The sequence below is a fragment of the Rissa tridactyla genome, chromosome 8 (genome assembly GCF_028500815.1).
Source record: "Rissa tridactyla isolate bRisTri1 chromosome 8, bRisTri1.patW.cur.20221130, whole genome shotgun sequence".
NCBI classification, from domain to species: domain Eukaryota; kingdom Metazoa; phylum Chordata; class Aves; order Charadriiformes; family Laridae; genus Rissa; species Rissa tridactyla.
In genome coordinates this window covers 1,062,326-1,343,079 of record NC_071473.1, presented here as the reverse complement: position 1 = coordinate 1,343,079, position 280,754 = coordinate 1,062,326, and the positions used below count along the sequence as shown (strand labels likewise).

General features: G+C 45.0%; 2 long non-coding RNA genes across 5 annotated transcripts; both read right to left on the bottom strand.

The window, feature by feature from the left end:
* Window positions 1-50,471: 50,471 nt before the first annotated feature.
* Window positions 50,472-59,583, bottom strand: LOC128914343 (uncharacterized). Of its 3 annotated transcripts, none has more exons than XR_008468244.1 (4): window positions 59,425-59,583; window positions 59,172-59,341; window positions 57,604-57,678; window positions 50,472-52,744 (listed from the first exon to the last, which is right to left on the bottom strand). It is a non-coding gene; the product is annotated as an uncharacterized LOC128914343 (long non-coding RNA). The 3 variants fall into 3 exon arrangements; XR_008468242.1 differs by lacking the exon at window positions 57,604-57,678 and adding an exon at window positions 56,955-57,208; XR_008468243.1 differs by lacking the exon at window positions 57,604-57,678.
* A 6,354-nt stretch (window positions 59,584-65,937) lies between these two features.
* Window positions 65,938-191,829, bottom strand: LOC128914344 (uncharacterized). 2 transcript variants are annotated; one of them, XR_008468245.1, is made up of 3 exons: window positions 191,585-191,829; window positions 74,079-74,241; window positions 65,938-66,274 (listed from the first exon to the last, which is right to left on the bottom strand). It is a non-coding gene; the product is annotated as an uncharacterized LOC128914344 (long non-coding RNA). The 2 variants fall into 2 exon arrangements; XR_008468246.1 differs by lacking the exon at window positions 191,585-191,829 and adding an exon at window positions 77,775-77,828.
* Between the last annotated feature and the right edge of the window lie 88,925 nt (window positions 191,830-280,754).

The window sequence follows — 280,754 nt, the reverse complement described above, 5'->3', positions numbered from 1 at the left end:
CAGGCTCTTAAATGGCCCCAGGTGGCCTCTGACATGCTCAAAGCTCAGGCCCAGCTGCCTCAGGTCCTCCATTAGCCCTTCACCTTCTGTCCTGCCTGCGTTTGCAGCCTGGAGGGCGGTTGCTCGCAGTGGTGCGGTGCAGCATCAGGACCTGGTATTTTGCAGAAATTGTGTCTTTGTTTTCTGCCAGTAAATTTGGAGTCCCAGCACCTCCCTGCCTCAGGGGTGTGCTGCAAGCTGAGTGGTGGTGGAGGCTGCGAAGTGCGATGGTGCGTAAGGTATAGAGGAATTTGCCAGTACGTTTGTGCTTGCTTTGTTAACAGATTGCTCTGTGCGTGGCTGGAGGATGAGCTAAGGGACAAAAAAAAGCAATGATAACTTTTAAAACTATTTCTGTGGAAATTACTGTGCATTTCTTGTTTTTGTGCTGCTTTCTTTTGTCCCTGTGCTTCTGAGCGTTTGTGTTGTGGCATTGGTCCCCTTGTCCCGCCTCGTGAGACCGAGAGCCATGGCTGTGCTTGCAGACTTGCTGATGCAGTTTGACCTATGGGGCTTAATTTTGAAGAGCCTTTATTGATTCGTCACTCGAGAGAAGTGATAAGCTATCCTTCTTGCTCATCGAGATCTCTCTGGCGCCCGAGCCTCAGCACGGCGTCTGCTGCGGCCACCTCGGCTGCAGAAAGGCAGAAGTTGAAGGTCTTTTTGGAGAAGCCTCAGGCTTTTCAGGCCAAAGCTCGTTAGCTCTTTTCAACAGGCAATGAAAATTAAATGTGAGCTCCTTATGACCGGGATTTCTTTTGTTATTTGTCTGTGACTCCGGGCGCAGCCAGACCTTGGTCTGCACCGGGGGACCTGAGGCTTTACCCGAGTCACCAAGGGATCCCAGGGCTGCAGGAGTCATCCAGGGGCCAGTGGAGTCGTGCCTGGAGGCCGGCTCAGCTCTGTCTATGCTGCCCCGACCGTTGATTCTGTTATCTGGCCTCAGAAGCATCCTCCAAGAGAGGCACCGACCATCCCCTCGGCCGGGGACACGATGCTCCAGCCCCAGGTGCGGGGAGCGCTGAGCCAAACCCAGCAGCTTTTCAACATCAATGCCTGCTTCACTGGAAGTGATGTGTCTGGTGGAAACACCGTCCCTACAATGTATTTAGGGTGTGATGCCAAAGGAAAAAAGTTTGAGTTAAAGCAAGAGATGTTGTGATTGTATATATTCTTTTTTTTCTTGGACAAAAACTATTTGAGGCAAACTTGTGAAACAGCTTCACACAAGAAAGCTGGTCAAAGCTTGGAAAAGAAAACAAAGATTTTAGTCCTCCTTCTTTTCCCATTCCAAAATACCCCATTTTTAAATGTGTCCATGATACTTTTTTTTTATTATTTTTCCCAGAAGATCAAACAAACCAAAAGTGTTTCAGCTCGGGGCTGAGCAAGAAATCTTTGATTGGCCCCAAATGATGGTGTTCTGTTGCTCAGTGTTTCATTTTCCCGAGGCCAGCAGCACAATCATTTGGCATCAATCAAAAAATGCTTTCAATTCTTTGCCCATTTGTGGTCTGATAGATCCTCCCTGCTTCCCTTCCACTCTGGTCTGTCACACTGCGGGGCCTCCCCGTTTCCAGGGTTTGTGCCTTCAGGGCTACAGCTGCTCTGGGATGGGGGGATCCGGGGTTTCTGGGTGCCTGAGGCAGTGTCTCCCTGCGCTGTCTGACCCCAACACCCAATTCGTTCCAACCATAACTCCTCGTGCCCCCACCATCCAGCACGCAGGAATCTCACCCGTTAATACAAGAAGAATATTTCTCTTTTCATCGCCGCAAGATGTAGTAACTTAAAAAAAAAAAATCTGGGAAGGAATTTGTTCCATTGTTATTTAGTAGTAGTAATAATAATGAAAACAAATATTAATAACCAGACAGGGCCAGCCCTGGGGGCAGGCAAAACTGCTGGGAGCAGCACAAGAGCTGTGCCCCGGCCGGCTTTGCCCCGCTGGCCCGTGGCTGCCTTGGAAGAGCCCGGGCCAGCCCTGGCTGCGGCTGCAGGGAGAAAGAGAAAAGGCTGAGGGGCAGCGGCGCCTGCCAGAAGGGGGATCCCTCTCAGGCCCTCGCCGGAGGAAACTGTTATGGGTACTTGGCCGTGAAGCCCTGAGCTACTTCCACTTTTGCTGTATTTTGCACCAAGGAGTTTGACGGACTCACGTGATGGTCCCTAGACCTGAGAACAGTAAAACAGAGCGCGCCTCAGACACGCATCTCAGAGCATTTTGCAAATACATCTTTTTTAATCATTCCCTTTAACATAGGAAGTCAGGTAAAGGAAGGGTTAATTGGCTGACCCAAATGAATCTACCAGGCGGGTGGCAAAGCCAACTGAGACATTAGTCTTCATTTGTAGAGCCGTGGGAGCACCTATGAGTCAGTAGCACTGTATATATTCCCATCCTACAGATAAGAAACAGGACAGTCAGTCGAAGTTTTTCTTTATTTGTATAGCAAACGAGATGTATTACTTATTTTGGGGTGTTGTTTCCAGGGGTGGGGGGACAGTTTATTTGTAATACATCATCAAAATATTAGTGTGCTCAATGCAGGAGGAGCTGGTTAATACTCAAATACGGCAGTGTGTGACCTAGAGCAGGAGTGAAGAACGCTGCCGTGCTGCGTGGTGGGGTGCACGGGGAAGGCAGTTGCGCAATGAACTGCGGGGTGTGATGTGTAAGGCTTTATTTTTTTCCCCTGGACGCAGCAAAATCTCAATAGATGTCAGGCACGGGCAGGGCAAACAGCTGAGCTCTATTTGAATTTTGGGCGTAGCTCTCAGTGGGTGGGTTTTCCTCAGTCGTTCTGCAATGGCAGAGGAACACAAGTGCTCCTGGGAGTTCGGCCGGACCGTTCCCCTCGGCCGGGCAGACAAGGCAGGATCAAACACGCATGGACAGGGTGAGAAGTCACAGGCTTAAACTGCCTCTCAGGAAATTTGGGTTAAACATTAGGAAAAAACTTTCTAGCAGTGAGGACAGTTGAGTATTACGAGAAGCTGCCGTGGGAGGCTGCGCTCCGGTGCCACTGGGGGCTTTTAAGAACAGGTCAGAAAAACATCTGTCAGGAACGCTGTGGGCAGAGCTGGTCCGGAGCTGGGGAAGGAGTATGAATTAAATGACCTCCCGAGTTCCCTCTCAGCCCAATTTCCTCTGCTTCTGCGATGTTGCACCGTAGTGGTTGGCAGATAAATTATAATATTACAATTTTTTTTTCTAAAGTAGGTATTTTGAGTTCTCTCTCCAGCGTAGCACGACTACAGGTTTCAGTCAGGAAACATCCCATGAGCAGATAAATCTCAGAATTATTAAAGAGGCAAGCAAGCAGAGCAACCTTTTTTCTTTTTTGTTTGTTTGGTTTTTTTTTTAAGGGAATGAATATTCTAGAGGAAAAAATAAGGCCCCAAAGAAGATGCGTCAGCTTGGTGATGTTCATTCTTAAATTAAAAAAAGAAATCTAGAGTGAATCAAAAGTTCATATCTTTGGGGAGAAAAGAGAGGGAAAGAAGAGGAAGAAAAGCACAAATATCATTAGAACAAAACCCTAAAAGAGGAAAAAGTCCTAAACAAATTTAATTATACATCTAACGAGCACAAACAGACATCTACTTTCAAAAGAGATTAAACCCAATTCTTCAAAGAAACAAAACCCAGCAGTAATTAGTAAGTGCTTTTATCTCTTCTGGATTAGAGTATCCAATAAAGCTGAATTCCTAGAGGTGATGTTCCTCCTCCCTGATATAGGAATCATTAGAAGATGTTGCGTGAGCCTTTTTCTGCCACCGCAGTCGGACTGCTTGGGCTGGGCTTGTTTCGCTTATCACAAAATCAGCTGTGACCAGCCCCCGAATGCAAAGATGAGAAAAAGAACCTCAGGGAACTGGGACTTCTCCTTTGAAGTTCCTGCCAGTTACGAATCGGGCCTTAAAATCCTGCTGGTCTCCAGTATTTTGAGACAATATTAAAGTTTTGTAACTTCTTCAGGAGGGCGAAGTGGGAGAGTGCTGCGGGAAGGAAAAATGATAAGCAATGAAATTAATTTTCTGTCTCTCCGCTTGGGCCCTTTTGCCCGGCCGCGCAGAGCGGAGCCAGCCCCTGGGGACGACGAGCGCGTCGTGCTGCGGCCGCGAGGGGCAAAGCCGGGGGCTGCGGAGCACAGGCCTTTATTTCACATCGCTTTAAAATCCGAGCTCGGTGCTCTCGGGCAGGGCAGGGTGCGGATCCCTGCCCTGACCCCCACACCTGGGGCAAGCCCTTATTTACTTTTTGTGGGAAGTTTCACGCCGGGGCGTGACCCACGGGTGACTGCTGCCTGCTGCTCGCCAGCTCTTTTTATGACATGACTAAATACACCATAAATCCCCGAGGGAACGCTCGGCACGTGTCTCACGCTCGCATGTGCTTGCGCAACGAGTATTTCGGTAAGTATTTGACTTTTCTATATGCCTTTGGAATTTCCAGAGCATCCCCCGAGCCTGTCAGCAAAGCGGGAGGCTGACGGTCCAGGAGCGATTTGTCCCCAGGGTGCGACGGTGGCCCGTGGGCAGCGAGGGTGGGAAAACCCAGCCGGGGCTGGGGGCGCACAGCTTTTGCAGTCTGCCTTCCTCGAGGCGGGGATAATACAGACAAGAAAAATCATCACCAGAAATATAGGTCGGGGTGGAAAAATACAACTCAGGAAATGTTTCCAAACTACTTGGGGAAAAAACGAAGGTCAATTCATGTGCCGCTGCCTTTGACTTTTCAGCCAATAGATGTGATACCGGCAGCCCATATCTGCGCGCTGGGACGAGTGGGTGTTAAGCACCCGGACAGAGTGGCAACCGTTGCCAGAAATTTTCTCCAGCCGGTTCCCCCAGCCCAAACACGCTCATCGCTCCTCTGTGGATTTAGACGTTTCCCAGTGGATAGCTGCCTCTCCTTTAGTTCCCGTGTTTCAAGGGACTGTCAATCTGCTTCAGCAGAGGTGCCCAGGCTCTGAGCCGTCAGCAAGGTTCATATTGGTAGCGTTAATCATCTGGTAGTTGCTGTTTCTTCGTTTCCTTTTGCTACCGTGAGTTCTCGGCTGCCTTTGCTCCCAAGGCAGAGATCTCCCCGACCGACCCGACCGGCAGGAGGAATAAGAGGCAGCTTCAGCCTGAGCGTGGGAAGGGAGACCTGCCGCCGCGGCGAGGGCGGTATGTATGGAAGTATGCAGTGGCTCCAACCATCACGAAACCCTCCCCGCTGGATCCGTGTCTGCGAGCGGTGGTGCTCCCCGTGGCTGTGCGGCGCAGGGCTCTGCCGGGCTGGCATGCCCCTTCGGAACCGAAACCTTCCGCTCGCCCGAACCTGCCCACGCGTGACCTCGCTGCTGCTCGGTGTTGCCGCCTCCCTCCGCACCAGCGGGGCGTCCCATAAAGCCAAAGAACACCCTCATCTTTCCAGCTTTTCTTCTTGCATAAATGCATCCCGCAGAAGGCAGGGTTGGGGGGTGGGCTGGTGGTTTTTCTCAGACACGTACCCCAGCAAGAAGGCAGGTTTAGTTTGTTCACCACAGAAGACACACAGTTCTGCGGTTCTTAGGCACATCTGTCTTTTTTCTATTTCTACTTCTAACATCTTTTCCCTTATTATTGAGATAAATTCATGGGATTAAATGAGCTGAAGTCATCTTGGGAAAGCTTATTATTATTATTGAGATACGTTCCTGTCACTAGTAACAGGGGTGATTATTAGTAATAGTGTCATTTAGTGTTTATACATTGTTGTGTGTGTGCGCAGTACGTTCCAAACAGGTAAAAATTATTGTTGTTATTTTATTGTGATAAAATTCGCAAAGCCAGCAGCTGTGGTCACTGCCCTGTTTGAGAATGAAATAACATCTTTGTCAAAACGATATCCCCTCCCAAGCTAAAATGAACCATCACCACGTTTCCGAGCCAAAGAAGGCAGGTGTGAAGTGAGCGATGGGTCTGGACCGTCCTGGTGGGGCACTTGATCCCAGGGTGTTTGCGAGGTACCGGGGAGGGCGATGGGAGGGGTGAGAGCCCATGGCAGGAGGATGCCCGGAGGAGCAGGCTGGAGCTCGGCGCCGAGCCGGGACCTGCACTGGGAACCCATCTGCACCTTTTCTCTCTCCAAGTCAAAACGTGTAGCAGAACCAGCAGCAAATAATTCATTTTTTTCTGCGTGTTCAGCTTCACGGCCAAAGTAGCACAAGGCAGGGAATGGCCGTGTGTGACTTCTGTCTTCAAGAAGCGTGGGGCTGTTTTCATCAGAGACGTACCGCAGCCCAGCGGCACCCGGCGCAATGAGCCGAGCCCGAAGCCCTCCGTCACCGACCCGGCTTTGGTCTGCCAGCGCTGCTCCTTGCTCTCCTCTTTCTCTTTTCAGGAGGTGTGACCCATCACACTGTGCCAGAGGTGGCAGCAGCCCCAGGAAAGGGGGGTGAGGACATCCCAGTGATGAGTTGAGCAGCAAAACGAGAAGAGACAGTGAAAACACCACAGCATGCGTGAAACCAATGCTCTGTATGTCATAGGTATGTCCCTAAGGCAAGGCAGCTCCCAGCCAGAGGAGCCCGTAGCCATAAAAGCTACATTCTTCGCTGTCACAAACTGTTGCGCTTGATATAACCATCGTTAGGGTTCATTCCTTGGCCTGGGTTACGCGAAGAGGCAGCCACAGCGTTTGCTCCTGCAATTGCAGTGTCTGGGACGGGGTCCTTGTCTCGGGTGCCTGGGATTTTTATTTGTCTATTTGTATTTCTGTTTTTCTTTAGGCATCTCTCCAATATGTTTATCAGACCAAAGTGGCACTACTTTTACTGCAAGAAAACCAGGTCCCATTTAACTTTGTCTGAAACTTAAAATTGATAAATAAAAAAACGTTAACGGAGTAAAGGCCCTGAAGGTGAAGGCAGGTTGTGGAGGGTTAGTGTTCCGATGTGTCTGTCGTAGCTACTTCAACTACATTTCAAAATTTAAATGTGAAGAGCCTAAAAATACATTCCTAAAGCCTTTTCCGATTCCTGGGCTGGCTTCGGAGAGGCAGGGATTTGCCTTAGCCCCAGGGAGAGGGAGGGCCACATCTCGGGAGCTCCCACGTGGGGAGGCTGAAGCCTGCGCCGGGAACACGCCGAGCGGGTGAAGCGTTCCCAGGTCCGGTATTTCTCTGAAGGGCACCGAAGCCCTGGCGAGGGGTCTGCAGCCCTGAGCAGCGAGAGCCCGAGCACCAGCCCCTGCCTCTCTGCAGCTCCCCGCGCTCGCGGTGTCATCCGCGGGAGGCAGCGCTGCTGACTGCTGCGGCGTTAGATAATGCTCGGTGGCTGCTGCTGCTGCTCTCCCATAATTACCAGAAACATTGCTTTAAGAAGTTACAACTTCCTGCAATGATGTGAAAAATGAACCATTTAGAGCACCAGTGAGTAATAGGTAATTGCAGGCTGGAGCATCTTTAATCACTTTCAGCTTTAAGTACATTTTTGAAGAGTGTGGCTCATTATTACCTTGCAGATCTTGATGGAGCTGTACGTTCCTGGTAGCCTAGATTACAAATGAAAAAAGAATTTTGTGTACGGTGGGTCCTGGTTGGCAATTACAGCACCGCCGGGCCTGCGGGGGCAGGGCTTTGGCTCCCCGCTGTGCTGTGGGCTTTGGAACGACCATGGAAAAGTCACGGAGATCCGTGTACGGAGGGACTCTGGTGCTGCAGCGCCTACAGGTTCAGGTGCCCTAAGACCTATGTCCTGTGACGTCTGATCCCCAAGGCATGTAATGTGTAATGAGAACAAGAGTGACCCCCGGGAGGCTGCGCGTAGACGGCGCATTATGGATGTCAGCCAGCAGAAAAGGCTCCGCGTCAGCTTCGCTGCTGCCCAGAGAAATAACTTCTGGGACCTCCAGCCACGAGCCCAGCGCGTCCTGTTGCCAATCGAGCTCTGCACTTCCTGCGGTGCAACTGCTGATCTATAAAATGAAGATAGTAGGTGTCTTCTCACGTACACAGGTAAATACATTGATACAAGGAACTCAGCTCTAGCTTTCAAGAGGTGTGTATGTAGACATCTAATAGAAAAAGGGTGAAATGGACATTTTCTTTTCAACTAATATCCACACAGCATGTGTTGCAGAGCTTGGCCGTGCTCTTTCCCTGCACAATACGGAATCTAGGAGTAACCAGGACGGGAGTGACTGAGTTTTGCTTTGCAGAAGGCTCCCAGCCCCCCGGAGCGATGCCCTTCCTACGCCTTTTCCCAGCGCCTGCCCCATCTTCTGCCATCCACTGGCTGCTCTTTGGCACCCGGCGGGACCGTTGGCCAGCGCGTTCTCAGCTAAGGCAATATTTGTGCCTGAAACTTTGAAAGCAAAGAAACCACACCACCTGGCTGCAGTGAGCAGGAGCGATGAGGCCGTGCTCCGGCGCCGGGCAGGTGCCATCATCCTTCGCTGCGTTTCCCTGAGAGGCAGGTCTGGAGCAGCCGGACACGCGCCGTCTGTGTGCTGCGCTCCGACTCATTGGCCTAACGCCTCTGAACCTGCGCTGTAATCCCCGTTCTTGCTCTTCATCGGCAACTGAATTCACTACCGGCATGTTGATGAAAACTCTTTTCCTCCCGCTTAAAATATTTCCGAATATGTTTTCCCATTGTATGCCCAAGGCATTTCTTGCCAGCAAATGGAGTCCTCTACCCCCTGCTCTCGTGGCAGCGAAAGCCTGAAGGGGGGGATGGCTCCTCTGCCCATAGCAGTGCACGGGGACGCGCGCTGCCGCAGCCGAGCAGCCAACCCCCATCTGCCGTGTTTCCAGGCATTCCATGCTGCCCAGCGACCTTTGGGGAGCGGGGAGCAGCCCCAGCAGAGGAAGGATTACATGCTTTTAAATAGGACTTGCATTGCTGGAGCTGGGAAGGACCGTGTTCAAAGGACTCCCTGCACCATCAGGAACCTGGCCACGTATATGACTGGCATTTGCACTGCTAATGAGACCATTTCCATTGTAATGAGCTCATTACTATTTTTATTGCTATTGTATTTTGCATGTTTCACAAATCATGCAGGGAGCTGCTTTTTTTTTTTTCCGCTTTCCCTTTGTACCTTGGAAACTCTCAGGGCAATCCCAGTGTCTGCGTACCACCGATGGATGAATGAACCCCTGTGGAGAGCCCGAGGAGGGGTGGCTGCTCTTAACTGGTCATGGGGGAGAAGGAGAGGAAGGAGAGGGCTGAGTCGCGCCTGGAAACTAATTCTGTAAGGAGTTCCCGTGCTGTTCGGAAACCCAGTGACGAGACATTTTTATGAATGTATCTCCTACTCGGGAATGTCTGCACAAAATTAGTCTGTTCCTAAGAGGATGCTTGGCATATATATTATGCTCTTTGTCAACTGTTTCTTCCAAATATTGATTTCGATCTGACTTTGTTTCTCTGCCATTTTGCAGTATTTTGCTGTAATAAGCTTGGGATATGATAAGGCAAAGAGGTTTTGGCTTTGGAGCGATGTTCAAGTTCCCAGCGTTGCTCAACTAGTCTGAGTCACGTCCCTCGAGACCCTCCTTCCCTTTTTTGAGCTCCAAACGTATGTGCAGCAGGGCGGTCCCCAGAGACAGCTCTCGCTGGCTTCCAGTGATCCTGTTGGCTTGGATTGCCTTGGCTCCAGCTCCTCTCGTTACCTATTCCAGTCAGCTTCGCAGTAGCCGCTGCCTCAGCTTTAGCTCCCAGTGAGTAGCCAATACCCTGGAAATCCTCTTCTGCCAACTTTCAGGCTAGTTGGCTTCAGTGGTGCACCACGTGGTGCAACTCGGAGAGGGGATCAAAAGGGGTAGCTCCACCACCACCCTGTGGAAGTTTCCAGAAACCTCTGAAGTGGAAGGCAAACGAACCCTCGCTGTGAATCAGCTGCTGGAAAATCACATTGCTGTGGTATATTGCTGCCACTCGTAGGGGTGACCAGGCCGGTTTCCGATGGAGCAGAGAGACACCAAGATGTAGATTGTGGGGGTGGCCGAGCCTGGCTCTGAGCTTGTGCTAAAGGCTGTGGTTCCATTGGTTTGATTAAGAGAGGATGTACCTGTGGGTTTGCACCACCTTGGCTCTTATTGACTGTAGGACCAGCGTGCCTTGACCTCACCAGACACGTGAGAGGTATCCAGCGTGGAAATGGCTATCGGCCAGACCGGATTCTTCATCAAAATGATTCTATGATTCTATGATTCTATGATTCTATGAAAATAGCATACGTTTGCCTTCGGACGGGTATCTGGCTTCGGAAAAGATTTGTCTGTGCATGACACCTCCAGACCCGTTCTCTTTTCTTGTCTATAAAATTCAGACGTATTCTGCAAAGTTCCGTGTGATGTCCAAGAACTGCCTAAGAAAATTAATTGCCACCAAAGAACACTAACTAAAAAAAGTATGTACGAACATCTGCTTGTTGTTGGGGCTACCAAGCTGCATTTTGAATCTCAGGTTTGTTACTCTGTTAGTTTGAAGTCGTAACTCTCTGACAAGCTCCTTCTGTCTCACTGGTTTCCTCCGTGTCCTCTGGCTGCGGAGGCATCGTCACTCTTGCAAGCCCAGGGTTAGGGCTGGCCTGATTTTAATACTCTGTAGACTTTGGTGGCATCTGGCAGCAGTACTGCCAGCTGTTGCGGAGAAGATAAAGAAGAAAGCAAGACATCAGAGTTAAAAAAAAAAAGTAAAAATAAAACCAGGCGCCTGGGTGTGTTCAAAGACTCAGTCTCACAAATTTATATTGAAGGAAAATCTGGATGCAAAACTTCCGTGCCTTTCAGATGAACCTTCTGCTGCCTTGCTTGGATACTTCACCAAGGGCACAGGAGGTAGAAATAATATAAATATGCAGAGAGACAGAAGTACATGCTGCATCTCCTCCAGGAATTGAGTAATTGTTTAAGTGAACCTAGAGCTTTTTTTCCCCAGCATCTCAGAAATGTCTCTGTGGTGGTGTTCTTTCGTGAGCTTTGTGCTGGGCTGGTATTTTATGTTTAATAACATGTGGAGCGAAACAGGAGAATTAGCAAGAATTCTGCCTCTGGCAAGATGATCTACGCTTTGACTGGCTGTAACCAGTGTCTCTTCTGCAGGTGTCTGTGGGTGCTTTGGGGTTTGTGACAAACTGCTGTGGGATCGGCGTTCCTGCTGCTCGGACCAGCAGGAGCCAGCTGAGGTTGGTTCCTTCCTCAGAAACTTGGGAGAAGGGGAAGGAAAGAGAGGGGAGCAAACTGGCACCATCCAAACTGGTCCTGTACGACCCAAATCCCAAGGGAATTCCTAAAAAATAATGCAGATAGTTACCCATCAGTCTCTCCTCCATGGAGCTGTCACAGGCTTAAAAATGAGCTTTTCCCCTTTCAGCTGCTCTCAACTTGCACCTTTTCTCCCCGAGTCCGGAACCTCTTGGTGGGTTCCCATTAACCCGTTAGTGCCTCGCAAGCCAGTGGTGGATACCAAGGTCACGGTACAATATTCGTACAACTTATCTCTCGCTACAGGTTGATAACAGCTATAATACTAGGAACAGAAAAGGCAAAAAAGAAATTTATCCAGGCTGTTATTTTTTCCCAGAAACTGGCAAGTTTTTATATGCAGCTGCTATACTGAGAACCTCAGTGTTTGATCCCAGCTGGAATCTGGAAGGATGAGGTAAAAATATCAAGCACATCTTTTGCAAACCACAAAAGGGTTTTGGTAAAGGACATGTCAAAGCAGGAAACCAGTATGGAAAAAAACCCGTGTTAGTGGATGCTGATTAAAACTTCCTTTTCACAATTTCTTTGTATATTTATTATAGTTATTACCAAAACTCCTTGAGTTACCCAGTCCCTGGGGTTCAATACGTCTCACATTGCAACTTACCTGAGAAGCTTGTACCGCACAGGACACGGGAGTGGTGCAGGGGATTAAAGTGACAGGGTGGCCAGCATATAAAATAGTCCAGAATTTCAGTCACTTGATGACGGTTGAACTTTATTTTTAGAATGTGATTGATAGGTGATGATTGAGTAGCGCTGTGTCCAGTTAGCTCTGGTGGACCCAGTAGAACAATGGTGAGGACACTGACAAACTGATGTCATTGCTGACTGAAGACAATATCCTGGTCCTGTATGGCATTTCTGACATGCAATGATCCGAGTGTCATCTTTTGCTCATTTTTTTATGGCTCATTTCTCTTTTTTTTGGTTCTTTTACCTCTCGGCTCATGACAGAAGGAGGATAAAATGTCACCCCAGGATACTTCTGTAATAGTCCCTATTGTGCCTTTCTTTTTCCTTTGAAAGAATGAAAGCGTTTAACAGAACTAAGGTTTTACTCAATGACTGCAGTAAGAAATAGCCCAAAAACCAGGCTAAGCGCTAATATCATTGAGTGTTAGTGGGCGCTGGTTCTAAACACTCCTTGTGGAGATGAGGGCAGAAGACTAAGTCAAAGGAAGCTGACAAGAACAACCGTGTTTTTGCAAAGTCGGTGCCCCCTGTGGTTTTGCACAGTTTTTTTCCTTTCCTTTCATTGTCAGCGAGGGAATGTTTTGTTTTCTCTATTCCTCTGAATTACAGTTGCAATTCAGCTGTCGTATCAATTTGGATTTGGGGCAGCAGAAAATTGCTGTGCATTAATGCTTATTGGACTTGACCTGATGACCCATTATTTCGCAGAAGATGGCTTGCAGCTTTCATTCATGACCTGGACTGGCCTAACGATTGCAATTCTCACAGCAGCAGTCGTGTAGGTAGGGTCCTAGTTTACATTTCTTTGTTCCTTTTCCGTAGGTCCTCAGCAATGAAGAGATATTGCAGTGCAGCGTTTCTCTGGATCACTCTGCCACTTACGTCGAACCAGAACATCAAAGATGTAAATCTTCCATAAACTTTTGGCCTCATTTCAGTGAGTTTATGTGTTATCTGAAGTGCGTTCAGTGGCAAATTGCACTGGAAGCTGTTCTTTTGGGTTTTCTACTGGTGCAATGCAAGGTGACGCAAATTTGAATTCTTGTCAGGTTTGCCACAGGTAATTATATGCAGACATATAATGTCTTCCTCTAGGACATATCTACCGATGGCCTGCAAACAAAACTGAAGTTCACCTCCTACAGGTAAGTTTTTTGTGCTTTTGTCTTTTTTAAAAAACGTGGCCCTATGCATATGGGCTCTGCTTCTTGCATGCTTAATTCAGCTATCAGAACCAAACATCTCTTGAGTTCCCCCAGACAAAGCCACCTCTCCAGACTGCCTCCTACTGTGATATTAAGTCACAGTGTTGAATTTCCTAGCTAGCCAACTGTGCTGTTTAATTCGGGTGTCTTTCCAAATCTCCTTCAGTAGCGTCGCTGTAACACGTGGGTTGAGATTCAGCCATATGGCCCAAACACAGAAACAAAGCGTACCACTAATTGTGTGAACACAGGCAGAACCACCGCACACAGGCCCTGAGCTCCGAGAGGCAGAGGTAAGAAGACATGTCCTGCTTTGTAGGAACAGCGTATTTCTTATATTTTATATAATTTATACATATACAATGAACAGCAGTGTTTTATTGCTGGAGAGAGAAGGTCGGATTTTAAAATCCACCTGCATTGCTCGCTAATCTACTTGTCTCGGGCTGTCCTGGGAGATGCAGCCGCTGCCTTTGAACTGGGCTCCTGAAGGAGGCACTGGAGGAAGGACGGACCCACCACAAAGGTTTTACTTTGGGGGTCCTTTTCCAAAGGATGCAGTTTCCTCCTGTTTAGAGTTTCAGCTGAATTAGTGCTGCTGGGTTGTGAACAATCATTGCCTTTCCCCACGCTCGTGGCAGACCAAATCCTGCAACCCTCTGCAAAGGACGGTCTGTGCTGTAAAGACACCACGAAAGCGGACAGTGTATTCAACAAGGAAAAAATAGCCCTCAAGCGGAAGATTCCCTTTCCTTCTTTATGCACAGGCAACCTTTTATTTTCTTCCAATATGTAAGACGAAGAGACTGCACTCCAGTCAGTCACTTTGACAGGATAACACGGCAAACAGGTAGTGATGCCAAAAGAGACGAAGCTGTTACTTCAGTTAAATTAATGGTAGTTTTATAAAGAACATGGAGCTGTATGAATCACTAAGGTACATAGATCAAAAACCACATTAATCTGAGTAGGTACCAGTGTCGTTTCGGGGATGATTTGTGTGCAATGCGCAATCAGCTTTGAGATTAAGAAAATATGTATTATGTATTTATATGGGTTATGGTTATCAAAGAAGTCTGAGGGTGTTTCAGTGAGACCAGGTGTCAGTAAATGCCTATGAAAATCTTTTCCTGATTTATTAATTTGAAAAAGTGTCCAGAGTTATTAGTCAAAGCCAAGGGGCATTTCTTTTTAAGCATTTCTAGAGCTCTCTGGTAATGATGTTAAGAACAAATATCTCCTTAGCATCACTTATGTTTTACTATGACACATAACTCCTTCTTCCCCAGACGGGAAGGGTTCATCAGAGTTTTAACATCAAAAAGTGAAACTTATCTCGAAGCTGTTCATTAAACTCCTTCACTTTAACCTTGTGTTGGAAAGGGATATGAAGCACTTGCCGTACCTTTCAAAACCAGACCCCGAGTAAAAATCTGGGATTGCACTTGAGACGTTTGTTCTGGAAATCCCTGTGTATTCATCAAGGATATTTCCCTGGTTTAATGCTGTTGTCCTCATGTGGACTAAGCTGAAAACAGTAAAAACATCCCAATTTTAAATTCTCCACATAACTACTCCTCTTTGGTTTCCCTTTGCTATTAAACACAGACAGAAGCAGAATAGGGACGAAGAAAGTAAGCCAAGCCGGGAAGTCTGGCCTTTCAAGGAAGATTAGAATTGTTCACCTGCCAGGCTGCCAGCTGTCCCACTTCCAAAGGGCTGTGGGAACCACTGAGACTTTGGGGCCAGAAATCCCAGATCCCCTTTTGCTGGGAAAACAGAGGGTACCACGTGCGGACCCCACTTGCATGGGAAGTTTGCTCCAGCCTTCCGTCTCCTGAGACAGGCAACGAAAGGGGTTTGCGCGTGGCCCCGAGGAGCAGAAAGCCTGGCAGGAACGGAGACTCCAGGGATCCCCTCCTCTCCTGGTAAGAGGGAAAATTTTGTTCGATTTTATGGGGTAAAAAATAATACATCTTTTTCCTCTCCTTATTGCCCTGGGGGTGGAGAAACCAGGATTTCTCTACTCTTTTCTTAGATGCTTTTTCTGATAAACAGCCCGTCCTTCTGCCTTTTGCAATCCCGCTGGTGAGTTTCCTTTGGGCAAGCAGGAGTTCAAGACGTGCCGTGGGGCTCAGAGGGAGGAGAAGTGGAAGAAATCCTTCCAGGAAAAAATAAAAGGAGGAAGTAACAGAACTTCATGCAAGGAGTTCCCTGAATCCAGCATGCATATGATGATTGAGTTCTGTAGCAGCCCATCTAAAGGATACCAAAATGAATATTTTTCCAGGAAAATCTCCATGCCGGCAGTATGGAACATGAAGGTAGGATACCCCGGGTATATCTGAGCAGTTAATTACTTGTGATTGAATCCCAGTTTCTTTCAAAAGTAACTAATGCGGAGTGCACGTGAAACCGTATTTGTTTCCTGCCATGGCACGGGCTGGACAAGTTTTTCCTCTTTTGGTTCCTCGGCCGCAGGAATTCTGCAGTCGTCACCAGACGCGGGTCTGAGCTCCCCATTTCAGCCACTTCATCGCCCTTCCCCTGCCTTTTCAACCAGCACGAGCCAGGAAAGCCTTGGTGGATGTGACTAACATTTAAAACGTGGCTGGATGTTTCACAAGATTCCTGGCTGCGAGCGGGATTTCAGTGCAATTAATAATAGACCTCTTCCCACTGACCTGTTTCCACAGCCGAATTCAAATTTTAACCCTGTAATACTGATGCTGTGAATTTTCTGGCTGATTCGGGGGGTTGCGGTAGTGTATTTGTTCAAAGAGAATAGAGTTAATCTATGGATCCAGACTGGGATTACTGACAAAGGTCACACACACCCCCTCAACTCTGCTCATCCTCACGCTCTCTCATTTCTTTTCGACATCAGCAAAGCCTGAATTTTAATATTATTTGTTATATTTAGGGCAGTTGACCTACGCAGTCAGAATCAAGGATTAGGAACTCATTTCATAAGGCATTATGCAAAAATATAGCAAAAACTGGCTCAAACTCTACAATTTCACTTGAATGTAATTGTAAAATCGGGACCAGAATCTGGAGAGGGGAAAATACAATTGATGCTAGCAGACATTTGGGGCTTTTCATTATTATTATTTTTTCTTCTGCGTGAGAGCTTCTGTACACAGAAGTGTTGAGATAGTGGATGGCTCCTTTGAGACTTCTGATATTTTGTACCAAACAAGATTACTCAGGAGCAATAAGGATGACCCCAGCTGTTGTCTGCTGCCAGAAACCTTTTAAAAGGCGAAGGACGCAGAGTCACTCGATAATTACAAGGAAGGAAGAGCACGTGGCTTAAAGTGACCAGTTAGTAATCAATTCCTGCTGTGAAAATTTTTGTCCTAGCTATACAGTATGCGTGAAAAAATGAAAAGCGTGCAGAAAAAAATCAGCATTGCTTCCTAAGTGGAAAAAACTAAAGTTCATTCAAAAATGAAGAATGTAGCCCGCATGGCATGAAATCCCACTGTTTTAAAATAATACCTACTTTAATTCTATCAATCTTGTAAAATAATTTTAAAATTGTTGAGAATGTGATAATCATAACTTTTCCATTCATTATAGAGCTTTTTTGCATATATTTTGAAAAAATTTTTTATCTGGTTTGCTGTTTGATCTGGTTTGCTTCCACAGCTCAAACTTAAAGGTCATCTTGTTTTATCAAGATATCATTTTGTGACAGCTTTTTTAGTATTCTCAGCGGTATAAGAGCACGCAGTGCCTGATCTTTCTTAGCAACAGTAAAGAAGTAAGTGGTGTGTGCACATAACCCAAAAATAATGCATAGTCCTTTCACATTTTAATTTAGCACTAATTAGCTGATATTTTTCGCATATGTATTTAGAACACAAGAACAGCTCTGGCCTTCTGAGTAGGTTTTGTCACTGAGTTTCAGGAAATGAAACAACTCTCTATCAAAACAACTTTCTGTCCCCTCAGAAAAAGAGGACAACAGAATGCAATAAATGCTGCAACAAATGAAACTGTGATTTTAAAATTCAGTGATAGAGAATGACAATAAGACTAAAGCATCTCTGAGATGTTCAAGAGCCCAGATTGCCCATTGATAGCTGCATGGATGAAAAGACGATGAGGCTCATCCTACAGAAACCAAATATAAAAATACTGAAATGTTCTGGATTAGTGGAAACAAATGACCCTTTGAGAAGAGGAAGGCGGCACTTCCTCATGTTCTCAATGGTTGCCCGTTTGCCATTGATGGAACTGGTGGCTGCAGAGCAGCCGTGCACTTTGCAGTAGTCCAAAAGGACACTGGCGCGAGGTCATCTGTGTCAGTTTCTCAGCCCCGCTGCTGGCAGAGTTGGGGTTCTTCATCCTGGAGAAGAGAAGCCTCCGGGGACACCTTATTGTGGCCTTTCAGTGCTTAAAGGGGGCCTGCAGGAAAGATGGGGAAAAACTTTTTAGCAGGGCCTGTGGGGACAGGACAAGGGGTAATGGCGTTAAACTAAAAGAGCGCAGATTTAGACTAGATAGAAGGGAGACATTTTTCCCTCTGAAGGTGGTGAGCCCCTGGCCCAGGTTTCCCAGAGCAGCTGTGGCTGCCCCATCCCTGGAGGGGTTCAAGGCCAGGTTGGACGGGGCTTGGAGCAACCTGGGCTGGTGGGAGGTGTCCCTGCCCAGGACAGGGGGTGCCACTGGGTGGGCTTTGAGGTCCCTTCCAACTCAAACCGTTCCGTGATTACAGATCTTCTGTTGGACCTAGCTTTTGAAGAAAGGATGGCGTTACTGAATAGAGACTGAGGAACTCTTGATTCCATTCCCAAAGCCAGCAAGGGCTCTGTGATTCACAGGAAAAGAAAACCTCAGCCTTTCTCTGTGCAGCTCCCCGTGCATAAAAAAACTCTTTGGAATGGGAGTGACCTGCCATGATTTTTTTGTTTGTTTTGTTTTTCTTAAGGGAGACTACCCCTTGGTCGAGCCCCTATTATGACACCGATATGAAATAGTTTGCTCCAGAGCAGTGCATAGACTCCTGTATTTGTGTTTCCTCACTTTTAAGACATTGTGAACATTCTATGTTTCTTCAAAGGATGTTTTTCTTTGAGATGGAGTCATACTTCATATCCTCTGTTTTCTCCCCAGAAAAGCTCTCAATAAGAGGCATGATATAAATACGGTTCGTAAATGAAACATAGGCCTGGATCAATACCCTTCTCCTTGCTGCAGGGTAGCATAATAACTGAACGATGTTCTCATAATTGTTATGAGGATGGGAGATTGTTTCATTTATGCAAGTGAAATGTGTTGTTAAGTCACCTGACGATACGAGTTGACTCTGAGCTTTCTGTACTTGTTGCAAAATGTCAATATTCCTAAAGCGTCTTACTGTCAGCAGTTTCAGAGGACAGGTTATTTGCAAAATAGCCTCCACATTATAATCCTGTGACACATAAATCTGCTGCTCCCTAACTTCCAGCCCCGGCCTTTCCAAATCCAAAGTTAAATGGATTCTACCCCAAGAGCTGAATCGTCACCTAAACTGCAGCGCTTGAGAGATTTGCTGTTACTGAGGAAATTGGTCTCCTACATATTTCTATTGAATAATTTCCCAAGGACCTATCTTCAGTGCATGGTAATACAGTATATTGCAATGTTGTAGCTTCTGGATAGTCTAATAGACGTGTAATCTTATTTTAGCGGAAACCCGGATGCTCATAGACTTACTCGTACGGAGCAGCAATTTTGCTGTACAAATAGTCCCCCTGAAATCAATAGGAAACCTTGTGCAGGTATTGTTTAGTATATGAAAGTATATTCACACCTCTTTAGCTTATACCGATGGCTTCAGCAGAGTTACCTCTTGACTTCTATTACGGTAAAGCTCAGGCCCTTTTCTGGTGGGCAACGTATTTTTTTCTTTGTGTAATAGAAAAATGCGAAAATTGCATTTCGGCACAGTGACTTTCCGATACATTTCAGGCCTTCTTAACCCCTGTTCGTGAAATCCTGCCTGCTTAGAGGGTCTTACTCACAATTACTTAACTCTATAGTTATTCATACTTGCAGTGAACAACTAGGTGCATACGCCACCACTCCTGCTCCCCCATAGTGACCCGTTGGACAATTTTTGTCTTGGATCATTTTGGATAGGAGCAAAAAACATTAAAACATATATTTCACTTAGTGTAACCATGTTCCTTTCTTAGACTGTGCCACCCGCCTCCTGCTTCCCTGAGCACGCTGGAAACCAGCAGCAGACACCATTTCCCCTGCCCCTGCTCTCACCAGCTTCCTTTGGATCTTCCTTAGTTGTTTTTTTTTTCCTCCCTGAAATATCTACAGGTTTATGGATAAGGGGTATGCGCTTTGCTGCGGAACAAGATCGAAACAGGCATCTCCGAAAGACATGACTGCAACGTGTCACTGGCTTTCGTTCGCAGGAGAGGGTGAGATCTGGGGCAGTGAGGAGTGTTTACCCGGCGGAGTGAAGATCAGCCTTCGCCCTGCGCTTTCCCTTACGCTCAGGAGCTGCCAACGTGAGTGGCTTTTCTTTAGCATCGCTATTGTACTGTGTAACACAGTTGTCATGTTCAAGTGTTATCACAAGCACCATTCTTGCTATACCTGGACTATCCACTCCTATCAAAGAGGCTTTTCAACACAGATCTGCAAACAATCTCAAATGGGACCTTTCCCTGACCTGTGACAAGCAAGTGCACGTCCTGCCTATCGCGTGCTGGGCCTTGCGGCTGCCCGGGGCGCCAGGCTTCAGGATCACCTTGGCCTGTCAATAAGGCCAGTCCCCAGCCGTTTCGCTCTGATAAGCGGGGCCAGGGACCTCGCGGAGCAGCCTGGCTATTTGTCGATGCGCTGCATGGACTCAAACCCATGCGTGTGCTCAGCGCTCACCCAGATAAAACAGCCTGTGATGAATTCCACAGTAAGAGCAGGAACGAGGAGCAGTGTGAACAGGGTCTGGAGGACCAGATCAAATAACTCTGGAGAGCACTTGAAGCAGCTTGTCAGGAAAATGCGGTCGTGCATGAGCTTCAGAAGGCTCACTGGCCTGCTGTTGCTCCGTGTAGCAAACTCTTCTCTCCCACGATGAGCGCTCTGCAGGCAAAAGATGCCAAAGCAGGTCAGGTGCCAAAATCAACCTCCGCTGCCTTGATTGGGTTTGCCAGATACAGCTGAATAATGAACGGCATTCATTGAGCACAAGTCTCTCTTACCTCTTGCTTGATTTGATGTAATAGATGTACTATAGATAAAATAGGTGCAAATAGTACTTCATTGTAATCCCGTGGAACAGAGAACTCAATAACTAACAATGGAAGCTGCTTTAGTCATGTACAGATTGAAACCCACTTAAGGAACTAGATATAAATCTCCTTTTGCTCGCATTGGTATGTGTGTCTTAACCTTATTTATTAGGTAAGACTCACGCTTGTTTGAACTGGCTCTCTTCTACCTATTGTGACTTTGTTCCTTTGCCCCAGAGCCTGCCTTTATGGAAAGAACTACTGGACCGTCTCTCATTCAGGAAAAGCAGGAGGCGTTAGGATTTTTGTGGCCCCAGTAAGTTGAAACAGCACTAACTCTCACCCCCCAGCACGGAATCCCACCTAACATTCACACATGTAAATGGAGGAGTTTCACCACCTACTGTATAGCAAATGATGCTGTGATATTTTCTGCCAAAATACATGAGAGAGAGAAACAGAAAGAAAGATTTCATGGAAGATATAAAGAAGCAGGAAAGCTTAGGACGCAACCTGAATAAACAGTGGCATTGTGGTCTTGCTGACAGCCTAAAGAGAGCGCTTTGTTGGCTGAGTGCTGGCTCCGGCAGGCTTGGAGTTGTATCTAAAAGTAAAGTACTTTCTCATATTACTTGATTTCTGTACAAAGAATTAGGATTTCGTTATTTTCAGATAATCATAGAATCATAGACGTGTTAGGGTTGGAAGGGACCTTAAAGCTCATCTAGTTCCAACCCCCCTGCCCTGGGCAGGAACACCTCCCGCCAGATCAGGTTGCTCAGAGCCCCGTCCAGCCTGGCCTTACAAACTTCCAGGGATGGGGCTCCCACCACCTCTCTGGGCCACCTGTGCCAGCGTCTCACCACCCTCATGGTGAAGAACTTCTTCCTAACGTCCAGTCTGAATGGTCCCATCTCTAGTTTTAATCCATTCCCTCTAGTCCTACCACTACCTGACATCCTAAAAAGTCCCTCCCCAGCTTTCTTGTAGGCCCCATTAAGATACTGGTAGGACACAATAAGGTCTCCTCGGAGCCTTCTTTTCTCCAGACTGGACAACCCCAACTCTCTCTGTCTGTCCCCATAGGAGAGGTGCTCCAGGCCTCTGATCATCCTTGACAGGACTACATCAAAGATACCTGACTATCACTATTTTTTCTTCTTAAGGAAACAACAAAGTTTTCTCTAACCTTTGGGGACAGAAAGAAGTAATGTTATTGAATATCTCACCATATCCATTTCCTGTTTTGTTTGCTGGGATGACTATGATTTACAGGATTTCTTTATGAGACCCAATTAAATATAGAATTTATAATATTCATGCAGTTTCTGTGCCAAATATACATAGTGCTGATACAGCAGGGATCTCAAAATATCAACCACCTGCTTGGAAGGAGCAGCATTATGAATACATCTCCTTAAACAATAATTCATCATACTCAGAAGCCTAAAGTTAAGCTCTGTAGAGCCAACACAGCTGCTTTATCATCTTATTTGGGGGATACTGCTGACTTACAATGCTGGGTATCATTCTTGCAACTCATGACTAGGGCTAAATTCAAGGATTTGGAAGCCTAGGAGGCAGCACTGAGTTTGGTATGAAGGATCCTGGCTTTCAGAGGGGAACCCAGAGCTGTGAATGGCATGTCCACACTTCTCCACTGCGCCAGGAACCCGAATCAGACAGACCAGGGAACCATCTGCGTTAACACATTCGCTGGAAACCGGGAGAACCTTTGCACACCTCACTGAGGACTGCAGGGAAATGTCCTCTCTCCTCAAGGGTCCTCATCCTTGAACATCCCCCCACCCCAAAAAAGGTGGTTATGGGGTGGAGCCTTCCCTAGCTGAGGTCAGCCAAGGTACCACCTCAACGGAGTCAAGACGACACCTTTTTCCCTAGGGAAGGCTGCTCTACTCATAATAATGAAATTCATTTTAATCTGCATGACTTCCTCAGGATCTCACACAATTTGGGTTTATGGATTTTCTCTCCAGACGGGCAGCTCTATGCAAGTGGGACTGGCTGAAAGTACTCGCAGCTGGGCTTGGAGGAACTGCATGCAGTCTAGGGATATATGTATGTGTGTGTATGGCAAAAACGAAATCTCAGGACCTGAGTGGGGTTCTGGGGGACAAAAAATAGCACCGCAGTACGATAGTGGCTTTAAGTCCATTTTCGCTGCATGGAAGCAGACTCCCGCTGTGCCCACTGCAGACGGGTCTTAGTCTAATTGGCCCTTTAGAACTCAGACCTTACAGCAGCCCTTAGCAGCCAGGTTCACTGATTAAGTACCCTTCATTAGAAAGCTTTTCCAAATCTCTAATTGAAACTTTTGCTGCATTTGGAGCCAGCCACTTTTCTTGCTCCTTTGGTGACCCGGACAATATTTTGGAAGCACCCTTTTTGCAGACATTTTGAGAATTAGAAGACTATTATCATATCTTTTTATTTCAAAGCTCTACAAATTCCCCACTTTCAGTTTTTTTTCTTATGAAAACAAAATTTTTCTTAACTTCTTTATAATGTCTATTGCTCTCCTGGAACCAGGGATACTTTAACCCTTCCTTTCTGTCCGTTTTTACCAACTAAATACATTCCAGGATGACCGCTTCTGTGAAGTGGGCATCGAAAGCTCTCTTAATCAATAACTGGGGTGTCACGATGCCTTATGAATGTTGCTAGGCTGTTTAGACGTACTGGGATAAAAGCCTCCTGAGGAATTTAAAATAGTCAGAGTATGAGAAGGTCTGACATCACAAATACAATCTGATGAGAAATCCCAGTCCTATCAGTAGTACCCAGGCTTGAATACAGCTGCTTGTAGCAAAAAGAAGAAAAAAACCCCAACAAACCACAGCCCTGCTTATTTTACCTTTAGCAGGCTTGCCTTATTACTCAATCTCCACGTCTTCCTCTTGGGAGCATGTTCCTGACTGAGAGCCTTTCCAGCCAAGTGATGGATTTGTAGGGCCAGCGCTGGAAGACAGAGACATCTTTGAGGGGCTGATTTCGAGCCAGCCCTCAAAAACCACTCCGGACCAAACACATCGGGTCTGTTTATATTAAAGAGAATCTGTGCCATTGTGAAAGCAGCGACCGCCCTCTTATCTTCAGGAAATAACCTTTAGGGTTTTAACAAATAAGGACAAGGAAGAGTGTTTTTATCCAGACTGTTATTGCCTGAAGCGTAAAAACAGACCGAGGGCTGTTTCGGAAACAAAATGCACGTGAGACTCAGGGTGGGGTGAGCCCGCAGCAGGGAAACTTCAGATTTATTTGAGATTGCAAGGAGATTTGCTTATCTCACCAAAAAACCCTCTTATAATCAGCATTTTCATCGTCTTGTCTACTGGCTCGTTCTACCTTTTGCTCCTGAACTGTGCTGGAGGCTTGGTTCTAGGCTGGCTCTCTGGCATCCGCAGCGTCCGCCTTCCCCATTTGACTGAAGCTCCATTTCAGTGATGCAGAAAATTAATTAGGGCATTTTATTTCCTTCATATGTAGACCTAAATACTGTTTCTGAGGCTGCAAACATGGTAATGCTGCAAATGAATAATGACAAAATTAGTCTCCTTTTGCACGATTTCTGAAGCTGATAGCAAAAACAACCATGAAGGAATCTGCTGTTTTAACCATACTGTAAAAAAATCCTGTGTACCAATTAGAGAGATTACAGTGCTCAAAGTGATGCAGAGAACTAAATAATTAGGCAGATACACTAACCAGATGTCACTTTATCAGACAAGAGAAGGAGTATTCCATAGTGAATGGAAGACGGTCTGTGGGGTGCCCGTTGGCTCACGTATACATTTCCTTTTATTCCCATAATCGCTGCTTCTGTGGCCTTTCCTCCAACCTTTGCGGATGAGTCGCATGCGCACCTCCGCTGAGCTCCTGTTTGCGTGACGGTGAGTGGTTCAGCTGGGCCAGTGGCCATGTGCACCCAGGAGACGGTGGCCGCCTACGGAGCTATTGACACCGGTGGCAGCGGCTGCCTCCCCCGCTCTGCCGGTGCACTGTGATGAAACACTAAAATGTCAGTAGGGAAAAATGTGGATTCATGTCTTCAGCTTCACTCGTTACAGATCTTTACAGGGCAAAAATGACATGCCACTAAAGATACAGAAAGGAATAAGGCCAAAAAAGAAATTAATAATAACAAAGACGACTAGGTATCATTGCCTGTGCTCAGATGCTGTTGGGCCTTTGGAAATATTAGCCAAATTTGGGGTTTTAGAAGTCGTATATTTCACCAGATGAAAACCTTTGTGGTATTAGCGCTCCACTAGTGAAAGACGGTTGTTTGCACCCATGTTTAATACATACATGTTTGAAGCTCAAGTTGATCTCCTGTGAATTCATGCTCAACTGTGCGTGTGATGTTTGGATATAAACATCCTTTTCACGTGGTACAATACCACCCCACTGCTATTGTGTCTTTCCTCAGCCTTAGTTTTGTATCTTTACGCTATGTTTATCTCAGTGGCTGATTAGATAACTTAAAATGCCTGCACTAAAAGCCGCTGTCTTTAAATTGGGCTAAAGATGTCAAAGCGTATCTATCTATAGTCCCGTTAATTTACTTTGACTGAGCTAACTTGCTATGAAATGGCACCTTTTCTCCAAAATAGGCCAAAAGGTTTTCTACCGTGTATTGTTGGCAAGGTTAAAACAACCAACCCCCCAAAAGGCATCCCCAGAGGCTGCTGACCTGGACATGCTGTGTGTGATCCTGCTGGGACTGTGTTCAGCCGTGCCTTGGGACACCAGTTTTGGGCTGTGACCAGCTCAAGGGAGAGCAGAGAAGAGAACCGCGTCCCTGCTCAGCGGTCCGAGACAGAGCCCTTTCTGCTCCACTCCCACCGCGGGCCGAACGCTCCCCACTCCTTTGGTCCCGCGCTTTGTCCTTGTCTGCTTTGTGGGAATGAATCTCAGCCCGTTTGAATCGTAACAGCTGCAATGACTTCAATAGAGTGATGAGTATTTATTCCAGCAGGAAGCCTTACCCAAAATCTTTTCTTACTGCTAAGCAGGATATGATGCTAATGTAGTGGCGTGTTTTCAGCACGCACGATTCAGTAACTCATCGACAGCACCACGGTGACAGCGATGACCACGATCCCCTAACTCGGCCTCGTGGCGTATCTAGTAATTGCTACTGCATTTTGAAGTCCTCCATAGGTACTTTTCCTTAGTAGCCACAGAATTAACTGCTCTGTTAAGCTCCATGAATAGGAATTGTATTCTCAAAAATGTAAAATATTAGTTAGAGAAGTGTCTATCCGGGGACAGCTTAATCTATGAAAGGCTCGTTGTAGTGTGGATACTTTCTTGAATCGTGAGGTGCTTTTAAGAAAATGCTAGGTAGGGGAAGAAAAATGTTTTTACAATGCTTTTTTGGTCTTTATTAAATATCTACAAAAACTGACCCCAAAACAACCAACCATTTGTATCAAGCCACATGCCACACTATGGCCATGGAGGATTAAAGCGAAGAAGCATTGTTGAAAGTTAAGAAGTACGGGGTTTCTTTAGTAGGCAGAAGGTTCCTATCGAATGTCTTTGGGCTTCAAACCGCCGTGAGTTTCCATAATCTGTTTCCTGCTCCCCAGCTGGGCCACGCTGGTTCCCGAGCTCTCGGATCTCTCCGGTCCCCTCGGGCACCGGCTCTGCTCCGGCTTCGGGCAGGGCAGGAGCTAAGGGGAAACGCATCTCCGTGCAGTGAGCCCAGCCCGCGGCCAGCAGCTTCCCCGGCCTCGGGTGGCCATTAGTTGTGTGTAACAGGCAGTCACCCGCTGACCCCTCCATCCGCACGCAACGCCTTTACCCTCACGTGCTAATGCCTTTGTTAGCTGGTCAGCTGCACGTTCATTTAGGAGGGCTAATGACTTACACTGGTCCTTCTCTGCATGATTTCAACAGATATGTAATTAGAGGTGAATGGAGCCTTCAGAAGTATGGCAACCACCAAAGCCAGGGGCGAAGTCAAAGTATTTGTCTAATTTTTGCAATCGGCTGTTTCAGTGAAGGAAACCGTGTGGTCAGCTGCACTCAGAGGACAAGAAAGGAGAAAAGGAGAAGCCAAAAAGATCAGCCTCTACAAATAAACAAACAAAAAGTTGGATTGCCTGGCACTCACGAAGCTCTGAGACGAAAAGAAATGTGTTTCAAAATATTTTTGATTGGGGTGCCAGAGAGCACATTGCAGGATAAACACCAGCAGGAACCTGTTCTTCTCACACGTGCTGAAAAAGTATCTAAAGGTGAAAAGCTTTGTTTCAAAGAGCTTGAGAGCCTTAATCATCAGCAGAGTAAGTGTGAGAGCTGGAAAATGATAGGAAAATAAGTGAAGGTGAGTAGCCACCAGCACTGGCTTAAAGGTTTGAGCTTTTTTTTATGAGCCACCCATGGGTGGGTGGCTCGGGAAATAGCCGCAGCGCTCACATGGGGTGAGCGCGTCCTTGTGAAGTCTGAGAGGCTTTTGCATGTGTATTAGCATCCCAGGATGAGGCAGAAAAGTGTAATGGGGAGCCAAAGTCCTGATGACAGATTTTAGATGAGAAACCCTTTTCAGGCCCGGTTTCTGTGCGTGGACCCACTGCAGAGAAGGGCCCATCCTGCTCCCCGCTGGCGCTGCCTTCGCACCAGGCAGGGTTTGCGGATGGGGCCGGACCCCAGCGTGAAGGGGTGGCTGCACCTGGCCATTTACGGCACTGTTGGCACCGCAACACATCAGGTTTTTAGAGCTGCTCCTGGGTTTTTTTCACCTCTCATGACTGGTTTCCGTGCACGCTGCCTGGCCGTCCCTGCCGCACCGCCCGCAGACGGGGCTCCTTCTCAGGTCCATTTCGGAGCACGGAGCCTCCTTTCTCCATACGGGTTGTGCAACGGTGCACTCTGGGATGATGCGGTGTTTGCATTAAATAACACCTACGCTATTCTCTCAGTTACACGGCAGCCAATCCGAGTGAGGGTTTTGTGAATTAAAATAATACGCTTTCACTAGCGCTTTGAATTCAGGAGCATAATTTCATTAAAAATGAAAAAAACCATAATAAGAATTAATTAATAATTGTTTTAATTCAGTCTGGGCTTATGAGCTAATATCTCTCACACAGTTGTCTAATACAATTATAAACATAATTTCATGCTTAATGAAATATAAATGAAGCAGTTGAATGGCACGCTCCACAGAAACGTCCCTATCAATCAGCTGCCCTCCAAACCCTTCCACCTTTAGTGAGCTATTTTATTTGCAATGTAGCTTGCGTTTTGGAAGGTTCAATGTGAAGACTGCAAGCAGCAGATAATCCATCATGTCCTTAAGGAAGTCAGTCTGATGGTGAGTTGCCACCACGGTTCAAAATAAGTGTCTTATTGCCATTTTTTATTTTCCCACTCTTGGCGCCGCTGCAGGATGGCTCTCCAACAGCAGAGAGGGATCCAAACAGCCTCGGATGGGCTTCGGTGTCCCCACCCGAGCAGCGGTGTCCCCTGCATCACATCTGGCCAGCTGTGTGCGCCCAGCACAGCCCCACCGTGGCTGGGGGAGAGCACCATTGCCACCGCAGCCCCAGCGTCTCCATCGCCATCATAGCTCCAGAATCTCCAACACAGCCCCAGCATCTCCATCGTCATCGCAGCCCCAGCGTCTCCATCGCCACCGCAGCCCCAGCGTCTCTATCGCTGCCCCAGCGTCTCCATCACCACCACAGCCCCAACATCTCCATCACCACCACAGCCCCAGCGTCTCCATCGCGACCGCAGCGTCTCCGTCGCCACCACAGCCCCAACATCTCCATCACCACCACAGCCCCAGAGTCTCCGTCGCAGCCCCAGCGTCTCCATCATAGCCCGTTTCCCACCACACCGACGGCCGGGGGCTTTGCTGCTGGCAGCCTTGGGTAAGATGACTATGGGCAGCTGATGAGGATATTTGCTGGGTTTTTTTGAGTGATTTGGGATCTGTTGATAATCAAACACAGTAAACATACACATCTGGCTATTGTTTAAGTTATCATCTTTATCACTAATACCGCTATTCACTTTTTGAATAATAACAGTAATTTCTCTCACATTTGGACTAGCAATGCCCAGTGGTGTCAGTGTGAAAAGCCTTGTCCTTGCAGCTACAAATAGGTAAAACTGTAAAAATACTTTCTCTCTAATTTCTCATGTGCATGTTCCAGGAGCCTCGGTGGTGCCCGTCCGCACCGTGCGCCTGCAGAGTGGGAGGGAGAAGGAAAATGAATCCCTTTCAATCAGAGCTGGAATGATCCTGATGGGGGGGAATCCACCAAACCTGAGTAATGTTTGCTGCCGCGGGAGGCTGCGCAGCGTACGTATGTTTTATGCTGCTGGGGCTTGGGTATAATTGAATTGGAGTTTGTTGGAAACTGAGCCCAGACTCGCTGAAAGCCTCACACAACTCCAAACCAGGCGGTTTTGCTTGGTTCAGGTTTAATTATGAATGGTTCACTCAGCCTCAGTAATGACTCATATTCACTAACTCCCCTATAGATGAGATGTGACAAAAGTGTAGTTCAGATACACAAAGCATAATTATTTAATGATGAAGTAAAGTTGATTAGGAAGCCTTTAAGCTATTACACTCTTAGTAGGGTATTTTTCAGTCACTGAATAAATGAACATAATTTAATTCGTAAAAGCTATATAGCTCCTGCTGCGTTTGAAAATGATACGTAGCTAGAAGTTAGGTTTTTCCCATTATAGAATTCTATATACTACAACAAAGAGCATAGAGCATTGCCACTATGAACAGAGAAAACTATTCTTAGTGACTATCCAGGCTAAAAATGATAGAACTCACATATCCAGTAACAATCATGAACCTGACAAATCAAGCTTGTAAGCCTGTGGTGTGATCTGAAAACCTAACAAGCTTCCAAGAAGGATCTCTGCTTTAAAAATACATTCTTTCTTTCTAGATTCTTTTTTTTTTTTTTCCATGAGATGTGCAAGACTGAACAGCATGAGAGCAGCATGAGAACGGCTGTGCCATTGAAGGGATATATTTATATATTATGTAGCTGTGCTCCAATTATGAAATTGATCCATGGATAAAAATCCCCTAAGGGTGGCTATTAATGAGATTGCCTGCTCTGAGTGCATCCAGTAATAAGATTAGGTATGCATTTATCCTGAGCAGAGATAAACCAATGACAAGTTCGTGCCAAGATAAGACACTTTTGAAAGGCAATTAAACACGGGACATAATGTGCGTGCATATGTCTGTGGGAGGTTGCAGGATGGAAAGTTGCTTTTCATCTGCAGAAGTGCTTCTGAGTGTAACAGGTAGGGAGGAACAGACTTTTCACAGTGGTGAGATCAAATTTGAGCATAAAAATCAAAATATTTGAATTCAGAATTTACAAATCAGTTTTACAAAGCGTGCGGCCTGGCCTCTTTGGCTTTTCCTCCACTCATGGAAGGCTCGAAAATACCCTTGACAATTACCAGCTGCCCGGTGAGACACGGCTCGCTCACCACGCTTGGACTTATGTTGGACTTCAGTGAATATGGCACCTCACCGGCATCCAGGCTCCGACGCAGCCTCCCGCGCTGCCTAACGAGGCCAACCAGGCAGCGATGCTCTGAGAGAAAAGTTCTCAAGTGTTTCCTGCAAGATTTTCTGTGGCAATACCTGCGCCATACTGGTGGCATGGTGTGTGGGTCGCGAAAGCTCCCAGCCGGGGCTGACCGCAGCGGGCAGCGCGGGGGAGCTCAGCGCACAGCGACGGCAGAAAGCCCATGGCTCTCCCCACAGGGCAGTAACAGCGATCCTGTCCCCATCTTACGGCAATTGTAACTGCTCGGTTACTCACCGCTCACCTGCAAGAGAGCTGAAATGTCTCCTGAAGTCTTCTCTTAATTTTCCAGCATTAGGGAAAGCTTATCCTCCTTACGCTGCTATTGCAGCTCTTGCTCCGCACGTTGTTTTGCAGCGTCTCCAATAACTGGTGTACGCAGGGCGCAGAGAGGCCAGACTCCCTCCAGAAGCAGCATCCTCTCTTATACATAAACAACTCAAGCTCAAATCAAAATTTGAATTACCAGGCTGATTAAATAGACCTTAAAATCCTGCCTCTGCTTGGCACACTTCATACATCCGAGCCAGAGCCAGGGGGGCAGCGCCTGCCCCGTGGAAACCCCGGGGCATTGCCAGGCATCGGGGAAAAATGCGAAGCGGGAGGACAATTACAACCCAATTTCTGGAGCGCTCGCTGAGGAGATAACGGACAATGGCTGGAGTACAAAGGGTGGGACTGAAGGTGAATGCTGGCACGATTTGTTCTCCCTTGGCTTTTGCCCCGTCAGCACAAACGAGAGCAGCCGCAGGCTCCCGTAAACCCCACCAGCTGGGAGAGCCTTTAAACAGAAAGGTGTGGGGAGAGGGGAGCGCTTCCAGCAATGAGCATGAGCGTCCATCTCAGGACATTTGGAAGACTTCTTACAAGCAGAATTAACAATAATTTGTAATCAGAGAGTACCTTTAAAAACCCTATACCCCAGAAATAGCGTCATTTCAATGGTGTGTGAAAGTAAAGGAACCTGAGTTGCACAGGAAACTCCCTTCCTCGTTTTTTTTAAATGCGAAAACCTCCTGTTCGACTGCCAAATGCCCAAATTTCTTAAGTTAAATCACTTAAGAAATTGGGATATTGGACATTTCATCTAGGTGTGATTGAAAGGAATAAACAGACTTTCACTCTATAGTCACAGACCTTGAAGAGATGGTTGTAAGTTTTTAAAATATGCACTAAATGAGTATTCTGGCTACGAAGTGTATGAAGTATATGCAGAAAATGTGTGTGACTGGGGGACTCTTGAATGTAGCCGTGTGCTTTTACGAGCCTTCTGTTAAGGAGCTGCAAAAACCATATGGTATCCATTAATAAATATATTTAGCATTTTTCTTCCTGAGCAATTTCTTCGCAGGTAATTATTTGCTTAACTTATTCAAAGTGGCCCAAAATCCGGTTCTTATCGGCTGCAGAAAGCTGTTGTATTTGCAGCCCTCCAGCAGAACACCGGGATCTTTTCTCCAGCCCAGCTCACTGGAGAGAAGCTGTGCATGTGGCCAAGCAAAGGCGCCCTACTCCTCCTCGCTCAAAAATGACTCTTAGGCCTGCCTTTCTCTTAAAAACCTTATTACAAAGTACTAAGAAATTCAGTAATTCAGTAAGAAAGATTGGATTTAGCTGCGCCTCCCTCTTCCCTGCCAGGGCGGCCGGGTCTTCCAAGGCCTTTGTGCCCCACACGGACACGCAGGGCTGAGCAGGGACGGAAGTTCTCCTCACAGATAGTTTGACTCATCAACCTTGCTTTGCTTCTTGGGGCCCCTCCTTCAGAATTTTAAAATATCAGCCCTCTTCTAAATTAGCATCAAAGATTCACTGGTTGGGTGCAAGGTCTCTGGGCTCTTTTTGAAAACTCTTGATACTTTTCCTTCTCTTTCTGTGTCCCTCCTTCTCTGCCCCCTCCTGTAATCAGGATCCCAAAGTCTGTGCTTTCTGATGAGGATTAAGCCATGACCCGTGCATGATTGCAGGAAATAAGCCTTTAAAATGTGCCTAAAGTGCTCTGCTTGTTTGAAGTTACTGATCCTTAAAATAGATGTCTAAAAAAAAATGTGTAATTTCAAATGTTTCTGCAGATATTGTTGCAGCGTATGTAACAAGGAGACACATCAAGCCAAGTTACATCAGTTATGCTCCATTATATCATGAACTGAGCCAAATGAATCAAAACATGCAGGAATACTTCAAGTGACAACGCAAGCCTTGTATAGTTTCTTTCCCTAGTTACCACTTCCAAAGCATTAGACTATTCAGCTTGATTTTGGGGGTTTATTTTAGCTATTTATCAAAAATCTTTTCAGTATAAAAAGTATTTCATGTATTATGAGAAAAGATGAATAATTGTTCACTCTTTATGTTCTCCGTATTATTCGTGCTTTGAAAGCCCAGTAGGATATCCTCTGCCACCAACGATATTCGTGCCGCTCACTTCATATGGACCGTTTCTTTCTTCCAGACCCCCCTCCCCCCTCCCCCCCATTTTCCTGATCCCCATCCTTTCTTGTTCCCTTTTAGCCTTTTTCGGAGAAGATGATCCCAAGCAGGGTTTGAGAGCTGGCACGCCACAGATTGATATAATCGAAATTAAGAAATGCCATTACTTTATTCGTCAGCGCTTTCCGCATTATTCCCAGCATTGCTCCCCTGCTGATCACCTCTGAGCTTTGAATTGCTTTCGCAAGGGCTGTACGGAATGACTCAGAGCTCTGGTTCTTTAATCAGTTTTTCTAGTGAGGCCGCGCAGAGTGAGCACTCGGCCAAACCAGCACGGGGGCACACAGCTGAAGCTTTCTCTCTCGTGGCTCAGTGCACAGAAGGTCTGGGAAGCTCCAGAAACTGGGGGAACATGGTGTGGCTGGGGCTTCTCCAGGACACCTGTGTGCCCTTTCTGCTCAGAGACGGTGGGAAAAGATTCTTTTTTTTTTTCTTTTTTTTTTCAGGGACCTTTTATCCTTTTGAGATATTAGGTATCAAGTGCCACCGTTGGAAACTCAATGAAAGAAGTAGATGCCTTAGAAATCTGGCATTTTAGATCCCTGCACGCCTGCTAAGCTTACTGGCAAAGCTCTTTCAGTCATCTCATGTATTGAGTATATTGATAGAAGTAGGAGAATAATATTGCTCCCTCCTCATTAGTGTCTCAAGGTAGTTAGAACATAATTTTGTCCCATTTAATGTCACTTTCATCCTAACGAAGTCAAGATAAGGTCAGATGTTTCACCTTGACTGAAGTTCGCAGTCCTCTTATGCCTGTGTGCATACAAACCTATGAGAAAAACATTTCAGTCATTTCCACAGCAACGATCAAAGAAAATCACAAATGCAATGGACTTCAAAGAAAAGGGCAACGGCCCAGACCTAGCTCTGAGGCAGTGTGCACAAAATTGGTGAGATCTGAAATAAATTGCTTAAAAGCAGCTCCCAGTTTGCAGCACTGGTTATTTCATGGCGTGCAGAGCCGGAGTGTGTGGGTACCTGCTGCTCACCAGCCACGGCCAGGGCTGCAACGCCGCTCCTGCAGCACCGCTCGCCTCTGCCCGGGGAGCGGCAGGCACTGGGGAATTTTAAATAGTCTGTGTACTGCAAAGCTCTGACTTCTCAGGTCTGGGAATTGAGGGTCAGTGGAAGAAAAAAAAAAAAATAGAGTCCCAAGAAAAGAAACAGAGTGAAGAACAGCTGCCTGTCAGTGCATCACCTATCCCGGATGGATGGATGGATGGATGGATGGATGGATGGATGGATGGAAAACCAAGGAACTATCCTCACCTCTGGGTCTTATTCTGGGTCTGTAAAACCCTCTCCCCATTTTCACCAAGAATGTTTATAATCCCACCAGTGATACCGGGGAGGGACCACGGGTACTCCCTGCCCCGCAGGTACCGGGCAGGCAGCCCATGCTTTCCCCTCCCTTCCGCAGGCTCTGCGGGCTCAGGGCTCGTAGCCACACCACCCCGGCGACAAGAGAGGAGCAGGGCTCTGCTGCAGCCTGCCTTCTGTTTGGTATCGTCCTCCGGGGTGAACAGTTAGAGCCTTGAAAAGCCACAGTCTGCTGCGGGCCAACACGGACACACACCCCCAGTATCGCCCAGCAGCAGCTCAAATGCAAATTTATTTGCCTGGGTACGCTATTTAAACCCCCCTACTAATGTGCATCACTGACCATCTTCTGTGCTTGGGGAAGAGGGGAGATGGAGAAAATGAGGCATCGGCCCCACTGGGGCAGCACTGGCCAGCTGGGAGGTGAAAAACTCCAGAGTTTCATTTAACAGAGTTAAAGCCTCCATTTCTGCACATTGTGGTGCCTGCACAATCACGGAGAAATAAATCTCGGTTAAATTTTTGATGAGGTTTCGGCTGCTCTAAATAATTAATTAGGACCTCTCTCATTTGAACATGGGCGCAACTTTTCATGTTTCAAACGCTTCCTGCCTTAATCACAAGGGAATTGCAATCACAAGTTATTCAGGTCACTTCATATATTTATTTATTTTTAACGTCACTAGTCCAAACAAATTTTGAACCTTCATGCAGGGAAGGGAGAAAGCAGTTTCCTTTTGATCTCACTCCAGGTAAATCCCCAGGAGAAGTACGTGTCTCATTTCCAGTAGCTGAATAATGGAGATTGATAGGTTAATCAGTTCCAATATAACTTACAAAGTAATAGCGTGTGCTCAGATCCTAAGTTTTGACATTCCCCAAGTCCAGGATGTTTCAAAGATGATAGTGCAGGATATCACAGGATAGTTTTTGAAAGGCAGATGAATTAATAAGGATACTCCTGTATCCCCTCAGGTAAAGCACAGGAGACTGATCCTGCTTTTGACAGGCCGATTGTATGACAGTACAACTACCAAAGTCAGTCGTGCTCCACCACCATGCGACGGCATAGACAACGAGGTCTTAAAGACACTCATTCTGTCCCTTCATTAAGTGTCAAAAGGAGCTTGGATGTTGTTTTACGCAGAAACCAGGCTATCTTGTGAGTATATAAAGTGGGTATTAACTGTATTAAATATTGGATTCACTCCCCTAATGAGGGTCTTTGATCTCCTATCGTAAGTCTCAGATGTGAAAACTGGACTCTGAAAGCAGATTAGTAAAATAGCTCCTCCCTCGCCACTCCATTCTGCTGCTGCTCAGGAACTCACAGCCTGAGCCAGGACTGTCTGAAAAACCTGCCATAGGAAATGAGCAGCGTCCAGCCCGCAGCTCCGGCTTCTGCCAAGGGGAAAGAAGGGCCATGCAGGCCTCATGCTGAAAATTTGGCTCCAAGTCCTAATTCAGCCTGGGCTACCACGCAGCCCCTCGGCAGCCACTCTGGTGGCCTCTGAGCTTCAACATCCCATCCACAAAAATGGGACTGCCCACATGGCTCTGCCTCAAAGGCACCATGGGAAAAGAAACATATCTGAAAGTGCAGAGGGCTCCAAGAGTATTATAGACGCAGGAGCAGATTGCACTCTCAGCTGAATTTCTAACGACGGTCTACCCGGGGCTTTCAAACTTGTCAATAGATCCAGGATTAACGATCTCTGTCAGCGCCGTTTTGTAACTCATTACTTTGGCACCGAAGCTAGTGGGCTGGTTTCGTCCTACGTGACTTTCTTTTTCCTATGGATGGTCACTGCAAAAATCTGTGCCAGTTATTTATTTCCCAGGAACCCTGGTTACTGTGTTTAGCAGCTATCGTAACCAAGTTTCTATATATGCTGCCTTCACTAATTTGTCCCCTTTCGCTGTGAAGACTGTCATAACTGCTTGATTTAAAATGTAGACTGCCTGGGAAAGAGCCTCCTGAGAAGTGACAGGTTCAGAGGAGCACCACGCGTGGAGGAGCGCGCTGTAAATTGAAAGCGGGTGCTCCCATGTTTCTGCAATGAGGCTGGAAGCGCTACACGTTATTAAAACTGGAGTCTTACAGGATTTTCTTCAAAAGATGTCCTTTGGTGCTATCCGTCTCTTTGACCAATTTCTCTGAATTGCATATGTATGGATAGCCATGGGTCAAAATTCATTTATTTGTTATTTGCCAGTGTTCTTGCCAATGCATATATTTGGCCACAGGTACTGAAAGCATCACCCATGACCGAGACCAGGAGCAAAAGAACTGGGTATAAACTGCCGTAGTTTCACTGTCTCACCAGTTAAGTTTCTCTACTCCAGCTGAGCACCAAGCCATTAAAAGCTCAGTCAGAGGCAACATCTCACAACAGAGGCACTGTGAGATTTTCTTCTTTTACGAGAGCATCGTACAACCCAACCTCATTTGTGAGCCATTCGCGTGCCACTGCCGCAGAAGCAGAGAGGGGTGCCAACTGCCAAGCAAGCCAAAAAGATCTGCTTTTCTTCTCCAGCAATTACTACTGATAGCAGATGTGTCCAGCTCAGCCAGGTGCCCGCACGTCCGCCTCCCAGCACTAAGGATGCGCATTTGGCCTCAGGTCTCCACATTTAGTTTTCATCTTGGTGTCAGACTCGTGTGACCTCGGCAGGTTATAAAAGGGCATCCGAGACTCCTCCAAGGCTTCCATCTCCCTCATCAACATGCACTAAATCTATTCGGAAATCTGGCCTCTAATCTGCCTGCACCACAATTCTTGTTCCTCTTCTTTTTGCCTCTTTTATGTCTAGTCGAGAGTAAACGCAATCTCTCCACAGCAGCTGCTGCCTCTCCAGCTCCGTGCTCACGGCGCGACAGGACCCACAGGGCCATTTCGGAGCCATTGGAACCTGAATAAGAAAAAAAATATTCCCCTCTATCTCAGCATCTACATTATCTTTTACAGTCTTTTTCCAGCTTAATTATTATATATCTACATATGATACGTCATCTACTATTTCTGTGGTCTAATGCATTGTCATACCTTCTATTTCAATGCCTCTTGAGTGTGATTTATTAAAATGACAGCCCACACTACAGTTTGCAATGCAGGGCTAATTCATTCCCACTTTTTAATACAGTTCCTCACATCATTTCCAGCATTCGAGAGAATATGTATTTATTTTAATCACCGTGTGCTGCATATATAATTTTTTTCCTAGGTGAAATTTCCTTTTAATGGAGGCTGGGTCATGAGAGAGCAATTATATGAGTTATGTGCACATTACAGAATAATTTAAAATCAGCTTTCAGGTCAATCTTTTTTAATTATCTATTTTATCAACTGTTTTTGACTAGTAGTTTAAATAATTACGTTTGCCTAATACCTGGAAATGTAATTGCTTTTAGATGGCCTTTATTCTAATCTTGGTGTCGGTGTCTTTCTCTGCATACCGCGCATGTTTGCACCTGTCTGCGTGGTGACAGATTTGCGGTGACAGCTTGTATAACTTATTTATAAAATGACAAATTATTTTAGAATTTCTTTAAGTTCACAGACTGGAAATAAGGAGAAACACCTGCTTGCTGCAGAAAGCCGAAGAGGACCTGCTAAGTCAAAGGGAAAGACGTGAATTGGTGAAGAGCACATTTCAAGTGGAACAAAACCCAGTGGGGCCATCCTTACACTGGTCCAGGTGTCAGGGAGGGCTCCATGGGTGTCACTTTTTAGCTACAAAGCCACTGCTGCTGAAGCCAGAGAGCACAAAGAAGGTTCCCAACGGCTTTGGGGCACAGAAGCCTCCCCTGGAGTCGGGGGCATACACAGGCTCCTCCCAGGCTCGGTTCAGAGCCGACCCCAAGTGGAAGCATCTGGCAAAGCCCCTCTGCCCAGCTGGAGCCCGCCTCGGCTTCCCTGGCCTTTGTCCCGCCGGGAAAACACCTCCCTGTCCTTCGCTTTGCGCTCACTGCAGCAAAGTCCCGGCCAGTGGCCCAGCGCCGTTTCCATCCCAACGTTACATGTGCCGAGGCCGTCACGGTAATTGCAGGAGGAGTGTCACGATGAAGCCATCTCGTTAACATAAAAGGATTAGTTCATCAGCAGGCGGTTTCGCTAGGTAATGGAGTCTGGGATGTCCAGCTGATGTGCTATAGAAAGAGTAACGAGATCCTCTGATAGCAATTAGTCCTCGTTCCCAGCAGCACAGGCAGGAATAAACAAGTGAATTGCCTCGCAGGAGCCCTAAGTGGACAGAGCGAACAGCACAGACACAGCCTGCAGCGCACAGCCGGGCAACGGCACACCGCACACCAGTAAGGACCACTACAGCCACAGCGCACGTACCAGCTACGGTCCGACCAGCTGCTCCAGCAGCACCCGGCAGCTGCGGCTTGGGACAGCCCGCACAGGGCAGGCAGGTTCTGTACGTGCGAGAGTCATTACAATAACTAGCTGCTGGCTTAAATGTGACTATGCCTGAATGGGGGTCGTCCAGAACAGCAAACACTCTGCTCTCTTCCTGTCGCGTTTTGGTATCTGTAGTTTCTTTTGAGTCATGCCATAGCGCTCTCGTTTGCTGCTTTTAGAGAGAGTGATTCCTGGAGCTGTGGCCACCACCGCCCCGCCAACCAGCCATCCTCGCAGCACAGCAACGGCAGCATCGGGGATGTGTACTGGCACAGACAATGGCAATAACCCACCGCACCCCAGCTGATGGTGTGGTTCCGCGTTTAGAAAGAAATTATCACATGTGTCTGAATGAAGCCTACCCAGACACGTCCTTCTAATAGATAACCGATATGCACCTTTCTCACAAAGTTACTTTCACAGTCACTTTCATGCATAATAAAGATACTTATCAGCACCACTCAAAAAAAGACATTGGTTTTATTTTAGGACCCTGAAATCCTACTCATAGAAACATCCATTTATCAGCTACTTAATGGCCTTTTGGTTGGAGGGCAGCTTCTTTTCTAATCAGATGTATCGTTTCATACTGTCCAGGTCAGTTCTTGGTTTCATCGTGCAGCCCTGTGCAAGTTAGTATTTCTGGCCCATAATATTCCGAACTGCACTCAGGCCAGCAGTGGACATCAGTGTTCAAGCTCCGTGCCAGCTCTGGTTATTGCCGTGTACGGGTCGGGCAGCTGGGTAAGTGGCAAATGACCGCTTGGTGTTAGGCCAAGTCTGGCCCGGACCTGAATGTTTAATGCTTCAACACTCATAATAAAGCAATATAGCAGCGTATCAATTACTATGAAATTAGCTGCAGAATTGCTGCTGGATGCAAATGTACATAGCATTGACATTTATTTTCCTACCGAGAAAGACTTAATTTTATTTTTGAAGTGACTAAGATATTGGCAGAGTGCTTTGTGCTTCTCAAATTGTCTCTATTTGAAAAATGAACTATCCCTCAAGGTAAATTAAATGAACCTTTTTCTTTGTCCTTTCAATCCTTCTGCTAGAAGCCTGGTGCTGCTCAGCTGGAACTGCGTGCAAGGCAGAGATACACAGGTTGCTCCTTTCAGCATTGATTTCCCAAGAAGCATATAGACAAAGAAAACCTAGCAGGAATAAAACTAAACAATTCAGACTCCCTGCGTTGTCAGAAGGAATGCAGGTATTTACCGTGCTCATGAGGGAACATGACCGGTCAGGCCACGCGATGACTCTGGCGCAGTTTCAGGCCTCAGAAGAGAGAAGGGATATGTGACCTGGCAGAGAGGATGGTGGTGGGGAGTCCCAAACCTAGAGCTCACCCCCACACCCTTAGAAGGCACCGTGTTGTCTCCATGCAGACCCACTCGTCCTGCTTGCAGCACCCATTTAATTGAAGAGAGCAGCGTTTCTGAGCAGCTTGTTGCAATTAGACTTGCCCTCAGACCTGCAGCAGGAAAGCTGCTCCCGGGACTTGGCTCTTCAGCCACCGGCCTTGTCCCCTGCTGCTGTACGGTTTCACATTCTGCCTCTTTGGTAACGTGTTCTACTTGCCATCGCATTTTCTCCTTGCTCCTCTTGGCATCCTGTTTATCTATGAGTGTGAACCTGCACGTCTGTGCTCGTAGCTCTGCTTTCCCCATATATTTGTATATGCGACTGCATGTTTGTATTTCACTTGTAATTGTTTCCTTCCGGCTGCACTGAAAAGCTGTAAATATTCCAATTTCTTCTGGCACATACAAGCAGTTGTGATTACAAGCGTGCAAGTTTGGAGACAGCAGCTGACGCATCCCCGTCTGATCACAGCTTCTGTGGGAAGCCTGCCTCTCTCCGTCTGGATTTGGTAAGGAAAAATAAGGATTCTTCACAAAAGATAGAACTGTGTCAGCTCGCGCTCACCAGGGGATGTGCTGAGCTCTGAGCCAGGTGAGCTTAATGCTGGGATTGAAGGTGCACATTGCTCAGCTGAGTGTCACAAATATGGTTTTAGGTAAGTTAGGATCAGGGAGTTACATGACTCCTTTGAAATAAATTCCAGAAGTTCTGCCTAAATAGTAGAATGATATAATTAACGTGAAAATACACTGACGTGGCATAAAACCCCATATACTCTCATGGAAAATATTTCTTCTGTAATCATACTCTGCCTCCATATAAACAGATGTTTATAGCACCTAGTTCTGAAACGGTGCAAATCTGAAGACCTGAGTGAGTTTCCTTCTTTTTGCTTCGAAGTGCAGCTGTATCAGCATTCACTCACCTCTGCGTTGTCATATCAAAAGCAGCACTGCGATTAGAGACAGGACACTTATAAAAAACAACTCATTGAATGAACCTCTCATTTTTCTTATTCTTGTACTATATATGAACACATCGCAGTGTACATTAACCCCAGTTTCATTAAAAAAAAAAAAAAGGGCAGCTAAAAAAAAATAGAGCTAAGAAGCTGATATTTAACATCTGACACCTGAACTGGACTGGGAGGAGGTACTGTGACACTGAACTCCAATGCTGAATGAACGGGTAGACAGGTTAAAAGACCAGATAACACAGATGATGGGGAATTCAAAGCAAACGATTTCTCTGACATTTAACAGGATTTCCCCTTGCACAGCCAGTTTCACCGCCAGGACTTCAGAAGGGAAGCTGTTCCCTGCCTGCTCTGCATTTCAACAGTGCTTAATTTAGCTTAACTTCAGCCACTGGACCTGAAACTGCCTCAGGCACTTGGGAGATTCTGTAAGATAAAACATAGATTTGCTTATCTATTTGCTTTAGCGTTCACCGTGTAAAATCAGGAAAAGACCTGACCGAAATCAGGCTTCACTGGTTGAAAATAGCCACAATTGGTGAAGTGCCCTGCATTTACCCAGCACGAAACCCAAACACGTGCCCGGGAAAGGCTCCTCCAGCAGCAGGTCTCCAGGCCCCAGCCCAGGATGAAGCGCTCCGGAGGGGCCGGGTTATTACAGAGACCCTGGACAACCCCTGGGCCAGTGCCTGCAGGAGGCTGAGGCACACCAAGGTCTGCCTCCCCCGGGGTCTTCCCCTTCCGCGAAGAAGAACACGTACAGGCGCCAGCAACGCCCGTCCCCGCGGGCAGCGATGGGGACCCGGGAGCCAGCGAGGCCGGGGCAGCCGGGACCAGCACCCCAGCGGAGCCAGCCACACACCACGCGCTGCCTTCGCCCACAGAGCTCCCGTACGGGTTGTAAAACCACGCGCCCACAAAGGCTTAGGGGGAAGCCAAGCCCCAGTCTCCAGTCCGGTTCCCTGGGGTGAATCCCCTGGTTTTTGGCCCAGCAGCCGCATCGCAAGCCGGCCCTTCCTGCAGGGCCTGCACCGCGCCAAACCTGCACTGCGGAACTGGGGCCCGCACCGAACCCCGGCACGAGTAACAGCCCGCCCAGGCCCCGACGCAGCCGTTATGATCTATTAAGTCAATACAGCACAGAGTCCTTCACATTTTCGTCCTGATCTGCAGACATTAATTGCATTCGTAATAGCTCCGGGGGGCCTGCAGACTAAACGCAATTTCAGTGAACTATTAGAGCTCTTTCTTGGAAAGGACCATTAAGATCGCAGAGCAAGCGCTCAGGATGAGATGCCATTTGTACCAGCTCTGCCACAAAGAGGGGAGAGGCACGGGCAGCGAAAACAGCGTGTGAGGCAGCAGGCGGCGAGCAGCTCCTCTGAAACCCTCCCAGACCTCCTTGTTTCCGCACAGGCTTTGAGTTAGGGCTTGACAGTACCGGGGCACAGGGATGAGTCCCGCTACAAGCCCTTTTGGCAAACTGAGGTGGGCTTAATAGAATGGAACTTAGTCATCAATCCCGTTCTGCCCCTGTGCTATTCATAACCACTCACTCCATCTCCACAGAATTACAAAAAATAGCTACCACCCCTTTGGGATTCAATATTCGAACACAAATAACTCATATGCCATAATTTTTTTTAATTTTTTTTTTTTTTTTTTTTTGGTAGCGGTATCAGGAAGCACTAGCACTGCTTAATCTTTTGCTGACTGAATTTAGTGTTTGGCTTTTAAAATGAGGGCACGATCAAGCCCTTAAATTCCAGCAGCACAAGCAGCAGGGAGGTGCTCGCGGAGCAGCTTTGGCTGCGTTGGTTGGGGTTTGCCCCGACCCATCGCTCCTGGGGACAACAGCGTCTTCAGGAAACAAAAGCGCTGGGTATCGGGGGACACCGTGTCTGCAGCAACACAGCTTTTCAGACTTTTCATGCCTTTATTTTTATGAATATGAAAACAGATTTATAGTAAGTTTATAAACACGTGTGGCTAATTATCATACGCTGCCGTGAGACAGACACTGGGCCACCTTGGAAGAGGCGTGAAGGAGGTTAATACGGAAGGGCTGCACAACACCTGGTGGCTTCATACAAGGCACTGGAAGGCAACGTTTCTTGCATAACAAATTGCCTGGGAGAAATGGAGACGAGGCCCTGAGATTGTTTTTGAGGCTTTAAATGAAACAAGGTTAAAATCATAGTGTTAGCTTTGTCATGTTAAATATATTTTGCATTATATCTCTGCATACACTTAGAATTCATTCTTTCCATTTTCACAGGCAACATCACCTTGAACAAGACACATGCTGTAGGACCACAGCAGTGACATATATCATATGAAAACAATCCTGGATACAGAAAAATAAAGACAAGATTAGTTTTTACTTCCATCTGAAACTTACCTGGCTGTCTTTTAATTACTTTACGGGACACAAGGAGGCATAAAAGTTGCACTTTTCTGAACTTGGAGAAACGCAGAACAGGGCACGTAACTTTGTGAGCGCAGAAGAATCTGGGTTCAAGCAATGCTGCTCCCACCCCTGCTGTAGCGCTGCAACGTAATGAACAGTTCAAAGGTGGTAAAATCTGTCGTGACATTAAAGGCCAGGAGCAGTACATACAGCTTGTAAAAAAGGGGAAAACCAGATAAAGCTTCCTATCAACGGGCGGATCTGGTAGTTTTACAGCCCTGTTTTCTGTACAATTCTAGGTCACAAGAACAATTTAATAATTTCTTCTGGATCTAATATCAAAACCTGGAGAGTGTGTAAACAGCCTCCCTGACCGTTTCAGAAGGAGCAGATTTCCCAGACACTGGAGGGCTGGATACTCTTCAGACGGGGCACCCACCATTACAGACACTGGTATTTAGAAAACCAGACACCAAGAATTTCCAGTCTTGCTCAATACCCAACAGACTCCTTTGTTTGAATCCTCAATCCCACCATTAGGCACAAAGGTCTGTTACAATAATGTGGGTTTGGACATTCTGCCTTTTGCCTGTTTTAAATTATAAACCATGCAAAAAGTTACTGTCAGAGAGTAACACCAGCCTGGATGTGCTGTCTGCTCCTCTGCAGGTACCTCTGCCGTAGGTGTATTTGTGCTCCCCAATTACCAGCCTGGTCAAATATCTTTCCCTAACAACGTATTAAATACCCAAATAAAGGACCAACCCTGCCTCGCCCCTCTGAGCCCTCAGTATCTGAAGTTGTGCTGGTTTAGGTGGGAAGAGGCAATGCTCCTGGGAGGGAGGCGCAGGGACACGCCGGGCTGCAGAGGCAGGGTGACAGAGCTCTGCTTTGCTACTGCTCCATCCCTGGGACATTCTCTTGGGGGCACAGGGACACACTGGGCTGCAGAGGCAGGGTGACAGAGCTCTGCTTTGCTCCTGCTCCATCCCTGGGACATTCTCTTGGGGGCGCAGGGACACACTGGGCTGCAGAGGCAGGGTGACAGAGCTCTGCTTTGCTACTGCTCCATCCCTGGGACATTCTCTTGGGGGCGCAGGGACACGCCGGGCTGCAGAGGCAGGGTGACAGAGCTCTGCTTTGCTCCTGCTCCATCCCTGGGACATTCTCTTGGGGGCACAGGGACACGCCGGGCTGCAGAGGCAGGGTGACAGAGCTCTGCTTTGCTCCTGCTCCATCCCTGGGACATTCTCTTGGGGGCACAGGGACACACTGGGCTGCAGAGGCAGGGTGACAGAGCTCTGCTTTGCTACTGCTCCATCCCTGGGACATTCTCTTTGCGAGGCAAGGCTGGTGGATGACAGCCTTCCATAGGTACAAATTAAATTGATGATTTGGATACTTACAGTCCAGGTACAGGCGTCTTCCTGTGATGTTTAGTCGAAATAAAGCAAATCCAAGGAAAGAGGGAATAGCAGGAACAGTCAGTGGTTACTGCACTGGGATTAGCACCGCAGAAGCGACTTGTGCAGCCTCCCACCACAGGGGCTCTCTCCTGCCATCCCAGACCATCACCTTGTCCTGCTGCCTTCCAGCCTGTGCCACCAGCTCCTGCAAGACACAGGACTCGGCAAGCGGAGTGACTGATCCACTGCGCTTACGGGCGAGAGGGGTTCAGGGACGGTGGTGATACTGAGGCACAACGGTCTGTGCCTACGTGTCAACGGCCGGTGACTGCCCAGCTTCCCCTCTTCTCTTCTGCGGAACCCACGGCTCAGAAGCGAGTGGCTGCTCCAGCTTCCTTCCACCCACAGCACTTCGTGTCACTGCTGTCAGACGCCAGGCAAAATTCATTCTCTTTCCTAACAGCTAATCTCTTTATAACAGCATTTATACATAAATTAATGAAAGATCAGAATATAAAGATGTTCATTTTTGATTATTTGCCCATTTACAGGAAATTCAGTTAAAACTGTTTAGTTTTATCATCACTAGACAAAATAAGCATGACAGGATATTCTAGCCTCTGGATTATGTAGATAACACACAGAAATGTCATTTACATTTTCATTCTTTTCACAGAGCAACAAACCCATGCTTGCAAGCAAATTAAAATTCAGAACTTAATTGGATTTTTATATTCTCTTTAAACAGGTAATATTGTTTTTCTTCGTTTTATTATTGTATCTGAACACTGGATTTCATTTTGAGAGTGTGCCACTGAAGGTGAGAGGCCCTCTGTGCTAAATGGCTCATTTAACACCATTAAAACCTACACATTTGAGGATTTAGATTGTCGAATGCCAGTATTTCAGTATTATTGTTAAATAAGAGATAGGCTATGGAGAGTTATTTTCTTGGGTGTGTGGATGAACACACATATATGTGTATATATCCACACAAGCACACGCACAGATTTGCATGCATGTGCACAAATACACTTATACACATTTATATCTAGATCTATATGTATATCTATGTGTGCACATGTAAAGAAAATGTTCCAATAATTTATCTCTGCATGTTCATATTTTTGCCAGAACTTGACAAACCATTTGAGGGAGGAAAAAAAAAAAAGCAAGTATATTTTGTTTGAGTCTTCCTGAAAATCTGCTATGGTGTGAAAATAATGGAAATCATTCACAATTTCCCTTTTGTTTCCTGCTTGTCATGAGCTTCACCAAGGCGGCACTGTCTGGTACTGCATTTAAGCCTCTCTCTCTGGTGTTGGTCAGTAAAGCCCAAGCGGCTTCTCCGCAGCTGCAGGTCAGGAAGCCCAGTCTCCCCCCGTGCGGGGATGGCTTGCCCTCGCTGGGGGAGACAGCCTTGCTAGGGCAGAATCAGAAATATCCCGGAGAAAACTTCACCAAGCTATTCATATTTCCATTGAAGAAGATAGTGAGAATGGGACTCTGGCAGGAAACAGCGTTTGTAAGGGTGGCAAAAGGGCAAAGGCATCTTGCTGATCTCCACGCTCCATCGCCAGCCCCGGCTCCTGGCAGAGGAACACCCTGCGCCTCCGAGCTCCCGACACATTCCTGCTCTGTGCCACTAGGAAGCAAGGTGTCGCTCCACAAGTCATCTGCTATCAGGAAAACAACTGAAATGATGAAAATGTTGAAATGATGAGAATAGCGTTTCTTGGCCAGCAATCCTCGCTGCTCCCAGCCCAGCGGGAGAGCCAGTGGGCACAAGCCCGTTCCTCTCGTGTCCCCAGGCAACACGGTCCTGCTTCGTCCCAGGGTGACAAAGGTCTTCTTGCAAATATACATATCCCCATTCATGTGATGAACGTTGCATGACCCTGAAGAATTCATTGAAGTGGAAGCCTGATTCAAAAAACCTCAGCACTAATCACACACACTTGGACTAATCCCAGTTCTTCCTTTACTCCAGTTACTTCTGGTCAACGCGTGTCGAACATCACACCCACCACTGGAAACCTCCAAGCTGCTACTCTGTACGGGGTGAGGCATGAGCAGAAAGGCATTGCTCACTGACAGCCTAATTATAAAACTGCCATTACCTTGGGAAATATTTGACCACAAATGTCAGCTAATCCGCAGGGTAGGAGCATTCTTGCTGAAGTATAAAATTCTCTACGTTAATTCTCTGCATTTCACATTGTATCATTTTCAAGTGCACGACTTAAAGCTGATAATGCCAGACATCTTCCCGTATCTTTTGTGTTTTCCCATCATCAGCGATGCCAGCTTCAACACCTGCCACAAGCGACATGAGTGTGTAAATTAAAACTGTACTTTGCCTCCTCTGTGGTGACCTTCCTCACAGACTTTCAGTTGTACTTCCATCTTCCTGAGACAGAACCGACACACGTTCAACGCAGCAAATCCCTTGCATCATTTGAAGATGCATCCCGCATTTTATAAACTGCATTTATTATGGATTCCAACTTGAGTAAGGATTTGGAATAACTTTTCAAAAATGAACCTTTTCCACACAAACCCACACCTCAGTAACAAAGAAGTAAGCAAGGAATAAGAGTCACAGCTGGGTGTTACTTGTTCTTCAGGTTTTTATCTGGCCAGATCTCTGCATTCCCTGGGAGTTCAGAAGCAAGTGTATGACTGTTAAAAAGCCATTTTTATGTTATTTCTGCCCAACCCAGGGTAAAAAAAAATATTAAATGAACATATAGTAGGAAAACCTGCTCCCACTGGGATAGCAAGTCCTGCTTTGTAGACATCAAAGGTTTATCTAATTCAAATTACTTTGGCGTAACTGTCAAAATTTGCTCTGCCATGCTGATTTATCTCAGCCACGTGGCACTTTTCTTTCTGACTAGCCCGGCAAGGAAGCTGGCCAGCCTGAGCCACGCATGGTTGCCAGCACAGCCCCGCGCCGTGCCGGCCGCCGGCAGGGACTGCTCTTCCCCAGCCTCCCCGCCAGCCCCGCGCACTGCCCAGAGCTCACAGGACATGGACATGGAACGGCCCACACAGTCAGTCACAAAGAAAGCAATTTTTTGATTTTGAAAGAGTTTTCTATGCATTTTTTTCACTCTCCTGCTTTTTTCTGTTTTTAATTAAAACATAGTCTGTTTTAGTAATAGCCAAAGCTCTCTTTAAAGCACAATCTCCTATGAAGTTAAAAAATAAAACATAGTTGGTAAGAGAATTTTTCACTTGTACCTCCTGCGTCTCCAGTGAGATGATATCTGAAGACACATTTTACCAGAAAGTATTTTTGATGTATAGCTATTGTTTTGAGTAAACAAATAAACTGAAGAAAGTACTGGTTTTCAGCATAAAATTCTGACTTTTCTGTTGGATGCCAACACTTCCCTCTTCTATAAGGAAATACACGTGAAACAGGAAGATCTATGCCTTTCCTTCTGGTCCTCATCCTCCAAAACAAACAAGGCTTTTTTCTCTGGGAGAAAACCCTTCGTCTTTCTATCAACCTAGTAGCTATTGCCCTTTCCAACTGGAGAATAGGTTTATACTTACAGGTACCACATGCTTTCCTTCAGCTCCTCCTTCGGAGAGTAGCTGGGTCGCTACCGCCCTCCACACACCAGCCGCTTCCTTCACAACTAGGATGGCAGCAAACGCACCCCAAAGCACATGGGCAGAGCAGAGGGGGGGCTATGCAGTCGGGATCCCGCTGTGCTTACCTCCACAGCAGAGCGATCCCGGCACTCCGGCTGCCGCTCCCGCCAGCTGTGCCGGTCCTGAGCCAGGTACCGCAGGTCAGGACGATGGAGAGGACGTTCCATGGAGAGAGCATCCCACACAACTCACTCCGGTGGGGAGTCGGCAAGCAGGCTCCTCGCTGGCACCAGGGCTCGGCAGCGGGTCCCTGGCCCATTCCCTGCCCGAGGACTCTGGGGCCACCTGCGGGGTGATGCTGGCGGGGGGAGGGGAGGTAACCGGCCCCTCTCAGAAACGTATTTTTGTCATTCTGGACTCTCACAGGAGGTCTCTCAACCCCTGGATGCAACTGCTCTGGAATGAACTTTGAGAAAGCTCAGATACGTGCTTTTACAAGAAATCATGCTTCTGAAGTGTCATTGGCAATGCTTGAGCAAGAAAAATCCCTTCTTTTCCTACTTTATTTTGGAAAACAGGCTGCTGAAATAATTTTCTTCTTGAGCATTTAATATTGATGATTAGGGGAAAAGCAACAGCAGGAAAAGGGTGCCAAGAAATACTGTATCTTTCAAATTATGGGGGATGATTACTAGTAAAAGGCAACCTGGTGCTATCCTCTTCACTAAAAGGAAAATAGAGGGGAAAATTAATTTTACATCGTTAAATTATACTTTTGTCATTAAAACAGATGCCACTGGAGTGGCCAAAAATCTGCCTCCTGAAAGAGAGACAATGGAGCAAGGCTGGTTTAAAATCACAGAGGTTTTTGGCATACAGATATATTAAAGGGCTTCATTCAGCTGTGTGACTTTATAATTTTAAGTTTATTGCGGCAAGAATTGTATGGCCTTCACGTTACCCCTAGACAAGTCCAGTTTAGGCAAACACAGTTAAATATTCTGGAGTTCCCAATGTATATTTACTTCACATCCTTCCTCTTCCCTCCCACCCCCATCCCCCAAAAAACACCGAGCAGCCCCTGTAACAACCTCCGCACCTTTGGCACAAAGCCCCAGACACCTCGGGAGTCAGCTGCAGGAGATGTCAACATTCCTAGCGCTTATATAAATGTGGCCAGTTATATTACGGAGTCATTGAAATTTGCCACCTCTCCGATCCCGTGGCAGCGACGGGCTGCGTGTGACAGTGCAGCCGCCGTGACTCTGCCTTCTCGCAGGGATCAGCGGGACACCTCAAAGCCTCACCCCTCTTTCAACCTTTCTGCCTGGCGAATTGATTAATTTGTAGCAAGATCTAGAAGTCATGGATTTTCCATACTTTATCTCCAGTCTAAAATACAAGCTCAATATCTCTAACGCCTGAGACACAGGAAAAACGTGGGATGTGCCCTTTCAAGGGTTTGTTTCTGTTCCTCCTGCTGACAGCTGTTTGTTGTTTCACCGCCTCGCTGACCCCCGCAGCCTCTTAGCAACACCCCTGGCAGCACGCTGCCGGGAGATAATGCTAATTAGAGTTATCAAGCCCATCCTGACCTCAACACGATGCTGCACAGCGCTGCGCAGACCGCGGCCGACACCGTCCCTCCCTTCCTCCCTGCGCCCCAGAGGTGCACGCATGCGGCTCCTCAGCTCCCAGCAGGTGTGAAAGGAAAAGAGAAGGTCACCAGCCGCTTGCGGCAAATCTCCTGCCGGGTCTGTGCCAAAACACTGCTGCTTCTCCCCAGAATCAGCCCCGCGCTCTGGCAGCTTCGCCAGCTTGTGCCTCTTCTCTTAAACTGGATGCCAACGAGGCAGTCACGTATCCACACCGTTTAGAAACGGAGTTCATTTTCCATTGGGCCAACTCAAAAACCTCGAGACAGAACAGTGAACGAGCTGGAAATTGCTGGAATGAGCTGGAATGAGCTATAAAACACACTATATCTGTGTATGAGAACACAGGAATTGACAGGTAACAACAAATACACTCAGGAGTGTTACAAGTTATAAAGCCTAAAGGGGAAAAAAAATATTTTTTTCTCTATTCTCTGGACTTCTGAGATGTAGCCTTGCTTTGAAAATGCTGGTTTAGACTTCATTAAGAAATGAGAGCCAACAATATCAAAATTTCTTCTCTTTTTGGAAACTCAGTCAAAAATACAGCATGATTTTGAAGTACAAGTGATTTTGATTTTTTCCAATAATTCTGCTATCTAGTTGTGCTCCTTTAATTAGCTATCAGCAGCACTTAATTTATTTCTAGTGTATTGTTGCCAGCTTTTTGCATATCTCTCCCAACTCGTGAAAAATCACAAAAATAGACCTACAAAAATTAATCTTCCTGTTCTCTGTGCAGAGATATTAAAATGGTAATTGCATTCTTTATACCTCTAAAACCTGGTTCTACTTCCAGATACTTATCTGAAAGCCCAATGAAATTGTGTGATAACTGTTGTTGATGCTACTTACACATCACTGGAAGTTATTGAGATCTGATAATAATCACTGCATTGTGAAAGCTTCCCACAGACAGGCCGAATTTCATCAGTGCCTTTGATTTCTGCACTGAAGGGTGATCCTCTGGACAAATAAACTCCATTTATTAACTCTTAGCATCATACTTACCTTTATTGATTATAGTACAGGAAGAAATCTTGTCATCTGAAAGACACTCTACTCGGCCTGCAACAGAGCAATTTCCTAAAAACGCGGAGCTGGAACACAGCCTGTTTCCCCACGTGCAGGCAGGTCGTGGGGTCAGATCCCACCTCACTCCTGAGTGTAATTCCCCGTCCCACCGAAACCCCTTCTCGGCCTGACAGGGCTTCTCTGAGCCACTCCGGCAGAACCGGCCTTCCCGTAGCATTCGGACATACCACCTTCACCCAACAAAGCCCCCAGAAACAGGAAGGATGGTGGGGTGTGGTAGGACTTTTTTTGTTTGGTTGTTTTTTTCCCTTTTAGATCAAGTTATTTGAAGACTTTAGTTTCCATAGAGCCAAGCACAGAAAGCCTAAGCAAGGATTACCAACAGCTTAGCTGGAGGCACCTTCTTGCTCGTGAAGCAGCCAGGCTCCCCAGGGACCACAAGTGCTCTGATTGTTCATTCCAAACCCCCGACCTGTGCTGAAGCAAAGGTTCTGATTAAACTAAAGGGAGAGAACGGAGAACTTTTGGAAACTCAGTATTTTTTCCTCAAGAAAAAGTGACATCAGAGAGAGAAGGAAGGGAACAGGTGACGCTGTTAAAAACTCCTCTAACATTTGGATTTATTTCAGTGTCGTTTGGCAAGTTCTCACAATGGGCAGCTTCAAATGCCCTAGAGGAATTGCAAAAGAAACCCCCTCAAGAGACCCTGATGAGGGAAACTATTGAAATTGAATATACACTTTACTCCGATGAATTTCCCTACTTAAATTTTGCAGCAAATAATATAGTTCTACGCTGTTTTTTTCCTTTCACTGAAAGTGTGAACTACGGTCCTATAAATTCATCCTTACTGTCAATTAAATTAAATAAACATTGTCTGAGTGCATTAGGAAGAGATACAAAACAATTCAATACCATGGTTAGTTATTGAGGAGGCTTTTTAATGAACACAAATTGATGTAATTAAAATAAATCTGCTTTTCACGTTTCTCGAGTAGATGCCCTGTAGCCATTCCTGTAGAACACTACAGCAGAACAAACACCGGGTCAAAGCCACTGTCTCTCCTCAGATTAAACGGGAGCTTCCTGCTCCCTGGGATCTTGGAGGTACGGCTGGCGGACGCTGTTTACTTGAACAGTTATTAAAGGAATGTAAAAGAGAAGATCAAAACTCAGTGTCATTCGTTTTAGTGGCCAGCCCAGCCCAAACCATGACACTCAGCTTTTTGTTAAATTTAGTTTTTCCCCCAGCATCACCTTCTTTTTACAGAAGGAAATGAGTAAATAAAAATGCTTTTCAATGTTACTCTTTATAGGCTGCTGGTAGCTTCTATGAATTCTGCTTTTGGAAGGTATTTTGTAAGCTGTGATACACTGATATGTTAGGATCACATTTAAAACCAACATGTAAGGTTAGAAAAGTACTTTTCTGTCATAAGATCTCCCTCCCTCTCTTTCTTCATGTCCCTACAATAATAACAATAGGATCACCGACATTTTTGATGTTTAAGGACAGGAGGTATCTCTGGCCCAGCGACAACCGGGTATGCCGATTAATAAACCACACAGAACCGAGGGAGGCAGAGAGCTAAAGGAGCTCAGCTGGAATATACTACATCATTTTAAACTGATTGAGATTAATAAAAAAATGATCAAAATCTTTGACATTTGAGACCTACGCTCTGATGGTGATGACGCCTAACGTGGAGGTGTGTGCATGCCCAGGGCTCACCCCACAGGGACACTGGCCTTAGCACATGGCTCCTGCTGACAAAACAAAGGCTGTTGCTCACCTCTGATCGCACAGCCCAGTTCTCAAGATCGCTCCGCAAGAGCATTTGGCTTTACAGCACAGGTAAAGCATAAGAAAAAAAATCCCATCTCTGACAGCACCACCGTCCTTCCCCTCACCGTCACTCGGGCTTGTCTCGGGTCTCAAGCTGAAGTCCCGTTGCCTCCGTCAAATAAGTTCTCCAAATCCCCTTTCATTTCAGGAGTCCTCCTTCACATGGCAAAATTGCTCTGGCTGGAAAACAGAGAAAGGATATTTTTTGTGTGCAACAGTGTCATTGACAATTAATGCCTTTGGCATCCCCTCTGCAGAGAGAGGAATTTCACTCTGTGGATAAATAAAGAGCTTAGGTCTCCAGGGCTGTCCGCCTTTAACAAACAATAAATGCATGCAACAGTGTAGAAGGGAATATAAATCAGAACAGCAACTTGAAGGGTCCTTAATAACACAATGTATGTTTATCTCCAAGAAAAGAAGGCCCAGCAACTAGCAAACACCACAGAATTCCCACACACCATGGCACCGTCTGCGGCTCTCAGAAAGGTAGAACACGCCTGAATAGATGTCGGTGTTCTTAACACGAGAGACCTCCACGCTTAGAGAGAGGAAATCACAGCACGCCATTTCTCCCGAGGCAGTACAAAGTACTGTTCCTTATAATTGCAAGCATAAGATTTAAAAACATTTCCATTGCCTCGATGAGTCGTGTTGCAATCTGGCAGCACACCAACCACCGGCTAGGGTGTGCGGCACAATATGTGAAGTCCTTAAATCTCGATGCACATGTCTCTCCACCCTTAGAAGATGGTGGCTTTGATAAAGGCATAGAGCTGGGAAGCACAGGAGTTCATTTATAGAATGCTTTTAGGGTGAGGCAGTTCTGCTCTTTTCAGTGTATAAATCTTTCTCTTCCCCCCCCTTCTCTTCTGATTTTTCAAGGTTATTATCTCAATGCTTTTTCCTTGGTACCAATTCCTCTGAACTTGAGTTCACAATGACTCACAGCAGGGAGGCACAGAGAGAGCTACCACCAGAAGCCTCCTCCCTGGAGACGCTTCACAATGCTGCCTATTATTTAGCAACTTGAAACGCTGGTTTAATGGCACACATCTCTTGAACATCCCCGTCTTTCATTTGTTCACCCCAGGGACCCAAGCCATGGAGACGTATCTCCACTCTCTCCATCCCACCCTCCCCACTGGCAGTCTGAGGGTGCAGCTGTGACTCCAGTGCTGGTGTTCAGCACGTTGAAGTGGTGGCCTCCTAAGCTCGGTTCAGCCATGTATTCACCCACCAGTGAAAGCCCTGAAAATGGTTAGAAAAACCCAGTGTATCTTAGAGTATTAAATTTGGGGGTGTTTTCCTGCTTTGACTGTGCTGGGATTGGGGTTTAAAGCTTCTCTGCTGATGCTCAGTAGAAGACCTCCTTAGTAGAAGCAAACCCTCCTCAGCAGAAGATCTCTCTCACTGCAGTTTAAAAAGTCAGCCATCCCTCCTTGGACTCACCCACAGTGTTTATTCAGCAGAAGAGGAGAGGTACCAGGAATATACAAACTTAAAGTTCTGGAAGGAAATGGACTCCCCCAGTCTCATTAGTGATGATGAAAGTACAGACCATTCTGCCTCCACGTGGGCTGTAGCCCTGCGAGCCTGAAGACAGAGTCTTGCAGGCTGACAACACGGCAGAGGGCCATTACGTGGTACTGGCAAGCCCTCAAACTAACCTACCAGTCATTTAAATCCAGCTGTGTTATCTGTGTTCCTTCTAAATCTCTCTCTTCCAAAAACCACGGCAGGTGAAATCCAATACCATGCCCTGACTCACAAACAGCTATTCATTTTCAAGAAATCTTCCACCTGAATCTTCTGTTAGACGCTTCTAAGGAAAACATGGGGTGACAGAAAGTGTAGGTGAAGTGACAAGTTGAACTGATTGCACACAATAATCAAAGCGTTTGGGACTTCAGAACGCCATAGCTGTGTTTGGATGAAGAGAATAATGATGTGAGCCTAGCAGTGGTTCAGGGTTTACAGGCTACTACTCAGTTCTGTTCAATTCCCCACGTGATGCTGAGCATCTCTCCTTGCTTCTCAAATATTTTTTTTCCCTTGACACATTTGCTTCTGAGTTATCCATTTGCAAGAGAAGGTCCTCAGAAGATCTGTCCTCTTCCATAGTCTTTTCTGTCTCTGTTCTGGCCTTAGCAACATCATCCCTTGTTTGCTCATCTAGTAATTGTCTTAACATCTATACAATTATTATTAATGGTAGCTATAAGAATAGAAATAATTATGGGTTTTACAATCTTGTGGCCCATATAGCAGTTTGTCGCAGTTCAGACATTAGTCACATTAAGTCCAAGCTCATAACGGTAACATTCAACCCCTGCCATGACTAGACACAGGGTGCTGGTTGAGCATTTACGGCAAAAATTGCTGTTTACAAGGTACTGTAGAGATGGCAGCACTGCACTATTAAAAACATATTAAATTAATTGAATTCAAACAACCAGCCACGGCAGCAAAAAGGAGAAAGCATGTCTTCCAGGCCAGTATCCAGCTGCCTTTGACCATTAGCATTCAAAGACGAATCCTCCTCATGAAACGCAGCACGCACACAGCGATGGGTCAGGTTCTACTCTCGCTCCCTCTGCAGCCTTTGTGGGATGCGACAAGTGGCAGCGTAGAAAATGGGGAGCTCCCCCCACCGGCTTTAGCTATCTAAGAACAGCGCAGATCAGAAACACCGATTTCCATCCCGGATTGCTCCGCACAGGTATAAATGCCTGCAGAATGTAAGTGCCAGCTGGAGATGCACCTTTCCAAAACCAGAGAGGAAGATGAGCGACGTGCAGGCTGGAACAGGCTTCCCGCTCCCTTCCTTCACCCCGCCACACACCAACCACGATCCTGCGGGTCCACAAACCCCGCAAGCGCAGGAGCCCTGAGACAAGCCTGGGCTCAGGATGTGGGCTCTGAGCCGAACCAAACCCAGAAAGGGCGCAGCAGTTTGGCAAAACCCCAAGTCAAAACACCATAATATTGAAAAAAACTATCCAAAAAAACCCAAACCTGCCCTGTGAGAGGGTGAAGGTCTTTTTTTGTAACTTCTCCCTCGTGCCACGGAGAAGTCCAAATTATCTTTTTCTTAGTGTGCAATCTGCCATTTTCATGTGACCCCATGACAGTAGGAGGTGGGGCTTTATCCAAAAGTACAGAAATTTCAAGCCTGGCTACATCGGGGAAGACAGTAACACGTGCCCTGGCACAGAACACCGGCAGTCGCTGGCAAAAGGCGGCTGGGTTAGGCATAAGTCAAATTAACAGAGCGGGGAGAACGAACATACTCCTTTCCCCAGGGACACCATGTTAGAAAGGCTTCGGAGCGCAAGGGCTGAGCACTCCACATGCTGCCGAACGGCATCCCCCCATCCCCGGTGCTCAGCTCTTTCGGGCACTGGAGCGACGTCCCGTCCCGCTGCGGTGCAGGAGGAGAAAGGTTCTCAAGGCGTTTCTTCCTTCCCTCCACCAGACTCATCCCACACAGCCCTGGGTCGGCCCCACCGCGCTCACGTCCCTTCTGCCCCTCACGACCCCTCGGCGAACGCCATGGGAGAGGCACCTCCTCCCCACGCGGGAGGCAGCGCCTGGGGCATGAATATTTCATAAAGGAATACAGCCTTTTCAAAGATTATTAACACATTTCTGCAATCCATGCTCAAGGACTGCCGCAAAATAAGAAAGAGCCTTGCTTTCAGGGTCTTGCTTTCCACTCTCAGACTGATCCTGACAGTATTTAAAACATGCGGCCACAGCCATATTATGAAGTATTAATACAACAGATCCCAAGGATATTTATCGAGTGCTGCTGTTAAGAAACATTTTGGAACGGTTACCGGACTCTCAGTAGAGCCTACACTAAGGTAACACTTCCCAGAAGTTTATTTGTATTTCAAAGAAGAACACACTGACCATGTTCACACTTTCCAATATTTCTTCCAGACACAAGGGATTATTTACCCACGCTTGCATGCAAATATCTCATCTAATTCATTTTGTTCTTTTAAAATGCTGTTTAAATAAAGCTTTTCAGGGAAATAGAGCCTGTTTCAATTTATCTTAGCTGAAACTAGGACTATAAATCTCTTCGGTTTCCTTTATTGATCTTAAACAAAATTACAAATATAAATTACAGCTGCTGCAAATTAAATGTTCTAATGACTGTGTTTGAAAACAAATGCAATAGCGTCAATAACACATTAGATAAGACGCAGCAAGAACTGCATAAAGCTACCATTCACTGGTGAAATCAGAAAGATTTCTGCGGAAGCCCACAGCCAGGGGGTCCCTTCTCCTACAACCAGATTTCTCTCATATCTCTGATTAATTTATAAAATTAACTACACCATATCTACAGGACTTGCAGACGGTTTAATGCACCCACCAAGAAAACTCAAGTTTTCAATCGGTTTGTTAGACGCCGTCGTGTCAGGGCCCAACAGCCACTGAAAGCGCTGCTCTTGGAAGTCCTTCTGGTAAAGGCACAGCAATGGCAAAGCTCTGGCTGAACCTGCGTTGACTCTCTTCAGGAAACCAGCAAGACTCGGTGCACTGGACCAAGGCAGGAATCCCATACTGCATGCGGTGCTGAGTCACCGGACTTGGAGAGGCAATAACACATATTCCATACCGCCCACACTGAAATTGAAATATACATAAATATATCTCCAGATTAACTGTCCCATCAGTTTTCTTCATTCTTGATCTCACTAAAAACACTGGCCACGGGGTCACGCTCTACAAGGGCAAATATCAAGCGCCGCTGCTTCAGGTGCGATACATTTCTTATAAAGAAGCTTCTGTTTCACAAAGCAGCATAATCACCAGTTTTCTACACCACTGACGCTTAGACCCTTACGCACAGAAGTATCTGCCTCCCAGGTCATGAAATTGCGAGTATAATAGCAGTGACTTTGCCGCGCTTGATAAAACCATACAACATGTCATATTGCTGCCTACTGAGCTTTAAAAAACACCGACTTTGGAGAGGAGACAACATTCTTGTTACCATCAAAGCACTTCAGAATTCCTACTTTTCTGCTTGTGATCTGTGGACGTGTGTTTTTCCTTCCCTCCCTTTCTGTCACTCCTTTCTGGTACAGGCAACACTGCAAACATCCAGAAAAACGGATTCCTTTTATGCTTTCTCAAGTTTTCTATGATCACAATGCCTCTCTGAATATGTATATCTGTGTGTAGTCAAGGTATTAACACTCCTACAAATTTTATGAAATAGGCAGCTCGGTAACCAGAGAAATGAGCTCTCCATTTATCCGGAGATAAATGCAGGACACGGGGACTGGAAATCCTGTTGTCTTTGTGGCTCACAGAACTAATTGCTTCTCAGCAGAATTCAATGGGTTTGATAGACACCACTGTTTCGGGGCCTAACAGCCACCAAAAGTGTTGCTCTTGGAAGTCCCGCTTGTAAACGGACAGAAATGGCAAAGCTTTGGCTGAAGCTGCATTGACTCTCTGGAAACCAGCAAGACGCGGTGCGCTGGGGCAGCGCAGGAATCCAACGCTGGCGCGTGGCGCTGGATCCGAGGGGCCGATCTGACAGACTCTCCCACCCTCCGAGCTGTCCCATAGATGGTACTCCTGGGCTTACAACAGCCAGCAGACCTCGATTACCTTCCCTCATCACATAAGCGAACAAGCAAGAGAAGAGCTGGCGCAGCAATCTGGGTTCTGCTGCTGGGTCAGGAGGACTGCTGGGGGCAGCCGCGCTGCTGGGGAAGAGCCACCCCCACAGACACCTGGTACTGCTGGCATCTCTCTGGTTTTGGAGGAAGAAGTTGGATTTTTTTCTCAAAACGCAAGCATTCAGACCAGTTCCCCAGGTGCTTGTTACGCTTCGGGCACCATTTGCTGCTTTAGCAGTGAAATTAGTGGGCGTTCCAGGCACATCCTAAAGCTGTGGCAGACCTGCATCCCCAGGGTGCAGGCACGGGGGCTCCTCCGGGCGGGCACGGACGGCCCCTGATCCAGGGACAGCGTTACTGTAAACCAGCCTCTGACATTCTGTCTCATCCTTCACTGTACATCAGTTGGTGTAATTTCATTCATGACTTTGACCTTTAGCTGCGTTTGATATTTTCTGGTACCAAAACTTGACACTTAATAAAGGAAATTTCAAGAAAACATCAGCCAGTAAGCTAAATATCTGCACAGAAAAGGCAGATTTCATAGTGAGCTGATAAAAATTATTGCCTTGCTGAGAGGCCAGAAAGATCCCCCCTACTTCAACCTCAAGTTGTCCGAAGCAGGATCTCCTTCTGCCTTAACACCGCGGTTTTATACTGATCCTTTCTCAAAATACCCAGGGCTTTTATTCAGCTCTTCCGGGTAACAGTGCTGTACCTATCTGTCTTTGGGAAGATTTTTCTCCTCTTCATTAACGTTACTTAGCCCAAGCTACTCTGCATGTATGCATTCAGGCACGTACAAATTCCAGTGAGTATCTCCCATGGGAATATTCTGCAAAACTCATCTGCTGGATGCAAAAGTTCAACTGAGAGAATTATTAACATCCAACAGTAAATGCTGCGATCTCGGTGTTAAGTGGCAAAGAGGCAATTACAAAGATCGGGTTAAATACCTTTCACAGTGCCTACGAGCTGTGAGGCTTGAAACGTTTGCTCTTGGAACAGCGCGTCGGCAGGACGGGTGTGGGTAACAGCCAGGCCCCTTCCTGGGCCTGGCCCCTCCTCCGCAGTCATTTCCAGGAGGGAAAAGCACAGCCTGTGCCTTCAAAACGCTCATGGAGCTCTGCGGGCAAAAGAAACGTGAAAATCTCTTTGATCGTGTTTAAATATTTCAGAGAGGTGACCAGACTTCGGAAGTTTAATTACCTTAAGCCATGAGAGTGCAGAGAATGACGGCGACGATAAAGAGAAGGAAAAGGAGAAAAAATGAACTTTTTCCAGGACAACGGGACGTTACTATTTATGAACCTGCAAGAGAATTAGAGCTGAAATAACTAGACAGAAAAAGAGATTTTAATTAACGATGGTAATTCTTACGAAAGGAACCAGATTGCCAGCCCTGGAAACTGCCAGTTCTTTTTATCCAGAACGTACACCCAATCTCAACCAGACCATTGCAAAGATTCCCAGCACAGGACGTCACCCTGAGCTGCGAAGTCCGACATCTGACTGGTCATACGCCTTGGCTTTTGCTGCAGCTGAGCTCTGCAGGGTGAATAACGGTTCACTGAATCAGTTCCTTGGTACGAGCAGATCCTTTGAAATGAGCCAATTGATCTCCAGTGACTTGAATCAGCTTTTAGCAGTGACCAAGAATCACAAAACCTACTGAAATAAAGGTAGAGTCCCACAGGGTTCCAATGACCACGGCATCGGTGTCCCAACCTGAGGAAGTCATGGTAAATAGATTACCAGTTCCCTCCAGTACCTAAGTAACACTTAAAAAAAAAAAAAAAAGGGAAAAAAGAAAGAAAGAAAAAAGTAACCTTCCATTCAGATCATACCATTTTGGTTAACTTCCAATCATCCTGTTTCAAAAGAGCAGTCACTTTATCCCTGTCCTCATGAGTGCCGTGATGGCCATGAGGCAGCGCCGTAGGTGAAGAGCAGCAGCTGCAGAATTTGTTCCTGAGTTGGCACGGGAGGGAGTGTTTCTTCAGCTGTCGTTAACAAAATTCTGGAGTAAAGAAACATTAGCAGAAGCCTTTCACCATCTCCCTTCACATCCTGCTTTCCACACCTTTGCAGCTGGATGGAGAATTCCACCTCCCGGAAGCGCTGAGCAGACCAGCAGATTTGGGGCACCACAAGTCCTCTGGTAGGAGGAAAGCTAGTCTGGCTCGTCCCTGAGAATTTCATTTCTAATCCCTGTTGGCTAACCGACGCAGCTGGTTTAAGCTAAATCTGAAAAGTAAGACCTTGCTGCAGCTCCCGTTAACCTCCTGTGGCAGGGACAGCAGTGATCCTCGCTACTCGAGCCCGACACAAAATAGATTAAGTCACGCGTATCAACTTCACTTTAACATGAGTATTTCTATTACCTGGGTCAGAGAGTCCGTGCAGTCACTCTCCAAAACCCGCTGTTATTAATTCAGCAATTATAGCTTTATGGTGGCAGGGAGTCCTCGATGTTTAAGCTGGCACTGGAAAGCTGTAATTCTGAATGGGACATGACATGAATTACTGGATTGCTGTAATTTTTCAGCTTTTCATGCATTTTCACCGCACATATTAAAAATACAGCAAGTAATTCACTTTTAATTATGCAAATTCAAAGACAGTAAGACAAGAGATGGATGAGTTTTTAAATGCCTGCTCTGCCTGACCACCTGGGGTTAGAACAGAAAATCCACCAGCTAATCAGGTAACCTGGCCCGCCGCGCTCCTGCTTGCCTGGCTGTACACAAAATTACCTCTCTTTAGTGTTCAGCGCCACTACGGGAGCTCAGAGTACGGGAAAGAAATTGCCAAGCAGAAGGGAAGCTGGGAAAAGGCAGATCTTCCCAACCCGCCTTCCCCACTTCTCTTGGTGTCCAAGGAGAGCTGACACGCGGCTGTCCCCACACCGGACATCAGCCTGAGACCTCCGAGCCTTGCGGGTATCTCTGTGCTTTATAATCGGGCAATGATCTCCCTGACGTCAGGGCTTGGTTTTACTGGGACAGCATCCTCAGCTCTGTTTCTCAAGGAAAGGAAAAATTTGCCCAATGTAGGTATTACAAACAACTCTTAACTAGAATATTCGAATCAGGACCATAGCATGCATCAGCTTCCACGTTCTGCAGCTCTGCCCTTGGCTCTTCACTGTTCCTTAGCAAAGTCTATGGCTATGGCACAGATCTGTGCGTTCATTGCGAAGGAGAAATAAGTTACACTGCTCTCAAAGACATTGTTGTTAAATTGTAAGATAGCAAGTGCAAGTAATGATGGCTTGTTAAAAGTCTAGTGGCTGTATCTAATAGCTGCAGTGTTGAGTGCGGTAATTACAGAGGCGAGAGATTGCTGAACGTGTGTAAAAAAGGAAATAATTGGGGTAGCAGTAATGCAAAAGCTTCTCCAAGCCTAGAGCAATTGTTATTTTGCCCTCCTACTGATGTGCCACTTATCCAGGATACAGTGGTTAGAAACTAGCTCTCTTTAATGAATGGTAAATTTAGGTGTTTTCTATCCAGAAACCCCAAGGCTTCACACCCAGTACGTCAACAGTTTAGGACACAGAGGTGAAATTCCTCAAACACCTTATCGCCTTGCCCTGAAAGGCTACATCTGCCTCTTTTCCTTGGAGGCCTGGGAGAACTTTCGGGCGAGCAAATTAGCAATGCAAATCTCCAGCAACCTACTGAGAGGAGGGTGCTAAAGAAGGTGCTCGCAGGGCACTGCTGGGCCGAGTTCCTCACGTTAATATCTTCAAACCAGGTGGAAACTTTTCATTTTCTCTAATCTCTTCATCCTCCTTTCCCCAGCCAGAGATGCCTCACTGCTGGTTTCAGCCGTGCTCCTCTAGGGGGGATTTCTGGCAGCTTCCTCAGCAGCTATTCCGTGCGCTGGCGTCTTTTAAGAGCTCTCCCGAGCGCCTGTTGCACACCGTTTCAAAAGAAGACATCTTCCTGACGGGGAGTGGGTGGTTGGAGTGGTTTTTCTGTCATGTCCTTGGCATTGCTATTACAAATCTCGCTCAGGTATGGTATCTGCCCCGAAACCCTGGAATTCAGCCATATTCTCAAGTTGTTTGAAACTCCCAGCTCTGCTTTGGCATAGCTGCTGATCACAGCCTTTATAAATCTAGCCAGAGCTGAGCATTACCTTCGCCTTACAGCTTCTGTAGAAACCTTACTCATGCATTAGTCACTTGCTGTCTCAACCACTACCACTTCTTTTAAAATTGTGTTAAACTCCTGCTCTTCACAGAGCGAAGCACAGAATTAGCTCATTTACCCGCTTATCTGTTTTACTTTTACAAAGATGCGTCTCGTTGGGCAGGGGAAAGTCACTGTTTCGGTCGCTTACTAACAGGGATCACCAGCGCGTTCCCCAATGCCACTCGCAAGCCGCTGAGAGATTTCTCTCTCAGTCTCATCATGGGACACTGCCGGCTGGACCCGACAGAACAGCTGAACACGCTGTTTCTCTATGAACTCACCACCAGTGAAGTCTAAGACCATGGAGCTAAAGAACCGAGATACTGTCTTCCTGCTGCAGTGGGAAAAGAAGCTCTTGCTCCTGGTGAGCAGAAGCACCTGAACTTCTCGACTTCCCGGTCTTAGTAAAGGAAAAGCTGATTCATATTTATAACCAGAAGGAAATGAAGAGCACAAAAGGAGATGTTGACAGTGTGATTAAGGATTTCTTTTAAACTACAGAATAAAGCACAATTAATATCTTGGCTTGAGGGAGATTAAAGACTTGTGTGGATTCTTCCATTCTCCCCTGATATCACCATTATGTAGCAATGATTCTTATAACTCTCTTAAAATTAATTCTGCAATACACGTCTGCTGCCGGTTCTACCAACCAAAGACTGTATAAAGATCAGCTTGTAATAAGAATCAGTTTAACCCCATTTACTTTCTTAATGTCAGTGGTATCACAGAGATCACTTGTACCCTCGCATGTTAAGTAAAGCAGTTAATTGTGCTGCTGTACCAGGTTTAGACATAAAAGGCAGAATTAATAACAGGTTTAAAGCAAAGGCTTAGAATAGGAGTTCTGAATGCAGAACAGGGATAGTGTGAGTTAATGCCAGCTTGTAAATAGGAAGGAAGGCTAATATTTGGTTAAAAGGTAAGACTAGTAATGTTTTGTTATCGATCTGAACAACTTACACATACAATGGGGTACAGAAAATAAACATTTTGATGAAAACAAGCGACAGAAGCACCGAGGTTGCCCCTTTGTTTAAAGTATGGTTCTCCAGAGTAAACGCGGCTGCCAGACTAGAAACATCCATTTCTGAGCTTGGCCCAGAGGAACTCTCACAGTTGGCAGAGAGCAGACACTTCAGGATGCCCCTCGGCCCATACAGCGCCGGGAGCGGGGAGCCGGGCTCTCGCGTGGGCGATACGGGATGGCCTCACGCTGCCTCGGGGTCCGAGGGACACAAGAGGAGCCAGGCCAGCAGAGCGTCGGAGCAGCCCACGGGTACCACACGGCAGAGGCTGGAGGGGAACAGGCACGCAGCTCCTCCTCTGCTCAGCGAAGGTGAGCGGGATACCCTCGCGTCTGGGAAAAAAAACCAAAACACTGTGAGCCCATTTGCGTCCTTAGGCACCTGGATACCTTTATTAATACCTTTATTCTTAATGGTCTTAATACCTGCTTCGAGCAAGCAGGAGTGCAGCTGGCAGGGAAAGACTGGAGACTTTCAACTCGTAATTCATTGCCCAGGCTGTTCCTAGGGCACAGCAATTACACACTTTCCCTTAGCCAGGACAGACTGTAAAATGACTGCATTGTCCTTAACGACTAAATCAAAGTAAGCAAAAAGGCAAGTAAACGTTTTCTACATGACTGCTGCCATTTTATAAAAAAACTATTGAATGTAAAATGAAAGGTATCCATAGGTACATAAACAACTTTTTCTTTTTTTTTTAGCTTCAATGATCCAAGGCATTGTTTAAACAGCAACGCTATTACAGATTTACTTAGCTGACTTCTGCCTGAGTACGCCAGCACCCCGATCCTTCTGACAATGAATGCTACAGAAGGCAGCATTAGGCAGGTTACTGAGAAACCAAAGTGTATTTGTGCAGCAATAAAAAAGAAAGAACTGGGACAATAATGAGCAACCAAGTAGTAACACAGTTAAGGGTGCTGCTTTGCAGGAGAGAAGTGACTACTCTGAACTCTAAAGTGCCAATGTAATGAATCACAAGAGCCCACTAAAATGAGAGCAAACATATAAATTCTTCTTATTTCAGTATGTACAAATACCAAAGCAATTTTGAGTTGTTAACCTCCACAGCTTGAGGACAATATGTTCATCATTATTGTATAGCACTTCCCTCGTCAGAAATTCTCTGTGTATTGGTTTTGGTGTTTCACTGAAGCACCATGTATGCCTGAAAGGGGGCTCGGTACCAGACAACGCCGAGTAGCTCATTTTTTAAAAAAACTAGGAAATGAATCAAACCTACTATACGTTATTTCTGACAATGTTGATTGTGAAGAGATACTAAAAATATTTGGATTTTTGCTTTTACATGGATTTCATAGCTCCTTCTTTTCTTAAAGAGCTTAACAGTCCCAAGTTTATCGCCTGCGCTGCTGTTCCACCTCGGTGTGCCCTACCTCCATAGCTACAGCCCAAGTGCGCCTCTCCCCACCTCCTCTGCCCCGTTCAGAGCCCAGCAAGGACCACAACCCAGCCTCCTGTCAGAGGTGCCGGGCTGCCACCAGCTGAACAGCCGTGGAAGCTCATTCAAAGAGCGGGGAGCAGGCGGCAGCTGCCTGCTGGGGGAGGTTGGCTGGGCGCTCGTCGCACTGCCCTCTCTCCCGAGCTAGCCAAGCCATCCTTTGCTGGGGACTTGAGAAATACCTTGGATAATACAAATTCTGTCTTCCTGTCCATCACCGAAGGATGGCTTTCCAACTGCCAGGACCCCCTGCAGTACCCGCCTGCTGCGGCCCCTGCGAAGGTCACCCTCCTGGAGGAAGGCAGGGTAAGGTCCTTCCAGACTACCCCTGGAGGAGAAGTGCACCATCAATAAGTCACGCGCTACAACATCACCTCCTAATTGCAGCTCTGGCTGACGTGTACATGCATCGCTGCCATGTTTCCTCTCCGTATTTGCATCCTTACCACTGTGATGCTGAACCTCATGGTACAGAACTCACCCCTTGGCATCCCTCCCGTACTGCAGGAGTTCAGGTAAAAGATCAGGCACCACACAGAGCACCACACAAACATCAAGAACTTTCCTCCTCCTAGGAAACGCCTTCTCAGTTTACTGAAAGTTTGGGAAAATATATGTATTATATTTTATATATCTTATAATCTGGGTATGGAAACGTAAGTAGCAAAAAATATCTTTCTTTCTAGACCTGCTAGTTACCCATGGAGAACGAGGAAACAACAAAAAAATGCTTAGAATCCTTCAATAGGCAGTCGAGTCTTTTAAGAAATACCCCAAACTTAAACAGCTACTTCTTTAGTTGGAGGAGGGGAAAATACCATAAAGCTTAAGCAGCATTTTGCTCAGGAAATCACATCTTTCCCCATTTTCCAGCTGACACATTGCATTGCAAGTCTGTCACAGCACATTACCCCGGCGATGTGATGTAATGCAACATTGCTGATGCAAGCCAATCCGACGTGTCTAATGTGATACATCAGGTACAATATTTGGGAAGATTTTTCTGAAAACAACATCCATAGCGGAGATTCTTTCCCCATCTTTGCCAATCAAAAAAGCCTTCCCGAAGAAGTGAATCACCTGGAGATAATTGCTTTTTCACAGGTAATTAGCAAATAAAATTAGTTGTGGGACAGGTTTGCTTTTCAGCAACTCGCACAAAAAAAATGGGAAAACAGATGATCATTGCTGACATATAACTGCTTTCCGCAGGACCAGGACAACTCACCTGAGCAGATGTTATTTACAGGGCTGGATTGTGCCACCATCAGGCTGATTTTTTTCCCCTTTGACAAGTGAGAATTTAGGTTTTGGAGTCCTGTGCTTACAGTTCTTCATTTAGGGCCCTGAATTACAGTCATGCTCTGAGGGAAAATAAGAGTAAAGTCACCCATTTGTCCAGAGATGCATCAAAAGCCACAAAACAATAGGAAATAAGTATCAACCTTATGAACTCTCCAGTTCATAAACTGACTGGCAGGTAAATCTGCTAATCTCTGCAGTAGATAAACATCACCGAAAATGGAATCGAGTAAAGATACATCCCTCAGCGAACACCCTGGGAAACTGTAGTGAATTCAGAGTGATTTGTTCCAACGTAAGCAGGTGAACTCAGGACCAGCTGAAACCCTGCTCCACTCGTGTCTCCGAGCCCAACGTCAGCTGTGGAAAACGCTGCAGAAGGGACACGGTCCACATGGCGATGATCAGATGAACAGTAAGAATCACCGGACGCGGACTTTGAATGCTGCGGTGGCGACGGCGTTTGTCACCAGCGGAGATGTCAGCGGAGGGACTGGCCCTGGGCCGCCAGCCCGCGCTGGGGGGCCAGCAGCAGAAGGCTGTAAGGCAGCCCACGGCCCTCGGCTGCCTCACTGACCGAGCCAGGGCCAGCGAGAGCCAAAATCCTCCCAGACTTTTAAAACAGGTTTTAAGGAGGGCTTCAAAGGAGGAGGCAGCATCAGTTCTTAACCTTCGCCTCCCACTGAGCCACCTGCGCCCGCTCTGCCGCAGCCACGAGCCACCGGCGATGCCCCGGGGTGTCCCTTGCTGTGGCCGGGGAAGGAGCAGCGGGGACCGGAGCCCAGACAAAATGCCAGGCCATTTGGCTCACTGCTTAGACTGATTTTTCAAGTGTAAAATGTAATTCAAATCTCCATAAAAAGCTATTTGCTCCCTAGTCTCAGGATTCTTACACCAAGTTTCAACCATGAAATCCAATTGGAAAAAAAAGAGAAGCCTTATGCTCAAGGTCTGAAAATCCTGCAAAAGCCTTTCGGTCTCAGGCCCAATTGTATCCTAAATGGCATCTGACCAGATTTGTTTCTCTTCTCCAAAGGTACGGCATCGTGCCTTCTCTCTGAAAGCCAGATTTCCAAAGCCCCACTCACACCCCACCAAAGTGCAGGTATTTATTGGCTATTTGTACATCCCGGGAGCTATTCAAAGGATCAAAGATGAGGTTTCTGAATTTTGAAAACATGGCCCAAAATGCACACGGCACCTGTACAAATTCGCCGCTGAAATTCAGAGTCCGGGCAGTCCCTGGGGCTGCTGCCCAGCTCCGGACACTCAGGGTGCCACGAGCCGCTCTCACAGCCGCCAGCCCAAACCGGGACCATTTCACAGGGGCACAAACGCTCCCCACCCCCGCTAACCCCCCAGCGCTTCCCTGCTGGTTCACAGGAGCAGACAGCACGAGCCCTGATGTATTTCATAATTTGGACTTGCTCTTTCACTGGTTTATCTTCTCTCCTAGCACACGTGAAATATTTTTCTCGTTTATAGAGGCTTGTATTTAAAAAGAGCTCAAATTACTGAAGGATTAGTGATGGGCGGGGATTGTCGAAAGTTTGAAATTTGGACTCCCTTCAGGATAAAAAGTTGGATGTATACCTGCATTTTCCAAATCTCTTACTTATGAAAATTTACCAGAACACTTTGGAAAACAGACTGATATTTCAGCCACTAGTTACCACGGAGCTATTTCAGGAACAGCCTTTTTGAAGATCTAATATTTTCTAAAGCAGGAACTGCAAGTGGAGTAAAAGTACAATAATTTCTGCATCTCGTAATCCAGAAATAGGTAAAACATTCCATTTTTACAATTTCTAACCCCTCAACTAACATCTTTTATGAGAAACAACGCAGTAACAATTTGTGTTTACACCTGTGTGTTGCTCCAGCGCCGTAAATCCCACAGGCAGAGGATTAGGCGGAAAAAAAATCCCCGTCTTTTACTGAATACAAAAGAAGTTTCTAACTTTTAGGATTATAATGTAAAGCTTGAAAATATGATCTATGTATACTCTGAAGGCTCAGAAATGAGACTTGGTATCTGTTATATCATTAAGTACGTTTTATCCTTTCTTCTCAAAAAGCCGATAGGTGTTCCCGAAGGCCTGGAATTGTTCTGCAGAGCCAAGAAGTGGTTTCTGGATGTGTTACACCCGCCCCGCGCCCCCGGCCAGCGGGAGCGTCCCCACCGCTTCAGCGGGGCACGAGACGGAACTTAACGGAGCTTCTCCCAGCCAAAACCTCTCTTTGGCTTTTTCCAAACTTTCTCTCGTGACTCCTGACACTATCGAGCGTGACAGCGTGCTGCTCACGAGAAAAACCTTTTAAAACTTTCAGTGGTCCCTGACATCAATCATTTTTTTGCTTTTGTTAAATCCAGTCCACACGACCCTGTACGTCTCAGTGAAATCAGCCGCTCCATCTCTGAAGCATGATGTAGCTGCATTCATTTCTGTAAAGAACAAATTTCTCCTGATATTCTACTTTATGTTGCAAAAAACGTTGGCATGGCCATCTGCCTCCTAATTAAGAAGACTATTATATCTCAGAGACTGGGAAACCTCATCTGTACCTATTCGCGCATCACATCTGTGACTGGGGGGGGATGGGGGGAGAAAAATCTCTTTTCTAGTCAGGGATTTTGTTTAGCAGAATTTCAAGACATGGGAGTTAGTTATCTGCTCCAGTATCAGGTAACAGCACCACCTTCTGCCAACAAGTTACCATCTCTTTACAGAACTATTAGATCAATCTTCTCTCTACGATTTCAGTAACTTGCTCAAACGTTTCTGTCGCAGACAGCAAACTTTAGACCAACATCCTTAAGGCTGTTTTAAAACACCCCAAGCTGTCCAGAAGAGACAGACAAAATTACTGAAATTTAACAAATTTACTTACAAAAATATAATAAATGTAATTGCTCTAAAGCTAAACACGCTCTGCTTCAGCAAAACACCTGAACGCACGCTTAACTGCACAATACTTGAATAAATCCTCAAACATTTCTTGCGGAAGCAGGGGTGGAAATGCCGTTGCCAGGTTAGCGGTGCCGTTCCCTGGACGCCCCCACGGCATCTCCAACGTGATGTAGGAGACGGGGCGGGATCACAGGACCCAGCTCAGGCTGAAAATAACGTTTGGGATCCCAAGTCATTTGGGTGCTCGTGAGCGTTTATCCTGTGAAAAAGGAGAAGTGACAGAAACAACGGGAGAGAAAAATGGAGCTCCCAAGAGGAGAGGCACAGAAGGGACAGGTCTCTCCTACAGGGGTGTAAATTCGGTTTGTCACCCTCGAGCCCTGCCGAAGGGAGCGACGCTCCCAGGCTGCCGGTCAGGCGTTGCATACCCGCCTCCACGTCCCTGTGGCACACACCGTGCGTTTGCCCGAACGGCTGGATAAAACACCGAAAACTGCTGCCAGCGTCCTGTAGGTCTGCACACTTGTCCCACGCACGGGGACGGGCAAACACGCCTCCTGCGAGACATAATTCTATAGAGTACTGCCAGCCCCAAAGCTCGTGTCCCTCAGATACGTTAGTAAGAATCCGCTTCGCTCTCTAACGTAGAGCAGCCCTAGGCCAAAGTGACCCAGAGCAGGCTGCCGGAGTCAACCCCCTCTGCCCCCACCGGCACCCCTAGCCCCCACCTGGGCAACTGCCGAGGCAAAGAAAAGGGCGAGGGGAGCGATGCTGAAGAGAGTTGCAGGGTGACTTGTCCCCAAACCAGCAGTTGCTTCCTCAACCCTTCTGTCCAGAGAGCGAAAAGAGCAGCAACGCCATCATCTCCCCTTCGCTCTCCCCCGGCGCCGCAGGGACGGCCACGCGCAGCCACCGGCAACTCCGCTTCGCGCACTCTTGCGAAGCCTTGGGCAAACCCTGCTTTTCGCCCTTCCAGCAGAACATAGCGCTACAACCATGCGCTGTAAAATACGTCTTCTCAACCATTTTGGTTGAAATAATCAGCCTTTTCCAGAGCTATGGGTGGAAGCAGAGGAAGGAATTGGGACAGGCCAGTCCCGCACCCGCTGGCCGCGCAGCCCAACACGCCGCGAGACGGGACGCGCTGCATTAAGCAAAGCGACTGACACCTGCCCCGTGCTGCTCTCCTGCCCCCTCTCCCCGGGAAAGGAGAGAGTAGGGAAGGGGGTTGTTACGGGTTACGAGCATCCACGGTTGTTTATCACAGGAGCTGGAAAGTTCTTCCCACTAATTCTTGCATCAAATTCGTAACTGCTGACTGAACTGGCAGATACCCCTGGGAATGAGAACAGGGCCCAGCAGCAGAGAGGGCCGGTGGTGGGAAAGGCGGCACCTTCCTAGGAAACTGCAGCAACTGCTCTCTTTAAAGCCAACTCCTCCTTTCTAATATTGCTGCGTGGTTGTTCTAAATTGGATTCTGGTGTCTCCCAGCACTCAGCCGCAGCGACGCCCGAACACTGCACAGCGCTAAGCTGGGTGACAGACCCGGGAAACGAGACTCAGGATACAAAACGGGGCACCAGTTCCTGGGGAGGAATGGAACGGCTCCCGGCTGAGTCTTTAAAGAAAACTCACTTCCCCTTTCCTCAAGGTTTTACATCTCTTTTGTCCCCACGTTCCCCCCCTGGAGCCCCACGTCTCCGTGAGCTGGAATCGGGGATGCTGAGGAGGTTCCACAGCTGGTGTAAAACTCCCGGCACGTCCCTGCAGCGAGGACACGTGGGGCCGAGCAGATTTACACCAGTCCATGGGGGCATGCTCCTACAGCTCCTGCACAGCTTCAAAGTATTCCCACAGACTTTGGGGGGAAAATACCTCATTCAAAGGGTGCGCAGAAGGCCAGCGTGGGGTCTTCTAATAGCAGAAAACCTGCAGGGAGGAAACAGCCTCCTTCCTCACTGAAGCTGCCTAAAAATTAGCCGTGTGTCTTGCGGTCTCCATCGACGCTCCCTCTGCACGTGACAGCCAGCCGACGGCTGACCTGCCTTCAGCTTCAGGTAGGCGCCTCATCTTAGACAGCGAAGGTTCGCAGAGATGAGTCTTACACCATGCGTACAGCTACTTTTAGGAGCGAAACTGTGCTTTAACGACAGGAAACATCGCGCTTCCATGAGAAAACTGTCCCTCGGCGCGGGAGGCACAGCGAGGGGCGCCTGGAGCCAAGGGATCCGGCAGAGACGGTGTCGGCGGACGCAGAAGAGAATAAGACACTGATGAGCCAATCAATAAACCCGTAATCAGGGCTCTTTGGCAGGTTGGGGGGGGTTGCTTCTGATATTTTACTTTTGTTTTTTTTTCCCTCTAGATTTGAAAGAAGTTTGCTTATCTAAGTTTTATAACCACTTAAATGAATCCCAGTTATGTTCAAATCAATGAAGGCCTTGGTGAGACAGCTGTAATTTTATGTGCGTGAGTTTTAGTAAATTAGAGGGTTTAGCCTTAAGGATGCACTTTAATGTAATCTACTAAAAAGATAAGTAGAACCAGATGTAGTGTCTTAGGAACCGCTGGACAGTTGCAACTGGAGCGACAGCATTGAAAGCAACTTTATAGCACAGGGAGCAGATTTTCTGACTCAAAAAAGCAATATTTTACATAAATAGCTGTAAATATTTTATATTTACAATGCAAAGAAAGAAGGGTGCAAGCAGGTAAAAAAAAAGCCTAAGTAATTGGTAATGGTTTTATCTTGTTCTGTTCGCGCATATCCATGGAGAAATACAATCTGTAGTATAAACCATTTAACTAAATTAAATTCTAGTTAGCATCTGGGATCCCATCAATATGAGTCTATATTTCTGAGGAGCCACAGACTGGTGGCAGTAATAGACACATAAAGATTTTAATAGGTAAATAAATTTGTTGTTGCATTTCTCCCGCTACCAGAACACAGTTTAACAGAGTAATTAGTGGTTAGATATCTGACTATAATGAAGAAATTCTCTAATCATTAAAAATTCTCAAGAAAGAACCTCCATACCATTAGGAATGTTTACTTATTCTGAGGCACGTTGACGCAGCACCAGAAACAGTTGTCACCTGGTTCCTCGCTCCACGTAAATCTTTAATAAGAGATTTTCATCACCATTAGAAAGCGATTTTCAGGGTCACCATCAATTTGTGATCACTTCTTACCTCCTTAGCCACTCCAATTTAAAAAAAAAAAAAAAAAAAAGAACAAAAATCAATGCAGTTTAGCTATAAATCCACAAGAGCTGGGTTGCCTCTCAGTGCCTTTATCTGCTAGTCCCAAGTTCTTATTTATAAATCTCCTAACTCTCCCCAGTCCTCAGGAGGGCGGTGCATAGAACAAGCGACTATAATAAATCTTAGGAGATAAGCATCACCCCAGCCCAGCCAGCCTTTGTATGGTCGGGGGGGTATGTTCGGGTAAGTACAAGGTTGAGTGTGTCGTTATTGGCACCGTGTCACAGATGCACACACACACAGACACGCACACACAGACAGACACATGCAGACACAGACAGACACACACACACACACGCAGACACACAGACACACACGCAGGTACGCACACACAGGCACAGACACACACGCAGGCACACACACACAGACACACACACGCAGACACACAGACACACACACACAGACACAGAGACACACAGAGACACACACAGACACACAGACACACACACACGCAGGCACACAGACACAGAGACACATGCAGACACAGACAGACACACACGCACACACGCAGACACACAGACACACACGCAGGCACACACACACACAGGCACAGACACACACACAGGCACACACACACAGACACACACACACAGACACACACACAGAGACACACACACACAGACACAGAGACACACAGAGACACACAGAGACACACACAGACACACACACAGACACACACACACACAGACACATGCAGACACAGACACACACACACACGCAGACACACACACACACACAGAGACACAGACACGCAGAGACGGCGTGGGCCCAAGGCGCTGCCTGCTCCCCGGTAAGGGATGAGCCGGAGCTGGCCGCGGGGCTGGGGGGCCACCGGCACGGCAGGGACGGAACCCAGCTCTCCTGACGTTAAATCTGGTCCTTATTTATGCAGCTCTGTTTTCTCCTGGTACACAGTTTGCCACCTCCGAACAGTTTGGGGACCAAATTCCCCTTGAAGTCTGTGAAAGTTAAGCAAGAACAAGGACTGATGACAACACAACTGTATTTTGGAAACTACCAAGAAAAACACACCCGGTGGTGCATAACATTTGGTTTTCAATGGCTGTACCTCAAGCTTTCCCATCGCTATTAGGTCTGTAACTTCCAAAATGCAAACTTGCCAAGCTCAACAAGAAAGCTGTGATAACATTAAGCCAATTTCTTTCTGATTACAAATAATCGCCAGTAACAGATGTTTCTGCGGGAAGAGGAAAGGTTTGTAAAGCCACTGTACAGCTACAGACAAAGAGCTCGCTCCTACCCCAAAGAGAATCCAGCGCTGCAGAGCAGCTGACGGGGACAGGCTGGGGAGGGGAGGGAAATAAAGAGCCACATTACAGCCCTGAAGCCACGGGACGGGCAGCCCACAAGAGTTTAATTCATGTCAGTATCTTTAAATGTCAGTAAATTTTCATTTTTGTCAGTAAAGCACACAGAAATGAGTTGGACACCCTGGAAAGAAGACATTCCCACTGAAAAAACCCTTTTCTGTTTGAGCTACAGGATTTCATTTTTTTGGCGGCCAGGGAAGAGAGCTAACGGAATGGGACTTGTTCCCACCGATAGCGAAGAACTTAACGGCGAACTCCGAGCACGGGGAGCAAACACGGAGGCTGCAGGCTCAACCGCAGCGCTGGACGTGCAGCCACGCGCGTCCTTCCCGGCCAGGCTGGCATCTGGCACCCACCTCAACCGAGACGCCGCCAGCGGTGAAACCGTGCTGAAATGCTTATCTTGTCCTCGCTTCTTTTTTTTCTTTCCTTCTTCTTTTTTCCTGAATTGGCAATAAGGTTACATCTTCTTTATTGCCCCCTCATTGATTTGTTCCTCGGAAGCAAATGACAGCATTTCTGAGAAATAAATAAATAACCAAATAAAATAAAGCTGAGAGGCAATCTGCATGTAAATCGGCATTAGTCATTGACATTTGAGACTTGACAATAAGCCGTCCCCGTCCCAGCTGTCCCCACAAAAGCCGATCTCCTTTGTAAGACAGAGAACACTGCGAGCAAACGGAACCAGGGATGAATATAGATAAGACGTGAACCCTCTTTGCTTGAAGTTTTTCCTTAAACCTCCTTTGTTCCTGAGCACTTAGGAACACTTTTACCTACTGCTGCCACTGATGTCACTTTTGTCTTTGGAACTTTCCTTCCAAGGAATGCAACTCCCTACAGTTCTGATGACGCCGTTTGTGATGCGTTTGCTCCCAGGCGCGGCTGCAGCCCAGGAGGCGGCTGCTCGGGCTGGGCCTGGGCACATTACTCCGTTCATAGAATCATAGAATCATTCAGGTTGGAAAGGACCCTTGGGATCATCGAGTCCAACCATCAACCCCACTGTACAGAGTTCTCCCCTACACCACATCCCCCAACCCCACATCTAAACGACTCTTAAACACATCCAGGGATGGCGACTCCACCACCTCCCCGGGCAGCCTGTGACTACAGTCCCTGCAGTCCGCTCACCTGTAGTAAAAGCTATTAGGTGAAACTGGGTCTTCTTACTGCTTTTCTGAATAATTTCTTTCGCTCTCAATATTCTAGCACCATTCAGACAACACCTCTTTTACTAAAAAACAAGACAGTTTGGGGTTTCTAAGACAGTTACTGGAGATTGTGCATAGCTCTGAATAGCACCAGAAACATTTTATTTGGCCAAGTCAAATCGCTAAGCTCTAGCTCTTAGCAGTATTGCTACTGGAGACTCAGCTACAGGAATGTTTCTGGGCCGTTCTGCCCTTTCTCGTCTGTCCTTCTGCAAGGAAACGCAATGGACAGTAGAGTAGAGGGCTGTCCCTCCAGGGAGGGAAGTGTTCTGGCACGTTCTGCGGCAACTGCCCAAAGCCAGGGCCGGATTTCCATTGCTGCCAAAGCCCTGAATGACTGCGCTCAGTTCCTGTCCCAAAGGGCGGTGGGAGATGCTGCACAGTGTAAGGACAAAACCTTCCCCAACGTTTCCCTTAATCTATTACACAACAGAGAACATCAGGTAACTATTACCCCCAAAAGCAATTCAATCAAGTCTGCCAGCAATTAAACATAGTTAAACATGCGTAAGTGCAGCTTATAATTCCCTTTTAATGGGGAATATTACTCTTCTCCAGGAGATATGGCCCTGATCCCACCGCGCCTGTTTGTGGAGCGAGGTATTTACTGGAAGAGCTATCCTGGTTTCATTTGGAATCTTCCCCTTTCGGTGCCTTTCTGTCAGCGAGACGGAAGCACTCGTGTGACCTTCTGCGTAAAGGAAGGCCAGAAACGCAGCGTGGGAGCCCGGCCGACACGGGGCAAGGACTGCTGCCAGGGAAGTCGTTCTACATCTGGGGTTGATTCTTTTTACTTGTTTTTGTTCTTTTCTATTAAGATTGCAGAAAACCATAGAGAGCAAACCCCTACTCTTGAAAACCTTCATTCTAATTACAGAAAAAACACCTCCAAATTCCCAAAGCTCTAATTAAGCGCATAAGTTTCAGCATAACGTAGGCTTGGTGTTGCTAAACAGAGCAATGAGGTTATGGAAGAATGAAATTATTGATTTTCTTTGACAGGCTCAGCTTTGGGTTCCTGCAGTGGTGTTATCAGCTTAACCAAGTCTAATTAACTTCATTCACTGTGGTCAAGTCTAAATACAAATAGAAGAAGAGTCTGATCAACAACCAAGAGCACAACCAAAGGTGCAGAAACACTGACCCGTATTAATTTTCCCTGCCTTTCCTACGCTTGTTTGCACATGGGCAACCAGAGATTAAATCCCTTCAATCCCCCAAGGTAACACATTCTGAAAGGCTGGAAAAATCCAGCCCTCACAAAGAGTTCAGGAAATGTCACGTACCCGATGCTAAGAAACCTGCTGGAAGGTGGTGCCCCGGTCCTCGGTCGGATAAGCTTGTGCTCTCCTCTACGTGGTGACTGTTCAGGACACAAATGACCGTCACCATCTGCAAACTAACTCTTACCTTTGCTGGGATGCCCCAGCTGGCGTATATATTCTCATCCTGGAATTTACCACTTTTTGTTAAAAAGAAAATTTCCCCTCCCCTATCCCACTTGTTTTCCAAAACCCTGCTGGCACTGCATACTCTATACCGCTTTCCCTAGTAAAACTTCTCTATCAAAAAGTCGGTTACTGCAGCACATGAAGCACTAACGCATCAACGTGCCAAATAAATGTCAGAACGGGACAGAGACTATCCCTCAAAAAAACCATGCTATTCTTCCTGGTTTTTCTGCAATTGTAGCTGTACTGTCACATCACACCCGTTCATCAACCCCAGTGCGCACAAAGAGAAACCCAACGAAAAAACATGCTTTCCCGCGTGGGGGGAGAGAGAGAAACGAGAGTATCCTTGCAGCGGGCAAGGAAGAGAGCTCCAGCCACTGCCTGAGCCCCCAGCGTGCCCTCCCGGCACAGGTGTCCATCAGAGTCTCACGGGCTCCTCCTTGCCCACGTTTCCAGGCCCTTTCGAAGAAAAGGCAGGCTTCGGCATAGCACCTCGGGTCTTCCCAGTGAGGAGCCTGCATGGGGCTGGGGACACCCCCTCCTCTGTCCTGCAGCGTAACCCACGGCCAAAACCAACCAGAACCCACCGCTCTGTGGAAGCCCAGCAGGCTGGAAACACCCGCAGTACCCTCCCGTCTTGTACTTTTCACAAGGGGAAAAAAACAATCCATAGTCTGTACGCGATCACTGCCCTACCTAAAGCAATCTATATTGCTTGTCAGCAAATCTTCACGTTTTAAATTTCGAAAGCACATTTCTGCCAACATTTCCACGATGCCTCGCTCCTCCTTCCTTTTCGGTTTTATTCATGAGCTGTTCCCACCAGTCACCATTTTTTAAAAGAGGTTTTTACAGCACAGCATTGTTAATTTTAGCACCTATGTGTTATGCTGCTATGTCTGATATAACGAGTGCTGACAGAAAAATAGAGAAAATCAGACAAAAAAGTATCTTCTAAGATAAAGTAAGCAAGTTTCTTCTGGGTTCTTTGGCTACCAACTCTCTCTCCAGCTCCTGCGTAAAACAATCTAAGCAAATACCGTCCTACCTTACTGGCCACACAGACTACCAGCAACCATCTCGCCTTCTCTCACAAGATACCCGCTACGGTGGAAATTGTTTCGCCTGTATCCCAGATCACAGGACACCCAGAAGCCTGTAATACTTTACTGTGTTTTGCACTATTCGGGGACATGTTCATCCCCAGCTGTAAATCCATGACATTGTCACAGAGAACCCTGAGGGAATCTTTCAACAAAGCCTTGCTGGCGTTAGCAACTGGTAAATTGCCATATGTTAGAATAATTCCCTCTTCGCTTCATTTCCTCCTGGGACATTTCTAAAAGCAGTCGTACCTGGCTGACGGTGGCTGGGTAATTACCTGATGAGCATTAGATTAGCGGTCCTCCAATGTGTAGCCACTACTCTCGCCTCCGCTGCAACGTCTCCTGCAGCAAGACGCAGGTGAGCTCAGCGGCTGAGCCTGCCTCTCCCCCCCCAGGAACGGCACTGCGACGACGAGGGCTTGAAACGCGTGTGGTGAAATATCCAGGCTCTGGGACGGAAACAAAACCTGGGATGCTCCTTGGCACTCGAGCATGTGGCTAGAAGGTTGCAGCAAAGGACCACCGTAGGGACGGGTGTCCCTGGCACCCCCTGGCCCGCACGAGGCTGTGACGCCCCAGCAACACCTGCCTCTGAGCACCGACACCCTGCCGAGGAGACGCCTCTGACGCCTGGCTCTCCTTGCCTTGCTTTGCTTTTGGTTTTGCTTCTGTTTTTAACACGGAGTAAGTATAGCGATACTGACTGCCTGATTTGATGCGAAGGAACGCAAAATTCAGGCTCAAAATGAACTTCGCTTCTGCGTATGGTCGCGTGTATTACTTGTATGCTGCTTGATTTTTTTTATTTCTTTTCCAAACCCAAGACAAAAGCCTCTCGTTTCAGCACCTTGTTCACTTGTCTCTTCAGCCATCTGGGTGTTGCGTTTTGCAGGGTCCCGATTTAGCTGTCCTTTCTTCTCACTAAACTAAGCAGCTAACACGAGGATGACATCAGCATCGATTTCTGGTGCCAAAAAGAAAAGCGGTAAGAACAAAACATAACTTGTGCTGAATAACTGCAAAATGCTTCTGGCTCTCTCTGCTCAGTCACAGGCGTGAAACCCTGCCCCTCACGTCTGAGCTACTGCAGGGCTTTGCTCAGGAAAAATCAAAAGGATGTAGCTCTGCAGATGTCAAATGCAAACGCCGGCGACAGGCAGCTATAAGCTGTCTGAATCAAACAGCAGCTCTCTGGCTTACTTTGGATTGCTTATGTCCACAACTTCAACTTTCCCTGATGCTGCTGACATCAGTATAATTTTGCCTTTGGAGGCATTATCTGGATGCCTTCAAGCTCAGTCAATGAACCTTGCCCCTTCAAAGGAGAACCTGCAGAGGAGAAAACCAACGGACACGTTAGGATGGGGGCAACCCGTTAGTTTTGCTGTTCGCTCTCTGTCCCAGGCGAGCCCCTCGTACAAACCCAACATCTCCCACCCGCCCGAGGAACCGGCTCTCCTTTGTCCAGCCGAGGCAGCAGCTCAGGCAGAGCACAGGTGCTTCTTTTGCACTAATGAGCAAAAAACGAGGGGAGAAAGAAACTGGCTTCTGAACGGGAGGCGAGTCGGGAAAGGGCCGCGCAGAAGGGCGACGGCAGCGCCCACCACGGCTGTCCCCCGCCAGCGCCCAGCAGCCACGCAGCTGCGAGCAAAGCAAGCCACGAGCCAGGTTGTCATGAAGCGTCTGGTGGGGATTTTATTATTTTTTTTTTAATTCATTTCAGAACTTGTCATCTGGGTTATGAAGCTGAAACTGAAGGGAACCTTCTCCTTTTTCTTTCTCATCGTAACAGCTGCTCTTGCTCTCCAACACCTGGACTGCCTAGAGATTTCTGGTTACCTCTGCGGCTGCTGCTACCAGAAGTAAGAGTAAATAGTTTGGTAGATTTCCAGCAGGAATTAATTGGGTTCGCTTTAAAAAATAAAGACCAGCACTCTGGCTTAGAAACGCTGGAGCCTTTGCCTGTTTTCGGTCAGTGTCTTTTGTCTGCCTCTGGCAGAACAGCCAGCCTCACTGCACTCCAACGGTCATTTCTAAACGCAGGGCAAAAAAACCCTCAGCACAAGTTCCTACAGTTGCTCCTGCCTCCCGTCATGGCTGCGATCCACACCTTCACATCCCGCACCGCGCTCCTCTCGTCACCCTGCAAGTGCCGGCTTCTGCCCTCGTAGCCCCCCAGGGCTCGGTGCTCACCTGCTGGTGGTAAGAAACCGGAACAGACGGACCGAATAGCTGGAGAGAGACGCGCTGGGAAGGTGGGACCATCCTCCCGTCCCCGTGGCGCTGGCAGGGGCTGCCCTGTGCCGCTGCGCCGAGCGGAGGGGGAGAAGGCAGAGGAAGGGCAGGCACCAGAGACGGAGGTTTGAAAAGGCCCAGCAGCGACAGATGGATGCGATCGCCCAACTACCTGCAGTCCTCAGGACTTTGGAACATCATGCAAGAGTGGAAAATGGGCAACGGGAACAAAAGATTTTGCATGCCTTTGTTTTAAATTCCGGAATTTTTTAATGCCATGAGTAAATGCGAAGACATTGACCTCTGTGATTCAAAGTCCTTTTCCGCAAGAAAACTGAAATGGAAACTGCCACAGAGCAGTTAGAGGCTTTTTACAGCACAGAGGGGAAAAGTCAGATTGCTTTAAAGGGGTCGTGGCCCTGCGCAGGCTCTGCAGAACCGTCCCAGCCTCGGGACACATCTGCCCAAGCTGTCAGTGCTTCTCCACGCTTCCCCTCTCAACACGGCAATGTAGGTGCCAGCTGTGCCGTCGCTGCTGCTGTTCCTCTTTGGTGTTTCTTATTATACTACCAGTACAGCGTATACCCAGCCTGCACTGTTCCAGCTGGTCCCCTTTGTAGAGCCTGATTTTGGTGAGTTAGAAGGGGGTCACTGGCTGCCGACCTGTGAAGGTCACCAGGCAAAAGCCCTGGCGTGGAGGAGAAGAGCTGATGCTGCCTGCCGGATCTCCTGCCCTGCACAACACCTTGTCTTGAAAATCAGATGAGAACAAGGACAGAGCGCCTCTGAAATACTCGAACTCCAAAAACAACGAAGTAATTAACTAGACTGAATTTGCCCTTGTTTGCTAAAAGCATCGGGTTTACTATCATTGTGCAGCTCGTCCTGGTAGGCAGATGTTGGGTATTGGGTACGTACCACAGAGCCTCTCCTGAGTCCTTCCAAAATGCAGTTTGAAAGATGATGGCAGAAAATCCACTGATCGATTCCGAGGTTGGAATACTTTCCACATACTGATGGTGAGCTATTCCAGTCTTTTCATTTTGGTTTGCAACACTTCTGTAAGAGGCTTTGATTCAGACAGTGCCCATTACTGCTGCCTGCTGATATATACCCAGAACGGGAAGGAGATTATATTGTAGGAGCCTGAACAGGTTAGTTAGAGCAGCTCTTGGCAACAGTTCAGACAGAGGGGAAAAAAATGCTGGTAATATCCACTGGACATAAATTACCAGTTTAAAACTAGCACCAGTTCATAGATTTAAATGGATTTTTAATGGACTCCAGCCTCGCGATTAAAGCAATAAGAGGATATGATTCCTCTATCCCCAGTGGCATCGTAAGGGCTTCATTGACATGTGCCCGAGTGATTTATGGTTGACTGCTTTAATCAGAGCTGCAAGCACTGCGGGGAAATGCCCAGGCAGCAAAAGGCAGATCATGCAAAAGCGCCTGCTAATTTGGTTTTTTGAGCGGCGTTGGGAGGTATGGGCCCGGCTGCGCTCAGGCTGACCCTGCTCCGTCCAGCAAGGTCACCGCGGCCTTTGGCTGCTTGCACTGGAGTCAAATCCTTTCCATCTGTATCGGCGTCACACACCGGTCTCAACACCGACATCTCGGTCACCTCGTAAGGTGGGATCTACTGCGAGGGGGCTGGGAGGAGGAGAGAACAATTGTCAACAAGGGCCTCAGTGATATGAGCCGGGGTCACCGGGAGACGCAGGTCTCGGCAGGGGAGAGCTGGGGGTGTTTTCTGCCCGGCCCCACAAAGCACATGGAGAACACGAGTGACCTGGAGGTGTCGGAATGGGGGTCCCTGCTGTGGGCAGCTCCTGCCGCTCACCTGCCCTGAAGTGGTTAAATGGAAATACAAATATAGCTTCCCAGGAGCTTATCCTTGCTTTTGATGTTCTAACCGTTACAGCACAATCATTTTGAAGCGTTGTGATTTCTTTCAAAACACAAAATGATTCCTACAGTGAATCTTCCCTTCTCCCCGCCCCCCCCTCCAGAGGCAGTATGTCTTATCTTGGCGTTGTCCCTCGTTGGTAAGTCAAACTGTATCTCAGATGTCACGTCCTGTCACACTTATCTGTGATTTCATGATGTAGCAATACTGGATTTTAGCTCACCAGCTTTGCTACTGCCCCTATTTTTTAGGTTGTGACTATGGTAACCGTTCCGTAAGTTGCTTCTAAATAACCATAAACTGAAGCAGATAGTACAGGAGATGTCTCTCGTTAATACACCTCCATTTAGTCAATGTACTGCAAATTAGCCTGGAAGAATGAGGAACCCTATCGCTTTCACTTGGGCGGAAATTTCTAAACCAAAGGAGGTTAAGTCAAAATAAAGTCTACAGTTGATTTCAAAACGTTGAGTATCGTGAAGACAGAACTGACGGGGGGAAACAGCTCCAGTTTGATTGGAAATCTCTGGGCTGGCTGTGTCAGAGTATTTTCTTTCCTGCCACACGAATGCATGCTGGGACTAGGGATTCCCGATTCATCATTCTTATCTTTTTTTTTTTTCCTTTTTTTTGTTCAAGCAGGCCAGTCTCTGGGATGGTACCAGCCACCATTGTGGTCTCAGACTAAACAGAAACTCTAATTAGTCTGATGAAAACTTGACCAAAACAATTTTGTGTAGTGTTTTGCTAACAGACCATGCAAATTAAACGCACAACTGTATAAACTTACTCCAAATGTGTAAAATCCTGGATTTGTACAAAAAACAATCACTAGGTAGTTGACACCAAACTAATCAAGAACATTAAAAGCAGGTCATTACCAAACAGTGTCACCTCCCCAGAGCCCCACGCGTTGGCAGGGGCTTGTAGAGGTGACCCAGCCCCGGGCTCTGTCCCCGCAGCGGGCAGAGCAGCGCGAGGCACTTCTTTTTTTTTAGCTAAAAGTTAAACCCAGGCACTTGCCAGAGACCTGATTTTACAATTCCTCTAAGTCTCCTTTCAACTGCCCAGGTAGCCACGGGATTTCCTCCTAACCGAGCAGCCTGGAATCCTGACCTTCCCCCAGGGATATCATTGGAAAATTAGTTTGCTTCCCTTTATCTCAGACAGAGAGAAACATTCAACAAACAACACCCTGACCGACATCTGAGTGCTCTGCATGTTTTACTGGAGTTGTGAAGAATTTCTCTTCCCGGCAGTAGGTGTGTGGTGAAGGTGGCCTGCTCCCTCATTGCCAGCTTTCCTCCTGGTGAGAAAAACGCAAATCAAAATATTGTGATCTTCTGGAGACAAAGGCTCTGTCGTTAGTAGTGAGCGGGAACCCTGAGAAACACGGAGAGCTCAGTTACGTGGCGATGTGTCCTTTCCCATGGCGACTCGGGATGACATTCCTAACCGGGAGCGTGTGCGCAAGCAGAGGTGGGGAGCGGGGAGCAGCCACCCGCCCAGCCTGGAGAAGGCTCTCCACAGCCCTGTCTGCAGCGGCTCTGAGCTCGGAGCACGGGTATGTCATCTGGGAGTTCTCTCCGATGTGGAAATAGATGAGGAATACGAGAAAAACCACCCACTTTGTTTTAGCTAATGGTAGTATCATTCACGAGCAAGCCAGAAGCTCGGATTGAAAGGCTGATTGACAAGTAGCTGATCATCCGCCCTTTCTCGCTGCAAGAGAGCACAGGAGTTAATATCCCCGGCAGGATCTGAGGTGGCAGCGGGTGGGCGAGGTGCTGGAAATGACACTAATGCTATTCTGACAGGCTGTGACTTTCTAAGTGCATAACTGAAGGGTTCGGCGAAGCCTCGGCGTTAGATCCGACAGTAACGACACTGCTCGAGATTGCAGCAAGACAAGTTGGGAACTAGTTGGTAAAACTCTCCCCCTTCCCAGAGGCATTTAACCTCACGCACCTGGAACCTTCAGGCAGGTTCACATGTCACAGGAGGAGAGGGATGAGGAATGAGGATTTTGGAGTTTACCGACCCGAATGGGTCTGTTATCAAGGGAACATGCTAAAAAAATTGCAACTGCAGCAATAAATAACCACTGCTTGGAATCATCCGACACATAAAATAAAGATTGAAATCCTCTTAAAAGTCCTGTACAACACAAACAAGGGACTGCACAAATGGTCTGAGATGCTCACCATGTTTCTCCTTTCTCAGAGAGGGTCAGATTTCCTTCTTTCTGGTCCCAAGTTAATTACAATTAAATTCAACTAAGAACTCTTACAGCAGCTTTAACTGTCTAAGCAGTGGTTCCTCTAACTCTCAGGGCTAGAGAAAACGGCCTGGAACTTTGAGCTGAAAATTCTTTTGACTTCAGTAGTGAATAATTCATCCTAGCACTAGATTTGAACTCACGACGCATCAGTAAGGACCTACAAAAAGACAGAGCCAAGTGGCCAAGCCGTTTCTCAGCCCAGCTCAAGACTGCGAGTCTCTTCACTCGCATCTGATTTCTAAACATTCATTTTTTGCCACATGAATCACTGCAGAGCACAACAGCTGGCCCCAACTGGTCCCACACACAGCTCCTGCACGGGGGGTACGAAAACGCAGTGCCCCACATCTCCCCCTGGTAAACATCACGACAGCCAAAAATCAGCCTTAAGTAGAACTGAAAATTTCAGCCCCTAAAGTCTCCTCTTCGTTACGGCTGCTCAGCAACGGCCACTACTCGGTTACGCTCCAGTGCTGCTGCCAGGAGCCGTGGCTCGCAGACCGACGGACAGACGGACGGACACACAGCCTACTAGACGTGCTCACACCACGCGCCAGCTCTCTCCATTCCACAAGCTGTCCCTACTGATTGTGCAAGGCTTTTCCTGCAAAAGTGCGGACTCAGGAGAGCTTTCCTCCCTCCCACAGGCTTGTGCAATGTATTAAACGAGCCCAGAGGGGTCAAAGCAGAGCATCTTCAACGTACCCCCCCTGCACGCGACGCCGGACCCTTTCCAGGGACCAGGCAAGTGGAAAAAGACGTCTGGTCCTGGAAGTGGCCTGAGATGCAAGCTGCTGCGGTACAGAAGTTCTTCAAAAGCAGCAAAAACACTAACTAGAGTGTGAATCAATTTGCTGTCTTTACTTTGAGTACTACAAAGCAGGGGTAGTAAATTGAAGCCACCAGTGTCACAGCACGGCTTCACTTGTCAAACACCGAGACCCGTGGCAAAAGCCAAAGGATTACCCAGAGACAGCCCCAGAGAAACACAATAGGACCATAATTTTAAGTAAGTATATTTCAGTGTAACATAATAGGGCTGGTTTTCAGAAAAACAACACTTTATGAATATGAAGCACGTTTGCCACCCAGTAACTGCCTAGAGGGGAGTTTCTGAAATACGCTGGCTCAACGCGCTGGGTACAACTGCCCTGGCTGACCCAGACACCGCCCCGACCCCGATTCTGTTGCAAATGGCACGATATTTCATGCCACGTCTGACTCTGATATATTCGTGGAGGTGAACGTAAATTAATAGTCAGAAACATTTTCCCACTGTTTTAGTGAAACCGCACTTGTGAGGAACTTCACTGACTCAGCGTGAGACCGGCTCTCCAAGCTGCTGCGGTGGCTCTGATCCCAGGAGGTGTCACGAGTTTCTGAGGCAGGAGGCATAGGAGCCCCAGGGACCGCAGGTCCCAGATTCCACCAGTCTCCTGAGCATCTTGGGGCAAACCGTTAATCTTTCAGAAGTTCAGTTCACCATCAGTAAAATGGAGATATGTTTTTGCCTATTTTTACTATATTTTTTCTGAAACGAAATGCAACAGATGATCTATATATATAGTTACTCAAAAAACCACAGAGACACTAATTAGGTGTGTAGGTCCTGGTATAATAGCAATAACAACAGGTCTAAATTTATTACCAAAATCCCAAGAAACCTGACTACCCCTAAGTATTCCAGCCGAGTATAGTAACTAACTACAGGAGCAGCAGGGACAGTAATTAAAATAAGAAAACGAAACATGAATTTCAAAAGCCAATTTAAATGCAAACCCTTCAAATGTGGTGCAGAGAAGCATCCTGCAAGGGTCCAGGAGATGGGCAAAGCGGATTAGCGAATGCATGCCACTGCAGTGCCACGACCAGCGCGTTTCATCTGCCGCGGAAACGCAGAGCCATCCGGAGCCAGGAGCTGGGGAGAGCAACGGCCCGTCAGGCCCCCGCCAGGTTTCCACGAAGTGCAACGAAAACCACGAAACAGAGTCTGAATCATTTAAAAGCCAAACTATATTAAGAAATGAATAAGCATCCACTCACATATACACCGAGGGGATGAGACTAACGTGGTTGATGATTTATACAGGTCAGATTAGCCTGAGAAGCAGATCTGGGGTTTCTACCTTTTAAGTACAACCTCTGAAGGGCAGAAAAACACAAACTCAGGCGACTTCCTAAGTCTGTCCTCAGTTCTTCACTGCGACACGAGTTTCCAGCCAACTCAGCGAGAACCAGAAAATAAAGGGTGAGATTTTTCTAAAGCATTTAAAAGTATTGGCACCCAGCAATCTTTGGACTTTCTGTGCAAATCAGGCTCTCTCTCATTCGGGACAATTAACTGACATGATTATTCCAGAATAAATTCGTGGAGAAACCAAATTTCTTTTATTTTGAAGAGATGCCTTTTTTCGTGAGGCCACTGACCGAGAAAAGGCGACGGGCTCTGGAACAGCGCGGCCGCATCAGGGTAACAGGGAAACGGCTGATTCCTGACGCAAGTCACAGAGATGAGGTGTGAGCTCCTCAGGCGCTTTCAGACGTTTCTTGCCAATGTCCTAAAAACCATCACCAGGACTTTGAGACAAACTTCTATCAGAGTCCTGACCGCTGAGCAGCCGCTGCAGACAGGAGTTACGGGGATGTTCGGCCATGAATTACGCGCCACGTAAACCTCACCTGTGGAGGCACAGGGGACGGCTGGGGGGCACCGAGGAGGTGTCGGCACACGACCTCCCCAAAGCCAGCCTCCCCGAGCAGCATTTGGCCTGTGCCCAGACTCAGAGAGCTCAAACCCTTGTCTCTGCTGCGGTGGGCAGCCGGATCTGGCACAGCTCTGGGCGGGAGAGCTCGGCACGGCCAGGTTGCGCGGGGACAAGCGTCCGTCCTGTCTGTGCCCAGGTGCCACCCCTACCCAGCCGCTCTCCACTGACGCTCCCGCGGAGATTGGGCAGCGACAAATACGACTTTTATCATGCGAAACTTGCACATCCTCATTCTCAAACGAAGGCGTAAGAGAAAGGCATGATGCAGAAAATAAAGTGCAAAGAACAATTATCCCAGCTGCCGGCAGACGCAAGAGCCGCACGCTGTTCCAAGGGAAACCTCCCAGCACATGGAGGAACAGCCACAGCCAGGCTGGGAGCTCTGGCTGGGACTGCTTCCCCAGGCAAAGCTGTCACGGGGAGGGGGAGGATGAGGAGCGAGGCACAATCTGTGTTAAAAACAAGTAAATTGCAATAATCAGCAGGTCTGCGGTGCCGGAGGGAACAGTCTCGGTGCGCAGTCCACGGCAGCGCGGGACAGACTGACTGCAAGAGGAAAACAAAACTTCAGGGGGGATCCCCATTCTGCAGAACTGAAACAAAATTCAGAACGCCGGCAGGGAAGCGGAGCAGATGTGCATGGTCCGGCACAGCCCCGGTAACGCGGAGACGAGAGACGCCGGCGCAGAGGCCGTGCTGGGAGGGAGACGCATCAGCCGCAGCAGCACGGGGCGTGGGAGCGACAGCGACGTGGGGCCGAGGGGCTGTGGGGCCAGGTGGCTGTGGGGCCGAGAGCCCAGGGCCGGCCACGGGACGGGGAGCGGGGTTGCAGGGCAGCAACGGGAAAGCTCGAGGTTCGGGCAGAAACAAAGGAAGGAGGATGTGGAAAGGAAAACGTGGAAGGAGGCACGTTCACAATAAACATGTCCGATATATCCATCGTGCTCGTAAGCGCGGCAGCAGCCCAAGGCTCTGTCTGACAGCGGCAGCCCTTCTGCACCCTCGGGATTTATGCTGGATCAGCCGATGTCAGGAAGTTCAAAACAAAAGATTTTCAGTCCTTGAAAACCAGCACCATATATTGCCTGGTAGCTATGATGACAATGTTAGTAATTCATTTTCAGGGATTTTTTTTCAGTTTGGCTTGAGATCCATCAGGATGGATCCATCAGGATCTCTTGGGGCTGGTTTTCAGCTTTTTAAGATTATAAGAATATACTTATGTTTGTGCTTCATTGCCAAAATGTCGATTTGGAATTTTTAAAAGTGCTCCTCCCACAGAAACTGAAATAGGCTATTGACACAATCAAAGCACTTAATCCCTTGGGGTTTTTTTAATAAAAAGCAATGTAATCAAAATTGATTTCCCAAATATCGGGGGGAAATGGTTTTGTAATTGAAGAAATCTTTTTGATGAAAATATTCTGAGCAGTTCCAAACCTCTCATTTGTTTTCCAGCGATCTTCCTCACACAGAACAGGAAAGCGCGTAATCAACAGCAAAGCATAAACAAATATTGGGAGGAGCAGCTCCTTCACAACTGCGCTTGTTGAGAGCACATCGCCTCCTCTCCCGCTGGCCCGTCACCGCGGCCCTTCCCAACAGAGAGCGCACCGCCGCGCGCGGGAGAGCTGCCCGGGGAGACTTCTCTGCCCGGTGAATTCAGCTCTGGGAGGAAACAGATAAGCAACCTATCAACGCCAACCAGAAGAGCTTTCCTGGTGCATATGGGAGTCAAAGATATTTCAGAATAATTTTGACGTAAAAACCTGAAAATGTTCTCCTGGAATAGAAATATTTCAACAGCTCTTCAAACTCGAGGTTAATTTGGCCACTACCCAGCAGCCGTTGCTTTCTCTCACATTAGATGCCCGGTTCCGACCTCCCGCCAATCCCCTTCGCTCCGCATGGTGAGGAGAGCAAACAGCCCTCTCCTTTTCTACCAAACTTCCTTTTTCTTTCCTTTTCTTTTGTTTTTTGTTTTTTTTTTTTTTTTTTTTTTTGAGGTCATCAGGCCAATTCTCATCTCTGTTGGGCAGGCCGGTGTGTCGGAGTCACTGAGACTGCTGGCAGCTGGAGTCCGGCGCCACAAGGATCCCTGACAGAAGGACCGAACGCTCCATCCCTTGTTCCTTGTGCTGGGAACCAAGAAGAGAGTCGGGTGGGAAGCCCTGCTGAGGGGGACGCCGGCTGCTTCATTACCGCTCCCTTTCTTTGGTAGCATTACTAGCAGTAATGGTAAAAATATAACTAGGTAAGATGTTTCCAGATACGAAGCATTTCAGAAAATAACATAGCCCTAAAGCTCTTCATCAAATAAACATCGTTAACCTGCTTTTCCACCCGGGAAAGCGAGCTGCAGGGAGGAGAAGGGATTCCCCTCCTTTTACTGAGAAATCCCAAATCCTACTCTGGTTTTCTATACCCTTCCCTAGGAGCACAGAAGTGAGAGGGAATACTTTAAGGACATTTACGTGGACACTAAACTACACGATAAGCGTGTAGGGAGGAAGACAGCCTTATCTTTTCAAGAAGCCACTTCTTAACAAATTGACTTTCTTCGCTCATTTTGACCTTTCATCTCGCAATCACACAAACTCTCTCTCAGGAACTGAAATTACCTGGATCAGGGAGAAAACACTCAATTCTGCAACTCTGCTGCGAGCTTTGCCCCTTTAAAATTCAAGCAAAGCAAAAATTTTAACTTAACAATTTTTTATTTTCTTTTTATGGCTGGTACAGAACCACACATTTACGCCACGCTCCAAGAGCAGCTTCGCTCCCGACCGTCCTGACAAGAACCGCTGCAGCTGGAGCTGGCTCGGCAGGTCCCCAGTCTCGGCACGATGGGGAAATGCTAAAAATCACAAATTCAGTTCAGGAGGGATTTCAGACTTTTTTCTTTCTCTTCCTACAGGGAATCTAAGAAATCTGCTCTGAAAAAACGCCTTATGCAGGATTGTATCAGCTCAGCAAAATTGCATGAGAACACAGAACTTTTTTGCTGATCACTCGTGAAAGCATCGCTTCTCCTGGGCTCCCAAAGGCAATTAGTAAACAGAATAGTAATTTTTAACTATATTTCTCTGCTTGGCTGCTGAACCACGTGCACTCTCTCTGCTCTAAAGCCTGTTTCTGGAGACCTGCAGGAGTACATTTTTAGAGCCCTTCCCCAGGTGGCCCGTTCCCGCTCGCCGCGCTGGGCAGCCTGATGAGAGATACCCACCTGCTCCACAGAAGCGCCGTCAGAGCTTCCTGCCCTCCCCTTTACCAGGCAATATTCAGGTCTTTCGCTGGTGTAAGAGAGCACTGGGATCAGGCACAGAGATGCACAAATTTATCAGAGCCGAAGATCTTGCTCCCACTTCTTCCTACATTCCCTGAGATTCCCGGACACCACCTCTCGTTGTTTTAAACTCTAGTCCATTTTAGGGCTGATCATCATGGAAAGCGACAACCTGTGATGTCACCAGACATCCACATCTCTGAAGTGCTGGTTCCTCTCTGAAAGCATAAAGTTCCTTCTACATGACCTACGACAGGCTTCGCATTTTTTGCCGTGACAAAGCCTTACTCCGGGCCATCACTGAGAAAAGCGCCGTGCAGCCGAGAAACGGCAAAGCCAGGATCCACGTTGCTTCTGCAGATGTTACCAGAACAGAGCAGTCTTCAACGCTCCTGCCCTACATCAGCCTCCAAAACACGTTCACAACAATAAAGCCTCGATTTTGCATGCATTAACCTCCTTTGTTTTTTTCAGAATTTGACCCTTTATGAGAATTAACCTCTCTTTTTTATGATATCCGTAGTTTCCTCTGAATTAGCTATTCTAAACCTGCAAAAATCTGAGATGCCTAAAATACTCAAGGGAAAAACAATACAGTTCTGGGCATCTAAATCTCCCCAACACAAACAATACAGCTACACAAAAATTAATGATGTAATAGACACTAGTCAATGAATGAGAATCAGGGAAAATTTATTTTATGCTGCTCTAAGTGCTAGCGACCAATTAAAATGGTATCTGTGAAATATAGGCCACATCAGAACAGTATTTGTCAAATAGAGATCACATTTCAGCACTTGAATGCCTAGCCTCAAGGTCACAGAACACAAAGTACACTTTTAATTAGCAATTAAAGTTACAAAACGACTGTTTCTCCTGCGATGGCTGTGTTTGTGGGTGCTGAACCAGTGGCTGGCACCAGGTTGTTCCGTCTTGTTTGGTAACAGCCTCTAGACACAACTGTGCTTTGGAGACAAGCCATAAGCTGTGAAAAAGAGGGAGTCAGGGCTTTGTATTATTTCGGAATGGTCTCTCCTGATGGGAGACGGACGGGTCTGTGGTAAGAAAAGAGCCGGCGCAGTACGTACTGTACACATGAGCCAGCTTGTTTTGGACACACAAGGCAGAACTCAGCTTTACATTTCTGCGGTAAGAATACAGATCCCTAAAGGAAGATTTTGAAAGAGCCGGCTGCTTTCTACTAATCAGCGCGTTAACAAAAAGCAGTCACTCATAAACTTCCGTGATCTGCCTACAGCATCCCGTACGCGGCTTTCAACACCCAGGAGACCTCTCAGCAGCCTGGGTCGGGTACCTCTGCCATGCAGTATATGATGTAAATCTTGCAAAAATTAGTAATGGCTACGTGCTACTGCGGGGAAATTGGTATGCGTCTAAGAGGAATCTTAAACCTGTAGACACACGTGAATTCTGGGAGATTAAGGTTTTTAGGGGTGCAATCACCTTCTACTTGACATACGCGTGTTGCTGCAAATCACCTCTGGGAAGCATTTGTAAGGGAAATTCTCATATTCATCTTCACCTTGGATATATTCCCGTAAAACTGAGTGACAGTAATCTGACTACACCATTGAGATTCAGTCCTGGTGCCAGGAATGACTCACGGAGCACTTTGCTCTCCTCACCGCGTTTCCTCTGCGACAGAGGAGCTTGCCTTGCCCTTCTCCAAAATGAAATATGGGAAGAAACAATATCTTGCACTTCCATTTGCATTTCTACTCCTTCAGAGTTGTAGCACGTGGCTTAAATGGCCAAAATAGGCCCTTTTCCCCTCTCCATAAACCCCGCTGACTCACAGCACGCTACGTAAGCAGACACTCCGGGGAACTGAAAAAGGCGATCAAGAAGGGGAGGAAAAGAAGAGAAGCGGGCAGTGGTTCCCAGCTCCCTGCAAGCTGCTGCTGGCTTTCTACCATTCCAGCCTCAAGGGAGACATGGCAAAAGTCTCCAAGGTAACTACAAAAAGGAAAGGACGGGAAATGCCCGGTTCAAATTGCAACAAGATAGTTTTAAGTTAGATGGTAAGAATATCTTTCTAATAGTAAGTCTAATGAAGTCCTGAAATGGATTAATTACAGAAGCTGGAGACTCTCCGTCACTGGAGGTTTTGAGGAAGCAGCTGGAAACTCCCCGTCATGTTCAGGTCAGCTACAGCTGAGCCTGCCCTGGGGCAGAGACACGGGCTACGTCACCTCTCAGCGGTCCCTCGAAATGGTCCCTGTAACCTCAAAATACAGCAATTCTGCTGCAAATCACAACTTCATCATCAATTCTTCTGCACAGTCGTTCTTTCAAGCACCACTGTGTTGTATCTACCGTCGTCCCTGTAGACCACCGAGGGCTGCTCAGACAGTGGAAAGACTCACAACCATACCTGTTCATCTTCCAACGCAGAACGAAAAGGTGAATGTTGGCAAGACCTTCCTTTCTGGTTTCCATACACACGGAGTCCCTGCAGGTGCACTCAGCTTTTCCAGTTAAATGACTCCCTGATACACCTTGGAGTAACTACCTGTGACCTTTGCTACCGTGGCGCTTTTCCTAATATACGGTACCCTCAGAAGTTTGGAAGAAAAATTCAATGTCAACGCCAGCTTCTAACTTAGGAAAAATGATTATGCTATTAAATAGCATCCTAGGCTACTTATTTATTTACACCATTTCTAGGCTGGAGTGGTAACTGCGGAAGTTTGCTCTTTCTTCCACTCCACGCTAAAGCAACCGGTCTGAGATGCTGCACTGTTGTGTCCAGACACGCCATGGCGTTTTGTGGTAGTTACAGAATCATCACTTCCAGAAGAGCTGAAGTACACCCTCTGCGCGTGTATGTGCACGGTACCTATACAAATTTGTTAGTCACTGCACTTGAGCTTGTTCTCTCAGAAAAGCTTGCCAGGAACCGTACAGTCAAGGAAATTCCCACTGGAAGATGAATATCTGTACATTTAAAACCAGCAGCTCCCTGGCAATCCCATATTCTTCTGTGGCATTTGAATATGAATCATTTTTGTTGTGTCAAGCCTTTAATGTTCTTTTAATGCTGAGTTTCTCATCTGAATTTCACTGGGACTTATTAAACGCAGGGTTTTTCTTTCCCTATCTCATATTGACATGATTACAGTAACTATGTATAATTATGTGCATAGGGTAAATATGCTAATTGTATAATTGCAACTTTCGAGTAAATCCTGGCAAACGGCGAATGTTCTTAGGGCAGGCAGGACACATACTGATAGGTATAACAGAACTGGAAGCACTGCTCCTGTTTCCCATTATTAATATTTAGAGATAAAACAGAACATAGTTTATCTATAATCCAGGTGACCCTTCCATTCAAAGGCTGGATGGTGAGCCCTGTTGTCATAAAAATGGAAGTTAATAAAGTACCTGTAATTACTGCAGAATATCTTTGCCCAGTGGTATCATCTGTATGCTGGAAGCAGGACAACTCAAAGGTTAAATGGGGTTTACTTACTAAACTTCTCAAATTTGCAGAAGGCTGCCTTGAAATGTAAAATATTATCAGCAATTATTTGTCTTTGTGGAGACCTATTTAGGAAAAATGAAACCAAAATTGTACTCAAGTACCAACACAAACCTCCCCGCGTTATGGTGCGCCTTTTTTTTTTAAGAAAGAAACAGAGGCAAAGAGACCCAAGGAAAAGGTGCAGAATTCATTTCTGCCAGTGACTTGATGTGTGATCTTGGATTAATTACTTCATGTCCTTTATTTCCTTTTCTCCCTCTGCACTTAGATTGACATCTGTCATCCTGCATTTGAACATCAGCCAATAGATTGGGACGTTGTACCCACTCGGGTGTCCCAGTGCTGTCACGAGTTTCATTCACATGACATTAAAAAAAAGAAGTTGAGATTTGTCTGATAAAGGTAGATATGACCTTCAGGGGAGGCAGGGGGGGAAGAGAAGGGAGGGAAAAGGATTTACATTTGTCTTTTAAAAATGACAGCATTCAGCTGGGATGAGTTTCCAGTTGATTAAAAAAAAAAGAAGAAAAGAAAACAAAAACCAACCCCCCAACTCTTTAGAAAGGAGGAATGGAAATAGTGCTGTCGACAACTGCAGTACTCCTGGGAGCTCTCAGAACGCTAGTCAAAACCCAAAACCATTCAGGCTCCAACACAGTATTAAAACAACGATGACACCCATGAAAGCTTTCATTTACAAGGCAGTGGGAGATAAAGCGCAACTCGGCATCCCAACCTGTTCTTAGGACCGTGCATTTGTGTCCATTCTGACACAAGCCAAGATCATCAGACTCGACCTCAGTGGTCAACGGTCCTTAAGTCACGGGATCCCCCCGTTTTGTATGCAGAACAGCAAACGCTACGCACACTGCACCCTTCTGTGCCTGTGATGAGCAGCAGACCCTACAGCGTACGGGCATTCATTGCATGGATGAGATGTGCAGGCTCAGTCAGATACACAAAAGTCCTGCAGCTCACTAAGGAGGACCACGATTTTTGCTTGAAGGCAGGTGGACGAAGTGCAGAGCTTGGTGCAACAAAGCTCTACCCACGTACAGCAGTTGGTAAAGAATATAACATTACCTCAGGGAACCCGGTCATTGATGCCTTTTCATCTGGAGGCACTCAGCTTTGGGCATCTTTGATTGAACGCTGAAGTACCAGGTGCTCAGGACCTCTGTGAATGAGACCTAGGCCATCCCGAACTGGCCGTATCTAGCCAGAGCCTTTCAGGCCGTTGGCTCCCCCGCTATGCCCTGGCATGTTGCTGGCTTGGGGATACCCACCCCTAGGTAACGCGGGCGCACCGCATACCTGCATCGCAAAAGATCAGAATCCGTTTTTAAATTATCACTCATATTGAGTCACACGCAAATGAATTTTTACGCTCTACCAATTTCCCACAGACCTGAACTACTACACATCAGAAACAAGTCATTATAATCCCTGGGTCCAAGCCAAATTCTCTTCTTGAAAATGCACACTATATATTAAACGACGGATCCTTCTCTGTGACTGGCCTGTTTTCATAACACTTGGCTTGCAACGGCCCCAGAAGGAAGCAGGGAGTGAAACTGCCCGATGACCTCTGCTGCTGACAGCCCCTTTTGCTCATCTCAACTGCGTTTGATAGAACACGGCACATTCTTTTAAATATTTTATCCACTCGGTGATCATGGGCGAAAGAAAGGACTAACAAGAAATGACAAGTGAAATAACTACGTTTCTGGACCTGACAACAAAGGCAGGACTTTGACAAGAGACTAAACAAGTAAGTTTAGGATTTGAATTATATTATCCCCACCCTGATCTGAAAGTTCATTTGGAAACATGAGGAACTAAAAGAAAACAGGCCAAGAAATCTGGTGTTTCTTACATTGCACGAAATACTCCTTTTTCTGTGTGAATTGTAAAAATGCTTTCATTTCTTCACAGTGACACTTGAACATAAAGAAACGGCCTATTCTGCTGATAGGAAAAGGCTCCTAACCAGATCAAACAAGTTAAAGCGAAACTTCCCAATAAAATATTTCTAAGAACAGTTTTGTACTGTGTCTGAAATATTTAAATGCGGTGATTTGTGAACAGTCTGATAGATGTTTCTGTAGAAAATAATAAAATATTAGTACCATATTGTACCTACATTAATAGAATTTGCCTGTAATATTTTTCCAATTCTATTTCTTTAGTCTTTTATCCTAGACAGATTTAAACACCTGAATAGATGAGGCCTAGCTAAGAAATAAAATTACTGAACAGAAAGTTGGTTCCGTTTTACCTCAAACCAGGACACAACTAAAACGGTGGGGGTGGGAAGAGAGAAGGATTTTCCTCCCAGGAAAAAAATGTTAGAGATCTTTCAGGTTCCCATGGCTAAAAAGCACTTTTATCATCAAACTGGGTCAGTATTGATTAAATATTTTGAATTTCTGTTTGCGTAAGTCCAGTATCACACGACAAACCTCCAGGTGATGCTGAGCATCCCCTCCCAGGGAGCCTGGGCAAAGCTGTGGCTGCTGCTGAGTAACAAAGCACCATCGCATTTCAAGCTGCGTTTGGGCAGTCTGGAAATCTGATTTCGCTGTGCTTTGGAAGAAACGCCTTTAAAAAAAAAAGAAAGACCAGAGATCTCTGACATTGCTGGGGGGTCAGATGGGTCTCAATCATAGCATCGTTATAGTTGGAAGAGAACTTTGAGGTCATCAAGTCGAAGCGTTACAGCACTGCCGAGCCCACCGCTAGACCGTGTCCCCCGGCACCACGTCCGCCCGACTTCGGAAGACCTCCAGGGACGGCACTCGCTGCTTCCTCTCGGCTCCTGCCTCCGGCGGGTTGAGCTGTGTGCCCGGGCGCGGAGGTGCAGGGAGCCATAGCCCCTGCTCCCCGTCACTGCCCCCCCAGAGAGACGAGTTTATCAGCATCAACCAATGTTGTAAGAGGCGAGCGCGGTGGGAGCAGAACCGCAGACGGTGCTTCCTCGGTGGCGGTGCCCAGAACAAACTCCTGCTACCTTCAGCGAAGCCTGAAAGCTGCCTAACGACCTGACAAAGCAAATCATTAGCAACATTTCACCTAGGCCTTAAAATATTTTCATTGCAAATGACTCTCCCATTAGATGAATGCCCACTGCAGAAAGTAATTACCCTTTCTTTGAACTTGCATTTCAGAAATTTGAAACAACTTTAAAACAATGACAGAGAAGAATAAGCGCACACTTTTGACGACCTCCCCCCCCACCTCCCGGCTGGTGCCACACACGGGGACAGCCTGAAATTTTCAGCATCAGGGTTCAAGGAGACTGGAAAACGTGTCACCAGCGGGAGCAGCTTCTTCAGAGCTGCTGCTGGGACAGGCGGGAATCGACAGGACGGCCTAGGAGCTGCCGGGGCAGCTCGGAGCTCTGGGGACATGCCAAGGGACACCCCAACGAACTCCCCGCTCTCTAAAACGCACGCCTGGCGCAAGGCAGTGGACAGCAAAGACAGATTCTTACAATTCACTTAAAATATGCACCTTAGCCCCAGGCTGAATTTCCTAAAAGGTTTCCTTGTTATGTGTGCCAGCTCAGCTGAGCGGGAAAGGTGACGGGAGACGAAGCCACGGGATCTGGGCTGGCATTTCCCAGTTCTTCCGCTCCCAGAAACAAACATCCACTTGCAACTCTGCATCAGCAAATTACTCTCTTTTTTTTTTCCCCCCTATATGTGCATCTGCTGAGACATACAGGCTAAAACCAGGCCAAGTACTCTTTCTGTGTATGTATACATATATGTGTGCATAAATCTATGTATAAGCACACACGGATGTATTTAAAAGGAAAAGGAAGAAAATAAAACTGTCAATTAATAACAGTACCTTAATTCTTTGTTTAAATTCATGTTGTGATCATTCACCCTGGGTTAGACTCACAATAAGAAGTCCATTTGTCTGAAGAAGATATATCCAGATGCTAATATGAGGACAAGACTGTGCTATTAAAAAAAAGACTGTTCTCTATGCTACGAAGTCAATATATCTCTTCTGTGAAAGAAAGGAAGCGTGTATGTGCCTCCGTATAGGATTTTTCTGGGCTTGGGAGAAAGCTATTACAGAGGATGAATCAAAAACAAAGCAACGTTTATCAGCGCCTTCTTCAAGGGAAGAGAAGAGAGAATAAAATTGTCCCTATCATACAATATGTACATTACATGTTTTTTTTGTAAACCACAGCAGAGTGAAAATAATAGGACAGAAAAGGGAGATGATGCTCAAAGACTGAAAGTGATTTTCTTCTGTAAAGTAAGAAAGCTGGGGGCGGGGGAGGAAGAAGAGAGAGCGCCTGAGACTCCGAGACTCCGTGCCTCACTGGAGTGTGTTGTGTGCGGCGCGTGTTACCGAGCCCCAGCTGCACCCCCAGCCCCGCGCCCTTCCCAGCAGCGCCCGTCCCCGCCGACAGACCCCTCCAGCGCAGGGGGACCTGCCCGGCCCCCTCCCACCAGCCCCAGCTCCCGGGCCCCAGCATCGCCCAGCCCTCAGCGGCGCTCTGCCCTTCCCCGCTCCTCGCCCTGGGCACACGAGGAACCCGGAGGGTGCCCCCCCAGTCCTGGGGCTCCCCCAGCACCCCTGCGAGAAACTGGGTGCCCCTGGCACCCACAGCACTGAACCAGTAGCTCCGTGTAGCAGCCTGTCTCCTCCTCCTCATGCCACCCAACCCAGCAGGTCTGGTGCCATCCTCCCACCTCCATCTGTGCATCACGACATGAGCCACAGGACATCAAACTCCCTCTTCGCCCCCGTGGGTGAAGACTCGCGGGTGGTGAGACATGGCCCAGGCTGCCCAGAGAAGCTGTGGCTGCCCCATCCCTGGAGGGGTTCAAGGCCAGGCTGGACGGGGCTTGGAGCAACCTGGGCTGGTGGGAGGTGTCCCTGCCCAGGGCAGGGGGTGCCACTGGGTGGGCTTTAAGGTCCCTTCCCACCCAAACCATTCTGGGATTCCACGATCCAGGGGAGCTGCACGGCCTCTCGTGTGCTGGGGACAAGTGGCTCCAGCACAAGCCCCAGGGCAGGGGCAGCAGGTCAGGGCCCCGCTGGGCGGCAGCCTCTGCCCACCAGCCCTGGGGACACCTGAGCGGGGTCCCGGGGTGTCCCCAACCTGCACTTCGGGGCACAGCCGCGGGAAAGCTTATTGGCACCACCTCTGCCTCACAAATCAAACATCAGTATCGCTACAATCATGAGCAGTTTGGGGTGTTTTAGCTGGGTTGAATTGATTTCCGTGTGTTTAAAGCCAAGCACAGGTATCCGTGGGTGCAGGATCACGGCATTAATTCAGAATTAAACCCCTTTGGAAAAGCTTCAGCTTTCACTATGAGTATTTCTACCATCTCTACTAATTGCTCCCAGTGGAATTTTCTGAAAGTACAGCTTTGTTTTGGAGGGGAGAAAAATATATTACATAGACTTTTCAGAGGTTTGAATTAAAAAAAACCCACATAGTTTTACTTGGAAAACTCCACAAGTTTTTCTACTCAGACACTTCCAACAGTTTTTTGTTCGTCCTGCTCAGAGCTGCTATTTTCAGAAAAAAAGCTGCCACGTATCTGATGTAATTCAGATATTGCACTGCAAAAAGTGTCTTTAAAGTGCAGATTTGGGCAAAGAACATCCTGCAGAGATTTGATGAGAAGCTTTTATACTTAAGCGATAGCCTTTGTATTGTATACAAGGAGGAGGAAATAGCTATTCAGACAGAAAAACAGTGATCCATTATTCCAGAGAAAGAAAACTCTGAACGCGACAATGATCAGCAGCACAAAAAGCACGGTGGATCACTGACATCTCTCGTCTGCCGGGTGACACACGCTGAACGCCACCAGCTCACCACCGATTACAGTTTGCACTCGGCGATGGGTATTTACTTTGTCTTATCCCTTCAGTCTGCTTTCTAACACCGTCCCAAGATGGCAGGACTTTGCAAGGGACACGTGGACACGAGAATAACGGCCGCCGCTGTAAGCACTGGAGTACTTTCTGTAGGGACTGAGTATTTTCCAAGACTCATACAATTATAGTCGGAGTGTGTCTCCCAATCCTCCTCTCCTCTCTATTCTCTGTCACATCACATTTCTGCTCAACATAATGCAGCAAACCTTGGGAGTGATTTGTGGAATACATTAACATAGTTTAACGCAGCGCGCATGAGATTTACATGCTAGTGCTGTAAGGAAAGGTGATAGGTCAGAATAAAATGGATGATTAAAAAAAGTTGATTAATTCCTGTAGCACTATTTCAAAAAGATGTATTGGAACAGAAAACTCCACTCGCTCCTTCCGAGTATCTTAATTACGCAAAATGGAAGGAAGAATGCCGAAGCTGTGATCCTCCCTGCACGACCGTGCATTACTCGCACAAAGTTATTGGAAGAATCAGTGATTTTTGTAATGTGGGGCTACTTTTCAGCTCTCACCCTACGCACCCTCGCCGGCTCCCCCAGCTCAGCGCTCTCATCTTGCAGCTCTCATCTCCCTTTGTTCAAGCCACCCGAAATCAAAGCTCGGCATGTACTGAGGTGTCTTCCTCCCGAAGGATGGAATTACGCGTGGACCTTTTTTGTTGGGCTGGCCCCAGGGAGAGGCACAGCAGCTTGCACTCGCGCGTGTCAAGGCTGAGCCATATCCAAACACCGTGGGGGACGAGGCGCTCCAGGAGACTCCCGGTCCCAGCGAGGCTGATGGGACCAGCCATCGCCTCCAGTGGGGCCAAAATTATCATCCCGCATCGTGCACTGCTGGAGAGGGGACAGCCCTGGCTGGCGTCCCCTGGCTTTGCTGCAGTAGGAGAGAAGACTCCCCCACACAGGTAACCCTCGGTTGGGCCCGACTCTCAGCTCTCTCAGCTACGTGCGCATAATTCGGAACAAACCCCAGTCAGTCACCCCCTAAGCATCCATCACGGCGTTGCTGCCGTTTTCCCAGTGGGTTGCTTCTTTCTGGTGGAACCAATTGACCCCTGACCTGTTTATTGCTTTACTGCCACCAATTTAGCACCAGTTTATTCATCAACATCTGGTGGTCGGAAAATTGTATTTTACATTATTAGCTCTCAAATGGATAGCTAATGCTGCTTAATGGGGCAGTTATACGCTATTATAGATTCATTTTTTCTCATTTTGCTAATGAATGGAGAATCTTCATCAAATAAATATTTGCCAGTTGGCTTAATATCAAAGTCGCTAATTAAAACCAGAAAAATGCTCAATATATGGAGAGCTGAATGGTGGTGGCCTGTGAGTTTTAAAGAAGTATCGTTTCTGCCGCTCTGTACTTGCACGGAGGCCAAATTGGCAATCAAGTGATCAGCGTGAGGAAGGTTGAGCTGTATTTACATATTGTCTCACTAAAATGCTACTGATTTATTTCTCTGGTGCCAGAGACACAATATGGGCGTAGCTAAAATTGGCTTCTTTTCCTGGCTTTTACAAAAGAAATGGAAAAAAGAAAAATATGGAAATAGTCTTGGACTCAGTCCTGAAAACTCTGATTCCCTCCGCCGACTAGCACGGCTGCATTTTACAACAGGAGCGTGCATAGACGGTGTGACCTGGCACGCAGAATTCGTGAGACATCTCTGCATAACCACGTGAATTTGGAGTAAACACGTTTCCCGCTGCTGAACCGAGCGCAGCACACACGCCCCGGGCTCGGCGCCGGGCGCACGCCTGACATGTTCAGGGCAAGGCTCTTAAATGAGCCCCCCATCCTAAGGGCCACAGAGTTTATGTAGTTTAAAAGTTCTTTTTTTACTACATACGAACACACGTACGCCTCTGTTACTGTTTGATTATCTTCAGTTACGCAGGGATACCCTGTGGTGCCAGCCGGCTGTATTCAGGGCACAGAAACACTCCGGTTTTTCCTACACCACACGGCTGTTCTTCCCAGTTCAAGATTCTACAAAGGATCTTAGGGAGGCACCTTTACCACAAAACTACTGACTTCACGAGTGCAGACGAACGAGTAGGTTTCGTTTGCAGGACTGGACCTTGCTGCCAGTCCTGCGTTCCATGCCTTGCAAACCACTGAACGTGCCCGGTGGATCCCACAGGCCCACTCACCTCTCTAAATCCACACGGGAACGCAAGGGTTGTTTCGCCAGAGTGCAAATATGAACGCCAGTGGAATCTAACCCGCATTACTCGCATACTCCTCCTATGAAACGGTGCACAGAGAACGCCGAGAACATTTTTGGCTCCCCAATGTGATATCTAACAAGGAGCTGTGGTTTAGACTGAAGAAGCCTTCAGCGTTTAGCACAGTTCACCGTGCCACGTTTTAAGTGCATCCTGAGACAAAGCAGTAAAGGCGTAACAAACACAAATTATTGTAATGATGCTATTAAAATGTGAAGATCTCTTTATTTTTCCCAAACCAAATAATTCCTGTCATTTCAAAGAGAACACAGTCTAATCTAAAGCTACTGAAGCACACAGAAGCTGTGCCAGCTCTAACATATCTACTGGCGTCACGGACCATTGAATAGCACAAATGGCGCTATGGATTAATTCTGAAACCGTCGATACGTTTCTAATACCACGGGCGTGATGCTCTGAACCTTGGGGTGAGCCCAGGCCCCAGCTCAGCGCCCCATCACCCTCTTTGCCCACCTCACTCACTGGATGTGAGCAGCCGGCGGCTGACGCAGCCCACGGGGACCCGAGGTGCTACGGCAAATTCACCGCTACGGTTTCGAAAACTACCAGGGGTGCTGAAAGCATGGGATGAGCACTCCTCTAGCAGCAGAAAAGTATATCCTAAACACCAAAGCCCAGGAAATCATTATAGAAGTGTTTCTTTCTATTTATTTTTAGAGCTTTAACGCACTCTTGAGTGAAGAAAATAAACCAAAGAAAACAGAGAATGAAGAGGAAAAAAAAAAGCTGCGTCAGGCAGATTTCTGCGGGTTCGTTCTGCCGCTCATTTGCACACAGATGATAAAAGCGGGAAAGAATTAGTGCTTCCCTAACACACGTTATTTGAACATAATGTAGAAGAGTCATGAACTCGACATTTCTAAGAAGTCAGAAAAAACCTAAGAGAAATGCCAGGTTTAATAGCTGTAGCCTCACGCTCAAGCATAGCAATATTTGCCACGGCGTATGCCTAACACCTCTAGTTCCAAAATCCTCTGTTCATTGATACATCCCTCCATTGAGCAAGGGGGATTTTTTTCCTTCCGCTTTTTAGTTTTGGTACTAAGTTTGTTAATAAAAACTCACTTTTCTGTTATTTTGCATGTCTGTATTTTACATACAGCTTCCTTGTGACCAGGAGAAGCGGGTTTGGAGAGCTAAGAAAAAATCCAGTGGCCACCTCTGCTTCAGGTAGAGACAATAACGGGTCTGCAATTGCAAAACCTTCAGCTTAGACGGTACCTTGCCAAAGGAGGCACCGGTCAGGTGGAGAGAGTTGACGGTTCTGCGCCATCAGTACATTCAGACCAGATTCCCTCTACGTTGGGATGCTCTCTACCTGTCCGACAATATAAAATGACACGAATGTTCTCCCCGCGTGGGCGCTGTGTCTCATGGCCCCTCACTCGGGCACCACGCACCGCATCAGCCCACCCTCGGGAGCGCTCCCCAGCCCTCTGCAAGACGTGCTACAGGGGGCACAGCACAGCACCTCCTGTTTTAAATGAGGGACAAAGGCGACGTCGCCCTGAACAGAACCTGCACTGTGCCTCGGTGCATGCGCATTCAAGATCCTTCTGCCTCGAGGGAAGCCAAGCTCCCTGCGGTGTCCACGGCTTATGGTACAAGACTGAACGAGCGCAGGAACAGAAGGTTCTAGTAGGTTCTAGCTGGGAGCAGAGTGATCTCGCCAGAGAAAGGTCCTGGGCTATTTGATTTTAAGTTATGATTTAGTATGTCCTTAATTCAGCTGCAGCTTCAAATCTCTCACAACAGACACCCTCAAATTGCTTTTTAACGTCTGATGCAAAGTGCACTTCACTCTAAAGCCCTACCTGATTTCCACAGTCTGCTGTAAACCAAGGTGAACCAGCCCAGGTTTGCCCAAGGGCACATCCAGACTTACAGGGCAGCTTCTCTTGAATTTTGTGCCGGTTCAGAAATACCTGACTGCAATTTTTTCCCCGAGTTTGGCATTTGTAATGTCTTCTCAGAGGCGGCTTTTGTTGCAAACTTTCTGAGGAACAGCTGTCAAACTGTAAAGCAAATCTCTATACTGCCTCTTTCCCAGTGTAAAATAACTTTCTTTTTGCAAGAAAAGTGTCTAACTTGGCCAAAAACAGGAAAAAAGAGAAAAAAATAAAAAGAAAAAAAAATATCAGCAGTATGTACTGAAACACGAAACACTTTGGCCAGGAAAGATCTTTTCTTTATGGATATATAAAATACACTTTCTTGCAACAAGCTTGTCTCTTATTTATCGCTCCCAGGTGGCTACTGAAAACTCCTTAAATGTTGTTTGATGGAGTAGTGATTCTTTTCTGCCTTACCGGTGTAAACTGCATGTATCTAAGAGCAGAATGTATTGGCAATAAAAAAGGTTCTTCTTTTTGAGATCTATCAAAATAAAATATACTTGTGAAGCTTTGAAGTTAAATTTAAAAAAAAATCTCTGGGAAATTGCCTTTCATTTCTGAGAGCACAATTTAAATTCAATCTGAGGGTTTGCATGACACACCTCAGGTGCTCTCTGTTCCAAATTCACTTGATTAATGTTGCCTTAAAAGATCTGCTGAAGAATCAGGCAGATGTAATTAGAGGAGAGGTAGCTAATACTAGACACAGATCATCAAAGGATAAGTATGCACAAAGGAGATAAAGAATCTCAATACAATTGTAATAATCTCTGCAGATTAAAAAAAATAAATTACAGTCATAATTAGGAGAAAGTAATGAAAGCGTGCATGGGTACCTGATCCCCGTTCCCTTGGTATCCTGCCCCTGGCACGGAATTTGCCGGGAGGGAGCCCTGCCCCAGTCAGCAGAGCCGTCCCCCACGGGTGCCGAGGGAGACATCTCCGAGACCGAAGGGAAACAGCCCAGGGGCAGGTGGGCCACAAAAACCCTTGGAGAAACATCACCCCGGTGGTTATGCCCCGATCCCTCTCGGAGCAGGGATGTGTTTGGGCCTCCGTGGGTAAGGCGGCAGCCAGACCCCCGGGGCTGGTGGATGAGGAGAGGCCACACCAGCGTCACCACGGAGCATCCCTGGGTCTGGCGGGACGGACTTCCACAGTCAGCCCCCGGCTGCCCAGAGGACACAGGGTACGGCCGAAACCCCGAACGCCTGCGGGGGCGAAACCCCGCATGAAGTTTCGGCGTTGGGCACACGTGCGTTTGGACCGTGACATTCTAACGGCTGGAGGTGACTCAGCCTCAGCATAGCTCCTTTAAGCAAGTACCAACGACCGCAGGCAGGATGGGGACCACCGCGCTCTTGGAGCTGGAAATGCACGTGTAAACACCTGAATGACTCAGGGCCAATAGGACTAACTTTGTACTGAAATGCAATTATTTTAAAAGGTCCTTTTTTTTCTTTAAATCTGCCAAAATTAACATTTTTTCTTTAAACATGAAGCACCTTTTTGCACAGTTATAGACGGGCCATTATATACCGTCTGAGGTTGGTAATTTACATTAAATACGTGCTCAGAAAAACAGAGGCCTGTAAGGCCACAGGCAGTAATAGAATAAATATTTTTTCAACACAAAGAAGAAAACGGCACTTAGATGGGACACAAATGGCCTCATTACTGTACGGGCATACCTCCATATTTTATGATTTTTCCTTCCCACTGCGAAGAGTAGAAAAGAAGTAAAGACAACAAATAAGGTTCACTAAAGCAGCATCACAGTACCGTAACAATTACCGATATGTCGTTATTGAAGTGGGGCGAAAGCCAAAGCGAACTGGAGGCGGGTCAGCGCGACAGCACCCACCGCACAGGACACGGCGATTCCCGGTGCTCCCTCACGCCTCCCCCGTGCGCTGGGCAAGGAACAGGGCACCAGGTTTATAAAGACACTCCCACGCCTGCCGCAGTCTTCGAGAGGGCCCGCAGCAGCAGGCGCCTGGCATTTGTCTGGTCTTATTGCAGGAACCCCTTTTATCGTCACTATCGAGAGACTGATACCTGCAGAAGGTGACTGTCCCATCTCCTTAGGACAGGAGGGATCTTTTTGCCTCGAAGAGCATTTCGTACCACGCACAGTTCTGCTGAACAACCCGCTCAGGATGGGCACCAGCATTTCAGACAGACCCCAGCCCCCTAACCCAGCATCGCCTGCCTCAGGGGGTACGGGCAAAGAGCACAAACGCCGCGAGGTGCCCGGGTGCTATGCAAAGAGACGGCAGGGCGGGTGTTGGCGGTAGGAGGAGGACGCTGCAGTGCTGAATGCTAAATGTCACGCCTGCCATTTGTCACAGAGGGGCTCGTTCAGCCTTGGCAGTGTCAGAAAAGTTTGCGGGCAGGTTATCGATACAGACACCAGTAAGCTGCAGAAAGACTCATGCGTCGCAGCGACGCGGCGGCTGCCAGCCCCTCTATCCGGATGCGCAGCAGAACGGGCGCCAGCGCTCCTCTGCCCAAACGCAGGCGTCCCTCTTCCTCCTCCACGGGGAGCTGGGACTCTGGAAACACAGCTCTGACCTTCCCGTCAGCCGAGGGCTGCTCTCGCTGAGAGCCCGGGCAGATCCGTGCACCGAGAGTACCTCCGACTGCAGAGCAGTCAGCAGTTTTTCCACACACGCGATGCACGGATCCAACAACTCCAAGAGAAACGTTTTGTTCGTTTGTTTTCACATCACCAACCCTTATATTGACACCTCTGAAGTCCCCAGAGCTACCTGTCCATGCAGTCATGGCTGGAAAAAGGCTAGCAGGTATTTCCATAACAGAAGACCTCCACGCGTGAGTGAAGCATGCTTTCCCATCTCCACTTGAGCTGAATTTTGGGGAGCGTGTCTCTAATTGAGATGTGTGACAGAAAGGGAGCCAGCGAGAGCAAGCAACCCTTCCCACTGTAGCACAGCTCGCTCTCACTGCAGCCTTCCAGATTTCTTCAGGATTTAGTTCCACGCATAATTAGAGAGGAATAAAACCGTAAAAGCTTAAGAAAAAGATCCAAGAGCGCTCAGCATCGCATTCCCTCCAAGGGCCCTCTTGCAATTTCTGCAGTGACTGTTCTTCCTGCGAGATCCACGAGCAGCGCCTGGAGCGGGCCGGGAGCCAGGGTCACCCTGGCCCCAAACCACCCCTTTCCTCCTCAGTCCCGAATCTTTAATTCCTCCGTCTACAACAGAAGAGCTAAAGGGAGGCATTCCTGAAGGAGGGATTACTGCCCACCTACTGCGGCTCAGGGGACGCGAGCGTGACCACCAGCCCTACGTGCCACTGTCCCCGCTGATTCGGCTCTAATGGAAATAAGGGCAAGGTAACGGGGAGAGGTGGTAACTTTCATTAGCTTGATATACGGAAGCAGGCGAGATCGCAGACACGTTACAGGCTCCAGCTACAGCACTTCCCCCTGCAAACCTTGCTTCTCCTCTGTCCCTTAGACCGTCCCTGCCACCAGAGCCCCATTCCTCCTGCGACACCACAAGAGCACAGCAGTGATCTGGGCCAGCTCCTACAGCAGAGAGAACAACTTTTTTTCCCTCAAGTAGCTGCGACGGGCACGGGGAAGGCACCGGGCAGCCTTTGCCGGAGCGGGGAGCGAGGGAGGGGGCAGGGACGGTCCCAGTCCCAGCCCCAGCGTGGGCGAAGCGGGACGTGCCATCGCAGCGTCACTGCCCAACATGACCTGGGCTTGGTTGACAAAGGTCCTTAGGTATCCAAAAGTACACTTGGCTGCCTAATTTGATTTTCAAAAGGAAATAAGTGGATTAGGGGTTAGATTTTTTAAGGGATTTAGTTTCCTAAAGGGACAGAGAAGTACCCAGTGGGAGAGTATTACAACTCAATTAGGATTATAACGAAGAGCTTGTATTTGTTTTTCATATTCACGTAATTCATAAGTGGCTGAAGGAATTTTGTACAAATAATCAAATTATAGCAAACCTAAAAGTGCTTGGTTTCTTTTGATAGAGATCAACCATATGAAACTTCAGACCAAACAAAATTTCAGAACGTTATCAGTACCAAAAAGATGAGGATTCAGGAAGAAGTTCTGTTGCAGTAATTACCCTAACTGTTGGGGGGTTTCTACTGAAGTATTGGTGTTTCACTCACGGCATTTACCCTGAAATTCTAAAATACCCAAAATATTGACAATTAACTTTTTCTTCTTTCTTCTTGTTATATCTCAAAGGACCCTCAGCTTTTGGTTCTTTTTACCCTCCCTACTGACGAATATTCTACTGTGTTCTTCCACAGTGAAGACAACCTTCGCCAGTCTTTGCTAAACCCTGAAAAAAAACCAACTGTAATGAAATCTAATGCCCCAAATATTACCTCACCCAATTTCGGAAAGAAGAATTACATGCATAATCCTGCCATTTTTCCTGAAATCCTAAATTTTCCTTATTTCTGAACAGTTATGAGAAGTAAATTCTACATATGGAATTATTTTCTTCTTTGGCTCTTTTTACATTTTCTACAAAAAACATCCACCTATATGAAAAGGTAACATTTACCAATCTGGGTTTTGTGCCAAAAGCTTTAATTTTAACACCAGAGACTGAGGCAATCTTCTACAGATGTAGGAAAGTAAAATTCCGAATGGGGTTTTAAGATCTTTCGCAGCCTCCTGATACTTCCGTGCCGAACCCTTTCTTTCTTAATGAAATACAGATTAATTGGGGGTTAGCTAGCTAACAGAGGCTTGAGCCAGGACTTCGCCCCACGGCTATTTACAAACTCTTCATTCTAGTTAAAAGCTTTCATTACATTGGTTTTGTGTGTATGTTTCTTAAAAGCTGTAAAGTAATAGCATAACTTTTTAAAGAATGCCATTTTCACTGTGGAATGGCATAAGATTCCTCCCCTGAGGTAGCTATGTTATCTCACTGAATTTAAAAACAATAAATTGAAAGTTAAAAACAAAAGAAAGGGGGAAAGGTGGAAGAAACAGTGAAAAGGCACTGAAGCTGTAGGAGTTCTGACAAATCGTCTTGGCGTATAGTCCCAGTGGTGATGAGAAACTGTTCTGCGCATTTTATTTACTTTTTTACGTGCCAGAACAAAAAATGTACTTGAGGCAAAGTTGTAGACTATCATTAAATTAGTGGGCTTATTTTATTAATGCCCATGAGCAGGCAGTGATGAAAAAGGATTATTCTAATACACAGTCAGTGTGGGAAAACACGCTCGTACGTGTCCCAGTCCCGCAGCCTGTTACACGTACTCTGCGCGAGTCAGTAATCGCTCCGTGGTGGAACACGATGTCCCAAGGTACTTGCTCTACACTTGGAATTACAGACGTTGTTTTTTCTCCCTTTAATGGCCGAGGTTAGTGACCTGCATTTACAGCACGTTACATCCAACCCAACAGACTACCCTCCGTACTTTGGTCTTGGAACGAAGCATTCAGCCAGGTGTGCCTTCTCCCTCGTCCCTTAAGAATTAGACGAATGACTTGGTGTCAGTTTAACGTGTAAAATACACTTTGCCAAGGCATGTTCTTTAACAGAAACGGAACTTCACTGTCATTCTTCCCCCAGGCAGTATTTGAAGCCTGCAGAAGAAGCCTATTGCACACAATTGTCCTGGTAAGAAGAGTGAATATTAGAAACATGGAAGTTTACTTAAGCAGATTCGAGTATCCCTGGAAACAGGTAACTAAAGCCAGAGAAGCCTCGCACGCTTCAGTTCACAGTGGGCTCCTAAACCAAACTCTGTTTTTCTGTTCACACGGTTGGGCTCTTGCCTGAAGAGTCAAGTCAGACTAATTTAAATCTCCTAATTAAAAATGCCCCTGTAAGACAAGGAGAGGCCGTGGTGATGAGACGCGGGACAGAGCAGATGCCGACAGCAGCCCAGGTTTAAGCGAAAGGTGCGGGGCTGCACATCAAGTCCCCTTGAGAACTGATTCTCCACCCGCCTTTAAAGGCTCTGCAAAGGACAGACATGCACGTGGAGAACAAGACCTTGTAACATCATCCCACGTCAGGGCTGATTTGTGGGCGCAGAGGAGATGTTGTTCACGGTTTGACTTTCACAGCTAAATCCAAGCTTTGCTGCAACTTCTATGTACTAGTTCAGCATCGGCTGGTTTATACTTTCTGAAATCTTGATTTGGGCACAAGATGCAACAAGAAAGAACAAAAACACCGTGTGTTTTCATTTATTCTCATTTTCTTTCCAGAGGGAGAAGAAACCTCACAGTTAGACTCTATTAGTCTGCTTTCACAGCAATTAGTAAAATGTCATTTTGATTTGAACCAACTATGACCTACTTCAGAAAAAGAATCCCACGCTGCATACACCATATATCAGAGAACTTTTCACTAGCTGGTAAACTGCGTAATGGTGTTTATATATGACTATGGCTTAATTAGCTACATAATGAAAAGTGCAATGAAAATGCAAAATGGGATTAGGACAGGCTGAGCTGCAAGAGGAAACTGGATCTTGACACAACTTGGGAATACTGAAGTTTGTGTAAGGCCAAATTCTCACCTCACATTGATAAATAGACTGTTACATAAATAAAAGATTACGTGTGTGGTCCTTATTAGGCAGACCAGTAAGTTCACTGAAGACGACAAAAGTGTCCGTCACGGAGCCAGCAGCAATGCTCCGCAGCGGTAGCTCAGTCCTGCAGCTCAGCTGGCGTTACACAAAACCACCGCCACCTTTTTGGCCACCGTGGTGGAAGAATGTTTTCATAGCAACACGTTTAGGTGTTGGAGAAGCTGCCCCGAGGCAAAAAATACTGCCTCTGACAAGCACATGAGAGAACACGATCACCTTTTAGTTCAAACCAGCAGTTTGCGGGGGGTGCTGGACACGGGGGGAGTGGTTCCCTGCCAGTGAAGATCCTCTGCCCGAAGGTGCAGCCCCAGGAGGAGCCGGCTGTGCAGCCCGGGCACTGCTCCGGTGGAAGCGGGTTGGTTTGTCTGGAAAAGCATTGACAGGAAGCTGAGAACAGTCCCGCGTTTGTCAAAAGGCTCAGGTCCGTAACAAAATAGGAGAAGAAATTAAGAGAGAAAGTAAAAGGCAACATGAGCTCAGCCCCAGCAGCCAGGAAAAAATATCTGGGATGAAAAGGATGAAACCAGGAGCAAACCAGCCCCCCCGCGAGCCGTGCCCGTGGCTGCTGAGCTCGGAACCCTGCGGCGTGCCAGGGCCTTAGGTATGTGATGCTGAATATGGGACAGCCCTGGTCAGAACTGCTCGTACAGGCTCTAACTTCACCCAAACGTGTTGCAACTACGCGCAAGTCCTGCCCTGCTGCGACGGGGCACCGGCTGCAGAAGCAAGCGCGCTTGCCCCCGCCGCTGCCCTGGCTCTTCTGCATCTGCCTTAGAAATGGGTTGGCTGCTGCACACAGACAGAGGTCTCTCCAGTATCCTATGAAAAGTATCACAAACTCTCCACAACTACCTCTGGTACGTGGAAGAAAAACAAAAATCTGAAATTCAGTTGCGTATTTGCTAATTGCATCACACAGGCAGGATGTTGTCTTTCCTTGGATGTGTTCTCTTTCTGCCTAGAGATATCTCATATAAACTGAGATGCACTGGCTAACGTAAATATTTGACTGAGATTTAACTCTCTGGCTCCTTAATTGGTCTTCCATCTGGTTCACTATTGTATATTTATTTATACAGCACATAGTAGTTGACTTTAACTAGCTTAGAATCAGAACCAAGTTTCAAAATATTTAGGTACTTTTGCACCCAGACAGAAAGAAGCACTGGCGAACGCTGGACATAAACCAGCATCTCTGCCCCAGCTGCCTTTCCAAGCTGAACATTCAAAATCTCTTCCATTGTTCCTCCAAACCTGGAAAACACCAACAGACCGCTCCTTTACTGTAAGGCTCAAGAGGACTTAACAGAAATTAGACTCTTACTGAAATAATTGGGAAGTTTGAGAATCACCCTTATAAATATCAATGCTCACTTTCCAAGACCCTAATGCATAACTCAGTAAGCTTTTCGGAGTTACTAAAAAAAAACCCCCAACAACAGCAAAACCCAACAAATAAATACGTACTAATAAGGGCATAGCAACCCCACAGAATTGCGTTCCCCTAGCACGCCACACGCTCATTAGGAGCTGGCCCTCATCACATAACGCGGATCCAGACCTGCACTTTACAGAAGGACAGATTCCAAGCCAGGATTTCATCCTCGCCGACCCTAACGGCTGCAAAGAGCTGCTCAGGTCTGGACCGGATTCAAAACTTTCCCAAAATGTATCTGTGTTCACATCCTGATTTTTGATTCCACATCATCTCTAATTATAATTATTACACAGAATGCCAGATCCCAGGTTATGCTCTTTAAAGTTCTCCCTATAAACAATTAATTAGCTTGCTGCAGCCTTTCTATAAATAGCTTGTACATATAAACGACTCTCATCTGCTCAGACAAACCAACCCCCGCTCTGTTTTTTGCCTTCTGATTTTCCCTAGTGGACTGCAGCTGTAGGCAGTCAGACACGCGTGCATGTGCTCCTCACATTCACAGCTAAAAATAAGATTATGGGGCTAATGGACAAAGTATTTTTGCATTGAAATAACGCTTGAGAAATCAGGTTTTCCCCAGAAAATGTCTGAAAGCAGCATTTCTATCAACTTATCCCCGATAGAGTTAAGAGAGCTGCCTCCCACGCCAGCCGAAACGCTGCTCAGCCGAATTGCGCGCGTTCCTTGAGGCATCCTGCTATTATGGGACACGACACATACGGTTGCCCAAATTAATTTTGCTGACAGGTCTTCCAAACTATCCTATAGGTGCTGACAGGCAAGACGGGGCCAAGCTTCCTCCGTCAAGCGGGGAGGCACCTCTCCCCTCCAGAGAGGTTCTTTGCTCCCCTACCCGGGGCGTCAGCTCCTTGGCAGAGCGGCCCAGGCACAGCGCGTCCCTCCTCCGCCGCGTCCGGGCACAGCCCTGGCACTTCATTTATGGACGAATGGCATTTGTACAAAGACATCCTTGGCCACGTGCAGATGTGAGGCAGGCCGGGGTAGGCCAACAGACCAAAAATGGCCACAGTCAGGAGGACACAAAGCGACCACGCAGGCGGACGCCCCCCCGGCAGGCACCACGGCCACTCCTCACCACCTGCCGGCGAGCCGCGCGTACCAACCATCCTTGTCTCAGCCCTGCGCTGGGACTGAGTGAGGAGTATTGGTAAAGCACTTTGGAAGACTGTAAACGAGTGCAGCAAAGCGTTATGATCGTTTTGAAACACTAATCTATATGTTTTTCCCCACAATCCAGCATACAGTCATCATCGTGCCCAGCCGGAGAGAAGCAAGCAGGACTACTGGACGTTTTAATGTTTCACAGTGCAATACCGCTATCGTAGCGGGAACAGCAAGGCACTGAGGAGCTTTCCCTTGTTTTATGGCCTCCGAGCTCAGATGAGAATCACTCCTGTTAAATTCCTCGGGCCCAGCAGACAGAGCCCGGGATGAGCAGAGCTTTCTTGCTGCAGCCCTGCTATTTCACTAGCCGGGCGAAGCGCCATTGCGCATCTCTGAGCCCCACCGTCCCTCCACGCGCTTACTACCGCTTTCCAGAAAGACCACCGTGAAGCCCGAGGGAATGGGGAAACCTCGTTACCAACAGTGCTTCGGCAGCCCCTCGGGGCTGCATGGCCGTCTGGGACACAGGTGCAGGGGGCCCGCGTTCTGCTTTCGCCATGATCTGTTGGGTGTCCTCGGGCAAGTCCCTTTTTCCCCGTGTCACCTGCAAAAAGGATCACAGTACTAGCTCACACGCAACATTCTGGGATCACCCTTAAGGAGCTAGATCCTATTGTATAAGAATACACCAACAGATGTTAAGGACAACGTCCCACTTATTTTTATTTGGAAAAATATAAAATCATTAAAATCCAGTAGCCTTGATCCTTCCCTCTGAAAACCTTTTTTGTATACGTACGTTTGCTGTTTGTGGCGGGGGGAATTAACAAGGTGAGTTTGAACCCAAAAAAGTGTGGCACCGCACGGCAACGTGCTGTTGCCTCTCCACAGGTGGGCACCATGTGGCAAAACAGTTCTGAGAAGGTACAACTCCAGACCGTAAGTACACTCAGGCCAAGACGTGCTGGCACAGCTGTAGAGAAACGCTCAAGCAGGGCTGGTGGGATCTTTTCTCTAGCCTTGGCTTGCGTCAGAGAGGTAAGGCTTGCTCGCCTCGGGGCCTGCTGGAGGAGAGAAGCTGAGGAGCAGCTCCCCAGGCGCGAGCAGGGCGTTCCGAGCAGCCCGGGGGCAGCAGCAGGGAGAGGAGCCAGTATATCTCCACCATCACCACCTTGTTTCTGGCTTCTCCACATTAACCTTTCTTGGAGGGGGAAAGCACTTTGTTTGCAAATTAATATACCACAGCTATGTTCCTTGCACATATCACCAAAAAAAGCTGTCCGGCCAATTGAAGAATAGAATTGGGTTTGTTTTTTCACATGTTACCAAGCCTATTTAATTTTAGGTTTGCAAAAAGTAAACTTGATGCCTCCTGCTTTGCTCTCTCCAGTATTCATCAAACCGCTGCAAACAGGAGTGTAAAATGTTACCAAACTACGTGTAAAATAAATATACTATATTTGCTATGTAATAAATAGGATGAAAGCCAACAGGGAATTAGATAGCCTTTTGATGTAGACTTTGGGACCAGAGTCATGTAAAGGACTTCAAAACCTGAAGCTCAACTCCATTTTGCATTAAACACTTCAAGGAGAAAATTTAACTGATTGTTGGCCTCTCGTTCGAAAAAGACAGGGGGGTTTAGATACTAAAAAAAAAATTTAAAAAATTCAATGTATTTGCTGCAAATGAGTTGTTTCCAGTTTAGTATAGGGAGAAAGAAATAAAGGAAAGCTTCACGGAAAATTAGATGAAACTAGGCAGAGTAAATTTGGAGGCACATTGCCAAAAACAATGCCAAAGAGAGAGTATTTCAGGAACGCTAGCCACAGAGCAGGCGGAGAGCCGGTTCTCCGCTTCCAGAGCTCATGGGAACAGAACTGGCCCCTGGGTGTCACTGGTAAAGAATTGCCAGGAAGACCAACTTGTCTTGTTGACTTTTAGCTCTTTTTACTTCAGTTATTTAAATGGTTTATAGACTCGTGCAATACAGACTCATAAAGTCTCAATTATTCTTCATTTATCTATACCAAACTGGTTTAGTCAACAATTGACCTCGATTCATTATAAGCATCATTGTATCTGGTTACATTTGCTCTTGGAATTTATTGCTCGTCTTTCACCCACGCTTTTGACCAATACTAATCTACTCTGGTTTTCATTTTCTAGGCATCCCACATAGTTCAGAACCTTATTGATATTCTGGCTTCATACGTTCTAATTTATTTGAGTTTTTCCTAACTATCACTGCAGACAAAGGCAGCTTTATTGTAGAACAACACTAATTGGAAATGGAAGAGCGGTACTTTGTTAGATTTTATTATGAATTCCTCTCCCTCTCTCCCCAAAGCAAAGTTGTTCTATTATGTATTTTGGATTATATACCCCAGACTAAAACCTGCACGTATGTGAGCATCACCAAGCAACAGCACAAATCCCAAGCAGAGACCAGAAAAGCCACAATTAGCAGCTGTTGAATTTGTATCAGCTGGTAACGGAGGTAAACCACATCACTGCCAAGCATGGTTAATCCCTCAGTGCAGCCACCACCATCTGAATTAAATGAGACCAATTTTTTTTCCAATTAGCAATGAGGAGGATGCAATGGGCAGCCCCTCTAGGCATTTTTCTGAGGCGGCATCAGATGGAAGCAAATGTGTGAGCACACGAAGCAGGCCAGCTTGCCAGGGACAGTGCAGAAGTTCAAGCAATTGAGACATCGATTACAAGAGATAAAAAGAAAAATTATTATTTTTGTAATCCGTTAGGTCCCTGTGTGGGAGAAAAGAGAAGATGGGGGTCACTGAACCAATCCTCTGCTCTAGCACAAAACCCACATGGCTCAGCAGGAAACTGCTGGTTTCCACACATCCATCTTCCACCCTATCAGAATGGAAGTTGGGGCAATTTCTGCCTGACATCTCATCTAAATCCCCCTTCTTTCAGTGTAAAACCCTTCCGCCTCGTCCCACGGCTCCCCTCCCTGCTCCAGAGTCCCTCCCAGCTTTCCTGGAGCCCCTTTAGGGACTGGAAGGGGCTGGAAGGTCTCCCCGGAGCCTTCTCTTCTCCAGGCTGAACCCCCCCAGCTCTCTCAGCCTGTCCTCACAGCAGAGGGGCTCCAGCCCTCCCAGCAGCTCCGGGGCCTCCTCTGGCCCCGCTCCAACAGCTCCATGTCCTCCTTGGGCACAGATCATGTAAACGCACAGATTCTCCTTGCAGTATTAACTGCAAGACCTGTGAGGACATTGTCTTCTTACCTGTCCATACAAAGCTTAACGTTGTTGTGACAGGATTAAATAGTTACTAACAAAATAAAATGTGCAAATGAACTGTAATAGCATTACTGCTATTGGGTTCCCCCTGCTCAGGATCTGTACTGCATTTTTTGCAACTGCATAGTCATCCATTTTTATTAATAGAGGTAAATTTGGAAATCAATATGTTCAAGCCATATTAAAATCCTTCATTGTAAACAGGTTTATTTTCTCTATAGTAGTTTTTTCCTCTACTATATTCCTAAATGTTTTTCCAATATTAAAATATTTTCTTTAGAAATGGTTTGACATTTTCTTTGCTACGTACTAAATCAAGAGACCTAAACCCCAAAGAATTCTTTAATGACTGCTTATGTCTGAGGGAAACTAGTGTTAAGTGTAATTTTTCAAGTAAGCACCATGCTGACGCTCAGTAAAGTGATACAGATTATTTCAGATAGGAGTAACCGAGCTGGGTAATTCATCTAACCTACCTGACCTGACAACGCCTTTCGTTATTTTAGAACAGTAACTGAGATGCCAGAACGTGTGATGATGATGACATAAGATGACAATATCGGTCCACTTCAACCAGCCTCCATGTCTCCATCAATGAGTGACACCACGGGCTCACAGCTTAGCCACAGACAAGGTCCGAAGTGCTTATCCTCTCCTGCCTTTCTTTTCAGAGGACGAGACAGCTCCAGGGGCTCATGTACGAATTAACTTGAACTCCTTTTCTTGTCATAAGCAACGAAGTGCCCCAGGAATTGGCTAAGGGCCATATGCTCACCCTCTCCTGCCCCCTTGTTCAGCAGCAAGAGGAGTGCTGGCGCCCTCCCCGTCTCCTCCCTCTGGGGACTCGGCCACCTCCTCCTGTTAGCAGCCAGAGAAGTGGAGGCAAAGGTTTTCCTGCTCCCTTAGATTCACTTACATGTCAAGGGGAGAAAAGGAGGAGCATTTAGGCTGCAGTTTAGGCCATCTTCCTCTCTCTTTACTGCCTGCATATCCTAGAATGGAACAGAAGCATAGAATTGTTTTGGTTGGAAAAGACCTTAGGATGATGGTTCTGCAGCCTCCTTAAAACAGCTGAGAAGAGAGACCTCTGCTTTATAGATTTCAAGTCCACCCTTCCTGACGACCACCTTTATCAGCCTCCAGCAGCTAGAAATCAGGTTAGACAGAGTGTTTTGTTCTCCTCCTTTGTCTAAGCAAATATTTGCTTCCATTTAAATGAGCGCTTAATCCTTGCATTACCAATTTTCTTGTTGCTCGCTTCTTGCTGCAAAATCACCTCCTGTGTTTTTTAGGTGGAGAGCCACAGTCAGGGCTACAACCAAAGCGATGCTCAGAGCACATAACAGAAACTGTAGTTTAACGCGAGGATGGATAAATAATGTATGATATGAAACAGAATTACAGCAGTACGTAGAGACACACCAACCAAGCAGTCCCAGCACTGAACTGGAAAGCAGGGGGAAAAGCAATAGCTGCAGATAATACACGGCGTGTGCTGGAGTGCCTACGGAGATTTCACAGATAGGTATAAAAAAAGAAAATGACGCTTCAACGTCTCCAGATCTAAGACACTCCCAGAGATACTTTCCCCAAGCAGAGCCTAAAAAGAAGCACTTCAGCATGAAAATGAAACTGTCTATTTAGCATTGCTGTCTTGGAGAACTCAAGTGTCTCCGGAAGCTCACATTCTCCTCCAGCACATCACACAGCTGTGGAAATGAGAAACGAAATCTAGAACAAGACTTGCAACTGATATAAAAATGTTATGGAGGTAATGGGGACCCAAACAGATATCCACCATGGAAAATCCAGGTGATCTGCCCTGGCTTACTGTAAATTCTTAACAGCACCACAGAGGAAAAATACAGCCACAGATACTCAGAATAAACAACACTCAGTGGTGAAGAGTTTATTTCTAAGAGAAGAAACTGAGATCCAATGTTTCTGTAGCTATAAACACCGTTAATTAGAAAGCCTATTTCACTTACTGCATATTCAGAGAATTACGCACTGGCTTCAAGCTAGTTTCATTTCCCAAGCTCCTAAGACAGTAGGAGCTACACAGAAAATGACAAAAAATTCTATCAGCGTGCTTTGCTAGAACGAGAATTGTACTCTTCACAGTAGGGTGTGATTCTGGAAGCATCTTCCTCCAGAGGGCTTTCGGTGCCAAAGGGAAGTGAAAAGTTACTGGCAGCAAACTCAGGCTATTCTCTTTGTCACCAGAAGTCCCAGAGCGATGGGACGTGGCAGAGCTCCGGCAAAGCCAAAGCCGATCCCCTGGTGACAGCAGCGGGCGCTTCACCGGGCAGCGATGCGCTCGGGCAGCACGCGGTCACGGGCCGGGAGGCAGATAAGCACAAGTGTGTCATTCTGCTTCTGGAGCTAGCGGGATGGAGAGATTCCTTTCAATATCACGTAAGGGGCATCAAGATTCATGAAATCAGAGGATTTTGCGATCAATATATCTAATCACACACCATGCCACTCGACTCCTCCCTGCTTTTCCCTCCACTAGAATGTAGGCTAATTTATATGAGGAACTTTCTACTCCATTTCCCTAAGAAAATAAGCAAAGAATAAATGACAGCGCTGGATACACTGACTGCCTGCAGTTTTCCTTTTACCCCATTACGAGAAAATTCATTCCACTGGCCACAGCCCTGCTCCTTGTTCCAGAACACCCGACCCACCTAACACCACCTCCCCTTCAGAGAGGTTTCATCGGTCATTGTTCTGTTGGCACCTTTTTGTTAAGCAGAAACACAAAGAGAACGCTCATCTTCACTCCCTTAAGGCCTGAGTTCCAACATCACACTATGACCATCGCTATTTAGATCTGAATGAGGCAAAGGTGACTAGAGATATACACCACTGAAACGCACATCCAAATTCTGTCAGGCCCATAGAGGGAGAGTACTTTTCCGAAGTCCCATCATAAACTCATGATCGGGGGGGGGGGAAGGAAAGGAAACAAAACAACAAACAAACCCCCAAACCACATACATACATCAGTCTATGTTTACAGGCCTCTAATGTATTAGGCTAAATTAGGGAACGGGATGTCTTGTTTTTCTTATAATTTGGAGAGAGATAAAAGGAATCCTACGCTATCACTTGATTTCCACCATATGGGTTAAATGTTTGAAGCACCCGTTGCTGGGATGGCTCTCTGAAAAGAACACCAAGTTCTTCAACTTTGACAGGCAAAGTCAGTAATTGGCATTTCAAAATAAAAAAGGCTGGAAAGAATAGAAAACCCAAACAATAAACCTTTCACTTAACAGAGTTTCACATTGGCTGTATTGTCACAAAGCTCTTTCTCTTCATCAGGGTGATGCCAGGTATATTCACTGTCTCCCCAGAAGCTTTAAATAACATGAAGAAAAAGATGAGAACCTTATTCATCAGTAGGGCGATTTTTATCACTAACTTCCCCTCCGTGGACTCCCAGGCTGACACAGCTGATCCGCGCGGGATTGAAGCACTGGTTTCTTTCGGTGAAGACGACACACCGACATCCCTGGCTTAAACCAGACCTTTGGAGTTTTGCACAAAAATCCCTCTTCCCATTCAATCCATTTTTGTGCTGATCACAGAAGAAAACACGTGTTGCTAGAATAGGAAACAAGATGTCCATAAAACAGGAATAGGGATGTATAATTGTTTGGTATAATTTCTGAATGCCAGCAAATTAGAGCTGACCAGACAATGACAATTCCATTTTGTGAGAACTTTCAATGTAACCACAACAAAATGTGGAAAATATTTTCCAAATGTTTTCTGTTTTGCGTTGGAACAAAACCAAACCCATTTCAAAATCTTGCCATGAAAACAAAACCGGGCAAAAATGTCCACTTTCTGAATAAGATCTGAGCTTCTCCATTTGGAAAGAGGATACAAGAGTGGTTTAGTTGTTATGACGCAACGTGGAAAACTGAAGCCCCCGTTTCTCATCCCAGATCAGTGGCGCAGTAAGTCAGCTTCCCCAAACCCTCTTTTATTCTTTCCACCCCCACCCCCTCTCAGCGGATCACTGGAATACTTCAGTCTCCACGACCCGTTACAGTGTCATAGAAGCGGATTGGGCAAATGGAAATTCCCTGCTTTAGCCAGCGCTGGGGAGAACCTGTTCTCCCACTCTTCCAGAAATTTAAGGAAATTGTTCTTATAAAAATGAATGATGGATGTGAGTAAGCGGAGTTAACTGTGTGTAGAAGCAACATTGGGCTAAATCCTTCCCTGTAACTGTTTGTTGCTGCCATAATTCTGTCTTCAGTACAAATGACTGCACTGCTTTCCAAGAACTTGCTAGAAATGCTATTTGCTGCTGGAGAAGATAACTGCCGGCGGCTCTAATTCAAGAGCAACAAAAGCTGCACACATTCCCTAGCAACACAACAAACGTGAGCCAGAGCCACGCTTACAACAACAGAGAGCTGGAACAGTTCAAACTGTTTATTCCTCCAAGAGCAGAAAGAAGAGAAAAAAATATCTGGTAGCTCTTCAGTGAAACAGGTTGAGCAACCATGGCAGGGAAGGCTTTTGTTTCTTCCTGTGGTAGTTAGGCTGCGGACACGGGATTATACACAGAATGACATTTCCGCAGCTCAGCGGGCGTGCTGACGGGACATTTGAACAGACGTGCGAGGCATGAAGTCACTCGCCCGGCCCGGCCCCAGCGAGTGCTGGCCCAGCTCGGAGCATCGCACCTTCGCAAGGACGCACGCCCTTCGCAAGGATGCCGGCACCGAGCAGCAAGGAGGAGCGTGAGCGGGGAAATTTTGCTCCCTGAGGCAAGACAGAGAGAATTGAAAATTTGCTAAGTCTATAAAAAACACAGTTGGAAAAACCTGGAAAAAGAAGGCCTGAGTAAGAGTTTTAGCTTGACCCTGTCTGTCAGTGACCCGAGCCACTGCTGGAGTACAGTCAGCAGCCTGGAAGACAAAATTATTGAAAACGTATGAGAGGATTTTATCCCTGTAGATCTGAATTTTGCCAGTGAAGTCGGTCTTGCCAGTAAGGTTTCCCTCTTGACATCTATCTCAGTGGATCAGAGGATTCACATTTTCAAGCTTTTTTGCCTGGATCTGAGGATTACCCTGTGTAAAGCAGGCAACAATAGACCGTCCTTTTAAATTTGTGGGCCTCAGACTTACAGAGTTCCCTTCCTCAACCTCGGTAGCTCAGACACACCCCTGCAGAAATAGCCTTAATGCTCCAATCCAGCAAGCATTTAACTTTCATTAAACTAGTTGCAAGTTCCATAACACTGAATGGATTTAAACATACTCTGCTGAAATGAATGCTAAAACTGAAACTTCCATCATTTTGGAAAAGTTCCTTTGAACAAAATATGTATGGATCCCACAGAAGTGATAGTATAAACAGTTATTCTAAAAGTCCAACAGAATTGAATGTGGCATCTTTCAGATCGATTTCTTGAATAGTATTCCACTATAACTACAAGAAATGGCAGCATTTTGCGTGCTAAATTTTACAGCTGCGTTCAACAACTTAAAATATATAGCAAATCGAAGATATCTTATTGACTTGAATTAGCCACAGTTAAGAAGAGTGCAAAAATTCACAAGTGCAAGTAGTAAGAAGAAACACGGGACCGAGTCAAAGGAGTCTGAAATATTGTACCGAAGTTCAGTCAACTCACAAAGTAAATGTTAGTTTACCATGTTCATTTGCACACGGGAAGGACTGTTAAAGCAATACGCAACCTGAGAAACTCCCCCCTCTCTGTCTCAATTCCCTTCCCCCTTACAGCTGGGCAGGCCTTGCGCCGCGCACCCCGTTTGAGCCGGGGGGCCGGTGTTGCTGCGTCAGGGACCCCCGTGTTCTCTTGTTCAGGTCTTCTCGGCATTAACCAAGGGGCTTACATCTGAGCAATTGCTTAAAACAGTCAAATTTCCTGAAATGGGATCAGTAAGGTGACGAAAAAACCCACATACTTTTCAAGCTTAGACATCCAGGCCAAATCCCAGCTGTAGCAGTCTTTCACCTTTCACAGTTTAAGGATAATTCCCCCCTACTTGTGGCTGTGCTTCTTAGAGCTCTCCCTGCCGCGTTCGTGTTAGCCGGCACCTCCTGGACTCCAGCCTACGGCAGGAGAAGGTCTGCGCTGAGCATCACTCTGCATTATCCCAGAAAGGGTTTTTCCTCAATTCTACCACTGATGATCAGGCAACTCTGAAGATAACCCACCATCACACGTTAGCACAAACCTGTTATGAAAGGTTGTGGAAAGGGTCTTTAGTTGGGTCAGTCACTGCGCATGTACGCACAGGAGGACTGCGCCTATGGTAATTATTGACTTGAGGGACGATGGAGGAACCGTGCTTCACATTAACCTTACAATCACGTGGGCTAAACCAAAAAGTGCCTTAATTTATTTGTTGCTCCACCTCCGTACGGTTTCACAGACTTCAGCAGAATAAGGCTGATTTATTCTGCCCAGCACCGGTCCAACGCATGCAGGAAACACTGCTAAGGAGGAATCACGGGTTTTGTCTATGCCTCTTCCTCTTTGCAATCCACTGAAATCCTTTTTATGCTGCTCCCTAATGCACAGGGTTAAACCTACCTGGGCCAACAGGCAATACTAAGAGGAGAGCTGCTGTGGGCTTCCAGTTCACCGGACCCATGGCCCTGACTCCCGACACTATGGACAGGGCTGGGAGGAAAAGAAAACCCCGGGGTGAGGACGGAGGGTGCCGCCCAGTGCGCGCCCGTCCCAGGGGCTGGACGGGGGGAGCACCAGCTCCCTCCTCCCCGCGGCCTTCAGCTGCCGCCCTTCCATGGTCTGCAGTGACCGCAGTAGCACCAGGGGATATTTTGCTTTCCTTTCATTGCTGCCTTTGTAGCACAGCTCAGAAAGCGTAAACCATAAAGCAGCATGGAAATCACATTTCCTCTCTGCTTCTGGAGTGATTTCATCATATCTTTTTCTATTCAGCTCGTGAAACAGCTAGTGCTCTTCTCTTATTTTCATTCCCTTTGTGGATTTTAGGTTACCTGTACTACTGACCTGTTTATAACAAAGTGCCAAATGAAAAAAAAAACCATAACGTGGTGACAGGTTTAGTAGCCCTTGCCAGTCTAAAAAGATCAAAAACAAAACAAACCCTGACCACAAAAAAGAAAAAAAAAAACAACTGGGTTTTTTGCACCCCCACAGCCAATGTTTCAAATCTGAGATTCAGCCACTTGTACCAAAAGACGCACAAACAATTTTCTTCTATTTTTAAAAAGTTAGCTAGTATTTAAGCTACGCAGTTAAGGAGACGGCACACGTCAAATACAGAATAATCCAAGCTAAGATTAAGATGGAAGCTTCCAGCCTGAAAACAAGGGGCATCACCCCCTGCAAACCACTGAAGAACCCCCACAGAGCTTCTGGCACTTCTGCCCCGTGCAGGCGTGAGGGGCACCCCCTGCCCCGGCCGTGCCGGTCCCTCAGTGCCAGGTGACAGAGTCACGGGCATTTAGACGGACAGTCTCACTAATTTTTGCTGTCACACAAAACATTGACGTGAGCATTAGAAGTCTCGTAGAATTGTTCCTTTGCCTCTTTGACTGCATCAGTTGTTTCTATGTAAGTTGTCCAAAGAGCCTCGTGTACATGTAATTAAATATCATCTTCACTAACACTAAATAAAAGCCATTATAAAAACCAAAGAAACAAACAAGAGTAAACACTTGCAGTGAAGCAGGAGAAATTCAATATAAAAATTGATTACCTAATTCTAAGAGTGATTAGCAAAAAGTCTTGGAGAAAAGGATTAAGGAGCCGCTTCAGAAATGTCTGAGCACCGTTAGCTTGTCCCTCCTTCCAGGTGAGGAGGGTTTAGAAGACCATCTTCATGGTGCAAGCGTTGCGTCAGGAGACGGACAGACATGCGAAAAGCGACATGAATGGCATTCACAGATTCCACTCTTCTTTCCGATTACGTCTTTTATAACAATTTTATGATGCAGAAGTACATTCTTTGGAAATGGTGTGCCACGTTAAGTGGAAGCACCTGGAATTTACAGTGAAACAGGTTATTACTAGTAGAAATTATGAATCGATTACACCTTCTTACTCCCAAATATGCTAGCTTACTTTTTGCTGCAGTCATTTCAATAAGACAGTCAAAGCCGCCGTGGTAACTGATGTGCTGACCTGTCCTAGATGCATGGACTCTGGTCTTTAAATTTCACCATGATTTCCTCTACAGGGATTTAATTAGGAAACGTGCTCCAAGGCACTCACTCCACATTGCCGCATCTTCTAAGAATGACCTTTGATTTGTTGATTTTCGCTTGCTTAAACACATCCTGAAACACATTTTGCAAACTGAATTAATTTTCATTTCCACTTTATGTTAAAAGAGGCCAGCACTCTAATTTTCCTTGTAAAGACTGGCTTCTAAAAAAGAAACTTCCTAAAGTTTAAATCATTCAGTGTAATGTCTGTGAAATGTGCATAATGATTGTTATTAGGAGTCATCATCTCGGGAAAAACACTAAATATATAAACCCACGAGAATTCACAGTAATTCAAAATATAATTTTCTTCCCAGAGAATCTAATTTTAGCTACTAAAAGACCATCGTAGCATTAATACTAATATTTTTGTTGTACATGACCTAAAGTGTGTTTCAGAAAAACCCCAGGCAACTCGCTTAAAAGCTCAATTGCTCTCCTTAGATCAATGTGAAAAAAGCAAAATCCAGTAGAAAAGAGAGCAGGGAGGGAGATGCAGCTTCCCTCTCCACCCTGCCTGCCAGCCGGGCTCACCGGGGTGTATTCTCTCTAAAGACGGGATTCACAGCATCCTCCGTCACCAAAGGTGGAGATTTTCCCACTGGCTCAGCAGATGTAGGGCAGGTTCCTCACCCCCCGCGGTGCCTCCATACTCCGTACATGCCGGGGGAGCGCAGCAGCCAGCGGGGAAAACGCAAGCCTGAAGACCACCCACCTATGCCCTTCCACCTTCTGCCCTGCGTCCTCCTCAGCAGGTAACGGAGCTGAAGCTCATGAGACTGATCCAAAACCCAACCAACACTTCAGAGAACTCTGAGCTTCAGGAGCATTTCCCTGGCTTTGCATTAACACAACGTCAGTAGAAGCTTTTATCTTCCGTCCACATGCTCATCAGATGTTATGACTTAAGAGAGCCAGAGAGCGGGATGCCTAGTGCCTAGTTTTTGAGTACAGCCCGCAAGGTTTCCTTTGCATATACATGTCTGTGTCTCTGTGCCTGCACAGCGAAACAAAACAGACACTTTGCAGGTAGGAAAATCAACCATAACTTATCTCCTATCACCACTGAGAGGACACGTGGACAGCAAGTCCCCATAACCGCACGCCCCGGGTTGCTGCGCTGGATGCAGAGGGGTGCAGTTGAAGCGTCCTGTGTGAGCGATTTTCATGGACAGGCAGAGCCCAGCGTGCACCAGGCGGCGTCTGCTGTGCCTCCAGCGGCGTTCGGGGTGTGCAGGAGCAGACGATCCCACCTGCGCATTTACACACCTTCACAGGCTTCACAACTGGTTTCCAGCTCCTCCCACACCACTGCACTCCTGCACGGGCGCAACCACAAGCTCATTTAACCGTGCCTAAAACTCTGTGAACTTAACTGCGTCTGCCAAACGGCTTTCTCTCCTTGCAGACGTGCAGTGGGCTCAGCACCCCGATCCTAACCGTAATGTCCGTCTGGATCGAGGGGTGGGACGTGCCCACAGGAGATACACCTGCAACCAGCTACTTTATAGAGAGAGCGTCATTCCCAACAAGAAACTGGGTCTGGACACCAAAGGCTAAGCCGCCAGGCAACGCCTGATCTGCAGTGAGTGTCTCTGGGTCCTGCCACACCATCGCTCTTCCTTCCTCACCCCCGCAGGGGTGACGCCATCCCAGGTAAGGTGCACACAGACGGAGAGCTCAGTTCGAGCTATAAACATGCCGAAAGGTCTCAACTTTACTCAGCCTGTGAAAATGTCATTACTGAACCATAGCTTCCACAGAGGCCTACAGCAGTGGAGGAGTATCATTCTTGCACTTTCCTTGGGCTAGCATCACTTCCATTACACATGGATAAAGCACATAAGCAGCTTTCGCTTTACCTTGTATCCATTTGAAAAATAAAGTTGGCATTTTTGTTATTTTATGGGTTTTTAACAGCTAGAATGAGCAGTGTTTACATGAACAGAATATAAAATCAATTCTATCTTGATTACATTTGACTTCAATGAGTACTAAGTGATGCTTCTTCCATTTAATCAGGGAACAGTGTTGTAGCTACACTATTTGCATTTTAATAAAATTCTCTCAAGATCCAACCAAAAAAGCAGCAGCACAGCTAAGTGCCTAGAAATTAGGCATTCATCTTTCATGACGAATGCTAAGATTTAACTTGTTTAAATGCTATTTTGCTCTTAATTTTAAGACTCATTTAATAAATAGAAACAGGTTGGAAAATTGCAAGGTCTATACATTCCTTCAAAACAATTTAAACCCCCTTCATATGCAGAGGTTTCCTGCCTTTTTTTGTGCGATCGCACCCATGCGTGTGTGTCTACACCGAACACACGCACACACTTCCATAGGCACATCTCAATGCATTTTGCTGCAGGCGGCAGCAAATGTCCCTGAAGGACTGAATAAAATCCCTTAAAACAGCACAGTATTTCAGCTGCTAGAAAAGTAATACAGGGCATCATTACCCTCTAACATTAATAACGGGTGAAGTGTGTATTCACAGAAGGTAGTGTCAGACTTATTTTACCTCATGACAAGCATAATATGATTTTTTTTCCAGTGTCCAAAAATTCTAAAATGGGACAAAACTAATGGTGATATAATTCCATTAGTTTTAATGGAATTGTGCTAGGGACGAATTTACAGCAGCAACTAAAATTGTATCATTCCCTTTCCCATACAGTAGTTGTATTCTGAACAGTCAAAAAGAAAGAGCGGTGAGAGCACAGGCAGCAGCGAGTTTCAAAACGTGTCTTTCCCGAATTACCTTTTAAATTACAAAGTCATGTGAAAACTGAAAACTGGAGAATTTATATTACACAGCCTTAGCAATCTATAGGTTTGCTAGCAAAGCATCCAAAGTTTGTGCCATGGTTACAACTCAGACCCTTTAAAAGAAGAAGGGGAAAGGGGCTGGTTTCTGGTTGAAAGAAAAGTCGACAGAAAGAGGAAGAGCAGCGAGGGGCCGAGCAATGGCTCTGCCTGACGGGGACCGCATCCTTCCCGCCACGGCGCTGAGGCGGGGAGGGCCATTTAAGGGCTTTGAGTGCCCATTTCCATTACAATTAGCATTCAGCTCCCCTAGGTAGCTTTGAAAATTTCCGCGTAGGTGTATGCATAAGCTACATTATTACTAAATCCTGAAACAGTTCAAGGAACATTAAATTTTATGTGCGGTGTTCTCAGCTGCTGTTCCTCAGCAAGGCCCCGCTGAGGCCTCTGAAGTGCCGGTGATGGCTACCAAGGGATCTGACCTGGAGCCTTCACCTGTTGCTCTTTTTTTGTTTAGTTTGTACACTTTGGATCAATAGCTTTCATTACCAATAATGATCGTTTGTAGATTCTTCACAACAACTGCAAATTAATTAGATGTTGCAAGAGTTCAATCGATTCGCTCACACGTCAAGAGCTCCTGACGCGCAGCTCTACAGTAGCGCTGCCAGCAGGAGTTGGTAACTCTCGGCATGGCGGACTTTCTCCAGAACAGAGTTGCAAATACTGAAATCTCTTGAACGTTAATGGGGTGACAGGGAGAAGCTTGCAGGACTCCTTTCTGCTCTGTGTTTCCACAGCTTGCCACCAGGCAAAGGACAACAGGCCCATCAGCCTTACAGTTCTGGTGCGCCCTTCACCCTGGAAGGACACGAGCCGTGCAGCTGTTCCTTCCGTCTGTAGGACTGCCAAAACCGGGCTGCAAACACCCTGCTTTTCTGGGAGCAGCGTTGTGGTGTCCTTCTAGCCCTGCCCCATCCCCAGTGGCTGTGGGGCATGACTTTTCTGGAAGGCAGCAACCAAAAGCACTATCGCTTACTGGGACACAGGGTGGAGAGGTGGTGGGTGGCATCTCTGAGCTGCCCCTTTCCACTGCTGCAGAGTAAAGGCAGAATATGTCCCCTAATACATTTTGACCTCACTCCCAACCCAGTTGCGCCTCTCGCCCCTGCACAACGGCTGCGGGCGATCTGTTCCCAACGTCTGCCCAGTGCCCCCGCGGCGGGGAGAGCCCGTGTCTACACAAACCATAGTTACCACGTGCTTCAACTCAAGGCAAGAGCCGCTGGGGCGGGGAGGCAAACGAGGGGCCAGAGCAGAGAGTCTCTGCTCCGTCTTGGCCGCTTCTTCGCCTGGCATCTGTGACTTAGCGTCATACCAATAAAACATGAACAGCCGCTACAGAACACAAGCATTTTGCCTCTATGGAAAGTTAAACAAGGTGTAACGTTTTGTAGTGCTAATCCTTCCTCGCTGATACTGTCTTGGGAAAGCATGGTTGCTTTGAAAAGATGTTTCTGGCACTAAAGCTGGACAGGACCCTACTCATCACTGCTTAATCCAACTATTTTTACATAAGCTTTGTTCCAGTGGTTAATGATTTCTGATTTTTTCTGATTATGGCTCCTGTTTAAAATAGCAACATTTATTTTAATAAGCACATTCAAGCTCCAAACCTTGTCCTTTTAATTAAACACCATAGAAAGCCTGTAAAAAAATTACTCACTTCAGCCCTAACAGGAATTTTGGAGCAACTAAAAGTGTTCCAAAAAAAATAAGGCATTAATCAAAAGCTGACCCAATTTTTTTAAAAGATTTTTTAAAAAAACCTAAATAACGTGCATAACTGCTGGATTTGACCAACACAAAAGATCTGCTCCTGTCACACAGTACCATTAGGGAGCAGAAGCTGATCGGAGGAAGCTGATCTGCTGCCCCACCTCACAGCAGTTCAGGATCCGGCCCTGTTAATGCTGACCCTGATTTGCATGCAGCTCGTCAGCCCACACTGATTTCAGGGATACCACTTGAAGCTGACAGACATCTGGAGATGATTGTACAGCACTGATAATATGGGATCAATCATTCTATTTCCCCTGCCACAGTCGTTCCCTGGAAATTCAGGAAATGGCATTAGAAGAAACCCAAAAAAGAAAGGAAATGTGCGTTTGTGTTGATAGTACAAGCCACAAGCTAAGTGGCTGTAACACAGATGTATCCCCACACAGTGGATCACACAAGGAATTCTGCTCAATGCCTACAGGCAGTAGCGTTTATAGTCTTTCCTTCTTGCTTTGGCATATGGAAGAGATCTTTTTTGCATTACTATTATTCCTTCCTCCCTTTGTTTCTTAGCATCTCCCCCGTAACCAAAATTAGAATTTCACTTTACTCCTTTCATTTGACACATCAAAGCCCATAAAGAACCCCAGATACTCTGGCTGGGAAGAATGAAACTGCGATTGACCATCACCTTCCTAGAGATGCTGGGGAAGGCGGCAGAGCATTTCTGAGCCACGGTCATACCCGTCACCTCAAAGAGGTGTGACGCATCCTCGGAGCGTCTACAAGAAGCCCTCCGGATGGGGGATATCCCTGGACATCCCCAGTGCCGGAGCTTTTCAGACCCATCACAGGTTTCAAGAGGACTAAAGCAGCTGCCGCAGACGTCAGGGTCAATGCTACCACAGGTAGGACTCCCACCGCTGTTGCACTTTAACCATCTTCTCTCTTTTTGTGCATCACTCCCACAGATGTTGTTTGAAGAAAACACGAAGCCATTTTATCTACCATAGAGCTGTGCTCCACCGAGCCTGCTGATGATGTTAATGACCTGCTGGCTTCTTGCTATTCCACTTCTTTATGCCCTACATGCAGCATTGCTATGGCAACACGTGTCTGATGCTCTACAGCCTTCATTTGGATATAGCATACCTTGTTTGTTTTCACCCTTCCTTCTGAAGCATAGCAAGTTCTGATAAGTCATTTTGGATGCCGTTCCCGAAAGGATATGCACCATGAGCAGAAGATATTGAAAGAGGCACTGCATGTTTATACTTTCTCTGTTTTTTCCCCAAAATAGGGCTTGGCTTGTCTCTGGCTATATCATCTTGGTGAACCACCTGCTCCTCATTGGAATATCTCTCCGATGCACAAGTCCAGCCAGTCTATCGCTGAAGAAAGCATGTGAGCTCTGCACCAGAACTGCCCCCACACCGTGCCTCGCAACATCACACAAATGGGTTTTCTTTCCCTGCACACATGCGCACTCATAAGGCCCATAATCACGCCTGAAACAAATGCCCTCAGCCAAGTTTTAATTTGTGCATTCAGAAGAAATGTTACTCAAATTAATAAGAGTAAATTAACTCCAAGTTAAGGTCACTGTTTCTGATTTTTTTCACTTGTGTTTTTAAAGCACTGTCTGATAATTGGATATTGATTTCAATGCCCTACAAATTGACCCATCCAGTGGTCTTGCCTCTTTCTTGATTATCCTCCATTAAGGCGTTCATTATGATAGTTTTAATTATTTTGGAACATTCCTCTTTCAGAAGGAAGAAGAATCACAGTCTTTAGTGAGGCCTTTTTTCACCACAGACCAAATCAAAAGGATATAATTACTCCCATGCTGACCAACGCCATAATGGATTTTGCTTTAGTTCCTACCATGAAACACTTCACTGTAATTAACAGCCCAGAAACTGATGGTATGAAGAACATGATTCATTGCTGTACAATCAAATCACTATTTTATACATCTGTCCCCACTTAACTTCATGGCAGTGCCATAAGCTCAAGATGAGCCACAATCTCTTTCCTACAGAGAGGGTGACCAGCAGCGATGCTGAAGAGCTCCGAAGAGTCAGGTGCAGGCTACTTCATGCTTCAGGTGCTGCTACATGCACCCAGACCCACACGACTATAGCAGGTTTGCTTATTCTGGTGCTTCCCCAGCGTCTTCCCCAGTCAGAGCAAGAGAGAAGAAACATAATCTTGCTGCGTTAAGAAAGCGCCGGGGGTTTTCGCTTGTGAAGAGGAATCTGGTCCCCACACGGCAAGGACCTTATTACCGCACAGTAGGACCCCCTGCCTTTCACTCACATGATACTGGGGCCCAGCACTGAACAGGATTAAGTCTGAAATATGAAGGGACGTTACCAAATAATGTGTCTTGAAAGTCTCAATTACTGAACATCTGTCATCTTTCTGACTGTTACAGCTACACTGTATTTTTCTGATTTTCTTTCCTTTTTATGACTAGATCTTCAAACACCTCCACTGTTTCGCCTCTGAATGCCAGCTATAATGCATGTCTGCCACCACTTCGAGACACTTATTTAGGATTAGAGAACTGTGGGACATCAAGGGACAAATAACCATTTGGCTCACTCCCTCTACTGAAGAGGAATAAATATCCCAGATATTGGGTTTTTTCCCTTGCTTTGATGGTATTCTGAGACAAAAGTGAGGAACCACAGGATACGCAGGGTTTTCGAGGCTCTTTGCTCTTCAGAGTCCTGACGGTTCAGGGCGAGGAGCCCAGCCGTTCCCCTGCCCGGGCAGCTGCTCCCACCCAGCGCTCCCGGCTGCACACCCTACCAGGTAAGCCCTTTCTGAGCGCACTTCATCCGTACCGATGAGGTCCTAATGTTAACAGACTTTTGGCCACAAAAAGGTAGCAGGTTCAAAAACCGAAGCCCATGAAGAGAATCAAAGGGATGTGAACGTGAAGGTGAGCAAAATTAGAGAGCAAGAGCTACAGACCACCTGGGAAAGGAGCAGACCAGAGGGACACTCTTGGTAGCGCGCGTGGGAGGTCCAGGAGCCGTTACAATGGTATTACACTTTCCTACTGGACTCTCAGGAACTAAGATTAGTTTGAAAGTCCTTCACTACTGTGCAGAAACAGACCGTAAACAGTTCTTCCCTACTTGCTGCCACTTCCATTCCATAACTCAAGCTCTCCAAGCCACGCACCTCCCCGAGCCCCGGCTGGCAGCTCCTCCAGACTCTGCAAAGGCCACCACCCAGTACAAGTTTTCCTACCAGCAAATTGAGCACTTACCCAAATTCCCTAGCGAGGAGGGCCACCAGATCAAGTCAGAGCAGGAGCACGGCTCTCCCCAGCTATTTATGTTTCTGAAAGCACTCTACACACCTACACGCTGACAACAAAAAGCATGGCCTGTACAGACATGGCAGGACCAGGCACACAGTTTTCCTGCTGTCACCCCATAGGAGCGATGCCAGTTCCTACGGTCATTAGCCATGTCCGCACGCACACCTACGGGCACACACACACGAGGGACGCAGCAGTTATTCCAAGTTCTTCACTATTTTTCTGGGAAAAGTTAAGGATACTTGTTACAGGCTGTCCAGCCTCTGATCTTCTGTCACACCGAGTGAACACGATACTTGCATTTCTAAATGTCTACACTTGAATTGTATCTAAGATTAAATAGTTTTCATATGTTTTTGTCCAACTGTGTTTAATTGCCCTTTGCCTAAGCTTGTTGCATCAACGTATTGCAAAATGTTGTGTCTAACCTGCTTATTGGGGCAGGAGAGAAGGAAGACATAGGATGATACACGACTAAAAACAAACAAAACTTTCTGTATCCAATAGCAAAGATATTTGCCAGAGAAAATCCAATTTCAGGCCAGTTCAAATCTGAAGCAGGGTCTATTAACTCACACTGGAATTTTACTTCCAGACTGGAAATAGCAACAAGCACCAAACAGGCTAAAAATTTTCCTGGCAGTGGGAATGTTCTTTTGCTGGCTCATTTTGTTCTGGGAAAGTTTTACAAACCTGTTGGACAGCAAAGAACAAGAAGTTCATCAGGGCTGGTCTCTGGAGGACCAGACTTTGGAGGGCCAGCCAAGCGAACAGCAAGGTTCAAGAGAAATGCTGTTATGCAGCCACAGCATTTTGTTCACAAAGAACAAACACTAAAGAAAACGCAACTACTGAAAGCGTTCTGATGAAGTGAATGAATGGCCCCAGACAGGTTTGCATTATAAACGTTAATTGCACGTTAGCTCAACTAATTAAAAAACAAATACTGTATGTGGCAGGAAGCTCCTTCTTAAAGAAACTTCTGCCTTGGGAAACGAGCCAGTTCTTTTTAAAAGAACCGAACCCACAAGCCCTGTGGTGTCAGCGAAAGGCCTGTTCCAGCACGGGTGGCTCCGCAAACCCCGGCAGAGATTGCCGGGAGACGCCTCATGAAAGGATCCCTTCATCCCCTCGTCCTGCCCAGCCCCACCGAGAGCCTCAGGTAACAGGAGCGAAGCACAAAATAATTCCCTCCGGAACCCGGCGGAGAGCAGATGCAGAGGCCGTGGGCAGCCAGCGTGGAGAGCTCTGGGCAAACCCAACCCGTGCCAAGGCCTCAGCTGCTGCCGCCATGCCAGTGCCAGCGCTGGGAGGAGCCGCCTCCTCCAGTTCCCCCAGGCCCGCGCCGCCGCCAGCCTGCAGACGCCTCCCAGCAGGGCCCGGCCCCGCCGCCGGCCGGGGCTCACACGGCAGGGCCTGCTGCTCCCTCCCGGGGGCTCCGAGGAACCCAGCGAGCACGGGAGACGCTCAGGCTCTTACAGCACCGTTGAGGACAAGATGGAAGGATAGGAATGACCTAGTCTGAGTCTGGGAGATGGTCATGGTGGTGACAAGCACACTGAGGCTGAAAGGTGCAAAAAAAACAAAAGAAAAAAACAAACAAAGAACACGCCCCTCCCACCCTGCAGCGCCTTACCAGAGCGAAGCCCACCTGGCCGGAGCCAGGCTAGCACTCAGACTGCCCGAATCCCAGTCCAGGGCTCAGGAGACAGGGTAATTTTGCACCTAGCAAGCATTACTGATGGGATTTGCAGCTGCTGACAGATGTATCTTTTTAAGAAACACGCATATGTAAGAATGAGAGATTAAAGATACTTTCAGACATGAATGTTAGCTTTCTATTCCCACGTACACACAAAGTGTTTGCTTTCTTCAGTAGAGGAGCACAGACACTTTCACCAGTGCAACACCAAGTAGTTAATGCAACACTGGATAAAAATCAAGATGCCACATCGGTTTGTGTGAGAAGAGTTGTACTCATCCATCTGGGTTCACATCCAAGCTCTGCCACAGACTCGCTACGTAACCCCAGGCAAGGCAGCTCCTTTCTCGACTTCTCAGATCCGGGAAAAGTCATTTTTCTTCTGTCTTTTATCTGTTCTCCATTTAGCTCTTTGGGGAAGCGGCTTTTGCAATCAGCCTTTGTGCAATACTGAACACATAAAAGATCCAGTCTCAGTTTAAACACTACTGTAATACAAATAATAAACAATCATCATTAAGTCATTAATTCACTTAACAGTCTCTCTCTCTCTCTCTCTCTGCAAACGCACTTTCTGAGTTAGAAGAGGTTTCTTTCAGCAGGGAGGTAAATTTGTACTCTCTTGTAAATGGAAAGATCACATGCCGGTGTACTCATAATATTGAATAACAATAATAAACGACAATTTAATAAATTTCTTGACAAGCACCACAAATCTTCTCTGCGAGCCATGCCACATCTGAACAGCCGGTTCTGTTTGAGGTCTCAGAGCAATTACAGAGCTAGCCTAGATGCCATTTAGGTTTCGCTGATAATCAAATGCTGCAGCCTAACCACACTGATTGCAGCATCGTTTCATCGTGTACGTTCTCAGATACGCACGAAGCTCCCCTCCCCGGGGATAGCCGCTGTGGACAGGGCACCTTGCAGCACTGCAGCTGCACCCCGTGGCAGCTGTTAGAGGAATCGCTTCTTGCAGTGGAGTCTGATTATTCCGACTGAGAAAGGGTTCCCCGGATCATATTGGCTGCTAATATTTTATTTTATTGCAATTTCAGATTAGGGAAATCCCGTCCCACACCAGAGGCTTTCTTCCTGGCAGGTGAGAATGTCATATTTACTCTGCGCTCAGCCTGCAGAAGGTTTAAGAGCGCTGGTAGGGAACAAGCGCGTCCCAGAGCACCCAGGGCTGGCCACGTCGCCTGGTCACGCCACGCCACGCCACGCACGGTCCCGGGAACCGGCACTCAGCATGACTGGCAGAGCAATATATCCTAATAAGAAGCAGGTAATCAGGAGAGAAAGGCAGCCATGCTTAGCACTGCAACTCCTGTGAGTTCATAAATCCACCACACAGCGTGCTCCCGAGGTAGCTGAATGCACACGGGGGGCTCTGACAGAGGCAGCTGGTGCCGGGCTAACAGCACAGCCCATAAAAACAGAGGCAGAGACTTTTCTCAAACTGTCTCACTAATTTATACATCATTTATGAAGACACAAGCTTTCCTTCTGCTCTGCATTAGGGCTGGTGTAACCATCACCTCGTTATCCTCGTTACATCTCCAATACCGCTACAGGTAAGCAACACAAAGAGCATCACCAAGTTCAACTTCCCTCCTCTTCACACCAGCTCTTAAACATGGGCTCCGTGTTGTATTCCTGGCATAACTTCTCCCTTCTTGGGTTTGCCTCCAGGTCGCTGCACTTAGAGAAATACCTTTTTATATCTTGGTATTTCCTTTCTGTTCAAAGCCAAGCTCTGCCGACTCCCTGCTGTTCTCCAGTCACATGGACACACACACACAAAAACCAGGTGTGGTTTCAATCTCATGATGAGAACAGAAAACGGCCACAACCCTCTTGCCCAGCCCCGCTCCCATACACCCCAAAGTCAGAGGAATGTATTGCTGCTTACGCCATCTCCCCGCCGAGCAGCTGCCGCGGCGCAGGTGCGTATGGGACCACACAGCTCACAGAGCCGGTTCGCAGTGTCCCAGGGGCACGACACGGTGTTAATGCTCTGAGGAGAAGCTCTAGATGTCCCACATACAACAGAGAGCTTCGAAATAAAAGCTTTCATGATTTATGGGTACCCTAACATAGCAGGAGTTAAAAGACCTTCTGCTTTCAGTAGACTCTTAAAGCAGTGTCTGTGCAGAGGAAGGAACGAAGCCAGAATTAACACAGTATTTCTAGTATCTGTCTTGAACTTTCAGCTGGTTTAAGCTAAATATCTGAGACCCACTGACCCAATGACACAGCGGCTTTATGCTAGGCATGGGAGATGTGGCAGAGGGGGGAGCAGAGAGGCTTTCTTCCAAGCAGAAGCCAGTCTTTAGTTGTTATTTTTCTACTCCAGTTCCATCCTTAACACATTCAAAGAAACTCGCATCTCAAGTGAATTCCTGTAATTACATTTCAAGAACTGACTGGTACTTAGGCTTCATTTACAAGTATTTTAGAGCACAGAGATGATTAGGAGCATTATCCATGTTACTGCTTTAGGGGGAGTCTTTTAATAAGTTTTGAAGAGGGATAAACCCCACAAAAGGGTAAGGACGGTAACAAACACCGTGCCTCAGCTCACTGCACGCGGGTGCAGGAGATGAAGGCAGAGACACTGTCTGCCATGGCTTGTTCTGCAACTGCAGATGGGTATCCGGAAGGTTGATGAGCTGCAGACTGAAAGCACTCAAGTTCACAACTGTAAAGAAAAGACAAGGCTAAATTGCAGGAGAAAAACAGGGGAATTTTTCACCAGACTGGATTAGCATTGGCACCCCGATCCCGCACCTCTCCCTGGGTTCCTGCCATCCTCCTGGTCCACCTCCTGCTGCCCCCTCTTCACTCTGCCACCAGCAGCTCATTTTCCTGTGCAGCTGCAGAGGCAGCTAGTGGGGTTCAAACAAACTCCCCCCGTCTTTCTCCAGCGCTACCCACCGGATTTGGGTAGATTCTGAGAAGAGCAGACAAAGCAAACAGCTGTGGGAAGAAAACTAACTTGTCCCGTGGCGTATCTGCCTCTGCAATTTGCAGGAGAAAACAGGAAAGTGAAGTGACGAGAACTGTTCTGCTGCTTCATTCCCGCCCGCGTTTCCAGGCGGCTAACTCTGCTTCCTCTGCTGCCGCCCACCATGTGCTTCACTTTATCCCCTTCACTCCCACCGGTTCATGCCCCGCCGGTGCCCAGCGTTGCTCAGGTCCCACCCAATGCTCCCGAGGGACTTCAGACTGCGCAGGGCAAAGCTGCCCCATGAGACACTGAGGGCTGCCCCCTCCCGCTCCCCTGTGTGAAAAGGCAAAACAAGCACCGGGCAATTAAAATCAAGGCAAAAGTGAATATGGAGCTGGAACTACGGCCCACTTGCAGCCAAGAGGGGACCCACGCGAAGATAGTAATACCGCTCCCAGCCCTTCAGTCGTGCTCTTCTCTGTCCAGGGAAAAGAGGGCTACTCTGTATTTAATGTCAGCTATTTAAAAATGATCACCATCCCTAAATGTGCACTTCACAAAGACAAATAATGCTAACGCCGCTGAAAGAGCATTGATTCCATAAAACGATCAGAAAGGAGTGCTTAATTATTTCCCGAGGAAAGGCAAAAATATGGTAATACCACCGATTTCGATTACGTAAGATCGCCTTCAAGAATAAAAGCTTTCATGTCAATTCTAGGTCTTCCTTCTTTCACAGCCTGATCCATATTCTTTAGTCAGTTGGTTACAGCTTCTCATAAATCCCTTTTGAAACTTAATGCAAACTACCCTATTTTATTAAGCATTTTAATTCCAGTGTGGGTTCTGCATTCTCCAAGGCAAGCATACGCATGAACTGTCGTGTGTCTCCCGGGTGCTTCTAATAATCGCTTCAGCAGACACTGAAGTGATAACCACAGCAATAACTCTACTCTACGCTTTGTCCCAAGTTACTACTTCCCTATGCAAACCTTCATGTTACCGCGTACGTTCACGTCGAGTTTTCTCTGACCGAAGGCGGTAGCTGCCCGGGAGCGTGTTTTACAGTGCAGAGAGGCCGAATCACTGGGGGCAGGGGGATGTGTCTGAGACTAAGCGAGCGTTACGGTGCCACCCTGACCCTGCCGAAGCCTGCGGGGCGCAGCCTGCGCCTCAGCCCAAAGGGAACGCCTGCGAGGCCACACCGCTGCCGAGACCTGTCTCTCAGAGAGGCAGAAGCGCTGCTCCGCAAACACCACCACGCGGCCTGCCTGGCGGGAGAGCTCTCCACCTTCACAGCAACTGCACTGAAGATCTACAAGTATCCAAAGAACAAGACTCTCTCTGTTCCAGGATCCGCGCAGGAGTCTGCCAGGGCTGGCCAAGCCAGCCCGAAGCAGAGGAGAGGCAGTTTGCGGGGCAGCATCACCCCGTTCCTGGAAGGTGTAAGGGGCGGCGACAGCTGGGGGGTTGTTCTGGGAAAGGTGCAGGGCCCAGTGGAGCTACCGGCTCAGCTTTCGCGGGGTAGCATGCAGATGTAATTAGGTCTATGATGACAGCCAAAAATAAAAACGGTCTTGAGCAAAAACACATCTGGTCAGCCCCTTTGCAAGTAATTGAGAAAAAGATATCCCCTCACCCCCAAAAGAGGACCAAATCACAGTACAAATCAGTACGAGCAGCTCCTTGAACACCAATATATAAAGCGCAAGGGGAAAAAAAAAAAATAATACTCCAATGTGTGATTTATGCAGAGAGAACTCATGCTGCCAGAGTTAAATTGTCCTTGCAATTGCTAAGAAACTACGGATGACAAAATCTTAACTCAGAAAAGGTGCATCCAACACAGATAATTCTATATTAGAGCTCATCTGTGTGATAAGGAGTAAATTGATCACAAAAAAAAGGTATTATCCAAAGAAGAAGTGATCATGACTTGATTGCATTTTTCAAGTGCAAACAGAAGACTTTTTACTTTGCCAAAAGTACTAATATACATGCTTGCTGCTTAAAAAGGATCGATTGCATGACGCTGGGGGGCGGCGAGGGCAGGGAGTAGAAGAGCCAAACCAGTCGGGAGAAAGAATTTTAGAAGAAAAACGTTACAATAATTGGGAACAGCCTAAGAACATTTTTCTGGATGTCCAGAAAAACCACAGTCTGAGTCAAAGCAAGCTGTAGCCGCTACAAAACCAAGTCGGCTTAGGGGGAAGCGGAAGCAGGTATAAAACATAGGTATAACAAATGCAAGAAATGCAATGTTCTTAGTTTTAATACAAATCACAACACAGAAATTGCTAAAAACTTACAGAAAAGCCATGGATTTCTCCTTTTGTCGAGCTGCATAAAAAAATAAAGGCCAAGAGAAGGAAATGTTTAGATACAACAGTAACAGAAAGGAAGCATAAAGTCATACTCTTCATATAGAGACTGAAGTGTCAAATGGTCAAAAATAACGCAGGAAAGGAAAATGTTTTCAGTAAACACATTGCCTCTATGTGAAGAAAAGCTGGACAATACAGTCACATCTGATGATGAAGATGATGAATACTATTATTTCAACAGTAGACAACAAAAGCATTAAGGAGAAGCCTGGAGAGCCTGATGACCTGAGCAGCCACCGCTGGGGTGATCTCAGAGCCAGAGACCAGCCGGTGCTCTGCAGGCCCGGGCACCTCCAGGAGACTCAGAGCCCCTGCTTGGTGTACGGGCACGTAACAGCTCTCTTACGTTGTTTGCACAGCACTCCAAAACCCTGAGCACACTGGGAACTGGGAAGCAGCAATTGAGAAACTGTCCTCATCCCACCATTCCTCCAGCCTGTGTCTATAATTTGCAAGCCGGGTATCCGATGTGATCCGCAGCCTACAACTACTGTTGTTCTGTAACTAGAAGCTTCGGTTCTGATACCTTCTTATTTACAGTCGCAAACTGCACGTGCACAGTAGGCTCCTCTTTGTTTTCACGGCATAATGCCGTTTGAATAACTGCATAGAGGAGGAGATAACTGTTAAGGTAAAATTAATCTGCCTTTATGCTATTGACATAGTCTACAAAGTTTATTTTCTCACTACTATAATTTTAGTGCTCAAGGCATGCTCTCTTAAATGTGAAACACTTTTATGTAAAATATTTCAGTTCATTTTACTCTTTTCTTCATATTTTAGGTGCCAAAGAATTGGATCCATTGAGTTCTGAGCATTAGTTTCTTTTGGACTCTATATGCATCAGAGCTTATTTCATCAGCACACATCCCACTCTGCTCTGACTTTAGCTCCTGTTGAGGTTGTCTTGTCCTCTGACGACCACAGAAGCACCTGAGTAGATGATTAACTGGTGTTTAAGCAAAGAAATATCAATATGGGTCTTACAAACTCGAACTTCTTCTGCCAGGGCCCAAGTAAGACTGATACTTGGATCTTCAAACACGACAAATCAACTATTCCCAGCAACCCCTGCTTTAAACAGTAACACTTCCAAAAATTATACCATAAAAATGAAACAATTTTTGATCACAGCACAGACTTGTTGGCACTTCTGAGGAATAAATATAAAAGCAACCCAACATTAAAGTCCATGCCAACAGATCCCATTCCATTAATTTAGGACTGTACCAATTTTCTGAGGATTTGGAACAATACCTGGGATTGCATCAACTAAGAACTCATCTTCTAGAATAAACTCACGCAGCTACCCAGGTGGAGTTAACTCAGTTTTGCACCTAAAACTGTATCCAAAAATCTGATGCTAATGGAAATATTCCACCGTTCACTGGAGACCCTCACCTCCCCTCCTCTAAAGCTACCATTTTGCCATCATTGCTAAATGCTACCTGTCAAGAAAGAGTTGCATTTGATTGAGATGCGGAGGCATCAATAAAATAATTGCTGATGTCAGATAGCATTCTTTGCTTAGCGTTCATTCCCCTCAATGACTTAATTAACAATGCCTTCACATCAGAATAAATCAGCTCTTTTTTTATGTACCTGATGTCTTCAGGCAATTGCACGACTGTGACATAGGGCTTCCAGTCTTATTTCTTCCAGAGCATTAGGCAGGTGAGACGCACGGACTCAGTCTGAGACTGAGACCCCCAAATCCCTGCTGATATGACGGAGGAGCAGAGGCGCAGATGGAGCGTGAGCCAGTCTGAATTTATGGGGGCTTCAGAGAAATGGTTCATGTGGCAACAGAATTAGAAAGCAACTTATTAGAAGTGCCACAGCACAGAGAAAGACAATAAAACCTAGCAAATCAGATGATATAACAACACTAGGGCCATACAAAGAGTTAAGACTGACATATGAACTGTCTCCTTAGGATAAATTCTTGCACGTTTTTGAACTGAATAGACAATGAAATGTGTGTTTTTCAAATGAACCCTAGAAGAACTGGATATAGCTTCCCTGCAGCATAACTTCCCCTTACAGTAGCTGAGGACATCTAAGGTAGAAAGCAGGGCATGAACAGCTGATTAGTAAAAGCTACATTTGAGAAACAAATATTACATTTCTGATGGACAAAAAAGCCTTTGTCTTATCTCATCCACACTTTCATCCTCACGTTGAAAAGGCCCAAGGTTTAAGCCATACAGAGTGTACAGGCATCTCACCGATAACCTGAGTGCAAGGATCTCTGTGCAGCTCCAAGAATACACCAAGAACCAAACTTCCCTACTCCCTTCGTGCCCCTCAGAAGCAGAGAACACCCCGAGGAGATGTTCTCAGATGGACAGTGGAGAAGTCACCTGTGTTTTCCCTGTTTGTGCCCTGCCTCTCAGTGCCTCAGAGGACAGAAAAGCAGCTTTCTCATAACCCTTTTCATTTCCTCCATTTGTCACTGAAATCTCTCAGAGTCTGGAGTAAACCCAGAGAAGGCAAGACCTTTCTCATCTACCAAGCCTTCTTACAACGTTGCTCTCTACATAAACTAGAGGAGCCTCCCTCTTTGAGGCTCCAGTTCAAATCCAGGAACAAAATCCTGTGGCCCCATAGCAGTGTCTAGGGAGAGTTTTTACTGGAGACATGCTAATACCCAAGCAACCTGGTCCTCCTAAAAATATCCCCTGGGAGAGTTGTTAGAGTGTAATTTGGGTCTGTGACTAACATGCAGACGTTACAGTCACTTCTCTCATGCTTCAGAGGCTTCCAAGTCTATACATCATAGAGGGCAACAGTAGAGTCTAAATAACTTTCTACAGGTTCATTTATCTTCTTTAGAAAACCTAAACACCTGGCTGCACCATGTCAGTGTTCATTTTATTTAAAAAAAAAAAAAAGGGGGGGGGGGAAGAAAGCAAGCGGTGAGGTTTATTCCTTATGGTAATGTTCAAAGGTGGCAAAACGAACGTAAGTGTTTATAACAGCTCTATTGTGACAGACACGCTGCAAGTCTCTTCCTTTTGTCTCCCGGGCTGCACTCCACTCGCGTTTGTCAGGAAAACCTCTGATGCACTGACACCCTCATCCATTTTATAACAGGTAACACTGGCCACCGAAGCATTCGTGCTGGCCCTTTGCGAAACTCCTCCAGCCTGCTTCTGGTCTCCCTGCAGCTGGCGGGATTCAGGAGAAACTTCCCAGGCATCAGTGAAATTATATCGGGCCAAGAGAAACCAAAATCAGGACTGTGGCCTCATCGTGCCACTTACAATTTATGCTATCCAACAGGCTCATTAAACATCAGTGAGCTTATGGCTTATTAAAGTTAATGAAAAATGCTTCCGATTTCCAACAGATTTTTGGTTTCAATTTACTGCTTCTCTGCAGAACAATTCCTTTATCCTGGTCAGAGGAGCTACGGCCTTTGGCTTGGCAATCCCCGTCCCGCTCTGCGTGAGTTAACCTTCCAGGCAAGGCTGCCGAAGTCAATTAGGTTATGGCATCAAAGCACATTTTAAGCATAACTATTTAAGCAGATTATAGGTCTGTTACTTGCTATGACCAAAAGTTTCACTTTTGGAAGTAACATTAATTCAAGCCCCATACTCTCCCTCTTTTGCAGTTTTAAAGGAAGCCTGAGGGTAGTGCTTTTACTTATTGCGACAGGCAGAGTTCTCAGCATCTGTTTAAACAAAACAGAACAAAGGGATTATCTGTTGCCATGCAACCAATAAAAATGATACATTTTTAATAGCCGAGACCAGAAAAAGCAGCTGCCATACAGGCTCAGAAATTTTCAAAAGAAAAGAAAAAAGGGTTAATGCCTTAAGTCAAGTTAAACCACTTTTCAGTTAAGGGGAGGGGAACAAATCTTTTATCACTGTTATAATTTACACTCAGCCTGGCTGGAATGGCGCTGCTTTCAGCAAAGTCTCCCGGTAGGTACCAGAATTGCTGTTCTTACACAAAGAGGCTGGATTTTCACTTCCCTGACCTTGCTGTGTTTGCTTTGCCTGTTTCTTTCCATATCATCGAAACACTCGACCTTCCAATCTGCGGGCTGGGAGCTAACGCGCGCTATAGGATGCTCCAGGCCAGCTCCTGATCTCGGCCCGGAGCTCTTCAGAGAGCAGCTGGGTGTGCGGCTCGGCCGGCCCCCTCAGACCCAGGGAAGGCGGAGAAAATCAGAAAAAGATCTGGAGCAGGAGCAAAGGAATCACTGGTTCCTTTTCAGGAATTTATCTGATTATATAGCTTGGGCACAGTGTCTAGAAAACTCTTAGAGGAATAATTTTAAACAAGGCGTCACACCTGGTGTAGATTGTACAACTCTACTGACGCCTGTGGAGCGACGCCAGTTCACAGCGAGGGGATGCCGGCAGTGCTATAGGGCACAGCGGACCGCTGAGATTTGCAAGCGCACAAGACACAGCTAATGGAAGGCATAAAGCTAACGTGCTCTCAATGCTCTCGTATGCCTAAATGCCTTTCAAAGTCTCAGCCAGAGTTACCTAGCTCAGGAGCTCAACAGCAATACAAAAAAAAAAAAAAAAAAAAAAAAAAAAAAAAGGCAGCCCTTTTGAATATTAACCCACCTGGAGAACCAGAAAAAAAATCATTTTTATAAGATGAAACTTTTCCCAGGAGAAGGGAAAAAGAAGTGCTGAAGCCTTCCCTGGCTGCAAAAATTATTCTCCAGAGTATTTCAGCAGAGGTTTGACGTATCTGGAAAATTAAGCTGTTTAGAAAAGTACAAGACCTCACACTGATATTTTGCTACTGCACATTATCTACAAGAGCTAAATTGCTGTCCCGGGCAAGGCTGCTGCCCGTGACGAGGGTCTGACCCCACCACACATGATGTCCTTGTGCTCTGTACGTTTAAGCCATCTGGGGAACACTGCAAGGAGAAACGTTTCAGCACCCTTCTGACTTCTGAAAGCAGCTGCCTTCAAGGATTTCACAGGTATATTTCTACCTTTTAATAAATAACTCAGTCCTGGTCTTAGCAGCGTACAAGGTCAGAGAACTAACCAGTAAACGAAGGTCACCTCTGTGCTTCCAAAGTCATTCCACCCTGTAATCAGCACATCTGGCTTTGCATTCAGAAGAAATTGAAAACAAAGCTTTCAAAATCTCCTCCTGGGCCTCAGTCAAAGCCAAACGGAGCCAGCAGGGGCTTGGTTTTAAGGGTAGGTTCCTTTGGGTCACATCCATCCTGGCTAGCTCGGAACACCCTTTCTCCAGACATCTCGCTCAGGCAGCATCAGTCAGGAGAAGCCTGGACACATTCAAACCCGCCTTTTGGGTTTTCTGACACCAGCAAATGCTTGTCTGGAGTCGAAGCCAAGTAGCTTTAAGGCGAAGTCGTCGTGGCACGGTTCTGTCTTCAGTGCCACGAAGGTTTTGTTTAGAAGCAGTTAACAGCACAGCAACAGAGACTCGTGTCTCCGCTGTTGTTTTCCTGCTGGTAACCGTGCCCTTGGCGTGAGTGATGAACCAAGACAACACGACATAGACTCTTCCATGGGAAATAAGGACTGACATGGCACAAACCGCTTAGATCTCAATATGCAATGATATTGACTACAATCAAGCAAATCAGTAAGATCTATTTCTTCTTTTATCGTTTGTGTCATATTAAAGATGTGATCTGTCCTTATGAAGATGATTTGTTTATTTTTTTAGATTGGTAATCACCGCCACCAAGCTCTGAAAATCATAATACAATTTGGAAATATCGAAGGAACAAATGATTTCTCATTAATACATAATGATCATCATTAATACAAATGCTACTTAAAGTTAATTTAGAAGAATGGCTACATTAAGGTAACTGTGTTGCTCCAATTAAGGGCCACAAACATTCTCCACTGAACCTACTCCGAGTTATAGAGTTGTTCTCCACCTTTGGTGAAACTTCTGCAGAGCTGAGATTTCAATTTTTCCTCTCTTTACTCTGCAACTCACCGAATTCAGTAAAACTAAGAGAATGGTGGGGAATAAAGCGCAGCATCCTTGTGATGACTCGTTCTGTCACATTCATGGCTAGAAATGAAGTGAAAGAAAGGAACTCAACGGATTTTAATATCTTGGAGGTTGGTCCAAGCCCACAAAAACAAACAAACAAAACGTCTTCATCAGGAGGGTCATTCTTCCACACGAAACGTGAATTAACAATATTTTTTACTGGTTCTAGCAGTTAGCTTCTTTCTGACATGGCAGACTTCACTGACTGCAGTGTAGGGGACAACACTGACCGTCAACAGAACAGGAACGGGAAAAACGGGGTAGGAGCACTAGAGTCGAGGCAACACTCAACTTTAAAGAGAAAAACTGAAATTTTTTTTAAAGTTAACAGACAAGAAAAATGTCACCTTCTAATTCTCAGCGATTGCTATAAGTTGTAGTAAGTAATTCACTATGTACAAAACAGTATACTCATGGCTTAGCTAAAATCCATGGGAATCTGGCAAAAACGGAGCCAGAAGACACTACCCACAGCTTTGGCCAGGTGCAGAGTGAGAATACTTCCCAAACCATAACCACTGACCTTAAGGGACACAATCTAAAGGTCACCGGGTTTAGGGAAATTTTCCCCTTTACTTCTGCGTACTTCAGATCAGGCCCCAAAGGGAGCTGCATTTACCCTCTTCTATTTTGCAAAGACAGCTGAAAAGGATGCGCTTGGTGCAGAGCGTTTCATCGCTGAAGGGCCACAAAACAAATGCGTTGCATATGGTGGGGTTTGGTTTGGGTTTTGGGTTTTTTTTCCCCCCATTTAGGTGCCCCTTCTCAAAAAATCCTCTTGAATATGTTTGGTAGATTTTTCTATGTGATTTTGAACTTTCATGCAGCTTTGTAGAATTTGTTAAACATTCTTTAATTAATTTAAGTGCACTTTTCTCATCAGCAGACAGGCAATTAGTCCACTCTAGAGAAACAGAAAAAAAAAAAAAAATCATTCTCTTTATTTATCCTGGCGTCTACTCATAGACATCAGGGTCATTGTAATACAGTCACCTTGTCGCACCAGAGCAGAATTCAGCCCCGTGTTTGTATATTGATAAGACTTCAGGTTAAGCAGTCGTTCAGGTGAAAATAGTGCCAATGTTTTAGGTTGAACACCTGCCTCTTTGGAGACTTTTCAAAGCCGTCCTTCAATTTATCAGTGGGTAATTCCTGCCAGAGCTTGAAATGCTCTCTCCTGGCAGACTCTGGGCTTTCTGGCGCAGGCACCACGACGGAGCGGCACCAACTGAATCCCGACCCAGTTACGCTCCGTGGCTCCGGAGCCTGGGGAATGAAAGTCCACAGGCTCTGCTGGGAGCTGGGTCTGCATTCCCGCTCTGGGCGCACAAGGAGCCTGCAGCAAACACACCGGAGAACTTGGTGCTAAAATTAGTTCGCATTGTAACAAATCACTTTAGTCTTTTGTTGCGGAAAATTGCTGTATGCTTAGTATGTTTAGAGGAGGCATTTTCAATCTTTTGATTTATGGACCCTAAAAAACATTCCAGTGAGAGTGTGGAACATTCCCATCTGTAGATGCTGCATATTAACTTGCTTTTCCTGAACCCCTTAGAAGCAACAGAGAAAACCCAGAATAGATCACAGGTCAAAAATTACTTGCTTAAAGCAAAAGATAAAGTAGTACAATATCCGTGATCAGATTATTTTTTTTCCTCCCTTTTTCGACACTCAAGTTTTCACACTCATTCACCAGAGTTAACAATACAGAAAACAGGACTCCACAAATTATCGAAATTTCAGTTGCCATCCAGATCAAACATTAAACCCAATATTCAGGTTTGCGTGGCTAAAAAATTTTCTTACTTAACAGAAAAATCTGAATGTAACTAAAGAGCTGACAAAGAGAACCAGCAGTGCCCTCCGCCCTGTGCCACCCAGTTCCCGGTAGCCACAGCACCAACCTGGGAAGCAGACGGATATCCCTATTTCGCTGAGGCCACCTGGACCTTGGCACCAGAGAGGAGAGGATTCACCACCACAAACTGCCCCATCTCCCAGCCGCGCAGCCTGAGCGCCTCACAAGAAACTGCCTGCCCTCTGCTTTCCAGCTCAGCGAACACTCCACAGCCTTAGACAAAGGAGGACGGTATCGTTTGGGAAGAGAGCTGCGTCAGTGTCCCTCTCTCCTCCTCACTTCACCTGCCCCACAGGATGATGGCCAAGACATCGACCCGCAGAGGGAAATTATACGAGTTCAGCCTTCTTCAAGCTGAGGAAAGGTCCTTACCAGACTACTACAGTGTTTAACGTCTGAAATGTTTATTGTTTTCCCATTGTGACATGTTTCTCCTCTGAATATTTGCCACTTCAAGTCAAAAAGTCCAATGACGTTGACCTTCAGATACGCCGAACTGCAGTATCTCAGAGGAAGTTGAGAAACAAAAATTTCACATAGACTGAAGGATTTTTTTATTTGTACAAGAACTCTGCTGTTTGCTGAGACATGAGGCCATGGCACTGTCATAAACTTATCCAGGAGAGCTGGAACCAAGAGTTTATGCTCTAAACCTATGACACAAGCCAGGGCACAACAAATTCTATTTTTATCTCCTGTTTTGATAAGTTTCTGTAGGTTTAACAAAGTTGCAAACAGCACTAGAAGAATAGCGGCTAAAGCGTTTTACATTTTGACAGTTCTGTTCCACCCTAGTACCTCTGCAAACTCCCGCTCAGATCCACCAGGCAACCACCACCAGCAGCATCCTGAACACAAGCTGGGTTGTACTTGGGTTCGCCTCGCGGGAGAAGTTACATACCCGTAGTATGACCTGACTTTCTCCACTTATCTGGAGAGGACTCTGTTACCAAAGTCCCCATGGAAGGAAGTGGAAAAGAACACAGAAGTTACTCCAGGATGCTGAGGGACAAAGGTGGCTTTCCAAGATCGGGATCTTTACTCGCAAGGCAATTTGGTTGCTCGAGCACAAATGGTTTCCAGCTTAATCAAATTACGAGGCACAGAGCTTTAGCCTTCTGGTTCATGTAAACAGAAAAGTCATGGTGACTTAGACAATAAGCTTAAAGCACTAGTCATAAATCACAAGCATCGATTATTCTTCTAGTTGGTGTATATTAAGAGTCCATACTTCTACGCTGAACACATTTACTGACATACAGCATAGGAACCTAGGAAAACCAAAGAATTTAGGAAGGGAAAAGATCACACTTAATTGTCCATGAAAATTTTAGCCAACTGCAGGTGTACTCAATTAACATCTCATTAAAAAAACCTCTTGAACTTCAAATAAGCCGTCAGCCTTGTATAGTGTAAATGAAGGGTATAATTGATAGCCACAGCAGTGCTAGGTTAAGTGCTTTAATAACATTCTGGCTCTCCAGAGAAAGTCAGCTCTGTTTCATCAATATAAAGAATCCATGCCAAAGAACTTTCATAGTTTAAATGAGTTTTCTGTAGCTGCAGCAGAATAAAGGCAATCAAGTCAGGGGGAAACTCAGCATAATGCAGCATGAGCTTTTTCGGTTTGCTTCTGGAATATTTTCCTCTATTTAGACTGTTTTCAAAGCAAAAATAGAGCACACACCTTACTTTCTTCGATATGCCAATGGGTACAGATTATCCATGAAGCACAGAATACCAATGCATTTCCAAACATGCGGCCCCAGTTCTGATCTCACTTCGGAGCCTGTCTTTCCAGAGGCAGATTTGCGGGGCTGATTTCGGATACAATAATCCTGCTCACAGCGACTGCCCCGCACGCGATGCTTGTTTCCAGAGCCCCTCACGCAGCTGCAGCCTGGTCCTGCTGGCAGATCCGTTCCCTTCCACAGAATTACTTCAGAAGCGTCAGGGATCAGTATCTCATCCTCTCTGCTCCATCCTACCAACCCTGAAATTTGGGAAGGTTCGAGTGTAGAGCAATGTCATAAACCTAGCCCCCTAGTACATTGATTGATGAGACATGGAGAACGATGTCACAATCTCTTTGATCCCCGGCCTTTTGCTCACTGTTACTGCTCCGGCCCTCGTACAGCAGAGGCTAACCAGGTGCGGCAGCTGTAAAAGGACATCCATTCTCCAACTGATCGTCTTCTCTGTCCTTGAGGGGCAAGGACAACTGGAGAGGTCTGCCGTCCTTTGAAGAGGACAAGTACCTCTAGCTTCCTGCACTTCAGTCTCTGTTCTCTCCGATTCCGATAGCTCTTCCACCCCAGAGCTCACAGCAGCGTCAAGTCTGCCGGCCACTGGGTATCTGCAAATTACTTCTAGCGTGCTCCAGAATGGATCATTAATAAAAGCAATTCTCCGGTCAGTTTGAATTTGGTCTGCACCCTCCCTGAAAATACTGGGAGGTCCACAGATTGAGAGAGCTGAAAACTAGAGATTGATACCTGGGGTGATTTTCCATCCTGGTATCTGCCTCCTTACTACGCTTCTGATGCTATCTGGAAAGTTGTGATCATGCCCTTGGTTTTCCTTTGTCTTTTCTGAATGGTTTTTGGCATCTTCACTCTAATTAAGTACGGCAGTGTCCTCTGTCTCTCCTCACGCGCTGTCCTGGCGCATACAATGACCTCCAGGCTGGAGTTCTCCTCTTCCACACGCCCTGTGTTTTACAAGTCCCTTTGACCCTCTTAGATGAGGAACACTTATTTGATTGAAACATTCATGCTATCTTTCCTCCCCCAAAAATTGATAACTAAATTGTTATTAAATTTCTACTTTTGCAGCTGCCTGGAACTATGGTCTGTCTAATCGCAGGGAAGGTTCTCCAGCTCTCTCCCAAGCAGAGACTGATGCAGTTTTTGCTTTGTGAACAGAGAATCTCCGAGGAGTTTCTGAACAAGCGCCTCTCCAGGTGCATCACTCTTCTGGAGAGGGGGGTTTATCCAGCTCTGTCCTTCCAATGCTGGCCACGGCTGTGGAGATAATTTCATGCTTCCTCTATTGTGTCCGTGCCCACGCGGGGTTCTGTAGCTGCGTCTCAAACAAAGCAACTTACTTCCCGTATCTTTATGGTCCAAAATGACATGGTCTTATTACTGAAAGTGGAAATACCATCTCTGAGAATTACGTGCTTTCAAACAAGTAATGCCAAAGTTTAAAATAAAGATTTCATCACTTTGGACTTTGTGTTTTATATTAAAATGGGCCCACCTTGAAGAACACTTCACTATTTCAAGTGGAAATAGTAATTCCTACATTACACACACATATGATACTGAATCAAAAATACATTCTAACTGCAGGAGAAAGATCCCATTATGACAAATACAAAATATTAAAGCCTCTAACGTTCAGCTGCTATGTGATTTTCTAAAATCTAAGGTTGCAAGTGTCAGAAGTTCTTGTGTGTGAGATCATTAAAACCATACAATTAAATAATTGAAAGAGAAATCCAAGAATACAGCGGGTTTTCCACACCTACGGACTATGATTCATTTTATTGCAGTGGCTGGCAACAAGCAGCGATCTCGAGTTGACAGAAAGCCTCCCATAATGGGAAGAAGCTCTGGACCAGTTCCAAACCCCGCTATGAAAGTCAGCGCAGTAACAGCAGCCGCAGGAGACGAGGCTCTCAGGAGGGCAAGAAGTCTTTGAGCACTTTCAGGCAGAGCGGAACATCTCCTGCCTTCTCTCTTTTTCATTTCTACTAGCAAGGATCATCATCCAGATGAAAGGCAGTAAGATTTACTGGCTTTGACCATGTACTTTATCATATTTTGATCATCCGGTGGCAGAGAGGAACTGTACCTCAGAAGTGCCAGTCACGTCATGGGAATGAAATTGTGCTCATTTTAGCTGTCACAACTCTGTGTCTCCTGGGAGACAGTACTATTATTTTTCTGCTGAATGTAGCCTCTCTGTTGTTTTAGGCTTTAAAAAAGAAAACAGAGGGGATTTTATATTTGGCATGGCTGGAGTTTGCGTATTAGCTTATCTTGTGAGTGTTCGCCCTTTTCAACATTCCTTGCATCACACAGACATTTTCCCCCCATGTAGCACCGCTTCACAATCTGCCTTATGGGAAGAACCAGAGATAAAGAGAAAAGCTTTTCCAGCACCTCAGCAATAGCTAAAAGGCCAATTCCGAAGCTGCCCAGTTGCACTTGCACACAACTCTGCTCAGAAATCTAGACCTCCACTAAAAGGAGAAATTCCATTAAAAAAACAAAACAAAACCCCACCAAACGCGAATGTTTCAGCAGCCCCATCGTTCAGGACAAACCCCACGTGAGCAGCTCATTAGATGGGAGACCTGAGCAGTGACGACCAAGTTGCTTCATGTTTGCCAGCTTGTTGCTGCTGCTGCTCTCACCAGCTGCCCCACGCGCCTCCTGCCCATCTGCAGCCACCGATTCTGTCAGAGTTTGGGCAGTGGGATTGAAGTTTTAGGCAAAGTTTTTGATGAAAATATAATTAACTCGATACAAAGCCCATTAGTAATTGCAGACCCTCATTAAAAAAAAAAAAGGGCGGGGGGGGGAAGTGAAGGCAGAACAGGAATTCTGGAGATGCAAATTGCAAAGGAAATCTGGGCTTTACTTTTTAATATATGACAATTGTGACTCAATTCTGCTGCTCAGTCAGAAGTTCAAGGAGAGATTTAATACCTACAATTTAGGCATTAACTCAGTCTTGGAAACCTATCAGTTGGGCCATTTGAAACTGGACTGGAAAAAGCATTAGAGAAAAACTGCAGGGAACAATTTTCCAATGGTAAAAAAAAAAAAAAAAAAAAGGATTATTATAGCAGTCTTAATGCATATAATTTTATCTTCTCAGGAGATATGGAAAAAAAGTACAGTCCAAAACTCCGCCTGCCTGGTGGCTCCCGAAGTTTTTACTGCTGATAATCTTTTGAAAAAGAATCACATATTTTCCTTTTCTCACGACAAAACAGTCCTTTCTAGCCTCCATCACTTTGACTAATGTGCTGGGTACTGATTCTCGCCAAGAATCTTACAGATTCAAGTTTAAACAAATTGTGCTTTAATTTAAAACAATCTTTTCTTACACAATGAAAAAGGTGGGATTCTGGACCTGGGAAAAAACCAAAACGGAATCCTTTGCTAAAATCTCCCTCCAGGATTTTACACTTCAAGTACTCCACGACTCTCCTGTGCCACTGTCAAATCCCAGCCACGGCTCACCCACAGAGGAGGCTGAACCTCATTAGCTCCGCCTCCTTTGCTGCTTTTTGGTTTTTTATATATATATGTATGTACATATTGATATACACACACACAGGCCACCCATCTTAGCCCTTCGCTGATCACCGCTGGCTGCATCCCCGACAACGCACCTACAGTTCCAGCATCAGAGGGAAGGCTGGGAGAGGGGAGAGGGGACAAGGGAGGTTTGAGAATTAAATGCTAGTGGCTTTTCAGCTCCCTAATTAAATGCACAGGGCACTGCATCTGCATAACTGAATTGAAAGACTTTGGGTCGTATGCTTTATTAAAGCCTAAATGAGATCAGTGATGAGTGGCATGTTTTTGACAGACAAGGATCCTCAGGGTAATCACTAGGTGTGGCCACTGGGAGCAGAACTGAAAGTGTGCCCTTTGTTCCTAGAAAAATGCTTACGGACATTTCCCTCCCTGCTTCTGAATCCCCTTGAAGAAGGATCGGCTGGTCGGCATTTAATGTCACTGCTTGCAATTAAGGTCATTGTAACGACAACAGAAGTCATTACTCCGTTGGAGGCAGCGCCCCAGTCTTGGGAGGCTCTCCTACTTAACCAAACCCACACCCCGTGAATTATTACCCTTTTACAGCTCTGCGAGATAATCGGTAGTGCCAGTCTCACGAGCAGTATACTACTTCTGTCTCTGCTACTGGCAGAGCTTGGCATCGCTGCTGAGCACCACGCTGGCCCCCGAAGCCCCCAAGGGCTCCCTCCCAGAAGCCACCTCGAGCTCGCTGCCTAACGCTGCGTTACCCCAGCTCCCGCACGGCACTTCCACCACTCTTCGTTACAAAGTCCAGACGAGCCTGGCGGCAGCACACACTTGCCTCCTCTCTGCTTCACAATCCTGAGCACAGGAGCCATTCAGAGAAACCAGAGCACAGGCTATTAAGCCCCCGTTCATGACAAAACGCGGCAAAGCAAGCTTGCTTCTTCTGCCTGCAGCGACCATAGGTTGAAACTGAGCACCATGGCATCTGTTTGACTTCAGTAACGATGTCCATTAAGATGAATCATCACCCATAAGTCAAATTAGGTCTCTGCATTGATGTTTACAGATAGTTTTGGGGAGTCGCCACAGGACTGAGCCACAGCTCTAATTTCCCCGGGCTGCCGCTACAGTAAATGGGTAGGAGGAGCAGGGAGGGTTCCTCCAGATGGCAAAGCAGGCAGCAGTCTGATGAGGCTGTGTAGCTGCTCTAATTCAGCCTTTATACGTGGTGTTACCTGTGTGCCGATACTCCACTTTGAGGCCTCCAGTCGCAACCACGCTCCACAGAAGCAAAGCCAGAACTGTCTATTTTCCCAGCCTGCCACCCGCCAGAGTGGCATTCCGGGATGAATTTAGCCTTTCTGACCTACGTTATTTCAAAGTAACCAGAAGAGTTTAAGCAGAAGGAGGGGTCTGTTCAGTGATGAAGACATCCATGTCTCCTACACACTCTACACAGGATAATACCGGAAAACCACTTGAGCAAGATGACGATCCCCAGCTTGCAGTCAGTACAGCCTCTTGTGAGAGCACGAGGCGATCTGCTAGAGAGATGTCATTAAGAAAACCCCTCCCGCACTGAAGAGATGTTTTTGAAGAGCAGTCTGGTAGGACACATAGTAGAGAGATCAATGCAGCTTAAGCAGGCTTTTCATCACCCAAACTGCTGCCCATCACTGCTCGCTCAGGCAGACCCCACCAGAAAGTCACTGGCCTTCACACCATCAGTCCACTCGCCGAGGGCTTTCCATCCTGCTGTTGATCAGGGTTAAGCATGGAGAAAAGGTTTTTCCACGCAAACAGAAGTGGGAGAGGGAAGACAAAAAGGGATATCTTTATTCATCCAATTTGTAAAATTATTAAATGAAAAGTGTTCTGCCTCTGGACATGGAAGTCTTAATATGCCTTTAAAGCCCTCACTAGGGCTTCACGGACAGAGGATTACAGTCTCTGAACGCAACATGGGCAGGAAGAAGCCACGAGCTCTGCAGGATCTGAGCAGCCTTAGGGCCGCTCTGCTTTGATCCATGACAAGATTCTGGAGGTTCAGAGGTGAGTCCTGTTCCTTTCTCTCAACCCAACAAGTCAGAAGAAAAGGCCCTTCTGAAAATTCCTGGCGTAGCGCTCTGATTAGGATCTGAAATGGTTTTCTTCCTACCCAAGTTGGCACGTGTGGGAGAGAAGCAAGAAGCGGTCTGTCAGGAGATCAAGTCAGGGATTTTGCAATTCACCAAGAATAAAAATAATTAATAGCAATTTAAGTCACCATTCCCACTTTTAAATTCCAGCACACGTTGCTTTTTATTTTATGCAGAAAAAATAAATTTTGGACATTGGTTTTAGCCACTTGAATTCAGAGAATTTAGTACAGGTTCTAGAGAGACCCAAAATGCAAAGTCATTCATCCGAAAGTACGTGCTTCATTTCATCTTGTTTTGACCTGCTGGGAGGATCACTGAGCTTAACGAGGGATTGGTCCAGAAAGTTTCCTCCATTTGCGCTAAATTCCTTTGAAGTCAGTGGGAGCCAGCACACGTACCTGCAGGTCCATTCATAATAAAAAGTAGTAGTCAATCCCAGTGACATCAGAAACAATGAAAAAACTATTTTAAAAGTAAATGTGCTTATAGTGTATGTATACGGCAGGTAACTAGTAAGGAGCTCTGCATATCTTTATATACGCACATGCGTACAAATGGATGGGTAAAGAGGAAAAAACAATACGTTGTGCTGCAGGTTCAAAGGCTCAGAAAACGCCTCCTTAAAAAGCTGTTTGCTCACAATACCAAGGAACAGCAAGCAGCCAAATCAGAGTGCTCACAGCGTCGCTGGAGCCCCGGATCAATGCAGCCGCACTCCGATACTAGGCTCGGATGTACATCCATCTCCTCCTACTCACCACTGAGTAGAGGTCATTACGAAGGTGGTTTGTCTCTTATCTGTCTCTTATTTACGGGCCTGCTGAAGTATTCCAGTCTGACTATAATTAGCAAAGCAGGTACATTATACACTAACTATTCGAGCTCATCAAGCAAAGCACAGCAACGGAGAATATGTCCCTTTATGAGGTCCTTTAAAGCCTAGAGTTAGTCAGAGAAAACTCTGGAAGATCCCGGTGGTTTTCTGCCCTGGCTAGGAAGCTACTTGTTCAGGGCGTTACCTTAGGGAAGATAAATTGGCAGATTTTTTGCAACAGTGATCTCCTATAGCAGATACACAAACTTAGAGGCAGCTGGCTTTAACATCAATAATCGAAAAAAGTTATTTTTCTAAAGCTGAAACACTAACTTGTGTTGTAACATCAATATGCTCCTCACACCTGTGGATTAGATATTTCCAGAAAAGGTTCAAGAAAATGAGACCTAAGGATCTATTTTCATTTCTCGGCTGTCCCGTGTCGTGGCAGAGGTAGAGCGCCGGCTGCGCTCTCGGCCTCAGCTGCTTGTGCAGCGCACAGCCCTTCTGCACACAATGGTCCTTCTCCTCCGAAAAATCCTGTCTCATCACCCCTTTAAGCATCAACTGGCATAGCTCTGGCTTGGGAACAGGTCATCACAGATCGTACTTCCGTGTTTTATTCATCATCTTAGAAATAAAAGTAAGAAACAAAATCCTGGTCTTCCAAAAAAAAATAAAAAATTCCTGAAGAGTGTGTCTTCACACAGCAAATTAACATACACAAATAGTCCCCTTCCCCACTCAGGATCCATAGAAATCCTTTTCCCTAGCAGTGTAGTGGGATTAGACATGTTTTCACAATAAACATGTTGCAATACAATTTTTATTTCCTTCATATTTTACAGACAAGATACCTTAAGTAGCAGAATAAGCTGTGGCTTATGTCAGGAAAGAGCCCAACCAGAGCAAAGCCTCTGGAGTTGCCCGAACAAGCCTCCAGAAGCATCATTCAGCAAACTTTAAGCTGGCCCCGAGGCCTTCAGCCGTAGCCCAGGACTGGAGTATGCAAGAGTGACGGCAGAGAGAGAAACGACCAGAATCTCAGAAGATTTAAACCAGAGCAGTTCCAGCACGAAGTAATGCCAGTTTATCCCAGAGAGATCCTTGGTCCTATTGGTTCAGTTTACCCCCAACCCAGACCTCTTATAATTAAACATCTGTGTTATCTATATAAATAAATAAATAAAAAGGGGAAGATCACTTTGTTATTTGCAAGAGACGGGTCTCTGCTCGTGCACACTTCAAGCTTCCCAGTAAGCAAAGGACAGAGCAAACGAGCCGGAGCCTCCAGCACTTGCACCACCACTTCACCTGTGAGGACACACGGATCCCTCTGCAGCCTGGGCTGCACACAGAAGGACAGAAAATACATTTCTGGGGTGAAATCACATAAGCCAGTGCACCCGTTTTAAACACGGTGAGCACACAAAGATATTCGTGTGGCTTCATGTCCCCTGCCTTCAGCAGAGAAGGCAGATTCCTGCAGCCTGCCTGCAGCAACAAGAAAACGGTGAGAAAAAGCAGACCCCTACTCAGGGGTTAGCCTGGACAGCAAGTCAGAGTCAACAGGAGAATCCAAAAAAAATAGTGAAGGTTGGCATCTCTGTCGATACTACTAATTACTTCCCATTTCCATGAGTCTTTCCCCCAAATCCATTATGGTATCAGCCACAGAAAGTGAAATGGATTCTCAGCAAAGCCATCAGTGTTTCTATCTACAGAACTAATGAAATTACCGATCGATATGACCGCACAAGTTCTGCCCACCCAAGCCCCATCCCTGCTGTACACTCTGGTCCCACGCACCCAGAGGGCAAGCGACAGAGCTGCAAAGGGAACCTGAGCGCAGGCGACTGCGGAACGTGGCTGCCCCGCACTGCTCTCACCGCTAGGCTGTCGGCATCTCCAGTTACTCCCCTGCTGCTTTTAAGAGAAAAATAAAAGGAAGATGAGCTTACCTGCATCCGAGTTAAGAAGGTTTTGCCAGAAATGAAAATTCACCTATTAGGCTTTAAAGATCAGTATGCATCTTGTGGATCATCTCATTCTCACGGGAATAGAATGAAAGGGCTTGGAAAAAATCCTTAGGCAAGGCTCTAGAGAAGAATCCGCAAAGACTCACAAGCCTTCCTGGTTCGTCAGTGCCCGCACACAAGCGGGCTACAGAAAACCACAAGGAGACCGAGAAGAGCAGCTCTCGCGCCAGCGGGCTTTGCCCACCATACCGCTGCCCACAGCCTTGGCTGCTCCTCCTTCCTCCCCTGCCCCGACGAGCTCCCATACTAACGTGCAACGCCGTAACAGCACTAAGAGTCAGCATTTGCTATGGCAGGACGACAATGATGTTTTACAACAAATTATATACAATGCAGAAACAGATTAATTTATTTCACACAATGCATTATGTTAGAAAAGTGACAGAAATCCCATCAACTCAATTCTTTGATGTGTTGTGCACGTCAAAACCCCAGCAGATTGAAAATAAGGAAAGAACTGGAATTACAATACAAAACCGGCATGGCTAATTCCTTCAAGTAGAAAAAGATGATGAATTAAGTTTATCTTTAATGGTACGGTCATGGTTCAAACACCAAAGAAAAAAAAATACCAACTCTGCCTGTGTATAATGATGTATGATAATTCTTTGGTTCCACTGGGCAATTTTTAAATTCTTTTTTTTAAAAGTCGTAGTGAAGTCCCAGGCCACAGTGTGAACACCATTCACAAGAATTCAGAGATTCCCTAACAGACGTACGGAAGAATGGAAATTAAGTACTTCATGCTGCTCCTGCAATTTGAGATCCTCACACCAACCTCTCATGCAGCACACAGTTCACTGTTAACATTATCAACTCTCTCATCATGCTAGCAGCCTTATTTGAACTTCTTTCCGAACCAACTGACAGCTGAGGGTATTACATTTCACTGCTCACGTTACAGTAGTCAGTCCTGGCCTGTGAGTCATGACTTACGAAACGGTCAGGGAGCTGGAAGATATTCTTGTTATCTTCTCGAAAGGAACTGCTGGAATAAAAGGAGCATTCGGTATAGCAGACATCGCTATTTAGAGAGGGTAAACACAGATTCTTAAACACACCAGCAGTGCTTTTACTGTAAAAGCCCAAGGCTCATTACAGTAACCTCCTCGTAGCACCCGCAGAGATGGGCTCATAAGACATCGATCACCCAGAGCACAGAAGACACTGGAAAGCGGGTGTCACTCGTTACCTCTATTTCCAGCTCCCAGGGAAAGGAGCGGCAGGCACAAAGGGATGCCAAGGACACCAGCCGTGCTCTGGGCGGGCCGTCCCCACATCCCTGCCCCGGCAGTGGTTCGCATGGGCACGTCGTGTCCTGTCCAGCCCTGGGGCGAGCGCGCGACTTCATGTTACGGCAGAGCTGTCGGCAGCCTTCTGAAATCTAAACTGTCTGTACCGTAGCAGAAAAGTAAAACTGACCTATTTCTTCAATTTGCTTATGCAGATGGGGCCACACAGCTCTGACGGTAACAGAGGAATTTGGCCTCTTTTCAACACAGTGAAAAAACAATGGTCAAAGTTTACATTTAAAAAAATAAAAAAATAATAATAATAATAATCAAGCTCTACCATCCTTTCTTATTTAAATATGACAGATTTTGAAGGAGCTTGCAGCAAGTATGTAATTTCTAGGACAATAGAGCATTTTTCCCAGATACACCTTATATTTTAAGGGGAGATGCTGTCCCACTCTGAGGCATCGCTGCCTCACAGACCAGTGCTTAAATCGGAACTGCATTCTTTATTACTTATAAAAGTGTTGCTGCATTTGTTGGTTCAACTCCACCGTCTACAAAAGACAAAACTAATCAGTATTTCAGAGATTAAATTACCTGAAGCTGGACACATGTGACCTGAAAAAAAACCAGGCTCCCTCCAATGCAAGTTGTTAAAAGTCCTGGGCAAGGAAACAGTAAAGAGGAACCGAGATGAGGAGAGCCATCTCCGGCAGGCTCTGTCTATTCTGGACTGACGATCAAACATCTCTTGTTATAATCAGTGCATTTCAGTCCATTTTCTCAAAGACTGGCTGTAGAAAACGAACCATTGTGAGCTGTTATCTAACCCGATGTCCCCTCTGTGACCAAACGGCACACTTACGGCAGTTCGCCTTCACAAGCTCATGCTAAAATGGCAGCCACCGAAAGAGTGTTGGAGTCCCTCGCTGCAGAGTCCTTGTACATAAGCACAAAGATAGGCAAGGGACATGGCAGCCACCCTGAGGAAGCCCCCACGCGGATCTGCATGCCCTGATGGCTCTGACCCCCTCGGTTCGGTTGCCACCCTTGGCTGGGCAGAGCGGGCTCTGCATTGCCCACCCCGGCCGTGCCAGCGCACCCTGCTCCCGGCGGCCCCCTCCCGCGGCACACGGGCCCCCGATGCGGCCGGCACCGCCAGGGACACGCTCCAGCCGCCCCCCACACACGGACCCTGCTCCCACCCATCACTGCACACCACCGCCCGCGCCCTCCAGCCGGCCCAAAGAGGAACGCATGGGCACTCGCCAGACGGCAGAGCCCGTGCAGGCCCCGGGGCAGACATTCCGGTTGTCAGTGTGCGCTGACCCCCATGTTAGACTGTCACTACACCCTGCCCTTGTGACATTAGGGCAGGGCACCACAGCTATTTAGCTGCACAAACATGTCCCGAGTCATTACCAGGGCAAGCACATATATACACACCTCATTGAAATAACGCCTGCTTATTTTATCAGAGAAATGACTGCACATTTCCCTCTCAATTTTAAAGGATGAGGGAGCATTAATCTGCAGACAGCTGCAAAACACAAGGCCAGACTGTAATCTCCTCCTGCACCTGAACTAGGAGTGCGTACAGATTTACAGCAGCGGGTGCCCCACAGCTCAGCTGCTGTGTAATATTCCAACTCAGTTCCCTTGGTTTATTTTGCCACGACAAGAGCTCAGGGTTTGCCTACGCAAGGACCACTTCAGGCTGGGCCCCACCGCACACCCCCGCACTAATTCCACACAGTGAGAATCGCGTCTTTTCAAACAGAAGGGCAGATGTTCATTTGCATCACCCTCGCTGTATTTTAAAAGCACTTTTCGGTGCAAATTTCACTTCAAAGTTCAGTGCAAATTAAAGCTTTTGGATGCAATTGAGTTCTGTCCTTTCCTCTCGCACCCTCTATAGTGGGAGCCCTACACCAAATTATAAAGCCACTTCAAACTGTAACACCGCTAGATGCCATTTCTCACCTCGTGAGACCAGCTGCGTCCTTTACTAAACGCTTGTTTTATATTTACCTCCTGCATGTTGACACTTCATCACGATTCCAGGTAGCAGTGCATTTAAAAGACAACACTATACATCAGACTTTTATCAAGCATGGCCAATTATGCAAATTCCTCCTAAATTTATTTTTAAAGAAAAGGAAGATTGATTGCAGAGATTTACCATTTACACAGACAGTGATTTAGGACGGTATTTCAATTGCTAATGCACCTAACAAAGATGTGGGATTTGTTTGTAAACTTCAGGCCCACAAAATTGAATGTCAACACCAGATAATTATCACGTCCTATCCAAAATGCTAAATTTAATCGAAATAATCTTTGTAGTAAATCAACAGTCAGCATTAGTCTTAATGAAAGTTGATTATTATGCTGCCTGTATGTAAAAAGTAAGTACCAGTCACACAAGTAACAGATACCTGAAGCGAAAACAACGCATAATTTTTTACCACTCTTTGGCACGAGAAGTATGACAACGGCATCGCATTTGATTGACTTCATAGATGTTGGTGCTTAGGGCACAGGTATCAAACTCATTTGGATGAGCGCCAGATTCCATATTTAATTACGGCCCATGGGCTTGAGCATTAATTCAGGACACCATCCTCCCTTCAGCTCCCACGCTCCTGGAGAAGAGGCTACAGCCTTCACAATAAATGATTAACTACTTTCAACACTGCTTCTAAACTTCCTCCTTTGCCCCATCCTTCTCTCTCATTTTTTCCATTCTCTTCCATCTTTGCATCTCCCCTTGGTCTTCCCTTCCTCTTTCCCTGCTCTAATCTTTTGACAACACCTCAGACATTAGAAATCTGTGCGTTGAGGTAGAGTCTTGCAATTTCAATCTTAAGTGTACGCTGCACTGCCGTAAGGCAATTCCTCACCCCTTGAATATCCCTAGAGCACCCCAACGTGGAAGTAAAACACGTCTACGCTGTGCTTTGCACAGCGCCTTTCCCATTTGTATTTGCTAATCTCTCTCAGGTGTTAACACACAGGGAAGCACAGTTTAAAGTGTCGTGGGAGCAGTCATGTATCCTATTTCCTTGATTTCCACAACAGTCAAATCCTGTTTGAATACAAACGTACCGTTCCTGGCATATTCTTATTTCTTCCTATGTTTTGAGTCTCATATCAGGAAAGAACGCTGTTTAAATTGTGAGGAATCACAAACATCTCAGCCCCAACTCAGTATGTTTTGCTTCTCAAATACCTTTACGGTGACTCATAGGAACTGTTATTTCATGGCTCTGCGTTCCCATTCTCTTTACAACACGGTTAGTGGGAGACGTCTCCTACGGTGGACTATGAAAAACTTTCAAATCATCCAGCAAAATTTACATTGTGCAAGTCTTGATGTGCAGTTTGTGACTCCCAAGAGGTTCATCCTGCACTTGTGTCAGACCACAGGAACTAAATAAATCCTAACCTACACAGTTCTTGCCTGGAGTGGATGGGAAGAAAGATTCCTTTTGCAAGATAACCCGTTTACATATAAGAAATCTTTTCACATTCATATCTCCAGTGTCATCTAAAATCTTCCGTCACATCCATGGCTGGAATATCTAGATTCCAATCTACTGGAAGAAAAAAGGCTAGGCAAGCTCTTGTGGTTCTTACCATCCAACTGAAAGCAAAGTATTAACATCCAGGAATAATTAATAGCTTGGAAATTACTTCAGGGATAGAGATCACAGAGTTAGGAAAATGTTGGGAGGGATCGTAAGAATGTTTCTGGCTTGCACTAAGAAATCCCAACTTACTGTAATAATAGTTAGACTCAGTTTCTTAAATAATTAGATCATAACAAAGGAACAAGGAGCAGCACTGAAAGGCACAATATTTGCACTTGTTCTACCACAATAAATACATTTGCCCCTGAAATCAAATGCCAGAATCCCACTGCACCACAACGGCTTTAATACAGATACTCTGGGAAGTAAGAACACTAAGTTTGAAGAGGAAAAAAAAAAAATCTCAAAACATACAGTTCAATAGCTGTACCACTTATGTCAGCATAAAAAAAAAACTGCAAAGAAAACTTTCCTTGGCCTTCATATTGGGTTCATTTTCTGAAAATATGGAGCTATAAAGATGGTCTGTGTTAATCATGTTCTGGGCTAATTTATTAAGGTACCACCATCACTTATTAAAATAAATATATTATCTTTGAAAGTTACCCTTTATAGAGCAGAGAAACCCAGTTTTACAACCAACAAGTCAAAAAGTGCCATGACTGTTGGGATCAGGGGGGACCCGCGTTTCCATCCTGCCGCCACGGATGACAAAGGCGTCTCGCTTGGCGAGCCCTCAGTGAGGCCCAGGGACTGGGACTGGCCAACAAGTTTGGGTTGCGACCCATTGTCTTCTGAGAGTTACGTGCCCCTCGCATGCTCGTCTCTGCCTTCCCATCTGCTGTGCCAACGTTTCATCCTACCACGCCTGGACCACGAGACTCCGCACGCTCTGCCTCTCACTACATTTAATACATGCTGCTCCTCCTGCTGCGCACCATAAACAAAGAATCTGCTCATACTCAAAATAGTTTATTCTCCCATTAAGAACAAGACATAACAGGAAGACGATATTAAAACAGACAGTGTTAACATATGTCTCTCTTACTTGGAGATTACTGTCTCCTGGGGACAACCGAGGCAGCCTTAATTTTCTGAGAGACCAGAGGAAGTATCTGTACATCTAGGGCAGCTTCCACCAGCACTCCCTCCTGCTGGGCAAGAAAGTCCTCCTAACAGCTCCCTCAGGAGAGGGACCAGCTCCTTTCATCACCACGACAGCTCAGGTTTTTCTCCTCAACCAAAGAAGCGGGATAAATTCAACAGCAGGTCAGTCTGGAAACCTGAGGCCTCTTTTTGCTCCACAACAAGCATTTGCCATCTCAAGCACGCCTTTCTCCTCCCATCCCGTCTCTCAAGAAACCGCCCTTAAGTAAACTCACATATTCATACAGTAAACGCCTATTAGCAAGGCCAACATGCAGTATTTCTTAATTACCTATTAGTACCACAATTGTCCGAGAACCTTTCCTATTCCTTATGCCTACGTGGAAACAGGTTGATCTCCAAACTTTCTTCTTTTGTAAAATGAGATTACAAAAGCGAAAAGCACGACAGCTCTGTGTTCCAGATGATACTAACGACATCAAGCACAGGGAAGCCAAGAAAAAGTAAGTCATTCTAAGAGCATAAAACTTTGCTCCAGCTGCCGGTTTCATCAAAACTGCCGAGGAGGCTCCAAAGCAAATAGATGGTGATGCAACACCATGGGCGCTCTGCAACTATACCTCAGCACTGGGCTTTGATAACGGCATCGTCCCCACCTCACTTCTTTCTCCCCAGACTTCAGTATCCTGGGATACCTGACTTCTCCTTTCAGCCTACGTATCGCCTTCCTGAATGACGTGTGTGCAATCTAGCACCTAAGGGAAAACCCCATTTGCCTTCTGCTTGCCCTTAAGCTACTTACAGGTCAGTTTTAATGATGGACACGAGAACTAAGGTTTTGCCAGAGGGTTTGAGTTCCCAACTCCATTTGACTTCCAGGCAGTCCCTGACCCCTTTGAAATTCGCAGCATAGTTACCATTTCAAATAGTGTTTCTAATATTCTTTAAACAAAAAAGATCATACAGAACTCCTCAAAACCAAGTCTGTGTCAAGGAATTTATGCCATTCTCAAAAAACAGAAACTCAGTGAAAATATGAATAATTGAATAGGGCTCTGTTTCCTGAAGTCTTGTGGAATATTTCCTTTGTCTGAGACTCCCCAGGGCCTGTGCTACTGAAAACACTGTCAGTTAAAGCACTTCCATTTCTATGAGCTGCCTCAGAAGCAACTGCATATTTATTGCTGCTGTCACATACCCTATTCTACGGGTATCAATCGCTGAGGACTCGTCTCCTCAGTGCCTCTTGGTTTGGGATATCTGAAGGACCATGAAGTAATCCATCACAACGGCAACCAAAGGAACAACCGATGGCACTAGAACAAGGGGGGAAAACCAAGCATAAGCATTCTTTTGTACAGATTTCCTTGCAGGGAGCGCATAAAAATGGGTCTGAGCCACTCCGCGCTCTGCAGGCGCCTCCAGCAGCGGCGTTGGTGCTGCAGCTGAGGGGGGAGGCTGGGTGCCCGGGCTCCAGCACGCTGCAGGGAACGCCGCGCACCCCAGGGCAGCACCCCAGGGCAGCACCCCAGGGCAGCACCCCAGGGCTTCAAAACCAGCTTCAACCCTTCTGTGAACACAGGCTTTAGGAACGTGAATTACTACTTCGGGCTGCCTATGGTACTGTGCCTTCTCACCACACAGCCCGCAGCCACGGACCTGCCGGTGACAGCTCCGACACCGGCAGGACCCCACCTGTATCAAAGCCTATATTTACACTAACATTTACGCCACGTAAATCTTCCATAGGAAATAGTACCAAAGGAAGAAACACACGCACCACTTCAGCTCTCCCCAGCCAGCCATGCCCTCCGACGGAGAAATCCCCCCAGCTCCTCATGAGCTCCCGGTGGCACCAAACTGCCCCAGCGCCCACAGGCCCTGTCCCAGGGCTGCTCCGGGCCACCTCCACAGCCTGGAGAAGGAACTGTCTTAGCTCCACTCTGAGAAGGAGACTCACTGGCAGACTAGGCTTTTTTGTTTTGGTTTGGTTTTTTTTTAAAAAAAAATCCAGAAAATATTCATCCTCTTTTTACAACTCCGTTGTCTTTCCTTAATTAGAGGGTAAGGATTTCCGTCATGTGATTTCTGAAATTTAGGAGTTGTTACACTCAATATAATCTGGAAGCGTTACATCAGCACAATTCAAGTACCGGCTGTTTTCCTTTACGGTAGCTGAAAATGTAGTCTCCATGTTCTACATTTGTCCCTAAAATAAAAAGTCAAATAGCACTGAGCATTTTCTACTGCAGTCCTGTTTCAAAGGTGACATTCCTCTTCAAAATTAATTTGTATTTTGGACTACAGACAATCTCTTCCTACGGCATTAGTGTTTTATAAAGGTCTGAATTTCAAGGGAAAATATAATCAGAAGCAGTCTTTCAAAGGAGGCTTTTGGTTTATGCTGTCTTATCTCTTTTGCTAATTGTTACAATAACTAGAGATTTGGGTTTTCTAGGTTTGATTTCATTTGTGGTTTTTTTGTTAAAAAAGAGAAACTGTTACCAATATGTCACTGAGACTTCTTCTAACAAAGTACTGAGTATTGATAATCAAGGGGGAGAAGAAGAGATTGCAAGAACGAAGAATGTGGAAGAATCGTTATTACCTTAGCGTAAGCAGCTACCCATCACTATGTAGCTTAACAAATGAACTATAAAAAACAGACACTTATAGCAATAAACACATTTTGTGAAACACAATTCTATGTACCTTAGACACAGCCCTCTTGGATGGAGCATGAATTTAGATTATGGAAATATTACTTACTCCTGAGTACTCCCCAAATATCTCCAGGAAAACAAAATGTATGTCTCTCCAGCAATATTGACAGAGTTATTATTAAGTATTATATGGGACTAGCTGCAACCAATGTAGTATGACAGCGTGTCCTCTATATAAAAGACTATGCACAGATTACGTACAGGAAAACAACAAAGTCAATTGAAGGAGTATTCTGACATTGCCTGCTCCCTTCCCCCCCCTAATGAAAAATTTGGCCTCATTGATCTTACAGACTACTTAAGTATAAAGTGACGTGAACAGCTAACACCTCCTCGGAGTGGTTGGTTTCAGACACGCAGCAGTGGAGCAGCGCGGGACCAGACCCAGCGAGGGTACAGAAGGCACGTCACTGCCTTTCCCCCCGCAGCCCTGGCAGGAGGAGCAGCAAAGCTCCCAGCCTGGCCTGCCACATTACAGGCTTCTTTCACAGTGTACGGATTAAGCAGAAACCCAACGGGCATCAGGAAACACTCCCCCAAAAAAGGCCAATTGTTGCCAGTGGTTTTGTCTGCAGTGCTTTATTCTGTATGAGGCAGCACTTCCCAGGTCCCACTGCCTTCAGAAACCAGCAGGAGCTCGGTGTTAAGCCGCTGGGAACACACTGCTATTCGGATTGCCATGAAGTCGTCTGGAGAAGACACGGCTCTGGGGAGACCGTACAGTGGCCTTCCAGTATCTGAAGGGGCTACAGCAAAGGCGGAGATGGACTTTTTACAAGGGCACGTAGCGATGGGATGAGGGGTAATGGATTCAAACTGGAAGAGGGGAGATCTAGATTTGGTATCAGGAAGAAACTGAGGGTGGTGAGCCCCTGGCCCAGGCTGCCCAGAGAAGCTGTGGCTGCCCCATCCCTGGAGGGGTTCAAGGCCAGGTTGGACGGGGCTTGGAGCAACCTGGGCTGGTGGGAGGTGTCCCTGCCCAGGGCAGGGGGTGGCACTGGCTGGGCTTTAAGGTCCCTTCCCACCCAAACCATTCTGGGATTCGATGAAAAGCCTGCCGCTTGCTGACCCTGTCCTGCCCAATTTACACCACAAGAAGCCCATACACATGTACGACTATGAGCTGCACTTGCAGATTATTGAGGTTTGCAAGGCAGTAGGAGATCCTGCAGTTTGACAGACTAATTGAGTATTGCCCTTTCAGTGGCTTTCTCCCCTCTCGCACACCCCGAGACCTCGCTGCGCGTGCTCCTGCCCCTCAGCAGAAAGGCGGGCAGGCCGAGCGGTCGCGCGGCACTGCTCACCTGCTTTCGCCTGGGAGAAATCTCAAAGAAGGGAAATAAAGAAGTTGCCCCTTCTGCACAACAAGTTTAATTACTTTTGCTGTGCTGATCCCTGCCTGGCCCTCAGATAAAAGTATCGTCTCTATACAGCAAGTTGGCAAAATACCCCAGGGAATTAGCCGGGATTCGAATGGAGAGCACTGCACCAAGAGTCTCATTTCTCTAATCAGGGAGCGGGATCTCTGGTGGCACAGGTGAGCCAATCAAAATCCCCCAGATTATACAAAACGCATTCAGCTTACCAGTGAGCCCCTGCTGAAGAATTATTCAGAGAAGTTATGAGAACAAGTTCAAATGCATTCTAGACTATTGCCATCTGTTTGCAACAAATTTATAAACAAAAAGGAAGTTTCATGAATAAATTATTCACTAAAAGTTATCTCCCCATTGCTTTTCATTAGCTTTGACAAAACATACACTTTCATCTAGTTCACTTGCAAATCCTTCGGACAGATGAGCCTTTTCATTCGACGTATTTTAACCAACCAGTAACAAATCCTGAGTAACCAAGCCATCTTCATGCTGGAAATCAGCACTTATTACCGCCTGTATATAACAATGTAGGTTTCATTTCTTTGCTGAGCACAAACCAATTCCACCTCCGGAATGCCATCACTGGTAATAGACATTATATAGGCTGGATTTCTCCAGTAAGTTATATCTTTGAAATAAATCTTGCTGACTCTAATGCTTATAGAAACACTAGCTGGGTGTGCTGTGGGACACTTCTAATATCTACATCCCAAAACACCCTGTCCAATTTTGCGGCAAAGAAGCCTGCCTGAACAATAGCGAATACGGTCAATGAGCTTATTGCACGGAGAAGTCCGTGTCTGGCTGCAGTAAGGTAGCCTGGGTTTCCTCTGACTAAACCCAGCAGATTTCGCCACAGACTCCATCTCTGGAAATCGTGCTCTTAACACCTACAGTGTCAAAACATCAGGCATTACGGTTTCGTTGTTACGAGGAAATATACAGCAAGTTTAATCAAGCCTAAAACAACGTTTATTTATCTACGGGTGTGTGACAATTAAGGTCCCAACAACAGGTACTGGCTTCACCGAATAAGCCTTTCCCGGCTGTAGCGGAGGCTGAAGGGTGAAGCTCAGCAGCACGCCCCTGCCCCGGCCGCACGGCCCCGGCACAGCGAGAAGAGAAATACCGGCCGGGCCATGCAGAGCCCAGAGCCCGGCCAGGTCTGGGGCAGGGGGAGCAGCACCCGCTCACACAGCAGGATGCTCATGCCACCAAAATTCTCTTAAAATTATTTACCCTCTTGTAAGGCATTGGGCCTTGTTACAAAACCTAATCACGCAAAACCTACGTTTTAGAAACACTTGAAACACATGAATCTCTTATCATTTCCATACAAGAGCCTACCTACTCATTCGCTGTATTTGCCTTAAAAAAACTCATCACAAATGAATAAAGTCATTCATAAACACTTAAGTACCTATGGTTTCTTCTTTTTACTATGCCTATGCTAAAGTATATCCCATCTAGAATAAATACTTCCAGGCTACAATAAGCAACCATCTTTCTCCAGCTGCAATACACATCAGAGGAAATTATTCAATATACTGCAATTCTTCTGAATAACAGAAATGAAGCTGTTGCAGAGAGCACTGTCGAAGTACCGTTCTGCTCCGTGATTGAGATGACATTCACCGGGACAGCAATCCAACACCCCCTTCATGGTTGCTCTAACCAACATTACACCATCATCCACAAATGCGGCCTTAAAACCGCATCTCCTGTAGCAATACCTCTGTGATTCAGGCTGTAAAGTCCTCGTTGTATTTAGTACCTCGCATTTCAGAGGCACGTAACAAATCATTACTCTCTCCTCATGGACAGTAAACATTAGGAGTGAAGAACCCTTGGCATAACTCATACATCTGCTCTACTTCCCAGTGTTTATCAGCGTTTCATCTGTTCACCCATATGGGCTGCCTCATTTTTATAAGGACTTACTCAATATTAGAGATTCACGCGCTGGAGCATTCCATACACTCTGCTTATGATGATTATAATTAGATATGTGCACCACATTGATGCTCGTGAAACCCTGAACAAATAACCTGCACAGCCCTTCAAGAGCTTCAAATTTTAATATACCCTAATTTATGTTTGGAGTGCTAAAACACTAATACCGGGCAGTAATTGGCTGACATTTAAAAACTCCAATAAACTAAAACATGTTAACATAAACCTGTGTTAGCAGGGAATAGCCAGTTGTCACCTCGAACATTTCATTCATTGCTCCTCTTCCCCTTCCCTCTGGTTTTTATTCTGTTCTGGAACTTCAGGCAACAAAACAGACTCACCGTTTGGGAAAATCCTGCCAGGATGTCAGCATCACTGAAAGTGATTTTTTTTTTTTTTTTTGCCAACGCAACCCACTTAGTACTTTCATTGCCCAGACATACTTTCAGTATCACAGTCTGACCTTTCTCACCCAACTGATGGCTTCGAAAAATCTTTGTCTCAGAATACCCACGTATCATTGCACGAGCAACAAGGCGGCGCTGAGACACGTTCCTGCTACATCCCGATCCCCTCCTGGCCCCCGGTGACTCTCCTCCTCGCTCAGTGGGAATAGAAAAACACGGCAAACAACAGCTTGAGCCAAGCTACACAGACACTCTCAGAGTGGTCACAGGAATCACAGGGCGCTGAAATTCACATCGCACTGAAAATATTTTTCCATGAAACTTCAGCTGTGTGGTCTTGAAAGTAAGAGAGCAGAGGGCTTTCCTGTGACACCCCCCCCAGCTCACACGCGGGCCCCTACAGCGCTGCCAGCTCGCAGCTCGGTATTGAACTCCAACCCAGCTCGGTCCCCATGCCCAGTGGAGTATCTTCATGATACCTTTCAGAGAAATTTAATCTCTAGTGCTTTTTTAAAAGAAATAAACAGACAATAAATAAAATCTTACCACTTTGACTTTCATAGAAACTTATTTTTCACTCCTTTAAAGCTACTTCAACTTTCTTTAATTCCGCCCCGTTACAGAGCAAGGGAGAAGGGCGAGCAGGATGAGTGCTGTGCCTAGATAGACCAAGGGCAGCAACGACCGGGGTCGCAGTTCCCTCTTCCAGTACTCCATCATGCTTTTGTTAAAGTCAACAGAAATACGACTAATCCCTTTAATAGGAGTACTTTAATGACGCTTTAATAAAACTGCTCCTTTAAGAGACCAATCCCCCAGTCTCCCCGTGCCGGATCTCAGCAGTAGGTAACACCCAGGACACCCTTCTCTAGGTCCCCCAGGGACTCTGGGCCTGGAAGGGACAGAGATGCTCCTCCCTCTCCTGCAGCTGCTCAGACCTCCAGCGCCTTCCTGCCCAGGGTGGGGGCCACCGAGGAGAAGGAGAGGTGACCTCCTGGAGGGCTCTTCTCTCACTGCAACCGCACCGGCTGCCACGAGCCCTGACGGGGCAAAACGTCGCATTTGGAAACACAAAACTTGCCTTTTAAAAGTGAAAACTTAGACATTCTTTTGATTCTCTTCTCCCTTTTTCCTCCAAATGACTGCCTCCAGTCCACCACATTCTGAAAATAGTTAGACCCTGTTCTTAATTCTACAGTACACGGGGAAGCAATTCTTTCCAAAAAAGAAATTCAGTAGAAAACATTTACAACTTTGGAAATGTGTAGTTGCACCAGTTGTTATTGTTTTAGCGGAGCTTGAAAATGTGTAAAACCAATCAATACTATTAACATCTTGTCTTATTAAAAAAAATGACAGCCCCAGGGCTCAGCACAGAATTGAAAGGCTTCTTATTCTCCAGCTGGCTTTACATACTAGGGATGCATCTCCTCAAAAATGGAGAAAAACTTGGCATATTTTCCCAGGGTAGTAATTTTTTTTTTTTTTTTTTTTAAACTTAGAGGCAAAAATAAATTCAACTCATCATGGTAAATTGTAATTATGTGTTTTGAAAACATCTTATAGTCAAGAAAGCCAGTCTGGGCACATAACTTTTGTAAAAGAAAACTTCTCACAAAATTCTATGCTGTGAGCCGCGTAACTGAAAGCATTTGCCATTAAGCATCAGCAAGTTGTTTCACAAGTGCATCTTGAATCAGGTCTCGAGTAATTGAATCCTTGAGCAAGGCAGGAGCGATCACGCTTTCTGACTTCAGTTCAATACATCAAAAGCAACATTTCAAAACCAGACCCGCGATCAGGAGCCTCCCAGACCTCCTCAACCGTCAGAGAGTGCACATCACACACAGTCAGGACTCACCACTCGGCAGGCGCTGGCGTTATTACCAGAGGCATCGTCACATAAATCTGTTCAGCTAATGTCTGAAGAGGGCTGTTTCGGGAAGCGCTCTCCCATGCCACAGCCCCAGCTCCTGGAGTCCCTCTGCTCTCCACACCGCTGGCACCACCACACCGCTGACCCTCTCGCTCCCTCTCAGCCAAACCAGCAATTGCAAACTACTGGCCACAAAATCCTGTCTTCGAACTAAGAAAAGACTAAAAGACAGTAATTATGAAGCATTATCATAAGTAGTGTGCCTACATGTTTATCAGTCCCATCATGCCATTATATTTAGCATTTTGTATGGCTATGTACACTGCAGGAACATAGATTACAGTCAGCGTTGCTAAATACTAGCCTCACAACAATTACAATGCATTATATTCATGGCATTCATATGTTTTCTGGTATAAATCTATTTTTTAGATTTACAGAGGCCTACAGCATCAGGAGCTTACATCTGTAACAAAAGAGAAAGAATATTCAAAAACAGAATGATCCACCACAGTGTCGTAACATGGAATATTCACCTTTTTTTTTTTAAAAAAAAACCCCAGCATGTTAGTTGAAAGGAAATGTAACCAGTTTAACAGAACAATAAACTTTTCTTTAAAGAGGTCTACTAAAAACTAGAGAAGCTTTCTCCAAGTGCAGATTAAAGGATAAAACAAAAGAAGAAAAAACAAAAGCAAGCGATTCATTTTCAAAGATCCATCCGTAACGTCTGCCACTGCTTTTCATAAGCAGCTTGCCAACGGCCCAGTCTTCCCGACCGCGTGTCCCTTCTGTTCCGACGGCAGGGTCGTGACAGGTGCACAGACTCATGGTTTTGCCCAGGAGAGCCCCCCCACGCTCCCACCAGCGCAGCAGCCCTGAGGGCCACCAGCCTGGCACCCTTCTCTGAGGAGAACCGACAGGACACAGAAGACCCCACATCAGAGAGGACTCCCAGCTTGGTGAAACGGGCTTTGCGTTTCCATTACGCAATATCGCTAACAACAGGGGAACAGCAAGAAAAAGCGTGCTGTCTGAGGCGTAGCAGACAGCTAATTATTGGATGGGAGACCGACAGTACCTGTTAAACATCCTGAGAAACCATCATTGTAATTAAAGCCATTAGAAACATAAACCCCTTCGTTGAATTCCAAAGGAAAAAGATTTGTTTGGGGTTTGATGTTGGTTTTGGTTGGTTTTTTTGTTTTGGTTTGGTTTTTGTTTGGGTTTTGATTTTTTTTGCTGGGGGTGGGAATTTAGATTCTCCTCAGTGTCTAATGTACCCAGAATTCCACTACCTTCTGCATCAGCTAGCTCCCGGTTCGGGTAATGAGCACACTGGCAGGTTTTGTTGGCTCGACAGTGAATCTCGGCGTGTGAAAGCTGCAAGAGAAACGGGTGGAAGGCACCACGCAGCGGGGACCTCAGCCTGCGCCATCCACAGCGCGCGTCCCCCGGGAGCACAAACCCCGACCAAACGGTACATCACGGACTTGAGGGAGGCTGAAGGTAATTTGTGCTGCTTCATATTCCTACTGGTAAGTCTCCGGCAATTCTTTCCATAGGAAAGAATAAAAGTTTCCTAGTAACTGGGTAGTTCAATAGGTTTAGGCATTTGAGCATGAGAAAAGAACATGGGAATCAGCCAACCCCCAGCCATGATTTTTTATTATATATATTTATATAAATTTTCACAAGAGTTGTGTATTCCTTGTGAATGCATATACGCATGTGTATATACATACACACACATATGTAATATACTGTATTACACATGGTGCAATAATATATATATTTTCACTGGAATCATGGTTTGCAGTGTCTCACAAAACCTAAAACCTTTTAAATTTTAATGCTTAATCTCACACTGACGTTTTAGATTCCTGTAAGAGGTTCTGAACGTGACAGGAATTTCAGCAGTGTAAAATTGCCAAAAGGCTTTTACCTGCTTGAGAAAGAAATAACAGAGCTATTATTGTCTAATAAACAATATGCCTGTAACCCAGAGAGCTCCTCTGAATGAAATGAATGTCCCCGAGGAATCTGATTCAGCACTATTTTTAGATGACATTTGCAATTCTTCTCAATGAAATAAATCTTGATTATTTTTTTTTTTTTCTTTTTGAGCAAGAGATGTTTAATTGAATGTAATTAAATCACTCTACAGCCAAGGGAGGTGTTAATAGCAAAGTGCTCCTCGATGAGGTTCATAAAGTAGCATTAGTCAAAAGCATCTGAGCAAAGCAGTAGGTGATGGCCCCGGCTTTCAGGTACACACAGCAATTTCCACAGCAGCAGGAATGTGGACAGCATTCGGGAACAACGTGTTGAAAGATTTTATTTTTACGGTTTTTTTAAATTGTCTTCCAGTTCAGGCGAGACTGATAGATATTAATTCCTCTGGTTCAGATTGGTGCCTATAACTATGATGCAATTAAGAACAGCACCGTTCCTACCACTGTCAGTCTGCCTCCAGCTCCAGGAGAGCACGGCGAACTTGTACTTTGCTACTCAGAAATTGTCACCAAGACTCAGATGGTTTCCATTGCAGCAACTCGATGGCAATCATTTAACACACACAAATCTGTCCCCATTTTTAAAGGGGACGCCTAAAACCTTAGTGCTGCGACGGGCTCATACATGCAAACACATGCAGAAGTCTTCAAAGCAGCGGCAACCAGATCTTCGTTATTGCAAATGTGGGCTCCGTATTGCATTTTTACTTAGGTATCAAAAATTCTAGGGATTCACGTACTTGAATTTCGGTCTGGGCCTGTAGTGGGAGATTCAAGTATGTAAATATGGTATTGACCAGCTCTGCCTTCAGCTCCCCTGCAGTGGATTGGGTACTTCCATTACCTGCAGAGAGGATAAGGGCTTCAAAACCTGCCCCACCGTTTTTTAAAAGCTTCCTGAAACACCTAATCCAACAACGCGGAGTTATGTAGCAGACAGCAGCTTAATACTGTTCTCACCGTACTTATTTGCTAATATGCTCCCTCATATAGCTAGGAATTGTTGTTCTGGTCGTATTCCTACAAACTCGGATTTTCCCAAAAATTATTTATACAGGTTGTGTTGCGAAGGGGTGCTGCAGTTGTTCTTTCAGAATGACCCCTTACCTCCTAACCCGCTGACTGATCAAAACCACTTCCCCTTTACCCTCTTCCTAAAAACCGCCCGGTCAGAGAGAAACGCCGCTGTTGGCACACGCCGTTAGTGCTGCGGCTGCCGCTGCACAGTGCGACTGGGGGCTCGCGACCTGCTTTCATCGTGGCACACCGGTTGTTGACTTTTGCACATTCTACTTTTTAAATTTTTTTTTTAAACCAAGAACCACATCATCTCTTAACAGAAGATGGTGATGTGACCCAGGCTGCAGTTTGTTGCTGCTGGCCGGCGCCCCTGCCTGCAGCAGCAGACCTCGCGCTCGCAGCAGCCTCTTACGCTCTTCCCAGAAGCCTGAACCCCAACGTCCCCCCAGAGAAACCCCCACTGCTGCTTCCCTGAATCCACAGAGCTGCACACCAAACCCGAGGGCATTGACTTCAGTGGTCAGGGCAGAGCAATGAGACTAACCCCAAACCTATTTTCAATTAGGACATTATACAATAACAACAGAAATGAGGGATATCAGATGAAGTGTAAGTACAGATATCTGACATCTCCACTTAGCGCCTGGTTTGATCTGACCTTTTATGAGGTCAGGATTTATATTTGACGGAATCAGTGACCTTTAATAGAAAAATCTGAGCATTCCTAGAGAAATCAAGAAGATAGACTCCAATAGCAATAATCTAAACTTAAATCTGATTTCCAGAGCAACACAGCATTTATGTTGTTCAATACCACTGCTCTTTGCAAGATGACAACAGCTTTTTACCTGCTTTGCATCCTACACCTAACCTGCCAACTGCACGTTTGGAATACAGGCATTTATTCCTTTCCTGCCGCCCAGGGCGGGCTGCAAAGCCCACCCAAATTCCTGCTGAGTTCCTGCCTGGCTGGCTGGGGCCCTCCGCAGCAGCCACAGGAACGGGACCGCCAGGCTACACAAGAGAAGTTTGTCACCTGTGAAGCACCTTGAGGTCAGATCAAGAAATAACCAAAGTCAGGGTTAACGGTCCGCAGCTTGGTAAATCACTGACAGATTTCAGAAGCCTTCAAAACTACTGATTTCTTTTAGTCAAGCCTGCCTGTAACTTTAAGTTCTTTTTAGCAAAAGAAGCTTTCCTGCTCTGGTTTTTCTTTGCCTTATTTCCATCGTAGTGCACATTTACCAGAAGATAACATGCAGGCACGAGGACAAGTGATGCAAGCTGGGAGAAAGCCACCTGGTATGAGGACAGTTACTGCCAGTAAATACCAGTTTAGTGAGCTTTGAATAGAGAACTATACGCAATACCCAGGAAGTTTGGCTTTATATGACAAATTGCACCACAGCAGCGTATTTTCAACTACATCGCAACACGGTCCTTCACCGTCTATCAACAACAGTCAAGAGAATGGTAACACTGGGGATTGTGTTCAGCTCTCCCACCCTGGCTCTGTTTGGAGGTACAGCAGAACACCTTCGAAACCTCTCATCCATTCTCAGCTTAAGGCTATTTTCCTACAATGCTGGTTTTATGGCGGCACTAAAGTCTCCGAGTACTAGCAGCTTCCACTACTGTTGAAGTTTTAGTATCAAGTGAAAAAATGCTGATACACGAAATTACTGTAGGTTTAGCACCTGCTAAGTTGGCACTGCTGTATCTGAAGCAGTTCTGAGTCTACAGGCTGGGGAAATCGAGAGCAGTGATAGGACAGCTTTGATTGATTTACGCACTAGGCTGATTTCAGCAGTGATAAACTAATCACAGTTTCCCCTCCTCCCTACCCGAGAACGGGGTAGTTTTCTAAAATGAATTTCAGACTTCAGTACTACGACTTGGCTGCGAGTACGGGGCAACTGCAGAGCAATTGTACTGGTTCTTTCCAACGGACAAGGATCGTTTCTTACGGCCCTTTCCTAAATCTAACATTAGGAAGTCATTCACATAAGTATTTCATTTCATTTACACGGTCTTTCACTTATATAGCTAAAATTATTAATTGCTGTGACTAAAATAACTAATTATTAATTACATAATCAGACACTTCAAAAAGTATTTTTATTAATACTCTGAGGAAAAGGCTGTAGCATTAATAAGGGAAAGTAAGAACACTCTGCTTTCTTCAGTTGAGCAGTTGTTGCTGCCACCAGAATCTTAGGGAACTGTTTCTATCACAAGGATCAAAGAAGAGATATTTCAACGAGCTATATAGAACTGGTTACTTTTACAGATTTAAGGATTACATACAAAAACTCTGTTAACTCCAGTTATGGGAACATGTGGAAAACAGTGTTGGTTTTCAAAAGTGTCCCTCTAGAACAAGAATTCAAAATATCTGTTATCCCTAAACTCGAAAAAATTCCAATAGCTTTACTTCATGAAGGACAGATTGCCAATTAAACTAGAATAAAATCCAAGGAAATAAAAAAATAATACGATACCCAGAATGAAGTCACATTGAGCTGATTAAGGTCAGCATAATAAAGCATTGAATTTTTTTTTTTTTTTTTTTTTTAAAAACACACCTAGATTTCCTTTAAATGAGGTTAGCAACAGCACAGACAAAGGCCCAGGAAGGATCCTTAGCTAAAGGGCCCCAAGAAGACAAAAAGTGCTTTAAGAACGCGCACGCAGAGGTGCACCCTACGTTAGAGGAAGAGCGCTCCAGGGGTCCCCAGGGGGGTCCGGGCTGGGGCTGAGCGGGAACCCCCGGGCAGGGGAGCAGACACCCGCCCAGGGGCACCTTGCCTGGGGGACACTGCGGTCTGGGACGCAGACGAAAGTTGGCTCCGCCAGGTATTACAGGAAATCTTTAGAATTCTGCTCAACCCTGTCCCTCAACTCCCACCCAAAAATTCTTAGATAATTTTTCAGTGAATTCCTTAGCATGGGACCTTGGGAGCAGAGACGCATGAGGAGGCTTAGGAGGGTAAGAAAGCAGGACCCTTGCTTTTCTTTTTTTTAATAATAAACTTTCAGTTCCTTTGAACCATTTTATTACTTATGTTAAAATCCTTGGAAGAAGATACTCAAGTAGTTTGTTCATAGAATTAAGCAGAATTAAAAAAAAAAAATTTAAACAATCAGAGCGGAGTGCATGAAGAGCTCACAAGCATCTACCCAAAACTCAAACAGTGCCTGCTCTAGCCATGTTTGACAGAGGGCTCTTGGAAGGGTTTTAATCCGCCTGGAGCCGTAAGTGTGATGAGGTGTTTGTCACCGACATCTTCCAGGACAGACCCCTCAGTGGGGACGGTGCAGACCCCGTTAGAGCCAGGCGGCGCAGGGCAGCCAGGACACCCGGCCCATGGGCACAGAGCACTCGCCTCCCTAAAAAAAAAATCACAGCGTTTCCCTGGCAGTGTAAAAATATTATCCCCACTTTAATGATCAGAAATAGAAGCCATACTGTGCGGAAAGCCTACAGCCAGGCAAAAACCAGAGAGGGCATGAAGGAACTGCGCGCATCTCTGCCAAGCAATAAGACAGCACCGTCAACAAAGCAGCGTCTTCCCTCAGCCCCAGGCTCCAGCCCCGCAGTGCCGGAGCCGTTACTGTAACCACCACCACAAGGATTTACACAGCCGGACCCCGCTGCCGTTCTCTTGCCGTCACAAAGGCTCTAAAACTTCCTCCTGCTCTCCACTGACTTGGGCATTTATCCCCGACAAAGAGACACAGATCAAATCCTGTGAAACCCCGAGGAGCAGGGACACCAGGCACCATACCCCTATCACTCTTTATAAGCGGCAGAACTGCCAAATTATTCTCCTACCTAGGAGTGTTCCAGTACTGCACTGGGATTAGCACAAGGCTGAGATGCATCTGCATTCCAGCATTTTTGGATTCCTGTTTTTTAAATCAAAACTGTACAGAAATCTTTTTCTAGCTTTATTAAATAAAATGTACATGCAGGGGAAATAAAAGTACAGATGCATCATTTGAATACACAAATACAGTTTTCAGAGTGCTGTGAATCAGGTTTCTTCTGCTGTTATAATTTACAATTACTTATCACATTAGCTCCTAATTGTCTTTTCAGAGTGCACTCAATTACAAAATTAGAATCCTTATCTTCCTGTAACAGCCACCTTCTAGACAGATCCCCATAAAATGTGCAAATTGACTAGAAGAATATTTTTCCTTATACTGATCCCGTTCATCAAAAGGTTGTCCTAAATCAAAGCTTAAGCATGCTTTTGTTTTTCTGGTGAGGACAGCAAACCAGCTGCTTTCTGGAACTGGCTTATTAGCCATTTGCTTATACAGAGACCAGGTGGTGTCATGGATTAATTCTTTTTCCTATTTCACAAAATCATGATTTTTTAAATTATTTTTTTTTTCAACCTTTGGCGGCAAGGCATTCTTGCACAGGAATACAAGCAGGATGCGAGCGCCTGCTCTGACCAGGCTGAAACAATTAGCACAATCAGTTCCTCCTTTGACCAAAACATCAATGCCTGCTCCTACAGCTCAAATGCCGTTAACTGTTGCTGAGCAGGAGGGTAAAACAAAAACACACCAAAACCCTCCACGCTTCTGTATGAGGCTGCGTCTTCCCCCGGCTCATGGGAGAGAGGGGAACACAACGCCCGCAGCTGAGGGCCAGGGCTGAACGCTTCCTGGCTGTAAACGTGTCACAAATACACGATATGTATTTTGATCCAGAAAATAAAATCTGAGCACCTTTCAAGTCTGCCAGGATCAAATCTATGTTTCATCCGAAGCAGGCAATCTTCGACATCCTACAAATTCAAGTGGTAATAGCCTGTGAAAAAGGACAGTTAAATATTAATGCCCGTACAAATGACAGGCCCCGTCCGTTTGTAGTGCCATTGATTGCCCTCCAGAACGTGCCGTTTGCGGTCCCTGCTCAGCACAGGCCTAACGGGGCTCGCCAGCCAGCGCACAGGAGCTGTAACACGTCCGCGTTTCTAGTGCAGTGCACGGACACGGAGGGAGCGCTCAGACGGAGGAGCCCAATGAGCTGAACTAACGCTGTCGGAAGCTGCAGCTCCGCACGTCAGAGCTAACGAAGTTCTCCTTGCTTGGGCTCCGCTTCTCTCCTGGCCACAAACCAAAAGGACAGGTCCTTGTCCTCCAAGATGGTTGTGAGGCCGAATACATCCTGCACTAGCTCGATTAACGGTGTTTAATTGAGGAACTGAGGCTGCAGTCACCTCTGCACCGAGACCCCCGTGGCCCCATCCCAGTGCAGAGCAGAAGGGACCATTCCTCCTGGGCCGGGAGCTCTGGGCTGCGCACACCAAGGGGAACGGCACCGGAAGGAGCCTGCGCTCAAAGCTCCCCAGTTGACATCACAGAGCAAAAAGCGTGTTGTGTCTGGATTTCATCTCCAAGTAGCACCAATTTCTCAACATCTGGTTTTGGTTGCCTACCTCTGGAGCTTCCCATGGACAGACTGTATTTTGGGAAAGATTAGGATGAAGACAGCCAGGTTATTTACAAGCCAGCTGAACGTCACTGGGAGTCTCTTACAGGACCTCGTGAGCAGTGGCCTTCACAGAGAAGGCCTGATGAAGAGGGGCTGTCCGGCTGGTACACATCAATGAGTGCGTGACTCCGGCATCGGGGGTTGCGAGAAAGGCGTGAGAAAGAGGAACGGAGCTGACACCAGAATGGCAAGCCCAAGTGACAAGAAGTACATCGGAAAGCAGGAAAAATTCTACAGTTCCACGAGCGACAAACTTCCAGCAGCTTTCAGACGCAAAGAGAGCTCCCTAGGAAAGCCCGGAGTTGTGTGTGGGTAACCCTTCCTAACGGAGACATTCAGTTCACTTTCCAGCCTTTACTTTCCTGACATTTCTGTAATTTTCATAATTTCAAGGTAGCTGCATAATTTTGCATACATTTAAAGTAAGTGGCTAATCATTATTAATTCCACTGGTATCCTCCGTGCTAACAGTAACCATTATTAACCTATTTGACAATATTGTGGATTCCTTTGACATTAATGTGATTGTAATATGTAGATCCATAGGAATTCAATTGTAAATTGCCATTATTCAATGTACTTAGCTTCAATGCATAATTCTGCAATTTGTGCAGAAGGAAATTACATGCTGACTCACGAGACATAACTTTTCAGGGCTTCATAAGACCAAATGTGAGCAATTTGTACCTATCATTACATTAAAATGTAAGTGAAATATATAATGCAGCCACAACACATTAAAGGAAACACACCACTTGCATCCTTAGCCATGTTGCTTAAAGGAAAATGTTTCACATTAAACTAGCTATTTGCATCAACTACTCGCATAACATAGATTTACTTAAAGCTAGCACTATGCCAGCAGGAGTAAAGGCCTTAATCTACAGTATACTAAAGAGGAAGTTTTGACGATTTGTGTTTTTTAAACATATTATTTTTTAATCTTACATAAAACCCTCCAGGGTCAGTTGGCCTCAGGGTACCAGGGACGACACCCTGGCAAGATCCTGCCCTTTTCACAGGCACCACATCTTTCTGAGAGCCCAAGGGACCCCGCAGGGCTGGGGCCAGGTCCCAGAAGCAGGAGAACAATCTGAACTCACCCCCAGCCTGAAGCAGAGCAAGAACCTGGGTCTCGGGCCTATGCCCTACTCACCTAAGGACGGATCCAATTATTTCTAGGGGCTTTGTGTGAAGCTACTGGAAGAAGTTAGACAATACATGGCATTGAAACGTCAATCGTGTCCAACCAAGATTTCACCCTCTGCTCTCTGAAGCATCGCTGACTTCAAACAGAGCTCTGAGAAACAATCAGAATTTTACCTGCGCACTTTAAAAGGACTGAGCTTTCAGGGTTATTCACCTGGGTGAGTTCATTGGTGTTTAAATTTAACAGAATTGCTCACATATACATTGGAGATTTGCTGTTTTGTAGTCAGTAAAAACCTTTGTATCAAGGAAGTTCAGATAAGAATTCAAGAAAAGAAAAATTTTTGCTCTGAACTGTGTAGCAGTATAAAACTTGGTCTGAAAATTTCATGAGACAAGGCTTTTATGATCTGCTCACTTCAGCCAGAAGTATTGCACGAACGATTTGTGATTATGAGGACCAGAGCTGTGAACCGAGTATTCTGCTCTTTTGGGCACTAGGTTCATTTGAAATTCTAGAAATAGAGGAAATGTGAAGGAAGAGATTCTTGAATTTATAGCCTGAGGATTTTTAGGGCCAACTCATGAACCAGTTCCAGATGGAAGTTAAATTTGCATCTGTCAATACCAAGTTTCAGAGAACAGAGTTGGGTTTATAAGTCAAATACTTTCATCTTTGAGCCTACAAGGACTGAAGACTGGTCAGGTTCTTAACAGAAAAACACCGTGTATCCTTAGCTACTAATGGCCCTTTAGTAATCTCTTCCTCTTCCTAGCCTTCGTTCAGTCTCTCATGGTGGTTTCTCAAGCTCTCAGCAATAATATTCCTGAATCAGATGAGGCATGTGAACAAGTGGCGCTTCTCTGAGACTACAGGCAACAGACCCTTACTGTCAAGGTGGCTTTAGCACCTTCCCTTGTGAGGGGAAGAGAGCGTGCTAGCCTCACCAGAAATAAGCTAAGGATTTCTGACCCCCATAACACGAGAAAGAACAAAACAAGAAGGTCAATTAGATATTCTAGAAAGAAATCTATCAATTTCTATGAGCACGGGACTACATTCATACTATTTGAGAGCCCAAATAGTAGCAGGCGAAAAGCAAAGACGTGATCGACATGTCCTTCCATACACCTACAAACATTTCACCAACTAATAAAACTAGCCCTTTGCTCCTTCATTTGAAATACCTTCTGTTCTTTTTCTGAAGAAAAGTGAGAACCCAAGAATACATCCTCCCGAGAATAACAAAAGGATTGAAGAAAATCTCTCCTGAATTTGAAGAGGTGCAGGACAACCGCATCCCACACCAAAAGTTATCAGATATGGGGTAAAGCATTATTTTCCTTCCAAAAAAAAGCCACTTCTGACACATTTCCCATCCGGAAAAATAGACCAAATTCACTCAAAATTGCTGAAATACTAGAGTTGTTTTCTCGCCTAAATCATCTTTTCACTCTGATATGTTAGTGCAAAAATAAAAAAAAAAATAATCATTTTTAAAAGGAACAAAGACATAAAAAAATCCCAACAAATTGAAATACTTTTAAAACCCCTCCATCTGGCACGACCAGAAAGCTTTCACCCGCGCTCCAGTTAGTTCAGTTTGTGATTTCAGTTTCTCAAGCTCTCAGTGAGAGAAAACACTCAACTTTCAGCATCGCCCCATCGCAATGGATCTGAAGCCTCCCTGACAGGGGGCCGAAAGGTTTAGAGAGGAGCTCCTCAAACCACTCTTGAGGTCCACAAGCGTTGGGACAGTCCCAGCTACAACATTACATCCTCCAGCAAAGGCTGGGGAAACCCAAGAATGAGGGGCCCAGCCCGGCATGGCTGTGACCACCCTGAGGCCAGTCCTGCAGTGCTGGAGTAACATCCCGAGTCCCGCTCCTTCCATCCTGCCGGCATCGTGTGTGCTTGGATCGATACCCGAGTCCTCCAGGTGCCAGAAATCCACGTTCTACCTTCCTCTCTCTGCATCCAGCCCAGCGATTAAGAGAGCAGGGGCTAAGGGATCTCGTTACACACAAATAGGATAAAATTATGTTCAGTAACATTCCTAAATTAATCCGGTGTTTCAGGGTAGCGTTACTTGTGCTGCAGCAGATATTCAGCCCCCTCACACCTATCAATACAATTGCAGTGAGTGTTAAAACGTACTTTGCCTTTTCTGCAGCAATATTCTGCTTTGCTCTGCTCTTTTCTTTTAATGACTGCAGGGACCTCAGGTGTTCTTCAACCTTTATAGTCAACAAAGCACCGAGTCCACAATTGGCTCAAAGCCTTTCTGTTCTGCCTGCAGCTACAGCTGTCCAAGTGAGATTTTTGTCATTTTGGACTCAAGTTTTTTTGAATTATTGATGGAAGAGACAGTCATAAAATATTTAGTAGATTTAGCTACCTCCAGACTCTGGGAAGTTTTAATCCTTCCTCCTCCATTTATAGCACACAGACGCACATGCACGAGCAGCTTAATATTTCTTTAGCTTCGAACTGTGTCTATTAGGTGGCTACAGCGAGAGGAGAGAGCTGTACGGCACCGCTTCTCAGGGGAAAGATGTGCTGAAGTGTGCTACCTACGGAACAAAACATTCGACATGTCTAAGAAAGAAGACATGGGGTGAGAAATTCCTCAGAGAGAGCGGGGAGGACGATGCGTGGGCTCCTGTATTTCTGCTGCGCCCTTTTTGGTATCACCCTCGTGGCTGCAGGGCTGAGAGCAGCATCACCCCCACGCGTTAACGAACAGCCCAGCGAGTTCTCTGCGAGTATGTCAGAAAACTGGAAACAGAATGAGGCCAAGCTGTAGATTATTCAATGCATGCACATTTTGCCAAAGGGAATAATCTTCCCAAAGAACTAGCAGCTCCTTCGGGAGGCTTTTAGCACAGACTTCCCCCCACTCCGGCAGCCAGTGCAGAAGCGGAGCCAGGACGGCCATTTCAGCCCCTTCCTGCGGGCGTTAAGGGTAAGCCCTGCATCGCGTGCTCATGCCAAGAGTCTTACAAATGGGATCAGCCCATGTTAAATACTCATCACTCTGTAAACCTGAGAAAACGTTAACTTCCATGAGAAGCCGAGGAGTGTTTATTTTCTCTTCCCTATTAGATTGCCCCTTCAACTTTCAGAACTTTGATTCACTGTTTATCTTTCTAGCTTGGCAAAAGCCTTCCTTTCCAGTCGCCTGGGAGAAATGCATGTCACAAATTATCCTTAGTTTTTTGGGTTTTTTTTAATCTTTACCCATTCGTATTATAAGTATTCTTGAAAAGAAAAAGAAGAAAATAAAATGCCAGTACTCCAAGGCTGATAGATTTTTCGGAGTGATCCTGCAGGGCTTGGCAGCACAGACCGTAGCTATCGGGCCCAATGAACACATGGTTCAGCCCAGGACCACTGTACTCAAATCTCCCCCCACTGTTAGGCCCGTCCCGTTTTTAAAAGGGCTGGATTTGATATCTGAAATGGGCCAGCGAGCTATTGTCAGAGATGAGAACCCTTCCCTACTACCGCAAATCCATGAACTCCCTTTCTACAGCAGCAACAGTGGCCAGAGACCTTATCTCCTCCCAGATGTCTTCTGAAGGAGACTCTACTGGGAGGGTGTTTGAGCATTAAAAAGCAAAGGAAAGGAACAAGCGAAAAAACATCAAGGGCCTGCTCCTAGAAGGCAGGACCTGCTTTTGAACAAGAGGGAGACAGAAATAATCATCTGCACCAGATTCATAACAAAAGGACAGTCAGGTGTCGCTCACCTCTGGCAATGCCTATCTAGCTAGAGTAGAGGAAACAGAAGGGCTGAATATGATGACCCAAAAACAAAGTGTGGAAAAAGTTAAAGGAGAAATCAAATTAATTAGTTTTACAGCTCTGCCAGGCTGAATTCAGCTGTGACTGTATACTTTTGCAAATGAAAGATAATGTAAAGGAAAAGGAAAGAAAGAGGGCTAATATAATTCACGCATTCACATGAACTAAATTGCTTTAGTGGCTCCTCGCTTCACTGCAACCAGCTGGACGTGTGTCCTTGCTGAAGTAAGCAGAGTCCAGCTGAACTCAGACTGCTCTCCCTACGGTTCAAACATGCATAATACATGTGCCTCTGACAGCCTCTCCCAGTCACAGAGTCCTGTGTCCTCATTTATTAGGACACTGAGGTTTGAGCTGGGACTGGGAGTCAAAAGCCACAGGGTCTATGGCTAATTACCCTGTTAAAACAGGCCCGAGAGCCCAAAGGAAGATTAACTTCTCTGCTTGAAATGAAGATCTGCTTGTAATTATCTTCAGTGTTGTTTCCTACTTCACTTGTTCATCTCCCAGTATATTTTCAATTACATCCAAGAACTACAATAAAACAGCATTTTATTGCTAAGCCAAGCACTCCAAAACTCAGAACTGCCAGAATTAGAACTGCCCATGCAACTTCAATTTGGCCCCACTCTATATATGCATGGTTTTAATTACATGATCATACAACATTTCATCCACAGGACCCTTGATTAATTTTCATTCTGAACACACTTCTGGGAACTTCAGGGCTATTAAAAAAAAAAAAAAAATCTTAGTTTTTAAATACCAGCTCATCCACGGTTCTGGAAAACAACAAAAACATTTCAAGATACCACTTAACCTCATGTTTCTATAGGTTTGGGGAAAGAAGTGCAACAGTTGTGACTGACACAAGGTGGTCACCCACCAACACGAAGGAGTGGTCAGAACAGATAATTCATACTGTTCTGCCACATACCTATGGACTACACAGCATCGCTTGATGAAGAACCATCACGTGACAACTTCTGAAGCCTGTTCTTCATCCCACACGATAGGAAAGGGTTGCCCTGGATCCACCCACCCTCCAAGTTAGAGAACACCATCATTTCCCAATGCTATTACTAGAATTCCTTCAGCTCCGTATCCATGGCTAAGAACGCCATCCTCGCATATGGTAAGAACCAGCTCTTAGCAGAACCTGCACATTCCTCAAAGACAGAACCGGAACCTGAAGTGGTTTTGCAGACTACCTCAAAGAGGTACGGAAGTGGGTCAGTCTACGATATTATGCCAAAAAGCCCTTTAAGCAGCTAGACTAACACTTCTGGGATGCAAACACCACGCTGTGGTTTCTAACAATGCATCCATGTCATCTACTGCAGGGACAAGGGAGCTCCCTCCGCGTAGTGGGCTCAGCCATGCCCAAAGCTGTACTCAACTGCACGCTGTCCCCCTAAGGGACATTAGCTCTGGCCACTCACCACACTAAATCCTGACCTCTCCTCAACTCAGAGAACGGCCAGAGCTAGCCACCATGGCTGGACCAGGAAGACACACTCGAAACTTCACGCTAGGCCAGCTAGCTTTTGAGCACACCACCATAAAGTGGCAATTTAAGAGTGAAATCCTCACTTCCTCAAAGCCAATAAGCATGAATGCTTCAGATCCTCCTTGGCAGTTATTCTAGATTTCTAAATACAGGCAGTGCAAGACGATAGTGGTGGGGCTGCGTTCAGGAAGAGCGGATGGAGGAAGAAGCTATGGAATTCAACGTAACCCCAACAGCTGATTTATCAGCACAGGCTTTTAATAGATACCTATAGGTAACAAAGCTTGGTTTTTATAACTCACGTCTTACACAAGAGGGCCTGACATTCTGGATGCATGGAAGAGTCACAAACTGGTAGGTTAAACTCTTTATTACTTCCCCACCCTGCTCAAGGGGAAAAGCACCAGGTTTTCCCTCAGAGCGCAGCAGGCATTTTAGCATTATGTTACCCACAGACAAGTGACAACACACTGTACTGTACACAGTCCTCAGGAGCCGGCAGGTTACGCTCATTCTGACATCAATCGAATGCATGGAAAAAAAGTTATTTTTCAAGTTCAGCTTTATAATAAGAGCACGCTGCGGTACAGCACTGGCTCTCCAGCAAGACAGGGCGCACAAGCCACGCTGCTCACTCCTCTGGGCTGAGGAGGGCAGGAGCACAAGTATGACTCAAAATCCCATCCGACTTCTCCTCCCCGCTGCGCTCCTGGCTGGTAACACCAGGCTAAGCGAGACGGTGCTGGGAGGAGGGCTCAGTGCAGGGCGCGGTACACCCTGTGCGACAAGAGCTGGCGAGCTGGGCAGGCTGCTCCCTTGCCATGGCCTCCTCCCTTCCCATCCCTTTCTCTCACCATGCAACTTGCATTCAAGCTTTGGTGGCGTTGGCCTCAGAGGAGAAGTTTGGCTCCTTTAGGGGATTACAAAGGCAATGGAGAGCAAGGAGCGTGGGGGAAGGGTCGCGGTGGTACCCAAAGCAGTGACCTTACTAGGGCACAAAGTCAGCAAAGCACTGGGGATGTGGGGGGACCTCCCACCAGAGCAACAGGGCTTTGAGGCAGAGGGGTTCGTGGACACCTTTGCTGAATCTTTGAATGTGAAAGGACTGGAAGTGTTAGAAGAAAGGAGGAAGCACTGGCAAGGCCGCAAACTGCAAAACCCTCTATTGCCTCGCGCTGCACTGACAAAAAAAGCCACTTGCGTTATTCCTATTAAGTAATACATTTTTAAACCCTAACCATTCAACGTTTCTTCTCCTTTTCAAGCCAGCACATGTATTCATGGTAGCAGCAAACCCATCTGAACCAAACTGCATATACATCATCTTTTGTTTTCCATGGGGATGTGGCATGAACACTTGGACAGCTTGTATAAACGACAATAAAACCCTTCAATGCAAGTCTCTCATCCAAAGGTAATCAAAATGCCAGCTGGATCATTTACCACTGGCCACAAGAATTTTCTCGTTCATCTGCAAAGGAGTCCACGCTGTTCTCCCTTCTGAAATAACTCAGGCAGATATTTATAACCTGTGGTATACTGTCTACGTGCCCAGGAGCTTCTCCGTTTGTTTTACTAGCATTGTTAAATATAGTTTTCTCTGTTCCTAAAACATCTAAAATAGACTCTCAGAACTGTAAGTAGAGAGAGTAGAACCTTGTCTTCTTTTCAGGCCACAAACCACTTGTTTGCACTTTATGCAGAAGAACAGAAGAGGTGTACAATAACAACAGTGAAATTATCCGGGAATTGCAACAAGGAACATCATGAGCAACTATTGCTAATGATATAGGAATAGAAAGTTTTCCTAAGATAATATTTAGATTTCTCTTATAACAAAACCTACCATAAAACTGTATTTTTTAAGTACGTAATTTCAAAAAGAAGTACTCAAATAGTCAAAGAGGCACATTGAAAGGGTTGCAATTACGCAGATACACAAGCCACAAGAGTTCTATACTTAAGCTACACTCAGATGACTCTAGATTCTGTGTTCTAGTTTAGGCATATTACAAAATAAATTTCATCCCACAACGCTCAAATAAGAGCTCCAAAATTCAGGAGAAAGTAGAAGAAAGGGCAAAACTGAGATTTCCATTTGGATTCAATTCTAATTATACTCTTCTGGGCAGTTTCCTCCCTATTATTTTTAATTAGCTCCTCTGACACCATAAATCACACACAATAGCGAGGGTTGTTTGGGGCTGGGTTTTTTTTAATTCTAAAAGGTCCTCATTAAAAAACCCACCAAGTATGATGAACACACTCTACTGACAATAACTAAATATCCCCAGGGCTACGAACATTCTTCAATTTTAGAAGAACACAGGCAGAGCAATGGAGACTGAAAAGAAAAAAAAAAATAAAATAAAGAAATTCCCAACTTACAGAAGGAAGACAGCAGATTTCTAGGAACTTGCATCTGCTCACCTGTTCCACACCACGGGGCCATATTCCAACCGTGCAAACAAGGGACTCGAATGGAAACTCAACAACCACAGCTCTCCGAAAGGAAGCTCCTCCGTTCAAGGCAGCCCTTTGCAGTCATCGCTGTGATGTTATGTTTAGAATTACCATAGTAAATCTATTGCTGTAGACAATGTATGTTAGATAATTCCTCGCTAATTAGATTCTGCCATCTCTCTGCAGAAGCCATACATCCTATAACGTACGGCTCAATGACATGCTACGCTGTTAAAGTGTTAGAAATAGCCATTCTGTTACCGGAGCACCCCACTGGTCCCATGACGCCGTGCGAGCGCAGGGCTGGGGGGCTGCAGACACCACATCAAGAGTTTACTTGTACTGCACGCAACATTTCTAAAGCGAGTCTTCTTTAACAGAGAAAGTACTACCTAAAGATAGTACTCGATAGGTTCAACCAACCAGCAAAGGCCTTTGCCTTAAGAACAAGGGGCTGGAGGTGCAGCAGCAGCATTAGCACGGCGTGTACTACTGACCTATTGATTCCAGCCCCCGTCCCATTCACACCAGTGAGCAGCTCGCCCTGCAGTGTTGCTCGGACGCGGCTCAGAGAGATCACTTCAATACTTCGTATTGCACAACAGGCTTTCCTTTATTTGATTATTTAGTAAGACATGATTGAAAACGTCACAAGACAAGAAAGAATATTTTTCAGGCTGGTCAAGCAGATGCTGATGGGTAATTAAAAGTCCAGCTGCATTTAAAACAGCAGCTGATTGGGGAAGGATGGAAAAGGAGGATATACTTTGCAGTATAAGTATTATAAATCCTGAACCTGAAAAGGTAAAGGCAAGATGCAAGAAAAAAAATCAGAATAACATTCTGTAATTATAAAACTATAACCTGTTATATCAGAGTGAACATCTTTGCTGTATTACTCTTACCAAAACATTGCTTAATTAATTCCACTGCTACAAGATGAATAATGTCCAGTTGCACTCCCTTCACACTGAGCATACAGCAACTTGAGAAATCAGGTGAAGCTCTTTGATTGAATCAATACAAAGGTTAATGCCTTCCTGAGGGAGTTTTGATCATGTTACCCATAGGATAAATGGTTCTGAACTGGCACATGGCTTTCCCACATTAGTTTACTGGCTGACTTAAAGCAGATGAATAAAATGAATAGGTAAAAAAAAGCTAGGGGGAACACTTCAGGTGAAACTATGCAGTATTTTATTTCTAACCAAGCAGTTGGACAAGGGCTATTTCTATCCTTCCTCCCCCACCCACCAGCAAAACCAGAGCTTTGTCCTGCGTTTTGAGTCATGCCGCTTATCCTCTGTGGCTTCCAGAGAGTAAAGGTTTTGGGCACTAGAACAGGAGAAAGATTAGTATTTCTATAATTTGACAGTTAAGGAGAGCTTAGCAAAAGAAAAAGTCCACAGCATTAACGTAAAAACTTCCCTGGAGGGAAGAATTAAGAGGGAATATGCTCTGCTCCTCCAAAGACAGCAAGATTCTTAACCACAGCCCGATGTCTTTGCTAACTTGAGATGAAGACAGGATCAGTATTACAGCCAGCACCAGACGCAGAGTTCTGAGCCTCTAATCAAAGAGCTACAACAAACTTGTTTCCACTGTCTGAGTCACTGGAACCCTCTGTATTTGAGGCCCTCATTATTTTCATGCACTGCAACACTGGCAAAGCTGGCAGACCAAGTCGCTTGCCGTTTTGTTCCTAGAATTAAGTCATCAAATTTACATCACAAAGAATAAATGTGGTTTAATCAGTTTAATTTGTTCCCTCACTCTCTTAAGCAGCAGACACCATGAGAGGCACCCGCTGCAGTTCCTTCGATTGTTTGTGAAGATTGGAAAGGGGAAAAACATAAATCCACTAATTAACAGAGAAACAGCAATATGCGGAATCTGGCCTCCACTGCAACCAACGGGACTTTTGCCAGCCAAGTTCACCCACCGAGTTTAACAATAGTTGCTGGAAAAAATGTGAATAGCTCCTTTAGGAGCTTGGAGTGAGAAACAAAATCACTGGGCAGTTGACTGTAGTGGAACAGGATGATAGATCAATGAAAGAGGGATAGTTACCTCGCACACTCAGTTTTGCAACAATAACACTGCCACGGGTGCAAAGGTACAGTAAAGATTAGTTTACCTGCATAGTCTTACCGTTTTGGAAAACGTTTGGCAGGAAATCACAGAGTTTAACCATGGGAGAAAAGCCCTTAGATAAACATTTAATCTCATGCTTTTTAGCTTTATATAAAGGGCAGAAGACAAAGAACAGCTACCGATCAAGCCAGGGGTCATCCTCAAGGAAGGCCCCATTCACAGGCAGTTCCAAGGCGTGAGCAAACTCCTCCTTCTCAAACGTTCAACCTCAGTCCCTAACTGTGCCACACCACCAGCCCCCCTCCCCTCCGCTCCGCAGGCTGGGGGAGTATCACATCAGCAGTCGCAACTCACTCACCTTTAGCAGAGCAACCAGTCCCAGCATCCACACGACTCTGCTTCCCTTGATCCAAAAAGACGCAGAAGAGCTTTGCAGGAAGACACACTTCTTACTTCCTTCCCAAGCAAGCCGCCTCCTCTTTTACCCTCACCTCTTGTAAAACAGACGCTTGTAATCCATTCTGCTGGCTTCACTACAGCACGCATGAGCACGATCTCAAGGTTACTCCATTTCTCTTTTCTGCCTCACAGCTGGCAGCGATGGGTAGTTCATCCCTACTACGATAAAGCAGATTTCCACATTAGAAAAGGATTTTCCAGTTGGACTAGGTACTGACATCTTGTCTCAGCCCAATACCTCTTGCCAGATTCACCTACAGCGACAAAAACACCCTCTCTGCAACTCAGGTGCATTCTCCACCCTCATCAGAGCTTTTTATAGGTGACTGCAAACACCTGGGCAGCTCGTCCTGGTCCTCAGTCCCTCCCTGCACAAGGGGAACAACCCCTGCCTGACCTCTCTTTCTAACTTTTAGCAACGTGGATCTTCTTGCTACATCACGTTTCTTTTCACCAAGGAAAATTTAGACTTCCCAGGAATATGTTCTCAGAGCTATAGAAATGAAAACATCTCCACCCCTCCCGCTAATTACCATGATTGCATTTTTTCCTTATCGCCACCTACTGCGAATCAAACAACTTCGGCACAGCTGATGACACTATGCTGCTAAATACCAAGTACAGAGGTGGGCTCTGTCCTCATCAGTCTGGGGATAATCAGAAACCTGGAAGAAAATTAAATGCAATTTTTCTCTTCAAAAATCTAGCAGAGATTTTGTAACATGAATCCTGTTACAACCCAGTCGTTCTTTCAGAGGAGCCAACAGCAAAATTTTTCCATAATGTATGTCGGCAAGCCATAAATAATGTGTAATTTATAGCTGCTGTAATAAAACCCCGGTGTTTCAAAGAGGCAGTGGGGGGCAAACTTTAAGACAACATCACCATAAAGGAACCGAGTTGAAGGAAACCTACAGATTGCAGTAAGTCAAAGGCCTAGAAACTTTTAGATGTTGACATAAAACTAAAGATAGTGCTGATTGTTGAAGGATCTGCCACCACGAGAGGAGAGCAGAGCAGAGCTTCAGAAGTGATGAAGCACCAGGTAAAGCCTGCCTCACCAAGGAATGACGCTGAGTCCCACCTCCCACTCCAGCCTCCTAGACATCTCCCAGCTGGACTGGGCAAGAAGCCTAAGGGATCTCAGATGACAGACCAACTTTACTCGAACAATGGAAACATGAGACAAAGCTAGAAAATATCAGGCCATTTTACAGGCCACCAAAGGGTTCATAACAAAGGTCCTGGGTTTGGTGTCATCAACAGTGAGGAAATCCTAACGTTAAGAGTGAAAATTCGCCCATGTGGAGGAAATGGCAAAGGCACCTCTTCCAACAGAGCAATTAGCAGGAGTTCAAACCATTAGTTTACAACCTTCATCTCAGTTTGGTCCCAAGATTTTTTTCTGAAGAAGCAAATAATCTATCCAGGTGTAGTACAGGATACAAACAGGAAGACCAAGTGGTGGGATGAGACAATATTGCAGAGCCATAGACTTGTTAGACACAAAATCTTTGGGAGGCAATTCAATAGGAATGAAAGGAACCGCGATAAATAATTGATTTTTGTAATGTTTACTGTTAGACATTTTATTTGTGTTTCTGCAAAAACACCTGTTTTGTTTTAATATTCTGCCTCAGACGAGCTCCTTCATAAATACTTCTACTTTGCAGTATTAAAAATTTAAGCTCTTAATTAAACTGTCATTGATGTTTTATGGCAATAAATGCATTGAAATAAATGACAGCATTTAACAAAATGTGCACATTTTTACAGGGATGATCACTGCCGATGATCTCGGGGTAACATGAAGGATGGTAGTGTCTTCGTACTGCTCACAAGAAAGACTTTTTAATCACTGGGCTCTGACGATTATTAGTTAAAAACAGCACTGCTGATGGAAGAGAGTAGCGGAGGAAAGGGACTGACTGACACTCTGCGTTGGGAACGCTTAAGCAGTTCTGAGTAGCAAAATGCTGCCTGGTGTTACTCTGTAGACCCTTCCCCTCTTGACCTCAGATATTTTCAAAATCAGGTTCCTGGCACTTTGCATACTTATTTCTAACGTATTTTAGAATTTGGAATTATTTTTTAAGATCTACAAGGGCTCTGGAGAAGTTCAGCATAACGGGGAAGATTATTTTGCTCCTGAAGTTCTTGTCTATAGGTACAGAAATTTCATCACATAAAGGAAAGATCAAATAATTTAAAAAAAAAAGTCTTAAAAAAGACAATATTTCCATAGCATGTTATTTGTACACTGAAATTACTGAGCTGGAAAGAGTGGCTTGGGGGGAGCAGCTGTCAGATGAAGGCATACGTTCGAAGGTACAAGGTAACCTTCTCACAGCCATTCAAAGACATCTCTTAGGAGCAGAAGCACTAACCCTTGTATAAATTAAAAGCAGGATTTCACGTTCATTTAAATATGTTCTATTTTTGAAATGTACATGAGAGAGCTCTTTAGAGTAAAGTTGGTTGTGAATAATTAAGCTTTATGGATGATAAAGAAAAAAGCAGCCGCGACTTACAGTTATTGTCAGGAAAACATGCAGGGGGCCCGTAGGTGCTCCTGCGGCGCCAGGACCCCCCCGAGGCTGCTGCAGTGCTGCGCACCGCTGGGAGAGGGGCTGCCCTGCCCTGCGGGGGGGGTGCTGCAAGTTTGCAGTTCGTTTGCAGTCTGAACAACTTCTGGCCATATTATAACCAAAGAGAGAAAGAACTGCTCCCTGCTCGCCCCCCAAGCACTGCTGGGACTATCCGTCATAAAGCAGATTAGAAACCTTTACCCTTCTGTTCCAGCTAGTCTAAATATTTCCTAAGGCCATTTTATGTTGCTTTGGTTTTTACAATGGCAAGGTAATTAACAGCAAGGACAGGTACACACATGATCCTTTTTCTCGTTCCCATACGGCCCTAGAGATTGATGCCATAAACACCTCCTGGAAAGTATTAAGTGCCTTTGACTCCCGTGGTGACGTGGAGCACTCGAAGGCTGTGGCAGGCGCTCTCCCGCTTCTCTCTCCTAAGGGCAGCGCAGTGACGGGAGAACTCCTAACACTATTCCCAGCCTCCCCTATACCTGGTAACTCGCAGTTGTTTTCATTACTCTGCCTTTGGGGAAGAGGAAAGACAGCGCTTTGAATCCAAAAGTACACCCATGAAAGCAAATCAAGTTCCCACTACAGTCAGCTCGCCCTCCATCCCTGCGGAATATCACCAGGCCGTGTGGCACTGCCCAGGGAAGTGGAGCAGCCAGAGGCACTTTGTCTTCCACTGAGACCGATCTCACAGAAACTTCCTGAAATACTGCAATTGGCCAGTGGTGCACAGCCCGCTCCCGAACCCTTATTTTGGTCCATAATAAGCCAGCTTCTCCTTCCTGCCGCCCTGCCCACTTGCCAAGGGGGTGCGTGAGCTGTGACCAGGCCCTACAACATCCGTGGCACCCTCTGGGGAACTTCTTCCAGCTCCCTAAGGGAGAGAGTGTCCTCTGGGCAGGCAGCTGCTCTCTCCGGACTCAAGCGAAACATACAGGTAAATTAATGATGAGCTTGAACCTAATAAATATGGTCACAAAGCAGCCATTTTTTCTAGTAGAAACTGAAGTTAAAGAAAAATCCCTCCAATCGCATAAGCCTCGCCCACCCTTTTGCCACACCGCCAAAGGAAAGCACACTCTTTGGGAACTGGCCTTTTACATCTTCTCTTTCCCATCAGGCAACGTGTCTGTCTGAGACGCAGTGTCAGACACTGTGTGCAAGCCAGTAGCACACGGTTGCACAATCTCATCCTCTCCAACCCTAAACTCGGGTCATATTTTCAGGACAGTCCTGAAGGAACAAGGGTGCCTTAGGAGACCGTGCCCGAATGTGTTCCAGCAGCAGCACTAATTAAAGCTGTTGCCAATCTAGTCGGAATTCCCCCAGACTACTGAAAAATGTATTTACGCTTTCCTAAAAGTTTCAGTGCAAATCGAAATCCAAGTAATTCTTTGGAAGCCCATGTAGTCCCGATGACATAGGGAAGGAATTCAGCCCACACTGAGTTAGAAGTTAGCATTTCTTGTTAGCATTCAAAGAACAGTCCTCCTCGTCTGACCTTCGCTCACTCCCGATGGTTTGTTCCAACATGCACAGCTCCACTTTTCTTCACTAGGAAAAAGAATAAAAGAAAGTTGAAACATTCTCCACTTTTGTTTTTATGTGAAAATCTCTCTCCAGCCTAGTTCCTACTGGCTGCTTTTGTGTGGTTCCAGCACGGTACACTAATGTCCGGCTTTGAAACAAAAGTTATTTAGATCATTTTAGGATTTAAGCAGAGCTCAGCTGGGGCAGGGTAAAGGTCGAAGTAATCTTCCAAAGCCCTTTTGAAAGATTAGATATTCATTTTCTATTCCTGTTCTGCAGATAACCACAGCACAGAGTGACAGAAAACCCAGCACATGCTTGGCTGAACTTCTCATTAATAAGGACGCTGCTATCTGGATCATCTCGCTCCCTTTCCCGCTCATGCTGAGAAGGACAGACACCACAACAGACATGAAAAGATAAAATACTCCAACACTTCATAAAGCAAAACAGCTTTTTTTGTTAATCAGTACCTGTCAGTGGGCTGTGTATCTGTGGGGTTCGCACACAGGGCTGGCAGGAGCCGTGCTGGTAAGATACAGGCGTAAGACTGGGGACAGAGCGTTTTCCAGACCCACCACAGGCTGCCGGTGCGACGCTGGCTGAAAGATTTAATGAGTGTCCTTCAGTTCCCCCATTGTTCGAACCAAGCTTCCCACCTCGTAAACACCTCAGAAGTTTCAAATTGCAGGACAGGGACATCTCCCTGTGGGTTTGTACAGTAACGCCCATAACGGGCTTCTGACCATCATGTACGTGCTACCTTCCTAAAAATAACCACGTTGCACATAATGCACACAATTAGGACAGAGAGCTACTCAAGGTTTTGTAGTTCATTATTCAATGTTCCTCACAGGACTAGAATGTTTGGGCATCTAAATCAATAACCAGATTTTCTAAGATGAGAAACAGGAAACAACTTCCCTGGCTTTTAATCCTCCCTGGAGTATGTGGCAGGCAGAGGCAGCAGCAGGAGCAGTCGGCCGGCAATGGCAGCCTGGGCCAGCAGCGAGACACAGCTCCAGCCGCGGCCCGCTTACTTCTAGAGTGGCATGACAGCACGTAACCCCAGTACAAACATCTAACTCCGACAGATTTCAATCGTTTAAGGTGCTCACATACCTCGTTTTTTTCTGCCTCAGTTACCTATGAACCTTCCCAACACAGGGACTGGTGACAAAAAACAAGCAAAGGACAGTGAGGGACTCAGTCTAAGAACAGGGACTGTGCAGCTGCCCGTTAAAAAAAAAAAAAAAGAAGAAGTGGTCAGTCCATTAAAATTGGCAACAAAATGCACTGAGAGGAAAAACCAACGTAAAATGGAAGTCATGGCAGTTTGTCCCCCACTACCACTAGCTGTTATGAAACGGAACAGACAGACCATGCTGTCTTAAGCGAGGCATTTTCATGTTGTGCTTCACACGGGTTATAACTGTCATTCTGAGATAACGTATTAGGTACTGCAAGTACCAGCGGGGAGGAAATATTTGTAGTGATTCCTACCATCCTACCGAGTGCTTCCCCCTGCCAGGCAGCAGAGGATGTGCAGGAGTCAGCAATCCCCAAACCAACAATTGCTTTTAATTAAATCCTTCCTCCGCACCTTGTTCAGGACCTGCCAGGATGAGGCCCTCAAAAATGCATGTGCAGCCCACGCAGTGAGGGAGCAGGAGTTATACCACACAGCAGAGGGGATAAATCAAGTTCATAAAACATGTTCTTTCCAGCTGTGATGTTATACATACTGCTTTTGAAAAGCAGCGGGAGCTGCTTCCTTTCCCCATACTCCTGCTTTCAATATGCAACAAAATGGTTTAAATGCCTGAGAAGGCACTAAGGATGTTTTAAGAAACTGCCACGGTAAAGATTTTTTTTGGAGAGAGGAGACTGGAAGAGGAATATCAGCAATAAAGATGTCTCCTTGTTAGTATGAGAACCTTAGCTGCCAAAATTGTTCCTTGCTAGTCTTGTCACCAAGAAATACTCTTCTCAGAGTAACCTGTGGTACTCCAGAGAAAATTTATCTCATTTTTGCTGCAGCTTTTCCTTCTGGGGCATCTGTTTCCTGAAATAAAAATCACAGCATGGCGACAGCGGACGCACTAACAGAGCCCTGCCATCCAAGCCCCGCAGCTCGTCCAGCAGAGGTGACACGGGCTGCTCTACGCCTTCAGAGAAGGGCACCTTTCTGGTTGTGCTGATGAAGCCAGTGGTGTCTCCCCTTTAGTTTCCACTAGCTGAGCGTGCTGGGGAAAACATCCTGCCCGGAGGATGCCTTTTTGTGCTCAGTAGGTTCTAGAAAGCAGCTGAACCTTCTCGGCTGCTATTTCCCTGGTACTTGCTGTGGCACTCTCTCATCCTTTGGGCGGAGGTTTCCTACCAACCAGGACAGCAGGCAGCCTCTCAGCTGCTGGGTGTATTCTTATGTTTTCCTTATGCTCGTCAGTCCTACCACAGAACGAGACCCAGAAGGACTGTTTACAACTTGCAAACCACCACCTTGCTCTCAGTGGAACTTAACAGAGCTGAGATGGGGTTGAGCAGCCAAACTCATCCAAGTCTGAACTCCCCCGGTGACAACGAAGGACCAGACCCAGCCAGCCAAAGCAGAAGGACCTTCCCACGCTCTGTGCTAGACCAGAAGGGCCAACACGAAAGATCTCAGAGCCACAAGTCCAGGTGGGAGATCTTTAAAATGGTAAGACCTCTCAAGAGCCTGACGAGCTTCTAGATCAGATTTATTATATCTTTGCAATCATCTGCTCGTTTCGTCTCAATCTGATTTGTTTAAATAAACAACCAGCATGGCTTCAAGTGTCATTTCACCCATTACACGAGCAGCTCGAGAGCTGAAGAGGCAGGAAAGAGAAGAATAGGAAACTGATGAGGAGAGAAGAAAATAATAAATAAGACCAAAAGAAAGAATGAGCACCCTTAGGGTTATAGTCAGCATTGCAGCTGAGAGGTCTGTGGGTACAGAAAAGATTATTTACATTGAACTATGAATTTTAAAAGTAATATTATATAAGCCTTCCAGCTTTAACAATTAAAGAGAAAAGTAATTATAAGAATTACCCAAATGTTAAATGGTTTGAAAATAACTGAAATATTTCTCTCTCCCTAGTGGAATGTTTTGCTTGACAAAAGGAACAAGTTTCTGAAAGATGGGCAGGGGGCTTTTATCATTCATTTTAAAATGCAAATATTTTAATAGGTTTCTTTTAATATATATGATAATGAGCTTATAGATGAGACACAAACCACAGGCCAAGTAAGCAGATGTCTTGTCAACAAGGTCTAGAATTTAGAATCATTAGGGCTCGTTTAAGAAACATACTTACTCTGACATAAAACTGAAGCACATTATAATATTTCAAATTCACACTGCTCTGTGTGACATTTTTTCCTCATTAAAATGAAGAACGACACAGCCAGAGAGTACCCTGTCTTTCCTGCTTTGTATTTGTAGTTCAAAAGATGTCTCTAGCAAATTGTCCCAGAGAGACAAAACATTAAGCACCTTGAGTGCTGCTCTGCATGCAATTAATTTCACAGACTTTGGAAGTTTTTAATGTGTCGTGGTGACCAGTGAAATAATAATAAGTTGCTGCTCGTTGTTCCCATCTTCTTCACTCTCTCTTTTCTGCAACCTGTCAAATCCTGTTTACCTCTGCTTGTTTTTCTAGGTGTCAATTCCTTTACATTGTACAGCTTTCATGATGAAATTCCTGAACTTCTTGTTCACCCTTCAACTTTGAAAAGCAAAGAATCAGCCAGACCTGAGCAAAGGAAGCTGAAGGAACAATAACCAACACAGAGTGTTTCTGAGACTACGGCAAGTAAACAACATACATGATCATTAAGCAAATACCATAAAAATTAGGTCAAGTTACTAAGTTAATTACCTATTGCGTTGGGTTTTTGCCAATTCGCTGAAATCAATAGGCTTCCTATTGCCCTAAGAGGCTTTCTATCAAACCTTAAATTAAGTTCTCTTTCAAACACACCTTTCTTCCTTTGGTGCTCACACACATATACCCAAAGGCAAACTCCATCCTTTGACTCTTATAAAGTAGTGAAATTTATCCAAAACACCAGTACTCGCATTGAATATGTTCCTTGTGACTAAATACTGTTGAGAAACCTGTAACATCTTGGGTAAAAGCAAAAAAGAAAAAAGGACATAGTTATTTGTCCTATGGAAAACCGTAACTAAAAAGGAAAAGTGTTGTAAATGCCACTGTGGTACAAACAGAGGAATCTGCAATGTGAAATACGCTTTCAGCACGGAGACTTTGATGTTAATTTTACAGCACTAGGGGACAATCTTTCAGATCATGCCTTCAGATTCATGAGGTGGTGTTTTGGTTTTTTTAAGGATAACTTTGAAAGGAAATTGTACTCAAAGAACTAAGCAGGAATCCTCAATGCAGAGGTTTGATGTTACACACTGAAGATCTGAAAGCGAGCATACATTCATCCCAAGAGACACGAGAACGTTTCTCTGAGACAGAACACATAACCAGCAGTGCATATAGCCAGCCAGTAGCCTCGGCAAAGACGCTGTTCTGCTGGGCACCACACTGGGAAGTCAGAGAGCTCCGAATCCTCAGGTCAGGTGGGACTCTCGTGGACAAGGCAGATACAACATTGTGCCATGGATACAGGCAGAAGTTGCACCTACACAGTGTTTCACAGCACTGGGAGCTGTGAAATCCCAGGCAGTCCAGCAGCTTTTTTTTTTTTTTGTATTTTCTGATGAATGTTTAATACAGTTTTAAATCACTCCATCATTCACTTACAGAGTTTGCCATTGCTTTTTCTAGAACGAACAAATGAAAACATTGGCACAGCTGTAAAACCTACTATACTTAGCCTTTCCACTGGTAGAAAGGAGAGGTACGGTCAACTGCTTCCATAAAAGACACTGCTTTCTCTGCCATGGGTGCTTTTTGCTCCAGTTAATGCAGCACACTTGGTAGACCCAGCACACATATACTACAAAACACAGTAAAGGTTGCACATCTGCTGTAAGTCCAAAAGTTTCTGTAAGACTGAGATTTACAAGCAAAAGGAAAAATCAGGCTGAAATTCAGACTCAAATGAGCTTGGTCCTGTTATCAAAGAAATGGAAATGCAAGAGCTTGGGCTACATTAGAAAATAAAACTTCCTAGACTCTTTTCCTAAATAATTTTCTCAATTGTTATAAGGCCCTTGATCTAGTCCCATTGCTCCATTTTAGTGTTCATCACAAATTATGATGATAATTATAGCTAGGATTTTCAAAGGAATCCAATGTTACAGTAAACGCTGAAATCCATTGCAACTCAAATCTATTTGTCTTATGCCAGATCTTAAGATCTTCGTCTATTTTTGACGGACAGGACTGGAATGATGCTGTACAGAGGCAGAAAGCTCCTATGCTCAGAAGTAACAAGACAAGACAAAGGTAGGTCATCATTTAAGGGAAATCCAATGTTTTGCCCAAGCTTACACAGCCTAGGTTGTTATGAAGAACGTGATACTCAGGTCTCTCGCATCCCAATCTATTACCTTATCTGTAAAATCTGTGACTTGTAAAAAACTGTCAACTGTAATCTATGAAGAACAGAGAAACCTATATTATTTTCTTGTATCTGTATAGAAAAAAAAATTATCTATGGACTGTACTGCTAATGAAAATAGAAAGTGAGTTCCAAACCAGTTTTAGCCTGTTCCAAAAACAAACAAACAAACAAAAAACTAAAAAAACCCCACAACAGCTCAATTGTTGACACACAAAATGGACAACAGAAAATCCAGAACTTAATCTTAAATTGAAATTTAAATTTTATGTCAGGCTGGAATAATACTTACTAAACACTGCATGCAACTTTCATTCGTTTTTCCTTGGAGATAGAAAGCCAGGACACAAGTCTACACAAAATATGCAAGTGAGTATGGTACTGTTGCACAGGACCATGTAGAGGAAGATTTCTCTCAGACCAGGTACAGTATTCTAGATAGGCGGAATGGGAAATAGCTCTTTGTAATGGGATTTCATGAGGAATTAACTTTATATGACATATGAAGATGAACTTTTTTTTTTTTACTAAATAAACTACTTCTTTTACACATGATTTTTCACTGTCTAGACCATTATTATTGTTTATACAGTAGTGACAATTATTAGCATCGGGGGGTGACTTTGATGGGCCCTACACAAGCAAGAGAAAGGTAGTCTCTAGAAAGTGCTGACAAATGTCAATTAATCATGTCAAGTAACTGCAGCTACTGTCTTCCATGAGTATACACCAAAACCAGCTTCTCAACACGGTTTCTGAAGAGAATTCAGAGCAGTTTCTGCCACCTAAAAATTAAGGCTTTAGTCTTAAGTTTTACACATTGTTCACTTAATAAACAATGGAAACAGGTAGGCCAGAGCATGCAAGTTTCATGCAAAGATGAAACACTCTTGTGAAGCACTTCCCCCTCCATTGGCCCCAAGTGCAGCCAAGACCACTAGTGTAGGTGGCGATGGTGCTTCCGAGACCACTAGTGTAGGTGGCGATGGTTAGATGAGGCGATACACTAACTGCAGTCTCCTGACCACTGGCTTCTGCAGCTGAGCAGGTAACTCACGCTGTAACATCGTTTTCAACAAGCCTGGTAATCGCTTCCCACACACGTAATGCCTTCGCCAGATCTGCACGGTGACACGTGCCAGATTATCTTCTCACACCACAAAGCAGTTCTTCAACTGCAATCAGCCACTGAGAAAACCGGGTCCCTGTGCAGTGGGAGACAGTTGAGGACTGGGTAAACTAGGGCTCTCCTTTTACCCACAGCCTTCTCTCGTTCGTGTGAGCTTACTACCCACTGGCTTCTGCTTCTTCCCTCTCCAAAGCCTGACAGCATTCAAAAAGCTTTAGCTTATTTCACATTTCTGTCCTCTCTTTTGTCTCTCTGGCCCTGGTAAACCTGTGGGAACAACCAACTTCCCAGATTATACAGAAGTGTGTAGATATTTTGGGGGCTCAGTTCCATATATCTTTAAAGTAACCCAATTTTAGAATATGCAGAGCAGGCACTCCCTTGAAAAAGCAGAGGCCTTTTCCAAATTGACATAACAATCATGAAAATACTGTCTGTATTAGTAGAGAACAAAGTTCTCTGCTCTCACAGAGCATTTGAGTCTATCACATCCTTCTCTTAATTATGCCCAGTTGATTTATCTCTTACTGCCACAAAAAAGTCTCAAGCCTTCATAAAAGCAGACAGTTCTACTCATTCCAGTCGTGAACACAAATGAGTCATGAAATGCAGAGATAAAGTTGTACTCGGGAGAAAGCTGTGTATTTGATTTTGTGGGTTCCAACTCAAAAGAAACATCAATGCTGGGGAGAGGGAGGGAAGGAGGGAAGTGGATAAAAGAAACCACGGAAGAGGCAACCCAGTGAGGCAGTGAAAACTATCCACCACGTTTCCAGGGACGCTGTGTCCTACAGGCACATGATGGTGGCTTGTCACTCATGCACAGTCATTCCTTGAAGGAGACAGTGGAAGGTAACCTGACATCTAACTGGTAGACAATAATTCAACAATGTGTGAACATAAACAATAAAATGAAAACCTTCCTATAAGTGAATTAACTTACTTTCACTCTTGAACAATGTTTCTGGAAGGCTGACAGTAATGCGCTATAGGAAATAAATACATTTAATGTTAAACCGGGCTTCACTTCACTACATAACAACTTTAAATTTACTTGGTAGGAGAGAACCATCGCGTAGTGTGATTTTCCTTATCAAACCAGTTTTTGAGGGAATCACTGAAAATGGTAGTGAGAGGAAAGAGCAGGCGATAATCATCCCCGGCAACTGCTCGGGGGTGTTTCGAGGAAGGAACTCCAGTGTGCAAAATCAGTGATGATTTTGAAGAAAAGTGATGATCAGTCTACCAGAGAACGAGGTCCAATATTTTAAGGTTACTGGACATAAGATAAGGCATTGCTTTAAAAAGGGAGTTTTGAGCCACTGTATTTGGCATTCAATAACACGGTAATTGACAAATTGTCCTTCGTGGAGGAATTCTAACAATAAAAAGCTGTATGTGATGAATTAGTGTGATATGGCGACCAGTATGACTAGCAAGGTTAAGGGCTGAAGGAGTAAAGTTCTTTCTTCTTAAATATTTGGTTCTTTTTTTCAGATGAGAAGCGTGGTTAGCTGAGAAAAAACTGAAGGTGACAATGTACAATGAAGATATCCTTCAAGAAAACGCTGACAGCTAAGAATAGCAGAGCCATGAAGAGCCATATAAATGGCTGCACTCATTGCCAGTGTCTTAATCCAATCTCAAAGACAAATAGAGAGGCTTTCTCTATAAACATACTACTCAGAAGCACAATGGTATTTACTATTGCTAGAGAAAGAGTTCTGTTCTGGGGAACATTTGAGAATGAAAAATAAAAAAAAGAAATAATCATTCAAGAGAAACTTCAATTTAATTTGGAAATAAACCATTTTATTTTGTTGTACAACTGGACCTCAGAGAATCTGAGCACACATGTGCCAACAGCCCTGGGATGGCTAAGCTCCGGTTTGGGGGGTTACCTCAGACCAGGCGAGGCGAGGACTAGAATCCCTGGATCTGGTGATTACTCGCTTGAGGCTTGGCCTTCTGCTCTGATACACCTGACAGGACTCAGCTAAGGTGCCCCAGAAGCAGAGCCCACCACACAGCACACTCTCAGGAAACCAAGGTGCCTGCTAGCCCAAAACTGTATGGCCCGGTCAGAAAATATTTGATGTTTGCTTTCATCAGAGCAGAAGGAGCTCCATAAAACATTTTGATTTCCACAAGACAGAGGAGAAAGCCCTCAAGGGTATCAAAATGGCTATGAGCCACTAAGTTGTGGCATCCCTGCCTCAAAGAAAAGACAAATTAAGGCCTCGCATGAATAGGGAAAGCAATTTCCAGAAATTAGAGAGATGTATTAGCAGGATTTACAAGACATTTTTGCAGCATTATTGGTAATACTGAGATACAGTTGTGTTCATTCTTCTTCAAGCTAGCCGAGGACAAACGAGCTGGTGAAGGAATGGTCTGTGAGGATGATGGGAACACAAACCTCAACTTACAAGAGACAACGATGAGCATAGCTTGTGTAGCCTAGCAGAATGAAGGCTGAGAGAGAATGTCATTGCCTTCTAGAAATATTCCCAGGGGAGCAAGCATTACGGAGGCAGAAGAACTATTTAAATTAAAGGACAATGCTGGCGTAAGAACAAACTAGTATACTGTTTAGGCTGAAAATCAGAGAGGAGTGTCTAGAAGGAAGATTCAGAATAACCAACATCAGCAATTGGAGGCAAGCGATCCGACTGCAGACCCGTGTGAAAAAGTTACGCCTTAGACCTTTGTTTCAACAAATACTGGAATTTTTAGCTGTGTTTCAATAAGATGTTCATAGCTTCAGAAAACTGAAGTGCTACTTTTAATCACAGAGTAGTTTGGGTAGGAAGGGACCTTAAAGGCCACCCAGTGGCACCCCCTGCCCTGGGCAGGGACACCTCCCACCAGCCCAGGTTGCTCCAAGCCCCGTCCAGCCTGGCCTTGAACCCCTCCAGGGATGAAGTGAATGAAAAGCCTTAAAGCTTTTAAAACCGTTTTCCCCCATACAACTCAGCCAAAACCATTTCTAAATAATATTTTTCCCCCCAAGTTGCAGTTTTCGATGAATAAATGATAAAATATGAGGGAAAGGAACAGATATAGCTATAAACCAGGCATGTTGGCTTCACTACAACTGAAAGATCTTTGTTCCTGGTGAATTCTCATAAAAACTACTACAGACAGTAGCCTCCGTCCGGACTTCATGGGCAATACAAAGAGATAAAAATAAAGACGAAGGGCGTCATAAGAGAGAAAAAAATGACCCCATCTGTTTACGAAACTTATATAACAGAATAAATTTACAAGCACTTGTTTAATAACATCCCAAAATCCAGTTGAAAACACGCATTTTATCCAATTTCTGAAGCACTATCTTTTAAAATTATTCTTTTTTGTGCGTGAGTTCTGTCCTTGGCGAGTGAAAATTGTTTCCTGCATCAAATACTGCCTAATGCCCTTACCCTTCAGGGTGACTGTGACCGATTTCAGAACCGCATTCATCTTGTGCTTTAACACAGTACTGAGCGTGTGGTTTAAAGAAAGAAAAGGCCAGACTGACTTACATGAGTCCCGACAGTTTCCCAGCATGATTCCGAGCCATCCATCACCCAAGCGAGGCAGGGGAGCGAAGGGATTCCAGTTAATATTTCAATCCAAATCCTCTCCTTCCTTCCTCGGGGCTTACATTTGAGGTGGGGGGAAGTATATTCAGTCACTTCTGAGCAGATAACTAAGGAAATCACTTCTGTGATATTTCAGTCCTAGCTTGATCCAGGGTCCCGTTTTAAAGTCAGCTAACCAACCCTTTTGCCACACTTTCTTAGACAATATGGTATCTGACAAGAGGACAGCATGAGTCCGGCTGCAGGACTGGGCCTCTGCAGACGGTGCTTGGAGAAGCCAGAGCAGGCGAATGCTCTCGGAAGCAGGCTCGACAGGAATGACACAAGAGCTGCCTTTAAGGATTCTGCAGGCGGCTGATGCTGGGGAAGAGCTGTCACCGCTCTTCCTTCACCTTCAAAAAAACGCTGGCTCTCCGGAGCTGGGCTGTCCCAGCCCTGGAGCCAGCCCAGCACCCACGCCAGTGGTGGCAAAGCTCTGTTTGACACCCTGCCCAGAACGCCGAAAGAGCCTGTTCACTCCTGCCATCAACCTTCCATAATACAAATAACTGGCCAACGTGCAAGTTCTCTGTAGGACGACTTGTTGGGCACATGCCATTATATTTGAACATCCATCAAACTTTCAGGGATTTACTTGCTTTCCACTCATTAGTGTTAATATTGGTTTTATTTATTTAGTCCTGCAAATGCTTACACTCCTGTGAAAGCAAGTTATTCTATGACAGGGCCAGTATACCCTGAGTAGCACACCTAAGGAAACAAAGCTGGCCCTGCTGAGCTCACTTTTGTTCTTGCGGTTTTGTTTCAGTTGTAATTCAGGGAGGAAAATATTCTGGGCCACACCAACTAATGCACAAAGAATATGTTAACAACCTCTCCAATAAGGAACAATTCGCCTCCCAGTCTTTGCAAATGACCTTCATAATCTATCATCCTAGCTCGCGAGGAGCCCACAGCCAGAACCGAAGTTGCAGCAAAGTCCCACGGCAGACAATATGGGATGAGATTGCTTTGGATCATACCAGATCAGCCAACACTATTTAATTGACATTAATCACCAATGTGGCACCACTTCACTCACTACATGAACCTTATCGAACAGTTCTGGCCCCTGGAAAGCTTTAATGACCTTTTAAGAAAAATGGCTTTGCTTCAAGGTTTATTCCCAGGGTAGTGAACCTGAAGAATACATGAATATTGGCCAGGCTGTGCCGTGCATATGTGTATGAGCTGCTGAACTGAACAGGTGTGTGGCGCTCAGAGCATTCAGTGTAAGGATACAAGTGACAGTGCTGGGGGGTTTCATGTCAGCAGTCCATCTGATACCAAAAAGCTGAGATTCACACTTAAAAATTCACCTCTGTCATTTTAAAAATAGGTGCACTTGGATCAACCTTTGATTTAGGTTGATCTCTTGTGGACAAGCTAAAGAAGTACAGGAAAGGCAAATTATCTCCCCAGCTCTTCCCCCTAACCAAAAAACCCCACTGTGTGAATTCGGGCTACTTACCAAGAAGATAAGAAGTACACACATGTAAGATACGCAAGCAAGTATTTTCTGGGTGGCATTGTAATTACATGAGACAGACCTAGCTTGCAGAGGGATTTGATGCAGTTGTTTTGTATTCCAATTGCAATAGCTGAGTGCCATCCAAAAGGCGACTGAGCTGAAAGAGGCAGAAAAACAAAAGCATCTCCTTTGTCCCAAATGAATTCAACTTCGTTAGTTTTGGCAGCTTTTCAAAGATCAGAAAAAAATATTTGTTTGATCTTTCCCTTCTTTCCACTTAAGGTCAATGATTAAAACAGGATCAGCTCAGTGACTACACCTCCAGTTCACAGTCTGTTGGATAAACCTCCTAAGTACCATTTTGACAGCTGTGGAAAAAAAATAAAAAGATACCAAGACCTTTTATAACAGCTTTACAGAATGGGGAAGATTGTTGCTTTCTCAGGTAGTTAAAAGCCTGGGCCACGCGGCAGAACAATTCTGTTCTAATCTTCTCTCTGCAATAGACCTACTTCTTGTCACCCAGCAAGTCCTTCACTCTACAGATTTCAGAGACACGTCACAAGCTTGACACACAAACCAAACGCAGTCCCCACTAAGTAAGACTGTCTGCAGAAGAGCTTAGGAGCAGGAGGTTTCCCTGGTGGCAGGAACGCATGGAAAAATGGAAAAGAGGTTCTTTGTGAAACAGGCAACCAGTCTTGTCTAAAAAGATGCATCTGACACGCCTTGTCCTGCCATTACTTACGGTGGTGATTCTCAGAGTCCAGACAGATACATCGGTCCTTGAAAAGCACTGGGTTTTGAATTCCTCTCTGCATTACTGCTCCTAAAAAAAATATAAACCTAAAGAAGATGTACGTTTAGATAATGTGAAGCTTGAAGAGAATATTTACCTGCTTCAAACACTACTTGTATAATTCTCTAGAAATGCTTAAGCAGACATCACTGGGGACTCAGAAAAACATCCTATTATCAACTTCAGAGATTTAAGGATTAGACTGAATCCTCTAAGACTATTTAAAAAAAACCAAAAACACCCCAAAACCAACTTTCCCTCTGCTCTCGTAATGGACTAATTCCATTTAGAAAATCTTCCTCAAAAGAAACATAATCCTTCTTTCTATCTATCCTTGTTAGGATTTCAAATACTCATCCCAGACCATCATCACCCTCTGATGGAGAACCAACGTCTGTTTAATAAAAGGGGGTTTGTTGTCTGACAGAATTACGGAGTCACAGAGTACACAGTCAAACCGTGAGTCTGATGAACAAAGGTATTTTGAACCCAACCGTATGTCTTCTCGTTGCTAGGCCAGCTGAAAACCAAACTTTTTCCCCAAGGATAAGGTAGGAACAGTCGAAAATATGCCTTAAAATGATTCTGGTTTAATCCATGGAAAAGGTCCATATGGAAACCTAACTCAGATACCTGCAACGTGGTGAAAAAATACCGCTCTATGTTCCTCCTTGTATCCACTACATGCTGTTATGAAGATCGCCCAAACAAAAACCTAAAGAGGATGGAACTTTGACGGTCCCTTACCAATCCTCATCCGCACTTTCAGGCTCTCCATGAACACAATTGCACATTAGCAATTTTCTGGATGGAGCCAGTTGTAGTTCAGTAGGTACGAAACAAAGGAGAACAGAGTTCACTGTCAAAGTGTTAATGAAAATATGGGACCATGAGTCTTATAACAAGGAAGAGATATGTAGTGTGTGTGTGTGTCAACAGACGTATGATCATTATCATGCTGCAACTTGGAACATGAATCTCTCATTTGTAGACTAGGAAACTTCAGTGGCAAGAAGGCTCCCAAACTGTAGTATAGGCGTTCGTTCACAAAAAATATATTCTTATCATCTCATGTGCTACAAAGCCAGAAATTTAGAATAACTTTTACAGATACGTATCCACAGTTAAATACAAAAAGAGAAAATACAGTACAGAGCTTTAAGCCAGCAATGCTGTTTGCTCAGTTTGCTGATGACTGCATGAACACCACCGTTAGCCTCCTGAAGCAATGCTGGAGCATTTTGTTGAATTTTGCTTTAGTCACAGAGTGTGCTTTGAATCTAAACTGACCAACCATAAAAGTGCTGAATCTGATTTGTTTAATCAGATTTCTCTTTTACTGATACAAAATGTGATGCCTGCTTTTAATCTGAACTGAAAAATTTGAAGGAGAAAGACTGACTCTTAAATGAGTGGGGAAGTAAATCTAGGTGAACCGGGGGAGAAATGCTCCTTTCTGGCATGTCAGGTCTTCACTCCTGTTTTTGCCAAGTAAACATTGGGCAGTTTTATGACTGCAAAGAAAAGAGCCAAATCAACTCTATTTTTCCCCTCTTTAAATAACAGAAAATAAAAAACTTCCCCCTACCCAAAGAAGCACAAAGCAACAACAAGGAACCCGCCTGTTACACTGTGCATACAATAGAAAGAGGTAGCACAAGTAATGGAGCACCTGGGGAAGAGCCGTGCGCCCGAGATTCCTTTTTACAGTGACTTACACCCAAGAGAAATGCCTTGCTATAAAAATCCACTTTAAGAATTAGAAAGAACAAAGCTCTAACACAAAAAAAAAGTTGAAAATATTTCATTATAAATATTGCAATAACACGGCAAAGCAAACAACTGGAATAACTTGCAGTGCTAACAGCTCCTCTGGATCAGTCGCATGCAAACTTATTATAGAAGACTCTGGCTATTAGTCCGATTCTATTCCCATTTAAATGAATGGGAAAACGCTAACAACTTTTTTTTTAATCAAAGCTCAGATCAAACACACATAAAAATAACATAAAAATTCTTACTGATCTTAATGCTTGGTGAGAAGAACCTGCTGTGCTGAATACCATGGTCTAGATTCAGTTTAGTTTGGTGTAAGTCTTAGGATTCGGAATAAAGCCTGGTTTTCAAAGTCAGTTATATTTATAACAATATGTTAGATTCATCCCCACATGTTATTTGCACATGCTTGATGACACTATATATAAGCTTTGAGCACTTTGAGAATTTCAAATAGGTATCCAAGAAACACACCGTACAGAAACTTCATATTCCTAGCTATTGCAAAGTCACTGGAACTTCTGAAAAAATCTCCAGGAGAATAAAATGAGGAAATAGTTCTTTTGATTCCAATAGACATTTTAGTAAATAAAGAAAAATGGGACAAATTATTTTTTAAAAAAAAAAAACACATTAGAGACACCAAAATATTGATTAAGCTGCTATGAGTAAGCTTCTGAGAACCCAAGGCAAAAGAAGTTCTAATAATCAAAAAAAAGGCTATTATAGCAAAGAGTGTTATGGTATCAGTATCTGTTAATGAGCAACTTCAGCAGCCACTTGCAGCAAAAATACATCATCTGTCACTTTCAGAGAGCTATCAAGGTTCAAGGCTATCTGAAAAGTAGCGTAGGATGATAGGAAAGCTAACTCAAGTGCTAACAAAACCTTCTCCACTGTCTTACGAATGGAACACTTCGAGATAATCAAGGTGTTCATTAGTCAAAATACGTCCCATGCTCACGCTGGGTCTTGTGGTTGCTGACAAACACCATGGCAGAGCATCGCACCCTGCTCACCGAATTAACAGAAACCGCAACTCTAAAGTCAGCATATAAAAAAGATACCTGGGATTTGGCCTCAAGAGATGAACAGGATGTGACCTAATTAGTGCTTATCTAGGACTGATCTAGATTTAACTCGGTCAAAAATGGAGTCAGCTCGCTCACTTCCAGCTGAAATTTACTTTCGCTCATTTTGTGTTAATATGTTAATATTCTGCTAGCAGGATGTGCAAATAAAGTGTTTTCTTTAAAGCAGTAGAATATTGCCTGTACAAAAGATAACGCCCTAGCACAAGCCCGCACGTCCCCACGCACATCACCTGGCTTTACTACTGTGTCTTGCTTTTTTCCTGTGCTTTCCCTGCATTTGGAACAGTAAAAACCTCAAGGTCACCCTGAGGCAGGAGAGAGGAGCACTTTGGTCGGTCTTTCTGGTTCAGGGCTGACTCATGTTCACCAGGGACCGGTGGGTTCCTCCCCCCGCGGGACCCCGGCCCTGGACAGGCAGCTCTGCCCCAGCACGCAGAGTGTGACTGGGAACACGGGAAGCGAGGGCGTAACTCCGTCTGCTTACACAAGTGGCACGGGTGAGTTTAGGGGAGTGCTGCCGTACAACTGTTCCCCTGTGGCCCACTTCTGTGAGCCAACTGCTGCCAGTGACAGCAGAGAGAGCAAAGAACCACAAAGAAAACACTTTAGAAAAACAAATCAAGAAAATATCCTAATTCCAACACGCTTACAGTCTCGCTGGGTCTTAGCAAGGAATATTGTAGATATTACATTGCATATAATTGAGACTTCTACACAGCACTTGAAACAGAGCTCAAACGTGGCAACATCTCCACAGAGGCAATGTTTCATTACACTAGCGCAGAAATACAGCTGGAAGAGACTTCCTGGGTCACAAGGCCAATTTGGGATAACCGGTGGCAATCAAGTCTTTGGAAAGAAAATGGTCATTTTTGAGAGTGAATTCCCTAACACAGCTCAGGTCTGGAATGTGTTCGTACATAAGCAGTTATGGAGTTTTGCATCCACTAAGAGACCAAGCTGATGCTGAAGGAGCCCGTAAAAGCATCCGACTGAGTCAGTGGTATCTTTTTTTTTTTGAGACCTGACCATTTGTTACAGCAGCAGGCTTTCAGAACGTTCTAGAACCACTCATCCAGCAAAGCTCATGTTAAAGAGCTCCTGCAGGTAGAAAATGAAGATGCTGCCCCTGCAAGTCATGGTACTTTTTTGCTTTTCAAGACTTTTGGCCCAAGGAAAGCAGATTCTTAGTCACTGGAAGACATCCAAGGACATGATATATCTCGTTTTGTTTGGGTTCTGCTGGCTTTCAGAGAAATCTCTGTTCAAACAGCCAGCTGATAGTAACTCAAATGACGCGGAGTACTCACTGCAGATTTGAGAAAACAATGCCATAGCCTCAGAAAGCTGTGTTATCTTTGATACAGAGCAAAACAGTAACCTTTTACACGGTTTTGGAAAAGCGAGAGTCCAAATGCATGAAGCATCAGTTCCATTTTCAAATTAGTGCCTCTAGCACATAATAAAGGTAGCTGAAATCCTTGGGGATATCTGGCAGCACTTCCAGGGCATCCAGTGCTGCCCAGTTTTCACCCCAAGAGCAGAGAGAATGTGGAAGTCACCGTGCCGTGTCTGCGGTTCTCACTCTCTACGAAGGACTAATTTGAAAACACTGAGGTTTGTCCTACTATTTTAACAATGTTGACAGAAATAAACACCAACAAAAACCAGACACTCTCCAAAAACGATTCCGTACTCCACCTTTTTTGTTCAGAAGAGAAAACTAAAAAATCAATCTAGAGAGCCTTTAATTAATTTTTTCCTGTTCTCAGGAAAACAGAGGTTAACATAGTAGCCAAGCAGAGCTCCAATTTCCAAGTACTTCTACTTCCAAAGAGAAAATACAAATATTTATAAAGCAGCAGCCTCAGTGCAAACCCTTACATTATTTGGAGGACTTTAGAAGACTGCATTCTGCAGTATAATGAAGACAGACAAATTAGTGAAAATATATACAAATAACATTAATGTCCCCTAAAAATGTTTTAAATTTTGGCATTGATTACTCTATATTTACATTATCTTTAGGATTTCTTATATACTATGCAATTTCACTGAGATAAAACTGATTTCCCATCCAATTGATTTTTTTAATCATAGGAAGTTATTATTTTTTTAATCTTTGTGGCTCACAGTCTTTAAATCACCATTTTAAAATTGCTGATTAGGTGAAGACTACAGAATCTGTTACAATGTGTCAAGAAAAACTAATTGTTAAGAAACAGATAAAATAATTACTCTTATTCTTTGTGACCAAGGATCACGTTTTGAGTATGAAAAGAATCTTTGCCCTTCAGCTGAAGAGCTGTTAATGCACAGGCTGGAGGATGAGCCCCACGGGAGCTACAGCCTTGGCATTGCTGCTGCCGCCTCGCTGCACTTCCCTGAGATCACCTACACCAAAACCTTCAACATTAGCCACAAGTTCCGTGGTTTAGGCTTTCCCGAACGCAGAGCAGTGGCAAGTTAGCAGAGTGACTGTCAGCGCCAGCGCCCCAGCTTCAGAGGAAGCACAGCATCGGCTCCCCGTGAACCCGGGCATCCCCAGAGACCACTGTCGTACAAACCACAGCACCCCACTCCGCTCTCGCTTTTGTCTGTTTCCATCACTGCAGTGGCACAAATATAGATCCCTGGGCAAGCTTATTTTCACCTGCACTTCCAGGTTTTATCTCCCTGAACAAAGGATGTGGCTATACTGGAATAAAGGACGGCACGGTTAAGGAGAGACTCCAGTTTCGTGCCCCTTCTGTGTCCTTAGTTTATTGCCCAGTGGGCTGGAGATTGCAGGAGCTTTTCTTTTGCTGGAGAAATGGACGCTATTAACAAGGTCCTTGTAGTGGAACATTTAGGAAACATCATGGGCTCTTCATTAGCGTAAATGCCAATACATAGCATAGCCACTAACGTAAAAGAGCCAAAAACTTTTAGTAAGAAGGATGGAGGGAAAGAAGAGAATCAATGGGTTTTTTTTGTTTCTGCTTCATTTAATTTAAACATTTTACATCTCTCATTTGTGAAGTGAATACTAAGTGAAAAACCTCAGCATTAAACTGTACACATAGATCAATCAAGTAAACTGCCTGCTCATTTACACTTTGTTTTTCAGTTCTTTCCTGCAGTCAGAACTACACAGACGTCTCTGAATAAGCCATTTGGGACAAGCCCACGCTCCGTCTACCCTAACTATGGGTCGCGCACACAGTTTCTTCTTTCACCCACAGGAACGTAAATGCAGAGTAACACCAGCAAGGTCAACGTGAAAGGAGAATTTTAGTCACAGTCCGGAAATTTGGGTTCAGCTTCCTGATAGCTGGCACCTCTGCAGGGTGCAGCAGCAAACACTCAGGGACCAAGCGGTGCTTGTTAGGATCCACCAAAGTCACCCTTTTGTTCCCTCAATGAAAATTATGGCTGGCAGAGAGCTTTTCATCTCACCTAAAGATACCATGACAGCGCCGAGCCCTTTGAGGGCAAAGCTAGAGCTAGAGAATATAGATGATGAACGAAGATGTAACACCTTCCAGGTGCTGAACATTCGCAGGGTCTTAGACTTTAGGTTGGCGCACTTGTGCGCAATAGAGATCACGTCAATAAATACACGGTGTCTATATCATTGAACTTCACCTGCCTTGTCATTTCTTTATCACCCTTTTCTAGGAGGAAATCGCTTCCCAAATTTTTAACCTTGCAGGTTTCTTTGGGCCAAATTGTGGTCACATCAGTAACATGGACCAGTGTCATTGTTGTCTTCTATAATCAAATCCTCCTGTTGGCAGGCAGCTGGCAAAAGTTTACGCAATTAAATGGTAGCTGAGCAGAGCAGAGTAACTTTGTGAAGCCCCACACAACAAAGAAAATCTCTCTCCCTAGTAAAGAGCTCTATTGATTTCTCATGGTCAAGACAGGCCCTTGAGTCTAATTAAGTAAAACGGTTTTTTTAAGGAGTTGTCAATTTTTCTTTATGCTGTATTTTAAATTGGGAGGGAGTAGGATTTGTATTTATCTAGGAACCACGTAGAAAATCTGCAAAATAGGGATATAAATTAAGTACTTTTCCCTAAGAAAAACAATATCCATGTAAAACATCCCTTATGGTCCCTTTTACTTGTGTTGCAGTGCAGAGGTTTAACAAGTTTATTCCACGGTATGAATACAGAACTAATGCCAAAATATTTATATGGCCCATAACTTACAGACCCATTTCATCAGTTAATCATAGTTGTTATTTTTTGATTGCTTTGACAACGAATGACAGAGAAATAATAAATATTTTGCACATTCCTTGCTGGCTCAGCTTCATTTTTCAAAAAACAAACAAGTGAAAAATTTACACTGAGTGCTCTCTGCTGAGTCTCTGTCCACATGACACTAGTTTTTCCCTATTTGTTAAGAATGCCATTGGCGCTTTTAATCAGGGGACAGTTTTAACATTGTAACACACTGAAGAAAGAGAAAGTTGTAACCCTATGACAATGCAGTGTTCTTAGAAGAACACCTCTGGGGGTGAAAACTGACCTCCAGGTGTTTAGATACATTTTAACCTGGAGAAAGAGAGAAGGAATAAAATCAAAATGCCAACCACCCAGATAAGTCAATATTCTCCTTTCTTTAAAGCTCCTTATTTCCTCCTTTCAAATGGATGCTTATTTAAGGATAATGATAATTCTGACTCGAAGGTGTTGCAACTACACTGGACTGCATCCTGCCAGTTGACCTCCCGATGCGGCAAGCTCGCTCAGCGGTACAAGGGCGTTGCATTCTCTGCTCCGTCTCCTCTGCCACCCACACAAAGCGAGTGCAGCTTTGCCCTTTGCACTCTCTTTCCACCAAATCTTCCCATGTGTTCTTGTTGTTGTTGTTGTTGCTGTTAGCTTGTTTGGGATTAGAACCTGATCCCCCGGACCGGGTGCCTTTAGAAGAGACTTCTGAGGATAAGGGGATATTTGGAGACCTTTCCCCATCCACTGAAAGATGCTGCCCAGAATGAGAATCTTGTCACTAGGAAACATTTAAAGAGATGTTATCAAAGTTACAGGTCCTGGCCTTAAGAAAAAGGAAACAAAGAAATGAGAGACATAACTAAAGAAGACTTTCTTAACCTTGAAATTTCCCTCACCAAGCCATATGCTGCCGTTTCTCAAAGGGTATTGTTGCAACACAGGGAGAACAATGAGTATTAGTTGAATAATCAGGATAGATTATAAAAATATATAAAACCAAAGTCTGTACCCTACAGCAAGTCATAAAGAAAAGCAGCCATCTGGAGCTTAAGAAATATTTCTAGCTTTGTCAGTAAGACTTTATTATAAACACACAATATAGGCTGCTAATTAAAAAAGCTACAACTAAGCATTCTCCCTCTCTCCAGGGATTTTTTTCCATACATGCTTTAACATTCAGAATTGTGAACTTCATAAAGAGAGATCTCAGCCTCAGGGGCTACAGGAGACTGACTTCTTGGGTCAGACTTCTGGATCAGGGTCTTTGATTTCCCTTATTCACATCCAGCATCTAGAACAAGGCCAGACCGATAAGCACTAATGAGTGTGTCCTCAGCCCTTGCCCAGTTCTTGTTTTCTTGCCAATTTCAAGAACCTTCTACATGGTGTTATGAAAACTAACAAACACAGAAACGCAGCTGGGAATTCTGACAAGGAGCACAACCGCAGGTTCCTGAACCACGCGTGTGTTTTTCTGAGGTCCTCAATCCCTATGATTTCTAAGTAATGCAACAGCAAAAGCAAAGCAGAGGAGCTTGTTGGTATCTACAGAAAGGATAGCCAGAGAGAAAGGTATTGAAGGGTTAAAACAAAACAAAAGAAAAATTTATCAAGTTATTCTCCATTTTCATTTAGAACGCAAGGAAAAATTTTTTACCCGAGTGGGAAATTTTGCTTCTGCGTTTACTGATGATGCTGAAGTTTTATGTTTAACTTCTGGTCAGGAATATACTTTCAAGAACCACACAATCCTGCATAATACATGCCTTTTGTGTTGCATTCAGAGCTTTCAGTATGAGCAACCATCTTCACAAAAACGTGTACAAAGCCTCAGGCTAGTATCCTTGCTCTTCTGACTGAGACCAAGCTTATGAGCAGCTAGCTCTTCCAGACAAGCTTCTTTTCATTACTTACCCAAACAAATGTCTGCTGTGTTCACAAAAAACTCAGTGTTAACATTCGCTTTCCATTCCGTTTCCTACTCTCCTTTACAAATACATGTACCTCCTAGAGTCTCAAAGTTCTCTACTTCTTCAGCTGCAGCATTTTTAAAAACAGCCTGTGCTCGAATAACCATTTAGTCGTGTCACTGTCACTGGCTAAGCCAAGGCCTGAACTCAAAAGGCCCGAACAAGACATCTGCATCTAGGCTGTGTCTTTAATCAGCAGGTTCTCCAGCCTGGAAAGATCATACAGGCACAAGTAGCCAATCTGAAACTGACGGCGCTGGAAGACCACCAATCTGTATTCTATACTGATACCGGAGCTTCTTACAGAAAATACAGCTTTTACCAGTCACTAGTTTTAGAAGCTGACTTTTGTTTGTTTCTCTTTCAGACACCAAAAGACAGCCTTCCTAAATTCACTCACACTGGCCAGCAGAGGAATTCTGAAGGGCCAGACCCATGTTGCCCAGTGCACATGCAGAAGAGGAGGCATATCGTTGTATGATACAGTCATTTATTAATTTATCCATACATATTTACAGGTTTTCTACGCCGGAAGGTGCACCTTCATTCCTCCTGTGTAGTACAGCAGCCACCTCCACCAGGACAAGACGCAGCAGAAACAGCAGCCCTGCTCCCAGTTAGCTGTGGGAAACACAAAGCGGGCCGTTCACAGAGCGTTCTGCGGATAAAGGGTCTTCACGATGGCTTCGAATCTCCAGTTCAGGCTCTAGTTTAAAAAAAAAAGCTACTTTGTTTCACATGATGAAAGGTGCCCTACTTACTGAGAAGACGTACAGATGGCTTCTTCGGGAGAGAAAAAGAGAGAGAAAAAGAGAGAGAAAAAGAGAGAGAAAAAGAGAGAGAAAAAGAGAGAGAAAAAGAGAGAGAAAAAGAGAGAGAAAAAGAGAGAGAGAGAGAGAGAGAGAGAGAGATGACACTGAAGTACAGAAGAGATTAACAGGGTCACTAGCTTGCACTCCTGGGGCCTGGTTGAAGGATTCCTGCTTCTTAAAACTGTGAGTAGCGAGAGATGACAGACTCATCACTCAATGAGAAGTGAGTTACGACTTTGCAGTACGAGCTTACTTGGCTGCTTTCCATTGCCTTGGCTCTTTGGGATGTGAAGGCTCATGGGAAAGTGCTACTTTGATGTTTTGCTGAATTTTTCTCTGGAACATATTAGACACGAGGCGTATCAGATACAAGTTCAAAGCATCTGGGCTAAATTCACAGTTGGTATTGATGATTTTCTGCACCGCTTCAGGTGACACTTCAAGCAGGTTATTTAATGTGCTAATAGGCATATAACCAAGACTCTCTGACTAGGAACAATAGGGCTTTTGTAAAAAGATGTAGAACATGGAGTCACACTAAATTTGACAGATCTTAGGCTAAGATATCCTCAGAATTACCTAAGGACGGTTGAGTAGTGTGCTAGCATCTTCATTATGCCAAGACGACAATGGAAGTTGTGCTAACACCACAGAAATGCAGCAAGAGCTGCCAAAACAGGTGTCATGTGAGATGCAGAACATCTTACATCTGGCTCGAAACTGGTCCTTGAGCAGAGGAACTAACCCTTCTCTGCCGGTTTGTAAAGTTTCATTAAAATACCTACTTACTCATTTTTTTCTGTGCCACAGGAACACTGGCCTAAAAGAGAACTTAATGTGGGACACCATGGGCCAACTTCTGCTGCCAGCATCAAAGTCAGTGATAAACCTCCCTCTGGCTTAGGGATGGAGAATTAGAAGACCTAAAATAATATGAAGTAGGAATACATCTCCTTAAAAACAATAGTCTAACTTTAGTCTAACTTCCACTTGCAAAGCAGACAACTTCCAAGAGATCGGTTGATGTTGAAATTAGAATCTAGTGTTTAAACATCTTTCTGTGTAACTGAAGCCTCAGACAGAACTGCTACATCTCTCGAGAATGGTGGGGTGTATTTCCTTCTTCATCTGAAAGGTGATTTCATGCTTCAGGAAGTAAAGAAAGTTTGTGCATTGACAATATAAATGCAGATGTCTCCCATAATGATTGACACCAGAGGTCGTGCAAGTGGAGTTTCATTTCTACTCCCGGTAGATCGTGCAGCCAAGCGAATTAACATCTCTTTAGGAATTAGAAAGTCAAAGTTTTGACAGCTCTGGCTTCCCCCCTTGAAATCGGTTCAGTTCAGAAGGTCTCCTTGAGGTCTGATCTGCTCCTCACAATTATCTTTTTTAATAGACAATATGAAAGCCAGTGACACTCCAAGTCTACTGTCATATAGAAGCAAATTTCTTTCCCTGCAAAGGACATAAGTGGTAATGAAAGAAGCTGACTATTACATGCAGCAAGCAGCAAAACACTCTGTCATAAAGTAGCATTAATTTCATAGAGCTGTCAGAAAACTGTCTCTGTCCCAATCCTAAACGCACGTCTCAAAATAAGAGACCTTTTCCAGCTTGTATCTGGAAGAATAATGCTGTTCTGTAGAAGATAGGCAAAATATATTCCTAACAAGTTGCTTTTGCAATTTGTGCTCTCTTATCAAAGCGGGAATTTTCCAACACAATAGAAAAGCTATTGAGCTACAACCCAAATATTGTGACAAATAGTAAAAACTACAGCTCAGCATTTTCCCCTGCTGTGTATATTCAGACAGACGCCTAACTTCTTGAAAAAAGGTATAAAAAGTATAACACACTACTGGAATATCAATGGGGTTAAGATAATTCTGTCCTGTTTTGGCTGATGGCAGGCTGGTTTGGCCCTTGCAGCCAAGTCTGTAAAATTTGAAGGAGAACATCTTTATGCTCACTCCTAGCCACAGCAAGCCCAGCTGTGTCTCTGCTTGATCAAGAGTTACTTGATCAATGGATTTTCTACCACAGCACATGCAAGTTCCAACATGAAGTCCCCACATGTCCCCAACGTGAATGTCCACGGACCGACTGGACAAATGGCTTTGTTTGCCAATCATTATTTACTAAAGCCATCAGAAGCCCATTTGACAGGATTCTCAGGAATCATTCTCTGCTACACAAAACAGGAGAACTTTTCTTACGGCACCACAATAAAACCTGATGCTTACACTTAGCCTTTATTTGTTATTCATCTGTTTTCTTCAGTTCCTAAGCCGTACAAATGCATTGCTTCTAACAACGAATGCCTTACCAGCTCCATGTTAAAGACACCACTTTGGCACAACCGCTACTGTTGAAAACTAAAAGCACATTCAACACAGCTAATTAATTCACCACTTTTGTAAACTGAGTATGTTTGTATCATGTAGGAAAGACTTGCCTTTTCTTCATTATAGTTATTGTTTAACTGAGAATGCAGATAAATCCATCCAATTTTGAGCCTTTCTCTTCACATTTTATTTGCACAGTCACTACCTTCCCTGGGTTGGAAAATGCACAGAATATCACTGCTAAGTTTATGAAGTTATCACTGGTTAAATGATGGCAGTGCATTAGTGCATATAATAGCAACTTCTTATTTGACATGCAGCTGGTGATTGGGAAGAAAATATCAAATGGTAATACCATCAACCAAGAAGAGTGCAGTGTTTGGGAAGAGAGACAGAGAAAGGAGGAATATCAACAGGACGTCTAAAAGCAAATAGAATAAATATCAGCATTAAAGCCTATAGCTTTCTGGCTGACAACAGAGAAATGACAGCACGTATCATCCAAAAAAATTAGAAGAGCATAAGCATTCAAGCTTCAGTGCCAAATACTGACACGGGCTAGAAAACCTCCCTGTACAGGTTATCATAGTACTGTCCATCTTCTCTGCAGCATCTGGTCCCTGGCTCTATCAGAGAGAAGGCAGTAGACTTGCTGCTTTCCTGAGCTGATCTGGAATTTTGGTGCCTTTTTCCCTATATATTCCCCATTATTCAGCCAGCTTCATCCAAAAATATTTATGTAACCTTGACTAACACGTGATGCTGATTACAAAGAGAAAGTCTTCCCAGAGCAAAGGGAGAGTTACTTAGAAAGAACATTCAAGTGACCAGACACTTAGCGAATGCGCAACCCCCCATCTTACTCCACAGCTTAATTCCCTGCTACATCCTGACTATCAGTCTTCTGGAGCTATGCAAGGCAACAAAGAAAACAAGATACCACTCAATTTTGCTGGTGTCTCTCTCTGTAATTTTCAGGATTACATATTACACCATGGCAGGTAATGCTGACTGCTTTCAAAGGTAATTTCTTAGTGGTGAAGTCTGAGGAAACTCAGACTTTGACAGCGGGAAACCACCACAGCAAATATACCTACCGTATTCTCCAGCAGAAATTGGAAGCATTTAGCATTGCTGACTCACATAACTTCTCACCCAGTCTGAGACTTGTCACATCAGCAGCTCCAAGGTACTTTAACAAACAGGACTGAGACTCTTGCTCCAGTGAAGTTGGAGCGATCTGTCCCAGCTGAGGTTCTGATCCTTTCTGCCTCTTGGACAGTGTCCAAGAGCTCCAGTGGCCTGTTCGGCACTATCCAAGTGTTTGTGTTCCTGGAGAGAATATAAACAGAGAAGAAGGAACATAAAAACATTCCCCCAAAGCCAATTTGGAAATACTTCTTAAGACACTCTTGAGGCATTGATCATTGTCCAGCTGACCTAGACAACAGACTTCAAGGTTAACACTTCCCTTGACCTACTGGCATTCTCTCAAAGATAAAAATATCTTCAATTTCACACAGACCAGGACTCTTGGATAGAGAGATAATAGATAATGATTTAACGTGTCTCTCTCTTTATTGCTTCTCTTCCCTTCTCCTGTAAATTTTTCTCCTGCTTTTTCAATCAGATGTTAGTGTAAATCTGTGTGTGCCACATTCAGTAGGACATCCATCTCTCAGCCGGTGACAAAGTGCCTATGTCGAACGGAGCAGTGCGACTCTGACTGAGAATTCGACCAAATACACGCAGAGGCAGATCGGACGGAGCACACTTCTCTTCCAACTTTTCTGAACTTTTTAATGACCTCTCTTTGTAGCAGTGATTTTCCACATGAAAGACATCATATTTGGTACTGTGGCCCTTAACAGGGTTTGGTTAACTTTGGCCCTTAACCAAAGAAAAAAACCATACACACAAACGTGATAAGATACCTGAAGAAGGAAATATATTTGAAAACTGTGAAGGTTCATATTTGATTCTGCTGTCAATAATTTGCTGCAACTTTTTGAGAGACAGTCTAGACATGAAGTTCAGGCAAACACTAGCTCTTTGCAGCCTTAGAAATCACAAAGCTTTTCAACATCACAGCTGTAAAACCTTCCCTTGTTCACAGAGCCTTACAGGATGCAGACCTTCAAACAACGCGGGTGTAAGCTCTTTGGTACTTTCAGCACTGACCAGAGGAAATGACTTAAGAACAGCCCAAGAGGAGCCATAGCTAAGGGAAGTATTTTCAGTAACAGCATTCACTGTGCAAGCCACAGAGAGCCAATCCAAACCCAGAGACCATCAGATCTTTACTCAGAGACCAGTTGACAAGCCCTGCTCAAGGTGCCAGGCTTTCGCAAGAGAATCCAAATTGGATCTTTCTTCAGGGTATCAAATAGTTATTCAGTGCTTCTACTTACGTAGACAGACAAAGGGATGATGTATGTACATCTTCTACACTTTCGTCTTCAGGAAGGACAGTGGGGAATGAGAGGAACAAAGCACAAATACAAGGAAACAAAATGGCTCTAAAAAACCCTACAGGAAAAAAAAATCACAAGGGATTAACACACATGGGGCTGAACACCTCACCAAATCATCACCCTACGCTGCGGCTGAAAACCCTGTGTCTGAACAATAAAACCAGTAAATATTATTTATGTGTATAATATTGATCCTTTCATCCTGTAAAATCTTAAAGCACTTCACAAGCACTAGGTACAGAAATTATGCATCACAACAGCCATTGAAACAAAGCAATAATTCTAAATAGCTTAAGGCACTACTAAACTAAGAAAATACCAAATTATCAATTTTAGGAAACTGACAAAAGCACCAAGAAAAGGATTCAGTAGAAATCAGCTAAAGATTTTATAACAGTGATAGCATTTTTTTCTTTTTCCTTCTTTCATGTTTCTCTCTTTTATTACTCGTTAATAGTCTTCAGTAAGATTCAAAACCAGACTCCCCTCCTTTGGTTTTCCCAGGGCACGAATAGAGAACACAATTGACGTCCTGATCACTTGCTTATAGCAAAATACTAACCTTCTGTATTGCTAATTTTGATCTGAGATGGAAAACCCAAAATTTATTAACTCTTTCCTTTCCTTTTTCTTCTTGTCATATTAAAGATATTTCAGATTCCACGTCAGAGGAAGGAAGAAAGGAGATATGAAAGAGAGTGCTAGCTCGTTAAAAACCCCATCCTAAACCAGTTCTCCCTACAGTTCAGGAAAGGTGAACTTCTGTCAACCACTACAGGGAACTACAGGAGGAAAAAAACCCCAAACAATCAAAGAGAGCTAGATGTGAAGGAGTGCACCATAGCGTCATTGATGTAGGTGCTCTTTCCTTTCCTTCTGCTTTCTCTGTGGTTTACATTTTCAGAGCAACCAGGAGGAAGGCAGGTCCTAAGGGGGCTGATGGAGTAGCTCAGCCGAGTAAAACAGAAGCCCAGGCCCCTGCCACCAGCTCCTACCCAAAACCATATTTACCTCTGTGAGAAAAGGTTTAGCAAAATAGGGAAGGAAAAAAAGAAATCACAAATTTAAGTGATGCAACGAAACAAGAAGAAACAGAGGTGGATATTGCTCTTTCTCATACTAAAATGAGAAATACAGGTGTCCAAGTTGGCTTTTCAAACCTTCTAAATACCTTAAACTTGCAAGTTAGCTACTTATTGTTAAAACCAGTAACAAGGTTGAGGAAAGATTCCCTTTTGCGTCAACAGATGGCTTCTGCAAAAAAGCCACACCAACTGCAAAGGCCGAAGGGCAATACCATGTTCATCAGGCTATCAGCTACCCAGCTTTGCACAGAAGCATTCAGGCAGGTCCTTCCAGGCAAAAACATCCTCCAGGGAACTGTATGGATTTCCTTCCCAACTCTGGAGAAGAACCTCAGCTGAAAATGAAAATGGCTTTAAGCTCTGACAGGCACAGAAGAGTATACCAGCATCCGTCACTCGTTCCATGCAATGGTGCCACAGGCTACAGGAGGCCAGCAAAGCCATAGATTCATTCAGGAGACATTAAGAAAAAAGGAACTCATGAAAGCAGGAACCGGTGCCGATAATTAGATTGTTACTCATCAATCCTGTGCTCAAAGGCATGGAAACCACTTTGTTTTTCTTGTAAAAGGCTACAGTTGCACTTTACATGTGGTTTCCGTATCCCAATGCTTTCACAGCCTAAGGCAGATCAGTTTTAAGACACTGAAAATCCATGTTTTTCCAACAAGCCCACCACATGTGAAAGATAAGAGCAGGCAGAGGCATCTAGACATAAAGGAGATTTTAGGCACAGCGGTCCACTCTTGACCCAGACTTACTCTTCCTGCACATACACAGAAATTAGTTACATCAGCAAGGAAATAGGTTTGGTAGTGGGTACTCTCCCAGTGCCTGGACATATCTAAACTACACTGAATCAGGGTGACACAATGAAGCTTCAAACTCTTCCATGTGCCAAGCAGTGAGCTTTGAATTTAGGGTACTCTGGGAAGTAACTGTCTGTTCTTCCTGCTGGAGATGACTCAAGGTTGCACAGAATACAGAAACATTCCCCCCGGCAGAGCGCAAAACGTTTCCCCAGATTAGTGGATAGCCTGCACTCCCAGGAGAGGAGAGATGCACATTCAACCTGACAGACAAAGAAAGGTTAAGATCTCAGGCCTGGATGAGTAAGTGCTATGACCCCCCCTTAGCCAGGAAGGGGCTCCATTACCTTCTCTGTCAAACTACTGCAAATTCAGTTACAACATAACGTTTTTACTCCCTGATTACAGTGCTGACTAGTGTGTTGCCTTGGGATGACCAAAATCACATCATCAACAAATTCCAAGCCATTTTGCTCGTCTCTATAGTTGTCCACATTTGGCAGGCACGTGTTTTTCAATATGATGGGATTCCCCTCAAACACTAAAGAAGTGAATGGAAGAAAAATAAAACCAAACCTTCCACCTGCTGAATCCTTCAATTTTACCTTTTTTTCTCCCCAGTAGTCTTTAGGAAAGAACAGAGACTAAAGAGAAAAGCAGCTATAGCCACGGGCAAATACATGTCTCCATATTTTTGCAGGATGAAAGATGACTGGGGGACTGTAGAAGTCAGATATGGAATATACCCACCTCCCAAAATCCAGGTCAACTCTTTCTCCCTGAATAGTTTTGCAGTCTGCATTTAAGAAGCTTTTAGCTGAGCTTCGTCCATGTTTTGTGCATTTCCAACCTCACATACCCGCCATCTGGAGAGGCAATTCAAAGGGCAGAGCTGGGGAATGCCATCACAGGAAACTAGTCCTTTCTTTTCTTTTTATATGACTGAACTGCTGAGGATCTGAAACACACTTTTATTGCAGCACAGTGAAACCTAGTGACAGATGGTAATAATCACTTAAAAATAAATCTCCTTTATGCAACCAGCTTTTACATTCATTGAACAAATCATTAAATCTACAATATATTTGCGTGTGTTGTGCACTGCAGAAGCACTGCAGGGCATTTTTCTTAAAAAGTTCATGTTCACTTACCTATCATCACCCCTAGATACCATGGGTAAAGCCTTAGTCCTCACAAAGTCAATGACAAAACTCCCCTCCTCCTCCAGTGAGGATTGGGATTTCACCGAAAAAACCTACCCAGCACAGATAATATTAAATTATGAGTATACACTAAAATACCTCAAACTCTGAAGAGGTGCAGCTCATGAAGTAATCGTTGTGACTAAAGCTGTAAAATGGACCAACACAGACAAATGTGAACCTATCAAAGTTCTACTCCTCGTGTCACCTGTGACTACCGATGACCTTGCATATGCATCTTGGTATGACAAGCCTTCTTGCAACACATTCAACTCTACAGCACCAGGAGAATGGGGATGAATTTGAATTTATTTATCCAGTCCGGCCTTAGGAATCAGCAATCTTAAGTAAAGAATCCTTACACAGGAATTAATGGAATAATCCTGAAGATAACACACATTTCTCTGGAAAATAGGTCTGGCTAAAATACAGCACATTTCATCAACCATTCACAAATGGCTCCACAAAGAGGAAATAATTTTCTTCATTTTGCGGGTGGTAACACTGGGGCTTACAAAGGCAGTTGCAGAAAAGCAGCAGGACAAACACCTTTTCTGACCCCCTTTCTGCTGGGCCACATAATGTTTGATAATCATATACTCCTAGAAGTGGATATTTACAGACCTTTGTCTCTGGCAGGACTATCATGGGCTGAGGCAATCTCCTTCTTTTACACACAGGAAAAACAAGTTAACAGAAACAGAAACAGACTAAAGAAGTAAAAGATAAGGCATCTAATCAAGATACTGCTGTAATTAATATTTTCCATATCCTCCTCTCAGTCCCTACACAATTAGAAGAGGTTAGAAAATGGTCCATCTTAAAATATCAGTAATTAAGGTCATTATTACCTCATTATTTAAAAGCCAAGTTATACTGGGACTTCTTAAAGTAGGAAAGTTGCATCATCTTTTCCTACAGAGGGAACCCTCACTTAAAGCTGAAAAAACAGTACTATTGTTACCACCGTTAATTTCCACTGCAAATAGCGACAGAGTCTGATATCACGAGGACTTACTTGATGATTCCATTTCCTAAATAGACTCCTGCTGACAACGTACTTTACCAGCCCGCTCTCGGGAGCAAATACCTGTAACCAAGCCCTCCAAAGGAATCATTACGGGTAGTACATTGGCCACTGTCACACGGAAGCCATCAGTACAAAGCCAAAAGGAGATACTTCTGAGGCAAAGAGTAAAATGTCTTTAGACTCCAAGTTTTTGGGACAAGGACTAACTTGTTTGTTTTAGTGTTTGTTCAAGTCTTCAACAGGGAAGTCTGCCAGGTATCTCTGTCAGTGTTTAATGTCCCAACAACCAATAAAGAAGGCAAAAGAAGAAGATAAGGAAATATTTCACTAAGTGCAAGAAAACCTCTGTGTAGCATGATCCCTTCCATCAGCGTTTATCCTCTCAGAGGAAGGGCTGGAAGGCCCAGTACCGGGGACATTTCAAGGTAGCCCGCATAGAGCACTAGAAAGGTACAGGCCTGGGAGTCAGTGTGGAAGGGACTTAGTCCACCCTGCTAGATACACATTGCTATTCATTCAAGGTTTCTACAATCATTACGTATGTTAAAAAATGAGAAATGAAAATAAAAAACCCCCCGCATTACATTTTAGTTTTAACATTGGCCCATCGGTACAGTACCTTTATTCTCCTCTCAGCTGTGCTCAACACACAACTGCTAAGTATTTCTAAAAAGAGTCCACTGTGAAAACACAGGCTGTGGTTGACTGACGAACCAGAACATAAGCGTAACACTTGCGGGAGGGAAGAAGGGGGAAGAAAGCAAAAGAACAAAACGTAAAGCCTTGGTCTAGTTCATTTTGATTGAGGTAAGGAATCAAAACAATAAAGACTTAATCCAAACCTCTTTAAATAGGAAACAGCATTGGAAATCGCTGTAAAATTAGAGTCAGATGAGTATTGCTCTAACATTCCTTTCCTGCATTTGTAAGGACAGGCCCTGCTAGAAGCGAAAGTAAATAGGCAATTCCAAATTTCTTTTTAACTTCAGAAAGTTTCAGCTCGTATCCCTTTTTGGACACTCCAGTTTTAGAGCTAGAGGTGGATCTGTTTCTCATTTTGTCCTTACTTCTCCACCCCATCTCAACTATAAAGAAGAATGTCCAGACGACATCGTGTCCAAGATTTTGTGCACATCTTCCAAAGCAAACAGACTTCCACATCATGGCCAAGATCCTGTGCACATCTTCCAAAGCAAAGTGTTTTTCAAAGCAAAGCATCCTCCTTGTTGTGGAGGTACAATCAGACACAGAGCTCTGGAAGTATGGTCTTGCCAAGGTCAGATGATGAGCACAAGACTGGAAGGGTACTGAGCTGACCCTAAACAACTCCCTGGACATCAGAAGAGGAGGATGGCTATCCTCTCCCCACAGTCATTGCGAGTAAGCAGATCTTGAAGGTAATTCTCCTTCCTATCAGCCACAAAACTGCTACCAAGGCCACGCATGTGCTGATATGTACTGCAGAAACACACATTCAGCTGCTACACATCCTTATCCAAGATGATGGAAATGCTTATTTTCTCATGAATGGGACTGTAAATAACCCTGATTGCTGATGCCACAAGTCACTCCTGACAATATTTTATTTTTTTTTAATAAAAAAATACAAAGTCTAAGTATAAGGTGAAAGTGAAAAGGAAGCAGTCTGTTCCCACAGACCAGAGCCCAGCAAGAAGATGATGAAGCCAACTGAAACACAAAAAGAAAATAAACTCAGCAAAACTGATGAAGCAAAAGCAGTTTTTGTAACAATAAACAGTGTGTTCTCCTTCCCTCTGTGAAACAGGCTTTTGCCTGTCGATCCCTAATGATACATGTACGTGCAAGCATTTACACACACTTCACGCTTTCCTACTGTAAACAGCAATGATTGCAACACCCAGAACACGCATCTCAAACCACCAGTAAACAACTAAAGGAAGCATTACTGAACCTGGTGTCACATGCAGGTTTTCTTCCATTCCTGAAACCTCTCTCCTTCCTTCCCCTTTGCTTTTGCTAACCCTTTCCTACTGTTGTTCTTCATCCAGAGGGTGAAGAACACTCTTTTCCATCTCAGCAGAAAAAGTCTCATTTGAAGGAGCTTCCCTAAGGGTGAGAGAAGAGGGTTTGATCTCTGCTAGGCTGTTATGGGCAGGAAGCGTGGGCAGCCCTTTCCTTAAGTTTACAGTGTGGCAGCAATTGGTCTTGAAAAGGCAAGAGTAAGTCCTGCTCAGTTGTCTGAAAGGTTTGTTCTTCAGACATCTGCAAAGAAAAGGTTTCAGGTGAAGCAGCCCAGGCGGAGAGTCCTGCAGAGCAGGGCTCCCCAGGTCCTCATCTTTAGGATCTTCCAGGGAGGGTCTTATGTTCCTCACACTGTGAAGAGAACCTCTCATGGGTCCAAAGGTCAGGCACCTTGAGGGATCTCGCTCAAAGGCAGGAATTTACAGGCCTCTTTTTTCTTCTTTAAGCGCTAACTGTTGGGAAGGTTTACAGCTGGCTCTAAATAAGCACAGAAGGCAAATGGCACTGCAAGCTGTGTGTGCGTTTGCCCCGCAGAGGAGCGGTGAGCAGACCGGGAAGTTTTTCCTAAGTGATCATGAAATGGAATAACATTGATACCCCATGCATTATGCAAAAATGGATGGATCGATTAGTGAGTCACACAATTCCAAAGATCCATTATACAGCTTCCTTTAAACGATTAAGTACAGGGAAGTGTGCTACTCCTGCAAAGCTAACCAGGATCATCTCGCTACTTGGAAGCCTCACTGTGTACTTCATTGCTAAAGAAAAAGCTGGGCAGGTTCTCCCTGACGCGGGGCATTGCCCTCTGGTTCCCGGGCACTGTCACGTTCCTTCAGGCACATCCTCAGGCGGCGCCGGGCCCGGGTCAGCACGGCTCCTCTGCTTGCTCAGGAACTGACGGCAACTCACGTGTAGTGTCAGCAGGGACTGCAGCTCACTTGTTTTTCTAGGCGTTTCCCAAAGATTCAGGGTTAGGTTTTGTGCTTTATTTCTTGGCAATAGCACTGCACATCCAAAGCAGCCAAGCAGTTGACAACAGAGGAAATATTTCAGTTTGATATATTTTTTTAACCAGAACTGACCATCAAGCCCTGAGGAGTTATGTTCAAATTCAGCTATTTAGATAGTGTCCTTTTCATAACAGGTTGGCTAAAAGGTTCAAGCATTGCCAAGTTTTAAGAAGTATATGTAGTAGCTTGAGGAATTTAATTATTTAAAGCTTAAAAGACAGAGCTATTAACCAGCACCTTTCTGACGCCAGTAGGCTTAAGGAAGCCCGTACACATGGAAGAGTGACCCTGCTTGTCACTTCAGCAACATTTTTATGAAGGCATAAAAATTAATGGCACTTCTATATCTCCCTAAAAGCTATTTAGAGGTAGACTAAATAAGTATTGCCATTTTTAAAGGCAATTCCTTCAGAAACACACACTGTATTTAGAATAAATTCATCTAGCTATGAAAGTATAAGAACAATGAGTCTCCTGCGTTTCACTAACCAACAGGTCCTTTAACAATCTCAAAGTACAACAGAAAAAAATATTACATGGGTACACCTTACATCTGAAGCCACTAATTTGACCTCTGTTAGCAACAAGATTTGGAGGGATTTAAAAGATTTTCTGTATTTTAGAAGATATATGTCAGCGTTAAGAACACTTGGCTTTTGTGTTTAACTTTTATTTCTCAGTTAGCTTTTTTTGAACTTACTGTATATTAACGTATTTCAGCTTCTTATCACCTCGTAATCAAATTGCTATTTTTCTCACCTGATACAGAAATAAAATACCAGGAGAAATCAGTAGTCAGAGAAGAGGGTCAGGTAGGGGTCAGCCCTGGATACACGATACGTCTGTCTTATTCATATCACAGCACGAGATCGACTTCAAGCAATGAATCTGAAGAGTCAAAAAACAGACTCATAAGGGAAAAAGGATTCAATTTAATTCAGCTGAGCAAGTTGCATTAATTGCTTAAACAACTACAACTGTCTGAAGCTTGCAATTTCCCATCACTATTTTGACTTTCAAGGAAAAAAGGCCAAATAAATTGTTATGATGTTTTTGGACAACATTCTCTCTATTTTTCATCCAGCTCTACAGAATGTGATATTCAAATGACAGCGGTTATTTTTCTGTTCTTCTAACAAACTAAGTGCCAGATAGATGTAGCTGGAGTTTGTAGAGGTCACCCTTTCCTCTGGGGATTTTTATGTGTGTTTAATGACCTGCAAGTAAACCATTTCCCATGGCTAGGGTGCGTACAAAGGATACTTCTAAGGTTTCGCTCTTCCATCAGTGTCTATTTTCATGAAGCACATAGGAACTTACGTACCTTGGACAAGCCCACCTCTCCATCAGCTGCAGCTGAAATCCGTCCCTAGGTTCAAAAGCTATGAGGCGAGGTGCTAGTCTCTCCCGTACTCACTCAGACCGTAATCTCATTTCCTTAAGGATACACCAAAGACCAAACTTGAAATTACATTCTGTGTATAACACCTGTGTAATCAGCCATAGGAGACTCTTGAGACTTGACGGGGGTTTTCTGTAGCACGACTGAAACAGCTTTTCCCTAACACAGTTGTACTGAAAGCATTTTCATTACCAATCCAGAGCAATCTGTTGTAAATACGCACTGCTGCAAGGAGACAACTTCCTAAGGGACTGAATTTAACTGTAACGGCAACACACCCGTGAGAGCAAGCTGAAAACTCTCTCACAAGTTGCTTCACTGAATCATTTCCAGGATGTTATTTTAATCTAGTTTTCGGGTCTTTTCTGCAGGAGAAAGCTCTTTTCAACAGAAAGAAAATAAATGTAACCCCACCTCTCTGCCTTCCTGCTTCGCCTTACCAGTGACAACACAACCGAGCAGCCCCAGGCCATCGCTGTGTCACGTTTACTTTTACAGAACAACGCCACTGCAAACTGTAGATACACAGCATCAAATCAGTATCTTCTCCTTTCATTTTTTTTAAATTTTGTCTCACATTTGCAAACATAATTACACTATCCAGTTTACCAGCTGTTTTGCTCCTGTAATCTGCGTGAGTTCGCATTGTTCAGCGGGAGAACACGGGACAGGGCACCCTCACCGTGTCACAGCGGGAGCAGGTTCAGAGCAAAATTAGATTTGCCCGTTATCCTCCCACTCCCTCCTGTGCCATGATGCATGTGCTCATTTCCTCAATGCAAGAGACAGCTCTCCCTGTCCTACAATCAATTTGATTGTAGGACTTTATAGACCCATGCTGGAGGACTTAAACTTTTTAGAGATTTTTACTCCAGAAGCATGAGCCAAGTCAAAATTCCCTTCTGTTTCCCTCCTACTTCGCCCTGGGTGTTTGCCTGCATACAGATGTGCCGATTCCCAGCTCAAGACTGCTCCTGCTGCCAGAGGCTCAGTATGTGACAGCAGTAATTCTGACATATTTGAAAGCCTGTGTTTCTTTATTTCAGAATGAATTTTTATTTAGAAAATTGTTAATTATACCAAAAAAAGAACAACTCAAGACTTCACAATAAAATCTTGGAATGGAAACAAAACATCTAGTTGACCAGAAGCAAATGCTTCATTCCTATTTCCAGTTTGGTTTTCCTCCGGTTTGGTTTTTTTTTTTATCCTGTGTACAGACAAAATTTTTTTCAGGATGCCAGCATTTTTCCCAGAACATGAAATGGTTTCCCATCCTCTCTGAAACACCACCTCTCCTGTATGTTTAAAGTTAAGCAGGTGCCTAAAGCTCATTGATTTCCACATGACCTGAACACAGGTAAAATGCCTTGATGAAATGCTTCCAAAATGCTTTTTTACAAGAATCCCGGGATTATGGAGAACACAGGCTAAATCACAATGAAATGACTGATGACCAAGTTAGCCACCAGCTGTACAAAGAAAAATAAATGGCCAGTGTAAATTCCAGAGGACTTTTATAAGCTGTAATTAATTATGTGTTATTTGATTCTAGTTACTTCCATGAAACTAAAAGCTATAGTGCCCACAATCATGCATTTCGTATGTCGTTCACCTTTTAATTAAACTGGCCCTCTTGTAAGGCTGTTGTTTTCTGCCCCTGTGATCGCAGCTCCTCTACTCTCAACTGGTGACCGCGTGTGTTGCTTTGTCCAGCTTTACACAGGGAAAGATGATGCCACTTCGCAAGGCACATCTGGTATTTTGACACTGGATGAAAACCCGGTGTTTGGAAACTCTGCTCAGAGGGAACGGAGTCTCCAGGTGTGGACAACTTCAACTGAAGTTTTTCGCCAACTCCAATACAAAATGCAGCTGGACTTCTCCTTCGCTGTCAGCAGGAACTGATAATCAAAATCTGAGCTGACAGAAACCCGTCCGGCAAATGAAAGAGAAGGTGGGGAGTTTCACCCCATTAACCTCATTGGTTCACGGAATAAATCTGGATAAGACAACACAAGTAGCAACTTCTTGTGAGCAGTCAGCTTTTAAAATCACTGTCAGCAGTCATTTCCATAGCTGGGTGCCAGCCTGACAACTCCAGCTCTCAGCCAGCTAGTCCTGTCCCACCTGAACCCTCACAATGCTTATTTCTCTGGCAATTGAAATAAGACCATGGTTCAGCTCAATCACCACGGTGTTTGCCATCAAACTATCCCCTCAGTGACACCAAATAACCTGATTTAAGAGTGCAAGTCTCTTCCTTCCTTACATGTTTAAGCAAAGAAAGGTCCCCACTGAGAGCAGGAGGATGATGGAAACATGGGAGAGTTGAACGATTGCTTACACATACAAAGAAATATTTGAAATCAAGGTGTTAGATATGGGAGGCTTGACTTTCATTTTATACTAGTAAAGGATATTGTTTCATGTTTTAAACAGCAGTGATCTTTAATATTAGCTGAGAGTTTCCAGGCAGATGGCAGATGGAGTAAGTCTGTGCAGTAGGGTGCTACCTGGACTTGGGGGAGAGTGTGGCATGTCCAACAATCAGCAAAATCCACCTGTTTGATTTCCTGCTGCAAACTGGCCTCCCAGGTGAGCAGATCACCCTTCTCTGCCAGACTCCTCAACACCACCTGAAGGTCACGAGGTGCTGAAGTGCGTGCAGGTCAGGCCTTGTTACAATTTTGAGACACTTAGTTCAGCTGTTTCCAGTGCTCATACCAGAGGAGAAAATCCAGCTTGCTGGTAGAGGCCCATTATAGCCAAGGAGAAAAATCACACTGTGGGAGCAGTGCCAGAAGAGGAGACTGGTGCTCATACAGATTTGGCCTCAGAATGTCAAGTAGCTTCTCTCACCTCGCCATCTATAATGCTGAAATAAGTCATACCAGAATTAAAGGGATGCTGGAAGGTAAACCCGCACAGGTTCTAAGGCACTTAGAGGACTTCAGCTGGAAGGCAGGACAGAAATGAAACACTTTTTTATTATTTTTCTCACTCACTCAAAGAAATATCTGAAAGGAAAGCCAACATTTCATAGAACTTATAAATAGAGGAGAAACCTAACTCCTTTCCCATTCAGGTCAAAAGGAGAGTTTTCCACTGGCTGCCACGTGAGCAAGATTGGGACTAAAAGGCCCGTAACTGTTCCTTAGAAACAAGGTCCCAAAGCAACTTGCAAATAGATGGCTGCCATTTGCCTTGGCTTTCGCCCATCTTTCACCATGGAGACAAGAAGAGGAAGAAGATAATGAATCTGACAGGATAAACGTCTACATACTAATTTATTTTCCTCTGTTAACACTGAGAGCAAGAACGATTGGTAATTTTGTGGACTGGATTTTGTGGGCTCCTGACGTAGAATCAGACAGACAACACACCACGGGCCCATCTCTGTCCACAAAGCAGCTCCTCAGCTCCAGAGAGATGAACGCTTCAAATCACTTCTCTACGGTATCTTCAAGTACCACACTTCCACCTCACAGTACTTAATTGTTTTAACTCACTTTGGCTGATTTCAGAAGTCTGGTGAACTAGAGGATATGTTTATATTTCAGATGTGAGTTTATTTCCCAAACACTGTTCTGGCAGCACTGGAAACAGAAGCCCTGCTTTCTGGAAGCAGGCCAGCCTCTCAGCGCTTGAACTCCACTCACAAAGTGCTAACGGAAGTTCAGCCACTGCATATATTTGCTTTGAATAGCTTTGCTGCTGTTTCAGCTGGGAAAGACTCTACATGATTTGAGGATATATCAAATTAACATACTCTGCACTGTCCTGCAAAGATACCACTGCCCTGTCACACACATGGTTCTGCTGCATTATCTAGGGAGTTTTTCTGCCTGAAGAAATACTTGTGCCTTCTACTTAGCTCCTACTTTAGCTAATGCTAAAAATACCACTAGCTGTTACAATGGTATTAATTATTCCCTCTTCACCTCCATCACCCACCTACCAACACAACAAAGCAGCATCTCAGCGTGGAACGCGCGTTGTCTATGCAGAATGGGGTCCTTGAGGCTCCTCCAAACACCTCCTGACATAATGTCAGAGCAGCTACCCCGGACCCCGCAAAAGCCCACCTGACTGAGCTCCCTGAGTCAGCGTGGGGGAAAGGTGGCAGACAGCACTGTCAGGAAAGCACTCACAGCAGAGTGGGCAGCCGGGATCAGTCATCCCTGGGAGGAACAGCAGAGCCAAGGCTGGAGATGGAGGTGAAGGAGTCGGGCCATTTACACGCTGCAGGACGAGGACCCCACGCCAGCATGTTGCCCCTCAGAGGGAACGGTCCTGAGAAGTCTCCTCGTCCCAGAAAACACCACAATCCATGGGATGCTGACCCAGGGCAGGGGAGAAGCACAGCCCCACCTCCAGGGTGAAGGCCAGCAGAACTGTCCCCCACAGAAAATGTGGAGGTGATCGGGACCAGCACCAGCTCATGAAAGCCAAAGACTATCCACCACTTTTACCTCCTTTCCTCTCCCTTTACCTTGCTTGGGTGTAACCGTATCACTCAGTGTTGCTCACACAATATTTTTCTTTAATAACTACAATTTTTAAAAAAGTCACTAATAGCCAGCAGCTTAGAAAGGGGATAAAAACAGGGTAAGCATGTGATGGTGTTTCCATGGAATACTGCCCAGCCTGGAAAAAGCAGCAGCTCGGCAGCAGAATCTCTGGGCTCAGGAGCCCTCGGTGGCTATGCTTTCTGTCATGAACTCACCTCTCAGTCCCACACAGGTACCTAAATACATTTTAGAATAAGTCCGTGTGATTAGTCATGAAACATGGAGGTTAAGTGACACTTTTAAATAAGAAAAAGTAAAAAAATTCCTCTCCGCACCCTGAACTAGGCAAAACGTCCCACTCAAGTCTCCCTTCATCAGGGCAAACCACATGGAGACCTCCAATATCCCAGCAGGCAGAGACAGCCACTCACCGGGATCCCGCTACACCCACAGCTCGCTTCCCTTCTCCAGCTTCTATGGTTCTCTGGAGTAACCTAATTTGTACTTCAATTTGAGATAAGACATACAGGAATGTTTTCACTGTTAAGAAAAAAATATTCTCAAACAAACCCAAAATACCTTATTAAAAATATTTCAAGATTTCTGATGTGCCTTCTAGTTTTCCTACGCTTAACTATAAATTAAGTCTGCCTGTGAATTTTGCTACTTTACTGATTCATGGCTACAGAATATGTTGTGAATGTAGAGGAGAGAAAAGGATTAGTGATGAAAAGGAAAACACACATAACATTTTTCAGTGTCTTAAGTTTTAATCACCAGGAAACAAAAAATAAATGAGCTATGGGCATTGTATAATTGCAATAAATTTTGAGAAATGAGTAGTGTCCAGAGAAACCCAATTAAGTTTAATAATTTTGTGCATCAGAGGCTGGGAGGATGAGGGGAAGGGGATAAATCTAACAAGTTACTGATGAATATAAAGTTTTCAACTGCAGAAAACAATGTTTAAATTAATATGACACACAGTGATACTTCTGGCTGCCTTTCTAATTGATTCTTCCTGTTAAATCAAGAGGAACTTGTGCACAATAAGCAGATTGCTGAGAGGCTGTCCCCTACACAGAGGTAACAGTTACCCAGGCACACTGTGGCCGATTCACAAAAGAACAGTCTCTTTTTTAATTTAGCAGGGCTTTGCTCATGGGTTTTCTAGTTTAAGCCCCAATGTAACAGCAAGCAAAGACCAACAGATCACAGTACTCTCCAAAACAACAAATTTACCCACTATTTGGCTCACACGCATTACTTTTCCCTCCAAGTGAAACCTGGGGCAAATGCTCACAATGCAATGAAAGGAGAAAGTCAGGTACTTTTCTTTATTTGCTGATTAATTCTTATACACATCACAGTAAGTATCAAGCCAACAAAACGAGTGACTTACATTAAAGCGTCAGCCAAGCCAAGAAATTCTTGAAATACCCATGGCCACATGTGAAGCACTTGATTTCATTAGGTTCTATATCAGAGCCCTGATTTTCAAATCACTTCTGAACGGAAAACCCAACTAAGAGGGCGTGAAAGGAGCCTAGATGTATAAAACAATACGATCCTCTTAAGTGGGGACAGCTAAAGAACTTCTTTTGGAATGCCGATGATCATGAACAAGAGCAGAGTGTAACAACGCAGAGGTGTCAAAACAACATCTGGAATATCACTGCAAAACAAAGTGTGCTGTTCAACTCAGTGAGGTGTCCACTGCTGATAAATTACGTGTCAGCACTCAGGATCATTTCATTCCTTGTACAGCAAAGGGAAGGAAACTCAGATAGCATGAGACCAGAGCTGACAATCAAGAAATCGGTCGAGTTTTCTCATCTTATCTGCCCCGTTTACTGTCTCTAGCAACACACATAGATGCTGAACACAAAATGGAAGATCATTTGCTGTAACATTATTGGGGAAAGTTACACTGATGTTTAATTTTACTCTGGGCACATTTGGGAGCTTGGCAGAGCACAAGGATACGGCACCTTCGCAGAAGTGAACCAAGTTTGTGGACACAGGAAACTAGACAAAGGTATTTTGAACATCTGTAGTATCCAGCAGTGCTGCATCTCATTTCAGCAACTCAGGCAGAAATTCTTTCTGTAGGGGAATAAACCTTGAAAAAAGATTCCTCTCCTCCCCTTATTACTCAACTTGCAAAGAATTTCCCATCTAGAGAATGCATTTGGTCCTCCTTACACATTTGTTAGAAGATAACACCACATTCACTAGTGAATTATGATCAGAGTAAATTGGCTTATTTTTCCCACTTTATGGAAGAAACAGCTGAGATCACCCTTTCAGCATATAGTACGTGCTACTCATCTCACCTTGCAGCTCATAGAACCTCACTTTTTCTAGCAGAATTTCACCAATAAATCACAGCAATCATTAAGTTAATTACTCTAAGAGAGATTAATGAGAAAGTTACTAGACCAAGCCTGTAATTCAAACTGGCCTACTTCAAGAGTTATCAACAATCTTCCCAAGAAAAAAGCCACCTATGGCAACACAGAGAAATCCAGAGTAAAACTCCCACACTTTATGTGCCAGGGAGAAATCAGACAGTGGCAGGACCAGAAGCAGAACACTTTCTCAGGGGCAAACCACTACCTGTGGGTGCGCCCAGGCCTGCCAAGCCACAGTCAGTCCACACCGGGTCTTGTCCCCTGGTCAGAGCTGCAGAACCTGGAAGGGTTATTCCCTTAACAAAGCAAGAGACACCAATTCTTTTGGCCAAGAAAGTTCAAAGCTGCTTCCCTGTCGACCCTGTAATAAACTGAATTTTATCAGTTCAGGTCCTTGCATACTCCTGCTGCTTCTTGATTCAAAGCTTGTCAAAAGCTTTCAGAAGTTAAATTAATTTCAAGAGCTGTTAAAAGGGGTGCAAAACAGGTTGGGAGCAGGTGCAGCTGCTCTAAGCACTCGAAAAGAAGTCATGAAGTTTTCCTGACCCATGTGGAAGATGTCTCTAGACCAGAAGGGTGGCAGTAATTAAAACAGGGCAGTGAACGTGTCTTTTAAAGATGAAGAATCCTCTTCACATCTTGGAGAACACAATGCTTTATTTCTACTGATCTCTTTAGGAAATGCTCCAGGCAAAGCAACTATCATTAAAAAAACCCCAAAAGTATGTTGATAGTAGTATCCAAACAAAACATTCCTTGACTTAGAAATAAAGAGGGATCTTTCTTTACAAGAAAAATCAAATATTTTTTTCCTTCCACTGAATGGTGCTTTACACATAATGTTGGCAATGGAGTCCATATTACTCCTCCGTACCCAAGTCATGTCCTCTTTTTGCATTTACAGCAGAGAAACAAAAATTGTTAAGGATCTTAAGACCTAGGTATTCAAGATCTGTGAGTTCAGACTGCACTTAGGTGCTATTTTCAGCAAAACTGTATATTAGGAGGCTTTATATCATTACAGCTAAATGAAAATAAGATTTTTGAAAGACTTAAGGGTTCTTTTCATACGTGGAAGGGTCCAGAGCTGAGAAGAAAGAGGATATCCGGCCAGTTTAGGTCGCTAACAAAGGGAAGAAAAGAGACGCCAACTTCTTTATGATGGAGCTTGGACAAGGTATGCTGTGGTTTTTCTCAGCTGAATTAGAGATGTTACTTTAACTATTCTTTTCTTTACTGTTACGGTTTGCGTTAATTATTCAGCATATAAGACAAAGTTCGTTTTTGCATGCAGATTCAAAAGCACAACAACAAGAGGGGAAGTTCCACATTGTTCAGCAAATTCTCTGCTTCCTATTGCTGTTCAGTGCTGGATTTCAATTGTGCAAGTTACAGTATCTTAACCATTTTTCACTTCACCTTTTATTTTATAGCTTCTGTTATGTGTTAAGGAAAACGTTCCTTTCCCTGAAGTAGCAGCATACCAGCAGCTCCTGAAACTGCAAGATAAGAATTCTCACCTGACTACTCATAACAAATGAGACATGCCTTGCAGAATTCACCCCTTTTACTCCAGGAAGAGAAAATGTGTGCACTGGGAGACAGAAACGAGAAATGCCGGGTGACCTTGGGTGAGTCACGTCACTTCTTTGTTTCTCTTTGCTGCTGTTTTCCTCGCTACCTTTGGTCTGTCTTGTCCAATTAAAGCAATGTGAAGCAGGAGTGCTCTCTGCGTTGTCAGCACATCGAGACAATAAGGTGCTGACCCCCCTTGGGTACAATAGTAATAAGTAATAACCATGACAACAATTTACAGGTGATGCCCTGCATTTCTAATACTCTGGCCAAGAAGGGTTTCAATAACTTATTAAAGTGCATGTGTGATAAGTTCTCTTTACAAAGCTGAACTCTCGTCAGCTTTAATAGAACTTAAAAGCTTAGATTTTCACCCTGACAATTTCTCCTGGAAGGCTGTGGCAGAAGTCTGCTGCTTCACTGGTCGGAGAAAAACTGTTGTAAGTACAAAGCCAAATGTACTCCTGGACAGCTCTCACCCTTCACTCTTACGCCAGCAAGGTCTTCTCCTCTAGTCGTCATGCCTGTGCCGTATTTAGAGTGAAATCCCAACTCTTCCAGGCCTATGTTTTACTAGGTGAAAGAGGCCAAACTCTCCCCCGAGATACACATTAAGCCTCCATTAGGACCACTGCTTTGAGCTCTAATCCATCACCCAGGCAATCATTATAACCTAACTCTGGACTTAAGCTCCTGTTAAACTAGGTCACAAACCTGTCAGTTCCTTATGGCCAGACTGGCAGGGCGACCAGCCCTGGGTCGCCACACACTCACATACCATACTCCCCAAAATAGACCAAAGGGAAGCGTGTCCTTGCCCCTGAAACCCATTGCTCAGGGCTGTCCTCACCCGCCAGCACTCAGCACCCATCCCAGGAAGGGAGTCAAGAGAACAAGCTGCCCTTTCAGGATATGCTCTCTTCCTTCCAGCGAGGGATTGTCTGCATGTATCTACATAACTATGTTCAACTGGCTCTAGGGTAAATAAGTTGTTGGGACTAATGGCATAAAAAAAAAAAAGTACAGAGAGCCAAGAATGAAACTTCAGCTTACAAGAAAATACTGTAACGCATTATATAGTTGTAGTAGAAAGGATGACTTTCAAATGCCCATTGGAAGGAAATGTATAATAAGATCTTTTCTTTCTCTATCCTTTCTATTGACAGCGTATCACTTTCAAACATCCTAATTTTGCTGGGTGAAAATGTATGCCCTCTTTAATACAGATAAGTCATTTGCCATACATAAGCCTTGCTAATTTAGGATTAATGTTGCTGAAGTAATTAAAGTGACCTTATGCAAAACACATGACTATAGCTTCGTACTGAAGTCCTACTGGTTATCTGTAGGGCTAACTTCAGTCCAATGGCATTAACAGTTGGGTTGGCTCTAGGTTAACAGCTTCAGAGGTCTCCAAAATCCACTTTAAAATAAAGGTCTTCCATGAAATCTTCCAAAGACAACTGAATGTCAGCGGAATGTTCCCAGCAGCTAACTGTGAGAAGTACAAACTCTTCAGTAAGGCTTGAAGAGTCAAAGATCACAGACAGAAACCACGGATGCAGAAATCGTGGTATGTTCCCCTCTAATTTCAAAAGCCACCGAAAAAAGATAAACAGAAATTAATCAGTGGGTGGAGGTAGCACTTAAATTGCTATCAGATAGGTATTGTCACATGCATTACCTTTCAATTTGCTATGAACTACTTTGTCTCTAAAGCTCAAAATAACTCTCCACTATACTGCAAGAACAGAGAGAGAATTGTTTAGTAAGCAACTGCTGCCAGATTAATAATTTATCAAGTACAAACTATGGTTATTTTCATATGGTTTCTCTAGTAAAAAAAAATCTGCTGGGAAATTTACATAAAAAGAAACTTCACGGGAAACCAAACGCTACTGCATGGGCAAGGACATAAAATATAAAAGGTTGCTTTGTTCGATAACGCTTTGGGTTGGTGGTCATTTAAAAAGCTTTTCATGCACACAGCCAAAGATCAAAGTATTAATGGAGAAAAGTACAGAGCACAACTTGAGAGCAATCAGTTGCTAAGGCTAGAAAGTTTATTGTAAAATAGTGTTTACACCAACAAAGCCCTACTGATTTTCACATCACAAAATATTTTGACCTGCAAGGCTACTACCTAGGATTACTATATCTTTTCCTAGGAACAGAATCAAGGATTCAAAGAATTTCCTCTTGAAGATACAAACATCAGCTTTGTCCACTTTTGCAGCTGACACAAAGAAGTCCATTCAATAAAGTAGTTCCTTTATTTGCGTATGGTTTCCAAGGACCAGCTCACAGCATAATAACTGTCATCTGCTTTTCTCCCATTCATTAAATCTGTATTCATTCACTGCATACAGCACCTTTGTTCACCTTCTTGGTATCAACAAAGCTAAAGAGGGATGGACTGACCTCAAAAGGAGACTACGTTATTATAAATTTCAAAGCAGGGGTATTTCAAAGACTATTGCCTAGGGTCTATGCTGATACAAATTCCAGACACTCACATTAAATTTTGCAAGGCACTGCTATTCAGTCAAAGCCAAGTTCAAAAGAAGCATCCCGTTATGTGATATGTATGCTATTTCTGATACAGAAGTCATTATTAAAAGAAATGTACCCAGCAATGCACTACAGAACAAGAACCAGCATTGTACAGTTTTGCAATTAAAACGAAAAGGTTTCATCTTTCCCAGCAGCTCCCTGTATAGATCAAGGGAAAAAGGTAACTGAGGTACGGGATCCTGAGCACCCAGCACCTGACTGGCTACAGAAACGGAGACGAAACCAGAATAAATCCTAGATGCAGAGTCCGCTGCTTAGAAGAAAGGCATTTGTGCAAAGCACATTGTTGAGTGCACACATTGCAGCATCTATCGCAAGAGTGCTGCTGCAGCAGACACCCGCCCCACACACACACACCCCCTCGGCACACTGCGGAGCCCCTGCTCATGGCACTTCCCCAGCGCTGCCCCAGCTCCAGAGCACAGGACTCCCTTCTCCAAGGAGCCATCTTCCATCTGTACTTGCAATTCTCTGGCCAGGTTTTACAGCCATCCATTGCACTGCACTACAAACCGTGAGTAGATCCTTAAACTGTAACAATCATTCCTAGTCCCCATTCTTATTAACACAGACATAATTAAACCACTAAAACATAAAGACTAAAACATAAAGGCTTCTTTCTCACTTACAAATTTCCCTGAAGCGTCTTGCAAAAATTGCTGCCCACGGAGAACATTATACTTGCTTTTCTTTTTTGTTTTTCCCCTCTACCATCTGACTTTAACACAGGACATGTAACAACGCCTGGGGCATGGGCCCTGACTGCAGGGGTCTCCAGGCAACGTGCAGCCTCTCTGGCTGTCTTACAGGTAAGAGATGAGCAATAATAAAGGAACATTACAGTGGAGAACCTATGGGGATTTTGCGAAGAGATCAAATAAATAACTTTCATCTGAAGCTTTAGAAGGGAAAAAGCCTCCCTACTAAGCTTCATCTCATCAGATTTCAGGCTTGAATACAATGCTCACAGTGAAACCAAAGCTGCCTCAAAGCTCACCTCGGTTTGCAGTTTTGCTACAAAGTCGTAACTGAGCCGAGACTAGTTGAAATCTCAAACATATTTGAAAACACTTGGACTCACTTTCAAAGGGGCCTGAGCTGTTGGATGAGTTTGTGCCTAAATTTTGGTGAAACTTAGTTATGTACAGTTTGACCTGTTTAAAGGTGGTGGTGAAATTACTTGATACACACTTGCACATCATTGCACCAAATATATTTAAACAGCTGTAAGGCCTGAAAAGTGGATATTGCTGGTAACATGAGGGCAAATTGCTTGCCATCAGTATTTCTTCATATTTTCCTGTTACGGAATTATTTTTTATCTTTATTGCAGTGTCAAATAAGAGGGCACAGTCAGGATCCTATTATTTTAGGCACTGCAAAAGCACCGATGGGAGTCCCTGCCTCACATAGGTTTTAATTTAAGTTGTGGAAGAACAGGATGTCTTTTAGAATAAGAAAATAAATGATGCTCAATAAATGGGCATTTCAATAATTCTCCTTTAGGTCAGAAATTGCTATTGTAAACCTGTTCAACACGGATCAGCGTCTTATAAGTGAGAGTGTTTTGGGGTTTTTGATTTGCATTGGAAAGCTTATAGTGTACGCAGTTATCTTGGTATGTTTTGCTCTTTTCTCCTTACAAAGCTGTGTAAGGCATTGTTCTGATTGCCCAATGCAAAAAAAAAAAAAAAAAGAAGTTTTAAAATATTTATGTAAGTAGAATTCATTTTGAAAAAGAAGTGGTGAGTGTTTGGGTTTTTCTCCCCCTTTTGCTTATCTGCCTTATGATTTTTAAGGAGTTTGAAATCAAACTTCAACATATAACATTGCCTAGTGAATACTGGCTCATATTTCATGAGATAAATGTGCTGCCAACAACATAACTAGATGTGCAACAAATCCCTAGAAATCGTGCTGTAAACATATTCCTAAGAATTCTTCAGGTTTCCTAAAGCAGAGTGGAAACTAGAAATATGCTTAAAATCCCAAAAGTAACATGTATTGTCAGCGAACAGGCTAAACTGCTGCTTCCTGGGTAATGCAGGTAAAGTGCCCTTAAAACGACTGTACCAGCAGCAAGAAAGTAGCAATTTTTATGACTTATGTCACATCACATCCAAACAGGTCAGATGATGCATTTTGTGGTGTTGTTTCACATATGACCCCACAAAATCACATATCAAATGATGGATAAGACAATTTCTCAGGAAGCAGCATGCTCTGGGTAAAGTCAGGATTAAAGTGAAGGGCCATCTTCAACAAAGTAAGAAGTAAGTGACAGGGTGAGATACGCTGTTTTCATTCCTCAGTCAAGCAGCCACTATGTTGATAAATGGTAAAAAATGATACAAAATAACAGGAGTAATCAGAAGAGTCATCAAAACAGAAAATACCTGTCCTTTTTTCTCAGTTTGGGTTGGAGTGGAAACAAGTTCAAAGCAAAGAAAATTTTGTCTAAACATCACTAACCTGTTGTAGATGGTGGCTGTAGATGCAGAACAACCTATGGTTATGCCCCTCACGCCAAAGACAAACTCTGCAATAAGAGTTTGTAGGCAAAGTTTGTAGCAAGTTGGTGCATTTTCATTAGACAAACATAGTGTGTGAAGAACATACAAGTCTGAGGACACAAGCCTTCAGTGATTCAGAGTTCCATCCAACTTGCACTCCCCTTCAGGCCCTAGAGCATCGTGCCCTTCAAAAGTACATTTCAGACCCAGTCAGTAAAGTTTAGAGGCATACAAAATCCTTAAATTTAAAACACTGAAAAAGAAATGGTGGGCTTTTCTTCAGGCTATGATCTAACAACACACCTGGGCTGTTTTAACTACTGAAGCCATGCAAATTGATTATTGTTCTAAATACTAGCATCTCCATTTCAGTACACAAGGGCAATATCCTCTTCTTGTTCTGTGAAGCAACAGCCGTTGCGATAGGACAAGGGGGTAACGGTTTTAAATTCAAAGGGGGCAGATTCAGACTATATAGAAGGAAGAAATTCTTGATTTGAGGGTGGTGAGACACTGGCCCAGGCTTCCCAGAGAGGCGGGAGATGCCCCATCCCTGGAAACATTCCAGGCCAGGCTGCACGGGGCTCTGAGTAACCTGATCTGGTTGAAGATGACCCTGCTCATGGCAGGGGGTTGGACTAGATGGCTTTTAAAGGTCCCTTCCAACCCAGACTATTTGATGATTCTAATTATCATCCCTGCAAGTGGTAACAACAAACTCTTTTAGTTGGACAAAACCATGTTTTCATCCAAGGGAACGCAAGCATAAATCTGACATCTCAGAAAAGCGAATTCAACCTAATAAAACACTGAAGGAACAAGGGCTGCAGTTTAAATAAGTGCTCAGTCATTGCGATACACTGTCATCATTCATTCTAACATGATGATGTTGCCAAGATGAAGCACCATCTTACCAGCAATTACCTCTGTTATAGGGTCAAACCATTTAGAACTTCTTACAGTTTCCCATCTTTAAGGTACCACATTTTAAGGCTAGATTTTCAACATGGATAATAGACCCGGCACAGGAGCCGAGAGCCTGAAATTCCTCCTTCACATCCTTTCCATGGGTCAGCAGCTGAGGAGAAGAAATTGACAGGGGCAGGGGAAAGACAGACCCTGGATTATTTATATCCTTTCACTGGACATGAAGGGGCACATTCACATTTGGGGCTGTGACAGGACATTCATCATCCTGCTCCTTCTCCTGGAGAGAAAGGAGAGCCAATAATTGCTAGTAAAAGGGCCATCTTAGGGCACAAGGAGCTACCGCTCAAGGTGCAGGTGACACGTGTCCTCTTATTCAAGGTATGATCTAGCCTACAGTAGCCATTCCAGTCCCATTTACCTTGCAGAATGATACAGGTGATTTTTGCTCAAGTCTGCAGAAAACTACACATCATACCACCAATGCCTTAACAACACTAATGTTGGCAACAGTACCAGTTGCGGGATGCTTGTAAATGCAATGCTGGTTAGCAACTCAGAGTACACAAAAACAAATTAATCATATATAACACACACACACAGAGCCCTTTGATTACAGTGACATATGTACTGGACAGATGTGTTTGTTTCCCCAAAGGAGACAGTAACCCAAGACAATTATTGAAAACACAGAAGAGCCAATTATCTTTTTATTACTTTCTATACTAAGGCCTTCTTCATTGTACCAGGTCCGTTTCATCTGAATGCACATGGAAACTGAAAATACTTACCTGCTCCTCGATGCCAAGGTGAATTTAATGAGAAAACTAATTGCTTTCACTTTTCTGTTATAAACTCTTCAATTTGCTGTAGAGATTACCAGGGTGAAAATATTCTGCCAGCAATGAAGTCCAAAAGGAAATGGTCTGTGTTGTTTCTTGGGAGAAAATTGCCTTTAGAAAAATCCTATTTCTTTGCTGGAGTATCAGGGAGAGATGTCGTTGAAGAAAGAGATGTATAGCTTTTGAGATTAATCATTACGACGAATGAGAGAAAACCGGAAGGCTATAAAAGATCTCCATAGTCTATCAGCACTTAGTATCCAATAATTACACCAGTAGCTGCCATCTTCACTCTTTCTACGTAGATTCTCTCCCTGCTAACCTTGGCCCCCAAAGAACTGATGTATAACATCCAGCTCTCTGCTCACAAGTATTAAACTGCTGGCAGCTGCAAGAAACATGAATTACAACCCAAATACGATATTAAACTATTTCCAAACACTCTAGCCACCCATAGAATATTCTCTGTTTAACAAATAAGCAAGATCTTTGAACTGAAATACTGATCTTTTTCAAACTTAGAGTCAGCATTTGATACAGCCTTAGAAACATGCACTCATGTCATGGTATCTCATTATTTCTTTTGATGTGCTATCACATCTTTATGGAGTGGTGCTGGTTTTGGTCATGAAATGCAGATTTGGAACACAGTGTTTTGCCTACTTACGTAGAAGCTGAGCATACACAGCACACATATTCTAGTGCTAGCACTTTGGGAAAGGATTTGAGATGACGTTTGAAGAAAAGCACAGAAGTCTATAATGCTGCATTCAAACATATGATTTTCGCAGCTTTATGATTTCCTTGAAGTATTTTTTTCCTAAAACATTTTGTTACATACCACGTGGAAGATGGTGACCATTAAACCGCGGGTTAAGGAAACCCATGCAGCTCATAGAGCCCATTGATACACATCTCTGAAAGAGTCAGAGCCCCAGATCTCACACCAGCAGTTCCACAGGGCATTGAAAGAGAAGAGCGTGTCTCCCATCTAGCACAGCTGTGACTCGGGAGGGACAATCCCACCACTCAGACTGACAATTTGTAAAACAAACACTGGATTTCACTGAGAGAAACCCTGATTCATCTTTGTTTTCTAGCAGGATTCCCACCACCTTCTACAGCAGCATGCTCTAAAGTTTAATCACTTTGGCTGTTAAATAAAACCTGCATCTTGTTTGTAATAAATCTGGCCTTAACATCAGTTCAATGAAAGGGAAACGGGAGACAGTGCCAAGATACTACTGAGGAAAGCAAACAAGCAAGAGGCAATCTGGCTACCTTGGCAGAATCTATTTTTCTTATATTAAAAATAGAGAATTATAGGTAATTCAGCTGTAGCATTATCTAATTGCAATGGCAAGATGAGGATGGTTTACAAACATCCGTTGTACCAGATCTAAGCGGTAATGCTGTTCAAGGAGAAGTGAAAATGTGAATTGAGTGGGGTCCAGGAAGTCAAGTGCAGGAATAAGTAGAACTGAAATCTAATTTAATGCAAACTCCAACCTAATGAAAAGACACCTAATTGGAGGTAATGAAGAGCGTACCAGTGGTAGGAACAGAAGGTTACACAGACACATAAACGCACTGCTTGTGTACTTTGTTGAATGCGGGTTCCACGGTACTCCAAACCGCCAGCAGCAACAAGGTAAATCACAGCCCTGATGCCCAAGGAGCCCTCAGAGCCGTAAGCCACATGCCCGACTGTCACACAGAGATCTTCAATGGCTCCGGCAGACTCGCAGAAAAAGCAGCAATGAAAACAGCACCAGCACGTTGTTACCAGACAGAAGGAGGACTATTTTTGGTATCAGTAATCCCTACCCACCACCTGCCTACATGTTGTCAGCTGACAATGTTCCCTCGCCTCCACAGAAGCAGAGTATCCCACAGGGAGAAGAGAAAAACAAATACTGGGAATGAATAAATAAATAAACAAACAAGCATACAAACAAATAGGAAAGCTGATAAAACACAGAAACAAAACACATGCAACGGACAAGGAAGAGATAACACAAACAGGAGAAAGAACTAGGGAAGAAGTATTTTGCCAGCACAGAGAAAGCAAAATCTGCCCGAAAGAGAGAAGCGATGTTGCAAAAGCAGGAAAACCAGGAGATATAGAGGAAGCCAAAGCAGAGGCATTGTTAAAGCCAAAGTGGAGCTGTTAAATGAATAGTCTCTACCTACATTCTTGTACAGAGGCAGCCACTGACCAAGCTGTGAGCAACAGAGGGTTTCAGGACCCTTGAAATAGTTTTAGAAGGACAAGGCTTCTTGTAGTCCTTAATGAAGGGGAATTACCCACTCAGTCTGTTGACAGGAGAAAAGGAGATGTTCTCTAACAGTGAGGGGCTTAGGGGAAGAACCACAGAACCACCTGGAAACTCAAAGGAGGGCTTGTTTTGTTACCAAAATAGAGACCTCACTGCCATCTCATCTGAAGAAATTACTGTGAATGACAGGCTAGAGGCTCACACACAAAGACATCTTTTACTTACAAAGGGCTTACAAGACTATATTTATATCCCAATTTTGAGCATCTCCCAGAAAACTACTGTCGGAAATGGTCTCATTATGCCACTGCCAAGGGAAGCACAATAGAAGAGTTACTACCCAGAGTCTAAAACTTAAGTAGGTACAAAAGCCAGCAGGTCTCCAGGGAGCAGATGGGGGGAAATGACAGGAATGGGGGCACAATTTAGACTGTAAGTCCCTGTGAAGCTAACAGAAAGACTATTCAGTTATTTCAATGGACTTTGGATCAGGCCCCTCACTTCTGAAGAGCTTTGAAGTTGAAAAGCGTTAGATGAGCACTCAAAATTCTTATCAACAGAAAATTGTGGCTAAAGATATGTATATGAATGCCTTTTTAATTTGCTTGAAAAGGTCAGAAGATCAAGAAGAATGTCAGCACATAGGAGGTGATTTAATGGGATGTGAGGGGAAGGCTTCAGACCCAAAGTGTGGATAACACATGAAAAAGGAGTTGAGCATTTCTTAGAACAGTTTGTGCACTACAGACTCATCAGGACTATCTAAGAACTGCCCAAAAAGCAGATGAAGCTAAATTAGGGTGTTTTTCTAACTTATGAATGCCCTGAATGTTTGCTACCTTACCATAAACCAGGGTAAAATATTTCATGTCATTTCTTTGACAGACATGCTGGTTTAACAAACTTTTACTACCATATCTGCCCCAGCAGCTCCTTGTCATCCCAACATCAGTCATACCCTACGCAAGCAATTGTTTCCCATGTGGGGTGGAAGCTGCTGCCTGAGGTTTACAGACATCAGTACCAGGACGGCCTCCCTGTAGCCCTTCAGCACCATCCTTCACACCCTATGACCAGTGGAATAATGCACTCTCCAATTAGGTTAGTAATGAAAGAAATACAACAACAGAATTTGCAGCTGAAGAGTAGATTAGCATCTTTCAAACTGTACATGCAGTGGGAAGAAGTAGGTATAGATAAATACAGATACCTAAATAGCAAACAGCATTTAACATCTCATGCTCCAGAAAATATGCTTTTCATCTACCTTTAAAAAAGTAAATAAAAATCACCAAGTCTCTGGGTTAGGTAAACCCAATTAGATTCCAGAATAAAGGGTAACTCCTACTATTTTGCCTGCACCACACTGGTACCCTGTTGATGTTGGCTAATGCATCTTCTCACTTTCAACCCGCAAGAAGTCAGACACAAGTCATGTCAGCTGGCAAGCAGCAACTTGTTAGGCTAAGGCAAGGCAATCACTTGTGACTGTGCATTCCCCTACAATAAGATGCATTTTACTGTTATAGATAAACCTTCAAACACAGAACAATATTCACCAAAAACGCCTATCTTCCAGAATTTATTATTCCTCTGAGGAGTGCCGAAGCTTTCAAGAAATCTAGGATGTCTGCAAGAAGCGGCAACGTGGCTGTGCTTCAGTTGTACCACAAATCATGCTGTAAGCAGGCTGGAAGTCACCAACGTTAACCAGGGAGGGCTTCTGGCATGGGGACTGCATTAGAACAGACTCCAACAGGCCGACGGGTGAAGGCAACTCAGGGTGGAGCTCACTTTATCTTCACATTCCACAAAACTCAAATATTCAGCAAAGCAAATCAAGATGGGCAGAAGGCGAAATACGTCAGAAGGTTTTCAGATTGAAATACAACTCTACAGGCAGATCTAAGCACTGCTGCCTGTCAAACCTTGCTCCATGGGTGAGAGGCTGCAAAAAGATGATGTTTACCTCTACACAAGCCTCTGCTGAATGCTCCCATATGGTACACACCGAGTGAGAAGTGACAAAAGCCATGGGGAACTCGCACAGCACCTTCTTCAAGGGTCTCTCTGCAGTCTGGAGTTAATTGCATACCCTACAGATATGCCTCCTTGTTTAGAACTTTTTTTTTTGCCTTTTTTTCATAAAAAGAAAGCAATTAGGGCCGCAGTCACACTATGTTTTCATTTCAGCTAATTTATCTAAGTTAAATTAGCTGTTATGCAGTTGAATAGGAAATAATGTTGACACCGTAACAAGCGCAAAATATCTACAGAATGTGAGATGATAATGGTAGAAAGCAGTTTCTGTGGGTCTGGAATTTATAGTCACTAAAACAGTGAAATAGCAACTGACTAACTAAAATCTGTCAGCAAACCACTGACTAGGTAACTTCCCATTGTTTTACTTGCCTTGTCTGAGTGGAATTTACTGTGGTGGCACTATTCATTTATAATCAGCATGCCATATTTATTATACATAAAGCCTTGCCAAACACCCCGCATTGCAGAAGCAGAACAGTTGCTCTTTTGGGGTTGAAAAAGAAAAGATGAGGAAAACCAGCCTCTTCCAAGAGGTTTGATGTGGTTAGTTCTGGGCCTGACACTACAGAATGGGTATTTTTGATACGTGGGGTTTTTTTTTAATACACTTATTTTATCACAAGTAGACATAGAATCCGTAAGGAGAAAGAGTTTAAGTTCAAACAGAATTCATAGCCTCAAAAAAACCAACCAAATAACACAAATACCGTTCTCTCTCATTAGGCCATGAATACAGCACAAGGTGCTGAGTACATTTGCAGAATATCTCCTCACAAGTCCCATTCCTGGACCTCTTCAATGTCATCTTTCCAAAGATTTCATAGGATCATAAAATGGTCTAATCATAACCCCCATAGAAAGCTCACCTCATTCCAACCTCCTGCCCTGGGCAGAGACACCTCCCACCAGATCAGGCTGCTCGAAGCCTTCCAGTTTCTCCCTACTCTTCAGTGCCATTTGTCCTCCTCCTGGGCTCATGCTCCAACACACACTCAGCAGTCCTAGACACGTGGGGATACTGAGACAGCTAAAAGTGCTATAAACCAATTTCTCTTGCAGCAAAGAAGCCAAGACAGTACAGATGAACCGCTAATAGAGCCTTTCTGTGCCTTATCATAATGACAGACCTTACAAGATTTTAACTGTACTCAAAGCAAGCTTTAAAAGAGGTAAACATCTTGCTTTGGAATTACTCTAACCCCAACAGTACTTCCCTAGACATCAGCGACCCTTTCCTCTCACAGTGCCTGGTCCACTCAATGCTCTCTTACAGCTGTCTCTACTGACGTGGGTGTCGCTAAAAAAGTCAGGAGATCAACAAATTGGCAGCTAGCATTATTCCGTCACAAAAGGAGAGAACATGGCTTCCTCAAATAGGCAAGAACATGGTACAATAAGAAAACTTCATTTGCTGTGAAGGCTTACTATAAAGGAGAACACTGTTTAAGAAAAGGAAGCGAGGACCAAATCGGCTCTCGTGTAGTCAATTGTAAAGCTCTCATTTGCAAAGCCAAGTCATTTCCATTACAAAAATATTTCTAAGCACAGACCAGCATGTTCATTCCTAATAGCACCTGCCTTCTGATAAACTAAATATCCTAACCATAGCACCGGGCTTCATCACATCATCTGTATTTGGACCTGAGCTGAGGACCAGACATCCTGTTCACAGTTATCTCCTCACCTAAAAGTTGAAAATAAGCCAGAGAAAAGCCTTTTACACCCCTAACCTCACCACAGCAATGGATTCCACTGTTTACTTCCAGCCAGGGTTTGGGTGAGTCTCAGTGGGCTTACTGTTTACAGGGGAAACGGCAAAGTTCAGAAGGTTCCTCACCCCCTACACATCTATAATTACCCTGTTTCCTGCAGTTTGGTCAGAGGAGGGATGAATGTTAGTTCTTTCCAGCAGTTCTATTTTCATCCTAGCATCATTTTTTGGCAGTAAAATATGTCAAAATTGGAAACCATCCTGTGTCAAATGACATCTAATTTGCCCTAAACAACAGAGAAGAGAACTTGTTCACCTTTCCCACTTGCTTCTGCACATCTTGTCCTTACAAAGGGTCATGAGCAGAGTTGTGCTTGCTTATATTAGCTGAGTATCTAGCCCAAAAGGTATACCTCGCTACCTCCCTTTTCCCCTGAGCATCGAGCCAAACCTGAGCCGTCATCCGCATCCGAAAGAAACAGATGCTGGACAGAAGGCCCTTTTTCCATGCAATTCTCTTGCTTGCCTTTTTTTTTTCTTTCTTTCTTCCTTTTTTCTTTTAAATTCTTGCAAGAACGTCTCCCATCTTATTTCTCAAAGACATATTCCCAAAGGTGGTAAATGCTTGTTCTGACCATCTCCCTCAGCTTTTCTGGTCCTGTTTCCTTCTCTTAAAATATGCTCCTTATCTCCAGCCCCCCAATCTCCCAGTTTGCTCTATTAATCAAGGAAATGCCTTAACCCAACCAGAGTAACTTCTTTGCCGTGCTTTACCATTTTACGCTTTTGGCAGCAGCCGCTATTGTTTCAGCCTTCACTAAATAAAGATGTTTTTAACTGCTCCCTCATTTAGCTGGAATGGAATTTCAGTTGTTATGCCCACCAGTTTGAAAGAGGCTCACAGCAATATTCGCATTTATTAGCTGGAACCAATAACAGACTAAACACTTGTCATTTTGGATTGCAACTCTGATCCTATTTTCTTTCTTCCTCCAAGAATCTATTGAAAAAAAATAATCAGATGTTGGAAAGAAAAGTTCAGTAATGGCTCATGAATAGTGATGCTTTTATTACAGGGGAGCTAGAGGGGTTTGAGGGTTTTGTTTCCCCACCACCTTCTCTTATTGTCACTGAAACGGTTGACTGATTTTTCCATTGTATTATTTTCTTATTAATTTCTCAGATGTCTATCAGAAGGCATTTGGGATGCTACCAAACCACCAAAGAAAATTGGCCCAGAAACAATAACAAGAAAAGAAGGGGGAAAAAAAAGAAAAAGTAAGATAAGCAAGATTCCCAGAAAGGGCCACCAAATATTGGAGCTCACAAGATCCAAAGCAATTCCCTGCTGTATCACAGACCTCTTCATTGCCTATGGGCAAGTCACATCAATCTATTGATTTCAGCATTCCATGGATATCACTCATTCCTTTTTCCCCACACAATCTGTCTTCTGCACAAAGAAACCAAAATTCCTGGGGAAAGAAGAGTAGAGAGTTTACCCATATCCCAGGTTCAGCCAGTCTTTTTTGTGAGTCTGCCCCACAGATCACTACATCAAAATGGGAAAGTCTGGCATATGGATCTTAATTTTGATAACTAATTTTCCCTTTCTATAATAACTCTGTGCTGCTGGAAAAACAGGGGCAGGGTGGGAGGGGGAACACATCTTCCTGGAACTCAAAACTGGGACAGTAACTCAAAGCAAAGTGAAAAACTCAACTAACCAATGTCAAGATGGATTTTTAAAATTCCTCATTGATCTCACGCATTCCAGCCAAAATAGTTTTTCTTTAATTGACAGCATTTCCTTTCTTTCTTTTTCCCTTTCTTTTCACCTATGAAGTTGGCAGAACTGGGAATAATTCTCCTGAATGACTGTCCAAATGCCTCCTGAAGTATTTAGAGTAAGAAACACTACACAGTAATGTCTTCTGTTTAGTTCGGCATGAGGGGAGTATTCCTAGTTTGACATATTATATTTTTTCTCAGTGGGAAAGAGGCTTCTCCTGGAAATGGTAAACAAAATGTTTGTTTTCTTAGGAACGGAAGCCACATACACCCCTACTAACCTGTTGGAAGCACATACTGTGCCCCAGCTGTTACTCTATGGCTCCCGAGAAAACAAGAAACATACTAGGAAATGAAACAGTAGCCAAAAGAAAAAATAAACAGTCTTCCTGAAGTATACAGTGTATTTAGGTAACACACATAATTATAGGAATATGAAGATGAGGAAAGCCCAGTGATAAGAACAGGACAACAGCACGGGATAATTCATAACCAGTGGCCTGAGGGATGTGTGGGACACGGAAAAAGAGTTCAATAAAAAATGGGATTCGCAAACCTCATCTTTCAAACGCTAGAATTCCCTTTTGACCGTGAAAAGCTGGACACTCTCCCGCACACTGAAAGAGCCTTTGCTTGCACGTATTAGCATCTGCGCAAGAACCAGCACTTCTTCCTTAAAATAGAGTTATACCTTGCACCGTCACAATTTACAGGTCCCAACACGTTCCTTTGATAAAATGGAGACTCACATCACACGCGCACAATAGACTATGGAAAGCAACTGCTTTGTTCCAGCAAAAACACAAAAATACAGGTTCTTTTGTATGTATACCTATGTGGACTCTTACACAGAGCTTGAAAGGAGTTCTGGGTAAAGGTTTACTGGCAAATATGCAAAATTATAACTCTTTAGGCATAAGTATTTTCAGTCCATGCTGAAAAATGACAATGGAATTGTTAATACTACCCTGTCTATAGCTAAGTCTCACTGTCTTAGGTTTTTCTAAGGGACCTATTACACTGGTATCTAAGTACCAGCAATGAAAACACTGTTCTCAAATAATTTGAACAATTTTAAAGCCAATTTTCTTGTCAGTTCTATACAGAATGAATGTTCTTCTACAGAGCCCATAGAAAAAAGTTCTTAAAAAAGCATGGGATTTATGGTGTGCAAAAGGACTCTTGCCTCCTGCACACAAAAGGAGGCCAGCTCATCTCCCAATGGCCAGTCAGTCTAGAAGGAGAAAAAAAAAAAATCTCAATTCATATCTGTTACATTTCTGCAGAAGGCGAGGGGTTTATCCCAAGCAATAGATAATTCTGACCACTGTCCTTGCCTGACTGACAGGAATAAGATCCCAAATAGAAAGTGCCGCTAGGAGCGCTTATCCCAGTCTAACACCCCAGTTCACTGCACATCAACAGAAGACCTTCAGACTATCACCAAAAAGCCAAAAAGCAGACCAAACCTGCAGCAAGTTTACTGTTGCTCCCTGAGGAAAACAACACAGTTCTTCAAGCAACACTATGGTCTCACCACCAGGTTACAATAAAATTGCTATATTTATGAGATTACCACTCAAACATGAGGCTGTTCCAAATTTCAACTCTGGAGTGCCTTGCACAGGAGGGACCACTGGCCATCCATGAAGCGAAAGAAAAGGCAAGAGGTCCTCACAGGGAAATACAGGCTCATGAAACCTTAGAGTCAGCCTGAGCTGGCTCTCACCTTAAACTTGCCGATTCTGCAACTTGCAAGCTTTATTTTCAGTCTGAAATGAAAACTGAACTGGATGTCTTTACAAGGCAGTATTCACTTTGGTCCCCACTAGGTCATCTTGAGGACTTTTCTCTAATCACTCCAACTGCAGTGCTCTCTAACCATGGTTTTTAATTTAAAGGAATTTATTTTGAGCTCATTGTGTCTGGAAAGATTCGATATAGATTAAGCCATAACACAGCCTGCCAGCTGGCTAGAAAAGATCAAACCGACCTGGTGACATCATCTTAGCTCCTGTTGCCGTGGGACTCTAGTCACAAGAAAGGATGAGTGAAATCACTCAACGTGCTTCATCTCTCTGAAGGCGTGCTCCGGCAAGAGGCAGCTGCATCGCAGGCTGGGCATCGGATCAGCCACCCTCCAGGCCTGGGCAGAGCCCACAGAAGTCAGCGAGACACTGCTCATCCTTCAAACTGAGCAGGCTCCAGGACGAAGGCAGCCACCCTAGTCTTTCCAATAACACCAGACAGGCTTCAAAGGAACAGTGGTCTGACGTTAGCAGGCTTCAGAAACATCAGCTCAGCTATTATTACAGCCATTAGGCTGAAGACACCTGGCCGAGAGGCAGCCAGGGAAAGGAGACAAACACAAAAAGAGGGAAAAAACTGCAGGGAGATGATCATTAGTACTCAGAGGAACCAATATTGTAAGGTGTTTTGTCATGTGTCTGAGGTATAGAACAGCTGCTTAGCTAATAGCGTTATATAGGATCATGACAGAAAAGAGCATTAGCAATATTATAGTGTAGGAAAGAAAAGAATTATGGGCTGCATATTTTTTCCCAAAGACTAATATAATGAAAAGGGTTCTGCTGAAGCCACTAAGGCACCCTTCAAATCACATATATTGTAAATCAGCAAAGCCCTAAGGCATCATGTTTATATAGACACTTAAATTTAAAATAAAAATACTCAATCTTCATTTCTGAGTAGAGATTCAATTACTTTGAGCTTTACAGTCGGAATAACATGAAGCATAAAAGTAAGTTTTGTCCCCAAGGTATCTCTCACTTGTGGACCATTTAAATCACCTAGTTGCATGAAGCAGACAAAACAAATTAAGCCAAAAAAAAAGCAACAAAATTAGTCTTTTATCTGTGAAGTCTGATACAAACTGTGAAATAGAGAAATACACAAAAAGCACTTGGGGTATGAAGCATCATGAAGCCTTCATCAGCTGTACTTCCACCTTTTCCCTAATTCTATAAAGCTCTCCACAGAAAGGCAGGAAATATTTTATTACTGCAACCATTTGACAAGCTGGTCGTAATACCCTCTTCACTGTCTAGGTGAATCAGTGCCAGACCAGAGCATAATGAAATCTCAAACATAATGCAATAGAGGTTATTACGGTGACCGCTAGAAAGTTCATTGAGACTGTTCTGTAACTGCACGTTTTTTCCCCCCTCTTCTTTTTTTTCTTTTCCTTTTTTTAAATCTAATTAGAGATTGGCCACTAAAGCCTTGAATCCATAGCTGAGAAGAGGAGCGCAGAGTGCTGCTGCTACCTCCGATTAGCTCAGCTGAGTTCAGCATAGTCCAGCACAGAAAAGTGCACCACCAGCAAGTTAAGGGAAAGAAGCCAAAGGATCTGAACTTCCTGAAAAGTCTAGGTTTGCAGATCTGGGGCTTGCTCCAGTCCCTGTCATATGCTGCTACATCAGCATGGTATAAATCCAATTGCTTCCTTACCCAGCCCTTTTACAGCAAGCATTCAACTACTGCATTGCCATCTGAGCCAATTCTGCTACACTTGCACAAGGCACTTCTGTAGCTGTTTCTGGAGGGAGGAAGGAGAGGAAAATGGTAAAACTTTTTTCATGAGTAACACTGAACCACATAAAATCCAGTACCCAGGCTCCTAAATTTCACCAAGGCTTCCACAAACATTAGAATAAAGCCTGATCACCGTGGAAGCAGCCAAAGTTAAGAGTTTGAAAGAGTTCTGAGATGGACTGATACCTGCCTGCCTCCCAACCAAATCGGATTCACCTACCCAAGTACAACAGCATCCAACGTCACTTTGCACATCTCTGCCAATTACATTAGATCCCCCCTAGATTGTTGAAGGCTTATTTTTCTTGGCCAGACAATTCCCTTTCATTCTGCAACTACTTTTTAAAGCTTTTATATTTTCTACATTATCAAAATAACTTCCTCACTGGAACTTACAGAAATAAAAATCCTGAAAGTAACTGCCTTTTCATCAAACCACACGAGACTGTTAAAATAACTGCAAAAGCCCAAAGTTTCCAGTAAAACAGATATTGAGCACATAGAGGCTCTGGGGTTGAGCAATGCATTTGTTCTCATAACTACGCAAGTTTTGAAAGCATGGGGCAAACCTGTGTCCAACCTCACCTCTGCACGTCTGTGCTGTAAATGTTCCAACACACTCCCATGCTCTTTCCATAGACATTACAGAGCCCAAGGCTGGCCTGGCACATGCTGAAGTCAAGAACCCCCAAAACACCACCAGAGAATGCTGGACTGGGCCCCACACCTATAAACAAATCTATTAGCCTCTAGGTAAAATGAGTTCCTGAGGATTTTGGGCAGGGCAAAGTAATAAAAAGCAATGCACAGTTCTGCCAGGAGGGACTTGCAGACAGTGCCCAAGACGGCAGGTCTGGTGACTCCCGGAGCTGGCAGCGTGTTATACGTAGCGCAAGCTGCAACACGTCCCCACGACGTGGCCAGCACCCACCTGACTCACTCAGAGACATTGCCAGCACCCACTAGACTTGGAGAAATCCAAACAGATGTTGATTGCCTGTGAGACCTGGAGCAGGAAATCAGCGCAAGACTTTGCTCTTGAGCGTAAGTGAAGAGTTTTCCAAACAACCTTTTGCGCTATACCAGTAGAGTGCAATGATTGGAAGGAACTTTCTTAAAAGTCTCAGTGCGGTGCTCTAAGCTGTGAAGGATTCTGCTAACAGTGCTCTGAGGCTGAATGTCACTTTATACTGCTTCAGAGGTGCAAAGCAGCCTTATCTGCAGCAAAAGCATGGCCTTCAGGTCTCCAGAGATAAAAGGCCAGAACACTAAACCACTCTGTCTTGCCAGCCACTATAAAGAGTCATTTAATTTTACTCAACTCATTTAAAAATAGAGCTTGATAAAGAACAGGACCAGATTATTTAATAACAAAAACAAAACTATTTCTCTGGGTTGGATGGCACTCTACCATTCTTGCAAGACAGAGAAATGGTAAAATGTTTAATAAAATTTACAGCATTTCATTCAGATAAACATTAGAGGAGGCTCAATTTATGGGTCATGTTTGGCTCAGAGAAGCAATAAAAGTCAGGTCAATAAGTGATTCTTTTTCCTAACTTGGAAAAAATATTCTGACTAAACAAAGCATCACCATAAACCACGTATGGGCAGAAAAAGGAGTCCCCTGATAGAAAGGCACCCACTGAAAAAATAGCAAAAGGTGGCTTTCTTTTAGATAGCTGGAAAATGTCAAAGCAAAGCAAATTACTTATGTGAGTCTGCAAATAAAATATTGTCTTGGAAAATATGAACACTGAGTTGGAAATAAGTCAGGAAGCCATTCCTTGGCAAAGAAACTGGTCTTTGTAATTAAACACACTTAGCACGGTCATCAGCAAAAATGCAAGTGTAATTCGATTACGTGAATGCTTCAAACTTAAGAAAATCCTGGAAGAAAGAAATAATAGCAAAAAAAGTAAAGGAGCTTGAGTAAAGTATTGAGAGCAGCCATGGAGCTCTGTCTGTCTAACGGGGAGAAGGGAGGTGCAGAGGATTTTCATGCAGAACTCATCACTGGAACATGCTCATCTTTTACACTTCTCAAACACCATCTAACAAGGTACCGAAAATGCCTGAGTGAACTGTAGTTAATACTTCAGTTAATACAGAAGAAAAACTTCTGCAAACTTAAATGGCAGCAAAGTGAGCCCCAAGTCCTTTAGATTCTGTGTAATGGGTCTTTACTTTATCCTCCTAGCAGCAGAATTACATTTAGGTCCCAACACTGTATGAGGGACTGGATGTTCCCACCGTAAGAAATAGTCCTCTGGCCTGGAGAGGTGACAAACCAGAGCTAGAGGGGAAAAAGCTGTGTGGAAGATAGGATTTGCTCTATTTTGCAGCTGAAAACCATGGCACAGACAGATCGAATGAGTTGCCCAGGGTGACGTGTACTCTGTGGTATAGCCAGAAATGAAATCCCAGTCTCCTCACTTTCATGCCAGTGCTTTTGCCTTAGACTCTCATTTCGCTGTTAAAAAATACAAAAGAATCGAGCCCCACCATATCCCAGCAGTGAGCTAACGCATCCCATTCATGTGACAGACAGGCAAACTGAGGGAAAGGAGAATTAAAGGTAATGAAATCTGTCAGAAGCTCATTTTTTTTGAAAGACAGGTCACTGCTTGAGGTGCTTAACTCAGGAACCCACTCAAAAACTCTCAATCCCAGAACTCACTCTCAGTGCACTCTCATTACTGCAGTGTTTTGCACTGCTGCTGTACAACCCCACCGTATTTTTTTTAATTACGCCATCACTCTCTGCAGACATTCCCCTGGTTCCTGGGGTGGAATTACTTGAAACTTATTTATTAAATACCCAATGCCAAGGAGTAATCTATTCCATTTGAGCTGGAGGCAGAATAGCCAAATAGGAACATGACTCAAGGCTCCTCTGACTAAAGAGAGAGAGAACAAGGAGATGGAGAACAGCACGAAGGGTAACTTTCTGGTTCACCTGTACCAAACACAAACTTATTTATGAAACAGGTTGTTTGTAAAGATTTCATGCCAAGTGCTAGCAGGCAGCTGCCTTGTGTTAGGATCAGGCTGCAAGTGCAGTTACAGAGGTGGGGAATGGGCCAAACCAGCATTCAGATATCTGGGAAGTTACTGCTTTCCCTTCTGCCTGGAACACAGACCTAACTGTCCTGAAATGCACATGTGTGGAGGCACAAGTCCAAACTCGTGTGTTCTTCCTCCCTGAGGTCATACCATGCCAGACACCACATCCCTTTAACTACTGCATTTAACAAAAATTCTTCTGTAACAAAAAGTGTCGGTTAAGTTTTGGGGCTTGGATTTTTTTTTAAAGCACCACAGAGTAAACAATGAGAATAAGAAAACTGAACAGAGTATAAACATTGAGGAGGACAGACCAGTGCCTGGCAGTAATCACAGGATGAGAGAAGCCTCTCTGGGAACCACCCTCAGGTTTGGTTGCATCAGCCTGGAAACGCTGCACACACGCCCCAAGCCCTGCAGTTCTCAAGAAATTGCCACTGATAATTGCTGCTGTATGATCATAGCCTTTGATGAACAGGTTCACTAGGCAAAGAAGATTTACTCTATGTTTCCTGCTTAGGGTATTTTTATTCTTAAGAAATCAAGTAAAAGGATTACAATCAGCCACCATACAGAATAATGCCATTCTCTATCTCATTTGCCCCATGCTGTCATCCAGTGGACTTCAGAACTGAACAGTCCCTCAATGTCATTACGGTAAGTTGTGGTAGGAACTGGATACTTAAAGTGCTACCCTTCAACTTGAGTTGCAGTTTAGCAGGTGAAATATTGAGATTCCTAAAGAAAACAATGCAGCAGAACTGGGGCACTAAATACCAACTGCTAAGGAGGTAAAGACAACGTAAAGTCTGCCAGCTACAGCCGAGACGTAAGTTGCTTTATGAAACATCTGAATTCACATTGGTTTGTCTTAGGATGACGATGTGTGGTATTTTGTTTTAGTGATGCCATTAAATACAGTCCCAAAGCAACACACCAGAATATGGCAAGCCATCAGTTCACGGGTACCAGGTGTGGCTCTCTATGTTCCAAAATGTCAGGAATCAAAAAAGGATATTAACTTTCGTTTAATCAAGACCCCAGATATGGCACAACGAAGCTGTTGCTTGCAGATGTGTTTTCTGAAGAGAAACAACAGAAAAGCTTCATATATAATGACCCCATTCACTATTAATCCCCTTGCATTGACAAAATGGGGCTGAGGCTGCCAAAAACTGGAAGATGCCCCACCTAGCCTAAATTTGAACCTGAAGCAAGCAGGATTTTCCTGCTCAATACAGCCACCACCCCTGAAGACTCTCCAACTCACTGATTACATTAGTACCCTGGGAAGGAAGCAGGGACACACAACAATAGGCAGCTAGGCTAGAGAAAAATGACCAGTGGTAAAGTACGACAGGCGATCACTCTAATGGTCCAAGCTGTCTTGGCTACCACTTCTCTCCCATTGTTCAAAACCGCAGGAAGATTTATTAAGGAGGAAAGGAAGCTGTAACACCAAGTCCTTGAAAGGCCAAGATGTGCTGGTGGAAGCAATTTGACGAAATAATCAGAAAGAAAGGGAAATAAAAATATCCAGGTGGGGAAAAGAGAGAGCAATTTTCACTTCAGTATCCACTTACCTGTTTAACACCACTAGAATTTAGAGATGTAAAAATCACCAATTTCTTAAAAACTGTCCACAGCTTAAGTGTCCCATGTCAAATGTAGCCGTTGTTTCCTGCACAGAGAGCCGGTGCCATCGCTCCGCAGCTACTCCGAGACGAGGTGGCAGGGACTGCTGCCCTGTTCCTTGCGCACGTATTGTGTGCTGCACAAACTGGCTCCAAACGGCTCCGACCTGAGTTAGGTGAGAGACATCTCCCAAAAGTGGAAAAGAAAGAACCAATTCTGCACACTTGACACCTATATAACCTCGAGGTCAAGCAAACCACCTCATCTGGATTCAAGGACACTGGTTTAGAATGAAGCTTTCTACAGTCCTCATATTCTATTTATAAAAAAGGGAGCTTGTGAAGTGAGCTTACTCTGAGATATAGGTTAGGAGTTGAATATAAATTCAAAACTACTCAGGCTTTTTTTACTTCTCTTTTTCGGTGCAAGGCTATCAGAGCATCTACACTTCAACATGGAAAATCTGTTTCGTTTTGACAGATTTCAGTATAGATTCAGAAATTAATATTTAAGCATAAAAGTTAAACAACACAACTAAAATCACAAATTCAAAATGATTTAAAATCAGTATTTCAATTAATGCTATTTTATTTGAATAGCTATTCCTTTATTGTCATAATAAGAAGTGGTAGAACTGATCTAACACTTTTTTATTATTATTTCCAAACTGCAGGAAATCTTCATATTTCAGCTTTTCATTTCAGAATGGAATTTTGTTTTGAAATAACAGAAGTTCCGATACAAGAGAAGCTCTCATTCCTGAACAGACTGGACTCACTTTTCATTGGGTAAGCAACCTACGCACGATTACCGTGTTGTTCTGCTTTTCCAAAGACGATTTCTGACATCAGGGGCACATTACAATACAGCCACCCTTGAGACTTTGCCCTGACACAGAGAGAACCCTGAGCTAACTCAATTAGCACAACCTTGTGAAAAAGTACTCATTAAATATCGCAAAACAAATATGGGCAGCAGAACTTTGCAAATAGAGCTTACTCATCCTCAGACACGGAACAGACTAGAAATACCCATAATGAAAGAGCAGACGCTGAGAATAAGGTTGGACTTGTATATCTATGTGCCATGCTTGCACTTAAGAGCTCCACTGTAAATACAGAACTCAAAGCTATCTAGGTGGTTCGTGTTTTTCTGGTAAATTGACTCACTCTTGTGTCAACATTTCCAGAAAAGACCTCAACTCAATAAACCGCCACTGTGTATGAAGACGTACAGTGCATCAATTCCATAAAAAGGTAATTTCATTAAAGAATACACTGAAATACAACTCTAAATGATCAAGCATTTTCTATTAGTTATAACCCATTGAAAACATGTATCAGGTTTTATTTTCTGGAGATTATTTATTTAATTTAGTAACCTGATGGCTGGATTTTCGCTACCATCCATTATGCAGTATATTCCTTCGTGATAAGCTTGTAATAGGTTATTTACAGTCAGAAAAGAATTTGCAGCCCTGGAATTACAGAAAGCTGTCTTGATCCTTTAATCCAGCTGACTTCTCCATGTTGTCAACTTCTCTTTACCAGATGGACTCTGACAACACTCCCTATGGATTTTATTTATTCCTTTCTGCTGGAGGAAGGGTCACCCAAGCAAGACCACCCTGCACTTACTCCTCATGACGTACAGGGAGGAAGATGAGGCTCTGTGATACCAGGGAATACAGTGGCCAAAGCCCAGAGTAGGAGATTTCCACAAAGCCTTATGAAACACATGATCAATGACTATTCTGACCCTGCCACTCTCACACACAACAAGTAACACCTTATCCGTTGAGTAGTGCTATGTGTGTCACGGTTCCACATGTAAAATAAAGCACTGCACAGGCAGGTAGTGGCTCTTCAGCATAGAGCAACCTGACATTTTAGGAGCAGATTTCCGAAGAGAAGCGGGAAAATCAACCTCCAGAAGGCAACCTGCCTTTATGATTAAAAACAAACCTTGGTCAGTATTTGTGTCCATACTGTATCAACTATAAGAACTGTGTCTGTGTAGAGAACTGCCTACAGGGATGCAGTTTAATCATCTCAAAAAAAAACACCGGTCAAAACAGGCTTGGTTAAGTAAAGTGGGGCAAAACATCAAATATCCTTCACCCACTTCCTTTGGTCAGCCCTGGAAATGGACCAGCAGCAAGAGCTGTAACATCCACATGCCACTTCCTCTCTCCCAGGTTTCACTGTCAACTCCCGACCACACATAGAGCCACCACATTATGTACATACATCTATTTAAGTCTATCTTTGGAAATAATAAACTAGAACTCAGTTGATTAGCTTGTTCCTCACAAACACCATAATTAGGCTAAGACATATTTCCTGGCTTTGACAGATGAAGTACATAGCATGTCGGAAAGCAATAGCTACAAAACAAACATGATCACAGCTTACAAAAAGTACCTCAGAGGAAAATGACATTGATGGCTACCAAATGAAAATGATACAGGCCTGATTTGTCTCTCAGCTGGAAACATTTAACAGGAGGAGTGGATTTTTAACTAGAGTCTCCATCTGTGGAGAACAGGAGGGAGAAATGGGAATTTAACTTCATGAAGACAACATACCAAAACACTCCTGGTGCAAAGTAGTGATACAGTAACAAAAAAAAAAAAAAAAAAAAAAAAAAAAAAATCAGAGGAGCAATAAACTGCCTCTCCCCCCAGATGATACACTAAGCATGGTAGGTTTGAAATTCCTTTATAGAGTTTATAAAAATAAATCCTTTCATGAAAACTTGCCCACTGCTTTCCATATTTCCCTTATGGAATAGTCTCTTTGTGCATAAGGGTTTGGAATGGAGACAGAATTTCTTCATTACTTTGAGATTAAGAAAACAAAAGAGTCAATTTATAAGTTTTGCTGAAGAATTATTAGAAACTTGATAAGTTTGTCATATTGGAAATACTACTACCCTGTGATTTTTTCTCCTAGTTTTGCCAAGACAGCACAAGAATACCTGGGAGTGAAATGATGAAGATTTGCACTGGAAGCCAGCGAGCTGCGGTGCCCACATCAGCGCCTCGGGCAGACCTCAGCCCCATGCTTGGGGACCAGAAGGCAGCGCTGCTCGGCTGTCCCTCTCCAACGAGGTACAGACATACCTCTCGCGCACGCCAGTGGCTCTACCGGAAAACATACATACATACAATGTGTGTTGAGACAGGGGCTTAAATGGATTATGGACTTCAGGACAACAGTCTTGTATTGACTTCTCTTTAACACAAAGTTCTGCTTCTCTGACCAATAGATTTATCCTCTGGTGTTCACAGATTTGGTCCCTCTTTCTAGTGACTACATCATTAGCAAGTCAATAGGCCGATCTGTTTAAGGAAATTTAAGTAAAGTAGCATAAACTGGAATAACTTTTAAGGAAAAAATTCTTCATCTTCCAAAACAATGGCAGTGCTTCAGCTAACCATGTGAGATATGAAACAAAGCGCAAAACCATCCAACAAAAGTTGTGCATGCACAAGATGCCATTCTGCAGAACACCCACTCATCCTTTTAATTTCTGAACCTGAAAGAATCTATTGGTTATCAATGGATCAAGAGCATTTTCTTTACATTCAAAAAACCAAACAAAAATCGGGCCTAAAACACCAAGCCTTCCAGACCGCAGGCTGCCATTCTCACCCTCTTACATCCAAAGATGTTTACTCTCAGCTAAATATTAAATTACTGGGATTTAAGTATAAAGCCAAGCCACAACATTTAAGTGCTAAAAGCAGTGAGCTGAAAGCCTTTTCTCCACTCCTGAAGGATTAGAAAACGTTGTTGCATGCCATTTCAAACCATTTCTCAGAAACATGTTGGGATGTTGTCCACCAAATCCATTCTCTTCCATAATTTTAATTTTCCGTTCATACAACTGCTAAGTCTCCTAGCATGCATTTTGAAAGTACTTTTTTTGTGGTTTTTAAACACATATTTCAATTATCATCCTTAGTGTTATACCCTGCATTGGTGAGTAGACTTGTAAAACCTCCATAGGCATCAGAGCGTGTGGCCTTAGCTCCGTTGGAAGCCTCACTAAATTGAGCTAAGCCCCAGGTAATCAAAATCTAGATTCACAAAGGTATTTAGTGCCTGATAGAATTATTAAAAGCACCTTGTCTCCTATTTAAAGTTCAGTGATGGTTTGGACGCTTCTCATTAATCACACAGCATACCTCAAGAGGCAGTTTGCTCCCTGCAGGCACGGAGGCAGAACGCACTGGTGCCAGGCACAGCCATGCTGGAGCACGATTCAGCATCCGGCCAGACCCAGCTCTGGAAGGTGCCCCTGCTCTCCTCGAGGGGCAATTGCTCCTGGATACAGTGCCAGCGCAGGTACGTGAGAGGGGTACTCACCAGTGGGAAACACTCCCAGCCTCGTGCCCGGCACTGGCTGCAGAGCCTGGGGGGACGGTTGAGGCCACAGCACAGATGGAGTCTCAGACCAAGGTGAGCATGGTGGGAGCCTTGACTCAGCCTTTGGTAAAAGAGCAGCCTACTAATTTGTGTTGAGGGCTGCTAAAAGTCACCAACATGAAACTTCTGCTTCAAACCTCTCAGAGCAAAGGGTATCTTGCTCCCCCGCTCGGTGCCCAGGGATCACAGCAAGCGGAGCCGACATGCAAACAAGCAGGCAGCTGGTTTCTACTTCACACTCACTGTGGGGACCATCGCTGGTGGTTACGTGGCATAGCTTCATTTCTAAGGATGACGCAGGGCTAGACGACAAGTTTTCTCGGAAAAACTGTTGGGAAACAGTTGGGAAACACTAACCAGTACTAAAGAAGTCTGAAAAAGAAGCATTTGCAATAACAAAATGAAACAAAGACACAAGCAGTCTCAACCTGTGAAGGCAGAGAGTTTAGCAACCTGACAGAAAAATACAGGCATTGCTTCCTTCTCTTAGTAAGAAAATAATATTCTTTTTAAATATGCCCCAGAATTGCTGCTTTAAAGTCCTCAAATAACCATAGTTAAAATGTTCCTCTCCGAAGATCTGTCATTGAGCAAGACAAAATTGTTCTTGCTCAGGCTAGGAGAAAAGAAAAAAGAAAAAAATAATAAAGAGGAATTACCAAAAGAGGAAGCTGGCTTTTCAGATTGCATACAAATCTATCCAAAAGCCCATTTATACCAGAGAGCAGATGTGTAGGGGGGGAAGGTAAGCACGGATTGGAACAGCCCCACAGGAAAACCCTCCCTCACCTTGCAACATGCACACAGCACAAATAGGAATACAACTCTGAAACATCTAGATACTTGATTTTGCCATTAAGAAAACCTTATTGACTGTTTTTTACTCAGTCTACAGATATAAGGAGAGCTCATAATACTGGTTATCTTCACATTACATACAAACTTTGTTGTATGTAAAAATTTGCTCAAAACCAGGAAGAAAAGCAAACAGCGGAGGCAGGCAGTAACTCGGAGGCCAGCCAGGACCTGTGTGTCAGTGCTAGCAGCCCCAAGCCCAGCCCACCTCACTGCACAGACGCCCTGCACCAGGGCAGTGCCCAGCAGGCCTGGGATTTAAGACGACTTCAGGTGCAGCGGTTTGCACCTTCAGAGACTTGAAAACTATACACACCTCTGAACTCTTAGAAATTCCGACTATCCCCACTGCAAGCTGAAGGCACAACCCACCACACTTACTCAGGTAAGTGAACCCTTCCTTCCACAGCTTGCCCCAAAGGAGTAAAAGGAGCTGTGTGACAGAATAGGACAGGCTCCAGCCTTAGATCACACACAGCCCTCGCTGAGACAGCTTTTAATTTCTCAAGTGTCACAATGGTTAAAAGAAACAACCCTTCCATGCAGACAAGAAGCAGAAGGTTATAAACTGTTATACAACTACAATCAACATGCATCAGCTGTGTGAGGCAGAGTGGTACTTCCCATAACAATTAGCCCAATGGTGATTGCAAATATTGCGATTGCCAGAAACAGGAGCAATAGTGAGTCAGAGCTGCTACTGCTGTGTATCGGCAGCTGGCACTCCTAGTGCAAACCAACAGACATGATGATATGCTCTCAAACTTTTAGCCGTGTGTGGCCGTCACTCCTGCCTCCTGTAGGGCTTTCACCCGCTCAGGGCTGTGGAGCTGCCGGCTTGTCAGACACACGTACCACCAAGCTCTGCTGACAGGCAGGAAGGATATCCAGGTACGCGATGCTACCTGGATCTCCCACAGCGCAAGTCAGAATCCCACCAGAGTGAATTTAAGAGTATAAGGACTGTTTCTAAGTGGGATGTGACTGCTACAGGACAGACAGGAGAAATATGGATTAAATCCTGCCACTGGTCCTACTGCCAGCACTAAATATGTGCTCCACCGGGGCTAAGGCTAACCTTCAGGCCTTTTTTAATCTCTCCTCAGTCTCTGCCTGCTCGAGAGGAAAATTTTCTCCTGCTGGGAGATTATATTAAGGAAAAGATCCCCTCTAGTCTCTTTCTTTGCCGCCTGAAGACCAGTGGGACAGAAAGAAAGGCTGAGGTTTGTCTGTCTTGCATTCTGCTACAGTTGAAACAAAGATTTTACCTCCCAAACAAAATCACTCTCCCTCCTCCTACCCTCTCCATGTAGAAAGTTCCTCACTGAAAGCAGCTTTGAATATCAAGATCTCACACTAAGTCCTGAACCTGCACCTGGAACCTGGAAATATTTGGACCCAGACACTTTGCAGAATGGCGTGAAAGAGGTCACCCAGAAACAGGTGGTGTTACCAACAGACTGCTGGCCCATTTCCTACTTTTCATTCTTTTTATCCTTCACCCTCAACAGGAAATTTTTGTTTCTTTCCTCTCCTTCCACTTCCTCACATTAGCAGAGAACTACACATTTCAAGACCAGATGGACATTTAGTGCAACCAGTGATTTCAAAGAAGCCAATGTGATTTGCTAGCTGGTACAACATGTTTTACACCCTCTTTTTAAGTATCTGGCACACCAGGGAGTGCTCGATGCTGGGAATCTGATTCACCAAGACATTGCTTCTGACTTGAGAGAATGGAACAATGACAACCTTGTGAGAAGATTTTGTTTCTTTATCTTCTGTTTATGAGCTTTCCACAAAGGGAAGAGCCTTGCATTCTCAGTCAGTACAAGGCTAATGACTGCTACTGTCTTGCATTATTCAACAGGAAGTACACAATTAGATTCTTATGTTCAATTTCATGTTCGCATTAGCATCAGGTTATCATAAAATATAATTATGTGAAGTTGTAAATATGTGCTCATCTCTTCTTTGCTGAAAACCGAGGACAACACTAGCATTTCAGAAGAAGAGTCACAGCTCTCTAACAAAGCACAGCAAAATTTCTGCTTAAGCAAGTTCCCAAGGCATGTCCCATGTGGGGGGAGCTGAAATAGTATCTGTAACACCTGATACAAAAGGACTGCAAAAAGCTACCTTTGAGCATTGAGGAACAGCAGAGTAGCACACAATATGACAAACAATACAGACATTTCCTAGCAAGTGCGTGAGTGGACAAGATGAGGAAGGAGCCTTGTCCCTTTACAGACCACCCTGGGCCAGAGACAGGCATCCAGTGCCTCGTCACCGATCTCCTCTCAGTAATCCTTGCAGCTCACATCATAGTTTTGTAACTCAGGTTGTCCACCTGTGAAATGGGTGAGTCTGAGTACTGCAAGGTGAAGATGATAGGGTGGCCGTGGCAGCTCGGCACAGGTCTGGGTTGCTGGGGCTGGCCAGCCCTCCTCCCTGCCCTCGCGCGTGACTCGCCACATCTCCTTGCTGGACGGTATCCTCCCTGAGGATAAAGCAGCATCTACCTCCCCCTTGTGGTCCACTGCAAAGAGCATCCCAACGACACAGGTTACTAGGACGGTCTGGTCCTCTTGAGTCTCATTCCCTACCAAAGACCACCTTGCCATAAACCGCTCAGGCTCCAAAGAACTGTGCTTGCAAGAGTACATTTCCCTTTGGCTCACTGTCTCCTTGTCATGCGTTGCACTGCTGAAGTGCTATGAAGAGGCAGGTAAAGCTGCGCCATGTAACGCCGATGGCTTTAACACAATCTAGTCTTAATGGCTTCCTCTAGGTCTAATTCCTTAAAATAAATTGGCACATGGAGTCTTTATTATAAGACTCCTATCCCAGAATAAATAAAGAGAACGTCAGCTAAAAGAGTGGAGCTTCAGGGAGCAAGCCTCTCCACAGGGAAATCAAACCAAGGTCCAACAAGAGACCTCACCGATTTTCTCAGTGCGCTCAGGCAGTGACCACAGACCCAGCCATCAGTGCAGACCGAATTGCTCATCATTCCAGCCTTCCCATCAGGAGACCCTGAAAAGCCTGCAGGACACTGTGGATTGCTATGAAACCATTGGGACTTTTGTCAATTTGCAGCAAAGCTTTCTGCTTATCGAGTGCAGAAACAAGACAGGGACAAGATGGGAAAGAGGAGAAGACCGGAAACGTGTAATGTCCTTCAACTCCATTACTAGGAAATAGCCCTATTCAGGAATTATTAGAGGGACTATTACAGGACTGAGATGGCTCATTACTCAAAGGTGTATAGGTCTGAGTCTCCTTTCTCCTCACATCTCCTTTCCAAGTTATTCTATTTGTCCACTTGTTAAAAAGCAACACAGCTCTCTTCTTCCTCCCCTGCTAACACGGGTGTCCATGTTCCCCTCAGAGACTGCAACCACTCAAAAAGAAAAGGAACAGGAAAAACCCTCAGGAATGCTCCTGTCTGTATTCTAGTGCTGGCCTTATTGAATTAAAAATGAAGGGTGTCCCCACCCCTATCCCAAAGAGCCTTTTAAAGGTAGTCCCACAAAGGCAGATGGATAATGGGAAGTATATTTCCCTTTCTGTGCTCCCCGGAGCACTATGTTTCATAAAATAACAGATATAGGGTCTTTTTGTGAAGAATTGTAAATAATTCCATTGCTATTTTTTTACCTTGCTTTTCAGATGGCTTTTTAGCGTATAACTGCCCCCATCCTGCTGGCACTACTATACTTTTCCACATACATGAGCTAGTTTAAAGACAACTTAGACAAGATCTACACTACCATAGCAGTATTATCGTAAGACAGAGAAGACATTTTTAAATTACCTCCATGCCTTCCCATAACCAGGGCAGCTATTTATAAAGAGAACTTGAAACTAAATCAGTCTAAGGATCTCCCAAATGAAAGGCTTCAGAATAGAAAGTAGCATGTCGCAGTTTGGGCCAGGTTGGCCAATGACAAGACAACAGACGCTCTCCCCCACCTCTTGCTCCAATAAGAGGAAGAAGAGAGATAATTATGAGTTTAGAAAAAACTAAACTACTTTAATGAAATATTAATAATAAAATAAAAAGGAAATAATGAAATAGATACAATATATATATAAAACCGTACCAAGTTCCCTGGAAGATCTTGCCGGCAGGCACCGGGGAAGTTCCAGACTGGACTCAGTGACGGACGGGACTAGATTTCGGATCTCACCGCTTGGGATCAGAGGCAGATGAGCAGACAGGGTCCCCCTCAGACGCCCCCCGCTGAAGGAAGCGAGCCCCCGGAGAAGCCCAGCCACCGCAGAGAAGGGCTGAGGCTTCGCTCCCTCAGCTTTACGCTGCGCGTGGCAGCTGGGACGGAGCACCCCATTGGTCGGCTTGGGTCACCTGACCTGCCCGCGCCCCCCCAGAGGTGCGACCGCTCCCCAGGGCAACCCCCGGCCACCGCCGCCGGCGGCCACGGCCGGGCCGGAGAGCAGGGAGCTGGCCCTGCCCCGCCGCGCCCAGCAGGGCCTCATTGTCTCTTTTCGGTGCAAATGGCGGCTGTTACGGGCAAAGCGTCCTCCCACACCCAGGAGCACCACACTGCACCTGTCCTTGCTCTCTGCCATTTACAGACACAGACAGTCCTGTAATGTGAAGGCACAGATGTTCCTAGAAGTATGTGATTTTCATGCAGATGGTGTCCCTCAAAATAACAATGAAACCTTCTCCCAAAGACACCTGAAATAAAATCTGAGATGAACATAAATTATATTGTGAATACATTTTCTTTTAGATACACAATGGCTAAAGGCCCCCCCGAAGAGACCCACATTTCATCTACTCTGTCAGCCAACATTTTACGTGCAAGAACGTAACCCCATATCTGGGACCAAACCATTTCCATTCTTGCGTTGATAGATTCCTTCTGCCTTTAACCAGGACAAAAATTAAGCATAGGAGTAATTACAGCCACACATGATTATTCTGGTAATTACTAACATGTAGACAGAGGAATGAACCCCTGGTTTACTAACACCAAAGCAAGAAGTGTCTGTGTTCATTTCAGGGGACTTGGAACTACCTCCGGTATCGTATTTGGGCAGCGCGTCTCAAAGTTACATGACAAAAAACCTGCTACTTATTTTCTGTGAGTTCCCAAATTATCTCCAACATTAGTCTACGGACAGCAAATCAAAATGGATACTATGAAAGTTTCCATTTTAAGTGCTTTAACAGAAGAGGCTGGAATCTTACGAGCACCACAGACAGAACAGTCAGTGGTGCTCAGGGGTGCATGGAAACACACCATCAGCTGCCCCGAGACCTAGAAAGGCTTAGTGCAGGGATCCCACAAATCCTAGGGACGGTCTAGAGGTTTATAAGTAGTTTGTCCAACTTGCTATCACATGCCAAAAACAGAAAGAAAAAAAAATATGAAATAGAAACATTGCCCCTCTGGATTCAGAATACATCTACCCACCTCCATGATTTTGTGATACAGGTAAATAAACGCAGCTAGTAAGAGGATATAAGCGAAGCGAGGAAGCTTCGCAGAATGCTTTGGGTTGGAAAGGACCTTTAAAGCCCATCTAGTCCAACTCCCTGCCATGAGCACGGACATCTACAACCAGATCAGGTTGCTCAAAGCCCCATCCAACCTGGCCTGGAATGTTTCCAGGGACGGGGCACCTCCCACCTCTGTGGGCAACCTGGGCCAGTGTCTCACCACCCTCAGTGTAAAAATTTTCTTCCTTCTATATAGTCTGAATCTGCCCTCTTTTAGTTCAAAGCCATTACTCCTTGTCCTATCGTGACAGGCCTTACTAAAAAGTCTGTCCCCATCTTTCTTATAAGCCCTCTTTAAGTACCGAAAGGCCGCAATAAGGTCTCTGTGGAGCCAGAGCCTTCTCTTCTCCAGGCTGAACCCCCCCAGCTCTCTCAGCCTGTCCTCCCAGCAGAGGGGCTCCAGCCCTCCCAGCAGCTCCGGGGCCTCCTCTGGCCCCGCTCCAACAGCTCCGTGTCCTTCTGCTGTTGGTGCCCCAGCGCTGGAGGCAGCGCTGCAGGGGGGTCTCACAGAGCGGAGCAGAGGGGCAGAATCCCCCCCTCGCCCTGCTGCCCACGCTGCTGGGGATGCAGCCTGGGCTGCGGGGGCTTTCTGGGCTGCCAGCGCACATTGCCGGCTCATAGCCAGCTTTTCACCCCCCAGCACTCCCAAGTCTTTCTTGGCAGGGCTGCTCTCCGTCCCTTCTTCCCCCAGCCTGTGCTGATACAGGAGGTTGTCCTGACCCAGTGGCAGGACCCTGCACTTGTCCTTGTTGGACCTCATAAGGTTCACACAGACCCACCTCTCCAGCCTGTCCAGGTCCCTCTGGATGGTCCCTCTCCGCGCACATCATTTACACAGCATGTTCCCACCAATGTGTCACTCTGCAGGTTCTATACAGTCAGAGCTTGTAATGTGGACTGTTTACAAGCAGTCCACATTAAAGACTTCATCTCCTAATCATGACTAATAAAGCTCCTGAAGGCCATCTACCATCACCAACTGGGCTGCTAAATCCAGACCTGACTATAGCATTTAAGTGCTTTCCACCTGAATAGCGATAGCAGAGACCCAATGAGATGCATCTCCTGCTTTTCTTTCTTTTGAGGATAAACATTTTGCAGGAATGAAGTCTTAGCAAAACCTAATCTAAAATCCTGCCCCTAATGAGGCAATGGGAGGTTTGCCATCAGCTTGCGCTGGAGGACTGCCAGGATCTCATTTCCACTGCCTGACTCCAAGCACACTGAAACCAGTGGGGGCCCTCCTGCTTGTTCCAGTGTGTACAGCCTGAAGTCCCTAACAATTTGCTTTGTATTAATTGCCTTGCAGAGGCATGTTTGAGTTCACCTCTGAACAGCACACAATAAATTGCAAAAGTCCTATTCTTCTAGCAAATTTCTCCAAGGCTATTTAAATAACGTTCTCTGATTTGCTTTGTTGTTGCAAATTCCAGAAGAGACCCTAACACTATATTTAAAATCCATGTTTGCTCTTCACTATAAGAAACACTGAAAAACAACACAAGTTCTTCAACATCTTTTGTTAAGGAAAATTAAACCAATTATTTTTTTTCTTTTCACCCAGATCATTAAAGTATATTAAACTGATTTTATTTGTTGGGCCAAATTCCAGAAAGGATTTATTATTTAGATTGTTTTAAAATTTTCTCAGGCTTTGAATGTTTAATATAGTTGAGAACACACTTTTTTGTGATCCGTACTGCTCTCTTGCTGCCTTCAGAGTAAGTTTACTAATCATTTTATAACTAAGACATTGGACATTTGTAGATTCTGCAAGCTTAGCGCACCAAAGTCTTGATTCAGAAAAACTCTAAGTAAAAAACTTCAAGCAAACCCTTATGTTAAAGTATACACTTCAAGAGTTCTCACAGAGAAGAGAATTATTTTCTTACTTAGCTCTTTATGAGATGAAGTCTTGCTGTAAATATCAATGGATGTTCCGAGAACTCGGCAGTAAGCGTTCATTTTTCAGTCACGGTGTTGGTTTCTGAGTGAAAACTGAAAAAAGCTGAGATAAATTAGGCAAAAGCCTATTGACCACCTATAGCATTGCCTATAGATCCACTAACAGGAAGAAACCCCAGTAGTATTTTAATCAGCTATATGATTAAATATGCAAAGCAGACATTCTCATCAATTCAGTAATGAATGGCAAAATGGATGATAAGAGAGCATAGACACCAGCCTATTTTTCTATTACTCCAGCTTTTCTTTTTAAAACAGATAGGACAGACCAACTGATTAAAATCCCTTTAATTTCCTCTTCTTTTAGTGTCAATTAAACTTCTCTAACATGAAGGGAACATAGGGAAAGGCACAAAGCAACAATGCAATACTAATTACCTAGCAAGAGAACAAGATGATAATGATTAACCATGAAATTTTTTATCTAGACTAAAAGAACTTGGAACGAAGGAGAGTTTTGATTGGCCTCTGCGTGCGTGGCTTATTGATACAGACTGAAGGAGTCCTGCCCCAGCCACCCTGGGAGCAGAGGTGCTGCCATGGTACTGTTGCACGATTCTAGCTTTTCACAAAACAAAATTCCTATTTTCTGGTTGGTTGTGCATTTGATCTGCATAATCGTCCCACGGCTACACAAAGCTCCATGGTCTGAGCAGCTGACAGCAGCATTTAATCCAAGGTCAGTGATTTCCTTTAATTATTGTAATTTTATTTTCTTTTTTTCAATCAGCCATACACTCTGCATGGTTCTCAGCTCTTGCTGCTGGAACAGATGTGTTTCCCCTTACTTAAAACAAAATCTAAAAACCCTACGACAACCCTGGGCAAATACTCTTCAGCAAATGACCCTAACTGTCCAAAAGGTGGACAGAAGCAGATGCACGTAGAAAGGAGGGAGACTTTAGGCAAATAGTTTTCCCGTGGCAATCTTTCCTACCTTGTCTACCAGCATCCCCCATTTCCTGGCCTTATGCAGCTGACTCAGAGGACCAAGGGCCAGGCTGCCCACTGCTGCAGGAGTTACTGAAACAAGGTTTCCCCCTCATTCTTTCCTCTAAAACAGTCCTTAATAGAGAAAAGCACTGGAGTGATTGCTATTCTAGAAGCTCTGCTTCTCTTAAACTCGCAGATTAGAGAGTTCTCCCTTGAGAGCCATTCTCTTCCTATAGCAGCCAGGAGCCTTCCCACAGCAAATGGGTAACATCTCATCATACCTTCCCCATTGCCGTGCTATCGTACCCGCTTTATCTCTGGCAGGCTTCCCGCCTGAGAAGTGACAGCAGATGGGACCTAGAGGGAGGTAAATGCATTCCCCGGCTCTGTTACCTCCCCCGTGGGTTCCCATTTGGAGACCGCAACACAGCCGGAGATGGGTGCTGGGAGAAGCGGCTCCCTTGCGCTCCACGTAGAAATCGTCAGGGCTCTTGCAGAGGGGCACCATGCTGGGACAGGCAGGAGGAGAGCATTTTCTCTCTTGGAGTTTATTCAATCCAGCATACACTTATTATTTCCTCAACAGGAAGCCCCTTCCAGTTATCATTATAATAATGCACGTCTCCATGGATACATAGCTTCCTTTATAATAATTCACCCATGAAAAGGCAAGAAAAACAGACAGTAGAGAAAGCACTGAGCGCTCTTTTATTTTTGTTTCAGTCTCAGTGAATAGGAATTCACTTCATGTTTTAGGAGTCATTAGGAGCCTAAAGACTGTAGCAGCTTTTAAATCTGAGTTGCAGTGATGTTACTGGTGAGACTGAGTAACGATGGCCCTGCATAAGAATGAGTAAGTCCCTTCACAGAGTTAACCATGCAGCAAGCACAACGAGACAAACCAAAAAGGTCCACCTTGCGATCCCAGCTCATGGGGCAAGGCACACACTCTGTCCAAGCGCCCCCCGTCTCTCCAGCTGGCAGGATCCCAGTACTGGAAGCAGATGGCGTTTCAGTACTCCACAGGGCAGCAAACGCATGGTCAGCTAAGACAGGTAGCTGAGCTGGCCTGATGCCATCTTCCTTCTTTCTCCCAAATCCAAAGCCAGAGAAGAAACAGCCGCGTGTAACATAAACCATCTCAAAATCTACTCAGATTTGCACTGGCTCTGGCAGAGTCAGGGCTTTGACCAGACAATAAACCTGCTAGGGAAAGAAAAGCAAATAGTCCAGAAGAATCCATGCCTCCAGATGATGGATTTTTAAAATGCCTCCAGAACCATTCCCCCACTCTGTCCCTGCAATAAACTCCAGATTTCTTGACTTGAGAGAGAAGATCCAACCCTTTTTCACATTCTAATTAACCGAGCCCATCTTCTAATACATAACAAGTATTCTCTCACTGCAGCTCTTCTAACCAGATGTTACAGCACAGGCACTTTGAAGTGGGAGCCCTGTGAAGAACTAAAGGTGCAGGATGTAAACTAACATTATTTTACGTGAGGCCGTAGTTTCACATACGCCTTAAGTTGGCTTAAGCTAGGACAGGCACCAGAAGAGGCAGTCCTGCCCTGCCCCCAGGTTCCAGCTGTTTGGTCCCAGCTCCACTCCTTCATCGTGCTGACAAGTATCTGTGTGGCCATGTGGGGAAGTGGATCAGGGAACTTATCTGAATGAAAACAATGTAGTTCACCAAAGAGGGCAATTCTGGAACGGGAAGAAGTAGCCAGGGGCATAGGGAGGGCTGAACTGCTGCTCTCTGGCAGTAATGTCTGCTTATGCTGGCTCAAAGTGCATGTGAAACTACACTTACTATCGTTTAGACAATTAATGGCATTGGTACAGAAATGCCAGCTCTTGGGCAAAACCCCTCTGTCCTGACTGTCCCCCCACGGAGTTAGCGCAACACAGTTATTCACTGAAAGCTATTCTGAAATATGCAGGTTCTTGAACAGTGCAAACTCTATGGTGAAATCAGGGCCAGAAAGCGATGACAAGAAGGAAGGCACTATATGTAAGGATAATTCTTTAATCAGGGTCAGCAAAAAACTTTTAGCTGAAGGAGACAGATGAGCTTTGTTTCTACATGCGGTGCAGGGCCGGGTGCAATGCATGCAGCTGGGTGGGCTGTGAAGTCCCGACTGTGTCACAGAGCTGGAATCGTCGTGGTGGTTTCATCCTCTCTGCTCAGCCTGTTTGCAAATCCGTGTGATCTAGCTACACACTTCCACAGTGGCAAAGCAGAGATCTTGTAAATGAAAGATCAGCTTCCAACAAAAGCCTGAGGAGAGCTAATGAGGGCTTTGATCCTACAATTGGATCCATGCAAACATGCTCCATCCCTGCCCAGAGGTCTGTTATGCACAAAAGCAGTTGGACTTTCACCACAGGCAACCAGTACAAGAGCTTGGGCTTTGTCCAAATGGCCATCAGGAATCTCCACGGGTGCATGCTAGGGAAAGAGTGCTTCTCATCTTAATTGATACGTTAAGGTTAGTTTCTCAAACTGGGCAGACCAGGCAGGAATCAAAATACTATGTTTTCCAATCCCAGTAAAACAACCTGCACAAAACTGGACCAAGGAGACAGGGCAAGGATGGAGACTTGTTTTTTGTTGATTTCTCATATTTAGCTAAACCAGTATTAAGTGTTGTACGGTTGCCATCCATTCCCTTCAATTTCAAATATTTCCAGAAGTAAGGGTTCAACAGATTTCAGAGGATCCTATTTGGACATGGACATATCAGATTGAAACAATTTAGAAAATAACTTTATCTAAACCTGTGCATCTTTGAATGCAAAGATTAACTTTCAAAAGACGAAAACACAGGACAGAGTTCCTGGGCCTATATGCAACTCAATCAAACACAAGGCAGCAGCAGAAGTGGATGCAAAAAATATTGATGGGGCGAGGAAAATTGCTTAAGCACCATGTTTAAGTTTCAGGAGCATCAATAGTATGATGCCTATAAATAACATAATTGGGTTTCTTTAATGCTACTTTAGACCTCTCTACAGTGTCTCTGGAATTTGAATGACACGATATAATCAAAGCAAAACACTCCAGTTAGTTCCCTGGTTAGTTGCTTTAGAAAACTCAGAACATAATATATTTACCAGCAAAATGGCCAGAGTAAACAGCTCAGTTAACTCAGCCTCATTCATTTATCTGCTACTTTGTCCTAAGGAAAAAGTAATTGTTTGCTGGTTTTCGTTTCAGTTATTAAGATTTTTATTGCCAAAAAGTTCTTTTATGCATATGCAAATATACCTGGACATTTTACCTAGTATATTGTTATAATATTCAAATTAATAATAAAGTAAACATTATAATAAAAGAAAGATCATTTAGTGCCTGGAAAACCTTATGCTTTGTTTTTGACAGAATTAAACGAGTGAGGACAACTTACACAGTTTTTAATTTACCTGACAATATTTTGTCTATTGTCAAAGATCCACAATAAGCCTAAGGAAAAGGAAGGAAAAATACGACCTGAATACACCCTGCATTTAAAAATGCAGGCAAACAACTGGAAACTTAAAGATATTTTTCTGAAGTAACAGACAAAATAAAATCCAGCTGTGCAGAGCACAACATCGTTTATATTAAAAAAATGATTATATTAAAAAACAACCACCACCAACAAAAAACAACAACCAGAAAACCCAAGAAAAAAACAGAAAAATTAGCCCTATCTCAAGGAGACTGGGTACAGCTTACAGTTTGATGCCCAACATTTTATTTTGCCATTACTTCTTAGATTATAAACCTGTTTTGATTATCAAGTCCATCGGAAGACTAGCAAAAAGACATGGAGATTTCCTGACCCAAGTCGCAGACAGTAGCAATGACAAATGGACGCTTTTGAATGTCTGTCTAGAAACATCTATAAAATGAGCTGGCAGTTTTATTCCTCTTCGTCATTCAGAAGTCTCCACATCATCAAAG